General features: G+C 40.3%; 1 protein-coding gene across 3 annotated transcripts; it reads left to right on the forward strand.

Moving 5' to 3' along the window:
* Positions 1-55,588: 55,588 nt before the first annotated feature.
* On the forward strand, positions 55,589-199,114 carry phf14 (PHD finger protein 14). 3 transcript variants are annotated; one of them, XM_056398743.1, is made up of 18 exons: positions 55,589-55,679; positions 63,628-63,738; positions 68,923-69,653; positions 73,705-73,837; positions 88,395-88,554; positions 89,374-89,485; positions 91,482-91,619; positions 92,392-92,538; positions 99,669-99,939; positions 101,249-101,355; positions 118,201-118,296; positions 131,039-131,145; positions 131,321-131,452; positions 138,047-138,209; positions 147,234-147,296; positions 148,133-148,254; positions 166,973-167,090; positions 197,791-199,114. In XM_056398743.1, coding segments are annotated over exons 1-18 (2,787 nt in total). In that variant the 5' UTR covers positions 55,589-55,678; the 3' UTR covers positions 197,866-199,114. The 3 variants fall into 3 exon arrangements, with proteins under 3 accessions (XP_056254718.1, XP_056254719.1, XP_056254720.1); XM_056398744.1 differs by having other exon boundaries at positions 138,047-138,197; XM_056398745.1 differs by lacking the exons at positions 166,973-167,090; positions 197,791-199,114 and adding an exon at positions 150,159-152,404.
* Positions 199,115-235,963: the final 36,849 nt, after the last annotated feature.

The following is a 235,963-nucleotide window of genomic DNA, read 5'->3' on the forward strand; positions in this document are numbered from 1 at the left end:
AAAGTGGTGAGTGATTTGGGAGAGGAATCTACCATCCAAAGCTTCATCTGGCAAAATAATCAGATGAATGCCAAACTGAAGAGCCAACTTCTTGTCCAAAGAATTTCCTCAGCACTCGAATTGATTAGAGTTAGTCGAGGAAGGGAGAATTATCTGGGTCTAGAGGGTGCTGTAGAGACAGTTTGATTCACCACTATCCTCATTTCTACTGGTGATTCCTGCCTTTTGGGAACACAGGGCATGGAAATGTCAACAATAAAGACACTTACCGGCTGTTATCCTACGCAGTCTCTCACCTGGACTCAAGCACCAAGCTGCATGGGATCTCCTAGCAGCAGGAGACCTCTTGCAGCTGAGCTCAGAGATGAGGAGATTCTGACAGAGGCCACTGGAGAGGCAGGCTGGGGCATGTGGGCAGCGGGACTGGCAGCAGAGAGATAGACCAGGCCAGGGTTGAAGGCAGCCTGGGCAGGTGGGGTACAGGCATTATAGTTAGCGCTAAACAGGATCAAGGAAACAGATAGGAGTAAACTCATGCAGAGATATGAGGAACTTGGCCACAGTGTTGTTACCACAATGGTTAACAGACAATGTAGCAAAGAGTGGAGTGAAGAGCCAGCAGCTTGTTAAGTTGACATGGTGATCAGGCACAGGTGTATAGGAGAATTGGCAGGAGAAGGAACCAGGAGGCCATACCCAGCACATCCACACACATAAACACAGAGGCCCAAGTCGAGGGAGCAGGAAGATCAGAACCAGGTGAGCAGTCGGCAGGGCAAACGAACCAGAAAGGAGCAGATGGGCGGGTAATCAAAGCCAGACGAAGGATCAGGAAACAAGCAGGGAGGCACTCACATTGTGACGTCAGAGCTGGAGAACGCCAAACAGCCACAAGGACAGGCAGACGGGGACCAAAAAGCGCACAGGCAGAACTCGTGGTCAGGGACAGAAGGCTGAGGCATCTACCAGGGCAGCGACAAGGCAGGATGGTCAGGGACGAGCAGAGTCGATAACAGTAAGTCAGTCCGGAGATGAACGCCGGAAAGTCTTGCATGGATACTAAGAACAATCTGACAAAGAGCAAGTGAACCGGGGATGCATATATACTGGCTTGATTGGAGATGGATTGTAGCTGGGGGCAACAGGTGAGGCCAGTGAGGCTGATGAGGATGTCTGGCAGAGTGGAGAGTGAGAAGCAGAGCAGGCTGTGACACACACTCACCCTTCCCACTCTCACTCTGTGTACACGTTTGTGTGAAGGGTCCGCCACACTGAATGTTGTTCCAAACTAATGACCCTTATGTGGGAGTGGGTTATAAAGCCTTTCAACACCAAGTCTGCATCGATGCAGACTTATAAACCACACTCCCCAGACGAGTGCAACTCGCTTTGAGTCCGCGATGGATGAAATGCCATATACCTACAAATGTGAGTTCTGTGTGTTTATTTCCAAAGGACAAGTCATAAATTACATCAAACAGACATTTGACTATTTTCAGGCACACATGACAAAATTAGAGGTACATTGTGTTTTGGAATGAAAATGGCGCTGTCTACCATAGCAAACAGGACAAGGATTTTTGACTTGACATTTGAAAATCAAACTGTGTTAAAATTAGATTAAGATGGCAAACGAAAGCATGTTCAGCAAAAACAAAATGCAGCCAAAGAAGCATGAATTTTTATTTATTCAATTAATAATTTTCCTTTCACAAGCTCACTATTCCATTAATGTAATGAGGGCCATGTCATTGTCCACACACCTTTGTTAATGCTGTGTATAAGATTATCTTTTAGATAAATATTGATTTAATCACAATATCTTTCTGAAATATATTGGGTAACAATGAATTTCCTGTTTCCCTCAGAGAAAGGTGAGGGCATCCGAAAGTTTGCCGTTGTCTTTATTTTGGTTGTTTCGTCCTGGACAGTGGCTCTGGCGCTCACCAGTCTTTGGCCTCCCTCACTCCAGTTAGTGTTCAGTCTCAGGGTGCTGGACTTGGGATGAAACCCTCCATACATTGTGAGGAGCTTCCTTGTCTTGATATCAGTAGCCTCTGTCTCCTCCTTTGGCCAGTTTATTATACCAGCGGCGTATCTGATGACTGGCAGGGCATACGTGTTGATGGCTTGGATCTTGTTCTTCCCATTCAGCCAACTTTTCAGGACCTGCCTTACTCTGTGTAGGTATTTGGCTGTGGCTGACTTCCTTGCAGCCTCCTCATGGTTGCCTTTTGTCTGCGGAATCCCAAGGTATTTGTAGCTGTCCTGAACATCTGTATAGCTACTTTCTGGTAGTTCAACCCCCTAGGTCCTGATCATCTTCCCTCTCTTTTATACCATCCAATCACACTTATCTAGTCCGAATGACATTCTGATGTTGTTGCTGATCCTGGTGATGTGGATCAATGAGTCGATGTCTTGCTCATTCCTGGCATACAGCTTGATGTCATCCATGTAGAGGAGGTGACTGATGGGCACTCCTCTTCGGAACCGGTATCCCTAGCCACTTTTTTAGATGATCTAGCTGAGGGGGTTCAGGCCTATGCAGAACAGCAGCGGGGATAGTGCATCACCTTGGTATATGCTGCACTTGATGGTAACTTGTGCAATTGACTTTGAGTTGGCCTCCAGAGTTGTTTTCCACAGCCTCATTGAATTCTTGATGAAGGCTCTTAGTGTCCTGTTGATGTTGTACATTTCCAAGCATTCCAGTATCCATGCATGTGGCAATGAGTCGTAGGCTTTTATGTAGTCAATCCAGGTGGTGCACAGGTTGGTTTGCCTGGTCTTGCAGTCTTGGGTGACTGCTCTATCGACCAGTAGCTGGTGCTTGGCTCCCCTGATATTGCTACCAATTCGTTTCTGGGCCCTGCTCATGTATTGGGCCATGAGCCTATTCATCTTAGTCACTATGATGCCTGACAGGAGCTTCCATGTTGTACAGAGGCAGATTATTGGCCGGTAGTTAGATGCAATCGCATCCTTCTGGGGGTCTGGACCGGCGTTATGGTGTTATCTGATGTCTCCTTCTTCCATATGCTATTCTTCATTCTCAGCCCTGGGCAGATCTGTTCTCCTGTTATTACCTTGCCATGGAGAGAACACTTTGGATGGTTCGGTGGAAAACATCCTATTTATTCTCCTGGCTTCTGCTTCTCCTGTGTATCTCTTTAGTCAGGTAGCCAGAGCTGGGAGCCTTTGCTTGGCAGTCTCCAGTGCCTGAGGTATGGACAGTTTTTTGTCTTTCTTCCCCACTCCTTTCTATAGTTCTGAGAGTAGACTAACTTCTTTCCGTGTCTCCTTGATCTTCGCCTCCAGCCTCCTTTTCCATGATGGGTAATGCTCTTTGTGGCTTATACTGTTCATCTTGTAGCCAAGCATCTCTAGGATCACTGTTGCCGTTGTGTAGATCAACTGATTAGTCTCAGTTATGGTCCTAGTAGGGATAGTCTGTAGTGCTGCATCCACATCATCTAGCAGACTTTCAGAGTACTTTGTTACTTAGTTTTGGTAGTTAACTGTGAAGGTGCTTAGTGTCCAACTTAGTCATGCTCTTCAATCTCAGGTCAGTTGCCCTTATGTTAATGGTATCTCTGTATCTCTGTGCTTGTTGCAGCAGGATAGCAACTGGATGGCTGAGTGGTTAACACTACTGACTTTGGCACAGGTGATTGAAGGTTCTATTCCCAGCCAGATCATAACATGTATCCAGTGTGGACCTTTAAGTGCTACTAGATGAGTGAGACTGCAAATGTAAGCGTCTGGTCTCCACCTGGGTCAACAAGGTCCTTGTGTTGGGGAACCTGATGACAAATGCGCTACTGGAACAAAACATTAGTGGACCAGAGCAGAGAATATGGACCTGTTTGAATGCTACTATACAAGTAACCCCAGTGAGAGGGGCTACATGCAGAGATTGTGGGATATATGGATGCTTCAAAACCCAACATCTAGGCTAACAAAGGAACAACTCCTAGCCCAGTGTTCCAACATCCACAAACAGGACATGCTATCACAACTAGAGATTGAACATGCCATGGCAAGGAGGAAGCCAGGATGACAGGGTTTGGGTGACAAGCATATATATATTGGCTGTTTTTACCCATTTTGCACTTACAGTCTCTTAGTGCCCCTAGTCTAACACAACAACAACACCTATAGGTAAAATTAAAATGAAGATTTTTTGTAGGTGAATATGTAGGGTATTGTATTTTGTTTTGTTTTTGTTCTTTTTCTCCATTTGTCCCACACTATACTCTGTTTGGTCAAATCACGAACTGAGCTTAATGTGTCCCTGCTCTTTATTAGCTGTTAGATATTTTTATTTGTTACTTGTGTGTATATGTCTGCTGCTGGCTCTTTGCAGGATGAAAATTAATGGATTGGTTATGCCTTCCAGTTAAACATGCTGATGATAGAGATGATATAGTAGGGAGTGGAAACAGAAATTGAAATGGTGGGGACTGCTGCTGCTACTAAGGAAGCCCTCCTTGGACAGCTTTTTTTGGGGGGGTGTGGGCAGATAAACAGAGAAGCCTAGGGCATGATGGGAAAGAAAAAAAAAACCTTTGTAATAGCAAAACATATCCTCCTGTCCTCAAGTGCAGCTTACCATATTTGCATCTCAGCTGCATGTGCTTTGAAGATTCAAGGATTTCTGTAGGTCTGGACATGTAGCAGGGATTTCTGTTCTTTACTGACAAACAGTCTAACATGTACATCTTTACCTGTTCTGTGAATGCATGTACTGTATATGTACCTACTGTGATATGTACAGTGTGAATGAGTCAGGAGTTAAATTTGTTTTGCTTAATCATCTTTTGACCTTTTGCTTTTACTGTATATAATCACACAGCATGTACACTTGAGGATAATTGTACTGTTCTGTTTATTTGCCCTATCTGTGCTGAATGTAATGACAGCAAAGATTTAGTCATTGAGTAATTAGAATGATTAAGTAGTGAAAGACTATTCTTGTGCCATTACAGTGACAAATCTCTAAACTTAAGAAAAGCAAAATTTAAAGTACCTTCATGAAGAGGGCAAAAAAAAAATCAAAGCAGTAAAATGAGGAATGTTACCACCATGCAGAAAATGTGCACATTTTATGTGCGCAAGTTAATTATGCCACTTCAGAGGAGCTTGTGAAAGGATAAGGAAAGCTGCATAAATTTAGCTGTAATCCAGGCAGGCAGAACTCATTTGCAGGGATGGTCTTATCTGGGCACTGCAGCTTTCTCACAAAATTAACCTTGGATATTTGGGCCCAATTCAGCCAGCGTTTGATTCTCTCTCTCTCTCTCTCTCTCTCTCTCTCTCTCTCTCTCTCTCTCTCTCTCTCTCTCTCTCTCTCTCTCTCTCTCTCTCTCTCTCTCTCACACACACATTGTCTGCATACAACCCCTCCCCCTTATGCCACTACACCCCTCTACCCCTTCACACTCCCTGTTTGTCTATCTCTCTCAGTGTGTTACAATGTGTGAGTCAAAAGTTTATCATTGCAGTTTGTCATGAAATAAATACACATGAAAAAGTAGGTAGATAGATAGGTTAAGACCTAGTATATGTCTGGACCGCCTATGGTGAAATTGATTTCATAACTGCGCTGTTGTCTGACAAAATCACCAAACACATATATGAAAGACAAAGACAGAGCTGTGATTTCAGCTGTATTTACTGTAACATGATCAATCAGAGAGAAAGTTAGATGAGAAACTATATTTCTTAATGTCTCTCACACAAAGCACGGCCTTCATCTGGGATCCACAATAGTTAAGTCTTTATTTACTACAATGTAACAGACATAGCCATTTTTAGTTTCCTCTTCCTTGCGGTTCCCAAGCAGCCGGGAAACCGAGTGGCTCAGTAGACTGCCTGTAACCAGAGGTGTAGCCCTGCGGTTGGCATCCATACCCGGTCTAAACCTGAACCAGGTTTATACCCAATCTGGTTGAATAAAGTCTCTAAATCTAGAGACAATGAACTCAGTCAGTCAGGGACATTCCAGATTATAGGGCTGGTCCTGCTGTTGCAGTCCAGTCAAAAACTGAGAAATACTGGACCCAGGAGAGAACCATGCAGCACATTGGGAATGTGGATAAGAAACATTTATGCAACATGCACAAGATACAGTTCAAAGCAATTTACATTTAGAGTAATGACTGAAAAGAAAGGGGAAACTACCACCTGGCAGTTGTATGCCTCCGCCACTCAGACTAGTTCAGATTACATCCCTCTTTATCCAGAGTCATAAAATACTAACCATGAAATCCACTGTAACATTTTGTCATAATGCTTTGTGAAGACTTGAGATATGTCACGATTGAGGGGTAAGGCTGGACCAAAAATGCAGCCAACACATGGGAGACAGTGCAAAAAGTTTATTAAACAAAAGAACTTACAAAACACTGGTGAAACACAGGGAAACACAGGAACCAGGAGCACAAGGAGGACAGAAGATAATAGCCGACATGAACAGGCAACATTAAACAGACCGAGGACAAACCAGACATGAACAGCTTGGGGACAAACCAGACATGAACAGGCAATGTGAAGAGATTGAGGACTAACCAGACATGAACAGATCACAGAAAAACCATAGATGAACAGATCGAGGAAAACCCAGAGAAGAAAGAAGAAAGAAGAAAGAAGAAGGAAGAAGACAGAAGAACAGAAGAACCAACACAGACAAAGGGGAGCACAAAGACTATATAGACACAAGGGAGGAAAGGGTGATTGAACACAGGTGAAACACATTAGGGCGGGGCAGACAATCACCACACAGAGAAACAGGACCAAGACAGGAAGTAAAAACATTGAGACACAAAAGGAGCCAACTACAAAAATAAAACAGGAAGTGACAAAAGTCCAAACAAACTAACAAAAGGTGTCTGCCATGGCAAACCATGACAAGATATGGCTAAAAAGAGTTTTCTATGGTCACATTGACCTTGACCTTTGCATTTTGACCACCAAAATCGAATCACTTACAGAGATGTTGCATTCACAAGGCCACCTCTGGCTGTCGTTGGAGTGGAAGCATAAAAACAACCATTTAAAAACTTTCAAATGTATGTAAAAAGACTAGGGAAGCAAAACAACAATAAAATAATAATCAAATCATACTAAGTGAGGCTATAATTGAAAAGTTATCAAATTTAGCAAGTGTCTTGACTTGTGTAATTATGTTAGACCTCTTTGGGCAACAAGTTTTCTTTTGGGGTTGTAACATAATTTGGGGGCTTGTCTTAACTAGTTGAAAAATTTAGGTTTTTCAATGTGGTTGTGACATCCACTTGGTGTCCCAGTGGCAGTAGGTCTGTGTTGACTTGTGACCAGTTGATTGTTGTGCAAAATAGTGAGGCTACTTTATCTCCCTTGTTTGAAGCTGGGGTAGCTGGAGATGAGGTGGAATCTGTTTCGACTGGTTATTTTGTGAGGGACGGGTTGCTAATGCGTAAATGGATGCCGTTGAGTTCCTCAGTTGCAGATGACTGTAGGGTTGTGACTCAGATTGCGGTTCTGGTCTATACCGAAACGCAGTTTTGAATCTGGCTCATGACAATCTTCTTGCTGGTCATTTGGGTGTCAAGAAAACATCTTCTTTTGGCCAGGGTTAAATAGGGATGTCGCACACTATTTTAAGTCTTGTCATACATGTCAGGTAGCCGGGAAACCAAATCAGACCATTCCCACCGCTTCGCTATATCCAATTCCAGTAGTGTGTGAGCCATTTGAATGTGTTTTGGTTGACTGTGGGGCCAATTCCCCATATAAAAGCTGTAAATAAGTTTTTGGTGACAGTGATGTGTGTGTCCACCCAAATTATGTTACCCTGAAAGAAAACCCAAGAGGTCTAAGATAATTACACAAGTCAAGAGTTGCAACTGTTGGTACTCATCATTCAAGAGACCAGATGTTTCTTTGCTCCACTGGACAAAGGAACTCACACTCCACAGTTACTCACTGTTCACAACTGGGGATGACCCTTCCCTCCACGGACCTCACTGGCCAGCCAGGGTGGGTCACTGTGTGACATGTGACCCCAAAGAGTGTCACCAAACAACCGGATCTCCTTCTTGGTTCTCCCTCTTCTCTCTCCCTTCTCTTCTCAGCTTGCTCTGGAGAGTAGCTCCTGATCTCTCCTCTTGGCTCTTCAAAGGGCAACAAGGCCCAGCCCAGGTCAGCTCTGCTACCTGAGAAACCAGCTCTCTCACCAGCCTGCTCACAGCAGCCTGCAAACACTCTTCTCCTCAACAGCAGCGACCTGCTTCGGATTAACCGAGTGAACCAAGTTCTCTTCAGAATCAACAGCTACGACACAAGGCCAGCTGATTTTCCAAGCAACAGGAGTCATAGCAGAGTTAGCATGGAACAGCTAACTCTGTGAGGAGAACAAAGGAGATAACGGCAAAGCCACAGAGCCAGACAGGACTTTACTCCACCAGGAAGCCTCCCAACTCACTGGACTTTACAACAACACTGGAAAGGACCTCTTTGCTTGTTCCAAGGACTGGTTAACATTAACTGACTGGGCCTAACATTTCCCAGCACAGCAATTCCAATCCTTTAACTTTAACTTACTGTTGATATGGTAATTTGGTTATAGTTATTAAGGTAATTATTAATCAGAGTTCCAGATTAATGGTAATAAATTGAGACTAAAACCATATTGGCTATTTTGCCTGTTCGTTTAGGCTGGTGCCCTGAGGACTTTAATTAATTTTAAAGTTATTTGATATTAATATTTTTCTTAATTTATGATAAATTGATAGACAACCAAAATCCAACATATTTGGTGTCCAGCTCATGAGGTAGAGCTCAGACCCAACACAACAAAGAACAAGAATTTATTTCAGCAGACAAAGGACACATGTCCATCAAACAAAAAGTTAAACCTAACTAACCCGGAAGCCTCCCCAACTAACTGTATAACCTGATGGGCTAGCAAAGAAGAACAAAAGAAGGGAAGCCACCTCAGTCCAACCTGACAGGGCCATTGGAACGGGCTCTTCCCTGTACCTTAACTAAACTTCCCCAAACTAAACCCTGCAACAGATATAAAGCCACAAAACTGAACCACCAGACCCACCGGAAAAAGGCAAAAAACAACAAAAGCTACATTTGGTCACTCTGCTTCTGCTGTCAGGCCAGGAGTGAATAGAGAGATGTTGCACGCTATTGTAAATCTTGTCATACATGTCAGGGAGCCGGGAAACCAAATCAGACCATTCCTCCTGCTCTACTGTATCCAATTCCAGTAGTGTGTGAGTCATTTGAACGTGTTTTGGTTGACTGTGTGGGGCCACTTCCCTGTACAAAGGCTGGAAATACGTTTTTGGTGACAGTGATGTCAGTGTGTAAAATTACAATTCCTGTTGTTGTAAAGGCTCTGACAAAGGCTCTTTCATTGTTTGGCTTGCCAAAAGTTGTACAAACAGACCAGGGTTCAAACTTCATATCGCATGTTTGCTCAGGTGTAGTGGTTTAGTTGGTCTTTGCTCATACCTTTACAAGGTCCCTTGAATTGACAGCAGTAAGTGGACAGTAGTCAATTACTTGTGCTGGACTATGCGAGTAACTTCAGGTTCAAGCTGTGCCGTGCATGAGAGATAGCTAGGGATAATCTTGAGACAGCGCAGGCAAGAATGACGGGGTGGTTTGATAAGCATGCTAGAAGCAGGGAGTTTCAGCCTGGTGAGCAGGTTTTTGTGTTGCTGCCGATTCCTGGGTCTAGCCTACAGGCTTGCTACAGTGGTCCTTACTTGATTCAGGAAAAGGTTGGTGATAGGGCTTATATTGTAGCCACATAGATTTCTCAAGGCACTTTCCAAATAGAGCAGGTCTAGACTTTCTCTTTATAATATTATTTACAGAGACCCAACAATTCCCCCCAAGAGCAAGCACTAGGCGAGGCAGAAACCTCAAGCAGAATCGGAACTAGTGTAAGTTTTAATGTACAGCAGGTAGTTAGACACTTTGATGAAGAAAACGGCAACATTAACTGTGTTCAGACGGAGCAGCAATAAACAGTAACAGAAACTGACTGGAGATGGGACACCACTGTGTTGGAACTGTTTGTGCCTGCAGTTGCAGTAGCACCTTTTCGCCTATAGAGGGCGCAGTGCGTTTATTTACCTGTGTGATTTACAGGAAGTGAGGTACCTGGAAGTTTTTATTTTCTGCTTCATAATGAGAGATACTCAGTCGTCCAGCTGTTTGTTTTGCCCTTGTACTGGCAATATAAGTGAGTACATTTCTACACATCATTGTTAGAGTGCAAAGTGTTTGGTTAAATTTGACACTACGTATTTATTATAACGATCGAGACTCGATCGCGGACTTTTCCGCCGCAGATCTGTAAATGTTAGATCCGCTATTTTTTGCAATGTATGTATCTTGGTTGTTAATTTATGTTTCTGTACTCTGTGTTTCAGTTTCACAATTTTTGGCATTAAACCTGTCCAACCACAACTGCTTGCCTGTTCCTTGGAGGTCATGATGTCCATAAAGAGTTTAGCTGGCTGTGAATCCCAGTACACGACAGGAGTCACACTGGGTGTAACAGTACAGTGAAATTATAGCACTCAACGAGGGATGACGACAAACTGTTGGACACTGACTAGAGAGCCAGTGACAGACACACACTCTCCTTCACCAGCACTTCTCAGCCAAGCATAATGGAGACAACAGGGGCTCGTGGTCAAGATTCTGAGGAGACCAGATCACTCTCTGCTCGCTCCTTAACGTACTCAAAATCTTCAGGAAGGCTGACTGTCAGATCATCAGCAGGAGCTTCAAGAAGGTCAGCCACATCAAGCAGAGCAAGTATGGCAGCAGCAAAAGCTCAAGCGGAAGCACAGGCTGCCAAAGCCAGGTTAGCCTACGCAGAGAAAGAAATGAGCATCAAGGTCGAAAAAGCTCGCTTAGAAGCAACTCTTGATGTACTTGAGCTACAGAAAGAGGCCGATGCCGCCATGGCCAAAGCAGAGGTGATGGAGTTTGCTGCTGCTCAGCTCGACGCTGCAGAGCAAAGTGGTGAGTTTGACTTCTTGCCTACCCAGGCAACCCCAGAACAGAAAGTGACTGATTATATAAATAAACACAATCACACTGAACTTCCTCAAAGTCAGAAAGACGTTTTTAAGCAGTATGGTGATACCACCTGTCAGCAAAAACAAGGGAGATCTTCGAAAACATTCACACCTTTCCAACAAGAACCAAATCGACACCACTTCTCATCACTAGATGACAGGAAACCAACACTGCAAAGAGATGTAGTTCAGGAAAGTCTTCTCCACAATGTGTCACAGCCACAGCATAAGTTTAACACGAACCACACAGCTACTGACATTGCAGCCAGTGACCTTGCAAGGTTCTTAGCAAAGAGTCAGCTCGTGACTGGAGGACTGACTAAGTTCGATGACCAACCAGAAAGCTATTTGAGCTGGAAGAACACATTTCAGAGTACCATTGCAGATCTTGGACTCACTGCAAGTGAAGAAACAAACCTGCTCATCAAGTGGCTGGGCACTGAGTCCTCTGAACATGCTAAAAGGATGAAAGCAGTCAATATACGTCACCCATCTGCTGGTCTAAGTATGATCTGGACAAGACTAGAGGAATGCTATGGTTCATCAGAAGCAATAGAAAGAGCCCTGTTTTCCAGGATAGAAAACTTTCCTAAGCTCTCCAGCAAAGAACCTCGCAAGCTCCGCGAGCTATCCGACCTGCTCTGTGAACTGGAAGTTGCAAAGCTAGATGGATTCTTACCTGGTTTAAGATACTTCGACACAGCCAGGGGAGTGGGTCCAATTGTGGAGAAGCTACCCTTTCACCTTCAGGAAAAATGGACAGCAGTTGGGTCAAGGTTCAAAGAAGACTATAACGTAGCCTTCCCACCTTTCTCTTTCTTTTCTGAGTTTGTGAGGAAAGAGGCCAGAGCCAGGAATGACCCAAGCTTCTCCACAACACATCTCTCCTCTGTCAATTCCAAGAAAGAGAGGCTCCCGGGTTATTACAACACAAGGCCATCAGTCACAGTGCACAAGACAGACGTGTCTACAGATGGAATCACAGTAGCTAAAAATGCAGCTGAAGATTTAAGCAGGCAATGTCCTATACATCACAAACCACACCCACTGAAAAGATGCAGAGGTTTCCGAACAATGCTATTTGAAGACAGAAAGAAATTCATCAAAGACAATAACATCTGCTATCGTTGCCTTGCATCCACCAGTCATCAGGCAAAAGATTGTAATGTCACCATTAAGTGTGTGGAGTGTGGCAGTGAGAGGCACCTGGCAGCTCTCCACCCTGGCCCACCAACACAGACACTCGAGCCCCTCTCTTCCTCTAAAGAGCATGGCGGGGAGAGTGTGAGCTCATCAAACCCAGATGTTACGACCACCTGCACAGAGGTATGTGGAAGTGGAATCACAGGGAAATCCTGCTCCAAGATTTGCCTGGTACACGTCTTTCCAGAAGGTCAACGGCATAACATGAAGAAGATGTACGCAATCATAGATGATCAAAGTAATCTGTCCCTTGCAAAGACTGAGTATTTTGATATGTTCAACATCCAAGGTACAGTAGAACCATACACCCTGAAGACCTGTGCTGGCATAACAGAAACAGCAGGTAGAAGAGCTTGTGGTTATACAGTGGAGTCAGCAGACGGAAAATTGAACTTTCCTCTCCCTGTACTCATAGAGTGCAATGCCATCCCTAATAACAGGGAAGAAATTCCTACCCCTGAAGCTGCACGTCACCACCACCATCTGAGGTCAATCGCTGCTGAGATACCGCCCCTCGACCCAGATGTTGACATCCTCCTGCTCATTGGACGGAACCTTCTGAGAGCTCACAAGGTGAGAAAACAGTTGAATGGCAGACACAATGACCCATACGCACAGAAGCTTGACCTGGGCTGGGTTATCATCGGCGATGTGTGCCTCGGCAGCGCTCACAAGCCAACCGAAGTGAGTGCTCTAAAAACACATGTGTTAGACAATGGGCGCCCCAGCTTTCTCACCCCGTGTGACAACCGTTTCAGAGTGAAAGAGAATTTCGGCCTGATCGGTCACACAAAAACGACTCTTCAACAACAGCAACTACCAAACCCATACTCCAAGCCCACTGCAGAAAATTTAGGAGAGACTGTCTTTTGCCACACTGTTATCGACAACCAGCTCGCACCTTCTATCGAAGACACAGTCTTTCTAAAGAAGATGGAAGGAGTCTTCAAAGATGAAAGTAACAGCTGGGTTGCACCATTACCATTTAGGAGCCCCAGGTGTCTGCTCCCAGACAACAGACCCTATGCCTACAAGCGGCTTATGTCTCTTCGCCGCACACTTGACAAGAAGGAAGACATGAGAGCCCATTTTGTCGAATTCATGCAGAAAATGATTGATAACAAACATGCAGAGCTTGCACCACCTTGTGATAAGGATAAAGAGAGATGGTACCTGCCCACCTTTGGCGTCTACCACCCACAGAAGCCTGGGAAGATACGGGTGGTGTTTGACTCAAGTGCACAGTTCGATGGAGTGTCCCTGAACGACGTGCTGCTTAAGGGGCCTGACTTGAACAACACCCTTCTTGGCGTGCTTCTCCGGTTTCGTAAGGAACCGGTTGCCATAACAGCTGACATAGAACACATGTTTTACTGTTTTGTTGTTCATGAAGATCACAGAGATTTCCTCCGTTTTCTCTGGTATGAAGACAATGATCTCAGCAAGGATGTGATAGACTACCGCATGAGAGTCCATGTCTTTGGAAATAGTCCCTCTCCAGCTGTGGCAATCTTTGGGCTGAGAATGGCAGCAAAAGAGGCAGAAAGGGTATACGGCAGTGATGCACGACACTTCATAGAAAAGGACTTTTACGTTGATGATGCCCTGAAATCCTTTCCAACTGAAGATGAGGCTGTTGATGTGCTGCAGAGAGCTCAAAAGATGCTCGCTCTCTCTAATCTGCGTCTCCACAAAATCACCTCCAACAGAGTGGAGGTGATTAACGCCTTTTCCCCAGAAGACAGAGCTAAGGAAATCAAAGATCTGGACCTCTCTACTGATGAGCCTCCTGTCCAGCGCAGCTTGGGGGTGAGTTGGAACATCATGTCTGATACATTCACTTTCAAGGTCCCACAAAGCCAGAAGCCCTTCACTCGTCGTGGGGTGCTTTCAGTTGTAAACAGCGTGTTTGATCCTCTAGGCTTCCTTGCCCCTGTAACTATCAAAGGAAGACTTTTTCTCAGACAGCTCTCCAACAGTGACCTCGAGTGGGATACCCCCCTACCCCCTGACATGTATGATGGCTGGAGAAGCTGGCAAGAGTCGCTTCAGGATCTTCAGGGACTGCATATCCCTCGCACATATGTCTCCTTTTCCATTTCACAAGCTAAGTGTATTGAGCTTTGCATGTTCTCTGATGCCTCAGTCAGAGCTATAGCTGCAGTAGCTTATCTGAAAGTCACACACGGAGATGGACACACTGAAGTTGGCTTCATCATGGGTAAGGCCAAACTGGCTCCAGTACCAGAGCCTACCATCCCCAGACTGGAGCTCTGCGCCGCGGTGCTCGCTGTGGAGCTATCAGAGCTCCTCACAGAAGAAATTGACATTGAAATTGACAAAACTACATTCTACACCGACAGTAAAGTGGTGTTAGGATACATAAACAATCAGCGGAGAAGATTTCACGTATATGTAAACAATCGTGTCCAGAGGATCAAGCAATCTTCTCTACCAGACCAGTGGAGATATGTTTCAACAGAGCACAACCCAGCTGATCATGGCTCTAGGTCTGTAGCAGCAGGGAAGCTTGCCAGCACCTCGTGGTTATGTGGTCCAGCGTTTCTTTTGCAGTCTGAGAGCACAACACCTGAAAAGGGTCCATTTGAACTCATTAACCCAGAGTCAGACGTTGAAATTCACTTTAAAGTGTCAGTGCTTGCCACCACAGTGTCTACAAGTCATTTGGGTTCAGCACGCTTTGAGCGCTTTTCTAAGTGGACATCGCTCATCAAAGCAGTAGCTCACCTTCATCACATCTCTCACAGCTTCATCAAATCCAGAGAAGACACCAGTTGTGCAGGCTGGCACCTCTGCAGGACAAGTCTCACAGATGAAGCTTTAAGTCAAGCAGAACACACGGTGATCAGATGTGTCCAGCATGAAGTATATTCAGAAGAAATCAAATGCATCATGTCAAAACGAGATCTGTCCTCCAGCAGTTCTCTTTACAAGCTTCATCCACTCATTGATGAAAATGGCCTACTGCGGGTAGGAGGACGCCTTGCAGAGTCAAAGTTGTCAAGCCATGAAGCCAACCCTCTTCTGATCCCAGGCAAACACCACATTGCTACACTGCTCATCCGTCATCATCATGTGGCTGTGAAGCATCAAGGAAGGCACTTTACTGAGGGAGCAGTCAGAGCAAGTGGCCTGTGGATAGTCGGAGCCAAGAGGTGTATTAGCAGCATTATCTATGGATGTGTGACTTGCAGGAAGCTACGAGGCAGAGAGGAGCAGCAAATCATGGCAGATTTGCCAGCCGAACGCTTACAGACTGACCCCCCATTTTCTTATGTTGGCCTTGATGTATTTGGACCATGGGAGGTCATTGCACGCCGCACTAAAGGAGGACAAGCCAACAGTAAGAGATGGGCGGTTTTGTTTACCTGTATGTCCACGAGAGCTGTTCACATCGAAGTCATTGAAACTATGAGCTCTTCTAGTTTCATCAATGCACTTCGCAGATTCTTCGCGATCAGAGGTACTGCTAAGCAGTTGAGGTCAGACTGTGGCACCAACTTTGTCGGTGCAGCAAGGGAGCTAAAGCTGGATCCTCCAAAGCCTGGTGAGACGAGTGTAGACGACTACCTCCTCAATCAGAGATGTTCATGGGTGTTCAATCCGCCCCACTCATCACACATGGGTGGTGCGTGGGAGCGCATGATAAGAATTACACGGCGTATCCTGGATTCAATGCTCTTACAAGTGAGCCACTCCAAGCTGACTCATGAGGTTCTGATAACCCTGATGGCCGAAGTTACAGCTATTATTAATGCAAGGCCTTTAGTGCCTGTCTCCACTGACCCAGAAGCTCCTCTGATCTTAACCCCTTCAACTCTACTCACTCAGAGGTTTGGCTCCCTCTCACCTTCCCCTGGAGATTTCACCAAAGCTGACATGTTTAAACATCAGTGGAAGAGGGTTCAAGTTCTTGCTGACACTTTCTGGGCTCGATGGCAGAAAGAATACCTCAACATGCTCCAGAGCCGTCAAAGGTGGCAGCTCAGAAGACCAAACATGAAGGAAGGAGACATTGTTCTTTTAAAGGACAAGCAACTGAAAAGAAATGAGTGGCCAACAGGAGTCATAGTGAAGGCTCTTCCAAGTAAAGATGGAGTTGTCAGGAAGGTGGAAGTCAAGATTACCCACAACAAGACTAAAAAGACCTTCTTCAGACCTATTTCTGAGTGTATTCTTCTCTTATCTCCTGAGATTATGTGAATTTGTTATTGTGGCATTTTTGAAATAATGCCAGGCGAGGAGTGTGTTGGAACTGTTTGTGCCTGCAGTTGCAGTAGCACCTTTTCGCCTATAGAGGGCGCAGTGCGTTTATTTACCTGTGTGATTTACAGGAAGTGAGGTACCTGGAAGTTTTTATTTTCTGCTTCATAATGAGAGATACTCAGTCGTCCAGCTGTTTGTTTTGCCCTTGTACTGGCAATATAAGTGAGTACATTTCTACACATCATTGTTAGAGTGCAAAGTGTTTGGTTAAATTTGACACTACGTATTTATTATAACGATCGAGACCCGATCGCGGACTTTTCCGCCGCAGATCTGTAAATGTTAGATCCGCTATTTTTTGCAATGTATGTATCTTGGTTGTTAATTTATGTTTCTGTACTCTGTGTTTCAGTTTCACAATTTTTGGCATTAAACCTGTCCAACCACAACTGCTTGCCTGTTCCTTGGAGGTCATGATGTCCATAAAGAGTTTAGCTGGCTGTGAATCCCAGTACACGACAGGAGTCACACTGGGTGTAACAGTACAACCACACTGATGTCAGCACGTCAACATGTGAACGGCGTCACTACTATTAGTGAAAAGACACCAGTAGAAGTAAATCACTGTGTAAAAATGTACTGAGAAAAAAGAACAAACAATAAAACAAACACAGGAGGGTGGAGTGTATATTACATTATACAAAGGTTATTTAGCCTACTTTCAGTGATAAAAATTGGGTGAAGGCTGTGTGTGTGTGTGTGTGTGTGTGTGTGTGTGTGTGTGTGTGTCTATGGGAGAGCTACTATGATGTTTGATAAGTTCTTGTAGCTCAAAGTAAAGTCAATATGTCTGCTGCTGTATTTACTGTTTACTACCGCTTTTGAGCAAAATGTCACCCATTTTCATGGATTCCTATTCCTAGACGTTGATAGAAAGCAACAATGTTAATTTACTCTAGTACTGTATAATACTGAAGTACAATGTGGTAAGTGGTACTTCACTTGAGTATTTTCATGTCGAGTTACTTTATACTTCCCACTCCACTACAATTCAGAGACCTATGGTTACAGACTGCGTTGTCTGTAAGTCATTATTATAGAGCTCCTGACTACAAGTAATTCTGCCTTTAAAAAAAAGTTACATTTGTTGTATTTTTCAGTTACACCCCATGCACACATACAGATAAAGACACATACAGACATCGCTAATAGATCTTAAAAAAGTGATTGAACTAACTTTAGTCAATAGTATGAACAGGAGACAAACTCAAGTCTACAGAACGATAGACTGGCATTTAACCCACACACCCAACACAACTCCTCTCATTAACCCTCGTCATAGTTCCTTATGTAATTTGCATGTGATTTGTTTCATTCAGCTTCATTATTTCAGAGTTTATCTAGGCTCTCTCTGTCTCTCTCTTTCTTTCTCTCTCTCTCTCTCTCTCTTTTACTGCAGCAAACATTTGCAACTCCAGTTGCAACCACTCTATGGTTGCAACTGGAGTGGACTGCCTAGAGGGACAATGTAATCGAGGGGGTGCTGATTTGTCTTATACATGCTCTCATACTTGAGGGTAATAAAGGTAAGAGTTAATGAGTCTAATTAGCCAATAAGAATCAGCTTTGCTCATTTCGGCCCAGATACTTTGTTACGACCACCTGTTGAGACAATGGTTGATATCAGCTTCTGAATTTGTATTGCGGTCTATAGGAGGTAGGTGTGTGTGTGTGTGTGTGTGTGTGTGTGTGTGTGTGTGTGTGTGTGTGTGTGTGTGTGTGTGTGTGTGTTTGTGTCTATCTATCTGCCTGTCTGTGTCTCTCTGCCTGTCTTTCTGTCTCTGTACCTCTCTGCTTGTCTGTATTTATGTGTGTTTCTGTGTCAGTTAGAATGACAAGCTGAAATTACCTGCCAAATGTTTCCTGATTACAAATGGACTGAAATATATTTGCAGTAAAAAAAAAAACAGTTTGGAGGTGTGTAAATCCATTTTCATTTTCTACCGCTTATCCTCTAGTAGGGTCGCGGAGGGGCTGGAGTCTATCCTAGCATCTTTTCGGGGAGGAAGCCAGAGAACCCACACTGGCACGGGGAGAACATGCAAACTCCACACAGAAAGTTCCCATGGCTGAGCCGGGACTCGAACCCAGAACCTTCTTGCTGTGAGGCAACAGCGCTAACCACTGCACCACTGTGCAGCCCCGGTGTGTAAATCATTTCCGGTATTTACTGTCGAAGCAGTCTGTAACGGGATTTTGATAGAAATGTCAGTAAAGTGGTTGATAAACACCAGAAATATCAGAGTAGTCTCTAATCAGGAAATTTTACCCAGATGTGTCCCCCCTCCCTCCACTTAGAGGTTGCCTTGGTGACAACGCTGTCTCACTGGTTGCCCACCTGTCTTTCTCTTTGAAAAAGGTAGCACCTGGAAAACAGCTTTCAAGGATTTGAACAATCTCTCAATTCATTTGAATGGCAAAAAAATCGCAGAAAAAGCTTAATATTTTGAAAATTATAAATAGTAGAAAAAAGTTGTATGCATCCAATAATCTACAGAACAAGCTGAACGTTTTGATAGTTGAATTGTTTCTGTAAAGTATGAAGGAGTAGTTAGAGACCATGGAAAGGCAGAAGAAGTAAGAATAATAAAATATAAAGATTTGAAGAACAATAGTGTGAATGCCTCAGCATTCAAACTAATTAACTGCCGAATGCTTCCTGATTACAACGGTACTGAAACATATTTCCAGTGAAAACAGTTCAGATGTGTGTAAATCATTTTCTGTATTTAGTGTAAGAGCAGTCTGCACTGGACTTTGACGGAAATGTCAGTAAAGTGGTTGATAAACACCACAGATATCAGAGGAGTCTCTAATCAGGTAAATTGACCCAGATGTGTGCCCCCTCCCTCAGCTTAGAGGTTGCCATGCTGACAATGCTCTCTGTCTGTCTGGCTGCCTACCTGCTTTTCGTTTTAAATAGGTAGCACCTGGAAAAAACTGGTTAAAGGTAATCCACCAATCAGAATGAGCTCCAAAGGTAATTGACCAATCACAACAAGCTCCAAAAGTAATCCAACAATTAGAATATATGTAATGTGGAGTCAGTTGGATTTCAGCCAATTGTTTCCTGAATAAAATCTATCTACCTATCTATCAGCCCGTCTGTCTGTCTACCTGTCTACCTTTCTATGTGTCCGTTTGTGTGTAGCATTCACACTATTGTTGCAGGCACATAATAATAATATATGCCTTTAATGCTATTGCATTGCAGGCACATAATAATTAACTGTAACATTGTAAAATTGAGTTTGAATGTAAATAATTAGTAATAAAGCTGCAGTTACAGATCATGACCTCTCGTGATGAAAACTGAATAGAAGCTGAAAGTCAATAAATAGGTATCAACTTATATTTTCCAGATGGTCAGAAACATGACTGAACAAAAACAATGAATGTTAATGTTTTTCGGACTCTGTGGGATGTATAAATGATCAATTGGTTGCTAACACATTCACCATGACAACTTCACAAGGCGAGGTCTTTTTTTTGTCTTCTCTCTGACAGAAACAGTTTCCCATTGAGGCATACACTATCTGCCCTGATATCTCTAACAGTCTTTTCATACACTACTGTACCGTATGTGTCAAATGTATTTAGTGCCAAAATGACAGCAATCATAAAGTATAATAGGCTATGAATAAGTCATAAGATCACATGATGCAATAAATCTCTTCAGCATCTGGGCATGTACCCAGTGAACTTATATTAGTTACCTTTATCACTGTAATTGAGTTCTGCAAGAGAGAGACACTTTCAAGGAATTCAAAATTATTGAATTGTCATTTGTCTTGCTGCAGAAGTGTTTTTTCTTAGCTGACAAGGTAATCTTCCACAAGGCGCTCTGAAAGCAAGTGGAGCACCCAGAAAAGCTTTTTTTTCCAAATCTGATGCTACCCATAATCCTCACTGCCGGCTCTTTTCACATCATTTTGGCAGTGCGTCATCTGGAGACTGATGGTCCTGACAATGTCACCTGTCCCCATCAGTAACACTAATGTCCCTGTCAGGTGATGCCAGCAGAAAACATAAATCAGCCCTTCTGCCGGGCTGCTAATGGGACAACTCCTAATGTATGTATATCCCCCCTCATGTTCATTCTGTATGCTGGAAACATATGCTAATCACGCCTCGGTGTCCAAGAGGCATGATGCTTCAACGTCAGCCAAAAATTTAAAGTTACGATATTAGATAAAGAAGGCTTTAGTGTGCCAAATATACTCTCACATTCAAACCTATAATATATCTAAAGTTTCCGTGTCTCCGGACTGAAAAACAGCATTTACACATTGTTTTAATAAAACTCCCTTTTTGAATTCAGGATATATAAAAACCACAAGCAGAAATGTCCAAATTTCAATTGTTACAGTATTTTAATGTGAAACATCTGTGCTGGAAGTGTTGGTGCCAATCAGCTAAAAAATTTCCAGGTGTGAGAATTAACGATCAAATCATATATTTCAAATCATATATTTCAGATGACCCTGGCCAGCTGTTTTAGCTTCTCTTACCTCATTGTTTGATGTTATGGCCAGCAGACAAAGTGAGAGACTAGCTGATGAACAATGAGACATTAGCTGTTAAATTTCCTTTTGAGAGTTTGGGACCAAAACAGAACAAAAAGGAAAGTGATTAACATTCAACTCCAAATGAAAAATCACATTAATCAATCAGATTATGATTAGGAATTTCCCATAGGGGATAAATAAAATACCTATCTATCTATCTATCTATCTATCTATCTATCTATCTATCTATCTATCTATCTATCTATCTATCTATCTATCTATCTTTCTATCTTTCTATCTTATTATGAACCAACTAACCCACTATTTATTCATTCATATGCTTTAAAAATGTCAGGATCTGGTTGACTTTAAAACTGTACAGATAATGTATAAAGGACACAATAATTTACTCCCAAAGTATTCAGAGGTTGTTAGTTGAATTCAGAGAGAGCCCGAACTGAGGGGAAGAAGTACATTTAAAAAAGCAAGGATAAGGACAAATGTAAAAACAAGATGCATATCTGTCCAAGTGGTAAACCAATGGATGAGTTGTGACAATAAATTAAGAATGTGTACTTATATGATCATTATTATTACATGTTTGTTCCTATTTTCTCTGACTATACATTGGCCTTTAGTGAGGGGGTTGATGATTCATGTAACGTAAAGTAGATAGGGAAGGTGTAATAACCTACAGCTTCAGCTTTTCAGCCAAAATTGTTGTTTTATTTCTATGTATATGTGAATTGTTTGCTAGAACAATTTCATAAGATGAAAACATATCAGTGTAGTGTTTACAACTTGTTCTCATGTTGCCAGAAACAAATAAACAAATGATGCCACTTTAAAAACGACTATCCTTATCCAGTCATATGGAGCGATCTGCTCAACACACTTGAGCAACATTACGTCCCAGAGCTGGATTTTTTTTTGGTTATTTTCATTCTTACAAATGTCATTGTGATTTTAAATGAGGTTTTCTTGATTTGGCTCCACACATTGGTCCAATAAATTAGTCAAACCATATTAGCAAAGCTCACATACACCTCATGTTGTTATTTAGAGATGTATTCACATTGAATCCATGCAGAACATTCACTGCTGTGATCTCACAGGTCACTTACTTACCTTTAAGTGCTTTGACATTTCAATAGGCCTCTTGTCTCAAAAAGGGGTCTTTAACCAAATGGTCTGCTTTTGATCCTCTCCTCTCAGAAATTCCCACAGTAAGTGATATGAAGCAATGTGGCTGCCACACTTCTGCCTCATTTATTCAGGAGGGAGTTATTAGTCACCAAATGAGCTGAACTTCATTTAGTTGGACTTGAAAATTCATTGCAAATGTTGAGAAAATGTGTGAACTCAGAAGAAGATTGTTTAGGACATAATGTTCGACATTGGAACATCTTTGCTGAGCATGACTTCATGACAAAATGAAAGCTTGTCTACAGAAAGATCCACCCATTAAAGTTATTTTCTATGGAGGTAGAGTACGTGCATAGCAATGAAAGGAAGAAGACAGTTACTCGCTATTTTTTTCACTAATTGGACTGAAATTAAGTGGAAGAAATTGTGAGACAATTAACTGTGGTTTTTTTTTTTATCAGAGTTGCACAGTCTGAAGGAGGTTCAGTGGTGGCCCGCCTGCGCTGCCAGCCGCAATCTTTCTCTCTGCTTTTCACAGCCTTTGTTTATCTCATTTTTCAATTAACCTCCACGATTTAACTCCCTTCATAAAGCCGGGTACATGTTTGCTCCAAAGAACAAATAAAATGGTCTCTTTCTCTCTCCCCTCTCTCACACATGCACTATCTTTTCTTTTTCCGTTTCTCCGTCTATCCCTCTGACTCCCCTCTCTCTTGGCTGTGGTGTTCTTTCAGCCCAGGATGCTGAGCTTCACAGCGCCTTGCAGGGTTTTAGCAGGCATGAGGCTGTATGTGTCAGATTAAAGAGGGGAAATCTGTGGCGTGCAGGGAGAGCTTTGTAGATATGGCAATTTGGTGATAACTTCCTCTTCTCTGCAGCCTCCCTCCCACCCACCGCCCCCACCCTCCTATTGCGTGCCTTCCATTTGGAAGAGACCACTGGAGGGAGGGAGAACTGCTGTTGCTGGAAAGACTGGACAATCTTTTTCCTAGATCTGGTCCACCCTGCCAGTTATCGGAGGGGTTGGAATGCATGTTTATTTTTATTCCAACTGTTTCTGACTTTGCTTTCTAACCCAGTTGATCTTGTAGTTTAAATTTTGATAAAACTCGCCTCAGACAATTATTCCACGGAAGATGATTTAGAGCTAAATTAGAATGTGTCTCACCTTCACATCTGAAAAATATGTCAATGCCTTTAATCAAGCCTATTGATTTTTAAAAACTGCAAAATTGTGACACCAAACCTGAGAGAGTAGGGATCGCTGTGTGCTGTTTCACATTGCTCTAACGCTGGTGAAAAGTAAGAGACTGAACCCCAAGACACAAGTAGTCTTTTCTGTGATTAATCATTATTAATGAGCAAGGAGGCCAAGAAAATACACAGCAAATCAAAATGAATTAATTGCCTGAAGAACTTGGCATAGTAGAATAATTGCATTACTTGTTTTCAGTGTCACTTGGGTGCCATTCCCTTTCACAATCAAAGGCGAGTTTGAAAATCAAATCCAATACCATCTTGGGGCTGCACCACTTCTGACAAGGCTGATTGAACGAATGTATTACCCAGTGCCCAAAGAAACACACATTGTTTGCCACAGTACCCTTCCCCCTTCTCCCTCCACTGTAGGGGGAATGTTTATCAGTGCAGCAGGTCCATGGTTATGGATGATCCAATGCAGCGCAGTCCCAGCTCGGGCTGAGCACCGCTTATTTCAGCAGAAAGCTTCAGAGTAGAGCGGGCATTTAGCAAGCATAAGCACAGGACATGGTGGATGTGATGTCAACAGAGGGTCTCTAATAGATCAATCTGATGCTCACAGATAAATCTGGGGTTTTATGATCTTGAACAGTGCACTGATCCTGCTCCCACTCAGCAACTCTGAGATTCTGGGGGAAATTGCCTTCAAGAATTAAATGTGGAGTGGCTGGTAAATATTAGTGTGTTGTGCTACTGTATATAAACCACCATGTGGCAGCATAAAATCATGAAGATATAGGTGAGGTCATTCAGTGAGCAGCAGCTCTGTGTTGATGAGAGAGGTCAGAGGTCAGAGGAGAATGGACAGACTGGTTGGAGCTGACAGAAAGACTACGGTCACTCAGATAACCACTCCTCACAACTGTGCTGAGCAGAAAGCTTCAGAGTGAACACCACGTCAAACATTCAACAGCAGAGACCATGTCAGGTTCCACTTCCTGTCACCCAGACCAGAAACTTGAGGCTGCAGTGAACACAGACTCACCAACACTGGACAGTTGAAGACCTGGTCTGATGGATCTGGATTTGTGCTGAGGCAGCAGACGGTAGAGTCAGAGTCTGAATCCATGGACCAACCTGCCTGGTGTCAACAGTCCAGGCTGGTGGTTGTGGTGGTGTGATGGTGTGGGGAATGTTTTCTTCTTAATACCAAACAATCATGGTCTGAATGTTTCAGTCTGAGTATTGTTGCTGAAGATGTTCATCCTTCATGACCACAGTTCACCATCTTCTAATGGCTCCTTCCAGCAGGATAATGATCCATGTCACAAACTGCAGAGCGAGGCTCTACACAGTATTAGTATGATGTATGTCAAAGCAGTGGTTCAACCTACATCTAGTTAAAACGTATTTTACATTTAAAGATTCTTTACATTTTATAAAATGTCTCTTGTTTTTTATTTCATTTCTAAAACTCATAAAAGAGACAGTTAAAAGCCCCAATGGCTACAAAATTCATTTTTCTCTTTCATACATAAATGTGCTTTTGAGACATTATACTGACATTGTTATTTGAACCAATAGTGGAACAGAAATTGTACAGTTTCTGAGCTCATACTGGTGTTCCATGAACAGTTCTGGGGTGAAATAAAAAAGGGCTTGGCTCCTTGAGACATCAATGAGCACAGCAAGATTACATTTATTTGTCCATGAGAATTATAAGATATCTAATGTGTAAAGTTGACATTGACACTGTGTCCACAATGAAAAGATTTTATCTTGACTCGACTCATTAAATGCCATGGCATTCTGCCCATTAAAATTTGTTATTTTTCATGTACAAGTGGGAATCTTGAAGTTTGTGAGATCATGAATATTCAATGCAAATTTATTCAGAATCTGAGATGTAAACAGACGGCAGTTATATAGCGCATTTATCTCTACTACCTGATCTCCAAGTAGTTGGTGAGAACAAAGCTGTGTCTGCCACACTCAGGGTGATGAAGGTCCTCAGTGTTTTTTCTCAGATTTTGGTGGGGGTGGGGTAGTACACATTTTTAGGCTGATTACAAGATTTTTTTTTAACCCAGGCGTTTTTCCGTCAACGTTCACAGGTTTTCCACCAGAATTTCATTACTGGCAGCATGAAGAAGGTCATGAAACAGCATTTAGATGTTTATGGTGGGAAAGCCTGAAAAGGCCCAAAATACCCTAAATACCCTGTTGTTTGGTGCTAGTGTACAGTAACTTTTTCAGACAGCCTGTTGCTACTGGAAACTTTATAAAAGCAGAGACTGTGGGCTGGAAAACCAAAACAACAAGCTAAAACATTGCTTTAATATGAAAAAAAACTGCAGAGTCCAGTCATGATTCTCTGTGGATTTCTTACTGCTAGTGATGCCTTTCAAATTCCACATAGTCTTTTGTGCATTTTTTTTTTAAAATAATTTTTAATACTAATGAAAATATGAGTATGAATTACTGAAGCTTTAAGTAGACAGTAATACAGCGAGCCTTTCAGGTCTCTAACCCTGTTTTCTATCTTCAAGCTTTTGGGTAACTTTAAATCACCCATACGGATGTTGTTAATAGTTAATATGACATTAAACTTGAAGTTGCTAGTTAAGTGTACTAGTGATGTGAGTGTTTAAAGTCGTCTTCCTTCCATCTGTTCACACTGGTTCTGTTCACGCACAACCAGTGAAGAAAAAAAGAAATAATAAACAGCAGCCAGAGACTGATTACCACTCAAGCATAATCCCTTTTCTCTGATCTCCCCTGATTTTGGTTTAATATATATATATATATATATATATATATATATATATATATATATAGGAAGGATTTATTCATATAAAACTGCTCAGTGGAAGTCTGTTATGTACCTGCAGGCATTTGGTAGGAGGCAGGGGAGGAGAGACGAGGGAGATAAATTGGAGAAAAGTATTGAAATGGCCTCCAAGGTTTCTCTCTCTGATATTTTCCCTCTCACCCTCTTCTCTTGCTTTGCCTCCTGCCTTCTCTCTCTTAGCCTTTCTGTTTCCTGTACGTTGGTCGACATCTTAGCCATTTTAACTCATATCCTAGCTAAGCCTGGTAATTGACTCTGGGCTGTTTGGGCTGATCTGCTAAATCAGACACTAGAGAAGAGAGCTTTCAGCCTGCTGAGCTCACACCCCAGCTTTGAAGTGATAACCGATAGACTGATAATCGGTCAGTGTGGTTAGCATTCATTTACAGAGAGCATCAGACCAGCATCAACATGGTTCAGGATTCAGGCATGTCAACAGAGATAGGGAGCTGCTGCTAAACATTCAGGTGTGTAATATACAGGGAAACTGCTCTGGAAGGGATAAACATTGTATTAACACAAATAGTATACACCATTTAAGAAATATGCATCATAGCCCACCCTATAATAGCTTATTCTAGTGTATAAATCTATATAATTAATAATGCGAACTTGCAAACAGTAGTGTCGAATTAACTCCTGAAGGGAGCCCTGAGCCCCAGCTGTAGCCCCCACCACACCCCTCATTTCTCCCACCCTCTGAAATTAAGTTTCTATACAACCAACTTACAACAGCAAATATCTCTTGTAGGAAAAGTAATCAGATTACATTTTCTATTAACATAATGAGGACATGTTGTTAATTTATTTATTTTACGTTATACGTTGACGCTCATACATATCAGTAAAATGTTCACATACATCACATTTGTTTTCCATCAAAATATCCAATCTTGCATTATGATATTCACTTGTAGTGATAACTGCATTATTTCAACTTTTTATGGTTATGTTTTGGTGGAACAGCACCAACTAATGAACGAAAATGTTCAGATGAACCATATCAAGAATGCTACTGAGTCTAATCTAAATGTCCATAAACTATATACTTCACTTATCCCCAATGATAAACCTGACAAAATATGTTGTATTGCTATCAAGCCATACTTTTTCTTTTTCATGGTCAAAATAGAATAAATAACATTTTAAAAATGACTTAATTTTCATTTTCTACTCTGTAAGACAAACACCTTGTATGTAAATTAAAATTTTGGGGGTTTTATCAAATAATCAGTTGTTTTTTGTTTTTTAAAACCTGTTTCTGAGAGGAAAATTGAATGACCAAAAGATACACCAAACCGTGTACAAGCGATCATAGAAAACAAAGTGAATTAGATTTGCATTTCAGTACAATGGATAGCTGTGCTTGGCCGGGCGGGTAAAACAACTGATTCAAAAACTTAAGTTTTTCATGCCGTTTTATGCTGTCAACATAAAAACACATAGACTATTGCCATGCAAGTGCTGGCAGTGAAAGTCCATTTCTGCTTTTATTGTTGTTTGCACTATAAACTGCTCCAGGTTTCATTGTGGGGGACAAATAAGTGGGAAGTCTAAGGGGCCTCCCCCAGGAAATTTTGAGCGTCAACCTGCAAATACCTGCAAAAAGAAAGTACTGACAGTCTCATCAGCTTCACCTGTACTTTGTGTTTAATGCTAATTGCCAAAATTCTAAATGTTAACATGCAGATGTTAGCATTTAGCTTAAAGCACTGCTGCACCATTGGACCACTACCATGGCATAGAGTGTTAGTGTTGTTAACAGAAGGCCTGGATTACAAATTACTTATTCATCATTATTCACTCATTTTATTAATTACATTCCATTACCAGTTTGTGCAGTCAGTGAAACCAGACTGGTGGTGTGGGTTAGAGACACTTTGACTTGTAAAACACTTAAACATTTTGAGTTATTTTTGCACAAGAAACATAAGCTAATGTGAAACAGGCCTCACGAGCATTGATGAGCATAAATCTGAAAGGGTCACAGAGTCATCTCAAAGATTTGAGATTAAATATTTATCAGCCTGTCTGAAGTTTGTCAAAGAGCATAACACTCCAGAACACTACAAAATGAAAATGATTTGTGTAATAAGATTGAACCTATTGGGAAGAACTTTCCACACTGCATTTGGCTGAAAAACAACATTGCATACTGACATGGAAACATCATCACAGAGGTGAATCACTGTGGAGGGAGCATCACGATTTGAGGCTTTGCTGCTTCTGGGACTGACCAGCTTGGTATCATTAAGGGAAAATGAATTCATCAAGGTCAAAGTTCCCAAGTTCATCAAGCTTTCTTATATCAATTTGTCTATCCACCTGCTGAAGCTCAGTAGAAGCTGCTGATGCAGCAGGACAATGACCCTAAACATCAGAGTAAATCCACTTTCACGAGTGGTCCAGTCAGATCCCAGACCTGGATCCAGTAGAGAAGCTGTGGACTCAACTCAGAGCTCCTCACACCAGACATCCTGAGAACGTGTCTGACTGAAGCAGCTCTATGAGACGAATGGTCCAAACTTCCTCCTGAACATTGTGCAGGTGATTGTTGGACTTCACCAAGGTTGCCCCTTGTCTCTGACCCTGTTTGTGATATTCATGGATAGAATCTCAAGGCACAGTCGAGGCGAGGAGTGTATCTGGTTTCGGAATCTCAGAATTCTATCTCTGTTCTTCACAGATGATGTGGTTTTGTTGGCTTCATGAGACTGTGACCTCAAGTGCGAGTGAGAGTTGGATCAGTGCATTATCAGCAGTAATGTGGACGTTGTACTGGGCCGTTGAAGTGAAGAGAGAGCCGAGCCAGAAGGCAAAGCTCTCGATTTACCAGTCAATCTTCATTCCAACCCTCATCTATGGTCCTCTCCTATGAGATCTGCATAGTGACCAAAAGAATGTAATCGCACATACAAGTGGCTGAAAGAGGTTTCCTCCATAGGGTGTCTGGGCTCAGCCTTAGAGTGAGGAGCTCGGATATCCAGAGAGAGTAGAGCCTCCCTGCGCACCTTCCTCTGGAGGTTTTCCAGGCACGTCCAACTGAGAGGAGACCCCAGGGTAGACCCAGAAGATGCTGGAGGGATTACATATTTCACCATCTCAGGATCCCCCAGGAGCTGGAAAATGTTGGAGAAAGAGATGTCTGGAACCTCTTGCTTAGCCTGCTGCCACTGCAACCCAACCCCAGATGGATGGATGGATGGATGGATGGATGGATGGATGGATGGATGGATGGATGGATGGATGGATGGATGGATGGATGGATGGATGGATGGATGGATGGACAGACATTGTACAGGTCAGATCAGTAGCTACAAGAGGCGCTTGTTCAAGTTTATCGGTCTGGAAGGAGGTTTGACCAGTTATGAAATCCAAGGGGTTCACTTACATTTACTATTCATTCAATTAGACATGTATTCATCAAAATTCATTGTATTCATCCCTCAATTTACAATTTATTAACTGAATCACTCATTCATTCATTTATAAATTAATTAATTTTGTTCATCCAGTTAAATGTCATGTACTGGGTTTCATATTTTTATGTTTGTGTGTCCATATAAGGGGAACATGTGAACTCCTATATAACCTAATAATGTCAGACTTTAATATTGCATTAATTACACTGTTTCAGTTCCTCAGTCAAAGCAAAGCAGAAAAAACATACTGTAGGCTATACTGTGCTCTTTATGTTGAAAATACAGTTGCATACAGTACATGCACACACACACACACACGCACGCACGCACGCACACGCACACACACACGCACACACACTACTCAATAAGAAGACAATATACTTAATGGTTTCTATGCAAATGTAAAAAGTACAGTCTGTTGATGCAGCTCTGCTGCTGCTGGATGCACGGTGATGATGCTGGTAGTAAGGTTGTGATGGTTCAGCTGAAGAGTCCTGCATAATCCCTCATTGTGAAAAGCCCTGCCACTGGCAGCTCATTTTGGCTCTGTGGTATCAGTTTGTGTTACCACCTCCCCCTGCAAATCACAAACTGTCCCTCCAAAGCTGTTTATAAAGCAAGTGACAACACATCCAAACATGGACCGGATTAACCCAAGTTAGGTAGCGGCATGTATATATATATATATCATAATCTTTTGATTGAGTTTTGATTGTATAGCCAGAAAATCACATGGAAGTGTTTAACAGGCTGGTGGTTTTCTGTATTCTGAAAGTAATTCATGGATGCAGTAGTTATTACATGTATATTACATTATTCATTAAATTAATTAAATCAATCATATATAATGTACCTTAACACCACTTTGCATAGAACTTGAAAACAGTGGTATTATCTAAAATGAAAATGTGGCAGATGGCAATTACTTCTGCTTTAAACGAATACATGTGTCTCTCTTCTATAGTGGTAGAGACAAGGGTAACAGTCAACAAAGGCTCCATCTGGACTCCAACTGTGCTCATTGTGGTTACATACACCACTGCTCTATTTATTCATGTCTTTAGGAGGTAGCTGGAGACCTGAGCTTTGTCCACAGCAGAAGAAGCAGCTGCAATGTCAAGATGTTTCTGAAAGATCTGCACCCATCAGCCTTTGCCAGACCTTTTCTTTTTTCAAACAAAAATAAATAAATAGAAATAAAAAATATCAGTACACTGCATCACTCAGAAAACAAGAGTGGCCTCATTTTTCTTCAAACAATAACTTTAACCAACATTAAAAAAATTTTAAAAAATTGTTGTTAGCTTCACTGTCATCTCGCTTTACTTCATTCATTATGTTTATGTTTTACAATTTCTCTCAAAAGGGAGATATTTTTGTTTTTATTTTCACCAATCAGTGGCAGAGGTTTTCATCCTGCTAATGTCATTTTCATTAAACATGGAAGTTGCTACAGCAGTTGCTACAAGCAGCTAATGTTTTTCAAATCATTTAATATAATAATAAATAAATAATAATATAAAAAGAAAATAATAATATATCTAATAAATTATAATAATGTACTAGAATTGCTACTGTTAGCTGACTTACAACTTGTACAACCACATGGATCTCATCCACATTTGTCACCATTTCTGTCGCCATTTTCATGTATGTAGCTACGTTGCTAGCTAGCTATGTAGGAAGAGGATGTCCCCATTCTACTATGCTCTGACTAAGCAACTGATTCTCCAGCCTGTCAATGAGCACAACACCAGACCCTATGTCAATCAATGAGCCAATCAGAGATGTGGCAATAAATCCGAGGTCTGAAACCAGGGTAACACATAGCAAAATTAATATTTTTATTTTATTTAAATCTATTTTGTTAACAAACATCAGTATAAAATACAAGATGTAATGATGCTGTATTGTAGCAAGAATGCTAATTTAGATCCATATAGTCCGTCAGCAGATAACATAAGACCAAAACAACATACAAATATAAGTATACAATGCACAAGTAGAAAAGACAGATCTGGTTAGACACTCCCTTATTGCACATGGTATATGCCATTCTAATATCTACTCCCCTTAACTAACAACGCACTTTGTCCATATGTGGTGCACCTTTGAAGCAACTCACAGTCCCCTCTAGAGGTAGACCTGGGGCCAATGTCACTGTCAGCCCTCTGTTTGTAGTGGGGAAAGTCCATGCAAAACATCGGACATAAAACAAGCATATTTGAAGAAAAACTCAATAGAATATTTTTTTTTCATTATTTTACATGAAATATTTTGCACTTTCTCCCCTCAGCACAATGTGAATCACTACACAAATAACTGTAAATGACTGATGAGTCAACACAACCTGTAACACAGTTCAAAACATTTGTATGATAATGATGTCACATCAACAGTAATTTTATCAGAGATCATATATGCTAAGGTGTGAAAAGTCATGAAACACACATAAGTTATAAAACACTGCACACTGCATCCACCAAAGTGAAGAACCAGCATCACTAAAAATAAATCTGATAGGGCAGGAAGAAAAAGCTGTCAAATGTTCATACAGGTTATAAACAAGCAGACAGTGCTTGTGTTTCTTCACACTACTGCACTGTGGCAATGAGTACAGTCCTATTATAATCAATAGAGGTAATGGCTAGAGCTATGAAAATGAAAACCAAGTTGTTATAAACTGTAGCTTTACATAACATGTAAGGAAAACTGTACATTCAATTTACAGATGTGTTGTAACGTGGAAAACACAGCTGTACAGCTAATTAAAGTAATAGCTAATGGATAGGTTTGATGTAGAGAAGCTTATTAACAAGTGTTAACAACAGTCAGTACTGTTTGGCAGCGCTTTGTAAACTGGCACAGCTTTATAAAAACCCTTTCCATCATTGATTTTTTCGTAGCTGCAGCTTTGATCATAGACACAATTTTTTACCCCCACATCAGGATCTTAACTGCAGTTCCACCCCAAATAACAGTTTACACTGGTTATTCATAACATTGACTCTATAGCTGCCATGAGAATTATTATCATCACTACCTTTAATCAGAAATAACATGAACAAAGGACAATGTTTACCTCACATTTCATTTCACTTGGTAAAGGGTGGATGACATGTGAGCATGGTCATGGAATGGAAAAAAAATTATTTATTAAAGTGAATCAAGAGGGAAGACAGTGGCTTCTGGGGGCATTTATCCCGATGTGGTGCCAGTGCTGACAAGCCAGGGAATCAACTGCCTTTGGAAGAGTTGTCTAACAGTCAACTGATAAAGAGAGAAAACAAAGCTGAGGGTGAACCTGCTGCCAGCGCTTCCCTTTACTCTACCTGCCAATTAACTGATTGTGGGCAAGTGATCAGCAGTGACTAGCACCACAGCCGCTTTCACCTCTTCCGTGTCACAGTCTGCTTTAATCTGTTGTTCTCTCCACAACTCAACAAATTCAACCCCATTTTACACACATTTACCTTTTTATTTAGAGGCATGCAGTATACCAAAGCTGCTGTTTATCCAATAAGCTGCAGTGAATTAATCGTCGGCTACTACAAGCTGCTAGTGGGTACACATGCCAACAATATGAATGACAAGATTAACATACATTACACTATATGTTACACTACCGGCTTTAAAAGTGCTTGAATTTCAATAAAACTGGAGTTTTTAGTGAAACTTAAGCAATTCAAGTCCTGCGAATAAATTTAAATGGTATAAAGGTAAGTGGTAAACTGTTGAAGAAAAAAAAAGGTTTCCAAAAACTGAAAAAATCATGTAAATTTTGTGTAGAAAATGCCTTTTTCAGGGATTAAGCAATTGATTAATTTACAACTTTTCTGTAGCAGTGGAGGGAAATGAACAATTCCTGTAGGTGTTTCAACCTGTGCTGATTACTTACAAACCCTGTGTCTGCACAAAGGCAGAGTTGGAACGGACTGTAGGTGGGTTTCCATCCTTATTTTTCTGAATATTTTAAGTTTGTGATTAAAAAATCCTGAGTGGTAAAATTGGGAAAAGAAACAGAACCCTGTTCAATCTGACACGACTAAAAGTTTGTTCTTTTTTTCAGGTGGGTGAGGATGAGTTTAGGGAACTGGCAGTCATGACCTCAGTATTTCTAAAATCCTGACATTTCTTCTTTGCAGTGCTTCCAAACATGTTCAGCTGTTGTGCTGCACATTTACATTACAAAGTTAATGTTAAATCTAGTTTGGGGGTGTTTTTTTTTAGTGAAGTGTTGAAAATCACATTTAACGAGCAATAACTTTCAGTATCACTTCAGAGTATTTTTTACAACAGAACTTTTTAAAGGCCATTAAAACTTGTCCTCAAATCCCAAGTGTGTTTCTATAACTGTGTATAATCTTGACATAATAAGCAACAATCAATATTTTTAAAAGCATCTTTAGGTGTTATTTAGCTCTTACAATGGGCTCCAAAAATAAGTTTCTCAAGGCCTGTAAGGTGTGTGGAGGCTAAACCAGCTGAGCTTAGCTAAAACAACTGTTAACACAAGTATGAACATTACCTAGTATGTGTAAGAAAGAAATTTGGGCACAGATCACTTTCATTTCATTCTTTATTTGCATAGGTTTTCATGGTAATATGACAGGGAGTTGCTGTTTCTTTGCTGTTAGTTCTACTGCCCTCTGTAGGACATCTGCACAGGACACACCACATATAAACTCATACACACAACACACACAGCTGATGCCCTTTTACCCTGCTGCCAGTGGTACAGTTTATGCATTATCCTCAAAAGGGATTTTGCAGATGGACAACAGATTAAATCACCTGTATTACCGTTTGATGACATACTGCCAATTGTTTTACTGGCATGGATTAATAAAGCATCTTTACACAAAACATTCACAAACATTGTCCCCTCTCTTAGTTAGTCTCATTCAAAGTCCTCCGCAGAGCCATGATAATTAATCACACAATGCAACATAACACACTCTGCATGGTGTTCCGTGGGCCTCTAAATGGGGTAAATAACCCCAGCACTCACCATGCAGGGAGACATTTCGTCAAACAAATATGATCAAAACAAAACTAATGACGTGTAAATTGTTTATGATGCATTCTGAAATGAGCAGGCCCAGCGCAATGTCTAGGAGTAATCATAGACACGAGAAAGACATAATCAGGAGAAAATGTAAATGAACATAGCCGGAGCACACTTTGACACTCGGTGCTGTGTGTTGGAGTGGTCTGAAAGTGTGTGATACAAATGTGTTGTGTCTGGCAGCAGGAAACATGTGGTCTCTGTTGTTTGTGCTCAGTGAGAAAGATACTGTTTGAGGGGTAAATGACTGATATAAAAAGTGTTCTTCTATTTCATAGAAGCGCAATCACAATACTGAATGAAGGGTTATTTGTAACAAAGGGGAGCTCCACTGAATTTCCTGAACTGGCTGCTGTTGAACAGTGAGTCAGTAAATGAACTCCACGGGCATCATTACAATACATTACAATTAGCTCACAAACACTGGTTACCAACAATGCATGTACATTACCAGAAACAACTGCTGTATTAAATGCTGAATATGTCATTATTAAACAATATAATGATACCAACTATTATTATTACAATAACAATTAAAGAGAGCTCAATTAAAACTGCACTAATGAACATTTCTATGTAAAAAAACAAACAAACTGTATAACGGTATAATTCTATGTAACATGAAAGGTGTCCCTCATACAGTTAGGGGTTTCTGGGTATTCTCTCCCACTTTCAGCAAGCAGCTATTTTCAGAGCAAATGCTCTGGTAAACTCACTGGACTTGTAGAGAACCAAACAGCGGACAGACAACTTTATCATCTAGATGAACATAGTGGAACACTGAACAGCTAGAGACAGAAAATGGCTTCAGGAAGTCTTCAAACCCTTCACTCATTGCTCACCTTTTGTTTTATTGAAGGTATAATTCAAATAATTTAAAACATGTTTTTAGAATTTTTTGCATTTTTTTTTTAAATCAAAAACTGAAATTTTTCATTTACAAATGCATTCAACACTTTGTGGCTCCAAATTGTAGTCAGGTACTTCCTGTTTGCTTTGATTATCCTTGAGATATGAGGTCCCACAATTCATGCTTCCCATCCAATCTGACAGACCCCGAGAGGATCTGCTGTCACTGTTCCTATTGAAAAAGTGACCAGCGGAGCATCTCTGTGACTGAAGCTCCTGCCATCCAAGCCTCAACAATAAACCTTCTGTCATGGTCACTTAGATATTTTCCTCTTTCCACTTTGATACAAAATCAGAATCATCTGTGCCTGCTCAGCATTTTTCTATACATGCAACAGAGCATGATGGGATGTTAATTGCTTAATTGTACCATGCTGTGCACCCGTGTGGAGCACCCGCATTTATTATGTCTCTCCACTCATTAATTCCAGTTTTTCTTTTAATATGAATACAGTATGTATATATACATTACTGGCATAACATTCTTCACTGAATTTGAGCTGCTAAAACCTTCAATAAAAACTGGAAGTGTTGAGCTGATCTTAAACTGTTGTGTGTGATTCCTTCAAAAGAACATATCAAACAAAGTGAAGGAACTGAATTCAATCACTTCCTGAAACACACAACTTAAAACACACAATTCCTGAAAGATACACATTAAACACAAACTAATTTGCCCACTTCAGTCTTTGAAATATTCATTACTTTGTTTAAAACAAATCATTTAAATGAAGTGGACTAATTCCTATGGTTGAGTGTTGAGTGTAGTTTCATTCCAAGCAGATGGAGCTGCCCTCATAACACCATGAGTTGTGGCATCACAGATAAGTCACCACAATCTGACCACTAATCCTTTCCTCCTATCATGTTTTTAGCTTTAGGTTCTAGCAGAAAGTCAACATTAATGACACATGATTATCCAGAAGTGAAGGTATATAAAGGAGGAGCCAGTTTAAAGGACACTTAGGTTATGAGCTAATAGTCTCCTGGCTCAGTATTTAGTTTACAGATTACATTTACATTTACTCATTTGGTAGAAGCTTTTATCCAAAGCGACTTACCAGTGAGGGACATCAGTAAAGCTTCAGTGCAGTAGGAGACCTTGGTGTTAGTACTAAGCACAACATCTATTCAATAAAGCTATAAGATATGAGACATATCATTATTCACACACAGTTCTCAGCAACTATTCCTTTGAATAATGTTGCCTTCAAAAGGAAATACAGTATATTGGGGTCATTGGTGGTGGTTGTAGTGGAAGTATTAAGGACTAACCATGAGTCAAAATAAACTTTTGACCAGCAACCACAAATGTAAATGTAATATGTCTATTTTTCCAGTTTGTTTAAAAATGTAATTGTTAAAATATATTTTCTGTAAATTTTACCTCTCTACATTGTCTTATGCTGTTTCCAGCTAGGTAAGTCCCCCACCGTAGTAGTTTAAAGGATAGTCATGTTATTTGCCCAGAACCATGTCGGTTCACCCCACTGTGGGCCCCCTCACACAACCAAAGCAGTGTAGCACTGCAGCTGCTGTGCAATGTGAAAAACCAAAGCCAGCCCCTGCCAAGGCAGTGAATTACCAGAACTAATCCCACAGGCAGAAGCTGAGGATCTTACAACAGAGAACAAAAGCTCCATTTCCTCTCTGACGGAGGCACAGCCGAGGTTTAGCAGGGTCCTCAGGATGCTGCCCAGGAGGGTTTAGGGTTTTGAGAGAAATGATAAAACAAAGGAGCCACATCATGATGTAATAAATGACAACATTCCTCCTAACATACCTTTGTGGCAAATTAACTCCCATTAAACTATGACATGAAAGGACAAGAAAACCAAGCTTCTTTTTAAAATAAACATTTCTCGGGCCCGATAAATACCCGTATGCAGAGTCATTTGACGTGTGTGTGTGAAAGCCGATTGTTCCCTTTTCCATTGCTGACAAAAGCCGGATGTAAGCAGGTCTTAGCAGGTTTTTTGACCAGTGGAAAAGGGGTTCTTCTGTAGTGGAGGCATCAGCAGGGTGTTTCAAGTCTGCAAATACATGTATTCCCAATTCCCAGAACTGGTAGCCTGCTCCTCGAAATGAATCATTCAACTTTCTGGATAATACATGCTGCTTGGTTTCCGAGAGTGAGAAAAGAGAACTGATATCAATCTTGTGTGTGTGTTAAGTATGGACCCTGAATCAGGGTGTGGTTAGCTTAGCTCAGTATAACTTTTATCCAAAGTTCAAAACATATCCCCTCTCCAACATCCCCATCTAAAAATGCTCAGTAATGAACTTGTTGTATCTTATTCATTCAGCCCAGTTTTATTAAGTTGTTAAAACAACGATTTCTGGTTGGTTGGTTGGTTGGTTGGTTGGTTGGTTGGTTGGTTGGTTGGTTGGTTAAGCTATAGGTTCAGCCTACAACCTTTTGGCCAATATTGGTGTGTTTTATTTATATGCTTATTTACTATGTATAAATATTAAGAAGGAATAAAATAAAACTGAATTCAATTGAACTGAATTGAATTAAGTGCCTCTCAGTGAAGAGCCAGGTACAATGATGATATCAGTGTTGGCTACAGTTTTCAAAGGTAATTAGTTTAGGCCCATTCTTAGAATTACTAGATTATGTTGCACTAATTTGTATATCCAAATGTCATAACATACCAGTTCACATACACACCCACACAAGCACACACACACTACCTTCATCATGACCTGTTACTATCATAAATCTATCTCAGCTTCACAGACATTCATGTAAAGTCTTGTACCACTGCGCATGCAAAAGGACCTACACCAAAATTTTGTCGTCTGTTTGTTAACAATTCCTCTGTTTGTTACTAAATATCAAATTATCTTTTTAGGGGTTTTTTGGTGTATATTAAACAAACAAGATGCAACATTGTAGTGAGCTTCAGAATCGTTGGTATATGTGTTTTCCACTGCAGACAAAGCCCAGCTAGCTGTTTCCCCACTGTCATTATGCTAAGCTAGGCTACCCATATTCTGATTGGTATCTCTCTAAGAATAGCTAAATAGTAATAGAACCCCAGACTGTGTCCAAAGTCCAAAGTCACTCCCTATATAGTCCATTATATATTTATTTTGCCATTTTGTAGTGCTCTCCAAATGTATAGCAAGACTTATTATACCCCATATAGTGGACTCATAGAATCCCATGATGCATCATGAAAAGTACTGTACAACTGATGGTCACTAACGAAGCAATATATGCCATCATGTACTGCGCTCACAGTGAGATAAGAGAATGACCCTAGTAGTATCCAAGTGTCATTCCCTTTTACCAATGAGCTCACTATACAGTCCTCTATATCTATATAGGACTCCAAAGATATTGAGAAGAGAGGAGTGAATGAGTGAGTGATCTTGGACACAACCCCAGTTCCCACTATTTAAATCTGTGGCCATTTTTTCTCAAACTGTATTTACCTGGTTGCTAACATGATGCTTTCATTCTCCTCTTCTACTCTACATCACAAAGGTCTGAAAAACCCAGAAAGGAAAGGCACTGTGTTGCTAAGCAGTTCTCAGAAAACATCTTTCTATTAAATCATATGTTGCAATGTGCAGTGCTGCCAGAAGTTAATTTACCATGGCACAGACATCTCGCACTGCTCTACCTGTTTTGATATCGATGTAAATGGCTGTGTTTGAGGGCTTGAGGAAACATGATTTCTCCACACAATCTGTGAGTGTAACAGATGTATTTTCCCCTCCAGGAGCTGAATGAGGAAAAAGAACATTCAATATGTAATTACCTTCCAGAGACATTGTCACAGTCTTGTCAGGAATTCAATGTGCCCCCATGACACTGGCAGTTTAGCACAAAAAAAATAAATGTTTGTTTGGCTTTGTGGAGGAGGGCAAGAACCACCTCAGCTGTTCATCATGAGAAGCAGGTCAAATCCCCATCTGATACTGTGAGACGTCTCACCATCCCAATGTGTTCCTGTTGAAGCAAACACACAGACACACACACACACACACACACACACACACACACACACACACACACACACACACACACACACACACACCACCAGCTACATCTATATGCAGTATTTGTAATGGTTGTGTGAGACTCTGTTGCAATATATTTTTTATTCTTATTAACAGCATGGGTGCAATTTATTTTCCTCTCAGGCAATGAAGGTGGTTAGGAGAGTAGGAAACTCTGGTCAGAGCTGATAAGCTGCTGCACACACACACGCCTGCTGGAGGGACCAGATTTACCAGGAAGACAATGTCCACTAGGTCAGACGCACACATGCACAAAAATAGACGCATATACACACTCATTTGTATAAACTATTCTTTTGAGGACATCAGCTACATTTCTACAGCAAACTCTAACCTTTACATTCAAAGAAAATTGCAGTGGTTTTTAAACTGGGTTTGTAACAAACATGTAAGTGCAGAGATTTTAGAGATGTAGACATATCTCCTATAAGGAGATACCTTTGAGGAAGTGAGGATAAGAAGGAAAGGGGATGAGAGAAGGAGACAACAGTGAGCTTAATTGTATGTCATTCTTAAAATCTTATGAATTACCCGTTGCAAACCTCAGTCATATATGAGCAAGTTATAATGAACAAAACTGACTTGGATTCTGTACTACTGGAATTTTTGTTTCTGTCATTTATGACTTTTGAATAGAGGATAGGGAAGTGAACTGAAGTTCACTGAACTCATTGTCATGTTGATGAAACCAGTTTGTGACATGGAGCATGATCCTGCTGGAAGGAGCCATTAGAAGATGGTGAACTGTGGTCATGAAGGATGAACATGTTCAGCAACAATACTCAGATAGACTGAGACATTCAGACCATGATTGGTATTAAGAAGAAAACATTCTCCACACCATCACACCACCACCACCAGCCTGGACTGTTGACACAAGGCATGTTGGCACCATGGATTCAGACTCTGACTCTACCATCTGCTGCCTCAGCACAAATCCAGATCCATCAAATGTACAATGCCTTGAGTAGAATTCACACTAAAATGTAGGGTATGCACAAAGCTAGAAAGATGTGTACGGACCAAAAATTCAGGTGTATGTATGCACGCAGGATTCCATGGACATTTTCTTTGTACTTCCCGATTAATGTGGAATTGAGTGCACATGCAAGAATACCACACTCCATCCTTTCTCCGCCCCAAATTTAATATGTTATTGAGTACAAATGCTGGGACTACCTCTCTCTTCAGGATCAGGAAAAATGGCAGAACCAAGTGGTAAGTCGCTAAAAAGAGACACTTCAGTGAGTATGAGGTGGAGCAGTTGCTTTCTGAAGTAGAGTCCAGAAAAAACTGTTTAATTCCATAATAACAGAAAACAAATGATTGGGGAGAGTGTGGCTGTTAATGCGGTGTGGTCCTGACATGTCCTGCACCAGAATTTTTTTCTTGAACTTTATGCAATTTCTCTTGATTGAAATTAGTAAAAATGTTTACAGTAGTGTTTTGTTTATTTCACACACTATTTACATCCACCATGCACTGTTTTCAATAGGATTAAGCATTTCATGTGGAATTAAGCAATGCGCCAGGTAAGAGACTAGGAGACTATCCAAATCTTTTCCAACAAATTAGTTTATCGACAGAAGTAAAAAAATAACCTCTGTGTGTGTGTGTGTGAGTGTGTGTGTTTGTGTGTGTCAATCACTCCGATTACATCAGGGAAAACGGCTCTCGCTGCATTTGCACAAATTGCACTGTAATATCAGCCTGTTCAACCACATCGTTTGGGAACTTTACACACCTGGATGAGATAGGAATGATCCCATCCTATACAGCTGGCATGGTGCAGCTCAAGGACGACTGGCCTGCCTGTTCTCTCTGAAATGCCCCTTTCGCCATGAAACCCAGTGCGGTCAGCACTTGTAAGGAAACAGGCAATGCTTAACTTCTCACTGTGTCCCTCTCCTAAGCCAGACCCAACTCAGCACAGTTCCTAGAGGATTTCTGTAGGCAATCTAAAATCGCTGATAAGCCAGTCATTATCATGGGCCCAAAAAATCTGCGTTGTCTCTAAATACCTGTTCCCTTCTGATTCTGCTATTCGCTTTGTCAACTAAGTCCAAAGCTTCCATCGTTATGAGGGCATGTTTTACATCCTTTTTTCCGTATGCTTTTATGTCCACTCATTTAACTGAATATACGTGGATGTGTTATTGTATCCAATAAGGCGTTGAGGAGGAGTTGTTTTGACATGTGGACTAACAGACTTGTCAGTTCCTAATGTTAGTAGTTTCGTTCACCTCTAATTGTTGCCAACTTACTAAAAATATTAGAAACATGCAGACACCAGACATGAAGCTGGCAGGGAGGAATGCAAATTCGCACGTTCATTTCACGCTTGATACACCTGACCATGAGCATGAAAGATGGCGTACGTGACGTTTTTAGATGAGGCCCCATGTCTTCAACTGTCCAGTGTTGGTGAGTCCGTGTCCACTGCAGCCTCAGGTTTCTGTTCTCGGTGGCAGGAAGTGGAATCTGAGGTGGTCTTCTGCTGTTGTTGTCCATCCACCTCAAGGATGGATGTGTTATTCACTCTGAAGCTTCTCTGCTCCGATCAGTTGTGAAGAGTGGTTATCTCAGTGACCGTATAGTCTTTCAGCTCCAACCAGTCTGTCCATTCTCCTCTGACCTCTCTCATCAAGTCAAAGCTGCTGCTCACTGGATGCTTTTTGTTCATTGTACCATTCTGAGTAAAAATTCTACTCTACTTCATTATTAAATTTTCTATTTAGATTTGGATAGAAAAATGGGAAAAATTAAAATAAAAAAATCTTAGTACTTTCATGCGTATTCATGCTTTGGGTTGTCTGAGAGAGATCTAGTGCCCAACTCAACTTATGTCAAAATGGCTGGAAGGGCCAAGCATTACAACGACTGTCCTGACAGTCATGACCACTTACATTGGTAACTAAGCGAGTTACACCGTTTTTATGTTCATATAAACATACAGACACAGTCCAGGCTGTCCTGAAGAAGTAGGGTTTTCAGTAGGGTGTATTATAATGTCTTGTATTGTAAACAGAATAATGGCTGAGGCTTTTGGGAAGACTGTTTGCCTCAATACCGTTGCACAATTGGAGCTCAAGTACCCCCTGTTACAAACTGGTACTCCACTGAAATAATACACCAGCACATGACTATGGACTTGCCGATAGTTGGAATATGATATATATAGGATATACGGTACATATTTTTCCTCCTTCCATCAATCTTCCTCCAGAATTGACCTTTATCTTGTTCACCAATAACTCGAGGGAAAAAATACAAAATGAATTGAGAGAACTTAAAACCAAAAATCAAAAGCCAACTTGAAAGTATCATACACAGAAAATTACAGTTCCTGATCCAACAAATTAATATGAACATTTTCAATCCTGTGAAAAAAGCCTGTATATATCTGAAAAAATCTGCAACAATGCAAAAAAGAGAGATCATCCCATCCATAGATACCTACTACAAATAATATGTTACCCAGAATACTCAGGATATAAACAATGTCTTCTAAAATCTTACAGCAACCTATACTCCACAGATCATGAACCCAAGCAATCAGAAATAGATACTTTTTTAAATAACCTGGACTTACCAACATTACCTAGAGAGCAGGCAAACATTTTAGATGCACCCATCTGAAGAACTCTGAAGAACTCATTATAGCCTTGAATAAAATGCCAAATAATAAATGACCTGGACCAGATGGACTACTGGCTGAATTTTATAGAAAACTTTTTTTTTTTTTTCTTCTGAGTAACCTCAGAAATTAAAGCTTCCTCCACTATAACCATGCACAGAAATGCTGTCATGACACTCCTGTTAATGACACTTCCAGCTCACAAATCAAAACTGGCTTAAAATTGATCACCAAACCCTTAGCAAACCAGAATTGAGACATGCTAATCCACCCTGAGCAGATCTTCACCCAAACATCTGACAAAGTAAACTGGTATTTCTTATTCAGTACCTTGCCCAAGTTTGGTTTTCGAGAGTCCTTCATCCATTGACATGAAATTAACATAAACAACACAGTACAACCTTCCAAGTTAGGTGTAGAGATCATGACAATCACAAACCTCCTCACACACTAAGAAATGAAGGTACAGGAATGGAACTAAAAGGGTACAAAAGGTTTTGTCAATCTAGCTTTACCCTTGCAGGGTACAGCACTGTACCTTTGAACATTGGTACATTTTTGTACCTTCTTGTCTGTACCTCTAAAAGAACATTTCTGTACCCCTAGTGACAAAAGTGTACCTTTATATCCTGGTACAAAAATATATGCACTGGCAAGGTGCAGTATTGGGACCTAATTATTTTTTGTCGTAAGTCTGTTTTGTTTTTCTTGGCATTTTTGCCTTTATTTCGATAGATGCGATAAGAGAGAGACAGGAAAGTCAGGGAGAGAGAGAGCGAATGACATAAAGCAAAGGGACACCGGTTTGACTCAAAGCCATGGCCACTGCAGTTAGAACTAAGCTAATGTGGTACGTGTTGTACCAGGTGAGCCACTGAGGCACCCCCAGAATTGGAACCTTATGAGGTACAGTTGGAGCAAGTTGTCATTTTGTACCTCTATGAGGCAAAAACATCCCCCTGAATTCATAGAAAAAATCATTTACAGTTACTGACCAAATCTTATCTTTTTAAAAACTGTAAAAAAAAAATAAAAATAAAAAAAAAAAAAAAATAAAAAAAATAAACCGGGCCATGACAAAAAAAAGCAGTCATTTTACCTAAGGAGCCATTCCGTCACAAATAAGGATATGGTTGGACCCAAATGTAGACAAAACACAAGGGAGTAGGTGGAATGAAAAGGACTTTACTGAACCTAAAAACACAAGGAGCATAGTAGAAAGGGACACAAGGAAAAAGAAAAAATCCAAACATGGTAAAACAGGACGAACTGAGCAGGAAGCCGAAACATGAGGTAACACTGGGGACTTAAACAGAAAGCAGAAGCACAAAAATTACCTAGGGGACTCAAAAAGGAGGGAAACGGGACAAAGACAGGAAGTCAAAACATCAAGAGACACAAGGAAAGTAAATACAAAAGAAAACAGGAAATTACCAAACTAAAAGTGCAAACATAACACAAAAGCTCAAAAATAAAATGTCCGTCATGGCAACCCATGACACATTCTCTAATCACTGAGTGCAACCAAGCAAAATTTCATTTTCAGTAAAGTTCAGTACACTACAAAGTGCACTTACAAAATTCATAACTCACATACTGTATTCAATTCATTAAGTGTTTTAACAGTGGCTTTGTAAGCATGCCTCATGACCCTACAACATTATTAAAACTATTATAGCAAAAACTAGCTGAAATCACTAAAATGCACATCCAGCTGTGTTGTTAATGAAGCTGATAAAATTCTTCAGAGACCAAGAATTGAAATGAAATTGTCGCCTGTTTTATGATAACCCTACTCTCTATTTAAATCAAGATGTTGTAATCAGTGATTTGCAGCATCATCTGCCTGAACCTTCATCTTGTTAAAAGTAAAGTTATTTACCCTTTGCTATCAGCAATGATTTTGTAACTTTAAAATTAAACAAAGGTCCACAGTTATAACCCTAATGACCATTTTAGTACTTTCCAGGGTACTTTTCTGAAGAATGTACCTTTAGGTACAAAAACAATAACCCTATTTCTCTGCCCCCTCCCACCCCCGAACCCCCGCCCCTGCACCCACGTCACACACACACCCCTCATTCAAAAGGGGCAGATTCCGGGGGGACGCTCAAATCTGGAAGTGGCTTGTCTGTCCATGGCTCATCCCTACGCTGCCCATCCCAGGCATCACGCTCAGTTCGCAGGTGTTATTCTGCTCATCTCGGAATTCCCTGTCACCTGGATTACACGCATCTTCCTTCTGCTCATACGGCGATTGTCCTGGCCATCATTTCCAAGATATTATCTGCTGGCCTGGGTCAGTGCTGCACGGCTGATTAGCCACCAGGAAGGTATCACTCTGTTGGAAACTTGACTGAAACGGCCAAGACAGACTAACTGCGGACTGTGACAGTATTGACTCAGTGGGTGGACCTTACAATTTGCCCTGCAAATTGAAGCGTTTGGTTGAGGCATACTGTTACAGCTGCTGGATGATACAAGCATACAGCACACCTTTTGAAAAGCCAAAAAGGAATGAAAGATCTAATGCAACAGTGCAAAGCTAAGCAACAGACTAAGGATCTGGATATGTTGGACATTCAGGCTGCCCATAAATGTGACTTGAGGCTGATGCAGGAACAAGGTCAGTAACAATTAAGGGAATGCTTGAAACAACAAATGGAGTATCTCCAGATGCAGGTCAAAGACACACCACATGGGCTTAAGGACATCAAGGATGTCATGCCGCTGATGGTGGCCACAGTCACACACCTGCAGGATGAAATGAGTACATTAAATGAACAGTTACTGAGTATGGTTGAAGGAGTGAGCGCACTCAGGGAGCAATACCTCTTCACCCCACACCCTTCATTACAGGCAACTGCAATGCAAACCACTCCCATTCCACCACCGCAATCCTCTGCCTCGCTACCTACCATACAACCGGAGATTCAGGCTAGGCTGCAACTACAGTCCATCGTGCAACTTGAAGGTGGTCCAGAGCCATTTCCATCTCCATCTCCAGTGCCCTCACCTGTCCAGAGGGATACGAGAGGAACACTAATGGGGAAGAGCCCAATTAAGCTGCAGTTTCCTTGCTTCAGAAGAAAGGGAGATGGCACTGACCCTCTTATGTACCTGGAACAGTTTCGGGACTATTTGGCTTTGAATCCTCTTACAGATGAAGAACTTCTGGCCACCCTTCGCAATGTCCTGTATGGTACAGCTCGTGACTACTGGGACGTTGTGAGGTTGGAAACATTCACCTGGAGAGAAATCGAGCATAAGTTTCTGTCAGCCCTCCTATCTGAAGATTATATGGATGAGCTGGAGGAGAAAATCAGAACACGAGTGCAAGGAGAGGAGGAGAACATACGTGACATTGCATATATGTACAGAGCACTCTGCCATAGGTGGAAACTATCTGGGCCCTCCACTGGCAGCAATCCCACGATGCATGCAGTGTCACAGCAACAGCCGGGAATGAAGGATTTCTCCTTCTTCACTGCGAGTCCTCTTCCTCGCCAACTGATTGTGGGGCTGGACTGCATGAGTTCTCAGTGGTCTGAAAATGGATGTGGGACAGAGCTTATACTGGTTCAGGGCAGATAAGAAAAGATATAGCTTCGGAAAGGACAGTATTGACTCCTCTGAATGGCCTGGGGAGAGCATGCTTACCCTTTTCTTGGCCATCGACTCGGCGTACTGCTCCTTTGACCCATTTCAGCCTGGACACAGAGCGGTGGCACGAGGCAGTGGTGAAGACTCAGCTGGATGGAGGTGGCAGGAAACTGTTCTGGGAGTTGCTACAGAGGAATGCAGATGTGTGTACCTCAGCATTGGGACAGACAAATGTACTGACGCATGAGATATTCCTCACCCAGGATGTTGCCATTAAACACAAATCTTCCCGGGTCTCCCCAGCTAAGGCCAAGGTGATCAAGGAGTTGTCGTCATTGAACCATCATCTACGGCTTGGGCGTCTCCAGTGGTCCTCATTCCAAAAAAAAATGGCAAGCCCAGGTTCTGCGTGAACTATATCAAGCTCCATGCAAGGAGATATACTGATGCTTATCCCTTGCCAACTATTCAGGAAATTTTGGATTCACTTACTGGCTCAGTTTTTTTTCCCCCATGGTTGACCTAAACAGTGGCTACTGGCAGTGTTTGATGGAGAGCAGTAAGGACAAAACTGCTTTCAACCGCCCTTTTGGACACTATCAGTTGCAGGTCATGACCTTTGGCCTCAAAAATGCACCCGCCACTTTCCAAAGGCTAATAGAATTGACTTTGGGAGAGTTGAATGGCCACATCTTTTAGGTTTAGTTTACCTTGTTGCTCTTGTGACTTCATTATTTACTCCTCATCTTGGGAAAAACACTACAGGGACCTCCAGAGGGTTTTTCAAAAGCTCAGGGAGGCTCGGCTGACTGTGAACTTCTTCCAAACCTCTCTCAAATTCCTTGGGCATATAGTGTCTGCTGAAGGGATTCAGGTGGACCGAGACATGACGAAGGCAGTCTAAGAATTCCCTGTGGCAACAAATCTCATGGCTGTCCAGCTATTCCTGGGAATGTCTGGTTGGTACCATCGATTTGTCCCGAACTTTTCAAATTGACACCTGAATGCCAGGTGGCTTTCGACATGCTGAAAACCTCTCTGGTCTCTCCACCCATCTTGAGGCATCCATACTTTGACCTCCCCTTTGTAGTTTGCCCTCAGACTGCAGGAATTCTATTTCATTGTGAATACCCGAAAGTAAAATATAACACCATTTCAGGCACCTTATACAGAACTGCACACAAGTCACCAGCCACTTACCACCTGCTTGCGCCACCCTGCTGTCAGTCAGAGGAGAGACGGGAAAGGATCTTGGATTATCAGATATGGAGAGCAAAACAGGATGAGCCAGAGGGCCAGCAGTTGTATCAGGCTGTGATGGATGAGTGAAAGGTCACGTTAACGGACATCACCAACTACACTATCCTGGAAGACAAAGTCTACTGATGTTGCACTTAACTCACAAAACTGTCTATCTGCCAGGCCGGGACTCAAAGCAGGACTCAGATGCAGAGATTTATGAAACAATAGGCTATTATTGAATTCACCGGAGACCTCAGACAGAGTGATAAACAAATGGCTATAAAAAAGGCTAGACACTAACTCTGAATTTTTAGGAACAAAAAACACTCCAGGAGGAGGAAAAAGGCTCTAATCAAAAGAAACAAACCAATTAACACAAAGCGCTCTGTACGGAGGAAAAATCTGACTAAATAGAAATAAACCAAAATAATCTACTCACGCTACTAAGCAGAGGATCTAGAATAATTAATAACTAGGCTACACGAAATAAAAATCACTAATACTGAGGAACAACTAAGATCTATGGAAATAGGCAAGAAATACAAACAAAAATTCACTCTTAAAGAGGAAAAACAAAAGGGCTATGAACCTAAACTATGGCAAGAATTTACAAACAAAAAATCACTCTTAACGAGGAAAAACAAAGGGCTATGAACTTTAGCTATGGAAAAATTTACAAATAAAAAAAGACTCTTCTCAAGGTACATACGGCTTACTTTGGCGATTACTACTGTGGACATGGACAAAGGCTTGGGTGCAGGTCGAAGACGAAGACACTCTGGCACAAGACAAAGGGAATACAGACTATTTAAACACATGGAAGGAAATAGGGGACAGGTGGAAACACTTAGGGCAATCAGACTGAGACACATGAGGAAGGGCAAGTGACCTGAAACGAGAGGAGAATTACTTTTCAAAATAAAACAAGAAATGACAGGACAAAACAAACCCAGGACAAGACAACCTAACCACGATGTGACATCAGATCCTCATACCGACGAGTCTCCGTCCACACCTGCTGCAGTTGATCCATGAGGACCCCTGGGCTGGGCACCTTGGCAGATACAAAACCTATAAGAGGTTACAAGCTCTGGCATATCAGCCTGGAATGAACTGGATGTTAAAACCACTGTGCAGACCTGCCAAGTGTGTCAGTGTTTTAAACCTGACAACCACCTGGCAGCCTGGAAGCTGCAGCAGACCGTGGTACACCACCCTTGTGAGAAGCTGGGGTGGACCTGATAGGCCCCTTGCTGAGGAGCTCCAATGGAAATGTGTACCTGTTGGTTTTTATGGATTATTTCACCCGTTGGGTTTCCCCTGCAAAAGGCCACCACAGAGACTGTCCCAAAGGTAGCTCCTCTTAGCTCCTATCCTCTTAAAAGGAAGTCTTTCCTTGCCACTGTTGCCTAGTGCTTGCTCTTGGTGGGAATTGTTGGGTCTCAGTAAAAATTATTATAAAGAGAAGGTCTAGAAATGCTATAGATAATGTATGTTGTGAACTGGCACTACACAAATAAAAATTGACTCGACTTGACGTTAGTGAGAACAAAGCATTAAATCAAAGAAATAAGATATATTTTGTTTGTTCCACTGCATTTACATTCTAAAGCACAAATAAACATGCCCACAACATTGCAGCTCTTTATAGCCTATACATCCATGAGAGCGGAGGAGAGAGATGAAGAAAGTCATGTCACCTGCTCTATATTTTTATAGCCCCAGCCTCACTCTCTGTGCATGTTATTGGATGGATATAGATTCAGATCACATTTTACTAATTGACAAATTAGTGCGGAAAACCAAAGAACTCTGTATATGTTTTTATGATACTGCAGTGGAAAAGGTCTATGGTTTATATGGTCAGGACATTGCGAGTGTGACATTGAAAAATACATTTTGATAGAACAAAGCTTTCAAGAGTGGGATAAGGTGCTGTATTTGTGTTTTGTACAGTACTGGGGCAGCTGGCAAGATGGAATCACTTTAATCCCTTTAGCCCTTTCCCTAATTCAGTCATAATCCTAATTATAATCTTTACACTAAACCTACATTATGCTGCCAACGTTAAGACATCTGCTCCACCTTTCTTAATGTTATCGTGATCTCATTTACTGTTTAGAACTAACACATACATTTTACATACTTACTTGCAAACTAATATATAACTCACGCATATCACTGTAACATCACGATCATGCAATTAATTAACATTTCTGATGAAGCAACAAGTGATGATGATTACCTTACATAGTTTATGAGCATCATCACCAAAGTTAAAGTTAAATCGTCCCAAAGTCATGATTATGCAGTTGTGCCTCCTGTTTGTTTATAGGAGGAGGCCAGAAACAGCAATGTAATGATACGGGAGAAAAACTACAGCTTGCAGTGCACAGTCAGGAGCACAGAGACGTCCATAAAGTGAAAGAAGCACTGCACTGTCGAAATATGACAGCCAATCCATCAGAGAAATGGAGACTGTGTCTAAGGCACCAAGGAGAGAGTGCCTGGAAGTTTTATAAATAGTTGCACCTTTTAAAGGAAATTGGAAGTTGTCAGACACATGCCATCTGCATTTTTGTGAGAATATCTCCAGTAGAAGCTCTCTCTCTCTCTCCCTCTGAACATGACTGAAACATCATCATATACAAAGTGGCAGAGCTGAAAGCTTATCTGGAAACGATTGGATCTCCTGCTACAGTGAGAGGAGTCTATTCACAGCCCAGTAACACAGTGTCAAGGTGCCAGGACTAATGAATAGAGTTTCCATGACATCTATTAACCTTGCTTATACTTATGCTGTGTGTGTGTGTGTGTGTGTGTGTGTGTGTGTGTGTGTGTGTGTGTGTGTGTGTGTGTGTGTGTAGCATTTCTATGTCAGTAGTCAGGTGAATATATTATTTAGTGCATTCAATAAACCAATAAACTGTTCTCACACACAACAATTCAGCAGTCAGAACATATGACACAGATTCACAGCGAAGGTGTAACTCCATGAATCGTACATTCTAGAAGAAGTGTTTCCTGAACATGTAACAAAGTTTGTAAGCCTTCTTCTGATACACCCGTAATTATCAATTTGGTTTTAGTCTGCAAAAATAATCATCAGAAAAGTCCGACTTGAACAATATTGAGGACAGAGTCCAAATTCCAAAGGTCCAGGGTGTTTTCAATGAATCTCAAAACCAACAAGACTCATATTGTATACAATCATGGAATTCTTATTATCTATGGCCACAGTGAGCATCATATATATAATATAATTATGAAACTTCTTTGTGCTGGCTCTCATGAAATAAAAAAAGCCATACAGGATAGCTGTTTTTGTTTATTGAAGCAATGACTCACAAAATTCTCCATGCAAAATTTGGATGAAAAATTGTTATTAATCAGGTTGAAACCTTTTATGGGCAAGATGCACATAAAAAAAGTAAAAGGAGTTTTGGTGTTAATTCAAAAATGTTCTTGCATGAGGCCTAGTGAAACTACAAGTAACTGAAATATTTTTAATTGTCAATCCATTGGATCCCTCCTCCACAAGGAGTCCTGGAACCCCTGATGGACCCCTGGGAGTTCCTATTTCATTATATGTTGATCAAATTGCATTTTCAGATTTATATTAGTGAGAGCTGTAAATGACAGTTCTTTAAATATAATTTGTTCTGCATGCCTCACAAGTAATTGGTTACCAGTGAACATTTTATTGCATTAAGACATCATCAGGCACTGCCAGTGGGGTAATAGTACAATTCACTGTCTACAGAGAAATGTAAAGGCAGTCTCATGAAAGATAAATGCAGAACATGGACCCGCATGATTTACACCATATGAATGGATAAATATTCCAATTTAAATGCAAAATCTTGAGGTGAGGGGAGGTTGTAGATCAACACAGACATTTTGGTACATTTTATCACAGCATTCATAAATAACACCTAATGCAATTACTCCTCTTCAAATAAGGTTTTAAACCTGTCTTGTCATGGTGTGTCCTTATAGTAATGTTTTTATTTCCTAAACCCTGTGTTATTCTTGCTCTCAATGTAATTGCTTCTGTCCTTTGGTTCATCACGCTGACTGATATCTGTTGTAGGGCACTTTTTCAAGATCTCAGCTCTCTGCAGCGAGCCTGCACAGCCTTCTCTACTGGTCCTCAGCCATCACTGGTCACTGTAAATCACACTTCACTAAAGCCAACACCGTCGACTTTTATCATCTGACGCATTTCATTCTCCTCCTTGGACTAATGTTTGAGCTGAATTTTGATCATGTGTACAATATGTTTGTGCACCTCATTCATCCCCTTTAAATGATTCAAGCACTTTTCTATATAATCCATATATAATCCAGGATATATATTTTAATTGAATATAGAGAAATTCATATCCCTGTATTCCTGATGAAAACATTATCACTTTTTTTCATTACTGTGTGTACAGATACAACTTGAACTCCTGGACCACTCCACAAACATGGTATTTATTGGCAAATTTATTTAAAACAGAATTAAGATTTTTTTCTTTCTTTTTTTTTTGCAAATTTATTTAAAAGGAAAAGGTGAAATATCGCATTGACATAAATATTCAGACTTTGCACATCTGGATTCGGGGATTTCCTCTGTTCTTCTCTGCTGAGCTTCTCCAGCTCTGTCAGGGTCTCCAGAGAAGTTTGATGGGGTTCAAGTCAGGACTCCGGCTGGGCCACTCAAAGATATTTACAGAGTTATCCCTAAGCCACTCCTGTTTTATCTTAGCTGTGAGCCATAGGTGGACTCCAATCAACATGTAGAAACATCTCAGAGATGATCCAGAGAAATGGAGGAACCTTAGCTACATTTACAGAGTCATAGTAAAGTGTCTGAAAACTTATGTCAATGTGATATTTCAGGTTTTACTTTTTAAAACATTGTAAAGGTGTGTTCTGCATTGCTCCATTTGTGTGAATTTGACCTAAACATTCAATGTACCAACTGTATTGATGGTACCTCTATTCATGAACATTTGGTATTATTTGTGAGATCTCTGGACTGAATGTTCACTCGATGTTGTTTAGGAGACTGTTTGTTACTCCTGGGTTGTGCTTCAGTGATTTCCAGGGGAAGGAAAAAAGAAAAACATACACTAGACAGACTTTTATTTGAGTTTTTATACTGTATGACTGAGCCTGATAAAATGGTTGGAGTGAAAAAATTGCTCCACATGCTCACCCAGCATGATCCTTGTTCACAAATTGCATCCTCAGGAGGCCTAGTCATTGCCAAAAACACATTGTGTGGATTTCAGTGTCTCATCTCACCTAATGTTTAGAAAGTAGCTTTTACTTTACTTCTCTATACTTATTTGCACTACTTGCAAATTGTATAAACTTTGATCTGCTTGGCAAAAAGATGCTATCCAGTGAATGTAATTCTGTTAAATCTACACCTGGACTAACTAACATTATCACATTAATTCCAATTTCAGACCCATTACTTGTCATATCCCTACAAACACTATCTGGCTGTATCACAGGCTCTGTGTTGATCCAAGCCACGGCAGGAGAGAAAACAATTGAAATGCTGATAGTGATGATGACATTGATGGTTACCATGATATCCCCAAAGTGTTTTGAAGCAAGCTGATTAAAAAAACTACCTCTCTGCAGCACAATACAGGGCCATTTTTCATCAAGCAACGACAGGTGTAATCATATTTTTTGCTTGCCTGCCCAATCAGTCTTCCCCTTACCATGTATCAGGACCAATCTAGGCTCATTTATTTTAATCATTTCTTACTTGCTAAATTGACAAAGTCAAAGAAGGACAACAGAAACAAAGATCATTTTAAAAATGAAGCACAAATTTGCAACTCCATCCATGTTGAAATGTTCCCATTTCTTTTATTTATACAATATCATTATACTCAGTGGTCATTATTATTATTATTATTATTATTAGTTACACCTGCACACTATATTTCAAATGAATACAATAGCTCAGCCATAATTTCTCCCTTTTAGCTTGTAATGTTCAGTTTTTGGTTACATTGTTGGAAATGTGTACATTCAATTTGATTTTTGTAACTGAGGTAATCACTGAAGGTGGTGTGCTGGACTACATTATATTGAGGTTTTTTTTGTCCTTCCCATTTACATACATAATGGGGGCAGAATATTGGAAACACTTCTGACTATAATTGTACAATGTACTGGGTTGCATTACATTGCACAAGTGTGCCCAGCAAAGTGGGCATTGAATATATCTGAATATTTATTATTGTCAAAAACATAAAGCTTTATTTGATATGTTGTAAGACACTGTGTTCATATACTTCACTACAGGCCAAATGCCTGTAGTGAAATGCTTTTTCCAGTTTTTAATGAAATTTAAGCAGTTTAAGTCAAGTAAATATCCTTACATCAAACAAAGTGAGCAGTAATGCCTAAGAAAAAAAAAATAGGTCACCATAAATAGATTTTTTTTTTTAGAGATGAAGAAATTGGTGATCTTTGAGCTTTCCTGTGCCAATGGAAGTAAATGAAGCCTTGAAATGACTTCAAACTTCCTACAGGTTGAATACTGACAAACTGTCTGTACAAAGACAGTGTTTGAAACTAACTGTGTTACTACACCCACTGATGCATAACAAGAACAATAATGTAGGAAATAGTTCTGTATATTTCTCTCAAAATGGTGAGAAAAAGACAAGTACCAAAGGAAGACAGACTGGTCGGTTAGGGTTTCATCATCAGTAGAAGAAAAGAATCACACTCTCATCTGTGGTTATTGGAGTATCTCAGTTATAATTTCTTTCTCATCAGTTTTAGGATACTTTGGGATGATGTGTCAGTCAGCGCTCCAATAAAATTTCACACACTTGGGAATCTCTGACAATGAGCAGTGGAGCTGCTCTGGAGGCTTGTGGTGGATTAACACCAATCACCTTACTGAGAAACTTAATGTTACTTTTTGCCTTTAATTTGTCAATTGTTGGTTTTCAATGTGTGGAACACCAATACCACACTCAAGTACAGTTAAGAGATGTTCTTACAATTTATGAGCTCTTTGGTGAGCTAAAAAAAGTTTTTGTCTAATCTTTTTTTCATTGTCAGCAATGATGTGAGGTGTAATTGGTGTTAGAAGCAGGTGGTGACACTGTTTAGAGGTAAGCTCTCAGTTCACAGTCTTTCTAAATTCTGATGCTGTACACAAATACAGAGGAATATGTATACACCAATGCAGTTTTACATTTATAAAAGAAGTACCTAAACATAAATATAAAACCATGCAAAACATCTTTATTTGTATATATTTACTACTCCTTTTTCCATTTATTTATATATTTAATGTAGCTATCCTGTCGCTTCAGCCTTAACTGTCCCCATGGCAACAACATCCTGTCGCCTGGACGTCACTGGTGTGTTTTCCATTGTCCACATAACATGCTGCTATTAGGAGACCTGCTTCGTTCCTTGTTGTAAAACCAAACCACAGAGTGAGTGCTGCTTTCACCACTGCAATGTTCCTCTAATATTCAGCACGATGTTGTTACGTTAGATTTGTCGGTGCACCGATTAAACTCCATAATTTCCTATCTCGAACTGCTGCTAACTAGCAGCTAGCCGTATAAGCTAGCCCTGCTATGCTTTGTGACTAGCATTTGTTTTTGCTAATAATGCTAATACTTATTTGTTGTACGTGCAGCTTGGCACGTTTGGGCTGTTATTGACACTCTAACAGGAATCTTACCTTTTAATGCAATTCAAAGACTTATATTTGTGTGACGCAGACTTAACAATGCTGTAATTTGAAGGGAAGGACAACAGCTAATACTAGCCACAATTAGCTAGTTTGCTTGCTAGATAAGAATGTGAGGTGGTAACGCGACTGCAGCAAATGTGATGTTGTTTGACGGTGACGGAATTGATATGTACACTCAAGCTTGTTAGGTTAAAAGAGTATGTGTGGTTAACTATTGGTGAAAAGGGCAATACTTTCCTACCAGCATTGTAACATTAGCAGCGTTTTGATAGCTGCAGAAGCGCAGCGGTGCTCTTTGTTTGCTAACAGTTTGCTAATGTTAAACGCAGCGTGAGGGGTATCCAAGTATCTCATTATTGTCCCAGTTTCAGCATAGGAGAAGCTGTTGGGCTACATCCGATTAAACATGTGGTTTACCTTTTTGTTGCTGGCGTTTAACTGGGTCATAGTGGTCTGTGTAAAGGTCCAGAGTCTTACTCGGCAGAGCAGTAGTTACCAGAGTTGGGACTGCTAGTGTTTGGTTATAAAAGAAAATCGTTCAAGTGACAGTCTATTTTATAATCCACACACAAGTTTCACCAATTTTCCTGCTACTGAAGATGCTGTGTACCATTTAGGTTACAGCAAGATTTTTGACTACAAAGTAACTTAGTTCACAGTAATGTTGAACTTAAATACTAAGAGAATGAGATGCAGAGATCAAAATATGGCTGATGCAATTCCATGCTTTTTCTGTGTAATATGTGGAGTTTCCGTGGTGCCTGTAAATATGCCACTGCTCCTCTACTGGCATCTAACACATAAACAATACAGTATGTTACTCATGTTCCACTGGCACCTACTACTTCACACTGACATACATGTTTGTTGGTTAGTATGGTATTTCACTCCTGTGGGCCACTTATACTTCTCCAGCATCATACAGATGGTATGTCGCTCTTGTTTCAAAGTCATATACCAGTTGTTTGTGTTTTGTCGCTATTTTGTCGCTTTTCACCTTGCATATTGCACTGAAACAAGAAAGTGCCATTTGTGCTCCAATGACAGTTGCTACTTCTAACCAGCAAATGATGTGTAAAACTTGTACCTTACTTGCGGAGCTCCAGTTGTTGCTACTGTGAGGGACACTATATTTTTGTGGTGGCTAAGCTAGTGGGCGTAGCTGTATCTATAGCTACATGTATGCAAGCCATACATTATCCCTGTATAGTTGTAAAGCAGGCTTAGTCTCCTGGAAAATTTGACTGTTGTTGTTGCCAATGTACCAGTGGGCATTATGTCAAAACATCCAAGTTATTTTTCTTCACATTTAAGGAGTAACACACTATACCAGCTTGTATGCTACTAAGAATGGGTTTATGCCACAAGGGGTGGTACATATGTGTCAGTAGAACATGAGTAACATGCTGTATTTATGTGCCATATGTCAGTAGAAAAGCAGGGGCATACCACTAAGTGGTGTGGACATGTGCGACTAAAGCAAGAGTGACACTCTCCATTGGTGTATGCACATGGAAAGTGACATGTGTTAGTGGAACACAGCAGTGGCATACCATAATCAGAAGTGCATATCACAGAATGTATTGTATGTCAGTGAGAATGGTTATGGTGAGTAGTAGGGCTGGGCGATATAGAAAAAAATCTTGTCACGATAATGTGTTTCATATCAGTCTGTCAATATACAATCACTATTTCTGTCAAGCTTAAAGGTTCCTTTTTAGTCCTAAGTGAGATGTGAAGATATCATAGGGATTAATTTTGGTTTAAATATATATTTTTTCTGTCAGAAGTTGAACATGACAAATATACTATCAACCATTATACTATCTCAAATAAAGAAAATAGGTATATATTATAAACCAAAATCTTAACTCTGACCATAAAAAGCTTGGTCTGGGACTGTAAAGTCTTGCATTGTGCGTGCTCAAGAGGATGGCATTGCCTCAGATGGTAAAAAAGATTAGTGGGATTAACTGTCTTTGTGGGAACTTACTTTCGACACAATTTGCAGTGCACACTGCTCTGCTTCTTATCGAACTTTAATTAGCCAAAGTATCTCCACACTACTCAATTCCTCTGACCATTCTTTTCAATGATGTCCTCGTCTTTTGAGCCTTGGACTGTCTGTTGGGGTGTCTTGTTTGGTAACGCTGTTGCTTGAGTTTTTGTTAACATTTTCTGCCGTCATTTTCTCTTTTATCTCTCTCCACTCCTGATGTACTGGTGGGCATGGCTGTAGTAGCCCAAACGTTGGCACTATTCTCATTATCATTGGCGGTTCGTGTTGTCTGTCAAAACATGGATGAATGAGTTCTATTGACGTTGTATCGACCATGTCGTATATTTTTATTGAGGAAAAATTATCTCGCAATAATTATCTTTATCGTTTTATCGCCCAGCCCTAGCAGGTAGTAGGTTCCACTAGGTTCTAATGTCAATGAGTGGATGTCTTCCTCTTTCAAAATTAATTGATGTGAAATGTTTGTTACATTAACAGCAGGGCCTTTGCCACTAGGTTTATTGACTTTTCAGACCTCTTCAGACTTTTTCAAAAATGCACCTAGCAACTTTTTGGACAAACAGTAGCTTCTTTCTGTGGAAGAGTGGTCAGGCTGTCCCTCTGCAGTCGTGTTAGTTTTGTCAGCTATTATTAGTTTTAACCTTAGTCTTAGTCCTGAGATAAAAAGTCCATTTTAGTTATAGTCACATTTAGGCAAAGCAAGGCAAGTTTATTTGTATAGCACATTTCAACAAGGCAATTCAAAGTGCTTTACATAGAGCATAAAAGGCATCAAGACAGAATATAAAAGCAGCACAAGTAAAAAGACATTTAAATACAATTAAAAGGTGTTGAATTTGCAAAGAAAAAGAAGCTAAAAAGGAATAAGTCAGATATAACAGGAGAATGAAAGTTACAGCGCAGTGTAAAATATTTACTATCAAATTTGGTTTAATAAAAGGCAGTGGAAAAGTCTTCAGCTGTGAAATAAAAGACCTGAGAGTTGCAACAGGCCTGCAGTTTTCTGGGAGTTTGTTCCAGATATGTGGAGCATAAAAACTGAACGCTGCTTCCCTATGTTTAGTTTTTACTCTGGGGACACAAAGCAGACCTGTCCCAGATGACCTGAGAGGTCTAGAGGGTTCATAACGTAGCATCAGATCAGAAATGTAATATTTCCCTAAACCATTTAGTGCTTTATAAACCAACAGCAGTATTTTAAAATCAATTCTTTGACGGACAGGAAGCCAGTGTAAAGATGTGATAACTGTAGTTATATGATCCACTTTCTTGGTCTTAGTGAAGACTCAAGCAGCAGTGTTCTGGAACAGCTGCAGCTGTCTGATAAATGCATGGACCAGTTTTTCCAAATCTTGCTGAGATTGCTGATTAAAGTCCTTTAATTCTTGATATATTCTTAAGGTGATAGTAGGCTGACTTTGTAATTGTCTTAATGTGGCTGTTCAAATTCAGGTCTGAGTCCATGACTACACCAAGATTTCTGGCTTGGTTTGTAGTTTTTAACATTATTGATTGAAGCTGACTACTGACTTTTAATCGTTCTTCCTTGGCTCCAAAAACAATTATTTCAGTTTTGTCTTTGTTGAATTGAAGAGAATTCTGTCACATCCAATAATTGATTTGTTAGATGTACTTACTCAGTGCTTGTATTGGACCATAGTCCCCTGGTGATATGGTTATGTAAATTTGTGTGTCATTTTCATAACTGTGTATTTTTGTTGTTTTCCATAATCTGAGTTAGTGGGAGCATGTAGATGTTGAACAGAAGAGGCCCCAGAATGGAGCCTTGGGGAACTCCACATGTCATATTTGTCCACTCAGATGTTTAATTACCTATAGACACAAAGTAGTCCCTGTCCTTTAAGTAGGATTCAAACCAGTTCAGTACTGTGCCAGAAAGTCCCACCCAGTTTTCCAGTGGGCAGCACTGATATCCAGTAGTACTAATACTGTAATTCTGCCACTGTCAGTGTTTAATTATGTCACCGAAGACCTTAACAAGAGCATTCTCAGTGCTGTGGTGTGGTTGAAATCCTGACTGGAAGACATCAAAATGGTTGTTTAGTGCCACAAAGTTGTTCAGCTATTGAAAAACAGCTTTTTCTATGATTTTACTTAAAAACGGAAGGTTTGATATAGGCCTATAGTTGTTCATTAGTGAAGTGTCTAGATTGTTCTTGTTTAAGAGTGGCTTAATGATGGCAGTTTCGACACTCTCTTTTTTCCATTCTGACCAGTGTGGCATTTCTCCATGGAGATCTTTTCTTACCAGAGACAACCTTCACCTTAGTGGGTGCAATGGCATCAATAACATTTGTAATGGTAGAACTGAAATTATCTACAAGCTCATTGACTGAGACCCATGAGAGGAAGGTGTGGAAGAGAGCCTGAATAAATATTTCACTGGTGTTTTCAGTGATATACCGTTTTGTGATTACTTCTGTTTGAACATTTGTTCGCACAGAGATAGTACTCTCAAAGAAAACACAGGAATGATCAGAGAGAGCAACATCAGTCACCACAACCTTAGAAATGTTCAGACCCTCAGAGATGATTAAATCCAGTGTGTGCCCCTTGTTGTGTGTGTGCTCTGTCACATGCTGATACAGTCCATAGTTATCAAGAACATAATACAGTTCTTTAGTCCCTCTGTCCAGGGGGTTGTCAACATGGATGTTAAAATCACCAACAATAACTACACAGTCGGAGTTGATACAGATTATAGACAGCAGTTCAGCAAAGTCATCAAAAAACGGTAGCACAGTATTTAGGTAACCTGTAGATATTAAGAAATATAGCTTGTGAAGAGGAATTCAACTTAAGAGCCACATGTTCAAAAGAATCAAAGTTTCCATAAGACATTAGTTTGCATTGGAGGGAATCATTAAACAAAATGGCAACTCCACCTACTTTCTTATGCACTCTAGCTTCACTCCTAAAAATTAAGTTTGGAAGGGTTGACTCGAAAAGAACAGCTGCACTGTTATCTTGGTCTAACCAAGTTTCAGTTGAAAACATAAAATCAAGGTTGTGCTTGATGGTAATATCACTGACTAAAAATGTTTTTCCTGACAATGACCTGACATTTAATAAAGCTAAATTTAATGTGTTAAAATATTATCTAAGCAATTTTTTGGGACAAGCTGTGGCTGACGAGGAATGGATGCTAAGTTTGATAAATTTGCAGAACTGTTTGAGTGCTTCCTGTTTCATTTGTAACTGTGACGAATGTGTCGAAACTGGCCGAGGACTTAAAGCCATTGGTGGAGGTGGACGACAAGGGAGGTTTAGGGAAGAGAAAATGTGAGTAGGGCAGGGTGTAAGTTTGGTCCCTGCAGTGACCGGCTCTTTCATCTGGTCAATGAACTCCAAGAAGGGGGAGGAGGTGGAAAGGGTGATTGGAGAGGAAAGTGACCTGGATAAGGTGAATGGGGGGGTGAAAGGGGTGAATCCTCAAAGGTGGAAGTTGGTGAGGGGGGTGGAGACTCCTCCTCTCGACACTGATGACACTGAGTCATGTTTAAAGCTCTCTTCAGGCGGGGGCCGAGGTGGCTCTTTCTAGGTTTCTGCCGCGATTTGTTATGTCTTCTTCTTGTTTTGACTCCTCGTCTCTTGTCCCTGGCAGAGGGAACTGATGGGTGACACAGGAAGTAAAATAAGTTAGAAAATGAACAATTTTACTCCTGCCTTAAAAAGATGTCTGCGGTCCCAGAAAAAGTTGAAATTGTCAATAAAGTGCAGTGTATGGACAATACATGCAGCTGAGAGCCATGTGTTCACTGGCAACAATCTGCTGAATCTTTCAACTCCTTTTCTGACTGGTGGTAGAGGGCCATTGATAAACACCTCAGCATTCAGAGAGCTGACTGTGTTCAACAGATCAATAAAGTCTAGTTTCAGCAATTCAGACATCATTGGTCCCTATGTGCAGTATGAGGTTTTTCACGTTTCGATGTGCATCCATGATATGCAGGATTCTTTCAGACATGTCAGAGACCATGTCCTTAGGAAAGCAGAGTATTTTGGTGTTTTTACTGCACATGCTTCTTAAATCTTTTATAACACAGTCACCCAAAATCAGAGTTTGAAGCCCAGGCATTAGCTTTCCCTTTAGCCTTTTACTTTCTGATTTACTCTCAGTCCGTACCCTGCTATGTGAAGGGTCATCAGACGGAGATCTAGGGTCCTGCAGCAGTGGAAACAATCGGTTCTCCAGTTGCACTCTCAGTTGTTGGGGGAAGTTTGTTGTTAGTTCTCCCTTTCGTAGCTGTCAATGGCTGTGTCCTACTAAGAACAGGGGTTGAAGAGGCGCTCTGCCTGAATGATAATGCAGGCCAGCCAGTTGTGTGACAAATCTCAGAGCGCTGGGCTCAGCCTGTTACTCGTCCTCCCATTTTCCCGGGGAAATTATTTACTCTTAGGCTTTGCTCCAAGAGAGTTCCAGGGGGGACTACCAGTCATAGATTTATTATCCGGTTCACAGCCCTCCTGTTTCTTGTTAGTGTTGGTGGTGCTAATTAGCTGTAGCATGCTCTTCTCCACTGTTTTGACTCCATGGTAATGTGGCGTCATTCCCACATAGTCCATTCACTTCTAACCTGTGAATTTTGGTTTCCAGCACTGCAATCTTCAGTAGAAGTTTGTGTTAGTCGTTCGTGGAGAAGGGAGGCATCTTGCTGCTAATTAGCTTTAGCTAAGTGCCACGTTTCCAGTCACTGCATTACAGTCTTGTGCTGCTGGTAGGCCTCACTCACGTAGTACTGAGGAGGTCATAAAAATGTTGAAATATAGAAAAATAGCCTACTATATCTACAAAAAATTTGTTCCAGTGTTTATAAGTATCCAGGAGCCACTGTTTATAGTTTATCGCAGAAGAAAAACAAGAATATCGGTAGAAAAAATGCAAGCGGAGGCGAGAGCAAGCAGAAAAGTGTCTGCACTGAGATCAAGTAGATAGCGTTTTCAGCGTATTCAAAGATTTAGTCAATCTTTGTATTTTTAGAGTGAAAACTCTAAAACTGCACATTTTAGTCTCATCTTAGTCAAAGAAAAACAAACATTTTAGTCTAGTTTTAGTTGACGAAAACACTTTGTTTCTGAGTGATAATTTCTCAGGTTATATATAATAACAGCACGTGATGTCTTTTAATTAAAATAATAAAATCAATAGTCTTGATGGTTCGTGTTTCAGTCACTATTTCATTTTTTTTTTGTCACGACAACAGAAACAGAAAAAACATGTCAATGAGAACAGCTTTATTGTGAATTCAGCTGTATTAAAATTCTGTATATGTGAGCACAGAGAGGAGAGAAGAGAACAGATAAAGAGCTGAAACCAGCTGATACTAGACTGAAATCAGCTGACACTAGACTGAAACCAGCTGACACTAGACTGAAACCAGCTGATACTAGACTGAAACCAGCTGATACTAGACTGAAACCAGCTGACACTAGACTGAAACCAGCTGATACTAGACTGAAACCAGCTGATACTAGACTGAAACCAGCTGATACTAGACTGAAACCAGTTCACTAGATAGGCCAAAAAAAAAAAAGCCTTAAAAAAAAAAGGCCTTTTTTTAATAGTTTTGTACTGCACTGCAAAATCCAAATGTGTTATTTTGTTGAAAAAACTTTGTTTTCTCTAATTCTCTTTTGTTAGTGGACCGCAGTCTGAAGCGCCGGCAGGTGAAGCCACTTGCTGCCTCTCTCTTAGATGCCTTGGATTATGACAGCTCAGATGATAGTGACTTTGAAGTGGGAGATGCCTCAGGTAAGGATGGTCTAACTGCCATAAAGTAAGGCAAATTTTACATCCTGTCACAAACTGACTCAATGAATGTGACAATAAGATCACACAAGGTTACAGAATAAAACAAGCAATTTATTATAACTAAAACGTAGGACAAATAAGCAATGAGGTGTGGAAATCAGCAAGTTTAGCTATGAAAGCAGTGCATGTATGAGTGGTACAAGTGCTGTGGTGGTGGTGTATGTGCAAAAGCAAAACAAATGGATGTCAACAGATTGAAGGGAGAAGACAAGTGAGCACATGGGCCAGCTTTTATACTCTATCAGCTGGTCACTCTCCCATGCCAATCAATTGCCTGCCAGTGTGGGCAAGGACAACCCGTAAGACAATGGGAGGGGCATCACGCATCCTAATTAAATGCACTGAAGTTATTGTGTACAACGCACCTGCAGTGTTTCCCACACATGTAGGTTAATGCCTTGAAGTGGTAGTGCTTGTTTTTTTTAAGTGGAAGTGCTAGTTGTAGTTTCCTCTATGCTGCTCACAAAAACAAAAAATGATATACACATATTATATACAGTAAATGAGTGAATAAATAGGTCATAAAAATAAAACTATTTTTCATGGTTGAGTTTGATGTTACAACCCTGTGTCAAATGATAAATAAATGAAACTTGTGACCTTTTTACTTATGTAATATACACCTTATATTTATATGGTATATATTTTGCATTTTACTCCTTACTATTTCCACCTGTAAGACTCCTACACATGATACTTCAGCATAACTGCCATTGACAATTGTTTTGGTTGTTAGTGTATGACAGCAACAACCAGTCGAATGAGATGTGACACTGGATGTGTGCCAGTCGTTTGGACACTTCTCTATATCGACACCCTCTTAAAATAATGGCCTAAGTCATTTTTTCAGGTTTTTCAGGAAACACAAAAAACTCAACAAAATATTGAATATATAACATTTATTAATGATTTCACTCAAAAAGGTCATTACAATAGATGACTGTTGACATGCTAATAACAGTGTATGCCAATTATGTAACACAAGAGCAATAAATGACTTAGGCAAATTTTTGAACATGCCTTTGTGACTTAGGCAAAAATACCCTTTAACTCTGGCAACAATAAAGCTCAACTAACAAAGCAACTAAGAATTATGCTGAGGAGGCATGCACATCTCCTCACTCCTCCCTCTAGCCCCACTTTTCTGGATTCTCTACTGATGCCTATTAATGTGGCAAATTGTCAAAGAAGTGATGACACTCCACTGGCATCACATGTTTCATTGACTGGAGGTCCTGGAACTTTCTCTCCTTAATTGGCAGAGCACACGGAAACATTCTTATCCATGATATTGGTTCATTTGGCATCGCTACCCTCTGTGGCAATGCTTCCCACGCAGAGTCCTCTGAAAAGGACAGCTTGAACTGGATCATGCCTTCACTGCTGAACTGAAGAGCCCGCAACTCATGCACAGTTGGATCTCCAGCTCTTTTGCCTGGTCTGATGCTACTGAAGTAAGATCCACTCATTTTCAGAAACGCATCATGCTTGAGCACCTTCACATGGTAAGGTGATGGCTTGATTCTTGCAGTCTGAAGTATGACGACGTAGTCTCTCGGGGTGAAGATATCTGCAACTATTTTGCGTTCAATGGTACTATGCATGCTATCACACTCCATTTGTGTGTGCCCTGCAACAAGGTATTTCTGTGTTATTAGTACCCCATATTTCCTTGCAAGCTCAGAGAATGCATTTGACACACACACATTGCGGTTCTGATAACCACAGCCATCACTCCACACGATGATCTCCTTGAGTTCTGGATGGTTTTGGATCACACCTTCAAAATGGCAGTATTGAAGGTGGGCAAATACCTGACTACTCAGGGTGCCCTCCGTTTCATCCCAAATGTAGCAGTACCCTTCCTTTGATCTCAGGTTGAAGAAGGTAAAGTTATGGACCTGCAGTTTTGTTTTGTAATATAGGCTGCTGGCTTGAGTTCTTGGACACAGCAGCACAGCTTGCAAGTCCATTGACCAAACCGACTTCTCATCATTTGCAGAATCCTTGTCACGGGACTTCTCTTGCCTCGCTTCATCTTTCTGGATGATATGTGCATCATATTCAGCCTTACTTATATTTCTGTGCTTGAATGAAACACAAACATCACACTGATCTTTTCGTGGAATGAATACAGAATAGTTCTCTTCATGGAACACATCTGTAAAATGTCGTATCTCAACGGCCCTCAATCCAGCAGTTGCAGCTGCCTGTTGATATTCCCGATGTAGTTGGGAGATGGTTGTGCCTGGGTGAAGGAACTTCTTGTCTTTGTAGGTGTTTGTGCTTCTGCAGTAGTGTGAATCAACAGTAGGTAGGTCCCTCAACCAGTCTTTAAGGAAATCCTTGACTTCAGGTTCAAGCTTTGCATGCTTGCCACTTTTAGGTCCACTTTTAGATGCCACTTCTTTGTCATGGTCAGTTGTGTCTTTGTTCAGCCAGTGTGTAATGGTTCTTTCAGGGAGACCAAGTGTAGAGGAAAAAAGTGATTTGCACACTTTGAGACTCGTTCCATCCTGAAGCTTCAGTTGGAAGGACAATGAGAACTTGCGTCGGGATCCCTCAGCAACTTTCTTTTGCTTGATGTCAACCTTTTTGGCTAAAGTGGTGACATATAACCGACGTTCTTCCCAGGTCTTCATTGCCCATAACTTCTGAAATATCCACTGCCTCTGCTCTTCTGTAATTACTTGGCAGCCACGAGTTGAGACGCGCTGACAGAACTTGGAGATGCAGGGAGGACCCATAGTCTTTGCATTTATCTCTTTTCCACCTTTGCCCTTGTATGACATTCCTTTCAGACGTTTTTCCTTGGATTCATTTTGCTTCCATGTTCCTGTACTGAGGCATTTGTTTCTTTTCCTTTTGCCCATATTGTCTAAAACTTCCTCCTCATCCTGCTGTTCTGGAGTAGTTGAAACCATGGTTAGGCTATCTTCATGTTCAGGGGCAGAGGACTCATCACAAGGTGGGGTATAGTCTGGATCGATGACGACATCATCACCATTATCAACATCACTGTCATCGTCATAAATGTCCTCTTCAAGGTGTGTCAGCTTGACATCTTCAACAACTTTATCAGGAGTGTTTAAGGTATTGTCTGCACCTTCAGTAACAGAGTCTTGGTCTGTAATATGCTGCTCCATCTCTTCAACAGCAGTCTCATCAGTTTCAGTAAATGAGGCCTAATTAGTGTCAGCTTTGTCAAGTGCATCTCCTACCAAAAAGATGTAGTTACTTTGCTGACAAAAAAGCTGACTAAAAGACTGAATTTAAATACTAAATAACTGTAATATTTAAAGCGTAGCCTAAATTGTAGTAATCCTCATCACTTACAAGTAGGGGATGAGCCCTGAATGATCGAAATAAAGTCAGTGGCTGAGTAGCGTTTCATTTTTTTTGAAGCAGTCGCCATTTTGAAAAGCTTGTAAAATTGCCTAAATCACATTGTCTTTTGACTTAGGCAAAAATAATATGGCCTAAGTCACACTTTTGACATAGGCCATTATACAACAGGGGTAGAATTGCATGTTCCCCTCAACTGAGGATTCAGGCGATTTTACCAGAGGTGGCCAGCATCATGAGGGGGTGATTTAGGCAAAAAAAACATTTTTGTCAAAAAATGACTTAGGCCATTATTTTAGGAAGGTGACGATATACAACTTGTGTAGTGACTGTCCAGTCAGAGCTAACATAGATAAATAAGAGATAACATATTCCTTTATTAGTCCCACACTGGAGAAATTTTGCAGTGCTACAGCAGCAAAGTGGACAGTACAAGAAAGAAAAACTGCAAAATGCCAGTAAGAAATAATTAGAAAGATATATAATAGATAATAATAATAATTGAATTAACTTAATGTTACACTTGTGAATTGAGACATAAAACTCACTGTCATATTTTATTCATCACCAACAGCCGTACTATCAAAGACCATAAAGGGATAGTTCGGGTTTTTGACGTGGGGTTGTGTGAGGTAGTCATATATAGTTAGTACATTACCTGCAGTAGATTTTAATCAGTGCGCTCCCAGTTAGGAAAGCTGACCGGGAGCATCCAGCAGAGTGGTAGAGTGGCAGCGCCATGCTCATGTAGAATATTTTCAGTAATTTATCCTCCCGTGAAACAGCACTATTCTTTGGCACTGTAGTAGGAGTGCACTGTATTACGTCGCTTTCTGATTCCCTCGGTTGACCTGCAACTGTATAATATACAGTTTAATACAGAAGTGCACTGTATAATACAGTGCACTTCGTAGGTGTGCTTGTGCGTAGGAATATGGCAGTTCAGTGGGTGAAAACGTGTCAAGTGAAAACAAGTGTCTAAATAAGTTTTTTTCTGGTGGCCCTGTGCACACCAACACATAGCTCTGCCATTCTGTTGGTGCTCCCAATCGGCTTTCCTAACTGGGAGCGTGCTCATAGGAGCTGACAGAGTTGAGCTGCCCTGCCTCTCACTGTCTAGCATTGTGCTGCACTTTTTTTTTTTTACATCTCCTGTCTTTACATCCCAGTCATTTGTGTGGTTGGTCATTTTGAGACAAGACTTGGTTTGTTAAGTTTACAGCCTGCAGTGCTGTTGAGTCTGCATTACTCTGTGTACAATAACACAGTTGAAAAAAAAGTGCAGCAAGTAGACTGATGAGGTGAGTCGGTTTGGCGTCTCCTCGACTGATGCACTGATACATCAACTTTCAACTTTTAGGAGCCAATGGAAAGCGCATCCAATGGAAACTTCAGGTTATTTATCCCATAACCACTGTTATGTTAAGAGGATAATACTGAGAGAGTGTTCCGCACCGAAAAACACATTTTTGACAGACAACTGTGCTTGGCTGTTGGAATTAAAAAAAAAAAAAACAATTTTAAGTGCCTGTCCACACCAATGTTAGAGCACCAAGTTGGGGGAGAGTATACCTACAGAAAAATAGATCAAATTCAAATCTCCTCTTTGTTATTACACTTTTGAGCAACTAAGTACATAAGTCAAAACAAACGCCATGGAGATGTATAGTGATTTCCTTTTCTTTTAACAAAGTTCCCTCAGATGCTGGAGCACCAACCAAGCCTTTTAGAATGACCTGAATGCTCTTTTGATTAAGTTATTGTTTTGTGCTCTGATAGGCTCAGATGGCACAGGAAATGGCAGTGATGAAGAAGCGTCTAAAGCGAGCGCTGCTGGTTCAGAAAGTGACTCGGACAACGGTGGTTCTGCAGACGATGGTATAGATGAAGAGGAGGCCAAAGAACTGGCGGCTGAGGACAACTTAACCGAAGATGAAGAGAAGACCAATAAGCAGCCTTCCTCAGACAGCTCGACCAAAGACACCCCGGCTGTCACCCCACTAAAAGGCCGACGTAAGAGCAGGAAAACATCAGAGCCTGAGCCCGCTCCAGCTGCTGATACTGCCTCCACTACCGGGTCTGGCAGTGTGAACACTGAAGAGAGTCAGGCCGAGCCCAAGAAATGGAATTTCCGCAGGAACCGTCCCTTGCTGGACTTCACCACGATGGAGGAGCTGAATGAGATGGACGACTATGACAGTGAAGACGATAACGACTGGAGACCCACAGCAGGGAAGAAGAAAGGCAAAGCAGCTGCCCAGAAAGGAGGCACTGAGGAAGAGGAAGGTGGCAGCGCTAGTGACGACGACGATGATGACGATGACGATAATGATGATGATGATGACGACGATGATGAGGATGATGACAAGGAAGATGGTGATGACAACAACAACAACAGTAGCAGTGATAGTGACAAAGAAGTGAAGAAGCCCATGAAGAAGCCTAAGAGCACTAGTACTTTTGATGAAGAGCTCACTAATGACAGCATGTCACAGGGAAAAGGCAATGAGGTGAGTACAACTTCATTCTCACAGGTTCAGACTGATGGCCTCACAGATGTTTAATAAAGTAAGATTATTGGTTAAGCCAGCGATTGTGATTTACTCCAAAGCAGATTTAAAGCTGCACTTCTCAGTATTTTTTTTATAAGAACAGGTCAAACTGACTGTATGTAATGTGTTAGGTGACAAACTCACAGAGAATTATCACTCAACTCTGCTCTAAAAGAAGCTTCTTTAGCCTCTTTTAGCCCATGGTTTTGATTTGATCGCTGGCACTCAACTCTCATCAGCCTCATTTTCTCTGTCCTCGTTTTTTTCAGATTTTTTTGATTACTTTCATTAAAGGTGATAAATATATTTATTACATGGGTTGTTGCCTCTTAGTGAAAGTAGCCGTTTACTATTTGCTCTCATTTTAGATGTCAAGAAAACAATGAAACAGCAATTTAGTAGTCAGACTAATAGAAGTAAAAGCTGTTTAGACAACAAATCTGAAGGTATTTCAAAATACACGTGTACATTCATGTTTACACAAATATCAGCACTTCACATTACTCACACTGGACTTCCCAAAATGATTCAGATTCAGTTCAGTGACACCACTTAATTTCATTTCATTTCATTTCACATAAATCAGGAATAAAAATAGAATACAAAATATACAACTACGATAATAGCAATGGGTGAAAATGGGATACCCCAATAAGCTTGTGAGCTTGTGAGTATGCACAAAATACAATTTAAGCCCCAAAAACACCTAAATCCTAATACCTAAAACTCTAAAAAGAATAACTTAAATGGTCCAAAACATCTATCCCATCAGTCCATATATCAATTTAATAGGTGAGATACACAATCATAAATAAATGGTAGATAAAAAATAACAGCAAAACTAATAATAAAAATAGTAGCTCAGTAGAGTAACAAGTTTTGAAGACCCCTTCCTTTTAGTGTACACAAATTAAAAGGAAAAAAAAAATTGACAGTGTAATCAAGCTCATTCACACCTGTGGACCTTTTGCATTTAAGTTTGTTTCTTTCCCTCTATAAAATGCTTTTTTCTGGTCTTGTATGTCTTTGAAGATATTACATATTTGGACAATTTTTTGGTCAACTCTTGACTTCTGTTGGAAAGAAAAACAATGAAGTTTGTCTTGCTTATATTTAATGATAGCTTATTGCATTCAAACCATGTATCCAACTTAACCAGTTCCACATCTAGGTTATTTTGTAGTGCAGATAAATCTTTGTGTGATAAAATAAAGTATCTATCTATCCATCAATCCATCCATCCATCCATGCATCCATCCATACATACATAACAATAAATTTGTGTTACCCGCGAATACAACTTTATGTATAATGCTGGAGGTCACATATTCATTTATATACAGAATAAAAAGGAGCGGCCCTAAAATGGATCCAAGAGGAACTCCATTTTTTATTTTTTTACGGATTAATTATCGTTTATGCATACATATTGCTTCCTGTCATATATATATATATATATATATATATATATATATATATATATATATATATATATATATAGCTTCTGAACCAACTGAGCACTGTACCTCTGACACCATAATGTTGTAATTTGCTCAGAAGGATTTCAAAGTCAATGGTGTCAAATGCTTTTGATAAGTCAAGAAAAATTCCAATGCCACAGTCGCCTTTATCAATGGCATCATTGATTTTTTTCGATGAGATCGAGAATTGCCATACAAGTGGTGCTCTTTTTTCTGAAGCTATCCTGTGAAGGAGTAAGAATATTGGATTTATCTATGTATTCACTGAGTTTACTATATACAGTCATGCTGGAACAGAAAAGGGCCTTACCCAAAATGTTCCCACAAAGTTGGAAGCATAGAATTGTCCAAAATGTCTTGGTAAGCTGAAGCATTAAGATTTCCCTTCACTGGAACTAAGGGGCCTAGGCCAACCCCTGAAAAACAACCCCATAGCATTATCCCTCCTCCACCAAACTTTACAGTTGGCACAATGCAGTCAAGCAGGTAATGTTCTCCTGGCATTCGCCAAACCCGTCCCTCAGACTGCCAGATAGAGAAGCGTTATTCGTCACTCCACAGAACACGTTTCCACTGCCCCCGAGTCCAATGGCGGCGTGCGTTGCACCACTGCATCTGATGCTTGGCATTGTGCTTGGTGATGTAAGGCTTGCATCCGGCCACTTGGCCATGGAAACCCATGCCATGAAGCTCCCGGCGCACAATTTTTGTGCTGATGTTAATGCCAGAGTAGGTTTGCGACTTTGAAGTTACTGAGTCAGCAGAGCATTGGCGACCTTTATGCACTATGCGCCTCAGCACTGCTTTGTAACTTTATGTGGTCTGCCACTTCGTGGCTGAGTTGCTGTGGTTCCTAAACTCTTCCACTTTGCAATAATACCCCTCACAGTTGATTGTGGAATATCTAGGAGGGAAGACATTTCACAAACTTACTTGTTGCAACTGTGGCATCCTATTACAGTACCACGCTTGAATTCACTGAGCTCTTTAGAACGACCCATTCTTTCACAAATGTTTATAAAGACAGACTGCATGGCTAGGTGCTTGATTTTATACACCTGTGGCAATGGGACTGAATGAAACACCTGAATTCAATGATTAATAGGTGTGACCCAGTACTTTTGTCCATATAATGTGTATATATATATATATATATATAACTATTTTCAAAAAGGAGCACCCACTGATTGGCTAATTTTGTTCGAGAGATTTTCACCTATGCAGATAAAATGATTGTTGAAACTATCAGCAAGGTCAACATTTTCAACATCATTGCTGGCATCCTCTAATGTGTTTCCTTTTGGTGTCAGAAGGCACGGTTCTGTGACCCCAGCTGAGGACTTAACTTAGTACCTTCCAGGTTTGCTTTTGATCACCCGTCTTCACTTGCGGATTCAAATCACATGTGTGAGCTTGTTTTTGTATTTTGTATTTGATTCTTTCTTTTAATCACTTGTATTGTTGATATAGCGTTTGTAAAGTTTATTCTTTTTGTTGATGGGTTTCAAAATGCCCTTTGCCCCCAAGGATCCTGATTGGCATCCCATTGTCTAATTAACTTTTCAGGTATGGTGTGTTGAATAGATTCAGAGTCAGAATGAAATAATTCTTATCATTTTTATTTATATAATAGTTGATCCAATTTATTCTTAGAAATGTCAAAGTCAGAGTTTGGGGTTCGATAGATGACTCCAACAATAAAGTTTTTACCATCGTTTACATTTATCTCAATGAATAGAGAATCTGACTGAGAATCTGAGATCATCTTCAATAATGAGGTCATCACAAATATTCGCACAGTGTTTTGAAACAACATATAGACACACTCCGCCCCCTGGCCAATTACATCAAACTTATGGCCTATATTGGCCAAAAGAGAAACTAATTCATCATGATGCTTATTCAGAATTCTAGTTTTAAGATGTAGCAGTGAATATGATAAGTATCATAAACTGTCAAGTAGCCAAACTTTGGATGCCTGTGAGCTTACTGGTCTTTCCCATTTAAGATACTGTAGTTGCTTGAATCTTAATGATTATAACTGACCTTTTAAAATGAATAATTATGTTCAAGCATATAAACATTTGAGTTTATACTTATTTTGACAAATTTAGGCAACTGAGACATGTTTAGACAAAGCTCTTGTGGACCAGACCTCATGCTAAAAGCTCTTTGGAAGAACTGTAACTCTAACAAGCGCTTGAGTATTGAAGTAAGTCTTCTACCGTGTCCTAGTAATGTAAACTAATAAGTATTTGGACTGCACATTGCAGCACATCTACTTTGTATGGCATTCCATAATACCAAACAACAGTGAGTCACAAAGTCACCATATATTCCAGTGAGAGGTTTAGATGGTATCTGAGTGATTCCAGGAGAATACTTCTGCTTTTGTTTTAATCCACCTAGCACAGTGTTCATGAATATTGTATATGGCATTTACTGTCAGTTACTGGATCTGTGGTCAGATCAGAGGCATAGGGTGTTGGTAAGTGGCTTTACTGTGTCTCTGTTTCCTGATTCCCCAGGATGCCTTGCTGGACCGATCCCAGACCTGGAGCACTCAGCACATCCTGATCTGCTGCGTCTGTCTGGGAGACAACAGCGAGGACGCAGACGAGATCATCCAGTGTGACAACTGTGGGGTGACTGTGCATGAAGGTAAGCTTCAGAGTTAGTCCAGTATCAGTGTGGTGACATATGTGGAGCTAGAACAGATTCATACTTAAAATCAGTCAGACAGCAGTCCGCAGTATTTGTCATGACTGCTTCATTAGGTGGTACTCTTCAGAACAACTGAAAGGATCCCACTTAAAAGTGAAATTTGACCTCAGCCAACCTTTGTGCAAGGGCATCTGTGCTATAGAGTCTTACTTTGATCTGAAGTTAGCCTATCAGACAGTACAAATTCCCAGATAAAAGTAATTTAGTACTTAATGTACTGTATTAACTGTGGCTGTACTACCACTACAAGTTAAAAGGTGATTACACAGTTGTTTTTAGTTCAAGCACAGTTTTGACGTAGTGGCAATGGTATACACTGATATTGTTTTCATGCTTTCACACATCTATCAATCTCACCACTGACCAATTTTACCCTACAAATGCCCTGCTGTGTGGAAGTGTGAAAGTAGGTTTGAACAAGCTATCTGTTTTTATTATTCACACCAACCTCTTCCGTCATTTTTTGTGTGCTGACTCAAAATGTCTTGAACACTTTCTTGTTTGTTGTTCTGGATTACTCATCTGAAGTATCTGATTCACTCATTCTGATCCAGTTTTCTTTTTTGTCCTCTAATCCTGTCCGGCTGTTGAGGATTGTATTCAGGGGCTGGCCTTTATGTGTTTGTGTTGACCAAGCCCCCTTTCCATTATTGGAGACCCGGCTTTTAATTGACTCCTGGTTTTCACTTGAGGAAATACGTTATTTTGTTTGTTTTTTTTCTTTGGTTTCTTGGGGCAGTGGCCCACCCCTAAGTGGGACCCTCTGTCCCCTAAAGGCAATGGAAGGGGAAACACTGGGGAGCATTATATTGGCACTTGAACTAGTGATTGAGATTAGCAGCTTCTTGTTTCTCTTTGTCTCTGCTCTGGTGTTTGACTGAGGGCAGACCTCAGCTCCTCCACAGACAGAGCAGATAGCAACGGAGAGAGGCCATGGAGGAAAACATGACATTGGGTGTGAAGTGAAACAATTTACTTGATTTGACAACAGCTTTTTTTTTTTTTTAAGTATAATTTTTTGGGGCTTTTGTGCCTTTATTGGACAGGATAGTAGAGAGAGACAGGAAATGGGGAGGCAGAGAGAGGGGGAATGACATGCAGCAAAGGCCGTCTGATGGGGGACTCCAACCCGGGGCCAGCTGCAGCGAGGACTGTAGCCTCTACACATGGGGCACATTGACAACAGCTTTGCTGTTACTGTCTGTGCAATAAAACCTCTACAAGCAGTAAGGAAAAGAGTTATTTATCAGAACATCCATTAAATAAGTATAAACTTGCAGAAAAAAGCGGTGTTGCGGTCTGTGTTAACCATAAAATGAGAGTTCACCACATATTAAAGTTGAGCAAGTTCATGTAGACTTTCTGGCTGAGATGGCAGCCCCCTCCAAACCAGCCCCTCCTCCCTCCACCTGCAGTGAATCCACATCAGCAGTAAGAGTGAAGATGATCTCGTCCTGAAGTTATTCTTTTTTTAAATGATTTTTTAAAAATATTTTTAGTAATAAAAAAGTATAGAGTGTTGATGAGAGCAGTAGAATTGCTAAAATCTTAACCACTCTCATCTCTAGTAAAGCTCAAAGTGCACAAAGCAAAATTTGGGGCAGCTTTTCTTAAAAATTGCGATAAATGTTGCAATGTTATTAGATGTCTTTTTTGCAATGAAACTGCAGAGAAAATAAAAATTGCGAAAAAATCTTGCTATCTGTTTTTGTATAATTCATTAAGAATCGAAGGGAACTTGTACCAGTGAGAATAAATCCAGTGCAGTGCAGGTGGTGACCCAGTTACACAGTCACAAATCTTATAGGGAAAAAGAACAAGCGATTATGCTGCTCTGCTCCGTCTTAATAACAGGTAGAGATGATCTTTATAATAACCTCATGAATATATTATGTAGATCGTTGTATTGGCATCAATAAAATCTTATCAATTCCCATCCCACATTTAACACGGATAAGACAATATCGCACAAACTAATAACTTGCATTTTGCTGATGTAGGCCACCATTACTTTAACTGGCTGAACACCTCTGAGGTGCAAGCAACACTTGTTAAGCTATCTCATACAGTCCAACTTGAACTCTTTTATGACACGCACACACACACACACACACACACACACACACACACGCACACACACACACACGCACGCACGCACGCACGCGCGCGCACACACACACACACACACACACACACACACACACACACACACACACACACACACACACACACACACACACAGTAGTGAAGCGTTGGAACAGTCCTAATCACCAATTCTCCATTGGCAGACAGCAGATATTAGGAGCATGTCTTAAATGTATCTTGTTCGTTTGGTTGGTTGATATTTTATTCCTCTGAGACATGTTTAATCTCCCTGAAAAGACATAGAAGGGAGACTGAGTGGTTTAAAATGGAGGCTTGAGAGAGAGGAGGCTGTGGCACTTGTGGCCAGTTCTTATTTTCTTCTTCAAAGACATAAATGTTTTTCCTTTTTTCTTTAGCAGGAAATATGGAACTGAATTCTAGCTGTAGGTTTGGCATTCCTTTGTATTTGTGCTCATAATGGATAGATCTGTTGTGCTAATGGAAGTTTACTCTAATAACTCAGCTATCTTTTGTTTGTTTTTTCCCTCACATTTCTACACATCTGACACATTGATACATCATTAATTATTTAAATCTCTGACATGGAATATTTCCTCCAATATATCTCAGGGTCCATTAAAAGGCACAAGTTCCCTGATATCCCAATGCAAACAAGCAAACAACAATGACAAAAAAAGAAAAGCATGTTCTCACTACTCTCTCGTGATATCTGGCCATGTAGATAGTTATGACTGAATGTCCACACCTGAAGGCAGGGAGAAAAGCCCGCAGTCACATCAGAATCTCACACACCTCATTCAGCAGGTGTGACTGAGCAGTTCCAATAAGATATCAGATACTAGGGCAAGAATATTACTGACACGGATTTGTTTTAGATTCCTTGTCCATCAACTTTACAAACTCTTTTATCCTGTGTATTAGGAGTATATTTCTTGCCCGTTATCATACTGGCTGTTGACCCATATTCCTCCCAGGTCTTAAATTGTGTACTATTAAGTATTGCACTTAAGGTGTTGCTAGCGGTAATGAATTCAGGCCTTTCCAGGCGTTTATTTTGAAGAGGGCTGGGTTGGAATTTTGATATCTAGCTATCTGATTGTGGAGAACTGCTGTGCTGAGGCAGGGTGGTTTGTCCTGCCTTTGAGAGTATGTATTTTTCTCCAATAAGCACAATTGTTGATGTGGCCATGTTTTATAAGAAATTGATTTTATTTTAGAATTTCTGGGGCAAGCATCTTTGTCCATGGACTGATATGACAGTGCTTGGGTGAACAGAGGTGAATAATATAGTATGTGTGCTGACATGGGGTGGAGCTTCGCCAATAAAAATAAGTTGTGCATAAACTGGCAACTGATGGTACACCATTATTTCAAACAAGTATTATTTATTATAAGATGTCCTTTTCTGGGACAGATATCAATTGTACAGATAACATTATTCAAGTATTAGGGTTGTGCCGATGGACGATATCGCTGATTGCTCATGCCTTTGCAATTGTCGAGATGATATTTGACTTCCCATTAATGTAGTAACTTATTATTTGTAGTATTAAATTAATACTAAATTTTAATTTGACTTCCACAGTTTAACGTATACAACCACATATAACCGGCACTTGCAACACACACTCTGATCAGCCGATTGTAATGAAGCTGCTTGTTGTGTGTAGGAGCTGCTGTGATTTAAGAGTGGAGGAGATGGACAGACAGACAGAACATATCCTTGAGTTCAGTTTCTGATCCTGCTGCTCTTTATGATGGTAAATAGAACTTCTGGAGTCAATGAGGGAGAGAGGCAGCAAAACGGGACACACTTGCTTTTTTGGTCACTTCTCTTTCTCTCTGGCTAATAGGGTAACATAATGTCCCCAGGTGTAGAACTGCTGGAACCACTGGAATGATGCTCGGCTACTTTTTTTCTCCAACTGATGAAATAAAATATCTATAGTTCAAATAATCAAGTTGATGAAAATTTTATGAGCTTTAAGATCCAGTCATCACTAAAGTGTATGTCATGTAGAGAGCTGAATATTGACATTGAGGGTGTATTGATTGATTTCCAAACATCAATCAACATCAAGTAACACTCAAGAAAACATTCCACCTTAAAAGTGTCTGGTAGCTGCCGGTAGCCTCTGAGGTGCCCAGTGAATTAAATAGTTACATCCTCTCATCACTTTTTTTTTTTTTAAGTATATTTTTTTGGGCTTTTGTACCTTTATTAGACAGGATAGTAGAGAGAGACAGGAAATGGGGAGGCAGAGAGGGGTTCTCATACAGCTAACCAAGTGGTGCCAGAAGATATTCCCATCTCAAATGGATGCAGCTTAAAGTCAGTCTCATACTCTATTCCACATAATGGTAACTGCACATTTAAAGAGATAGTCCGTCATGGACAATATGCTCCCAGTCCAATGTAAGTATCAATGAAACAATCCTTTTGGCTCATCTATCCTTACTCACTAACCAATCTGCCCTGGTAATAGTTAATCAGGAATGACTTCCACTCGCTCTAATTTTTATGGTGCAACCTCTTTTTACTACATGATCATTATCTTTGAATGCAACATAGCTGGTGTAACAACAGTAACCTGTTGAACATTACAAAGGCCAGTGTTTTTAGAGATATGGAAAGTTTTACAGTGGACATGTTGAACAAAAATATTATTCTTGCTGAAAGGAATAGTTCATTAAGCACTTGGTCAGTTGACAGAAAATTAGTCCACAATGTGTTTCAAATAATCAAATCAAATTATCGTTTCAATCATTTATCAAGTAAAAATGCCACAACAGTAGATGCCTTGCAGCTTCTCTATTTTGCGGATTTGCCGCTGTAAACTAAACTTTCCTTGCTCTGATGCTGCTGTCTGCTGTCAACTAATGATGCAGATGGTGGCATGTGCTTTGTTTTACTAAATTTGAGTAATTGACCATTATATTCTTATTAACTGACTGTGATAGTCTCTTTATTGGCCACAAATAGGTTATGAGCGCCTAAGGGGCCCATTTTATCTCTTATATCCAGAAATTAAAAGAAAAACCTGAAGAAACCTGAAAAATGAGAGAGACAGGATGACAATGTCCTCCTCCACAGGGCACAAGGTGTCACTGGAGGATTTAATGAATATGAAAACGATGTGAATCATATTCTATGGCCTTCACAGTCACCAATTCTAAACCCAGTTGAACACCATTGAAAGAATTTGATTGACGTGTTGGACAGCACTCTCCACCACCATCATCTAAACACTAAGGGAATATCTTTATGAAGAATGGTTCATCCTCCAGTAGAGTCCAGACACTTGTAGAAACAAAGCCCAGGAGCACTGAAGCTGCTCTAGTGTTGCATGGTTGGTTGGTTTTCCAACAGCATATAGACTAAATTATATAGATCAACAGAAAAAATGTTCTATAAAATCATATTTTCTAATTTATTTTTTAAGTCTTATTTTTAAATCTATATCTTGAAATCTTGATTCGCTAATTTGAGGACTTGTGAGATGGATAGTCCTAATATCGGAAATAATCATGCACCTCTGCTGAAAAGGTGTCCTTGTAACATGCTAGCTCATTTTACCATCAGAAAGAGCCTTTTTCAAGGTTGAGACAAGGTTAAACGAGGGAGGACTTTGAGGTAGAGATGAGAGATGAGCTGCCAGTATCTGGACTCCGTCTTGATGCTCGACTGCACTGCTTTTCTTTGTTCTTGTGTTTGCATTACTGTCCGGACACCATCATCCCTTCTCAGACAAGAAGAGAGGCTAACATGAAAGATAGCAAGAGATCAAAAGATGGGATGAGCAGGTGTCTACAAAGCAAGCATCTACACAGGGTACATAGAGGAGTCCTGTTACTTGCCTGCCTGTTGATTATCAGCCTCTGGCCAGTCATACAGGCAGGCATTTTTACCATAACACAAGTTCCTATTTTGCTTCTTTTTTCACTTGACTGTAAATGCCAAACGGCCCTTTTTTCTGATATTCATGTGTTAAGCTCTGCTGTTTTTCCTTTATTCAGTAGGCTGTAAATCCAGGTTGCTTATTTCGTCATTACATGACAGCAGTGTTTGCTTGTCAATGATAGTTTGCTGTAAAAAAGATAAATGTTAATAATTAAATAGAAAATTCCTGGAGAAATTTTGAATTTGCCTGCTGCTTGGTGCATGTACTTCACTCCTCACGTTTCAATCTGTACAAAGGACCTTTCAGTTTCATTCATGTCAGAGACTTATCCTGACACTGACCTCAGTCAATGCAGTTGTCCCTCAAAAAGCCTTTTGAAGCTGTCAGGACTGGCCAAAATAACCTCACACTGATGGTTTCAAACCCAAATTTGTAATTTTCAAACACATGTACATGCTCTAACAGAAGTTCAATAAAGCTATACCACTATATCCTCATATAGACGATAGCTTCATAAAAGACGATATAACTTTTATGACCTACCTTATCTCTTACCTTTTTGAGACTCTTATTTTGAAAGTGTCTGTGCTTCTGTGTTTGGCTGTAGGTTTTGTATAACGGAGCCAATAATTCCCTCTTACCATGTTGAGACTTTTATTTTGAGGGTTAATATCAAAAAAGTAAGATGTTGTTTGTGTGTGTCTGTCAATATGCGTGTGCATTGTTGTGTGTGGCAGTAGAGCTGTCTAAAATAGAGCCTCCAAAAAGCTTGTGTTACCAGGTTGAGACACTTATACAGTTAATATCCATATGGTGATGATGGAGTTTGTGTGTCTTTCAATGTATGTGTGTGTGTGGTGTTGGTAACTGCATAAGCTTAACCTTCAAACAGCCCTTTGAAGTTGTCAGTACCGGCCAAAATGACCTCACAATAATGGTTTTTAACCAAAATTGTCGCGCCACTTATAGAAAGACATGTACACACACGCAAAGAACCACACATCAATACGCACACACAAGTACACGCAAACACACGCAAATACTCTGTGTTAATTCAATTGCTCTCATACCTGAGTTAAAAGGCTAAGAATTCATGAGTTTAATTAGCCAATCAGAATCAGCTATACCCATTTCTGCCCAGTAACACATGCTCCTGAATTTGTATTGCAGTCAACGGGAGAGGTGGCGGGTACTTCCATCACTTCCTCAAAAACTGTAAACGAATGAGAATCAGAAAGAGACCAAAACTGGGTGATACAGGACAAAAAAAATTATGTGATGGCAACTGTAGAGCTCCTACTGATGAAGATAGAAATGACAGCTAATAACATGAATAATTATCATTATTAATTATAGTAAATTTTAGTCCGGTTAGCGAGTGGAGCTTTGCCTAAAGACAGCGGATGTGGCTGAAGATGTAGTAAATATCACAATTCTCTACAGTGAAATTACAACAACACCACACCGAGCGAACGAGAGAGAGGGAGATCGAGAGAAGCAAAGAGTAGGAAAGAAGCAAATAAATAAAGAGCTGAAACCAGCTGACACTAGGCATAATGCAAATACCACATGAAGATATCATCCATATGCTGATCAGCATATTACGTCATCTATCAATATTTAGTGACTTCCACAACAGTTTTCAACTATGTCCTCGATTTCTCAAATTGACTTGACGTGGTTCAGCCATATAGGTTTTGGTTTTGATAAGATTGCTGATTTTTTCACTGATTAATTTGTTTAGTCTGAAAAATCTCATTTAACAGTACAAAGTCAAATGTGCCAAAGGTTCAGTCAGCATTTTTATAGAAGCCCAGAGAACACTCTAAGATATACATTTTTCCCAGAGCTCAAGTATAAATGTCCCAATTTAGGGGCTGCATCCTTCGGAGGACACGGTCTTTGAAGGTGTGGTAGCGGCCAAACCAGGTACGTAAAAGGCCTACGGAGAAGTTTCGCTTTGCATAACCAGCTGTACCTGCCTTTACTGTTGCGTCGCAAAGCGTGGCTCCTGTTGCCTAGCAACTTTAACAAGACAACTTTTTTTCACAAAAAGTTGTGTAATCTTCAGGCTCCCTGTCTGTGTTGTTTGCTGCCATTACCAGAACGCAATCAATCTAGGGGTAGGTTGGGCCGCAATTTTTTGGCCGCATTTGAAGGAGCCTTCCAAATGGGACATTCCAGTCGGATCTTTAGATCCAGCTTCTAAAGCATGAAACATTGGGACACAGCTGTTGTATTCAGATTGTTTGTCTGACTAACAGTCGAGAATCCAAAGATATTCAGCTACTTCCATAAAAGACAAAAAAACAGTAAATGTTTATATTTGAAAAACTGTGATAAGTGACTTTTTTTTTTTTTTTAGCATTCTTGCTTAAAAATGACTTTAAACAACTTGATCATTATTGTGACAAATGGAAAATCCAACGTAAAATGGCATATTAAGGTTTTGTTTCTCCACAAGCCTGCAGAACAGTTTCAGTCCTTGTCATAGAGTCTTCAATTTGCTATTTCATCATTTATTGTTCTGAAGGTTATATTGGAGATATATGTCTTACATAAGTGTTCAGTTGGGCTCAGATCTGGTTTCCATCCTCATCAAACCATTCACTGACCATTGAACTCTGTATGGAAGTATCTGCATTCATTATGTTTCTCCTCTCATTTATTGTTATTTTTCTTTTAAATATGTTGCCTGGTTGAGTTATTTGGTACACGCACAGCTACAGTGCATTCAGAATTCTTTGACATTTTGTTATGTTGCAGCTTTACTATAAAATAAAAAAAAAAATCCATCATCAGTCTACAGTGAATCCCATATAATAATAAAGCGAAAACAGAATTTTAGCTATTTGAGGAAATTTATTAAAAAGGAAAAACTAAAATATCACATTGACATAAGTATTCAGACACTTTGCTGTGACCCTTGTCATTTAGTTTAGCTCAGGTTCCTCCATTTCTCTTGATCATCTCTGAGATGTTTCTACACCTTGATGTGAGTCCACCTATGGTAAGCTCAGGTGATTGGACATAATGTGGAAAGACACACACTATCTATATAAAAATCAGAGCAGAAACCATAAGGAGGAAGAAACTGGCTGCAAAGCCAGAGACAGGATTGTGTCGAGGCTCAAAAACATTTCTGCTGCATTGAAGGTTCTCAAGAAGAACTGTGGTCTCCATTATTCTGACATGAAGTGTGGAACAACCAGGACTCTTCCTTGATCCACCCGGCCAAGAAGGGTCTTGGTATGAGAGATGATCAAGAACCCAAAGACCACTCTGAGTTCAACAGATCCTGTTAGGAGATGTAGAAACCTTTGCACAGACAGATGATTACTGTGAAACACTCTTGTGAGGTGCTCATCCCTTTTTCTTTCATCCCATGGATAAACATTCCCCTCCATTACCTTTATTCTGTGTCTTCATGCACACATGGTTTCATATTTTCATGTTGGGATACATCTGCATATGTTTGTTGAAGGCAATCAAACTATTCTTTTTATGAAATTTCAATACAGTTAAAAGTACTTCTCTTGGTTCAGTCGACTCTACCTTGCCCCTTCTTTTTTTTTTCTGCCAAGCTTGTCATTTCTGACAAGGATAATCTTTCCTTCAGGGATTATGAAGCTATCCTGTAGTCATCACTTTTTGTCAGCTTAGCTCATATTAGCCAGCAACCCATGGCTTAACGGTCTGAGCTTTGTAACTTATTTCAAAAGGAACACCCAAGATTTGTGCCACGGTTCAGCCATAAATCGGTTAAGCCAGCATGGTGGTCATTCACAACCCCCAGTTCCACAGTTCAAAGCCCAATCAGTGAAGATGAAGCACCCAACTGTTGCCAGAGGTGTTCCAGTAATACCTGTTTATAAGAAAATACAGGTTGAATGGAAGTATTTTGTAGCTAGCATCCTGCTCTTACCACATACTGTGGAGGAAAATCAGGGTAGAGATACGCAGCAGTTATCTCCACATCTTGGGTAGTTAGGTTCTACGTAGATCTTCTCTTTTGAAGGTTAGGACATAATTCAGCTGTGAATTAATTGCACCAGTGGAGTTATCAGTAGCTTAACTGGTTTATCCTTCATTTTAGTTTATTTTAAGAAGAAACCAGAAACCTGTAAATACTGAAGATGCTGTAAAACCTGAACCTGAAAACTGAAGAGTTCAAAATTAGTGATTCACCATGGCACACAGCAAATGGTCTCTCAATCAGAAAAGGACATGTACCCACCAAACAGTGCAGAGCTAAATATACAACTCTGTCTGCCCCACGTTTTGCTTTCGATGCTGAGCCAGCTCCCCAGTGTGGCACACATTGACGGACATGCAGTACACTGGGCTTTTGATTTGTGAGTCTTTCCCATTGCTCAAAAAGCCCAAAGGCTGAATTAGGAGTTAGAGTGTTATCTCTCCAACGGAGGCAGAGTACAGATTGCTGCCCTCATTGGTAGTGGAGAGCACGTTTGCCTGGTGTAATAGCTGCCATAGAAACCACATCAGCCTAGTAATTGTTAAGGCAACCTCAGAAAATTAAGAGGACAACATTAAAATGCTTTCGCTTGGCTTCTTCTTGCTTCTCTCAGGCTAAATTTTTTTATTAAATGTTCATTCTCTGGTGCTGCAGTGTCACAGAAGATTGACAGCTTCGGACCATGGAGCCATTTGACGTGTTTCCAATATAGAGAGAGAGTTAGAACAGTCAACCACATGGTTACATGTATTATAGAGAACAATAAACAATATTAACACTGATTGTTAAGGTGGAGATTTGAGTCAGTTGAGTCTATGTCATAAAGCAATACCAGTATGTAACTATATACTGATTTGTCACAGCATTGTCCTTAAATTCCAGTAGCTAGAAGAGCTGTCAAAACACCTAACCTGAACAACATTTCTTTTGCACTGTTGACCACAAATCAAGGGTTGTCCAGTGGAGGCAGTTTTTACTCCCTCATTATTTATTTATTTTTGTAACGAATCGTGACAATGAACAGTGACAATAGCAGACAAACGAATGGCATAGTGTGTAGGGACGGTTATTGTTAAGAATTTAACAGTACTACTACTTTTATCGATACCACTTATCGATCTGGTACTTTAACGTTACTGTTATCAGTACTTTTTTGTCATTTTGTAAAAAAAAAAAACAAAACAAATGAAAAACAGAATTAATTTTGCTTTCTTTCTCATAGCATTGCTTAACAAACAAACAAAGAATGTGCCAATAACAATCAGATGGCTATTAGTTTTTCATCATTAACCCATGTCTGCATAATTTAATTTACTGTGTGTGGCTCCAGGCTGCAGCATACAGAACACACATGACACAATGACGGATGAACTACAAGCTAGTCAAAAACTGTGAACTGTACATTTTTCAGTCTGTATGTAACAGACTTTAACTGGATGTTTCCAGAGATTGCTTGTGTTTCCGTTCTTACATGCAAAAGTCTGAACCACACTTAAAAATGTTTAGCTCTCTCTGCCATTGAGACTAAGTGCAGGGTCTGTGTCTCTGTGCTGCACTGTGCTTCAGCATACGACACAAAGCTGCCCCCGCCCCTCACACACACACAGAGAGAGAGAGAGAGAGAGAGAGAGAGAGAGAGAGAGAGAGAGAGAGAGAGAGAGAGAGAGAGAGAGAGGAGAGAGAGAGAGAGAGAGAGAGAGAGAGAGGAGAGAGAGAGAGAAGAGAGAGAGAGAGAGAGAGAGAGAGAGAGAGAGAGAGAGAGAGAGAAACAAACACAAACACATGTACATGCTCTAACAGAAGTTGATCTGCAGTAAAGCTATACCACTATATCCCCATATAGACGATAGCTTCTAAGATCTAACTTTTAAGACCTACCTTACCTCTTACCTTTTTGTGTGTGTATTGTTGTGTGTGGCAGTAGAGCTGTCTACCGCAGAGCCTCCAAAAAGCTTGTGTTACCAAGTTGAGACACTTATACAGTTAATATCCATATGATGTTGATGGAGTTCATGTGTCTTCTAACCTTCGAACAGCCCTTTGTTGTGTCAGGACTGGCCAAAATGACCTCACAATAATGGTTTTTAACCAAAATTGTCCTTACACTTATAGAAAGACATGTACCCACACGCAAAGAACCACACATCAAAGTGCACATATAAGTACATGCAAATACACTGTGTTGATTTATCTTAGAGTTGCTCTCATACCTGAGTTGAAAGGCTAAGAATGAATGAGTTTAAATTAGCCAATCAGAATCAGCTTTGCCCATTTCTGCCCAGTAACACCTGTTCCTGAATTTGTATTGCAGCCATTGGGGGTGGTGGAGAGCACTCCCATCACTTCCTCAGAAACTTGAATGAGACCAAAACTGGGTGATACAGGACAAAAAAAAATCTTTACATTTTTAAAATAAAATTGTCAATGAAGGTTGGAAATTATGGGGTTTAAAAGAGCTTGTCTAACTTTTTTGAGAAAAACTTTCAGAGATGGCAGTTAGAGTTTGCAGTTAGCTCTGGTTAGCGAGTGGAGTTGTGCCTAAAGACAGCAGACATCGCTGAAGATGTAGTAAATATCACAATCCTCTACACTGAAGTTACAACACCATCACACAGAGCGAGCGAGCGAGAGAGAGGGAGAGAGAGAAGCTAGTGCTAATTGTTAAGCTAAAATAACTAGCAGCTCTGAACAGTATGTAAACAACTGCTGAGTAAATGAAAGTTGCTAAAAGGAGCAGAGAGCTCTGGTGCTGGAGCAGAACTAGTGTAAGTTTAAATGTACAGCAGGTAGTTAGACACTGTGATGAAGAAAACAGCAACATTAACTGTTGAGACAGAGCAGCAATAAACTCTACCAGTAACAGAAACCGACTGGAGATGGGACACCACACTGACGTCAGCACATGAACAGCGTCACTACTATTAGTGAAAATCACTGTGTAAAAACAAAGTAAGTCAGTGAAAATGTTTCTGAGTAAACGTGTTACTGCGTTGCATTTGAAAATGGGGAAGGAGGGGTAAAACATTATTCATTTATATTAAAACTATAAAATTAAAGAACATCTTTAGGTTACCAGATATATCAGTTTCCAGGTGACAACAGCAATGAAATCAACCAGTTAATTGCAGTTAGGCACTTTGGAGCCTGAGCATACACCTGTGTCTAGCTGGAAGACACAGAGCTGGGTTTCATTTGGGCTTGGTGAGCCTCTCAAATGACTGCTTTTTGTGAAAAAACGGTAACTCCTATCAGAACCATGAGCAGACCATGACAGGTACAAGACCTTTGTGCACTGCATATGTGGCTTTACTGTTTCTAGAGCCAGAAAATGTGGATAAAGGAGCGAGAAACAAAATACTGTCACTTCTGCATTTCTTAGAAAATCTGCTCCTGAATTTGTATTGCAGTCAATGGGAAAGGTGGCGGGTACTCCCATCTCATTGAGGCTCATGTTCAAATTCTGTAAGTCTCTGTGCTGATGTAGACACATTGTATGAAACTGGACAAATTTGTCCACTAATGAGGAAGCAGTGATGTGTGAATATTGAAATATGTGGCCGTGAGGACGAGTTTAACAGAATTTTTTCAGAGGAGTTTCTAGAACTTCTCCCTTTCTAGCGATGATGTCATCCACTCTAGCATTCCGCGCAACACACACCCATTATAAAGTCTGATACGGTCTAAAAATGATACAAAACATAAACTGTGGTTTTGTGTAAATACCGATTTAACCCAAAAGAATCCAAGTCTGAGCTGTTGTGAGCTGTTTGATGTTTGATGCTGAGTAGGGCAGCACAGATCAGTACATATCAGTTAGTCTGTATTTATACAATAAAATCTGAGAAGCTGACCTTTGTTACATGTTGTTTATTTAAAAAAATAGAAATACTTATATATGTATATTACAATTGATGCTACTGTGTATCTGCAGACCTTTTTCCTCTGCCAGGAGCTTTGCTTGTCAGTATTTCTATTTGCATTTAGTCTTTCCACCCTTGACATGAAATTGGTCGTTGCACATCTTTCATTCATTGGTTTGTTTTTGATTCCAAACCGTGGTGCACTACTTCAGCCACATCTGCCTTGGCTTCCTCCTCATCGGAACAGAACTATGGCTTGGATGCCCTGAAAATTACATGAAAATGAACTTTACAGTCAGTACAAAATAATTAATCATTAAATCAATTTAAAACTCCTCTACCCTTAAAAGAAAAAAATGAGATTTTCAGGTTTTCAGGGGATCTTAGCTGTCAATTAAGGGATCCAAGACCCCCTTATTTGTTACACTGGCTGCATGGTTGTATTCTTTCAAATCAGCCTCTCTGGCCACTAAAACAGCTCATTGTTCAAAGGTGCTCATCTGCTTCTTGGAGGGTAGTGACAAATCGTGATGTTCACATTACTGCTCTATATCAGAGGCAGTGACATGGAAAATAGGATGACTGATGTTATCTTTAATCAACAATGTAACTGACATTGCCACACTGGCGATGCCTTTCTGTGTTTCCAGGGTGTTATGGCGTGGACGGTGAAAGTGACTCGATCATGAGCTCAGCCTCGGAGAATTCGACAGAGCCTTGGTTCTGTGATGCCTGTAAGAATGGAGTGACTCCCAGCTGTGAGCTCTGCCCCAACCAGGATGGCATCTTCAAAGAGACCGACGCTGGGAGGTGGGATACAGTAGCACTCTGACCCAGTGGTCAGTTGATATTTACGAGGGCAGCAAGTGGAACATGTTCAGAAACAAATATCACCTAATAACCTCAGCTGGTCGAAATTCTGCAGGCAGCCAAAGGCTATCTAAATTGTGCATATATTCAGTGCTGGGGAGAAAAGGAAGTTGGAGAGAGAGAGAGAGAACTAGCAGAGGAATGAGAGAGGGGGATGGAGGGAAGAGAAGAGATAGAGGAAGAAAAGGAGTGAGAGAAAAGAGTGTGTTATGTGAAGCGTGGAGACTTCAGCCACGTTATCGCTGATAGTGCTCCTCAGCCAGGCTGCACCCGAATTTACTACTTCACTAGAGCATGAAAAACACAGCAAATTAAACTGTGAAGCGGTTGCTTGCCAGAGATGGATATCTTTATATTGGACTTCGGATTCTCTTCCTTAAAGTCCGCATTTGAAATTGTGTCACAGCAAACTGTAGTCAAGAGTCTGGGGCTACATAAATCTATGAATCCATTTCTTTTTGAAGTGTCTGAGCAAGTCACTGCAGCCAATTTCATGATATTTAGTTTCTTTTGTTTGCAGTAATTCACTACACTGAATGCAAACGTAACAATAGCCATCGATTTTGATCAATTTAGTGATGTTTCTTGAAATCAGCATGCAGAAGTCAATACATTTTAAATGTCACCTTTTAAAAACTACTTTTCATCTTGAAACATTTTCAGGTCATGATTTTCATACTAATGTGTTGTAGTTTGTGCTGTTCCTCTTCAACAAACCAGTTTATCAGCCAATTAGATTTTCTCCATCTTCATTTTCAGATGGGTGCATGTGGTTTGTGCACTTTATGTTCCTGGAGTAGCATTTGGAGACATCGATAAACTACGACCAGTGACGCTCACAGAAATGAATTATTCAAAATACGGGGCCAAGGCAAGTACTCTTTTTACATACTGATGCAGTTTAGTGATGCATAGCTTTAGTAAGGTTTTATTGTCATGCTTAACATCCTGCAGGAGCCAGTTTTAGATTTGCTTTTTGATTACTGTATCCTGACTTTATACACTCACCGAACACTCTATTAGGAGCATCACACAAACACTGGGTAGTTGCTCCTTTTGTTCTCAAAATTTCTTTGTGGCATGGATTCCACTAGAACTAGAACTTTCCTTTGAAATGATGCATCACATCATTTCTTCAGATTTTTCAGCTGCACATTCATGCTGCCAATCTCCTGTTCCACCACATCCCAAAAGTGTTCTAGATAGATAGATACATATTTTATTTATCCCCTAGGGGAAATTCATGCTCATTGTTGATAATAATAATAATAATAATAATAACAGTTGATAAATAAACAATAATAATTAGATTAGTCCACTTTCTTTGGCTGAGGTGTTATATAGCCTGATGGCAGCGGGAACAGAGGATCTCCTGAACCTCTCTGTTCTGCAGCGCAGTGAGGTGAGACGTTTTCTGCAGCTGTAGCTGCTTCTCTGTCCTGCCAGAATGTTGTAGAGACGGTGGTTTGTATTGTCCAAGATGGCCTCCATCTTACATTGCATGCGTCTCTCCACAACAGTCCTGAGTGAGTCCAGACTCTTGCCAAGCACAGACCTAGTCTTTTTGACCAGCTTATCCAGTCTCTTTGTGTTTGAGTCTGACATGCTGCTGCCAGTGATAAAACTGCTGGATTCAGGTCTGGAGAAGGGGGGGGGGGGGGGGGGGGGGGGACTGAAGTTCACTGAACTCACTGTGTGAACTCACAATGTCACAAACTTCAGTTTGTGACATTGAGCATTATCCTGCTGGAAGGAGCCATTAGAAGATGGTGAACTGTGGTCATGAAGGATGAACATGGATGAACAATACTCAGATAGACTGAGACATTCAGACCATGATTGATTGATATTAAGAAGAAAAACATTCCCCACACCATCACACCACCACAACCACCAGCCTGGACTGTTGACACCAGGCAGGTTGGTCCATGGATTCAAACTCTGACTCTACCATCTGTCCAAGTGTCCAGTGTTGGTGAGTCCGTGTCCACTGGAGCCTCAGGACAGGAAGTGGAACCTTACATGGTCTTCTGCTGTTGAAGGTTGGACATGGTGTTCACTCTGAAGCTTCTCTGCTCAGCACAGTTGTAAAGAGTGACCGTAGCCTTTCTGTCAGCACCAACAAATCTGTCCATTCTCCTCTGACCTCTGACCTCTCTCATCAACACAGAGCTGCCGCTCACTGGATGCTTTTGTTGTTGCTCCATTCTGAGTTAAAACTCTACAGACTGTTGAGTGTGAAAATCCAGGAGAGTTTATGCTGCCACATGATTGGCTGATTGGATAACTGCATGAATAAGCAGGTGTACAGGTGTTCCTAATAAAGTGTTTGATTAATCCATATTGTTCATGTTTTGACATCATTCCTGCTTAAATTATTGTCCACTAGATTTAGAAAATGCAAAACTTTCTGAAAGAAACTTGGGAAGCTTATTTGTTTACACTGATTCAGTGTTTGTTGTGAAAGCAGTTCAAATGTGAGTTTAAGTGAAATTATTGACAGCACATGACAGTGACATAGTTGAATAGAGGCCTGTTTAAAATGCTGCACGAGCCCTATCATTGACACTTTTTGGCCTTTTCAGCTGCTGAACACCATGCCACTGTGCTGTAGTTTGTTTGGACATGAATGTCAGTAAAAAACCTTGAAGTCGAGCTCCAAGACAGAGATAGAACGTTTCAACATTTCATCCACCCTGTTTTCATACTTAAACCATGTCTTCAGTGGCTCTTAAGAGAAAATGCATTGTTTTAGAGTAGATATGTGACTTAACCACTGGGAGAAACTATGGCACATACGTGTATAAGAAAGCAACCTTACTGCAGCTACAGCTTGAAGTCTCGGTGTTGTATTCTGTTTCACGTAGGAGTGCAGTTTCTGTGAAGATACCCGTTTTGCCAGGACTGGTGTGTGCATCAGCTGCGATGCGGGAATGTGTCGGTCCTACTTCCATGTTACCTGTGCACAGAGGGAGGGACTCCTGTCTGAGGCTGCAGCGGAGGAGGTAAGGGGAGCAAACAATGGCATATTGTCACTTAACTTTCAAAGGGGTGAATAAAATTCAATATTAGGTGCTATGCTGCTAGCCATCTGTCTAAATGACAAGCTGAAGTGACGCATTGTTAAAAGAGTTGAGATTTTATTATGCAGACATAGAACCCAAAAGACCGGCCCTCTGTTTGTGCCACACCTCATCTATATACTAGTCACATGACATGTTGAAGCTGAAGTACTTCAAGTACCACTTAAAATTGTTTGTGGGGCTTTTTAGCAAAACTTCTGTCACACCCACTCACAAGTGTTATTATTGATAGATTTACACATTGAAACCAGGCCTGGCCCCTTGCTGTCTAGCTTCTAGCCTGTTAGCTAAAGGCAGCATGATGCAAACAGTCACCACTGTGTCCGCACTTGTACTGACTGTTGAAGCAGAACAAATGTGAGGTTTCTTTTTGAGGATGGATAAAACTTGATCAGGAGGACTGAAGTTTAAGTTTGAGTTAACTGCAAGCTAACCATCCAGGAACATGCAAGCGCAAGTAAACCATAATAGAACAAGCATAGTCAAACTGTTGATAACTTCGACTGCAGCAAGCTAAGCTTCAATTATTCTAGGAAGCAAACAGCTGGAAAAACTGCTTCTGCTGTCGTCATATTTCTTCCTGTGACAGAGTGATAAATGGAGGCAAAAAATAAAAGCTGTAAAAGATAATGCCCCTGTTTTGACTAAATATATATAACTGCTACACTCATGAATATCATTTTTGTTTCTTTAGGATATAGCGGATCCTTTTTTTGCGTACTGCAAACAGCATGCAGACCGGTTTGACAGGAAGTGGAAAAGAAAGAATTATCTGGCCTTACAGTCTTACTGTAAGGTCTCCCTGCAGGAGCGAGAGAAACAGCTTACTCCTGAAGCTCAGGTAAGGTTCATTCATTTACATCAGCTGTAGCGGCCAAACCTCAACTTTCCAAATGTGCATGTGTGTTTGCACCTCAATCCATACGCCCTAAATCTGGGCAGTTTGCTACTGTGTACTTCTTCAGTAGTGGAGATGAGGCCTAGGTTTGGGTTTGCGATTAGGTTTAGGGTATATTATGTGCAATGTTTTAAGTTTCACTTTAAGTCCCACTGTTTATGAAACACCCACTGGGGTGTCCCACTGTTTGTTATTTCATGTAGGAATTTTGTGAGCTCATATGGTTTTGATTCTGAGGGGGGATTGTGAAACATTGCATAAATTACATCTGAAATTATTTGTCAATTGAGATAATTCGATAATTAGACAATATATAATAACAGAGGGAATAATCCTTCTTGCTGGCCAAACGAGAGATTAACTGGAATTATGATTGTTATTAATCTTAATCATGATTTTTTTTTTTTTTTTGAGGAAGGTAATTTTAATAATCTTAGTTATTGTTTGCAAGGTACAGATCTTTTCAGGTTAGGTTACTGAGATACAAGCACAAGAAAGCTCAATTTTCGGTGCACACACATTTATTACTAATACTACAGTGGCAAACACTAAAAACGCAATACAAAGGCATAGAAGGAAAGGGGGAATAGAAATACAGGGCTATGGTGAGTGAATAAATTAATAGCAGAGTTATAATCTATCTTGTAGATGATATGTGAGACCTTAAGGTGAAATGTCTGTTACTGAGAAGTAGTGAGTCAAATCAAAGGCACAACAGTTTAACTGTGAGTTGCAGATGAAAGTTATCGTGGAAGCATCAGGGTTTAAGCAAGTTGACTGGACGTTTTTGTGGCATACTTTCGTGCACCATGGTGAAGTTGATATCTTATCTCTTAGAGCTGGATCCAAATAAAGAAAGTGCTGATAAATTTGTGTTGTACTGATGGACTGCTGAGGCTGCAAGATGAGTAATGATGAATAAGTGGGCCAGAATCAGGACAGATGGGGTATGAAGGAGGAGAGCTTCCTTAGTTCTCAACTGTTTGTTTTTTTTCACCTGTTAGTTGTTTTCCTCTTGTTCCTTTTCACTTCTTCTGCTGAACAACTATTGGAAATTTGTTTTTGTCTGACCACCAAGAAGGTGTATACCATGATTCTGGGGGTAGATGTGGTCCCCTGTTGTCCGGGGAAAGGTAGCCCTACATTGTCAATCTTTTGATTGATGTTGTTTGTCAAATCAATCAAATGAGATTTAAACAAGCTATGCTGTGGATACACTTATTGACTTAAGTATAGAGCGTAAAATGGTGACTAAAACAGGGACATATTATTACATGCTCAGACATACTACCAGACAGGTAACTTGGAGTTGGAAGTTTGTTTTGGTTTCTGATGTGTTGTTAACCAGCATTCCTAATGTGTTTTGAGGGAACTGCTGGTCCTGCTGGATTGTTTGCTCTGAAACTTCAGGGGACCTTCCCTTACATTCACATAAGCACAGACTGAGTCAGACGGTCTGGTGAGAGGAACTCTTCAAGCAGAACTCCAAACACTGTGTCTAGTGAACAAGGCACTGCTCATCACCTGGCTAATAAAATTCCTACGGTGATGCATGGTGGTGGCAGTACATGCTATGGGGTTGCTTCTCATCAGCAGGGATGAGGAAACTGGTCAGAATTGATGGAAGGATGAGTGCAGCCAAACACAGAGAGCTCCTTGGAGAGAACCTGCTCCAGAGTACAATTGAGTCCAATCAAGTTGTAGATACATCTCAAGAATAATGAATGGTCCCGCTGTAGAAAGTGAGATTTCTGCATCTTTTTTAAATTAAAGAGCAGGTCTGTGTACAAATAATATACAGATGGTGACAAAGGAAAAACCTGAAAACTGAGAAACAGCATGACAATCCTTCCATCCACAGGGCACGAGGGGTCACAGAAGGGTTTGATCAATATGAAAATTATGTGAATCATGTGCTATGGCCTTTGCAGTCACCAAATCTCAACCAAACTGTTCACCTATGGAAGAGTTTGGACTGACATGTTAGACAGCGCTCTCCACCACCACCACCACCACATCACCAAATGAGGGAATATCATTGGGAAGAATTGTGCTCATCAATAAAGCTTCAGTGTAGTAGATTGCAGAGATCTTGGTGCAAGTACTACATCTATTGAAGAAGTGAAGGCGATCAGGTGAAGAAGCGCTCCAAATGTGCATAGTCAATGAGTAGCTGATCCAAGACCAGATGAGTTGCCGTATTTTGGACCATCTGTAAGGGTTTCACTGTCAGAGTGTCAAGTCAAGGCTGTCAGAAGGGCATTAAAGTTGTCGAGGCGAGAGATAACAATGGTCTGGACCAAGAGCTGAGTGGAGTACTGAGTCAAGTAAGGCCTGATTTTACTAATTTTGTATAGAGCAAAGTAGCATGACGGATGCAACATGAGAAGGAGAGCCGGTCATCACACATGACACCCCTGCTTTCCATGACCTTGGTTGGGATAAGAGATTAAGAGGCGATTTTTATATTGTGATGAAAAGACTGATTGGCTGGGATGAGTAGAGTTCAGTCTTAGAGAGGTTTAGTTGAAGGTGGTGTATCAGAGAGACAGGTCGAGATCCACGCAGCAACAGTTGGATCATCTGGGGGGGCAGGTATAGTTGGGTGTCGTCTTCATAGCAATGATATGAGAAGCCATGTGAGTGGATGATTTGACTCAAGGAGGACGTGTATATTGCAAAGAGGAGGGGTCCCAGAACCGATTTTTGTGGCACTCCAATGAGGAGGGGATGGGATAGGGACATTTGTCCTTGCCATGACACACTGAAGGACTGCCCTGTGAGATAGGATTCAAGAGAGTACAGACGGCAAGATGGTTCACTGTATTAAAGGCTGCTGAGAGGTCCAGCAAGATAAGAACTGCGGGCTGAGCTGCAGCTCTGGCTGCTGTTAGATTTTATGTCACAGACAACAGGGCTGTTTCACTGGAGTGGCCGCTCTTAAAGCCCAACTGATCTGGATCAAGGAGGTCGTTCCATGATAGAAATTCTGAGACCTGCTTAAAAGCTGATCTGTCTATACGCCTAGATAATAATGGAAATAGTGACATGGGCCGACAGTTCTCCACATAAACAGGGTAAAGTGAGGGCGTTTTGATCAGAGGAGTTACATGAGTCGGTTTGAATGCAGTTGGAAATGTTCCCGCAGCCAGTGAAATATTTATCACATGTTAGTGCAGGTTCAATGGTGGGAGATATGGCTTTGAAGAGGTTTGTGGGAATGGGGTCCAGTGCCAGGTAGTAGAAAGTCTACTGGCAGAAACTGTGCCTTAAATTAGCTATCATGACTTCTGTAATTTTCTGATGTCACAACTTTACAGTCATTTCCCTCAGTTATGCCCTTAGCACAGCACACCCACAGTTACACTTGGACTGTAAAAAGCAGCTGTTATTATGGTTGTGTGTGTGGACTGTGAACTTGCTTATTTACAGTTGAGGGATGATATCCAGTGCCTGGAGACAGAGCTCCAAAAAATGGATAAGCTGCTTGACGGCTTTGTCTCTGTAGCTGCTGCCCAGACAAAGCATATTTCCATTATAATTTCTCCCCGATATGCCACTGTCACACCGCTGCTGGTAGATGTTCATTCTATGCATTTCCCTTAACATGTTCTAATGTTCCAATGTTCTACGATTTTGCAGCCATGCACACTACCCTGGCTGGTCTTGATGCACGCTGGCACTGTACTGGTTCACCTGGAGGGTCTATCAGCTGAGGAGAGTGAGCTTGAGGCATGGTAGCAGGGTCTGCCACAGTAACCCTGACATGGCCAGATTGCACTGGAACCACGCCCAAGACTCTGTTGTATAGCTCCACACCAAATCCAGACAGAGCATTTTACTCTGATTTTGACTGTCCATTTTCAGCACTGACTGAACAATAACTATTTGCATTTACCTTTTAGTTTTACCAAGTGACAGGAGCAGGTTATAATCTGTTACCTGTGGCTGGCTTGGCTGTGCATCACCCAGAAATAAGTCAGCCAATCAGAGGAGGGGCTCTGAGCCTCTCTTCTGATTAAAATAGAAATTAAAAATAAATAAGAATTCATTTAAATTAAATCTACAACACAATAAAGTGTGTAAAAAGTAATTAGTAGTGAAAAAGAAGTGTGTGTGTATACAGTCCCTGACAAAAGTCTTGTCACTTATCCATTTTGTAGAAACAACAGCTTATAACCTCACTTTTAATTAATCCATTGGTTTTAGAAATGGCTCATATGAAAGCTAAAACCCTCCCAAATTATGTTAAAATACTAAACTATATACTAAAATAAATTTGCTTCACTGAAGAAAGATTGATCATTTAATGAACACAGAAAGGTCAGATTTTGGCAAGACAGAGAGAGTTTGCCTACAGAGAGTAATGTGAAAATTGAACAAATAATTTACTTCAAATACAAAAATATGTTGCCTAACATCAGTGAATTAAGTAGTGGTGCTGTGAGATCCATATTTAATATCTTGTATGACTTCCATGAGCTTGAAGGACTGCATCCATGCGGTTCGAAAATGATTCATACAAGTTATTGATGAAGTCATCAAGAATAGCAAAGAAAGCAGTCTTACATGCCTCCCAGAGTTCATCAAGATTCTTTAGTTTCGTCTTCCATGCTTCCTCTTTCATTCTGCCCCAGACATGCTCAATGATGTTCATGTGACTGGGCTGGCCAGTCCTGGAGCACCTTTATCTTCTTCGCCTTGAGGAACTTTGATGTAGAGATGGAAGTACACGATGGAGCACCATCCTGCTGCAAAATTTGAACCCTTTTACGGTTGGGAATGTAAGCGGTAGCTAATTCTTCTTGATATTTTAGGCTATTGATATTGCCTTCCACCCTGCAAATCTCTCGCACACCTCCATACTGGATGTAACCCCAGACCATGATTTTTCTGCCACCAAACTTAACTGTTTTCTGGGTGAATCTCGGATCCATGCGGGCTCCAGTAGGTCTCCTGCAACATTTGCGGTCGCTGTGATGTAATTCAACCGAAGATTCATCTGAGAAATCCACCTTCTGCCACTTTTCCAGCGTCCATCCTTTTAGCAGGCTGTGGGCCTTGGCAAATGCCACACGTTTTTTTAATTGCCTTTTGTTTAGTGCTGGTTTCTGGGCACTGATTCGACCATGGAGGCCATTTCGAGACAGAATTCTACAAACTGTCCTGGTTGACACGGGGACTTGAGGTGACCAGGCCTGGTGGAGCTCTGCTGCAGTGGAAAAGGGGCTGGCCTTGGATTTTCAACCCAACAAACGGTCCTCCCGAGCAGTTGTCTTGCGGGGTCTGCCGGACCTGGGCTTGTCAAAAACATCTCCAGTCTCTTCAAATCTTTTTCTTATTCTTTGTACTTGACGCTGAGACACATTGAAGGTGTCAGCCACCTCAGCAGTGGATCTGGTCTTCAGCCTCTTGATAATCAACGCTTTGGTCTCAGGGTGAATCTTAGGCATGTTGTCAGAGGTCAAGTTGCAGTTGATGTGAAGGTCTGGTGAGCTGGGGTTCTTTTTATCCAAACCCACTAATTGATTGATCAATTATTGATCACAGGTGAGGCTGTAATCTAGGATTGGGTGCATCATATGACAAAGCGACAAGACTTTTGTCTGTCAAAAACTGACTCAGTGGGCTTTACCAAGCTGTGAACGTTGCTTTTGGGCAGTTTCATTTGGCACCAAAACATTATTTCAAAAGCTGTTGGGATTGAAATTAGCCATTTCTTGTAAAAAAAAAAAAATTGATTACAAATATATTTGAGGGGCACTTAAGGTCAACTTGTACCCAAGCGACAAGACTTTTGTCAGGGACTGTATATTTAAAATACAACTTGCACAAGTTGTATTTTTTATTACTCTACATATACATTTTTTACTTTTATAACAACAGATGCTTTTCAGTTTTGTAGCTGATTGTGACCTGTTGCCTTTTGTTTTTTATCAGCACTACATAAAAATATGACTTATGTGAGAATGTATGTTTTGATCACTGTTTAATATACTATAGGCTGTGCCAACAATCTCAGGTAGTTCTAAACGACACTAGGTGGAACAAACCCTAACTTACTACCATACTGTCTGTTCAAATTAAATGAGAAGAAACCTAGAATTATGCATTTGGGAGTTGTTGTTTTTTTCCCGTTGCACCGAATTCATACTGAACCGTGACCCCAAAACCGAAGCACGTACCTAACCGTGACTTCTGTATGACCCCTAGTGTGAGCACACACTGTAGGTTAGTGCTAGTCTTGGAAGTGGTTTCCTGCTTCTCTCTGCATGTTTGGATTTCCCTGTTCTCATTTTCTGTTTTTTGCTTTGAGAGCTTGGAGAAAAGCATATTGCTGCTGGCATTACACACCAGACTAATGGTGACAACTTGTTTTCATGGTAATGACAGTATGCTTTTTGTGATTGGAGTGGATGCGCACATACACACATAGACTGCTAAGGGACACATACGCACAAGCAGATTACCACCAGTCACGCTGTTCACTTGCACACATTAACAAGTATGTGGGCATGTTCAAACCTCAGTCACTACATATTGTCATGAGTGACACAATGTGGTCCGCACTCTAGGCTTAATTACATACGACTCTCAAAATTCTGCAGTAGTTTTCATTGTTTCTACCAAAACCATATGAGAGGTATTTGTCTTTCTTTATGTGATGACATGACTTCAGCCTTCAAGATGACACTTGTCTGTGGACAGCCTGAATGTGACTATGAGTCCATAAAATGTGAGTGACAGTACACTTACGTCACTCACCACGGGCGAGAATAATCTTGAGGAAATGTCACAATTGAGACTGACAGGTGTGGAAACTGTTCCAGCAACACAAAATACTGTATTAAGCAATATGCGTAGTTATGACTGAGAGCATGTTGAACATTTTGAACTCTCCCCCCAAAAAGTAAAAATGTATCACAACCACTTTTGGTCAGGACGCATACTTTTAAAACACAATTTTAGACAGTAATGTATTTCCAGATTTGTGGCAACACTGTGGCAACACTGATGGTTTAAAATGTGGGAGTATGTCTATGAACAGTTGTGTGTCTGTGTCCCTCCTGCAGGCCCGTATCACGACCCGCCTGCAGCAGTACAGGGCAAAAGCAGAGTTGTCCAGGAACACCCGGCCTCAGGCTTGGGTGCCCCGGGAAAAGCTGCCACGACCACTGACTTCCAGTGCCTCAGCCATTAGGAAGCTGATGAGGAAGGCGGAGCTGATGGGCATCAGCACCGACATTTTCCCCGTGGACACGTCCGACGCCAACGCCAGCTTGGACGGACGCAGGAAGCACAAGCAGCCGGCCCTCACAGCAGACTTTGTCAATTACTACCTGGGTGAGGAAACTATTCCCACAGCTCCAGTGACTGCAGTTTATTTTCCTCTCATTTTCTTGCCAATCTTGTTTTACCTCTTATTCCTGTGTAACGTGGGTAGAGCTGCCTCTGAAAAAAGAAAAAACACTTTTCCTCTTTTGAAACCTTTGCTTGCAGTGAGTGAGAATCATAATTGATGCTTTAGATGTCTATAAATAAACAAGAAAGCATTAAGAGCAGAAACCTACAGAGCATTTGTAGAGAAAAATATTGGCATTGAAATTGGCATTCAGAGTAAAATTTGTTACAAAACAGTTATTACAACTTTTTTTAAAATCCAAGCATTATTTAAGTAATTTAATGCAGCATTTATAATGCATTCAGAAAGATTTTTCCCTTGGCCCAATCAAATTAACTAAACTACAGGTGTATGAACACACCTGTCCATCATGAGTCCAACAGTTTTACATGAGTGCAATACTAATCAGTGGAATACTCCTTTCAACAGACCGAAAACAAGTCAAATCACAGCATGTTAGCCACTATACAATTCCTCTTCCATTGTTAAAGCACAAGTTATACTTTATCCTCACGTGAATAATCCATTAGCTACCAAATAACTCTTCAGAGTCTCTCTTCTGATGGTCACTCTGTTATGTGCATGATACAGGAGTGGTTATGTGTTAGTTATAGTATTCTACTTTTCTGACACTATGAATTCATGCTTCTAGTGGGTATAGGAGGTGAATGAAAAACACACTGGTTTCTTGCAATGTTGTCGAGGCACCCCACCCTGCCTGAAATAACATCCGTTAATTTCATAGGAAATTATTTAATGAGATGTATGTTTTTCCCCCTTTCCATCTTCCTCTATTCTCCTTCTGAGAAACAGGTCTGAGCTGAAAATGTGATGCATATATGTATGTTTGCTGAGAGCCACTCATACGGCGCCATGCACTTATTTTTACTGATGCATTCAAAGCATCAATAAAAAATGTTTCTATAATATACAGTTAGAAACTTTTTTCTCTATTTATTAGATCCAAAGCACAGAAATTATGCCTGGTATCATGCAATTTTATTGAAGATATACTGTGTGGCATTAACTGTTGTACAGGGTGGCTAAGTTATTGTGAATGTGTGTGAATTGTTCTCCCCAAAAAATGATGATGGTGCCAGATGTGGAGAAGAGGCCATGGCAGTAACCTTGAGAGCATACAACGTTAGCCTGCAGCAGAGGGCCTATCTGTCATCAGTACACTCTCTCATGGGCTTTTTCCTGTATAGAGATTGTGATCGTGCCATTGATTTTTGTCCCATTGATATTCAGAGCGGAACATGCGAATGATCCAGATCCAGGACAACATCTCTGAACAGAAGAGCTTAAAAGACAAGCTGGAGAATGAGCAAGAAAAACTGCATGTGGAGTACAACAAGGTGAGTAGCACAATCCAAACCTGCAGGAATCTGGGTTTTCTCTGGGGATGGGCTGGTTTGTGAAATGTGCAATGTTCTTTAAGATATATTAGATAGGTTCTATTTGAAAGTTTAAATGAACAGTGTTACTTTTACAGTATTAATATTATGATAAATAAGATTATGAATAGGAAGTCATTCAACCACACATAATTAAACATATGAACAAATAATCATCACCTGGTGTAGCTGTGAGAAAGTAGGCTACAGCCACCAGTGCCTTTCAAAAACAAAAGTGTTGTACTGCAATGCAATAGCATTGAAGGCATATATTATTATTAGTTATATTTTATCATATTATTTCATTATTAGTTATATTATTATTAGTTATTAGAATGCTGAGGCATTCACACTATTGTTCTTCAAATCTTTATATTTAGTGTGAATGCTACTTATTCCACCTTTCTGCGGTTTCCAAGTACTCCTTCATATTTTCGCATACAGAAACCATTCAACTATCAAAGAATTCAGCTTGTTCTGTAGATTACCAGATGTATACAACTTTATTCTACTATTAATCATTTTCAAAATATTAATGTTTTCCTGAAATTATTTTGCCTTTCAAATTAATTTAGAGACTGTTCAAATCCTTGAAAGCTTCAGCCTCTTTGAGCTTCAACTACTTCAGCATACTTTCAGCCACAGACTTCATTGAAACTTTAAATGTTCACAAGACATTGAGATATTAACCTTTTAGTTAACGTTTTGATGTCTTGTACAGTTTTTGAATTATCACAGTTTTAGTTTCATGCTTTTTCAGATCATTTTTGAGTTTACAATGGGTGTGTATTGCACACAATGTTCAGGGCTAGAGTGGATGATATCATTGATGGAGTGGTAGAAGCTCTAAAACTTGTCTGAAAAAAATCTGTGTAACTCGTCCTTTAAGCCCTTTCCATCTTGATTTAACATTCCTTGCTCATTAGTAGACACATTTGTTTTCTTTCATATAAGGTGACTACCTTAGCACAGAGACTAACAGAATTTAAACTGTCAGCCTCAATCTGATGGGAGTACCCTTCAACTCTCCCATAGACTGCAATACAAATTCAGGAGCTGATTTCAGGAGAAAACCAGAACTGACCCTTTTTTGTAACTCACTCCTATTTCCACATTTTTGGCTCAAGAAACACCAAAACCACATAGAGGTGTTCCGGGGAGTCTTGTGGCAATTATGTACAGTTTTGTGTTAAATGGCAGGAATTTGAGAGATTTACTGACCCCTTTCTCCAATAGATTTGTATGAGCTCCGTGTCTTTAACAGCCAGAATCTCTCTCCCACTATCTCACACACACACACACACACACACACACACACACACACACACACACACAAACACACACACACAAACACACAAACCAGAGAAACACATATACACATACACACACACACACACACACACACACACGCACACAGAAATGGACACATAGAAAGGTAGACAGGTAAATAGATAGACAGGCAGATAGACACAGTTTCATTCAGGAAACATTTGGCTGTTAATTTGAGTTTGAAATCTTACTGACTCCACATTACATATATTCTAATTGATGGACTACTTTTAGATGTTTGGACACGTAAATACAGACAAGCAGTGAGGCATGCAGACAGAAAGGCAGGCAGACAGAAACAGACAGGTACACACACACACACACACACACACACAAACCGGGGACACACACATATACACACACAAGCGCGCGCGCACACACACAAATGGACACATTGAAAGGTAGACAGACATAGTTTCACTCACGAAACATTTGGCTGTTAATTTCAGTTTGAAATCTAACTGACTCCACATTACATATATTCTTATTAGTGGATTACTTTTGGAGCTCATTCTGAGCCCTGACACACACACCCACACACACACACACAGAAACACACAGAAACACACAGACAGAAAGCTGTTTACAAATTAGTAGCAATAGGGGGAGATAACAGTTCAGACTGGACAGAACAACAGGTAATACAGCAGCAGACATATTGAATTTAACCTGCTCCACTGGTGCTATACTCCAGATCCTCTTTTTACTTTCCTTCGGTTGTTAACTACTCCTGCATTCTTTGTGCTATATAAACCGTTCAACTATCAAAATGTTCAGCTTCTTCAGGAGTTGTATCCTATTACTACTGTTTAGGATGCAGTCCATCTATCATTTACTAATACAAATGATTACTACTTCACATTTTTATGGCATTTTATTACTACTTCCACCTTTTGCATTTTGGCATTTTATAATTTGACTTTCAACAGCATGTTTCAATTTTTTAACTTTTGCAGCTAATGGATTTCAGCTCCTCCAGTTTATAATTTTGGCATCTAATTTTTCAAAGCACTGTACTTCAATAAATGTGAGCTGCTTCCATCAGCAATTCAGGCGTTTTTCAACCATATCATCCCATTCAACATCTAGCTTACAAGTTCTGCTTTTAACCTTCAGCCATTGCTTGAGTTACTTCAGTATTGCTTCATCATCTCAATCCGCTCTCAGCATTCACACACATTTTCAACAGGAAATGCATTTTGTAGTTATTATTGCTGCAGCATTCACACTATTGTTATTCATCTTTATTGTGTTCCATACAGAAACACACATAAATACAGACAAGCAGAGAGGTACACAGACAGAAAGAGAGGCAGACAGACACAAACAGGTACACAGACAGACAGACAGATAGACACACACACACACACACACACGCACGCCCACACATGAACCCGAGACACGCAAACACAAAAAACGGACGCATTGACAGGTTGACAGGTACACAGACAGAGGCAGATAGTCAGACAGGAAGACAATCAGACTCAGGCAGATGGAGACGTACATGTAGATAGACACAATTTTATTCAGGAAACATTTGGCTGTCAGTTTGCAAACTAACTGACTCCACATTACATACATTACTCACAATAAGTTAGGGATATTGTGAGAGACTCAGTGGATTTCATACATACGGTGTTTGTTTCACTTCAGAGATTTTTGGGATAGGGAGGCAATTGTATTGGGGTGATAGACACACCTCATTTTGTGTTTACCACGTAAAGTTCTCACTGTGTACAGTGTGCCTTACATATTGGGGCCAATACCAAAAAACTAAAAGACAACCCTTTTCAATGTGGCATCAATTTCAACATTCTGTGGGTATAAAAAGCTGGTATTGTCAGTAAGTCATTCCAAGTTCATCATTCAAACAGCCATGAACACACGACGTCACTTAACGGACGAGCAGCGCCACCTGGCCATAGCGCGCCTTCGGGTCGGTGGCAGGTAGTCAGATCTTGCTCGTGAACTTGGTGTGTCTCAAAGTGTCATCAGCACACTTGCATCAAGACACAGAACTACTGGCAGAGTTCGTGGCAGACCCAGGAGTGGAGCCCCACGAGTGACAGACCGCAACGATGACCAGTACCTAAGGACCTATGCACTCAGACATCGTTATGCAACTGCCACACAGCTGCAGGCCCGTTTACGAGATGTGAGGGGTACTAGGGTTTCCAGACAAACCATTCGCAACCGACTCCACCGCTTTGGCTTGAATGCCAGACGACCGTTGCAGGTGACTCCACTGACACCAAGACACCGCCGTGAACGTTTGCAGTGGGCACTAGACCATGTGACCTTGACAATACAGCAGTGGTCTACCGTCCTGTTCACTGATGAGTGTCGGGTCACCTTGCACAGAAATGATGGTCGTCAGCGTTGCTGGAGAAGGCGAGGTGACCGATACGCCGAGGTCAACATGGTCCCCAGGGTTCGCTTTGGTGGAGGAGGTGCAACAGTCTGGGCAGGCATCACCAGTCAGCGCAAAACAGATTTGGTTATTGTAGATGGCTCAGTCACTGCACGTTCTTGACTCAGAGACATCATAGAACCCATCATCATCCCCCAATTCCGCCAGCACACCCCCAACTTTCTGTTCATGGATGATAGTGCTCCACCACATCGTGCCAGAATTGTCACAGCTCGACGTCAGGAAGTCGGAGTACCTCATATGGTATTGCCAGCAATGTCCCCTGACCTGAACCCCATAGATTACGTCTAGGACCAGCTGAAGCAGAGACTGGATTATCGTACCCCACCCCCACGTGACCTAGCAGAACTGCGTGTAGCACTTGTGGAAGAGTGGAACGCATTGCCTCAGAACAACATCATGAGGCTAGTGAGGAGCATAAGATGTTGCTGTCATTGCGAAAAATGGTGGAAACACCCACTACTGACATTGTCAATTTTTGTTATTTGGGGCTATCCTTGTTATTGTCAAAATTTTTGGGGTAATAGATATTAAACTAATGAAAATGGTGTTTCTTCTCATTCATTATAAGTAATATCAAAGGGATCTTTTACTTATTTCATTAAAATTCAGACCAAATAGGAAAAGCACTCATGTAAATAACAATATCCCTAACTTATTGTGAGTAGTGTATATTCCAATTGGTGGATTACCTTTGGAGCTCATTGTGATTAGTGAATTGCCTTACCCAATGTTTCCCAGGTGCTACCTTTTTCAGATATAAAGAAAGGTAGGCAGCAAGACAGATGGACAGCATTGTCACTTTACTGACATTTCTGCAATCATTTACACACATCTCAACTGTTTTCACTGGAAAAATGTTTCAGTCCAGTTGTAATCATGAAGCATCCGGCAGTTAATTTCAGTTTGTCATTCTAACTGACACAGAAACACACATAAATACAGACAGAGAGGAGAGAGGCACACAGATAGATAGAAAGGTACACAAAAACAGACACACACAGACTCACGCACACAAACAGATACAGACACACACACACATTCACACACACGAACCAAAGACACAGACACATGTATACAAACACGCACACACACACACACACACACACACAGAAAGCTGTTTACAAGTGAGTACTCATAGAGGGAGACAAACTGACAACAGTTGCAGTTGCAACGATACTGTTTGTTACACGTTACATCAACTATTCAGGCCTTTTTCAACCATTTCAGGACGTTTAACCTCCAGCTTTCAAGTTCTGCTTTTAATCTTCAGCTACTTCAGCTATTACGTCAGCTACTTCAGCATTGCTTCAGCAGTTTCTTCAGCTTCTTCAGCAGTTGTTTCAGCTACTTCTGCAATGCTTCAGCTACTTCAACATTGCTTTAGCAATCTCATTCAACTCTCAGCAATCATTGCATTTTCATTATTATTCTTATACTTCTTTTTACGATCTCTCACTATTTCTTCATTCTTTGTTCTACAGAAACCGTTCAACTATCAAAACCTTCAGCTATTTCGGTACATTATTGGATGTATTCAGATCTTTGATATTATGTATACTTTTTGAAATATTAAGCTTTTTATGATTTTTCTTTTGTCATTCAAATGAATGGAGACCATGTTCAAATCCTTGAAATCTTCAGCCTCTTTAAAGATTAACTACTTCAGCATATTTTCAGCTACAGACTTCATTCAGCGTTTAAAATGTTCAGAAGACTTTCAGCTATTGAACTTGTATTCAACTTTTTGATATCTTCAACAGTTTTTGAATGATCACAGTTTTAGTTTCATGCTATTTTCAGATAATTTCTGAGTTTATAATGGGTGTGTATTGCAGAGAATGTTCAGGGCTAGAGTGGATGACATCATCGTTAGTGGGAAAAGCTCTAAAATTTGTCTGAAAAAAATCTGTGTAACTCGTCCTTACAGCCACATATTTCAGTCTTCACAAATAATTTCTTCCTCATTAGTAGACACATTTGCCCTGTTTCATAACAAGTTCCTACATCAGTACAGAAACTAATAGAATTTGAAATGTGACTCTCCAAGTGATGCGAGCACTCCTCAAACTCTCCCATAGACTGCAATACAAATTCAGGAGTTGATTTCAGGAGAAAACCCTAACTGACCCTTCTTCGCAACACGCTCCTATTTCCACAATTTTGGCTCTAGAAACACCAAAACCACACAGAGGTGTTTAGGAGAGTCTTGAGGTGCTGACCATGTGATCATTTTGCAGATGTTATGTACCGTTTTGTATTAAATGGCAGGAGTTACACATGCACACACACAAACCGGAGACACACACAAACGGACACAAAGAAAGGAAGACAGACAGACAGGTTGATAGTCAGTTTCATTCAGGAAACATTTGGTTGTTAATTTGAGTTTGAAATCTAACTGACTCCACATAACATATATTCTAATTGGTGGATTCATTTGGAGCACATTGTGATTGGTTGAATATCTTTGGAGCTCATTATGAGCCCTGACGATTGCGATGTTCCTCTAGGCCAGGGGTGTCAAACGTACGGCCCGCGGGCCGGAACCGGGGGTTTAGTCCTGCCCTGGGATAAATTTGCATTATTAAAAAAAAGAATAAACTTCATTTTCTTTAAAATCTGCAGTTCCTATGTTGTTCGCTAGAGGCGTTGTGTTTTAGTCAGTTCAGTCGCTTTACCCGCTCTTTCTCTTGGAACGGGCACCCTCATCAGCGGAATGTCTTTGTCAAAAAAGGGAAAAGTGGACACAGAGTGTCGGATTTTTCAAGAAAAATGGACTTCTTCCTATATGTTCACGGAGGTGAATGGGAAACCCGTGTGCCTGGTGTGCATGCAGCAAGTTTCGGTGCTTAAGGAGTACAATATTCGGCGCCACTATGAAACTCAGCATGGTGAAAAATACACTGCACGGAGAACTGAGAAAACAGAAGGTAAATGAAATGTTGGTTGGTCTGAGGAAACAGCAATCTGTTTTCACCCGGAGCCGAGAGGTCAGTGATGCTGCGGTGAAAGCCAGCTACGTAATTGCTAGCCAAATAGCATTAGCATCAAAGCCGTACTCTGAGGGGGAGTTTGTCAAAAACTGCATGCTGAAGGCTGCTGAAATTGTGTGTCCTGAGAAGCGAAAAGCTTTTGCCAATATTAGCTTGACGAGAAATACCGTGGCAGACAGGATTTCGGAACAATCGGCAGATTTGGACAGCCAACTGAAACACAAAGTGGAGTCATTTTCGGGCATTTTCTGTTGCAATTGATGAAAGTACTGATATTACAGACGTCGCTCAACTGGCCATATTCATTCGTGGAGTTGATGACACTGTGACTGTCACAGAAGAGTTTCTCGAGTTGGTGCCTATGACCGACACCACAACAGCTGAGGACATTTTCCGCTCCGTCGTTGGAGCACTGGACAGGGTCGGGGCGGACTGGTCCCGCGCCGTAAGCCTGGCCACTGATGGTGCGCCGTCAATGATCGGGAAAAAAGCAGGTGTTGTGACCAAGTTCAGAGAGAAAGTACAAGCCGCAAATGGAGGGGGTGATTTTTGGACATTTCATTGCATTTTGCATCAGGAGGCATTATGCTGCAAGTCCTTAAAAATGGATCACGTCATGGAGGTGGTTGTCCGAACTGTTAATTTCATCCGAGCCAGAGGTCTCAATCATCGTCAGTTTGACAGCCTTCTCAGTGACTGTAACATTACCCATGGTCTGCCATACCACACTGGGGTAAGATGGTTAAGCAGAGGTGCTGTGCTGAAGCGCTTCTTTGATCTACGTGGGGAAATCGGACAATTTATGGAGAAAAAAGGAAAACCTGTTAAGGAATTACAGTGCCCACTTTGGCTGCAGGACCTTGCATTTATGGTTGATATTACAGAGCACTTGAATAATCTGAACAGAATGTTGCAGGGACGCAAAAAAATTGTAACACAGTATTATGACAGCATATGTACATTCAAGTTAAAGCTCACGTTATGGGAGACGCAGATAGCAAGCGGAGACCCTGCTCATTTTAATCCTGACGTGAAACAGTACAAAGACAAGATTTCAGGGTTGCTGAGGGAATTTGAGAAACGATTTCAGGTCTTTAGCGAACTCGAGACAGAATTCGCAGTTTTTCGCTCACCATTCACAGTCAGAGCTTCTGATGTGCCTGTTGACATGCAACTTGAAATAATTGATTTGCAGTGTGATGTAGAATTGAAGGACAAATTTGCCTCTGTGGGCTTGGACACATTTTACAAGTATCTCCTACCATGCTATCCTAAATTGACAGCACTGGCTGCAAAAATGTTGTCCATGTTTGGGACTACCTACTTTTGTGAGCAAGTTTTCTCACTAATGAACATTAATAAAACGAAGCTACGCTCAAAGCTCACACATAAGCACTTAAATGAGATTCTGAAACTGGCTGCTACTCAGGATATGATGCCTGATATTGATGCACTTGTGCAGGCTAAAAGATGTCAAGTTTCAGGGGCAAATACTGAGCAAGACTAAATTCTATGGAATGCTGCTTTGAACGTTGCACTATAAAATAAACAAATGTGAATATTTGCTCTAGTAATTGCTGTGAAAGTCAGTGGTAGTAAGAAACAGATTTACAAGAGAAGAGTATTGTTAAGTAAAATATTATGTCTTATGCATGCCACATATGTTATCTATGTGAGTTTTTTTTGTTTACATTTTATGCATTAACAAGGAAGGGGCCAAATTTACTTCATCAAATGTTTTTTTCAAACAGCTGCCACTTAAGATTTCAAGTGTGTGGCCTCAATTTATGTGTTCAGAATTGCTTCCTAGATGTGGAAAATGGATTTTAAATTCATTCATTTCTAAATTTAGATGGGTTTAGTGTATTTCAACATACAGGGCAGTGTTTTTAAGTTCCACAAAACTGTTTGTTGACTAAATGTTTTAAAACATTGTACAATCACTGTGATCAGTTTTTTTTTTATATATATAATGCACTTAAATAAATGTTAAACTGAGTAAAAGTGTAAAAGGACAATTAATTTAATGTAAAGATTTTTATAATTTATTTCTTCTTTGCACTAATACAAAGAAAAAAAGTGGACTTACGGTTAGTTCTATGTAATTTTGGAATGAGTTTACTGGTCTGGCCCCCTTGAGATCAGATTAAGCTGTATGCGGCCCCCAGACCAAAATGAGTTTGACACCCCTGCTCTAGGCAGTCCACTCCAGTTTGATAACCATAGAGGTTTTACAAAACATTGCTGTGGTAAAAGAGAGAGAGAGAGAGCCTAGATAAACTCTGAAATAATGAAGCCGAATGAAACACACCACATGCATATTACATAAGGAACATGAGTGAGTGAATGAGAGGATTTGTGTTGAGTGTGTGTGTTAAATGTCAGTCTGTCGTTCTGTAGACTTGAGTTTGTTTCCCATTCATACTACTGACTAAAGTTAGTTCAATCACTTTTTTAAGATCTATTAGCGATGTCTGTATATGTCTTTGTGTCTATGTGTGCATGGGGTGTGACTGAAAAACACCACAAATGCAACTTTTTTTAAAGGCGGAATTACTTGTAGTCAGGAGCTCTACAATAATGAATTAAGACAACACAATCTGTAACAATAGGTCTCTGAATTGTAGTGGAGTGGGAAGTATAAAGTAGCACGATATGGAAATACTGAAGTGAAGTAAGAGTGACACAAAATAATTGTACTTCAGTATACAGTACTAGAGTAAATTAACTTTGTTGCTGTACGGTCATAGGAATCAGTAAAAATGGGTCACATTTTCTGTATTGCTTAAAAGCGTGAAATAGTCTACTACAAGGACCAGAATCCTTTGTGCCCTGACGATTGCGATGTCCCTCTAGGCAGTCCATTCTAGTTGCTACCATACGGTGTGTATAAAACGTTTGCTAAAGTAAAAGAGAGAGAGAGACAGAGAGAGAGCCCGGATAAACTCTGAAATAATGAAGCTCAATGAAACACACCACATGCTAATTATGTAAGGAACTATGACGAATGTTGATGTCAGGAGATTTGTTGGGTGTGAGGGATAGACGACGGTGTTTTATTCAGTAGACTCGAGTTCGTCTCCTGTTCATACCATTGACGTAGTTAGTTCAATCACTGCTTTTAGGATCTGTTGGCAATGTCAGCGCACACAGACACACACACAGGAAGCTGTTTACAAGTTAGTAGTTATAGAGGGAGATGACAGTTCCATTGGTGTTATACTCGAGATCCTACTTTTACTTTCCTTCAGTTGTTAACTACTCCTGCATATTTTTTACAATGTAAGTGAATGGAGACGATGTTCAAATCCTTCAGACAGACAGATAGGCACAGTTTCATTAAGGAAACATTTGGCTGTTAATTTCAGTTTCTAATCTGACTGACTCCACATTACATATATTCTAATTGGTGAATTACCTTTAGAGCTCTTTGTGATTGGTGGATTACCTTTAACCAGTGTTTTCCAGGTGCTACCTTTTTGAGAGATGAAGAAAGGAAGGCAGCCAGACAGACAGACAGCATTATCACTATGGCAACCAGTGAGTGCAGGGAGGGGGCAGGCATCTGGGTCAAATTACCTGATTAAAGACTCCTCTGATATCTGTGGCGTGTATCAACCACTTTACTGACATTTCTGTCAAATTCCAGTGCAGACTGCTCCAACACTTAATGTGTTGAAATGTGGAGAAAACCGGAACTGACCCTTTGTAACTCTAGCTCCTATTTCCACATTTTTGGCTCTAGAAACACCAAAACCACATTGGTCAGGAGACCGCTGACCGTGTGATAATTTTGCTGATATTATGTACCGTTTTTCATTAAATGGCAGGAGTTTGAGAGGTTATTTTCATCAATTAACAAAATGCAGTGAATGAAATCAATATTTGGTGTGACCACCCTTTGCCTTCAAAACAGCATCCATTCTTCTAGGTACACTTCACACAGTTTTTGAAGGAACTCGGCTGGTAGGTTGTTCCAAACATCTTGGAGAACTAACAACAGATCTTCTGTGGATGTAGGCTTCCTCAAATCCTTCTGTCTCTTCATGTAAGACAGACAGACTCGATGATGTTGAGATCAGGGCTCTGTGGGGGCCATACCATCACTTCCAGGACTTCTTGTTCTTCTTTACGCTGAAGATAGTTCTTAATGACATTGGCTGTATGTTTGGGGTCGTTGTCCTGCTGCAGAATAAATGATGATGGTATTGCATGATGGATAAGTATCTGCCAGTATTTCTCAGCATTGAGGAAACCATTAATCCTGACCAAATCTCCAACTCCATTTGCAGAAATGCAGCCCCAAACTTGCAAGGAACCTCCACCATGCTTCACTGTTGCCTGCAGACACTCATTATTGTACCTCTCTCCAGCCCTTTGGTGAACACACTGCCTTCTGCTACAGCCAAATATTTCAAATTTTGACTCATCAGTCTAGAGCACCTGCTGCCATTTTTCTGCACCCCAGTTCCTATGTTTTCGTGCATAATTGAGTCACTTGGTCTTGTTTCCATGTCGGAGGCATGGCTTTTTGGCTGCAACTCTTCCATGAATACTACTTCTGGCCAGACTTCTCTGGACAGTAGATGGGTGTACCTGGGTCCCACTGGTTTCTGCCAGTTCTGAGCTGATGACACTGCTGCACATCTTCTGTTTTCGAAGGGAAATGGGCTTGAAGTGTTTTTCATCTGCTGCACTAAGTTTCCTTGGCCGACCACTGCGTCGACGATCCTCAACGTTGGCCGTTTCTTTGTGCTTCTTCAAAAGAGCTTGAACAGCACATCTAGGAACCTCAGTCTGCTTTGAAATCTTTGTCTGGAAGAGACCTTGCTGATGCTGTATGTTGTTGCTGTGCTCAGTCTTGCCATGGTGTATGACCTGTGACATGAAACTGTCTTCCACAACCTCACCTTGGTAGCAGAGTTTGGCTGTTCCTCACCCAATTTTAAGCCTCCTACACAGCTGTTTCTGTTTCAGTTAAGGACTGTGTTTCAACCTACATATGAAATTGATGATCATTAGCACCTGTTTGGTATAATTGGTTGATCATACACCTGACTACAATCCTACAAAATCCCTGACTTTGTGCAAGTGTACCTATAAGAATTGATGCTGGTTTGAAGGCAAAGGGTAGTAACACCAAATATTGATTAGATTTTGATTTTGATTTTGTTCGCTCACTTTGCATTTTGTAAATTGATAAAAAATAAACAATTATTATTTATATTTTTGAAAGCATTCTTAGTTTACAGCATTTTTTCACACCTGGCTAAAACTTTTGCACAGTACTGTATATATACTGTATATTGACAGAAACACACAAACACCATTTTCATGATTTGGATTAACCTTCAAAATAAAAGTCTCAACATGGTAAGAGGGAGTTATTGTTTCTGTTGAACAAAACCTTATGCAATTTATACTGCCAAACACAGAAGCACAGACACTTTCAACATAAGAGTCTCAAAAAGGTAAGAGGTAGGTAATAAAAGTTCAATCTTAGAAGCTATCGTCTATATGGGGATATAGTGATATACCTTTATTGCAGATATCTCTTTCTCAGATTAAATCGAAGGCAACTGGACTTGTATTTGTCTGTGGAAACAAATACAAATACAAGTCCAGTTGCCTTTGATTTAATCTGAGAAAGAGATAACTATGACCTGGACGAATGAGAACTTGCACAGATTTATTGCAGATGAATATATGTTAGGGCATGTACATGTGTGCATACATGTCTTGCTATGGTTGTGGAGACAAATTTGGGTTTGAAACCGTCAGTGTGAGGTTATTTTGGCCAGTTGTGGTAGCTTCAAAATGCTTTTTGAGGGACACTTGCAGTGACTGAGGTCATTGTCAGGATAAGTCTCTACGACATGAATGAAACTAAAGTAACGTCCTTTGTACAGATTGAAATGTGAGGAGTGACGTACACACACCAAGCAGCAGGCAAATTCGAAAATTCTTCAGGAATTTTTCAAGTTTATATTTTTAAAGGTGTTAATTTTGCTTTGAGCTAAATGCTAAAATCATTATGCTAACATGCTCACTATTGCAAAGCTGACATACTGATGTCTAAAATGTAAAATTTTCATCATGTTCACCGTCTTAGTGTGGCATTTTAGCAGGCTAACCATTTGCTAATTAGCACTAAACACAAAGTACAGCTGAAGCTGATGGGATTGTCATTAGTTTCACACGTATTTGGTCCTAAAGCAAAGCACTGGACACGTTGGAATTTTGACCTAATGATGCCACTAGATGAAAAGTCAGCAGATCAACAGTTTTTCCAGTTCATTCAGAGGGGAACATGAAGGTGTCTATCTTTTGACTTTTCTTATACAGCCATGATGATTGTTCAGAGTGAATTGCCCTGATGGATGCCATTAAATATGATACAGATATCCATATCCCCATTGGGATTAATTGTAACTGGTTATTTTGTAACTTTTCATCTACCATCATCAGAGAATATGTCCTTTGTCCCATATCTGGGTTTATGACCAGATACCTTCAAAACTATTGACATTTCCAGCCTCAGATGTACTTTGTGTTCATTGCTACTGAGCAAATGTTAGTTTGCTACGATGCTAAACTAAATTTGGGACTATGGTAATCATTACCTGCTAAACATTGGCATGTTTATATTATCACAGTGACCATGTTAGTATGCTGATGTTAGCATTTAGTCAAAACACCACGTTGCCTAAGTGCAGCACAGCGGTGCTAGCAAGGCAGGCGCTATTTTAACAGTCCAGAGCGCGTGGCACAAGTGCGTTTATGGTGTGCCCATGTCACTTGCACTAATTTAATGGCGGATAAACTGTCACTGCTCTAGGCTTATGGTTCAAAATGGTCATACTTAGTCTCTTAATTATTCATGGGAGTATTTTATTGCAATAAACCAATCACAGTGGCACCATTTGTGGTCAGTTGATTATATATTGTGACTGAGCTGAGTGAATCAACACGCTACACACAGCTCTACAAAGAAATAACGAGACAATTCACAATGATAGAAATATTTTATGTTACATTATGTGAAGTGTAAAAAAATTTTTGGTTCATTATGAAATTGCTGTGGACAATATGTCACAATCCTTCAACCTTCTGAGGCTGTGCTGTAATATTAACCTGACAAACATTTGAAGCACATTTTCAGCTCACTCTGCTTTTGCATAACAGGTAGAGTGTATGTGTGTCATGCACTTATATAGGTGCATATTACTCTCTTGATAATATACCTTAACCAACAGTGAAATACTGTGCTACTGACTTAAGACCAGGTTTTTGTTTGCCAGCAATGCGCCTGACCACACCTCATTTTAACAACGTGGGCGCTGGACGGGAAAATGTCAGCTTTGGTTTGAAAGTAGCACTTGTGTTTCAGTTTGCAGCATTAACAATACTGCTATATGTGTTCAGTTGAAAGTTTAAGATTAAGGCAAAGAATTTATTGTGAAAATCTTTTTCTCCGAAATACAAAATCATTTGTGAATTTCAAGTAGCATTTGTTCTAGAGATGCACCGAATGGAATTTTCTTGGCCAATTCCGATTTTTTTTTTTTTTTTTTTTTTTTTTTAAGTCTAAGCTGCCAGTTTGGATTTTGACTGATTCTGATTTTCTTTCTAAGATCTACAATTGACAGCTACACAAACATTTTGTAACTTTTTTTTAATGGACAATTAATTGTTGATGTTCAAAATAAAACATTGACTAGGTGAAGAACTCTCTCTCTCGCTCTCAACGAGGGTAAATTTAGATCATGTGACTGCTTTCTGGTTACAAGTCTCAACTTTTTGGACTGCTCGTCGATGAAGGATGATTATTATTATTGATTGCCAGCCATCAAGCACAGGTGAGGTCAGCGGTGTGGGACTAGTTTTAGCTGCTTTGTTTTTGGCTTCTTGAAATTGGACATGTTCAATAGGCTGATGTTGTTTAAGTTCTGATTAAGTTGTTCCGCATGTTCTTGGCTTACTTTGGCCTTACAGGCATAACACATTGCAAGCTTTGTGTCTTCTTCATGCTGACAGCATGTTGTTATTTATGTTGTTTTACCAAACTGGAAATCTAAGAGGGCCAGTCACTGATCATAGTCTAACATGCCGAAAACCAGGCTTTTCCGATCGCCAGCTGATCGAGTGGTGCATCTATAATTTGGTGATATTGTCATTTTGTCAATGAATTAGCTGGTCATCCATTCTCATTCTCCTAGAATCCATTATTAATTGGTATCAGGTGGTTATTATGTCAGCTTTTATGGGCTGTGTGGAGCTTAGCTTGTAAAACACCTTCACTAAAACCTGAATCCTAAGCCAGTACCTCTCATCTCTCCTCAAAAGTGACCTCTGTGTAGAGGCTGCTGCTCCATCTGTCAACATGAGTAAGGGAATACAAGAGTAAAAGTCACAAGAGTTAATGTTGCGTTCAGTCTTCTGCCGTGCGTGTTAAGAGTTATTAATGGAGTGTGTGTTGCTAATTGCACTGCTCAAGTTCCTGTTACATGACTTTGGCCTTGGTGAACATGTCGTTACAAGTCTAGCTATGACTGATATATAGTAGTAGAGCCCAGTGCAAGGTTCACTCATGACACAATGCTCAACTCCTGCACATCATAGGAAGTGTTAACATTGAACTTACACTGACTGCAAAACTGGTTCAGAGGTTCACCTCATCCATTATAACTGTGTATATTATAACATTTATTAGGCTTTTTTTTTTTTATAGCCGCCAAGGGTCAGAGTTTATACTCTAAATTTGACCCTTCCCACTACTTTTATATCCTTTTTACCGTGAGCTAATTAAATCAAAGTTTTACAAAAAACGATAGGGGTCTCTATTTCTCCACTACTGTTTGGCAACTCAAGAAAACGTAAGTTAGCTATAGAAAGGTGAAGTGAAAGCAGAGTTTCAAAGTTCTGTTCCAGAATTGAGAAAACTTCATTTAAAGGCATATTTACATTAATAATGTAATAATTAATAATGTATAATAATTTAAATGAAAAAAAAGAATACAGCCCTCAGACACACACTTGCTCAACACTATATTCACTTGATTTGTCTAGACAGCAATAGTCAATTTAAAAAGAAACATTTAATTCATTTATTTAATATTTCTGCTTGTAACTATCTTCAACAAACACTATTTCACCATTTCCTACAAAACTTAAGACTGACTGTAGGCTAATGACGGAATCTTCATTGTTCTGGAAAATGTTTAATTTGCTTTCTTTCCAAGAACAAGACTGTCTGTGTGTTTAGCACTTAGCATAAAGACTAGAAGTAACGGGAAACAGCCTGTCCCAGAGTAACCCTCACCTACACACACTTCTGAAGATCAATATTTAATATGTCACTTTGCATTCGTTTGATCTGTACACAGCCAGAAATGTAAAAACCTGATAACCTCACTGTGAAGACACACAGTCGCTGCAGCCAGCTGCCAAGAAATAGTTCTGGCACAGAACCCTTCCTAAAACCACATATTATTGCCACATTCTCTGTCTGTGTGTGGATTATGGAAGTGATAGACAACATGTTAATTAACGAGCTTTCGAGGTGTAAACCTGCATTATCAACTTTGAACAGAACCACGTCTTTATGCTTAGCTAGGGTAACTAGGTCAAGACTGGGCTCTGTAACATACAGACATGAGAATGAAGTATATTATTCAACTCACTCTGCGAAGAAAGCAAATACGTAACTCAGATATGAATTCAACTTTTCTTCTGTGAGAAGAATGATTTCTTTCTTCTCTGGTTTTAAAAGAAGGAAATCTACTTGTACGGTAGATAAATTCCACTTTTCGAATATTTGATTGTGTGTGTGTGTGTGTACGTGTGTGTACGTGTGTGTGTGTGTGTGTGTGTGTGTGTGTGTGTGTGTGTACGTGTGTGTGTGTACGTGTGTGTGTGTACGTGTGTGTGTGTACGTGTGTGTGTGTACGTGTGTGTGTGTGCGTGTGTGTGTGTACGTGTGTACGTGTCTACTAATGGGTTGAAACGGTCTTGTCCTTGCTATGATTTGTCTCTTCTCTCTGACTGCAGCTCTGTGAGTCTCTGGAGGAACTGTTGAATGTGAATGGGGAGCTGCGGAGTGAAGGCCAGGCCATGTGGACTCTGCTGGGGGGCATCCTGGGCCAGGTAAGACCACAATCTCTGCCACTTCACACCTTCTCCTGTTTCCTCCAACCACTATGCTCTTCATGCACAGATTACTTGTTGTGAAAGTTGTAGTTTTCCTTTTTTAGCTTCTTTAGCAATGATGTGTGATGGAGAACTTTCCAAATTGCAAGTAGCAAGCGAGATGGCCTGTAATAACCCTGCTGCAGAGTCCTACATCAGTCAACTTTTGCAAATCTGCTTGGTACCAGAACCAAACTTAGCTGCAATTATCTCTAAATCAAGTCTGGACTTTAATACTCACCAGATTGCATTGAAGCAGGGCTTGTATGATGGCCGGTCTGAAGTTATGTGATGTACTGTCACAACACTCGCTCAGTCAGCTCCCACTTGTCGTCTATGTGAAGTCACACAAAGATAACCAATTATAAGGTAATCATGTGTCCACATATTCAAAGTGATTGTCTGTTGCTTTCACTCAGCTACATTCTCAGTTCTGGAATGATGAGTTGATGGGTGAGAGGTTGTGTCTGAGGCGTTCACAATGGAAAAAGTCATGGTGGCTAATTAGGGCTGATTTAAAAAATAAATAAATAAATAAAATAAAACAATAAAAAATTGGGCCTATAATTTATTGTGTTTTCTGTTTTCTTTTTTGTTGCCCACCCACATTTAGTTCATTTTTACCTGTGAATTAATATGAACATACATCTTGTGCTTTACAAATGATTTTTGTGGGTTCCATGTGAGGAGCAGAGCAGGACTCTGCTGTTTATGGAAATCCTTTTATTTTGCAACTGATTGACCTTTTCCATGAAGTCAGACCTCACTGTCAAGGTATGAGCTGTCTCCCACTTCTCGTTCCTGTATATAGTAGTAGTACAACTGAAACAGTCAACTCAAATAGTATTCGAGAACAAACCTAAATCTAAAATATCCAGTCACATCTCCCGTCTCCACAGTTTTAAAAAAGATGATGGAACTAAGGTCAGAGTGTCGTGTACTCCCACAACCAACCAGTCGTTTAAGTCCAAAGCAAGAAACAACAAGACTCCCAGTTTGAACTGGAAACCCTGATCTCAGTGTTGTGATAAAGGAATAGTCTAACCTGGTTGTATTAATAAGTTGGCAGGTTTTGTTACTTACTGATCTAGTAGACATAAGTTTTGAACCCTCTCACATCCCTGAGCTCTATCCATAGTTGGACTGACCAGAGAAACTACCTGGACAAAGCCCTGTAATCAGTGCATTTGTTAAAAAAACAAACAAAAAAAAATCATTAAATCAGTCTCAGCAGACAAGTCCAGGGCTGAATTTCTGTCTCAGTCCAACCATGACTCTCTCTTTCATTTAAATGCCCTTCTGAGGTTCACTCTTTTTTACCTTGGTTTCTGTCACTCTTCCCCTTTGCCTCTTCCTACAGCAACCTCTTTTTCTTGCCGCATCAGTTACTGCTAATTTCTAACACCTGGATAAAGCTGCTGATATGTAGCTGGGAAACCAAAAGCACTATCCTCTTTCTGTGCAGTGACATAAATCAAGTCTTCAATTTTTGCAAAATTTCGTGTCTGGTGTCAGAAAAAATTGCAGAGTGAAAGTGAAGCTTATAGGGAAGCAATCTCAATGCTGATGGTGTCATTATTCTACAGCCATTGCATTATGCAATCATTTACTTCATTTACTTCATGGTGATAAGTTAAAATTAACAGTTGTATATTGTGTCTTTAATATTTTAGCAAGGATGGGAAATCCATCCATCCATTATCTATACCACTTATCCTTATAGGGCTTCAGGGGGGCTGGAGCCAATCCCAGCTGACATTGGGTGAGGGCGGTGATGTACCCCTGGACAGGTCACCAGTCCGTCACAGGGCCGACACACAGATACATACAACCAACCACGCTCACATTCACACCTATGGGCACTTTAGAGTCACCAATTAACCTATTGTGCATGTTTTTGGACTGTGGGAGGAAGCCGGAGTACACAGAGAGAACCCACGCAGGCACAGAGAGAAAGGCCCCATGCCTGCATTTTGAACCCAGAACCTTCTTGGTGTGAGGTGACAGCGCTAACCACTGCATCACCGTAGGACAGAAAAGTTGAGTGTAAAAATTGGCTATTGATTTAACATTTAACTAAATACAAATGTTCAACGTGTTGATACCTGACCCTAAAATCTTTCTTTCTATTCCTGAAAAAAAATATTTACCTTGAGGACATCTACAACAACAACAACACACACTGCATCACTTTATCTCTTTTCATAGTAAAATGTTCTACTTCCTGTAAAAAGTGTTTATAACTTAACAAACTCACTGTCTTTGAAAAACTATATACATGCAAAATTAGCATGCATTCTCAGTACTGAATTAAAGCCTTGTGACCTCACTTTGTAAATAAACACAGAACATAAATATAACTTAACATTAACTCAATGCAAGTCTAACATACTGTATGACAGATAGTTTTAATTGTTAATACAAAACCCACAGCCCTTCACTGAGTGACTTAAGTAACTGGAGAGCTGAAGCCCCCTTTTTGGTGAGGCAGTCCGCAAGTTGTTCTTTTGTCTTGTACCAAAGAACTCGCTCTTTCTCACCCTTTTGTTTTGGAGTTCTTTGCTGCTGCTTATCTCAAGACTGAGTCTTTTTTTCAGTTACTGACTTTGGTGACTTAAGTGCGTCAGCCAGCGAGTGATTGTTCTCTAACACAGATTATTGGTGTATCATGTTCAACATCACCAGTGGTGAGCTCAGAGAAGAGTGTATCCTCTTGACTCTGTTTGACTGCAAAACTACTGTGTCCAAGGTCAAGAATGAAGTTGGATCCTCAAGCAGTAGAATGATGATGAGGAGGAGGTTGCTGTCAGAGCTGTGTGGTCGCCTGACTAATGAGAACACAATCTTTTTTGTAGCCGTGTTCTAATGCAATGTAATACAATATATTATATCGTATATTTACAGGTGTTTGACTGTCCATAATATTCTTAGTCAACATTTTTTTGTCACTTATAAAACATTCACCTGTGTATTCACCTCAGACAGTAGAGAATGCAACAAACTCTGACCTTCTATGGGAAATTATTCAAGACTGTCGTGACTCCTTTAGGGTTTCGTGTATAAATGTAGCAGCTAATTCCCTAAAAAGCCTTATTAAAAGAACAGTTGTTGAGAGTATGAGCCATGTAGATAAATGGTCAAATGATGTTAATATGGTGGCGAGGCAGCAGAATGGACAGGAATGAGAAGGAGACTGGCAGTGAATCTGCAATGACCACCATAAATCACCTAATTATGAACATGCACGCTTTAAGTGGCAACATCAGTCACAGCACCACATGCTTTTGTGCCATCTATCTGCCATATTTTCATCTTCTAGTTGTCATCCTGCCTGTGCATTTGCAGAAATTATTGATGTCCCCAACTAAGACGCTCATCCCTCTTCCAGTACACAGTCAGTGTTTTTGTTCCTGATGCTCTAGAAGTTAAGCTCTCCTGGCAACTTAACAAAAAAAGAGTCAGAAGATATTGTCCAGCAGCCTCTATAAAACACTTTGAGGCTCAAACAGATACCAGGGGAGAGATATTATAATAGGCAATTTAGTAATAAGCTTTAGAATCGATCAACAGAAGAATAATTATGAAATAGACCTTTAAGCAGATATACTGTTCAGCCATCTGATGGTGAACTGAAGGCACCCTGGGGGCACTGAGGAGCCAAAAGGCCAAGACCATCACTGACTGAGGCTTAAGTCAGGACATTTGTTTGTGTGGTTGCCTCCTACGTACAGCATTTGCTCTAGTCTTGGAGAGATCTCCGTTTCATTATCTTTGGCGACACCTGTGGTGACACGTGTTAATTGCCACACTTAGGAATTCCGTCGCCTGGGAGTTCTAGTTTAATTTATCCAAAAAGAACATCAGAAAACAGCGAAGAATGCCTTCCATAATGTCCCAGAGCCCATGATGACATCTTCAAACACAGGCATTCCATTTATAATGATAGGAAATTTAGAGTCATTTTAACATGTTGAAATCTGAAAATACCACATGCTTTGCACCTTGAAAAATGCCTAAAACATTGATCAAAATGGTTGATGGTTATTCTGTCGATTATCAGGCTGTTTTTTTCTCTATTTAGTTGTAAATTTTTGAGCTGTCAGTTGTTTCAAAGAAAAGGCTGATATTTGTTGGAGACTTCAAATGTTGCAAATGTGCTCTTTATAGTAAAACAACAACAACAGGACTTCCTTCAGTGTTAGTAAACCATTTCTCAGATAAAGGTAGACACTGAGCAAATGCCACTGTTTTTTTAGTTTTAGAAATTCCTCTTGAAACAATGTCACATGATTGCAAGAATAAAATATTACATTTCTGTCTACATTGAAACATAATGATTGAGACATTCAGTTGAAAACACATTTTTTTATTGACTGTCAACAGAGGAGCTAGTTGCTCTGGGCACAAAAACAGTCAAACTAATTGAGACCAAAGACTGTAGAAGGCAAATCCTAGACAAAACAAGAATGAGACAAATCAAGGTCAAAACACACCTGAGACTAAGAAAAGTCTGAGATAATAGATTGTTTGCGTACATACTTTGTCTTTTTAATAATGGCTGCCGTTATTGCTGCTAGCCACATGCGTCCTCACAAGGCAGTGGAGAGATTTTTGTACCGTAGAATTTGATGTTAGATCTGAGAGCTTGAGATAGAAGAGCCTCTAGGACCCAGTAGTTATGAAGGAGCCTTCTTCTTTGTTCACAAGTGTCTTCAAGTGATATTTTGTGCCACAGCTTAGTGATTCATGATTTTACTATATTGAATATGATGAAATTGCTCTCAGCCAGAGAAAGTGCCCAGTTTGCTCCTGCACTGTTACATTTCGATGCCTTTTCCCTGAGGTCACAGCAGTGTGGTAAAAAACCAGAAAGCTTAAAGTTCGTCTATGCACCTGACTGCTTCCACCCACTATTTATAAAATATACCTTTAAACTTCTTCATCTGTCTGATAAAGCATGTTAACAATGTTGAAACTGCTCCATATCAGCAGCTGAGATAATTTTTCTCGTAGTTGGATGCAGGCAGACTGTGATCCAGGTGGGGGGGGAGATAACCTCAGCAGCCCCTTGTGCTTTGGTCGCCCTGTCCCCCCATCTATCAGGCCACCCTGTAGGGACGCTTCCCCTGTGCTACAGGCAGAGTAAGCATGCTCAGATTAAAGCTTCCCTAGGGAAAACTTTGTCTATTTAGTGACAGACTTGGTCCTTACGAGATAAGTTTTCTAATTAACCTGAGTGGCAGCAATGCACCGGAGATGCAGGGAGAATAAACTGGCTATCTCCTGCTGCTTCTTACCTGCCACATACAACAGGTTCCCTTCTCAACTCTCCTCACTACTCTGCTGTAAGGGAACTTTGCAGCTCTACTTTAGCTAATGATTTATTTGACAGTCCAAACTCTCAGGTAACAGATATTCAATAATTGTCACTTGACTCTTTCTTGCATCTTTATACGGACAACCCCAACTAAGTAACCTCAACTCTGACCTTTGCAACACTGTGGTGTAATTAGTTTATTAAGACTGCATGAAGTTTGTTCTTACAGCAACATGAACTACTCCTAAACCTGGTTGGATGAGCAGTTATTGATTCTTCCCTTTTACTTTCAAAACAATGGTATCTGTTTCTGTATTGTTTCTCCCAAGCTATCCATCCAAATCAGTTATATTTGAGGCAAACATTTGGCCATGCAGTTCACAGAATCCTGCTTTAATTATATGTGACTCCAAATTTAAATGTTTACATTACGCAAGTTACCCAACCCGCTTTAGTATTTTATTACTTTCCCACTAGTTCAACTAGTGCAGTTAACTGCACAGGTTCTTGTAAGTCAACTTAAGATAAATAAATATTATATTGACATACAGTGGCTTCAAAAAGCATTCAGACTGTTTCACTTATTGCATGCTTTATTGTGTTGTAGATTTAATTTAAATTCAAAGAAATTAACTTCATCAGTCTACACAGTCTACTCACACCTGTGTGTCACACTGCATATCAGGACAAAAACTAAGCCACGAAGTCCAAGGAACTCTCTGCAGACCTCTGTGATAAAACTGTGGCAAGACATGGATCAGGCCAAATGCATAAAACCATGTCTAAGGTAGCCAAACACAGAGAGGTCTTTTAAAGGGGACCTTTTATGCTCTTCCAGAGTTTTCCCTTACTTATGGTGTGTTATAGGGATCGACCGATTATCGGCCGGGCCGATTATCGCCGCCGATATTCAGCATTTTGACGCATATCGGCATCGGCCTTTTTTAAAATTCGACAGCCGATAAGAGATCAATTTAAAACTGGGTTATTTTGGCTATGATGCAGCCGCGCCTCTCTGTCTGCTGTCACTACTCTGTCGCCAGCATTGTCCCACCCACAGCACCATCTGATTGGTTACAAGCAGAGCCACGGTAACAGCCAATCAGCAGTGTAAGCGGTGCATGAACAGTCCTTACACACACGGTGGAGAAGGTCCGGAGAGCAAATACTTGTTTTGAAGGTAAGTTAAGGCAGCAGAGTTTCCCGAAATTGTAATAAAAATCCCAGTCCTCTACAACTCACAACTACTAGTAAGATTACTGTGAGCCCATTAACGTTATATAAACATAAGCGGCAGCTCTGCTGCTCGCAGTCCCTCCAGACGTGCCTGTTAATCACTTGAAACAAGGTTGCTGATAATATCGATATGTCCGGTTTTATTGCGGGGAAGCCCGTCGAGGTGAAGGCTGGTTAGCTTTTAGCGTAACGTTAACCCATCGGTCCGCGGCTCTAGATGCTCAGCAGACTGTAGCAATGGGGAGAATGTCTGTTATGGTAGAGAATAGTGTGTGTTTGTGTGGAAGTCACATGAGAAACTCTACAACTCACGACTACTAACGTTACTGTGAGGCCCAATACGTTGGCGGCAGCTGTCTGTTCCTACGATAAACACTGATTATTAAAGTGAAGATGCTTTAGGCTATTTAGTGTTTAATCCCTTGAAACAAGGTTACTGATAACATTGATACTGAAATAGTTATAAAAGTAAGAAGTGTGTGTGAGAAAGAGAGACACAGAGAGAGAGAGAGATTGCAGGGAAGCACGTTGAGGGGATGGCTAGTGAATAGTGTGTGTGTGTGTGTGTTTGTGTAAGCCACATGAGAAGCTGCAGAAACTGACAGCAAGTACCGTCTGTCTGAGAGAAAACTGTAGGGCAATAATGGCTGTTTAACTACCAAGTACTTTACCTTTTTCTGTGTTGATTGAGAGATCCCAAGCAGCAGAAAATGACATATTGTTAGATGAAGTGTGTCCTGAAGCTGTCTTTGATAGTTTCTTGTAGAGAGGAGCAGGATATTGCTGTTCAAGACTTAAGACATAATGTAACTGCATCATAAAGCCTACATGAACTGCATTCTTCAAACTGCAAACTTCAGGGAACTATTTATTTATTTATTTAAATTTTCAGTTAACTTTATAAGAGATACTGCTGACCCTGGGAACTCCTTGCACTTTTTGTTTTTGTTTGAACTTAAAACAAAGATAAGTGAAAGATTAACATTTCAGTTATATTGAAATTTTGGAAAACTTTATTTACTGTAGAAAACTTTAGTGAGCTATTTATTTGTTTAAGTTTTCATTTAACTTTATAAGACATGCTGCTGAGCCTGGGAGTTCCCTGCATTTTTTGTTAGAATTTTAAAACAAAGATATCTATTGTCTAAGAAAAAAAAAACTTTAACATGTTGCAAATCTGAAAAGCTGTTAAATAAACATATGATTAAAGGCATTTGAACAAAGTTAAGTGGAATTTTTCCATTATTCAAAATTTTCACGCCAATATTTTCCCTTTTATTGCAAATAAATATCGGCTCCAAATATCGGTTATCGGCCTCCTTGACTACTAATAATCGGTATCGGTATCGGCCCTGAAAAAACCATATCGGTCGATCTCTAGTGTGTTATATTGGTTTTTGTGCATGTACATGGTCTACAGAGTCATAAGGATCAAAGTTTACATCAAAGAGAGTAACTCTGTCAGGGTAAAAACACAATTTTCTCCTTTGTATGAAACGTCTCGTTGGGGCTCCAGACATTACTTCCTGGTCCTATTGACATCAATACTTCTCTTGGTGCTGCCCACCTGCAAGCTTGGCCCGTCCCCACACAAGGCGCAGCACATAACTACTTATAATGAAGACCTTTTCTTAAATTTTTCTAGCCATGGCGAAAAGACACATGTTTTGAATTGCCTGGAGAAATCGACTTCATTTTTCCACGGTTTTCCACTGCTCCAAACATTATAGTGCAAACTGAACTAGGAGGACTGCTTCAGAAAACACGTCAGACATTTCATTTTCACAACGTGTGTGTGTGTGTGTGTGTGTGTGTGTGTGTGTGTGTGTGTGTGTGTGTGTGTGTGTGTGTGTGTGTGTGTGTGTGTGTGTGTGTGTGTGTGTGTGTGTGTGTGTGTGTGTGTGTGTGTGTGTGTGTGTGTGTGTGTGTGTGTGTGTGTGTGTGTGTGTGTGTGTGTGTGTGTGTGTGTGTGTGTGTGTGTGTGTGTGTGTGTGTGTGTGTGTGTGTGTGTGTGTGTGTGTGTGTGTGTGTGTGTGTGTGTGTGTGTGTGTGTGTGTGTGTGTGTGTGTGTGTGTGTGTGTGTGTGTGTGTGTGTGTGTGTGTGTGTGTGTGTGTGTGTGTGTGTGTGTGTGTGTGTGTGTGTGTGTGTGTGTGTGTGTGTGTGTGTGTGTGTGTGTGTGTGTGTGTGTGTGTGTGTGTGTGTGTGTGTGTGTGTGTGTGTGTGTGTGTGTGTGTGTGTGTGTGTGTGTGTGTGTGTGTGTGTGTGTGTGTGTGTGTGTGTGTGTGTGTGTGTGTGTGTGTGTGTGTGTGTGTGTGTGTGTGTGTGTGTGTGTGTGTGTGTGTGTGTGTGTGTGTGTGTGTGTGTGTGTGTGTGTGTGTGTGTGTGTGTGTGTGTGTGTGTGTGTGTGTGTGTGTGTGTGTGTGTGTGTGTGTGTGTGTGTGTGTGTGTGTGTGTGTGTGTGTGTGTGTGTGTGTGTGTGTGTGTGTGTGTGTGTGTGTGTGTGTGTGTGTGTGTGTGTGTGTGTGTGTGTGTGTGTGTGTGTGTGTGTGTGTGTGTGTGTGTGTGTGTGTGTGTGTGTGTGTGTGTGTGTGTGTGTGTGTGTGTGTGTGTGTGTGTGTGTGTGTGTGTGTGTGTGTGTGTGTGTGTGTGTGTGTGTGTGTGTGTGTGTGTGTGTGTGTGTGTGTGTGTGTGTGTGTGTGTGTGTGTGTGTGTGTGTGTGTGTGTGTGTGTGTGTGTGTGTGTGTGTGTGTGTGTGTGTGTGTGTGTGTGTGTGTGTGTGTGTGTGTGTGTGTGTGTGTGTGTGTGTGTGTGTGTGTGTGTGTGTGTGTGTGTGTGTGTGTGTGTGTGTGTGTGTGTGTGTGTGTGTGTGTGTGTGTGTGTGTGTGTGTGTGTGTGTGTGTGTGTGTGTGTGTGTGTGTGTGTGTGTGTGTGTGTGTGTGTGTGTGTGTGTGTGTGTGTGTGTGTGTGTGTGTGTGTGTGTGTGTGTGTGTGTGTGTGTGTGTGTGTGTGTGTGTGTGTGTGTGTGTGTGTGTGTGTGTGTGTGTGTGTGTGTGTGTGTGTGTGTGTGTGTGTGTGTGTGTGTGTGTGTGTGTGTGTGTGTGTGTGTGTGTGTGTGTGTGTGTGTGTGTGTGTGTGTGTGTGTGTGTGTGTGTGTGTGTGTGTGTGTGTGTGTGTGTGTGTGTGTGTGTGTGTGTGTGTGTGTGTGTGTGTGTGTGTGTGTGTGTGTGTGTGTGTGTGTGTGTGTGTGTGTGTGTGTGTGTGTGTTTGTGTAAGCCACATGAGAAGCTGCAGAAACTGACAGCAAGTACCGTCTGTCTGAGAGAAAACTGTAGGGCAATAATGGCTGTTTAACTACCAAGTACTTTACCTTTTTCTGTGTTGATTGAGAGATCCCAAGCAGCAGAAAATGACATATTGTTAGATGAAGTGTGTCCTGAAGCTGTCTTTGATAGTTTCTTGTAGAGAGGAGCAGGATATTGCTGTTCAAGACTTAAGACATAATGTAACTGCATCATAAAGCCTACATGAACTGCATTCTTCAAACTGCAAACTTCAGGGAACTATTTATTTATTTATTTAAATTTTCAGTTAACTTTATAAGAGATACTGCTGACCCTGGGAACTCCTTGCACTTTTTGTTTTTGTTTGAACTTAAAACAAAGATAAGTGAAAGATTAACATTTCAGTTATATTGAAATTTTGGAAAACTTTATTTACTGTAGAAAACTTTAGTGAGCTATTTATTTGTTTAAGTTTTCATTTAACTTTATAAGACATGCTGCTGAGCCTGGGAGTTCCCTGCATTTTTTGTTAGAATTTTAAAACAAAGATATCTATTGTCTAAGAAAAAAAAAACTTTAACATGTTGCAAATCTGAAAAGCTGTTAAATAAACATATGATTAAAGGCATTTGAACAAAGTTAAGTGGAATTTTTCCATTATTCAAAATTTTCACGCCAATATTTTCCCTTTTATTGCAAATAAATATCGGCTCCAAATATCGGTTATCGGCCTCCTTGACTACTAATAATCGGTATCGGTATCGGCCCTGAAAAAACCATATCGGTCGATCTCTAGTGTGTTATATTGGTTTTTGTGCATGTACATGGTCTACAGAGTCATAAGGATCAAAGTTTACATCAAAGAGAGTAACTCTGTCAGGGTAAAAACACAATTTTCTCCTTTGTATGAAACGTCTCGTTGGGGCTCCAGACATTACTTCCTGGTCCTATTGACATCAATACTTCTCTTGGTGCTGCCCACCTGCAAGCTTGGCCCGTCCCCACACAAGGCGCAGCACATAACTACTTATAATAAAGACCTTTTCTTAAATTTTTCTAGCCATGGCGAAAAGACACATGTTTTGAATTGCCTGGAGAAATCGACTTCATTTTTCCACGGTTCTCCACTGCTCCAAACATTATAGTGCAAACTGAACTAGGAGGACTGCTTCAGAAAACACGTCAGACATTTCATTTTCACAACGGTTATTTCTGTAATTCACACTTAATGTGGCCGAACAGGGGACTCACATTCTGTCAGTCTGCATTGTTATTGTGGCTCTGTGATGTTAATCATGTTACCACGACCTGATCACGTTAGTAAGAAGCAGCAGCAAAGATAAATGCTTAAACGTTTGTTGGTATTGATAGTATTGATTTGTATGTTATATCTTGTTAGCTTGGATTAATTATCTATAATTTAACCGCTGAGTTAATTTTTCATTAACTATGCGCACAAATGTTTAATTAATTCAGATTTACCGGGATGTAAACGAGCAGGATGTGAAGCCGTGGAGACTCTACCTGTTGACCGTCTGTCTGTTCCTCCATTCTTTATATTACTTTAGTCCGGAAGTGTCCACACATAAAAAATCAAAAGGGTTTCTCACAAAAGTATTCAAAGTTATGAATACTGTCATCTGAAGTCCAGCAGACTGTCCAGCATCTTGATTCGCGGCGCTCTTCATATTTCTCCCTCCTTCCTGCTGCAGGACAGAGGGTACGCTTGTTTTTCTGCTCCAGTCCGGCTTGTGAAGGTGGATTGGGTCTGTCACCTTCTGGTTCAGGATCGGACTCTTGCTCAAAGCGATAAGGCAGAACAGAAGCCGCCATAACCGTTTGTTTACACAAGACATGCGGAATGTGTCATTGCCATGGTAGTTGCCTTCAGAGGGAGGAGGGGGGCCTTAAAGAGCCCTGAGCTCTAACAGTGTTTCAGACAGAGGATGAAGCAAGTACAGTATAAAATGTACAGAAAAGAAAAATGTCTTTTCAGAACATTAAAGCATATAAAACTGTTTTAGTAGTCACCAAGAATGAGAGGATGAACACTAAAAATGGCCATAATAGGTGCTCTTTAAGAAAAACAATGAAGTCACACCTAAAGGAAAGTTAAAGCTAACAGGAAGCACCTGACCCTAGTTTGGAGAGACACAGCAAGTCATTATGGGTTATTGAGCGTAGGTTGATGGGAAAATTTGCAATTTTATCCATTTGCAATTAAATTTACTAATTAAAAGGAAAAGCATTTAGGAAAAACCAATATAAAGTGTCTTAATAGGGTGTTGGAGGGTAATCCATTCTTCATAAAGATATTCCCTCATTTGGTGTTTAGATGATGGTGGTGGAGAGCACCGTCTAACATATTGGTCCAACCTCTCCCATAAGTTTTCAGTTGGGTTTAGATCAGGTGACTGTGACCAGCATGTGATTCTCACATCATTTCATATTCATCAACCCATTCAGTGACCCCTGTGTTCTGTGTGGAAGTATCTGCATTTTCTGTTTCTCCTCTCATCAAAGTGAACAAACAATCAGGCTATAACGGTGGGGATGAATGGGATTTTGTTTTAACCTACCCAGAGCACTGAGAAATGACGCTTAAAAAAAGTCAACAGCAACTTGTCATTCCAGAAACAGTGTTGTTGTTACTCTACAGGCCGTACTATGTACAGTTGTCATTAGAAATCCATTCTATAAACTAAAAATATTCATATGAAAACGTTTAACTTTTAGTAACTTTGGAATAACCCACTGGCCATGCTCTCCACACTACCAGTGCCACTGAAAGACAAGCTGCTGTTTATGTCTGTTACATGAAAATATTGATGAAACATTTCTCCTATTTTTTTTTTTTTTTGGTAGAAACTAAATACTCCAGCTGTTCTGAAAGCCCCAAAAGAGAGGAAGCCTAGCAAGAAGGAGGGAGGAACCCCAGGCAAGTCATCCAGCCTGCCAGCAATCCTCTACAGGTGAACATACAGTGTATAGAGAGATGAGGATCAAATGATAAAGTAATGATGATGCAGCACTGAAACAAACATTTTTTTTTCATTTTGTCCTTCCTGCTAGAGTTCCAAAATAATGTTAATAATGTCAAAAAACAGCATGTTCTCACACATGATTTCACCTGATTTGTTCCTGCAGCTGTGGCATCTGTAAGAAGAACCAGGACCAACATCTGCTGGTGTTGTGTGACACCTGCAAACTGTACTACCACCTGGGCTGCCTGGAGCCACCACTAACACGCATGCCTAAGAAGACCAAGAACAGCTACTGGTGAGAAACATGGGAAAACAAGTGGAATGGGAGGAGATGGAGATGTGCATGGGGAATATGTTTTCTTAAGGATTTATGAACAAATACACGTGAAATAACACTGTCTTTAGACTTTGTGACCTTAAAGCTGTCCACATAAAACGATGTAGTAATGACGATGAAGTAAAGTTTTCTTAGCTCTGTATATTTGGAATCATACAGGCCAGAAAACCACTGTAAGCTTGAGGTAACAACAGCATAAGCAGGCTGTGCAGGGAGCCATTAATGAAGCTGTTAGGGAAAATTCTTATCATCGGTGGTGAGGAAAGAGCGCTGGAGTCCAGGATGTCTTATGCTTGAAGCTTGATTGAGGAGAAAGGAGGATTCATCAATACAGGCTTCTGTGCATGATGCATGTCAACTCAAATCTCAAGCAGAAACCCCTGGGAATAGTCTTATACGCAGAGAGATTACTATAGAGAGCTTACACTCCATAATTGGTCAAATATCTAGAAGAAGAGGGAGAAGAGGGATGTGTGAATACACTATTGGTTCATTGACCATAAACAAGGAAACAAGACTATATACGCACAAGTGCTGATTCTTAGAACACCCAGCCACTTGTTACTGACCATCCAAGGTCTGCTGTTATCAATCGTGGCACCAACAGTATCAGCAAACCAACAGCTGTGTCTGGAGGAGCCGCCTGAGCGTCTCAATGCCTGTAAGATTTAATGCAGTAGCTGTGGCACAGAGATCTAGGGCTTCACACTGACCTTTCACTGTGAGTCAGTCAATCATTAGGTGGACAAGAGAAAATTCCCTCACAGAAGGTTGAACAGTTTAAGATTCCTCAGAAGGAACACTTGCATATCAGTATCGGTCCTGGCTGTCTGTGGTCACGTTCTCGTGAACACAATATCTCAGTAATGCTTCGATGAAATGTCTTCAAATTAGGTTTCAATGTTCACTTGGACTTTAGGATGAAATTATTAGATTTTGGTGCTCAAAGGTCAAAGATCAAGGTCATTGTGACCTCACAAAACATATTGGTCTTATAAACACCTTCAGGGAGACTCAAACCAGGACTCAAAAGATTAGATTTTGGCGGTCAAAGGTCAAGGTCGCTGTGATCTCATAAAATACGTTTTTGGCCGAAACGGAAGAATTCATACACTAATTATGCCCCTATGTCTCATTCCCCTGCCTGGTGCTTCTTTCCAGTTGAAATGAAGAAGAGATGATGCCATTGGTAAGCACAGAGGCCTTGAGATGAGTGTATATTAAACTAATCCAATCAATGAACTTTTTGCTAAATCAAAACATTCCAGTGTTGAGGTCATATGTTGCCACTCCACCATGTTGAATGCCTGTTTGGCGTGCAAAGAGATGGCAGGCATAGGAGAGGTGTTATCCTGAGTAGTTAGACGGTTAGCTACAATTATAGATAAAATCTTCCTGTCGCAGGAGGAATAAGGTATTAATGGCCTCAGATCAAGAAGGAGGAAGGTTTCCCTTCTCCAGGGCTTCATTACAAGTCTCTGGGAGTAATGGTACTAGTTCCTCAGAGTAAGCCTTGTAAAACTTGGCTGTGGAGCAATCTAGCCCTGGTGCTTATTTGAAGGTATTTGTTTGATAAGGATAGTCACAATAGTAATGGGTGAGTCAAGATGTTTGAGCGGGTCCTCTGACAACTGTGGACAATTGAGATTTGACAGAAAGAAAGTAATGTCTTTTTTGTCCACCTCTCACTCAGAGGTGTGAAGTTGTACATAAAGCTCCATTTATCTCCTTATAGGAGATAAATCTTCCCTATAGGAATAGTGCTTTACGTCTTTGTGTTTATTGTATTTTGCTAGTAGTCTACCTCTCCCTTTTTGGGAGACATATTTTTTTTCTTTTTTTTTAAAGCTTGACTCTGTATGTTTTAGCTGTGTTTCAAGCTCCTGCAGTTTAACATAGTTTTCCTTCTTCTTAAATGAAGAGTATTGAATTATGTGAACTCTGAAATAGGCTTTTAAAGCCTCCCAAGTTACTTCTGCTGAAGGAGCTGTTGGTCTCATCTATTTGAATTTTCTGTTCATGAAAAGAAAGAGAAAAGAAAAGAAAACAACTTCACTTGTCCATATACAAACATCCAGTAATGATCCTCTCATGCTTCCACCCTGTGAAGGCTCTGTAGAATCCTCAGTTAGAAATACAGGGGTGGTGGTAGACCAGCAGGAACATAAAAAGGAACAGGAGTAACTCCTCATCTTCAAGGGTGGTGATACTAAGGTTTAAAAACACAGTTAATCCAAAAATCTCTAGTGCTTCAATTGGGAATTACACAACATCGTCTATAGCAGGGTTTCTTTTAAACAAGTAAGTTGTTTTTTTTTAATCCACAAGACAGCGGGCCAGAACATAATCAAAAGCTAATAAAAGAAACTGATTGATAAAATGCAACTGGTTACTGTTCACATATTTAACGCTGTGGCCCACAGTCACAGATAGGGATGGCAATCTGATAAAAAGATCATATGACAATCGTTTTGGGTAGAATCACAATCCATGATCTTGTTCATCATCTGCATTCTGTTTTCGTTCTGATTTTATTCTGAAAGCCGTGACCAGAACTTGTGATTCTTTTGGATGTTTGTCTGCCTGCCGCTGCTCTTCACCCACAACACTGTCTTCTGTTTACACACTGTGATACAACCAATCTTGCTTTTTGCTTACTTCATACGGAGTAATCATTTGTAAAGTGCTGTTATTTATTTATGAGGTGCTATATGTAAGTGTTTTAATTTGAAAGTTCAGTCGCTGCCGACTAGCTAGCCCTGTCTACCCCTGCCTCGGGTTGTCCTGCCTGCAGCAGGTCTCTGGTCCGTGGGCAGTCTCTTAACTCCACCCTCTTGGACTGCAGCTGGTGACGGTGGTTCTTGTTCTGCTCAGGTGGTGAACTGGTTCATATGGAGCTACAACAAACTCACTGAGGCTGCAGAGCAGAACAAGGACTGCTGTCTCCAGCTGCAGTTAGCTAGCAGGTTAGCTGTTAAACAGTTAACATGGTCTGGTGATTGAACATTTAAAATTAAATATCTAAATTTAGAAACTTAACTTTAATGATGCGATCTGTATGATTCATCTGAAAAGTAGATTATATGCCAAAGTAAGCTTGTCCCCCCCACAGTCATATATTATAGGTTGGACTGAACTTGTGTTATTTTTGTCATATTACACATCATATGTCCACTCCGTCAGAGGTTTGTCAAGCAAGCTACACAACCTTTGGAACTTCCTTTCAGAATGTTTAGAATAAAAGCTCACGATAGCTTGAAATAAAGCATTGCTGCAAAAGAAACCATAACTTTCTCGCACTTTTATTTTCTAGGCAAAATCGCTAAAGAGGAAGTGATTCTGTGGGTAACTTGCTGCTCAGAATCTCTGATCTGTTTTAGCAACAGAGATTCATTGTGTGAATATGAACAGGAATTGCTTTTCATATTCATTCTTCATATTCATTCATATGAGCAGAATTTGTTTATTCGTATTATTGGTGACATTTGAGGCTGGTTGGTGGCAGCAGGATTATCACATGGTGGATGGGGAGATGGTGGAAATGTCACAGTCTCGACTCTTGACTACTGTAGTTCCTTACTTAGAGAGGAGATCTTGTGGTGAAAAAGGACAAAGCCTTTTCTCTTTCTCTTGTAAACTGAAGAAATGTGGAGGTGTATCTGGTGTTACATTTCAGGATGTGTTTGTGGGTGTATGGTACAGTCTGTCTGAGTGGAGTAATTGATTTGAAATTAGAATAAAACTGGACACCATATTGAGGTGAGGCAAGGTGAAAAAAAACCCATCGCACTTGATAATGAGCATGGAGCTCTTTTGCTTTATTGGGTGAAAATTAAACCATTTGAATCCTAAAGGTGTGAGGGTGCAGAGCCATAACTAATTACACAATTGTGCATGTACAGAGACAAAACAAACAAACAGAGAGGAAAGAAGCTAAATTTAAGGGCAGTGCAATTCCTAGGTGTAATTTGACTTGATGCCAGTTATTTGATAGGGCTGTGTATCGTCTTGTCCAAATGGTGAAACAATTCCAGGGACTGAGGATGTTTATCTCTATCCCTAACCCTTTTTCTGTTCACCTTGTGGCTGAAATGTTCATTCAAAGTATACTTCTGGAGGTAGAGCGGGTCGTTCACTAATCAGAAGTTCGGTGGTTTGATTCCAACCAAATACCTACCAGCTGTATCGGAGTATTATGCACTTGGAATGGCACAGTCTTGTGGATTGAAGCCATGACCCCTCTAGAGTGAGAAGAAAAACATGATGCCTTCCGTTCCTGATTTGTACCATCAGAAGTTTCTCTAAATTAATGAATCTCTTAGATAAAAGTCATAAAGACTCAAGCTGCTAATCCTAGTAATAACCTGTTATAACTTTATCATTTTAATCATCCCCCTTACATACCAAGAGGTGAATTTTACTTTCTTATTTGAAGTAATTGGACCAGACTGTACAGCATATTATCAGCTCTATTCCACAAATACACCTGCTGCTTCGTTGTGGGAGTCACCTTATGCCGTTGTATGGATATCCATATCCAAGTCCCTTAGCTGTCATCCTGAACAGGACAGCCTTTCAAATAAAGAGGTGTAAATATTACCCTTTGCATGTATGTTCACTAGTTAACAGTCCAAACTGTCTCATATCTTGCATTGTGTAGCAGCGGTAGTCTTCATATTTCCAGGTGTGTCCCTCAATAAACTTCTCAGCATCTGCTGGGGATTCAAGCTCACAAATTTTTGTCCATCAATTGTCAAATGAGGCTTTGCTGGGTACACTATTCCAAGGCTAATGTTCAGGGTTCCCAGTTGTTGTTATACCCTGTTGAAATGCCTCCTCTGCCAATGTAGCTCTGCCAATAAGTCTGGGGGAAACCTGACCTCTTGCTCACTGTACAGCCTTTGGCAGTGGCTGCTCACATTATTCTGACTTTATCTTGCAAGTTCAAAAACTCCATAATGAGGACTCTTGGGGGATGGTGGGGGATGGTGGGGGGTGTACAGTTTGATTGAGCCTTACCAGGGAGCTTGTGTGTTCTCTCGATGACGGTCAGTGTAGGAAAGGTTGCAGTGCCTACTACTTAAGGTAGCCATTTCACTAGGAAAGTGATTGCATCTGTCTTTTCCACTTTTTTTCGGAAGTTAACCAGTTGGCTAAGTTGGATCTCCAAAAGTGTTTTTTGAGCTTGTCACGTTTGTGTGCAAGGAGAGCCACTTGTTTAACTAGCTCTTTAGTGTTTTTTTTTTTTTATTTGAGTTAACTGTGTCCTCAGCCTCACACATTACATTCAGGACTGAACTGAACTGTGTCCAGTTCTTGAATAAAATCCAAGGTTTGGGTCGTTTCAGCCAATGCTCCCTCTGACTGGAGGGCAGTGCTAACATTACCTGTTGAGCTAGCCTTGCTGATATCATTTCACTCATCATCCTCCTCAACTGGGAGATAGTCAGCTTTATTCTTGTTCTTTGCCTTTTGTGGCAACATATTACTAATATTACTGATTAAGATTTTTTTGAAAATTTAAAATGCCAATACACATTCTTTTATGTGCTTATAACCCAAAATGACAGAAATATCAAGGGTAACAAAAAATGTAGACTAATGATGATTTATAATTAGTATTAGAGAAGAAAGGCAGGGAGAGAGGATGACATGCAGCTAAGTGCCATGGGTCAGACTCGAACCCACACCACTGCAATTTGGATTAAGCTTTAATGACATGCGTTCTACCAGGTAAACCACCGGAGCACTGTACCGCTGTCTTCTGCATTTTTTCACAGCACATAGAGCTTGTCAGTCTATTGCTAATTGATAAACTTCTCCAATCCACTTGTAGGCTACAACTGGTTTGGTTTTACTTGACATTACAGTATTCAAAGCACTTTGAGGACATAACTTGAATGAAAATATGGGACAAATTGCATCCCGTATTGATTTAATACAGGACAACATGCCCCATGACCTTAGGACTTAGACATAAGGTAGCCTTAGAATGCAGTCTAATAAGAATCGAAGAAAAACAAAAGAATCAGACATTGACTTCCATACTTCTTCATCAGGCTTATTGATTTACACAATGTTGAAAAAAACACCTTGAGGTATAGAATAGTTTAATATTTTGGGAAATAGGCCTGTATGTATGCATGCAAGTGAGATAAGATGATTGATATCAATTTTATTTCTCTGCGTTACATACAGACCTGGAGTCAGGATGTTGCTAGCCAAACTTAGCACAAAAACAGCTTGCCTGGCTCTGTCCAAAATTCAGATAGGTGACCAATAATGCAGTAGATGACTCTGTGCCCTTTTAAGGACAAACACTATCTAAGGATAGTATTGGCTAATAATCAACAACATTTAGAATTTACAAAAACAATTCTGTCAGAAAGAAGTGAAACATATTGAGTTTGTTTTTTTCACTCAGCCTTCTTGATCAGAACAAGCTGTGAAAGTCTGTCTCTTTTTTTTTTTTACAGTACAGACTAAGGATTTGCGCCTGTGATAATAAAATCAATGCAGTTTGGTGAGAGGAGCTCTCTTTCTTCTCCTCAGGCAATGCTCCGAGTGCGACCAGGCCAGCAGCGATGAGGCGGATATCGCCATGGAGACACTACCTGACGGCACCAAGAGGTCCAGGAGGCAGATCAAAGGACCAATCAAATTCATCCCACAGGAGATGTCGCCAGAGCCCAAGAAACATCAAGTGAGAGGCACGGTGTGTATTCACACTGTTCAGTAGAAATTTTTTTTACAACTAAAAAGAATGAAAAGTTTTGTATGCCCACCTCATCCTCCACACAATTAGAGTGTAACTGTTGGCTAATTGATCTGTATTGATTACAAATAATTAACTTCAATTCTCATTAGTGTCAAGCTCTTCTTAAGGTTATCTCAAAGTTGCACAAGGTGATAGTGTGTTTCCCTGAGCACAAAAACAGCATTTGTAACTAAAGGTTTCGTTACAGGAAGCAGATCCACTGAATATAGAATCCAGTGGATGAACACAAACACATGTGGATTCACTCTTGGTAGAACAGAGACAGGATGCATCCACTCAAATTGAAAAAAAACAATTTAAAACTAGAATGAAAAAATAGAACTTTGAAGTGATACAACATTTCATTTGATGAAAGACAAGAGACAAGAGTAGGAAGGAATCAACCTGGTGGGAAATAACTGAAACAAATACACTTTTTTATCTAGAGATAAGTTGTCTTTGCTCCTAAACCTCTACAGAAGTCAAATAGTTTTAAAGGCTCATAAAAAATGAGAAAAGACCACCTGCTCAGTCATGTAAAAAAAGCATCAGGCCCCCACAGACTGAAAGCACTAATGCCTGCATGATGATATGCAGTTTCTTAGTTGGTTTTATAAAGAGATTTCTGCATTTGACAGCCATAAGATAAAACCTCTAGAAGACTGAGAAAGAGGACTTGGCACTGACTCAGTTAAATGCCAGTCCAAACTTCTTAAGAAGTCAAAGGATACGTTTACAATTTTTCAAGTGTGTCAGGATGACACAGCCACTCTTATCACTGAATATACTGTATATGTATATGTATCAGCTAACTATAATTCAATTCTTCCTAGTCTAAAGACACATTTCAGATATCCACACCTTCATACTTGCCAGGACAAATTAAATCATTTTGCCTTTCACGTGTATGGTGCTTTCATTCTCAGATATCCACAGCTGCATGTTTGATATCCAGAACCAAACATTCAAACTCCACAATCCATATTAACTTCCATTTCAGATAGCTATAATCCATTTTTACTGCCCATAAATACAGTTGTGGATATCCATTTTTACTAGTCGCAATGTATTTTAGATATTCAAAATTAAATAATGGATATGCGGAATTTGTTTTTTATTTTTGATAGCTGAAATTAGTAACAATTTGATTGTGGATATCTGAAATCTGAAAAAAAGTTTTTCTTAGTAAGAAGTCTGTTGTGTTTTTCAAACATGAAACTGTGGATATCTGAAACTAGAAGCCCAATACACATGAATGACAAATGTGACATCATCTGTCTGAGGAAGAATGATGTTGTGGATGTCTGAAATGTTGCCTTAGACTAGGAAGAATTGAATTACAGATGTCTGAAATACAAATCCAGTATAGTAATTAAATCTTAAATCAGCTTGCCATAGGTGTCCATGTGAACATTGAAACAGGATTTGCCTGTTGAAATCATTCCTGCTGTTTATAAAAGCCATTTAAAGATCCTTTCCTGATGCACTGATGACAAAAATCGAGAAAAGTTTTCCTTTATCTGATGGAAATATGAGTGGAAAGTTACAGTCTTTTTAGTACAAAGTTCTCTCTTTGTATTTTCATGAACAATGTTTTAATGTTGAGTTGCAGAAGTAAAGGCAGTAATAATGTAATAAGTCAGCTGGAGAGAGAAGCTCATTCCTGGTCAGCTGACCAATAACTATGTGAAATTGGTGCAAATGTTGGATAGTCGGTTTCAGGAAAATCCAACTTTCTCACAAGCTTTTTGATCATCTGACAGGCTGCATTGATGGAGTGTACTGGCAGCCTAACACTTACACCACCTACAGGGAACATGTTTTATCACCTATATTAGCACCAACTACATGAAAACAATAAATAAAATCAGAACTTAATTATTTCCCATTACAGCAGTTATAAGCAGTTTTTGTTAAACACAGGTAAACCTGCCATGCAGTTGACTCCATTCACACTGTCAGACAGTTTGCCTTTCTAGGGACACAGACACACAAGTGCAGGGGGCAACTTCATCATACACACACACACACACACACATCTAGCTGCTGTGCAGACTGGTAAAATGGATCTTTTGTGTCTCAACCCCGGGTTGGTGCTCCTGTTAGTTTCATTGGCTCCACGTGAGACCCTGCAGTCAGTGATTGTGTCTTTTTTAAAACTTATTTTGGGGCCTCAGCTCACTCTCAGAGGAAGGTGTAGCTGCAGTGTTTCTTCTTTTCTGTAATCACAATGAAGCTATAAGAGGAGATCATTAAGACCAGCGACAGAAGCAGGTGTTCTTGGGATTTTGAAAGTCATCTCTGAGTTTTTTCATTGTCCATAAAAGACCGACAGCATGTGGACTATGTCAGTTTGTGGTATAACATTTTGTGTCAGTTGTGAGAGGGAACAGAGCCCTTTCTCCAACCCTCACTGGTTCCTACTTACCGCTTCCAACCATGTTCTGATCTTGCGATACCGAGCTGCCTCAAGAAACCCTCCAGATTGAAGTCTGACAGCTTGGTGGCGAGGGAGGGGGGAGTGGAGTTATCTTTAACTTCTCTTTTGTTTTTCCACTGTCAATGTGTGACCCACTGCCTTTCACCTGGTACTAGAGGGAGCTCTCCTCTTCAGACTGAATACTCACAGTAGAGCCAGTGCCACTGAAGCAGCTCCTGTCCACACTCTCTGTCACAAATAGAGAAATGAACAAAGAAAAGGAGGAGTCACAGCCACTTCCCAAACTCTGCACTCTGCACTCTACCTGTCTTAGAGGGGACATAGCAGAATGTTGGAGCACAGTGGCAGTCTGGGTTAATGTTTTTTTCTGTTCAGGTTTGGAAACCCGAGGTCCAGACATTTGCTGAGGACTCTGCTGGAGCTCTCAGGGATTAAGCAGCTTCCTGTTATTTTATTTTTTATTTTTTTTGGAGCCACAGCCACTCAGGCGCAGCACTTCAGTGCAGCATTTATCTTCAAATGCAAGGCGTGCAATGGCAGGCGCTAAAAGGGCCCTGCTTTGCATTTTTAATGCTTTTACCAGAGCACCCAAGTGCTGGCACTTCTCTAAAGCCATGTTTCAATTTATCAGGACTGGCTAATCGACCTCCTGCTGGCCTCCGAGGCTGCGCTGTAGGTGTGTGTCTGTGTGTGTCAGGCAGTTTGTGGGTGTGTATTTGTGTGAGCACACACATGCATACACACACACATATACAAACACACACATTTGGCCAAAAGGGCTAACATGGCCCAGTGCCACCTTGATGAAGATGAGAGTTTTGTTGCTGTTATTCATGGCCTGTAGTGGGTACAGCCCACTGGAGTAAAACCCTTAAAATCAACCTGTGAGCTGAATTTTATTTAGCATGTACGTAATGTCGCAGCTGTAAAATTAACGCTCTGTAGCACGTTCTGTCAGGTTTTACGCAGCGCTGCTAAAGATAGCAAGACTGAGTTTCATTCAAGGACAGTTCATTAACACACATTTGTTCTTCAGTGTGGGAGATGTAAAAGAAACACAACCTGCTTTTTTGGAACTCTATCATCAATCAGTTTTAATTCTAACCATTTCTCACTGTCAGCAGGTTTTATTTCCCTCCCTGATGCTCCTCATGCATGAATTAATCAATGCACTAATTAAGTGAAGGGTGTTTGTTCAAGCACAAGTAGATCATTCTGAAAATGAAAGAAATTTAAACAGAAATGCATCTTTTGAATGATAATAAGAAAATAGTCTTGTTTGGAACATGTTTACACACCTAAAAGTTGTGTTTGACATTGACCTGTTGTGCAGACAGGGACTTGTGTCTTACTATTAAAAAACATGTGGCATAAATGAATCCTGTCAGAGCTGTAAACCTGCTATAAACCTGTCAGATAAAGCTGCCACTCTCACCATTAGTCAATCATTATTTTTCAAACTTTTTCAGGCTGTTTGCAATAACACTTTCAACAGAGAAGGACTTCATAGTGTTCACTGATTCATATTTCATATCATAATCTGTTTATCTTATGAACAATTAAAGGCTCCTTTTACAGCTTTGGCTGTTGGATCCTTTGCAAATGGTTGTGCTTATTGGTTTGTCAGTTTGTTTAACTCTTGGAGCCCAGTTAATGCAGTTTGTGTCTAACAACTTGTCATCATACACTACAAATACTGCTGATTTTCTAGTGATAGCAATATCTATTCCATATCATGGTGTCCATGGTAAGGTGAGCAGATTTCTGAAATGAAAACCGGGGACATTTCCAGTTCAGTGGTTCATTATCATTAAAATGTCCAATGTTTTTTTATTCTTTCCATTGTGTTTTTAATTCACAGTTAAAAACATTTCCATTTCATTTCTGGGGACAGCTTCAGCCGGGGACAGGCCAGCCAAAACGGGGATTGTCCCTGGAAAATGGGGACGTCTGGTCAACCTTGTCCATCCCTGTCACTGATAAAGGTCCACTTAGAAATCATACAACCAGATCTTACCTCGTTATCATCAAATCTATATGGTTCTTATTCACACACTGACACTGTCTCCTGTCAATACAGATTTTTGCTTTATGACTGTTTAATTATGTGTAAAAAAAAAAAAAAAAAAAAAACTATAAATTTCTCAATAGTATAAATTTCAAGCCCAACTAAGACATGAAGTGACAGAGCCATAAGCCTGTAAATAAAGGAAAAAATAGGTTCAGAGGGTTTAAGGTAACTTTCACTACAAAGATGGTGGCACCTATTCCGTTTACAGCAGTTACCTGTTTGGCAAATTGTGGTTTTTGAGAGTTACAGATCACAGATCTTCAGTATGATATTCAAGATATTTAACATGGGGAAAAAAAGTTATTTAAAGTTGATGAAAGGTTTTTTTTTTTGATTATTTTTATTGTCAAGAAATTTAAATCATTTCAACTATAATTAATTTTGTTAATAAATGATAGGTGTAAAAGTAGAAAGTAATAAATCCACTTAAAAACCCTGTATTCATTTGTGGCAGTGATATAGCAATTTTCTAACATTAAAAAGAATTAGGGAAAATTTAAGTGGGAATTTAAGGTTCAAGAGGCTAACTGAAGGTGGCAATAAAATGCTCCTCCTAATGGAACATGATTTACTGTTGCCGCAACCCACCACAGTGCTAACATTAAAACTGCCCATAAGAACATATGCCATTAATCATTTGGAAATTATGAGAATTAAGTTAATATATCTAGTTACTACCACTTCCTATGCTCTGTTAATTTCTCTAATCCTGTGTGAAATGATTCATGCTTGTTAAAGATGCACTGATGTACTTAATTAAAAGATTGATTTTGCGTCGTACTTATAAACTGCCTGCAGTTTTAATTTCCTCACCTGAGCAGAGCCTGAGATTAGCTGTGCAGTGTGGCTGAGCGCCTTTCAGCTGAGCCAGCTACTGAACTGCTCTCTGCTCTCTCTGGTCTTATAGATTACTTTAACAGACACCACTTTAATGCAGAAATTATTAAATAATGTCAGGCCTTTTGTTTGGTGCTGCATTTGCAGGAGAAATGGCGAAGGTCTGAAGGAGCCAACTGGCAGCATTCTTGCAGTTAGCATTCTTAATGATAAGTGCTCCATCTGGCAAGTGGTGGCGAGCCAAGGGCGACAGATGGAATTGTTTTCACAGTCTGTTTAAATATGTTGTCGATTTTTCCATCCCTTTTAAACCCTCCTTAGCAGCTCCAACACGTGCTAGCTAGCAGCAAGAAGGAGATGTTTGATTTTTATTTCTTTTCATGCTTTGTTCAAGCTCTTGTGAGTAAAAGCGACACTTTAGACCTGTAGTAGATGGAAGTGTTGGTAGACATCCATCCAGTTCTGTTTAGCTTGCACAGGAAGAATGTGATTGATGGTCTGGCATGTTCAGAAGTCATTTTTACTGCCACAACATGACCAGCTGTGTAAGTGGATAGATTGTAACGCTGCGAGTCTGGCTGTGTTCATGTGTTGAAATTAGGAGATTAGTGGTTACAACACAGAGAGGGCTCTGAATCCATCAGTTCAGCTCCTTCTCAACCACAATATCTTTACAGGCTTTTGGTTGTACAATCACATTTCTTGTGAATATCAACTTTTTCCTTTTACTAATTGAGTGGAATGTGTCCAACTATCCAAAGGTGTAGGTTTGGTTTCAGAAGTGGGGAACCAGTGATGTCAAAGGGTTTTTCAATCCAAAAATCATATGTCATGTCTGCATATGTGTGTATATATACGCACACACTATACAGTATATTTATACATGTTATATTGCAGCCTGATGCTAAAATATTTTAAAATGAATATTTTCTCTCATCAATCATAGATATATACCCAATAATCAGAAAACAAAAACAGAATTTTAGGTATTAGAAAGAAAAAAATGAAATTTCGCATTGACAGAAGTATTGAGATATTTTGCTGTGACTCTTGAAATTGAGCTCAGGTTCCTCCATTTCTCTTGATCCTCTCTGAGATGTTTTTGCACCTTGACTGGAGTCCACCGGTGGTAAACTCAGCTGATTGGACACACACCTGTCTATCTAAGGTCTCACAGCTGCCAATGCAGATCAGAAAAGAAACCATGAGGAGGAAGGACCATTTGTTTGGTACCATTGTGTCTCTGCATAGACCAAAACCTAGGCCTGTGCTCACCGGATGATTCTGACATCCTGCACTGTAGTTAGAGGCACTGCAGTGAAAACAAGAGATAATATGATAAAATGAAATGATAAAATGATGTAGGATAAACAGTGCAGCTTTGCAGAATGGGAGTCTTGTTTGATGTTATTAATTTGAGCAATACATACAGACATAAAAGAGGATCAAACAATGAAGTCTGGAAAGATGGAACAACTCCTGCAGTATGAGTCAATTATTGTTATGATCTTAACTTCAAGTTGGATAACACCTGCTCCAGATGTGCATACAGAAAGCTTTCAAACACCTTCCCTTTTGTCACATGTTGATATGTTGCAGCCTGATGATAAAATCTTTTAAATGAATTCTTCCCTCATCAATCTACACTCGGTACCAATTAATGATGTTATTCAGACACGTATTCAGACACTTTGCTGTGACACTAGGTTCCTCTGTATCCTCTGACACTAAGACTGTGTCAAGCCTCAAAAACATTTATGCTGCATTCAAGGTTCCTGAGAAGAACAGTGGTCTCCATCATTCTGACATGAAGAAGTCTGACAAGCATCACTGCAGCTCTCCACTGATCTGGGCTTTATGTCAGAGAGTCCATATGAAGCTTCTCCTCAGTTACAGTTTGTAAAAAAGCGGCTAAAGGCCTCAGAGACTGAGAGAAACCAGATTCTCTGGTTTGATGAAACCAAGACCGAACTGTTTGATCTCAGTTCTAAACATCACGTCTGGAGGAAACAAGGCACCGTTCATCACCTGCCCAACACCATCCCAACGGTTAAGCATGGTGGAGGCTGCATCAGACTGTGGGGGGACAGGGAGACTGGTCAGGACTGAGGGAAAGATGAACAGAGTCAAGTACAGAGCGATCCTTAATGAAAAAACCAGGTCCAGAGATCTCATCTGCCCTCAGAGTCATGAATGATGGCTCATGTCTTTGCCAATGTCAGAATGATATTTGGCCTGTTTTCCCATTAATATATTAACTTTTATATTTGTAGTATTGAATTAATGTCAAATTTAATTTGCCCTGCCATAGTTTCACATTGGCTCCCCCGCATATAACACACACGCACATACCACACACTCACCCCAACCAGCTGACTGTCATTTAGGTGAGTAGATGCTGTGCTGTGGTTAAACAGAGGGGAAGAGATCGATAGACAGACAGGTCATTTAGTTCAGTTTCGTAGCTGCCACTTGTTTTTGGTGGTTGTAAACAGAACTTTCAGCCCTAACAGGGAAGGGATAGTCCACGAGAGATAAAGAGCCATAAACATCTGTTTCTCTTCCTCTCCCTGCTGATTTTGAGTGAATACGGTAAATGCTCTGGTTATTGAATATGAGTGAAAATCCAGGAGATCAGCAGTTTGAGAAACTCTCAAACCAGCGTCTGACTCCAACAATCATGTCACAGTCAAAGTCACATTTGTCCTCATTGTGATGTTTGATGTGAACATGAACTGAGGCTGTTCACCCGAATCTCCATAAGCAGATATACGACCTGTATATCTTCCTAATGAAGTGCTCGTACGCATGTACTGTATATACACAGTGGCTTCAGAAGGTATTCAGACCCCTTCACTTTGTGTGCGTTTAATCTTAAGTGGTTAATATTGCCATTTGCAATTTGTCCATCTGTCTACACGCACGTGAAATCTGTTATTTACATAAGTAGTCCGTCTGTATATAAGGTCTTACAATTCACACTGCATGCACTCACCAAGCTGTGAAGTCCAGAGAACTCTTTGTAGACCTCTGTGACGAAACTGTGACAAGGCACAGATCAGGGCATGGGTATAAACCATTTCATCTCTATAGGGATAGAGAACGGTCATATATCAGCTCAGGTTTGCTTCTGTTTTGAGATGTTCAACTCTGGCCATTTTGTTAGGAGAATAAGTGTTAGTCAAAATATTGATTATTCATGTATTCATTGATTTTACATGAAAAACCTGCAGAGGATGTATAGCTACTTTTTAAGTAATGTCTGCAAAGCTTCCTGTTTGGTTACTATGGCATCATGAATCAGAGGGTGGGTTTGTTGCCCTAGAGGCAAAATCCATCAAAAAAACTGTTCATCAAGAACTTGCTGCATCTCGTAAAGCTTATAACTGTTAGTACATTGTAATAACTGAAGGCAACTAGATTATTATTTATCAACTCAGCTTCTCTCATCTTGAGTTTAGCAGCTGACGGTCAGAGGACACTGTTTACATTGTTTACATTACTGAACCTGTGATATCAAGAAGGTGATGACCCACTCAGAGCGAGGTTTAATGAAAATGAAAATTTGACTTTGGAGTTGTAGTGCATTATAATTTTGATCAGAGCTTAAAAGTGATCTTTTTGTGTTTGACAGAGAACCAGAGGACAGAAGAGGAAGAGAGTTCCCATCTGTGAAGACAAAGAAGATAAAATTGAGGTTTGTCTCTCAATCCTGCTGCAGAAAACTATATGCTTACTTACTAATTACCTTCACTCATATTTGCTTTTGTTCACCCCCTTTCACCCATGTTGACCCTTTATGTAGGGAAATTATAAAAAAGTGTTTTTACATTACAATTTTAATATAAAGTCAGAGAAATAGCTACAGTAATGAGTGGCAGAAAGCCATTAGACTAACTTTTACCTCCACAAAAACTAAAACACACATAAAAACTGAATAGTTGCTTTAAGTCTAGTGTTGTTCATGATTAACAGCTTAACCATTAACCATTATTAAGAATTTTGATCCATTAATTAAAAAGTTAGAATTTCCTTGGAAATCAGGACCATCTGAACATCTCTTCTGCAACAATGAAATTGTGTGATGATCTGTGGGGAGGGGCTTCTCTCCTCCCTGTGTGTGTGTGTGTGTGCGCTCACACACATGCTCTAGTCTGTCTCGCTTTCTGTTTAGACACTCCGGATCATTCTAGTCCACTTTAACCCAGGTGTAGTGGTATTTTTTAATGGATTCCAGACACTTGTCTATACTAAGTAATGCGTTTTAAATCTTGTTAATGGTTGGTTAACGAGCGTTGGCAATCAGTCAGAAAAAAAATCTAAATCAACATCCGTATTTAAGTCCAGATGTTTCCGTCTTGATATTGACTGAAGAATTCAGGTCAGTCTTAAAGTCACTTTCATGACTTGTGTTTAGGAAATATTTCTCCAGTGTAATTTCATCTTTCCTCAGTTTAACATTTCATTCCTGTTTACATCTCCACCAGCAAGTGCCCATACAGCTCTCGATTCTAATCAGCTGTGTTTCCATAGGAACCACTGCCACGGGAACGGCGACAACGGCAGTCTGTAATGCAGAAAAAACCCAAAGCCGAAGACACGAGGACTGAGTGTACAACCTGCAAAGGACCGGGCGACAATGAAAATCTAGTGAGGTGAGAGAATATGTGGAGGTTGGGGTTGGGGTTATTATGCATGCTCTGTGTGTGTGTGTGTGTGCGTGTGTGTATCTCATGAGGCAGCCATATCCTCCTGATGATTAAAGTTCAGTCTTCATTAGGCTCTGGCTGCCTGGACTGTGCAGAATGAGGGGGCTGCGGGTATCTTATCCATAGGCCCCCTGTATTGACCTGCCACGTACATTTGCACAGTTCATTAAGGCGTAATGAATAGCTCAGTTTATTCTGCTCCTTTCTTGGGATCTCAGGTGTCAGGCATCTAATAAACAGGATTCTTCTTTGACATTGGAATTCTGTGGAGAAAAAAAAAATCCTAGATCACAACAGGCACCTTGTCAGCCCATTGTCATGTGATGAATCTCTTACATAAAATTCCTTTCTCACCTCAGACTGAACAGAATTCTCTTCATCAATTTCACACTGTCTTCTGAAACCGCCTCGTCTCAACCTGAACCTGTTTATGACTTTTTGAATTGTTGTGTTGAAACATAACTCCAACCATTTGAATTAGATACTGTAGCTTTTTACATTCTACAAATTACTCAACTATAAATTCTCAAACAGCGGCAGTGAGGACCAGTGTATTAAAGACTGCCATTTATTCCCTAACATTCCTTTTCCTCAGTTTAGTTTGGCACCTCCTGGTTTTCTAATCCACTCTGTTTTAACTTGCTGTTGATGCCAACTCAACACTTCCTCCATCCGTATATGTTGTCTTGATAAATTCACAATGATTTACATTGTGCAGCACTAATACCATGATCATAGCAACAGTTGTACCATATTAAACATACATCTGATACTAGTTTTTAACAGAAACACTGTCACTCTGTCACTCACAAATGAATCCCAGCTGCATCTACTTTTTTCAGTCAGTCATTTTCTTCCTGATGGGTTTAAACATATAGTCAGTCAGAAAATGAATTGTCTATTCTTTTGATAATCATATAATCATTTCAGTAATTTCCCAACTAAAATTGTATAACATTTTATGAAGATATCACTTTGGGCCCCAGGATATTACCATTATTTTCAGATGTTTTTTTCTGTCAATAAATCAGTTAATCAAAAAATCAAAGAATTAATGTGGAGTAAAATTATTAATTGCAGGCCTAAATCTGTTTACTTACAAACAGGCTTTTAATGTCAAATATCTGCAGGACGTGCTGCGTTTTCTTTTGGTCTTTTAACAATTATACAAAGGCAACAACGAGGTGAAAGTATTTGGATTTATTTTGTAAATGCGCGTGCTAAATGGAAAAAACAGCATGTTTCTGAGTATGACATGACTCTGTTGTCGTTCTTATGAAATTATTGCTCTCTCTGCTGCAAGTTAGGCCATTTCACCACCCACCATCCCCCAGTATTATCACCCTTCTTATCAACTGGCCTTTATTGTTCATGTAGGCTTATTATTTGAGACTTGAATACAGGCTTTTATTTAAGATTTCACCTGAAGTGCTTCGTAACCCTGCCTGTGCTTTGAGTGCTGTATAAACTAAATGTTACTCGCCCAACTCACTTTTTAAGTTAGTTTCTTTTGTAATACTTGACATAGCTGAATGTGTAGACAGGATGCTTTGAGGTTAAACCATGTTAATGTTAAAGCCAAGGTAAAATCTAATCTGCACAAGAAAGTATGTACTTATGATAGACCTCATTTACATCAATGCAGCAATGGCTTGTACAGCTTTTTGAAATGATACCATGCCCATGGCAAGACCAGTATCATGGAAATAGATGAAAAAAAGCTGAACACTTGAATGTCAAAGTGTCTGTGTTTCTCTTGTGTGCTCTTGAGGCAGCGTTTACGTTGTGAGGGTTGCTGGTCGGGGTGTGAGGTGTGCTGCCCTGACTCTTTCTATCTTTGCATTGCACAGGTTGTGAGAGCCCGGGCAGCCACCTCACCTCCCATAAAAACTCGGGACAGATGACCATTGGCTTAGAGACAGAGAGAGGCAAATTGAGGCGTTTGAAGGATGGCACTCGGGTCAGGCTGAAGAATGAGACCGTCACGCCGCCCCACAACCACCTCTGATCCAAACTGGACCAACAACTGTCCAACGAAAATTGAGCAGAACTGTCTGAATCTAAATTATGGAATCCAAATCATGAAAGGTTGCTTTAAGCCAGTAATGTTTGGTTAATGTTCGACTCTGAAATGCTTGTATACACTACAAGTAACTTGGTTGATGGGTTAATTTTTTTTTCTGTTTATCATTTTGGGCTCCAGTTGCATCTATGGAAAAGTCTGTATTAAAAGATTTTAGCAAGTGAACACAATACTGTGCTATTTATGTAGCCCAATGACATAAGTGCTTATCAACGGGCCGACTGATACATGCAACTGTCTTCATCTTTTATTCGACCCTGAGTCCTGTAATCTTCAGAAGTTACATGGTATTGCATCATTACTTCCTGAATGTGATGTATTTTATTTTGAAATAAGATGTTGGGGCTTTTCATGAGACAGTAAGAAATCAAACTGATGGGTCTGTAACCTATGGAGTCAGATGAGTCAGAAGACAGGTTTCGCTGTTATGGTATACCCACCAGTGCAACGTGAAGATGCATTGGTTTCCATGGTTGTAGTTTTCCAGGAAGGTCAAACTCCCATTTCATGGGATCTTATAGATTGCATTCAAATCTGGCTGTTATGTGTAATTAGTTGGTCCAAGGCTGATGAGTTTTTTGACTGCTCATATGGCAGCTAAGTTTGTTTGGCTTCTTCACTCTTTAGGAAATGAAATAAATCCTGTTGGCTTGTTGCTCGCTGTGTGAAAGCACAACAAAAAGCTGAAAGAGCTCTTAAAGTCATGAACCTGCTGCACTCTCTGTGACAGTCTGACTCTCTGTGGCTCTAGCTACTCAACATGTATGTGAAATGATTTAGATCAGCAGATTGTTTGTGTTGGTACTCGGCTGGCACTCTGGACTGTTCACCTCCCGGTGCCACTTCTCGTCAGAGCCAATCAGCCGGATTGATTGTCAGTGAAGTCATCCAGTCATTCTTTAGAATTTCAGTGTGAGTTACACACAATTATTAGTGGTTAATTACAGGCGGATTTGAACGTAGGCTTTCTCAGATGTGAGTGTTGTGTTGTATTTTTTAAGTAAGTGAAGTACCAGAAGAAAAGTCAGTGTTTATAGAAAAGCCAACAGTTTCTGGTCTGTCAACTGTAGCAGTAAAGTAATGCTGCCATAAAGCATCTGTAGTATGAACAAACTAGTGTAGTTAGTGGTAATAGCACTTAAATATTAGTCCAGATGTCTTTAGTGTCTTTAGGCATTTAGAAGTCTTTCTCTGTCTCCACATCTTGAAGTGACAGTTAAACTGACACGTCCTCAGACAGAACCCCAGCTTTGTCTCCATGTCCCTGGTGGCCCATAGTCAGTGCTGTCAAAACAACAGCTGCTTGCTGGTCTGTCAGGGCTTATGACAAGTGTCACATTCTGCCCTCATGTGTCAGTCTGTTGCCTATCCAGGGCCCAATATGCATGCTTTTGGGAGCAGTCAAACCCATGCAGTTTTACTGCTTTTTGCCTCTCTGGTGTGTGTCCAGTGGGTTTGTCTTTAGAGATGAGATCTTGGTGCAGAATGACTTGCTGACTCCTGACCAGCTCTTTTCCATCAATCATATTCAGTCAGTCCCAAAGACTGTGTGTCAGTTATACAATGCATGGCTGTATCTATTTACCCAGATATGTATAATAATTTAAAACTGAAAATAAGTGATGTGGTCTTGTAGAATTTGAATGCCAGGTAGTGTGACGATATGTACAGTATTTATTGAAGAGGCCAAACATACATCTTTTTTTTTTGTGCCTACAGACTTCATTATATATCATAAGCTTGTGTTGTGAACAGAGTTGAACTCTGATTTGTGATGTAGTCTTGAAGCAACCACCATTTTTTCTTTTAATTGCCAAACATTTGTTTACCTTTGTTTACAGACATGTTCTTAAGGGAATATTCCAGATTAATTGTGTACTGTGTTATTGTGATACTGTATGAAGTAACAATATGAATGTTGCTCCTGTTGTGTATGTAAAGTGTCTCAGTCTCTGGCCTATAGCTCTTGAAAATTAAGCGGAGCTTTAATAAACTCTTGACTTTTTCACCTTATTGCTGCAGTGATAAATGAGTGTCAGCCAGCTAATTAATCGTTCTAAAGGTGCGGCAGCGGCGGTCCATTTGTGCGTGTAATGCCCTCTGTCACCTGTGATTTATCACCTGGGAAGTGGCCTTCTTGTTGGGAAATGTTGCCTCTCAGCTCACACAGAGTACAGTCTAATTCTTTGATTGCTGTCAGAATAAAAAAGACCTCTGAAAATTAGATTTAGAGCATTGAATACTAAAGCTGACAGCTCAAAGACAAATAAAAAAGAATGGATGGGTTGTAATCGTGTAAACTGTGTGTGTGTGTGTGTGTGTGTGTGTGTGTATATGTATATATATATATATGTGTGTGTGTGTGTGTGTGTATATATATGTGTGTGTGTGTGTGTGTGTGTGTGTGTGTGTGTGTGTGTGTGTGTGTGTGTGTGTGTGTGTGTGTGTGTGTGTGTGTGTGTGTGCGCGCGCGGATGCATCATATCGAAATATGACAACACAGAAGAGAAGAAGGCCAAGGCCAAAGATGTGGCCAAGTAGCTGAGGGTAAAAAATTAAGCCAACACTGAAGAACCAAAAACTGCAGTGTGTCTAATGGCCAGTAGAGTCTGGCTCCAACAGTGAGTCAATCCCCATAGACTCCCATGTTAAAATTACCAAAACAGTTTTTGTCTCCATAGCTAATTTCCTCCTTGATGCCAGCTGTTTATATATCTCACCTGTTTACATTTTATTAAGGCTTGATATTCTGCATAACTGAGGGCATGGCCTCTTTGAGTGACAGGGTGGTGAGCGTATGCTTCCACAAACCGGCTTTCACCGCAGTCTCCGCTCCACACACCTCTCTGACCATTTTTTGATTAGCTAGGAGTTACGGGCGAAATCAGACACTGCCACGTTGGCAACAGTGGAGCAGCTCACTCTGAGCTTCAAAACCGCTCTTCAGAAACCTTTGGGTGATGTCACAGAGGCTACGTCCATCTTTATTAACAGTCTGTGGATGCAACAACCTGCTGTTAGCATTAGTAAAACATTGCAATGACAAAAAAAGAAAAGCAAAAGGCTAAAGGAGTCTGGATGAGAAAATGGTTGGGGAGATGTGGTCAGCATGGGTTGTCAATTTTTCAGTGAAAAGTGGCGGTGAGATTTTAGCATTTCTGTTAACAGTAGTGTGCTAGTTAACATTATCTTAAAGTGCTAGACTGCTTACTGTTGCTTGGCAACTCTGGGACTGACAGAATCATAATTGTAACCATCCCAATTTTAAATCCTAAATATCAAACATGTTTGATATTACCGGGGCAGCAGCAGTTTTGGAGGTTTAAGACTGGATCTGTGAGCGTCTCACATTACCAGATAATCTGAGCCAAACATCGGTACTGACCAAGGTCCAGGGCCAGATTTCTCCTCCGATTGTCAGGAGGGCTGAATCAGGGTTAAGTCAGGCTGTAACTCCTGAAGTCTGAGCCCAGCATTAGACTGCACTCTCCACCACCACTATCAAAACATCAAATGAGGGAATATCTTTTGGAAGAAGGGTCATCCTTCAGTAGAGTCCAGAGACTAGGAGAATCAATGCCATACAAGGCATGTTGATCAGTGATTTATTTTGTCAGAGTAAAGAAAAGCTGAAGGGGTCACTTAAAACACATTAGGAGTCATCTACAACAAATTTCATGGCGGTTCATTACTGATGTTGGAAATTTTACAAATATTCTTAGCACCAGGTCCACTTCCTGGTGATTTTCTAGAACTTTCTGCCACATTTTGTGATGTTCAAAGGATGGTGTTTGCTCAGTTGTAATGTAGATTTTTTTTTCAGCTTTCCATGACAACTAAGAAAACACTATCCACTGATGAAGGCCAAAAAATGTGACTGATGGACCTTATGTGCTTTCAAATTTCAAATCGTGCAGTCCTGTAAAAAGCCAATATTACATTTGGTACTAAGTGTAACAAAAAGCACTTTGTCTGCAAGTGGGTGGGTGCTCTTTGTTCTTTAAACAATTGTGGCAGAACACAGAAAGGGTTACAATTTGGTTTTCAACATGGATGCAGCATCATTTGGTGGAATCTCTGCAAGATGGAACCAACTGACTGTGCCAAAGTGTAGCTGCCCCAATCCCTCATCCCCAACCCCAAGGCCTTTAGGGACCGAACAGCAAACCAGAGATTAGCGCGGTTACAGCTGGTTTCTGGTCAGGGGATGAGACTGAGGCCACGAAGCGCAGGAAGAGGAGGGGCCGAGAGATAAAGAGAGAGAAAAGCTAGCAGGGAGGTTCTGGAAAGCAGTAACCTTTCCGATGATGAGTGCGTTTCCCATTACTGCTCTGACACTGGATCCGGGGAGATGATTTAATGGTGGCATTTTGTTTTTGCTGACTTCACCCTTTTTCCCCCCTATTAAAACAGAAAACACAAGAGCTGGGACTGGGGCTGTGTGGGAAGTGTGGCCAAGCAGCTAAAATCTATTACTCCCCAGCTTCTTTCCCCTTCTCTTTATCCCACTGAATCTGCCACAGTGTAAGTCTGCTCAAATTCTTTCTGAGGTACATGCTCTTCCTTCTCCTCCCCCTTAAATGGTTTCTGTCTTATCCTCTCATAACTGCACTGTGTTTCCTCCTACCCCAATGTTTAATCATTACACACAGAACATGAACCACAAAGCCCTATGGATACCTTATATCTTAACTGGCCACCTCATCATAGACTTGTTTTAAAGGAGATGCAGCGCACTACAAGATGAGTGTTTTTCTAGTGGAATTTCTGTAGCGAGTTACCAGTTGAGTAGAGTTTCTGGTGAGGTCAGGGCTTCAGTTTGTCCCACAGAGGTGAGGACATAGACCTGCGGCTGAAATCACTCTCAAACTCCTCTACAGTATTGTACCCAGTTCACTGAGGCCCCCTGCTGGAAAACATGAGAAACTTGAGTTAGATGAGAGCTGAGAGATCTCTCCCCTCCCCTCCCCTTCCCTCCCCTTCCCTTCCCTTCCAGCTGTGAATGAGTTGTGTCCAGATCAGCTAATAAAGTCAATCGCTCTGACTTCGCTTTCTCCATAGGTGCAACTTCAGCAGTCAATACATTACTTCCCCCTCTTGTAAAACAATGGCTCTTTTATAATGTTGCAATGACCCAACAGTAAATCAAAAACTAGGGAGCTCGCAAAGTCCAATAATCCACTCCTTTCTACAGAAAGACACCAGCGCACTTTGTCATGGATGAGAGTCAATGGCTGAGTGCTTTGTGTCATATTGATTTCTGTCACGTGGCCACTCCCAAGGTAATTGCATTGCTCACTTGTGATAAATTCACTGCCTTGTTTCAGCCACTTGGTTTCAGATGCCAGTGCTGCTGGAGACAAAAGAGGTTTCTAAAGCTAAAAACCCACTATGATTGCATGGACCCTTAACTGTGGGTACAAAGCAGTAGGGAAGCAACATGCATCACTGAGTGTTTCAATTCTGTCATGTGGATTTTTGTCATTGTTTTTGTAATAATGAACTGGACGTTGAAACCGTATGTCCTGTTGGGGTTCAGCCAAAGACAAGCTCCTCAGAAGGCAAGCAAAATGATAATGCCCTAAACAAATAAACATTGTTGATACCCCTCTACTTTGTTTGGTGTACATGTAATTATTACATGGGACTACAGTGACAAATTTGGGTCAGTGTTAGGACTGGGGTATGGTTAAAAGAAACTAGCTCCTCTGTTGCTCCTAACCGTTCCAAGAATCTGAATGTCAATCAAATAACGTCTCCCTACCCTGTACTCCGCATCATGACTGTCTGGGAACATTACAAGGCGATGCCCTTTATATATTCTGGTAATGTAATTTTTTTTTCTGGGTTATGCCCATATGCACACATTCTTTTTAGGTCCTCAACAAAATATTTTTACATGACCAACTGGGGGAACGTTCCGTTTACATCCCAAATGTCATCTTTTGCAACATTGCAATATGACTCTGGATGGATGCTCTCCTAAAGAGCATAAAGTCATATAAGTCATATAGGGGATGTTATGATATGGCCAACTCAGACCAATGTGCAAACGTTCTGGATTAGTCCTCAACTAAAGGTTCTCATACGACTAACACGGGACCATATTGACATGAATGTTCTGTTTGCATCAAACAGGGAATGTTGCTATGTGACCATGAAATAACTCAAATGGAATGTCCCTTTAAAGTCGTATTGGAAACTTCGAATTTGCAGCACTTTCATAATCTAAAGAGGATGTTTTAGGAAGGACCCCGATGTTCTGTAAAGGTTCAGGATGTTCCTTATGTTTAAAGAACTTTTTAGGAATGTTACACAAGATCCGCAGAGCATCCCCTCCTATGTGGATAATTTTCAGTTCTGTCCAGGACTCAATGTAATGTAGTTTCACCTTTGTTCTCATCAGTGTGATTTACTTTAGTTGTAGTGATAAATCAGTGAATATTGCTGCAGGCTATATGAATAAATGGAGCCTCTTCATTGCGGTTCCACGAGCGATGACTCTTTCTCTTTATGAGACCTGGAAAGAAATGTGGCAGAGACAGAAAGAGGTGGACGAGATCAAACAAAGTCATCTTAGATTTGTGGGCCTTCAGCCTCATTCAGCGAGGACAGGTCCTGGGGTGATGCCTGAGGGGAGGGAGGATTTGAGAACTTCACACAGAGATTAAACATCAGATGAAAGTGGACACAAATCGCCAACTGAGAGCAACATGTGTAGCAGACAAAAGCAATCAATCATGTCCCCGCCACCACCTCACCTCCAATAAGATTACATCAATCAATAACCTCTCTTATGAGTGATTGGATTTGTCAGTTTCAAACGTACAAGGTGGGGTATGGGTGGTGGTGGTGATTGGGGTGGGGAGGGTTGCTCAATTTTCCCAATGATTAAAGCAGGGTCAAATTGCTTTGATAACATCAAGGACCTTGCGGTGGCTGTGTGTGTCAGGGCAGTGCTGGGAGCAGATAGAGGCTGGTCTTAGCAGGTGACTCACACTGTCTGAGAGACTGACAACAACACCGGCTACATTACACAGATCAGCCAGCAAGGGTCCAAATTCACCGTCCTCCAAAGACGCAATGCTGCTAAAATATGTCTTTCATGGATCAAACACCAGCCAGATGCGTGTTTCCTCACTTCCTGGGTAGTTGAACAGCCTGTAAAAAAACATGGACAGTGTGTCTTTAATGTCACCTATAGGTTTCTGAATGGATGTTTGATGGTTGTCATTGTGGTTGCAGAGGCAGTTACTAAAGAATATCCAAATTTGGGCAAGGAGGGCACGACATGGACCTAAGACGTGGCAAGGAAACAAAACCAAATCACGGCTATTTGTGTTGGGCTTAGACACATTTTAATCAAGCAAACTTGCCTCAAAAAGTTCTCTTTCAGCCTTCAGTTTTAGTGACTGTAGGGATGGTAGTGTCAGTCAGCCCTACAATTTGGTCCAGAAAGGAATATCTCAAATATTATTGGATGGATTGCCATGAATGCTGGAGTACCAGGCCGCTATAGTAGTAGACTGTGGTCATGTTATTGTGAGTATGTGGACTGTCCAAGCTCAGTGTTTCAGAAGAAGTTTAGCCCACCAATCTTCCCCGCGACACACAACAGCCATTACAAAGGGTTCATTAAGGTGCAATACTTAGGGAAGCATGTAGGTAGTTGTCACAGCCTTGCCTAATGAAAAGAGTACTTCTGTGAAGTTTGGAAGGTCTTCAACAGACTCCAGCAGCGAAACTAAAGATGGAGATTCATGTGAAATCAATTGCCGGCTTGTGTGCAACAATAGGAGTGTGCTCATTAGTGGAGAACACACGCTTTGGTTATATGTCTTCTATTCGCTTGGTAGCCAGAGGGCACTTTAAATTCCCATTGTTTCCAGACAGATACGCATGCTCAGCCCGTCCAAGATTCTGTGTGTGTGTGTGTGTGTGTGTGTGTTTGTGTGTCAGTGTGTAAGTGTGGGGGAGAGATCCACCTGCCTCAGCATATTTGTGTTAATGTGCAGCAGCTGTTTGCTTATGCCCCTACCACTCATAAGATGCCAATTATCTATGCCAATTAAATTTCTACTCAGATTTTAGTAAATCTACCATGCTTAATGTGAAAACACTACAGGTGTATTATTACACCTGTTTCACAGCTTTTCTAGTGCCAGAGGGCTGCATTCCATAACTTCATGCTAATTAGAGTTTGGCTAGTCTCGGTCTACACAGAGGTGGAGTACCCACTGTGTGCTGTTGGTTGCTTAAAAGATAATTCTGGTTTAGTACAACATGGGTCTTTTTTCACTTTTGGCCATTTACCCAAAACTATCTAGTGAGAACAAGTCACTGTGTTAATTACTGAGATCTGGGATCAAGCTGTCAAGAGTACATGAACATGAAGAGTCACAGGTAGTAAGCCCACACAAACTGCCAGGTTAGCCAAACATATTTGGAAGAAAACGAAGGTGACTGGTAAAACGATTACCTAAAGTGTCTGTTTAAAATGTGCATCACAGTTTACAGATAGACTCTAGTTCAATGCTGGCCTACTGTTCTTACCACAATCTTACATCCACAGGGTTTTCCTACAGTGAGGGGTTGTTATCAACGTTTCAGGTGTGCTCACTTTCAGATTTACATCCAGATAAAGTGATTTAAGATTGGGATGAATCTGAAAACTAGCTGAAATTTACAGTGACTGGACAAACCGCACATAAATTGTTTCCTGCAACTTGTACAGATCGTTCAGTCTTTGACAGACGGGAAGGAGAAGAAACCTTACGACTGAGTAAATACACAGAACACACAGAACGAGTTGTCCATAATGATCTGGCAGTAAATCACCCCAGCAAATCCCCAGTAGTTACGTACACAGTAACATTTGCGCTGAAGAGGCCAAAAGAATCTCAAAGTTTGGGAGAGATCCTGGATGGAGAATCATGTAGCACTGTGTGTCTACAGAAGGTGCTGGGGATGAGAGAATTTGTAAAACAAATCTAACTTCAGGTGAAGGTAATTTCTTATACAGGTACGTCTCCGTCAGGCTGCACACAAGTGACCTAACTGATTGCTGATGTCAGTCACAAACATCCAACATGTGAAAATTTTTATGAGAAGGACTGGCAGCTTCCAGGTCTAAAGACGAATGATTAGAATTATAATGTGTGTCCTTACCTGACCTTACATGATCTGACTAAGCTCTCAGCTTATTTAAAACCTGTTTGACTTGTCTCATTGCTTCTATTTCTACTACTGTATCTGTAGTAGATGCACACATCCCATAAATATAAACATGTGCTGGACTAATAAAACAATGTGAGAAAGAAAAGTAAAGGTCCGTACACTATGGCTCCCTGATGTAAAAATTAATGAGATATCCAGGAGCTACATACTGAATGATTTAACTACAAACAATTGCCTTCTTAAATCGGCACATTATATCCATATTTACAATCTCAAGTCCCAATGTATAGAGACATAGACATACAAATATATACATACAAATAAGAGATCCTCAAAGCACAATAGACATACATCAGACCAGTAGCTGTCATACCTTCAATATGGCTGGATTAGAATAGAGACATGTCTTTATTCTAAAAAGATATTAATTAATTCATTTCATTAAAAAAAGAATATAGACACCGTTACCATCCTAAAACATCAGATCTGATACCGTCAAACTGCCTAATTCCTTTCAGCACACACATCCAACATAAAGCAGGCTTCATTGTTGAGGACTAGTAGTTGATATCCAAACACTGTCTGATATTAATCACGTACAGACAACTTCTTGGACGGAGCGTATAATGTGATTTCATGATGTTCAGCCTGAAACCACAGCATGAAAAGGCCAAACAATCCCAACTACATCAAACAGAATCAGTGTGGAGGAGCAGTGATCACCTGCTGGTTCCTCATTTTACTGACTGAGGGGGAGAGATAGTGATGTGTCTGTTAAGAAGAAAACATTATGTAACCATTATCCAAGGTATATGTGGATCCTTTAGAATTTATTTATATATTATCCATATATTTTTACAACAGGAGACCACAGCAGCAACACTAAGGCTTCACACATCACTTAGCTGTCACAGTTGAAACTAACTCAAACTATAGTAAGTGTCCTCATTTAAAAATTGATGGCAAATGAAGTGCTGCTCATGCTAGCATGCTTTACGTCATAGTGTTCTTTGCCTCTGTTTAGTTTCTTAAGTCTGTATTTCAAGAAGCAGCATTGTGAATTATCACTCACTTGTGTTGGTTTACCCAAATTACAAGTTACAAAACATATTTTTATCTGATTTCTGGTGGTACGTATCCATGCAGATAGTTTTGGTTTTATTTGTTTTTTTGAGTTTTTTTTGTTTCTTTTTTGGGTTGTTTGTCTCTGAGAATTTAGTTTTCTATCAACAATGTCCCTGTAAATCTGGTTAATCCACAGAACAAAGTGTGGTCATTACTCATTGGAAGTACTTTTTTTTTTACCAAAGAAAAAGTCCATAAGCAAAATAAATATGTCTAATATTTCTAAACATGAAAACTAATATGTGCTAACTATAAGCACTTATCCTTTAGAAGACATAGGACGTGCCAAGCTTGCAGGTGGGCAGCACCAAGAGAAGTATTGATGTCAGTAAGACCAGGAAGTAAAGGCTGGACCCCCAATGAGGCGTTTCATTCAAAGGAGAAAGTTGGGTTTTACCCTGACAGAGTTTCTCCCTTTGGTGTAAACTCTGATCCTTGTGACTCTGGAGACCATGTACATGCACAAAAACCTATATAACATACTATAAGTAAGGAAAAACTCAGAAAAGCATAACAGGTCCCCTTTAAATGTAGTGTTTCTCAAATTGTCTGAGTGACCACAAAGCCTGTTAGTGAGTAGTGTATAAGCGTTTTTTTCAATATGAAATCAACTCATCTAAATTCAAACATTATTATCTGAATTGACTGTTGTACAATGTTGTTGGAATGTAACAGATTTTGCGACACTGTGTACTCACGTAGATTCACCAGTTTACAGTTTGTTTTACGACTTCTGTCAAAAATGATCAGTGTGACAATTGAAAGGAAATATGGATGAAGCTAACAGTTAGCTGCCCTGGGATTGTGTTCATTTCTGTAGTTATCAGCCTGTTAACTATCAAACATGAACAACGGAAAAGATTGTGGACCGGTGGTCAATTAAAAGAAAATCAAATGAAACCCCCGACATACAGACACAACAGGCAAGTGTTAAGTTTTACTGGTAATGTCGTCACCACGACTGGGACTCATAGTGAGTTTGATGACATCCAGCCAGTGTTCATATGTGTATGATCATTTTATTGCTACATTAATAGCACCACTTGTTGCCATGCAGTGTCTGAGGGACAGGGTTTGCCGATAATTCAACTTTTCCCTGGTTAGGACAACCTGATAGTCAAGTGGTTAGGGCACCTACCACATGGGTTCTTATGCCTCGAGCAGTTAAACCCCACTTCAACTCAGCTGGCTAGACATTTTGCCGCTTATGATTGCTAAATAAAAAGCCCTTATTAGTTTTGGGGATGTTTGGGGAGTTAAACATCTTTTATAATGGTTGCTATGAAGAAAATGATTTCGGAGCCACGGGCTCAAATTGATGGCACCAAAACCAAATCTCTGAAAACATTCCTGATCTCACAATTACAGTTCTACCATGCTGGTGTTAAGCAGGTATAATGTTTACCATGTTCACCATCTTAGTTTAGCATGTTAGCATGGTAACATTAGCTAACTAAAGGTGTAACATGTAACTTCTCCACATTGAAATGTCTAAAAACAACTACAGCTACTGTATATTATTTATGTTTTTGGGTTGTGCATGCATCATCACTGTGTTTGTATGCCAGAAGCATCAACAGCCACACTATTAAGATACAAGTTTCAGATCTTGGTTGTTTTGATGAAAGATTTTAGTCATCGGACATCTGGATCATAATTATCAGACGAACAAACTTAGCAAACGTTAGTGGTCTGGGACAATTTTTTTATTTATTCCACACAGTTGAAATACATGAAGATGTACCTAAAATCATATTATCATATTCATCTCAGTTACAGCCCATTCAAATAATCCACATACACACAATAACACCTGTATAAGTCTTGACATTTTACATACATATAAAGACTATTTGTTCAATACTCCAACTTCTGGGACAATTTTTAACATGACTATAGACAACTATTTTATTCAGTCTTTTTACCGGAGTTAATCACCTGATCAGTTTGTCTCTGTGGATAATTCAGTAAAAACCTCCTGAACAATTGACACTGAAGGAATCCAAACCAGGAGTAACTGATTGCAATGACGGCAATTGTGGTGAAGACAACAACGTTTAAGTCAATTAATCGTTGTGAATGGAATATCTTTGGTATTCAGACCTGTTTGGACAGAGCAAGACAACTGGAGATATCAGTAAGGCTCGTAAAATACCCCACAACAGGAAGTTGAGTCAATACTGCATTGACACACAATAAAATGCACTAAAAGCATGGGTCTATCTGAACAAGAGGAAATTGGCCTGTGACTGTAGCACAAGGAGAGCAGACTTTTCTCTTAATCATTTATGAGGCTGACTGCCCTTCAACAAGCTCCCCCAGCCCGGTAAACATACGCACGCCACAATTAGAGCCAGTTATGTCCTAATCAATGAAAGAGATTCACATTCTTCAGTGAAAATCTGATAACAGCGGTAACAGACAGGGAGGTCAACCTGAACCCTCTCTATTCATCTCCATTACTGGGGAAAGAAGGACAGAATGAGGGGTTTGACGCCGGGGACAGAAACTCAACAAGGCGCTTCTGACAAGTGGATCTAGTTTTTGAGACCTGGTTAATCTACCCACGATAGAGTTTGAGATCGTTTACAAACATATCATTAACAAGCAGAGCATGAAGAAGAACGCCACACGACGCATATGAATATGAGTGGATTCACAGTGTAAACATTGTAAAGTGTAGTTTATTCTTTATTTACTTCAACTCCAGAATGTAACAGTTTTATTAGAGGCAGGTCTTTATGTCAAACTCTCTCTATTTGATATGTATAGTTGGCCATAGCAGTATTTTATTGTGAAGTCTTGTTTTCTGTTGTTCCTGCCTGTTGTGTTAAAGTTACTGCATTACGTGTTAATACAAACTCAACGCTTCATGTAATCATTTCAAATTAAAAGACCTCTAGCATTTCAGTGACAGAAACTCTTTATCTTTTAACAGGGCTTTTATTGCTGTCCTGCATTGAGATTATTGTCCCATTTCCTGTTGTTGGTGTTTATGTTGTTTACATGCTATTCAGATCTGCTAGTTTCTTTAGCAGTTCACTCCCTCTCTCCTGCTCTCTGCTCGGTGTGTCTTATATTTAGTTATTACTCTGCCTCCTTCGTTAATAATAATACATGTAATGAAAGTAGTTTATATGCTGTAATGGAGGTGAGGCTCAGTGTATTGGAAGTGCTCCTTCTCTTCCCTGCAGGTCCCAAGCAGCCAGAAACCAGAGCAGCTCAGTAGACTGCCTGTAACAAAAGGTGTTGACCAAAGCCCACGGTCAGCATCCATACATGTTCTAGACCTGAACCAGGTTTATACCCAGTTTGTTTGAGAAAAAGTCTTTCTGCAGCTGTAGACGTCCCCTTAATAGAAACAGTTTGATCCAGGAACTCCAACTCAGTGGTGAGGCACTCAGCTGACCAGTGGTGGAAATATGATCAGTCAGTCAGTCAGTCAGTCAGGTACATTGGTGATTATAGGGCTTGCCCTGCTGTTGCGGTCCAGCCAAAAAAAGATTTACCTTTAGACCCTGTAGTGTTTTATTGCAGCATTTACCAAATTTATTTAAAAAGCAGCTTTTTAAGGATTTCAAATGATGTTTGAAATGAAAAACATTTAGTCCAGACCAAAATATCTCAACTGATAGGATTGCCATGAAATTTGGTTTGGATATTAATGTCTTCTAATGACTGTGGTGATCCTCTACTTTTCTCCATCAACGGGTCAGTATTTCAGCTTGTTAAGAGCTTTGATTTATGAGCTAATATGTGGAAAAGTAATGCCATTCCCATTAGTCTCAGCAGTACTTTAGTTTTTAGATAGTTACTGCTCATTGTCTGAAAACTGTTTCCTGGTGTAGTGATTGTGCGCAGTCCAGTCATCGCAGTCCAGTCATCGCAGGAAAGCCAGACACTGTGCATTTTTCTCAGTCTTGTACATTGTTAGCTCACACTACATGTTGTAAGTTTATTCTACAACACATCTACCAATGATGACAGAAAGCGACAGGAGAAAAGGAGAAATGTGGAGCTGCAGATACCTAGAAGATGTAGACAATATTGTTTGTTTATACTGCAGTGAAGTTCAGTTTTATATCAGTTTTATATCACAGCACAGTCTCAGTCAAGATTATAGTTTTAGATACATAAGAAATACCACTCCAGTCATTCTAAAACAAGCTCACTACAGTTTATAACAGACCTTTTGACAGCAGCCATGTGGGAATGTGGACCATGGAACTGCTCAGATGGCAGACGGCTGGCCAAAAACATTTCTGACCTGCCAGAAACCCCAGAGCCTGACTGTTGACATTATGACCCCCCTTAAACTGCACGTCAAAGGACAACTGATGTGGCAGAAATTTGGCCTGATTCTGAAATTAGTCTGGGGCGACCAACTCAGGTATGAAATCAGGCCGAATCGTACAGTGTCTGCCCTGCTTAGGACTGGTAGGGTTTGGTACCATTGTGTCTCTGCATAGACCAAAACCTAGGCCTGTGCTCACCGGATGATTCTGACATCCTGCACTGTAGTTAGAGACACTGCAGTGAAAACAAGAGATAATATGATAAAATGAAATGATAAAGTGAAATATTTGAGCAATACATACAGACATAAAAGAGGATCAAACAATGAAGTCTGGAAAGATGGAACAACTCCTGCAGTATGAGTCAATTATTGTTATGATCTTAACTTCAAGTTGGATAACACCTGCTCCAGATGTGCATACAGAAAGCTTTCAAACACCTTCCCTTTTGTCACATGTTGATACGTTGCAGCCTGATGATAAAATCTTTTAAATGAATTCTTCCCTCATCAATCTACACTCGGTACCAATTAATGATGTTATTCAGACACGTATTCAGACACTTTGCTGTGACACTAGGTTCCTCCATTTCTCTGGATCATCTCTGAGATGTTTCTTCACCTTGATTGGAGTCCACCTGTGGTAAACTCACAGCTGATTGGACATGATGTGGACAGACACACACCTGTCTATATAAGGTTTCACAACGACAATGCAGATCAGAGCAGAAACCATGAGGAGGAGGGAACTGCTGCAGAGCTCAGACACAGGACTGTGTCGAGGCTCAAAAACATTTCTGCTGCATTGAAGGTTCCTGAGAAGAACAGTGGTCTCCATCATTCTGAGATGAAGTCTTGCACAACCAGCACTCTCAACCAGAGCTTGACGCCTCGCTAAACTGAGCAATAAAGGGAAAAGAGCCTTGGTAACGGAGGTGACCAACAACCTGATAGTGACTTCCAGAAACTTCCAGAAGGACAAGCATCACTGCAGCTCTCCACTGATCTGGGCTTTATGTCAGAGAGTCCATATGAAGCTTCTCCTCAGTTACAGTTTGTAAAAAAGCGGCTAAAGGCCTCAGAGACTGAGAGAAACCAGATTCTCTGGTTTGATGAAACCAAGACCGAACTGTTTGATCTCAGTTCTAAACATCACGTCTGGAGGAAACAAGGCACCGTTCATCACCTGCCCAACACCATCCCAACGGTTAAGCATGGTGGAGGCCGCATCAGACTGTGGGGGGACAGGGAGACTGGTCAGGACTGAGGGAAAGATGAACAGAGTCAAGTACAGAGCGATCCTTAATGAAAACCAGGTCCAGATCTCAGGATTTCAGACTGGGCTGAAGGTTTACCTTCCAACAGGGCAGTGGCTCATTGACAGCTCTGTGAATGTCCTTGAGTAGCTGCAACATAAGAAAATGTTAAAAAAGTCAAGGGGTCTGAATACTTTCTGAATGCACTGTATCTGCTGCCAACTGGACAGTTTAGGATATATGTTATATATATTTGCTGCCTTGCTTATTTCAGATGCTAAACCCACACTGTTGGTCTTGAAATCTATCTATTAATGCTTTTAAATTCCATACTGAGTGATATTCTCAATCAGTGTAACTTGTTTATAAGCACGGTGATCATCCTCTGCAGACATACTGTATTTGTTTCAGTGTGTATCCTGTGTGTGGTCTGACCCATGTTGCTTTATCTGAGGACAGAGACAGTCCTGATGGGCATTTATCTGACACTAACAAGGCCTGTATTTATCTGCTGGCTGATACGAACCATTGGACAGTCATTGGCTGTGTAAGGTCAAGGGAGTGGAGTGATTAGAGGGACTTTGGAATGCATTAACAAAGTCTGACTGACTGACAAACGGCTCCCTTGTCATCATCCATCAACCCTCCTGAGCTGGTCTCATCACTGAAGGAAGACGGTGGCTTTATTTATGTGACATGTAACACCTGCCCTTCCTGTTTGTGCCTCAGGTGTGATGAGTGCCAGCTCTGCTATCACTTCGGGTGTCTGGACCCCCCACTGAAGAAATCCCCCAAGCAGACGGGATATGGCTGGATCTGCCAAGAGTGTGACACATCCTCCTCCAAGGTGAGTGTGTGTACAGTATGTGTGTGCAAGTCTTAGAATGCAGCAGAGGTGAAATTCAGTTTGGGGGGTCTGGCCTGCTTTGACGTCTCTCATCTTGAGATCAACATGTATATCCTTCCTGTTCATTTTGGCTTGTGTGCTTATTTGATCCAAAAAAAGGAATCAATATTTTCTTTATTTTTCTAAAGTGATAACATCACCTCTATGTTGGTGTTTTTTGATATCAACTGACAGTTTCAGTAGCATCATTTGATTTGTGAAATGTCTGTCGGTGGGCATTAACCATAGTTTGTTGTATCACTTTGAATAGTCTAACAGGCCTCATTTGCAACCTCAGCACTTACAGCAGCAACACATTACTGTTGCATTTACTCAGTGAACAGCAGGAAGAACCTCCTGTATTCTCCAAGGTGGTCATCCCCATTTCTAGCCTTGTTGTCAAAACATGTAAATAGCCTAAATGAGCTATTTGGCTATAGCTCCTTTTTATTGGCTGAATCAGTATTGGATTGTCAACTGTCTATTATATTGGCTTTGCAGACAGTTTTCTGAATCTCTGGCTTCTTTGTATTACAGTCAAATAGTATAATGTGAATGAGCACATACAATGCTAAGATCAGAGATTGAGCTACTTCAATTTTGACAGTCTCCTGCCGTCACACTTGCTCGACCCATTAAAGACAGGCAGCTAACACTTGCTGGATGTTGGGACTGGATTATGGGATTTCTACAACACAGAACAAACACAACACTATCCAAGAGTCAGCAGATGTTAACATGATCAAAAAGTAACATATTGTATTCATCAGCGCAAGAAAGGCGAATTAAATTCATCTGGAATACAAACAACATGATGGCCCTCTTAAATCTTTAATGTCATAATGGGACGGACAACAAATGTTTGATTACATTTGCATGGTTTATACAGTATAATATTCTCTAGTTAGTAATGCATCATGTGACTTTGTGCCCATTAACAATTCTGGAACTGGGAGGAGTTGTCTGGTGAGTGCTGAGAATGAATGAAACCAGGTGCTGCCCATTAAAATAATGTGGATGACCACACAGTGTAAAAACTATCACTTAGATTGAGGCAACGTTTTCTTTTTTTTTTTGGTATATTTGGGTTTTAATCAGTACAGTGAGAGAGAGAGACAGGAAAGTCAGGAAGAGAGAGGGGATGACATGCATAATTCAGATTCAATTCCAGGCCGCTGCAGTTAGGACTAACCCTTCATGGTACATGCTCTACCAGGTGAGCCAACAGGGCACCCCAAGGCAACATTTTCTAAGCAATTTGTGTAAGTTGGTGAACTTTTTGGTATTTTGATCTGGGTCTGGAACGTCTCGTTCATTTTCAGTTTCCAAGGGGCATTATCAACAGTTGCACCGAGATGCCTCTGGATGCAGTTGGATAGACTGTGCAAAGCGAGATAAATGTAAACATACTACAGATTGCAGAGAAGATCTGTGATGGTGTAGAATCGATATGCTAGTCCCAACATCCAATTTATTTGGCTTCTAGTCAAACATAACAGACATTTGAAATGACATGATTTAGCAGCCATTTGTACGTGAGGTGTACTTCATCCACAACAATTCCCATCGGATGGGGGTGTCGTGTGGCGTAGTGGTTTAAGCAGGCGCCCCATGTGTAGAGGCCACAGTCCTCGCTGCAGTCGGCCCCGGTTCGAATCCCGCATCGGACGGCCTTTCACTGCATGTCATTCCCCCTCTCTCTGCCTCCCCGTTTCCTGTCACTCTCCACTGTGCTGTCCATTAAAGGCATAAAAAGCCCAAAAAAAAAAAAAAAAGAAAACCTGGATGCCAATATGTCCTGCCATTTGCTGTTCAAGCTACCAAATATAAGTTGGATATTTCTGCCTCATCATGGACTTACTTCCCTGATCTGTTTATCCATGAGAGCAACCAACAGAGAAACAATAATAGCCAGTAGCTTTTGGCAAACAGCATGTCTATTTGTTTAAGTAACTTTAACAAAATTCTGTCGTTAATACGGCAAACACATTTCGCCACGTCAGTAACAGCCATCTTGGCTGTTAACAAGAATGCTTCAGCAGTGATTCTCTGTCAGCCATCGTATAAACTTGCAAGGCAGCTGGATTTCTTGTGAACGAGAATCCACCATTCCAGCCTCTATGATATTCACTTGTGGCTGAACCACAGTGGTTTGGACCAATCAGCAGTCTATGAGGGAGGAGCTTCTGGTAGCCACAGACCTCTCTTGGTGTGATGACAGTGAATCTACTGTTAATTTAACAACAATGGCAGCTCCTAAAGAAGTTAGTCTAGATGCTGCTATAGCATCAGTTACATCATAACTGGAGATCATTTTGGAATTGAAAGTAGAGCAGAGATCTGCAGTGAAGGCTTTTCTCTGTGGAAAAGTTTTCACTCTTCTCCTGACTGGCTTCAGCAAGGGTTTGATTTACCAACTGGCACCACTGCGAGTGAAAATGGGAAGGACACAGAAGCAGTAAAAACATTCTGAATGACTTCATCTTAGTCTGAAATTTTAAGATTTTTCCTGAAGTAACACAGAATGTACAGAAAAGGGAATTTTGCTATTGTTTATTTCCATGCAGCTGATACTAATTTTTGTACATAGACAGTGTTCCTGGTTAAATTAGACCAATATTGGTGTCACCACAATGAATCAAATCAAGAGGGTGGTACTAGGGAGTCTTGAAGTAGTGAAACTACTGGAGTGTGTGTTGGGGGACAGTACCAAGAGAACCTGAGGTCCTATTTTACTGTTCTGGTGGAGTCATCGCAGCAAGACCATCAATCTGTTATTCCAAGATGAGCAAAGAGACAAGAACTTAGTGACTTAGGATTTCCCTTCACGTCATTAAGTCACTAACACACTGAAAACTACTTTAAGTCCCATTGCAGATGGAAATGCTGATGAAGTACATGTAGTACACTTATCTGTACTCTTCATTCAAACATCCACACAAGAAATCTATTTATATTGAGGCCATTATCAGTTTAAACACAAAAGCAGTTATTTATTTCATAACTTGCCCAGTTTGAGGGTAGTTTGTTGTTCATTCTATTTAAATGGTGCATAGTACCTAAAACCACTTCTTCTACTCGGTACAGAGGGGATGTCTAAGGTTAAGTAGTTCACTTTTCAAATAAAAAAAAAATGTAAAAAAAATAAGGTGGTAAACCAATATAAAATTGAGATATAATTGTGTATGTTACCTTTGGAACTTCATTTTTGTTTATGTCTCTGCTTCTGCCCTTCTGGTTGAATCGGCCCAAAAGGGCACATGTCACTTACATCGACCTACACTGTCTACCCATGGCTTCCTGAATCAAATTCAAGTCACTAATACTGCCTTCAGAGTGACATCTGGCTCTGCTTCATCTACCTGCTCAATCTACCATCTTACTCAATCATTCAGCCTGGTGCTCCTTCTCAGCCACTGTGTTCCTCTAATGAATGTGGTCTGGTATCAACATCCCTGCACACAAGACAGTCTCAGTCCAGCTACTAAAGTCTATCAGAGCAGGGTGTCCCTCTCTATCTTCATCTCTTCTCCTCACACCTCCAACACCCTAACATGTCTAACTGGCTCTTACTGTGAACTTTCTCTGCACTTCTTCACCTGATCTTCTTCACTCATTGAATAGATGTAGTACTGTACTTGGTTCTTACACCAAGGTCTCCTACTGATACAACTCCTGAAGAAGCTGAACGTTTTGATAGTTGAACCGTTTATATAGCACAAAGAATGCAGGAGTAGTTAACAACCAAAGGAAAGTAAAAGGAGGATCTCCAGTAAAGCAGTGGAGCAGGTTAAATTCAATATGTTTTCAATGTGTCTCCAGTTCGTTTGTGTGTATGTGTGTATGTGTGTGTGTGTGTGTGTGTGTGTGTGTGTGTGTGTGTGTGTATCCATCTGCCTGTCTGTATTTATGTGTGTTTCTGTGTCAGTTAGAATGACAAGCTGAAATTAACTCCTGAATGCTTCCTGATTAAAACTGGACTGAAACATATTTCTAGTGAAACCAGTTGAGATGTTTGTAAATCATTGCAGAAATGTCAGTAAAGTGGTTGCTAAACACCACAGATATCAGAGGAGTCTCTAATCATGTAATTTGACCCAGATGTGTGCCCCCTCCCTCCACTCAGAGTTTGCCTTGGTGATAATGCTTTCTCACTGGGTGCCCACCTGTCTTTCTCTTTGAAAAAGGTAGCACCTGGAAAACAATGCTGCAGCATTCACGCTAATAAGTATGCAGAATAATAATATATGCCTTCAATGCTATTGCATTGCAGGCACATAATAAATTGAATGGCACTTATAGTAGACCTATACCTCTACCAAGGCCAAACAATCTTACACACAAAGACAGTGATAAAAAATTCCTGGATCTGCCCCTTTAAACAGATCCACACAAAAATGTGATGGGTTCTTCCCTGCCCTGGACAGATATGGCAACTGTTTATAGCTGCATGTGGAGACATTAAATAAAAGCCTAAAGAAGAGGAAATGTTGATTTAAAGCTTCATGGATGATCTATGATCTATTTGAGGTGGGAGGTGTGTCCGTGATGACTTCTTAACAGATTGTATAGTGCTCTAAAATTGAATGGAACACAGGCAGAAAGAGCTGACTGATAAGAATTTGATTAAGCCTTCCTAAGAGTTTTTTTTGTTGAAAACCACTTAATGTTAACATAACATGTTGCTAAGAAAATGTCTGATAATATAAATGGGTAATTGTGAGAACACATGGGTTAAATTACATCTGACTCCTGCTTCCCTACTTATTGTCGAATTATTTCATGTAAAGCTCAAAGCTAACACAAGCCCCCTTCACTTATTGTAATTCTGTAAGATTGAAAATCAGTAAATAAAAATACAGTACAGTACCTGTTCATCTTAAAAATAGATCTTAAAATCAGGATTACATTTTCATGAAATTACACATCAATATGACATCATCCCTGCACAACTATTTTTTTCTTTTCTGCTTGTTTGTTTGTTTTTATTGAATTATATTGCAATAAAGCCTAACATTTGGCTGCCTCTCAACCTAATTGATAAATGTATCCCCATTTCCATCTCACTAGAAACCAGTAGTTTGTCCTGCTTGGCTCCATCTATGTAGGAAATAGTGGCTGATTGATGCAAAAAGGAAATTAATTATAAAAGCCATAGTAGAAATGCTGATTCACAGGAACAAAATTTCAATCAATTTTTAAGGAAACCAAAAGGTTAAAGCTCTTTTAATGTTAAGTGGTCACCATATAAAATTCAAATTTTTTTTTAAATGTACTATTAGTCCACTTGAATGTACAGCTTCAGTATAGTGTATATAAAGACAAAACAAATAGTTGGCAATATATGATATAACATATTCCACTGAATAATTTACTCCAACCTTTGCTAAACTGACGGTGTTGTCTGTGCTCTTTGGCACAACTGACCTGTTTTTCGTACTATGTAGGAACACATGAAGAGCATCAGTATCAGATCTGCCTTCTTATATCCACAATGGGATTCAGGGCTCGTTCCTCTCAGTTGAGATCCTGTTCAAGTTTCTAACGGACCACAGCACAGTTCTGCGGGGACAGAAACAGCCAAGTTCTGTCAGGTTTCTTGCTGTGTTTATATGAAATGTTTAGTCATAGTTTTTCTTCATATTTATCGTAACACTACACCCTTTTTTTTGAGTTAGAGAATTATATGTATAATAATTTTATTGTACTGTCATCTGATTGTGTTTCCACTCAATAGTATTCCTGCAACAGCAGTTTTTTCCACAGTGTAATTTAATTGTGTTCTCTAAAAAGGATTTTAATTAGAAATGAAAAGAACTGTGATAAATTCTTAACATTTCAAAGCAGGAGAAAACTTTGCACCTCTATTCTGTGAGGCAGATGCGTAGGAACAGGATGTAGGACAAGGAAAGTGGCAATCAAAAAATCCTGCACACTGACTTGCAGCAAATAATTTATTGCACCGTTTCGGTCTTAGACCTTCAAAAGCCAAGCCATGAAGTCCCAGGACCTCTCTGTAGACGTCTGTGATACAACAATGGAGACGCACAGATCACGGCGAGGTTATAGAACATGTTGAAAGTTTTGAGTGAAAATTTAAGAATTGTGGAACCGTCAGGACTCTAGAGTTGGCCATCCAGCCAAACTGAGTAACTGGGCAAGAAGGGTCTTGGTCAACCTGCCAGAAGGACAACCATGTGATCAGCTCTCCTTCAATCAGGCCTTTATGTTAGATTGGCTGGACAGAGGCTACTTTAAGTAAAAAAGCATGTGACAGCCTGCTGGAGTTTAACAAACAGCATTTAGGACACTGAGAGTATGAAAATAGACTGGTCAGAAGTGAGGAAAGAATGAATGCAACCAAACATAGGGGGGTCTTTGAAGAAGAGTCCACACAACCAGAGACTGGGGCAACGGTTCACTTTCAGCACGAGAACAACCTGAAGCAGGGGGGGGAGGGGCTTCGGGAACCTGACTGTCCTTGAGTTGCCCAGCTAAAGCCCAGATTTAGACCCCATAGAACATCTGTGGAGAGACCTGAAGATGACAGCTCACAGACACTTCCCATCCAATCTGATGGAGTGGGTCTGAGAGGATGTGTGAGGAAGAATGAGATAAACTGCTCAAATCCATTGTAGTCTATACTTAATGCTATTTGTGCAGTGTTGTCTGTAGGCTTTTATGTGACAAAATGAAAGAGTAAAGGCTTTATTTCGGTCACTTTCTGTTAATATCCAAACACTGTTCTTATTACAGTTGGTAGAAATGGTAGAATGAGAGCTGCTAGGACAGAGGGTTTTAACAGCAGTAGTTAAAGGAGGAGGACACTGTTTGGAGATGAGCTCACTGGCAGCCTGAGGAGACAGTAGAGCCTCCCAGAGGACACTCAGGTCCAGTCCTGTTTAATCAGCCCTCACCAAAACATACTTATACTTTATATGTGTTTGCATAGAACATTAAGACTTGATGACACAAAGTCTGTTGAACGCTTCAGATTTTCAAGTGTTCCCAACATTAATGTTACATATACACACATTATTACAAGAAAATACACTGTGACCTAGATATACTGAAGTATGTTTAATATAAATATATGAAGCCCTGATTGGCTTAATATTGTACTGAAACTGTACAATTTGTCCAGAGGAAAACCAGTGGTTTATCATCTGAGGAGCAAGAACATCATGTCACATCAATTTCATTTCAGTGAATTTTTATGGTAATAGCATATACTGGGCCTGGGATGGCCACTAAAGAGGGTCATCCAAAACATTATTCATTATCTGTTCATGAGGACCATGAATGGACACAGCCAGTTTCATGAAATTTGGACAATGATTTTCAGTGTTGGGTACAAACTTTGAATTAAGAGTGGAGCGAGAGTAAATGGTCCATGCGGCTGAGATCACCAGGCTGATAGATTTCAGAGTGTAGGTCAAAAGGAATCTTTAAATTGATGGATCAAAATGCGAAATGAACAGTCAGAACAATCAGTGTCACCATCCTTAAGTTGCAGTAACACTTCCACCAAGTGTGTCTGTGTCGCTCAAACATCTTACACCTACTTTACTAGAGGCTCATATAATTGACAAATTCAAGAATGTGTTTCTAATTCTGCTGCGAGCTTCAGTCTGCAATTGGCTCTTGTTCATATCTGGCCTACAATTTGGTTTAGTCAGAAAACAGGAAAGGGTGATGTCTTGTCATTATTCTTGTGGTTTGCCATCAACCTGTTTTACAGTATTTGCACTACAAATTTTTAAACTGCAGTTTGCAACAACAAACTTTACCATCTGTGGAGCGCGTACCATTTAGGCTTAGTCCTTATCGCAGTGGCCTGGGTTCGAGTCCGGCGTGTGGCCCTTTGCTGCATGTCATCCCTTCTCTCTCTCTCTCTCTCTCTCTGACTTTTCTGTGCCTCTCTCACTGTTCACATTCACTAATTATGAAACCATATAACTCAAATGTCTCTAAGGATAAAATGAAGTGATGACATTTTATATCCGAAAAGGTCAAAGGTCAACTTCACTGTGACATCATAATATTCTGCAAAAACACTTCTGGCTATTATTCAGTGCCATAACTCTCTATTTCCTGATACTTGGCTGGTTGGTGGAGGGATACAACTGTGCAGCGGTGATTCTAGTTTGGAATAAGAGAGTAGTTTGAGATCAGTACTCTGTATGAGCAGATACCTCGATTTGAGAACAGAAGAGAAGAAGTGGAATTGGTGTTTTTCCTAAATTCACATTGACATTCGCTTTTTCATAGAAGTTGTTGGACATATGCAGTAGAACTCCCTGGGTTCCCCTGTAAGATTTGGTCAAGATTATGCGAACAAAACTGCTTGGTAGCCTGGAAAGAAATTCAGTATCACTAACTGTACTTCCATTTACTCTCCTATCTATCAGAGTCCAGACTTGAGCACTTAACACTTAACACACACACACATACACGTTTGGATATAAAACAACTTAAAGATCTGTTTCATAAAAACATGATATTAAAATCATTCATTGATTTGAGAACTGAATATGGTTTACCTAACTCAGATTTTTTTTAATATCTACAAATTTGAAACTGTCTGCTCATTAATTAAGGAAAAGAAATTAAGATTTGGATTGTCTGAAGTAGAAAATACAACGACAATCAAATCTGAGAATTGTATGATATCCTATTCAAAGGAGGTCATTTATCTTTCCAACCACTATTTAAGACTTGGGGAAAAGATTTAGGAATGGTTATGAATGAAAGCAACGCTTTAAACATTTGTGAAAGAATATACTTTTCATTTACAAGTAATAAAATCAAGGAAGCCAATTTTAAGTTTATTCATAAATTTTACCTCACTCCTATAAAAATGCAAAAGATCTCTAAAGATAAAAGAAAACAAAAGAAGGAAAACGTATGCATATGTTTTGGCAATGTGATCTATTAAAACCTTTCTGGAACTCAATTCACTCCTTCACTACAGCCGTTTTGAAAATACATTTTTGATTTAGACCCTTCACTAAGAAATGCATACTCATATATTGGAAAAATGAATCTCCTCCTACTTGTGGGATGTTTCTGGACCATGGAACCAAATTTTTCCCTCGAGAGAGATTAGCTTTGGAAAATATAATTGCGATTGTATTTTTCAGGACCTATGGTCCACACTAATTTCTGGTTTAGAATTTTTTTCTAGAAATGACCAATAATATATCTGTTAATATTTGGTAATGAAATACTGTGCATGAGCAGTTATTTCATCATGAATTATTGACATGACACGTTATTGCTGTTGTTCAAATTTTTTTTGCTGAGACGTACCTCAGTATGTATGTGTGTTGGTGTGTAATACATACATATATATATATATATAGGTTTGTGTGTGTATATACAAATGCATACACACTTGTATATTTTTTTTCTTCTAATTAATTAATTAATTAAGTTATTTATTTATTCATTTGTTTATTTATTTTTCTTTGTTTTAGTGTTTCACTTTGTTTGCCAAGGTGGAGGGAAGGGATGGGAAGTGTGGAGATGTTCAGTGTACTGATGCATTTGTGGGTTCATCCATTGGTCATTGGTCAATGTTGTACACTGATTATTGTGAAATAGGAGATGGGAAGTGAACATTGGTTTCCCTTGTTAAAGTCAGATGACCCATCTCCTGGAGAACTTTTACAACTTCCCGCTTTGCTTTGGAAATCGAACAGCCACACCCACAAGAAGTTACTTCGTCATTTTAATCATTAGAACATTCAACCAATGTAATGTTTCCTTTACTTATTGATTGACAAGTATAGACTGTATCCACATATTATACTTTATTCTGTAGATCCTTAAAGGTAAAGACAGATAGTGAGGATTGAGCCACTCACTGTGATTTTCTCCCCCTCAACTCTGTGTGTCATCTTTCTGATTCTACCATCTCTTAGACTCTCGTATCTCATTCCCTCTGGAGCATCTTGTCCCTATGAAGTTGGTCCCATCTTCCTCCTCCTCACTCCTACTTGTTTACATCAAATGGGAGAACCTTCAGGCTTCAGCTTGCTTTGCTCCAAGATCAGGGTGACATTTCACTGGTGACAGGAGAAAACATCTTCTGTGTTTACGTGACAAATTAGTGTGAACAGTTATTTCTCCATTCCTTTAGCAAGTGTTCAGTTACTACAAGCTTATTGAAAGCATTCATTATGCCAATCAATTTATGTTCTACTTTGTGGTTCACAGATATACATAAGGAGTGAATGATTTCTGATTCTGAAGAATTTTTATTATTGGATTTGAGTTAATCCAGCACATTGAAGAGGCATGTTTAAGCAACAAATGGATGAAAGAAGCCAACACGTGTACACCATTTCTGATGTTGCAGGGTCTCATTTTGAGAGACAGTTAAGAATGTGACATTTTTGAGAAAGCATGGTGTACAGACCTTTTAAGGCACAAGGTGCTCAGAGTGTCTCGGTAATAGCAAGTGTGGGGAGATAATTGACTCTACTAAGGGCATCTAAAAAGCACTCTGAGATGAGAGCTGTATTTAAGGAAAGTTTTATTATCTACTTTTAAATGCCAAGCCATGCACCATTTTTGCCTGTCGGGGAAGAATGTTTCTTAAATGCCAACATTAAGTGCAGAATATTACCTGATCGTTGCGACTGAGATTCAGCTGCTGGCAGAGATAGTGGGCAGTCAGCCCCTCTTCCTGACAGTCTGCTACAAAGAATGGTACAGGAAGTGATTTGTCAGAGCCCCCTACAGCCACTGCTCTTATCTGAGAGGAAGATATATGATATCTGAATAAAGAGGTATGCAAGGAAGCAACTCGGAGTATCTTACAGTATGTGATGCTGACCACAGTTCTGCGTGAATCTCTTGTTTGAAAGCCAGTCCGTTTATGTTTTGCACCATAGGTTTGCTTGAAAATAAGTATAAGGTGAAAAGCATATGTTTCTATTTGTACTGGTAGAGTTTCAAACTTTAAGGTCTCAGTCATACTCAGTGTCAGTCTGAAGGTAAGAGTGGTAATACCTGTTCCAAAGAGCCACAGTTAAAGGTGGGGCCAGAAGTCATAGAGAGAGATAATGGTAATTACAGCTCAATAGTTGTGGGTCCAATCACAATATATAGATCACAATATTAATGTATGTATAAAATACAGTATATATATATAATGCATGTATTAAATCAAGTGAGAAAATGTTAATGGATGATCTACCAAATTGAATACCTGACAAATCAAAGTACTTCATCACATTGATGCAATAAGAACAACCAGCCCTCCAACCTCAACAACCACCAACCCTCTGATACAACCCATAGGAGTGTCTCCTGAAATAGCGCCCCTACAGCAGCAGGCATACTGGACTGTACCAACAGCGGCCTACCTACCTTTGTCGCCATGGTTACAATAATATATATATAATATACACAGCACGCTAACATGTTGATAACAGCAACGGTAACTTGCTGATGTTATGCAAGATACGTTTACCATGTTCACCACCTCTGATAAGTGTGTTTGCATGCTGTGTGTTTGATCATTAGCACCAAATACGACTTACAGCTGAGGTCGACGCCATTGCAGCACTCCGGTCGCTCCCTGACTCACGCCAGGAGGCCAATCAGCTGCAGCCTGACTTTATTTTTGGACTTGGTGGCAATTTTAAAAATCACCTGCCATAAAGGAAATATTAAAATCACAGCCTAGACCTACTTTCCATTTCATTTCACTTAATTCATTCAGTCTGAAAATATGTTTGCATAAATTAGCATTAGGGTTAGTTTGTTAGGTTTTGTCCTGGCCAATCAATAATGAGTTATGTATGGAGGAAAAGGGATATGAATGTCATTCAGAGTTATCACAGTTTAAGTGTTATTATTTCTGCAAGTCCATTAGCACAACATATATGGCTGCGGTGATGTAATTTATGCCTGATGGCACATTTTACTTGGATGTACACTGGCTTCAGGAAGTATTCAGACCCTTTCACTTCCTGCACACTTTATTGTTTCAGAGATTTAATTTTAAATGAAAGAATTAGTTTTTTGGTCCATCGATCAACATTAATGACAATGAGGTATAGAGAACTTGTAGCAAATTGTAGAATGTAGAAGAAGATATGAAGCTCTAGGATTTGTTGCTAGGTGACATCTAGTGGTTGTAGTAATGATGACAGGAGCAAAGGGAAAAGTGCAGTGACGTAGTATAAAGAGACACAGTCCACGTCAGGAGGAGGTTGTGGTGGATGGATGAATACGACACAGGAGAGCAGTGTTCCATTCCCATGTGAAAGTAGAAGTTTATGTTGTTTATATTCGACAACATGTTGAGGAAGTACTTATTTTAACCCAAATCACCATCTTTTCCTGAACCTAACCAAGCCTTGACTGTCATTTTAGTAACTATGGTGACGAAGATAGGTACGCCACTGTCAGTACAGTCTGTGTGTTTATTACTGTAACCGAGGCTGGGTACGCCTGCCTCAGTAGCAGCGCTATTTCAGAAGACACTCCTATGGGTCGTATCAGAGAATTGGAATTAAGGGTTTAGATTGATGGGCCAAAATGGCAAATGTATCCATTAAAAATAAAACTACAATACAGTAAAGTGAAGGTTTCATTCTTAATCCAGGTTACAAAACTGTGATTAGTATCACAGCCATCACCAAGCACAACACCACATATGTTTGAACTATCAAACAAGGTTTTCAGTGATTCAGAGGTTGGAAGGAAACAAAATAGCCTTGTGATATGTTGAGTTCTTGGCCTGACTTTTTTAGAGAAAATGTTTTAATATCTTTAATAACTTTGTTGTGACTCTAAGTTCATTTGTATTTGGTGTGTGACCAGACCAAACACAAATATCCAACAATGTTGCAACTATAGCTCCTGGCAAAGAAAACAATCCCTACAACACAAGTGCTTTTGCTCCTGTGCGTGTTTTTCTTATTGTCTCCTACTAAAGGTCACAGTGGATGGGATTCTGTCTATGAGATTGTGATTACTAACAAAACATCTTGATGATGATGGTTTGTGCATCTGAATTGTGTTGTTGAGGTGTTTGTAGAACAGTAAAAATTACAGAGGAGCTGCTGGTTTACAGTGTTGCAGGAAAACGCAGGAGCTGAGCGCCGGTGCTGTTGCACACATTTCTGTTGTGCAAAGGGGCAATAAAAGGCTTTATTAGACAGGCTTGAGTTCATTATAGACGCTGTGTTTCTCGCAGCCTGCTCGACTTAGATAAACCTCGCTCTGACCAAGGCCACATTCCTCCCGCTGTCGCCCCCGGCCCTCGCAGAATTGATTTCAGTAATAAAGTGGCAGTCTTGCCATAATATAAGGATGGCCTTTAATTCAAGTCTGTTACTGTGCCAAGGGGCGCTTGTTTAAGGCTTTATTTACACCCTTGCAGCGCTGCCTGGCATGCTGGGCTCCACGGTGAATCAGACCAGAAGATTTGGATAAAAGGTTTGAAATGCCAAAAGCTCTTAAAGTCGCTCAGGCAGTGTTTAAAGTACTCAGCTGTGAACTTGTGTGGGATGCACTACTTTTGCTGCACTCTGACTTGTTGTCATCAAAAGGATTGCAACTGTGGAAATTACTGTCCATAAAAGTTTAATTTTCTCTACTTCCTCCACAGCCATAGGCCTACTCCCACTCTGCAAACACTTTGTAAGTTCTGTTGTGATCTCACAGTCTTCAGCTCAGTTTATGTATGTATGACAATTACGTGCTTAAGGTTATTGTTGCCTTTTTACATTACAAGGTGTTTATGAGACCAGTGGACCTCAATCTTTGATGGTTTGTAGCAGCTGATGTAGATTTTAATGTTGTTCCCAGTTCAGAGAAAGATTACCTTTACAAGCTGTGCCCATCAATCAGAAGCTTCATCACTTGACCTGTGAAAGACTGTAATTAAGTTAGCCTAATTAAGTTAATGAAGTGTCACACTTGGCTGACTTTACTATGTAGAGTAAATTGAAAGAAAAATAGGCATCATTACTCATCACATACTCTGGTATTTAAAGTGAGGCACAGGGAACGCATTTCATTTTACCAACTCCTCATCCAATGGGCGTCCGTCAAGGTGGAAAAATCCAACCTTTAGTCTGTTTTCATGCGTCTGTGCCGGCAACGGTCCGTACGTCCGTCCCATTCTTGTGAACGCAAGAAATTCCTTGAGGGAATTTCCTCAAATTTGGCACAAAAATTCACTTGGACTCAAGGACTGAGCTTTCTTTTTTGTCTCCATCACCAGCATTTGTAGCTGCTGCTTCATCCCATATTTGTATAAATTATCATTTATTTATATTGTAGTTCATGCTATCAGATTGTTCTGCACAGTGGTTATTAAAATGGAAATGCTTTTTGCTGGTTGGTCTCTTTTTTAGGACTTTAGCCTTGCAGGTAGTTACAAACATTTATAACTGATAAAACACATCATCATGTATTGATGAGTTACTATAAGGCTCCTTTTACCAGTTATAAATGGTAGTAACTCATTATTAAGATTAATGAGTAGTAAGTATTAACTTAATCTTGCCAAATAGTGAGCCTGAATCAATGTATGAAAACTGTGTTATAACTTGTTTATAATTGTTTATTTATGATTTATAAAGCGTTAACAACCGAATTAATAACCTAATTATAAACCATTTATTAATATTTTATAAGGGTAGTCTTATTGTAAAGTGGTAACTATATATAATAACTGCCTTTTCCATCTGATGCCAGTTGCTCTGTCACTTTTGTATTGTTTTTATTTCCATATTTCATTTTTATTGTTGCTTCTTCTTAATGTGTTTTTAATCTCAATTTGTGTAACTCTGTACGGTGTCCTTGAGTGCCAAGAAAGGCGCCTTTAAATAAAATGTATTATTAATATTATTATTATTATTATTATTATAATATGTAAAACCTTTTCTTTGAAGTCTTCACTACATCCATTATGTGAGTCTGGACAGATATGGATGTAAACTAAACTCGACAGGTTGGCGGAGGGATACAACCACACGGTGGTAATTGTAGTTATATTCTCAATGAAGTGTTTTCTTTAGCAGTCTGATTGGTTTAATCACTAGTGAATTTGTGGAATGAAGATAAATCCCCGAGTGTGATTCGAATTTGTTGCTCTCCACATTCCCTTATCTGTATTCAAGTTTAATCTTAATGCCACAAGGAGTGTGCGATCAATAAGCCCCAGAGTCGAGTGCAGTCATTTACTCAAGCGTATTAGCTACTTAAAACATGATGACCTCATCAATGATGGTTGTCTTTTAGACGCGGACAGTTTAACTACAGTTTAATGTGATTTAAAGGTGAGCAGGGGCAGCTTAACCAGCCTGCAGGGAGCATGGGACATGGTCAGTGGTGGCCAGGCGGGATGCCAAAGATGAAGGGAAAATCAATGGCTAGGAGTCACCTCGATCATTTTAACTAGGCGCTACAGATGCCCATGGCCCTCTCAGGGGCCAATTTGTGGAGTAAACAGTAGTGTGTGATTGCTGTCGGGGTCCCTAGTGGCCCCAACAGTCTATTTCTCTGGATCTGGCTCCATTCTAATAACCCTCTTAGCAGACAGCGTATATGAGGCCACTTTCTGGCCCCCCTCAGTGTTTTATGGCCATAAACCGTGTAACGGCAACATTCTCCAAAGCCCATGGCTCCTGCTGCGTGGGTACAAAGCGTGCTGTATTCTGAGGGTATTCTGGATATGAACACAACACTTTCCTTCCATAAACATACATCACAAACTTTAGTTTAACATTTCTTTTTGCAAACCCACCACAGCTGAATATCATGGTATTTTAAACATATTTCTGGCCTTGTCTTGTTAAGGACTCGGATACAAAACATATTCACATATACTGTCTTGTTTTGAGAAGACAATATATCATATGTTTTACATTCATAAAACACAATTGTGTCATTTTTATTGTTTAAGCAAAAACTTTCCCTAGTTCCAAACTGTGAGGATTTGCTGTTTTTCTTTTGTTATATAAAGTATAGTAAGTCTGACTGCTGCTGAAACAAAACTAATCATAATGACACCATCATCTGAGGCTTGAGAGAACTATCATGGACATTTTCCACCACATTTTGACATTTCATTTACTAAATTATTAATATTAATCAAGAAAATAATCAGAAGATTAAAGGATAATGAAAGTAAAGTTTGTTACAGCCCTTAACACACGTTAACACAGTAGCTCCAACGTTGTTTTTCATGTTTGAATTTGAAAACGGATTGGAAAACATACATAAATACAACAAATCTGCACAGTATCAAAGTATAAAACAAACAGCCATAATAATCATTTGTGGTCAGGCTGAAAGCAAGACAGCTGCTAGTAGCCCCCCTTAATGCAATTTTAGTTTGCATATAGCAAAGCTTGAAAGTGACAGTCTAGTGGAGTTAAGTGCATCTTGTTCTCTGCATATGTAAAAGTGGTTATGAACTAATAATGAACAGTATATTAAAACCAGAAGACCATTAATTAGAGATGCAGGACTAATGATGTATATAAGGCTATTTATTTATACAGTACAGCTTGTAGCAGTGAGTGTAATAAACAAAACAGTCCATCATCATCAATTGATGCATGTAATTAGCCAATCAAAGTAGAATACTGAGTAGAATATTTTTTTGCATATAGCTTGTAGCATTGTGCTAATTTAGCTGTTTACCTTATACGCCTGGAGACAGAAGAACAAATTATCACTAGTTTTTAAAGTTTTGTCTCGTCATAAAGTACACATATTTTCAAATGTGAAGATTTTTCTGACATGGAGCCTCTTATTGTTTTAAATAAGAGAAGATGTATAATGATGTATTTAGGATAGGTAAGGCTAGTTAAGACTGGTTTACTCAGACAAGCATGTGTGGAGCCACACACACTTATTGTGCAGACACAGATACATTTAACAAAATGCTGGTGTGCAGTACTGTGTCTCATCGGTGCCATAAATCACACTAATGGGGATGAGCAGAAAGCCTCTTGATCATAACAGAAAGGATTCATAAAATACAACCTGCTGAAGTCTCCATTCCTCTGCTATCAGCATGACTTTCCTTATTGCTACTGTGCATGGATCTCAGTGTTGTCTGCTGCACACCTTATTTCACTGTACTGGCTCATTACAGGAACCGCAAGTCAGATCATTTGCCATTACTAACCCCTCAAACTCACTTCACCCAAATATGAGAAAAGCAGGTGATTCGACGGAGGAAAAGCTGGTTTCAATCATTTGTTTTTAGAAATTTTTAACTTGAACTTTTTGATCTAATACAAGCTGCAGCTTTCAAATATTCCATTGAGGACCCTACAGTACAATGATGTCTGTTTCAAATGTCATAGAGGCTCATTTTGGAAATCTTTGTATCAGCCCCATGGAGACTGTAGAGTTGTGTTGAGTTTATGTAAATATATATATAAATGTAGTCAGAGTTTTTCCTGACTCAAAATGACTGGCTGAATGAGAAGATTTTTCCATCATTTTTTAATTTTTTTTTGTCATATTGTCATTCTTCCAAAAATTCTGTCAGAATATTATACAGAAAGACAAATAATTCCCCCAATGTCCACAACAGAGAACAATATTTTGAGAAAAACTAATTGCAATGTGTGTTCTTCATCTATTAATATCTGAAATGGACTGACTTTAATTATTCCAAGTCTCAGGAGGATTTGTAGTTTAAAATGTCTTTGAGGAAGATGAATAAAAAGGGACGTTAAAATCAGGTAAATATCAGCTTTGTGTTAATACACTCTGAATGACCTCTCACCTGAATACCCTCACCTTGACTCCTCGATCTCGATCTGATCTGACCCAAGCAGGTAAGGTCAGGTCATTTACAAGGCTAATAACCAAAGTGTGTAATAAACAAAACAGTCCATCATCATCACATGATGCATGTAATTAGCCAATCAAAGTAGAATACCAAGTAGAATAACCTTTTGCATGTAGTTTGTAGCATTGTGCTAATTCAGCTGTTTACGATGCCATCCGTGGAAGTGAACACATTTACACCAACAATGAAAGATTGTATGTTTAGGTTCATCACAGAAGTTAGTTTTATAATTTTGTCTTTGAGATGTTCAGAAATAAAGCAGAGATATGAGACCTGTTTATGATTTTCTGCTTTATTCTAATGCTTCTGATATGAGACAGAGAGAAAGTAGCTTTCCTTCCCCTGACTGTGTCCTCTTCTTGGAGGCATCTGTAGTTATCGAGGCGATAAAAAGAAAAACCTGCTTGTGCATTTTACCTCTGATTAAATTAGGCATTGCCTGGTAAGTTCACCTCGGTATCAGTCATGCCTCACTAAAATGGAAATAGGTTTCTTGGAAAAAAATTGGACATTAAAGAATGCCCTTTGTAATAAATGAAATGGGAATTGCAAATATGCACAGTCATGAAATTTAATTGTGCTCTCTGGTGACTGGTTGGTGGGTGCTAAGGAGCAGAAGTGCAGGAGAAATGCTGGGGGCAGAGGTGGTTAAATGTAGCGAGTAACGTACTGCCGGAACAGGCTAATGAAGCCGCTGTTTATGACCCACTGGAATTGTGTCATCTCTTGAATGGCAACAAGATTCCAGTGCACACACAGAAGTACTCACACACACGGCTGCACACACAGACACACATACTCCACAATGTGCTTCTGTCGACCAAATGTGGTGTTGTCTTTAGTAATTTTTATTAATGTTTTTTAGAGGAAAAAGGAGAGAATGTGAACAACCAAATGTGCACTACAATGCAACAATCTGCAGTACAACGGTGTACAACATTAGAGTTTTAATGACTTTATAATGCCAATGAAAGGAATTACAGAAATCAAAGCTATGGGGAAAATTCTATTTAAATACAATGGCACATAAAGACTGTGTTTTTTTGTGTATATAGTCCCTTTAGTGATACACAGGATTTACAGTTGGCTGCTGATAAAGCTAGTTAGAAGCATTTCCTGAGGAGAATGTGTAGGACTGAGTACTGATGTTAATTGGCCTGATTTTCAGTGGGAGTGATCGAGGGATTTAAATGTCCATATTTTCCTCTTCTTCTGTGTTTTATTTGAAGTGTTGATCTGTTTTAAGAACCAAAAACCATCTCACTGTAGTTTTACATCTCCTCTCTCAGGCTTCTCTCTGGAGCCCTAATAACAACAGGTCGGTGAGCCAATCAGAAGAGAGGAGGCTCTGAGCCTCTCCTCTGATTGGCTGACTGTTTTCTGAGTAAGCCGATAACAATAGCAAATTTCAGTGTAAACACTCAGAGAAACCAAATCCTGCAAGGTTGGATGATGGTTCCAGGTGGGCGGGGCTTGGGGCATGGCTGAGAACGGTGACTGCTTTGTTATGACATCACAAAGTTGCAGAAGTCCTGACGGCTGGTTTTAAAGCTCAGTTTCTGAATACAGGATGTGTGCATTTCTCTGTGGACTGAGGCTTTGATACTTTCACAGTATTAATATAGAAGCTAGAGCTGATCTATAATCAATCAACATATGGACATCTGCCTTTATACTATATGGAGCTTTAAACATATCTACACTTGAATATTGTGTATAACTACATGTCATCATCATGAACTTATTCCAATATAGTGCAATACACCCTGATTTATGAATTGAATTTGTACTGTACACAGTGGCTGACACATACAGTAAATACAAAAACACAGACGAGATTGAGTTTTAAGCAATAATTCAAAAAGTGCAAAAAGCCATTCTCTGAAAAAGGAGATTTACATAAAATTATATATTTGACATTTCAATCATCACAGTACAACATTTTATTGAAAACAATATCCAATTAAATAAGCAAATTATGAAATGGAACTGTAATTGTAAATACAGGCCATATTTAAATAAAACTATCTATAATGAGCTATGGCTAAATGAATTAATACTGACCTCCTGTAAATGCTAAACTAAGTCTCAAACCAAATCTGGTTTTATTATTAAACCCAGTTGAAACTGGGATTAGCCCTGCTGTGACTTTACATCAATGCTTGATGGTCGTGCTTCCCTTTATTGTTTGGTAGCGTTGTACAAAGATGTGTGTAACTCTGCTATCATCTGTGTGCTTAAATATATAACTGCGAGAGAAGCGAATCCATCAAAGGTGAGAGAGTGCAACAAAGCAGAGCCTCTCCTGCAAACACACAGTTTGACACACTCTTAAATAAATACAGTGAAAGCAGAAAATATGATAAGAAAATCAGTCACACTAATTAACTGCTAATTCTTTTGAGGACTGTATAGGCTTGATAAAGGACAGCAAAGCTTATTAAAGTACACACAGTGTTGCACATTATGATTCCTTTTCAGTGAAATTTTAATCCGAGTCTTTGAGGTTGATTGCATTGGGTGTGTGGTTGGCAGATCACTTTCTGTGCGTGTGCGTGCGTGTGCGTGTGCGTGCGTGTGCGTGCATGCGTGTGTGCGTGCGTTCAGGGCTAGCAATTAGTGGTGAAAGCAGCAGGGATATGAGGCTGAGCAGTGTTATAGCTGGACTGGTTTTTGTTGCCACCTAGGGCTCAGTCTGAGCTCTTCTCTCCGTGCATCACATGACAGACACCGCTTTGCTCCTGCCCTTTAAAATGGCGACCTCTGCTCGATGAAAAATGTGGCATTTCCTTATCGTATTTGTATATGTTAGTGCCAGAGGGCCTGTCAACCTATGGAAAGCAAGTGGGGAAACAAAAACCCACCCTCCTCCCATCTCTTCCCACTCGGCTCCCCAGAGGAAATTGATGGAGATATCCCACAATGCCAGAGCCCATCGGCTCTTCCAGCACTGTCGGTGGGTGAGCGTCTGTCTCTCCGCTCTCCACAAAGCTAACGTATCTAACAGGGGCCACTGATGCAAAACCCAGCTCCAGCCACAACTTGTGTGCTGCAGAGTGAGAGAACATCAGGAGGCGGAACATCTCAGCATTTTAAACATGCTGCAGATTTTATATCTTCAACAACATACAAAGGTGATATTAGGTTCAGAGTAATTGCTATGGATATGCCACTATTCAAAATCAGGGATTTGTTGTTACTGTCCAGAGGAGAGGAGCGCTCATCATTACCAACCACAACAAAAGGCTTTACCAGCAGCAGGGAGAGCTTTGCTGACCCAGGTTTGGGCTCTCAGGCTACATGTACAGAGATTCAACAGCCCTGTCCTGTTACTGGTGTTAATAACTGCATGTACATATGGCAAGAAAAAAAACTGTCTGTCTGTTTCTGAGGTATAAAAATACATTGAATCAATATTTTTATTCAGAGTTGATATTGTCCTCTAATATGCTGAAACTGAACATTCAGAGATAAGGCAGTAAAGAACAATGTTTAACTAGAAAATTCCAGGGAAATTTTGAGTGGCACAGGGGCTACTGTCGGGATGAGTACATGATTTATTTCCAGTGTTCAAAAGTCACCCTGATCATATTCTGGTTTTGAGAAATGTCTTGATATAAAAGACTCTGATATAAAACAATGTCACATCCCTCCATCATGTATTATGTGGGAAATATCTCATATTCTGTGTTGTTTTTTTAATAAAACAAGAGGCAACATGTCTTCAACTGCCGTTGCCATGGCAATGTGAAAATCTGCCCAGAATTTGGCTTCTACATGGCTTCAAACCGTTACTTCTTTTCAAAAACCGAAAACACCGTGACAGACACTGAAGCCAGAAGTTTTTTAAAGTCTCTATTTTATTCAGATATTCCTTAAAATGAGTGAGTAAGCTCAGTGCGAAGACAGAGTGAGATTCTTTTGATTCTTTATTGCTGCCGGACTCGGCACCCCCGTTTAAATTTTGTGCAGACCCTGCCTGTCAAAGTTACATTTTATGAATCCCAACAACTATGTCTACATTTTGAGAAAGAATTATTTGTCTCCTTTTTACGGTTTGGCCGCGAGCTCGAGTTAAAAATAAAAATAAAGGTTATTTTTTACTGCTTCACGCACTCTAGCCAACTGACGCTGTCACTCTAACTTTGAAGAAAAAGTGATTTGCACTCCTCCTTTGAGTGCTAATAGTTTGAAAAGTTTACATGTTATGTAAAAACAGTTGTTGTGTTTTGGAGAGAGCAGAAATTTTCCTCCGTTTTATAGTTGGAATCACATTTCTACGTGCAGGTATGAGAGAGCTGGGTGACTCAGAAAAAAGGTGAAATTTTGTAGAAAAAAGGTGAAATTTTGTGGGTTTTTAAAAAAAATTCCAATGCATTCCTAATGCATTATTTATTCCCAGTATTTTGGGAATAACTTTGGGAAAAATTGGAATTTTAACACCAAAAGTCATAGCACCTCTTTCGGGATCAAGACGCACGTTTTGATGTATATATTACCGGGGTTTTCTCAAAGCTGCGGGACGAGTTACATGCCAAAATTTGGTGGAAGAATAATAATAAGTCTGAGGAATATTAATAGATGGCACTCCTCTACAGCTATTCTAGCTGTAGAGGAGTGCCTCGGAGCTGAGCACTCGTGGCACTAATAAAAATGCAAATACAATATTTGTCTATAATTAAGTATCACCATAAATACAAAATGTTATTTTAGGTTAATGTATTAATAATTTTATGTATTAGACAGACAACAATTTGAATATAGCAGTTTATATATATATATATATATATATATATATATATATAGCATTTTTTTGCAAGAATGATTTGAAGTCGAAGAAAGTAACTTGACACACGGACACACATACATTTTCATAAAATTACATAAAAACCAACAACATACACATTTTTTTTTTTAAGGTAAACACAAGAATCTTGTGCTACAGAAAATGAACCAGACTCAGTGAATAGCTCCCTAAGCTTAACATGTCCTATGATAACTATTAATTTAGCTATACAGACTAATGAGCAGTGATAACTAACATGTCTTTGGGGTCATCAGGTGGGAACCTCCTTTCACCAGTGTTTCGTCTAGTTGGTCCCACGACACCTCCAGGAGGCTAGACAGTGATCACTTGCGTCCCAGAGTCACTCCCCTAATGCCAGCCATCACTGCTCCTCACACCACCATTTTCTTTATCTTGCCTATGCTACCACAAACAACACCATCATCAACTCTGACAAAACACACTAGCAGATTCAGCAAACAAAAACTCCCCTAAACAGTTCTGTTCTGCTGTGTAGGACTAGATTTTTTTTTGGAAAGTGGCGGCCATTTTGAATGAGGGAGGTAGAGTCAGGGAGCGATGCCTTGTTGAGCTAAACTCTCCCCCGCCGGATTAGGCTGTGCTCTACTTCCCCCTACTCCCCCACTCTCCAAGACAATACAACTCACCTAAAACAAACAAATTCACCTAAACAGTCAAAGACACACTACAAACCAATTCAAAGCGATACAAACAAACAATACAGGCCAACTCACCTGAACTAACCGCATGGTCTCAAAGAGGCTCACACAGGCCACAACCCCCACTTAAAAACACTTCCTCTTCCTGGATTTCTTCCTTGCTTCTCCTAAGAGTCTGTCTATCCTAAGTGCTCCCCCTGCTGGGCCATAAATAACATGTAAACATAAAAAAGTCAAATCTAAAATAATCAGATCTAATATATGATGTGTCGCATCAACAGTTCACATAACTGAACATGTTGCTTTACAAAACTCACTCAAATACTCATCACATAGAAACATGTGTTTTAATATTAACATTCATTTTCACAGTCCATGTATGAGGCTGTTTCCCTGAGCAATCAGTTCTATTCAATCATGCTTTGTGTCTCATATCCAACGTCAGTGATGTAATACTGGTAATTAGAACATTAGTCTTGGTTGTGGTTGTGATATACCCCAGTACTGGTCTAGTATTATTGTTGCTGTATTTGTTGTCCAGGTGGAGGACGCTCATCAAGCTGCTTATGAGTCAGAATATTACAATTCAAACCTATCTGAAAGTAAACCTCGGAATCTGGATAGTGAATTAAGAGAAACACAGACTTTATTTTGTATCCACAAACAGTTCCTGTACTGTGTCCATCAGAAACAGCCAGGAGTGAAAACAGAGGGCAGATATTCAATGCAGAAAGTGACAAGTTTATTTATTTCTATTTTAACTTTATCCACAATTATAGACATGAAGAAGCATCAAGAGGTTTATACTGGCATGTCATAGTGATGTCATAACTATGTTGTCACAGCAGTTAATGCAAAGTGTTACTGTAGGGTTCAGGCTCTCAGCTCTCATCAACCGGGTTTGCAGCTGCAGTAGAAAGTAGTGGTACAGACTGGAGAGACGTGTGGAGACCAAACCAGAACTAAGAAGAGAGTGAATATTGGACTTACCTTCATCAAGTGGACGATAACAACTACTAAGTGAATACTAATGCGGCTGTGTGTCTGTTGGATGTGTAAACAGGAAGTTGTTTACTAGCACACTTATCACACCAAGTCTTAAAGTCCACAATGTGTCACAATAAGTGGAGTTTACACCTTATTCCAATGTCCGCAACTAGGGATAGACAATTAATCGAAATATTATCCAAATTGCAATATGACCAAGTGCAATATCGAAATCACAATAGCAGCAACTCTTTTGATAAAGGTAAAATGTGTCACAACATAAGGAAGCATTGTGGTGCTACAGAGACAGAGAGCCTACAAATCATATTCTCCAGACATAAAGGAACATCAGTATTTGGTACAGACCCAACAAAAATCACATCATCATCATTTTTATATTTTTTTCAATGGAAATCAAATATAACAATGACCAGTCCAACTGAACTCATGATCCATCACAGTTGCAATATCTGTAAAAATAATCACAATATGATTTATGTTGCACATCGTTCAGTCTTACCCCCACCTGACCAAGCCGTGGCTGGATGCAGACATTCTCAAAAAAGTTTGGCTCAGCTATTAATTGCAGTACAGTGGATTTCAGTACAGCTGAATAATGATGTGGCACATGAATTATAACGTTCTCTCACAGCAAATACACCCCTCCCTCAAATAACTCGTCAGATACTCCCCAGGGGATATGTGCATTTCGAATATGATTAACAGCATGTCGTCTCCATCTGTCTGACAATTCAAATTGCATGCTGCACAGGCCATATCTGTAGACTCACTCCATAAGCCTGACTGTAAGAGCAGATAGATGAGGAGTGGGCTCTAACAGGAGGCAATCTTCAGATGTAGTATCACTTCCAGTATGATATTTCATTGGAGTTCAAAGACACGAAAACAGTTGAGGATGGGGCCGTGTCTGTCTCACTGCTGGCCTCATACCCAGACTGAAGGAGTCAGAAGGCGGCAGGATAATACCAGCGACAGTGAAGCTGTGGAGCACTTAGACCCGTCTGCTTTCCCTCAGGCAGAGACAAGACTGACACATGGCCGAGGGGTTGGAGCGAGGACGATAAAGAGCATATGAGAAATCCTGAGGAGGCCCTGAGAGGCCAGGAGGACTGGTTGTCACCCCTCTCCCCAGGGACGTGCACTAAATCAGTTGAGGAGGCTTGGGAGGCACATCTCTGGCTTTATGAGATAGTTAGCATGCGCTGGCCCCTCCTCCCCTCTTGTTTCCCATTTAAGAGCTGACTGGCCCTCTGATAACGGATGGTGCCACAGGTAATTGGAAAATTGGCAGGCCTGTCAGGGAGATTTGGTGGATGGCACAAGTGTATACGATGGCAGAGTTCATGAGGTGTCACCCCACAGCTAGATTTATATCAGCCCTATAGACCATCACCAGTAAGTATCCAGAGTTCAGGAAAAAGTAGCACAATTTTCTCCAGGGGAGACTGCATATCAAGAGTGCTCCAGAAGCTCCGACAAGGTTCCTGTTAGTAAAGAGATGATATATGGTCTGTCCTTTGCATTACCCCTAACCTTAATTCATGGTTTCTACACACGCCTTAACAACTGCTGCAAATAGCTCTGACACCCTCCACTCTGAATTATTTACAGTAAACTCCAGGAAATACAGTTCAACTCATCTTCATCCCAGCCTACCTGACATTTACATTTCAGTGGTTTACATGACAGATACATTGACAGGGTGAATGTGTGGCTGATGTTTAAGTTTCTCTTCTGACACTGATTAAACCCCCATCATTTAGAGTTTTTTTTCATGACAAAAATCCTGTCATGGCCTTAAAATGTGTTGGATGTGACTCTTATGACAAGCCGTTTTAACATTTAATGACAAGTCTGGATATTCATTACAATATCCGTAATTCAATTATTCCTAGTCAAAATGAACATTTCAGATATCCACAATGACATTCTTCCTATCCCAATCCCATTCATGTGTATGGGTTTTTTATATTACAGATATCTTTAATCCAATTGTAGATAGCCACAATGTCAAATGTGGATATCTGCACCTAAATTGTGATTATCCATAATTCCAGTTTGAGATAGCTACAATTTAATTCTGACTAGTCATAATTCCAGTTCAAGATATCTTCAGCTCCTGTCAATTAAAGATATCTATATTGTCCTTTTTAGTTATCTTAAATTATGTTTTAACTAGTCAAAACAATGTTATAGATATCTTGAACTGAATTGTGACTAATCAGATTTAAATTGTAGATATCTTAAACTGGAATTATGGATAGTCATAATTTTGATTGTAGATATCTATTATCAAGTTAGATAGATAGAGATATCTCAAATTGGAGATATCTTTAACTTTCATTCTGCCTAGTCAAAATGTAATTAAATTATGCTACACAACAGCAGGTGGTAAGTAATTCAGGCAAATGTATTGCAACTGGAAACCCACTCTGAAAACAATGAAGAAGCAAATTGTAAAGGGTTGCCTGCAAGTCATTGTATCAGGATGTTAACTACACCAGGCTTCTCCTCTGCCCACCCCCACCCCGTCCCCACACATTGACAGGATTGGCTCCTTAGGTTTGTGACGTATGAAACCCTGGCTGTCTGAATCTGTGTTTAGGAGACTGTCATTGGCTCACTGCAGTTCAAGGTGGAAACACTCAGTCACGGTGTTGATGATTATTTCACTCATACATCTTGTATTATATAAAAACATCATATGGATGTTAACAAGGATAAACACTTGATTCTCATTGCAGAAGGTGTTTAAAATGTGATTTGGTAACACTTGCCACCAGGCTCAGTGTATCTATGTGAATCACATACAGTATACCTTCATTATGTATTATGAAGAGTATGTAATGCACCAGAAAAGGCATGTCTTTGTTATGACTGATCTACTAAAATCCAGTATCAGTGCTGGGAGGTTTTAAGGACCTGATGCCTTGTGTAGAGTGTGGTTCTGACAACCAGTACATCTGCATATGGCTAAAACCAAGATATCAGAGCAGGCAGTGAGCTGCGTCTCTAGAGGTTTCACTGTCTACAAGACAGCATACGAAAGAAAGAAACATATTCGAGCAGTAAAATCTGTGTATGTTTAATGGCATTATGAGATTCAGGGGAAGGCAATAAAATGAGTTGTCAGTCTAAGCAGTGCCCATCCTGAAGAGTAAAAGCTGTCAGATAAAAGTCAATAACAGGAAGAGACAAGAGTCTTATTTGCTGTCATATAGGGCAAAGATTTACTGGGTGTTTAAAACAAATAAAAGTATGATCTGCTTAAAACACACTGCCAGTTGGTGCATTGCCTGAACTGAATACTTACTTTTGGAGACTCCATTGCTGATGCATGGAGAGCTAAAATAACAGAGCATGACTTTCTGCATTTCACTTCAGCTTCGTGTTGGTGGATTCGATGGTAAGAATCACATTTAATGCTGCATTGTGCCTCTGTCTCTGTACGACTGCTGACGTGGCTGTAGACACTCAGTCTTTGGGTAACAGCTGGAAATGAGTGAGTTATTGTTATAAATCTGCAAGAACATCATTTTCCAGATATAATTACAAAATTTTTAGAGCAAGTAGTCTAATATTAAAGGAGTCTACTGGTGAATTTTCTCATCACAATCTATTGTTGGAAGATTTATTCTGTAGCTCATCTTTTCATAGTCGGGTTTTAGTTAGTAAGCACACGGTCGTTACAGCTGTGAGGGGCGAAGATGACAGACATTATGGTTTAGTAGCTTTTAGATTCCAAGTGTTTTTATAGGCACGGACCAGACAGTGCTGAGATCAGTCTGTCAGGGAGAATTCATGTTATTTATGTATATTTGTGCTTGACAGACAGAGAATTAGAATCTAACTAATATGTGCTCTGAGCTCGCTTGAGGAATGTGGATTCAGGAGGTGTTGTGGGCTGCACATCCCAACTTAGTAATCACACACTTTGTTGTGTAGATGTGTTTATTATCCTCTAGATGGGGGATAATAGTATTTGTCAGAGTCGTTTAATCACTGCTGTAGCTCTCATCACTGTCACTTTCACTTTGTCTGCTTTACTAACTGAGCCGGCTCCTGGCTGGTCCCACCACCGTTCCTGTTCTGAGTGTGTCACTTTGATTTTCATACATTTGGAAGCTGTTTTGTTATTTATTTAAAAAAAGAAAAGTTAATGCTCTTTTCTTTGCGGTCAATACAGCAGTTGATTATTTTGTCTTTAACACAGTGGATCCAAAAAGCCTGATTTAGATGTTAGTGACTTAGATACTGTGATCCATCAGTTTGAAGTCTTACTGACTAAATCAATAGTACATAAAACACAAAGTAAGTAAAGAAACAACATAGTACAAAGTGATTTCTAATGGCAACTGGTAAAACTTACAACACCAATAAATGGAGGCATTTATATAGAGTTTTTATAGTCGTTTTGACCACTCAATGCACTTTACAATACTCATCCATTCACTCACACATACAAATACACTCAAACATGTGGACTGGATGAGTAAGGGATCCTCTGATTAGTGGACGACCCGCTCTGCCTCCTGAGCCACAGCCACCACTCTAAACCTGCTTCCCCTTTTCCTCCTCTTCCTCCTGTGTCTCTCTTCACAGCCTTCATAAACTACACTCAAACCCTTAACACACATACAGTACATACCTGCCCATTTCCATGATCTACACCTGTAGTACACTGGCCTGTAATTGTCACACACCGCTACTGTGTGTGTGTGTGTCTACAGCTGAGCCCTGAGAGCTGACGTCCTGCTAACTGGCCAATAGCATGTGTAACCTCAGGGGTTTTATCACAGAATAAATCTTTAACTGAATTTTCTGAAAGCTGATCCATGACTCTCTGGTTTGTCATTTTGTCATTTTAGCTATGACAAAATGACAAAAAGTTTCTTAGTATAGAATATTTGAACATCTCACCATTTTAGGTGAGATGTTCAAATATTCCTCTCCCACACAGTTGAAGATATATTAGAAATTTAGAGAGAGAAAACCTCAGAAACATGTTTCAGCTTTTCAGAAGGGTTCAGGCTGATGAAAGAAACCTTCAAAGATACAGATGCTAGCGGAACAAAAGCTAATTAGGAGATTATGTGGCAGTTCTCTGTTAGCCAGTTAACCTATAATAGTTAAATAGCCAAAATGAATTTTATTGAAAATGAATGGCTCTACATTAAACAACTGGTTCTTTTGCAGCTTTGCAATCTGAAGCATGTGCTCAAGAGCGGCCATCATTCTCTCTTTCTCTCTTCTTCTCTTGGAGACAACTGCCGATAGATCCTAACTCCAAGAAAACTGATTGAAACTGATTAAAACGGATGTATTAAACAAAGCTTTCAGTTACCCCTTAACAGCAGCTGACAAAAAAATGCCCACTTAAGGTCCACACTTTTTCCTTGTCCTGGAGCTTTTAACCATTTCACATTCTCATTAGCTGATTGAGTTTGCTTAGTTGTCCAAGGACTGTAGATGTTCATACTTTCAGCACTGCTTATCCATGTTGGCCTGACAGTTCAAGTAAAATTAAGTGAATGCATGAGCTGTAAAGCCATTTTGTCAGTGAAGTTTATTCTGGAAAAAAATACGGTGGCCAAGATGGATCAACACAATGCAAAAGTCACAAAAACAAATGTATAAAAGCTGCATTTGTGTTGTGGCTTTTGCATTGTTTTGACCCATTTGGGCCACCACAGAAAAGCTCTGAATAGTTCTAATTCAGTTTCACCGAGTCTTAAAGAAAATCAGTATGAACTTATCAAGATCAGGCAAAGATGTGGGTTTTGTCTGCCCGAGCCATAAATCCAAGACACTGCACACATCTATACATTCATTTGTGTACATGCAGGTAGTGGTACAGTCACACTGCAGGGTAAGTTGAACAGAGAGTGGTACATGACTAATAAACATACCAACCTGCATCTGGTAGAGACAGGCCATGACTTCAACTAGCTGCCACCATAGACAGATGTAGCCTCTGTGACGAAGTTTTGACGCACAGAGTGACCAAAAATGAAATGTGAAAGAGGAGGAGCGTGTGTGAAGCCAAGACTTCAGTTCATGCCAGTTTGTGGCAGGTATACGCTCATCCACCTGTGATTCAAAGAGGCTACGCTCTCAATTATACATATAGTCCTCAATAAGAACAGTTGAGTTATATAAACAGTTGTCATGAAGGAGGAATATTAGCTGGTGGTCATTAGAGGAACTGCATTTTTTTCTGAGGTTGCAACTTGCCTGCCACTCACTGGTGATACAGAGCCACCCTCTGCATTAATAATCCTAATGTGTTTCAGTGTGATATAACAGTATAGCAGTGAAACAGTGTGATGTGTCCTGTGTTTGCAGGAGGAAGAGGAGGAGCAGCTGGAGGAAGATGACTCTGTTAAAGAGGAAACAGCAGAGCAGGAGATTCCAAACTGAACACCACAAGAGGACATGGACACACCACTGCCCTGTGGCATCACCTTCAGTCTATAGCACATGTAACTTTCTACTAGCCTCCCAAAGTTTGTAGACAGCCAGCAGTTAGTTTCCACTCCAGATAGTTTAGCAAACAGAGGTGTATTTTAGAAAACTTAAATGGTGATATCTTTGGACTCGAGGTAGAGTTTGTACTTTTTATGGACGTGGCTGAACAGATGGACAGATTTCAGACATCTTCATGGAGCAGCACATTAAAGCATCCAGTCGTAGGTGCACACACACACCTCTGTGCTTCTTCTGCAGCTCAGATATGTGCCTGACTGTTACCGCCCAGCCACCCAACGTATTAAGGGACACTTTCCATGCAATCTATTTTCATACACTAATGATCATCAGACATTGTGTTCACATGGAGCATCCTCAGTCTCCTGTTCAGTAGAGCACAGCTGAGCCCATGGAGCACATTCACTCTGGTCTGACGACAGCAGTGATGTGCTTTCCACCGTCTTCAAACACTTTTCACGTGACATTTGACTGGAGGATTTTATTTTTATATTTTATGCATATCTTCTTACTTCCCTCATTTTAAATATCTACTTATTTTGTCACTACATCAGTGAAGTATTGAGTTTTGTTTTGATGTTCAAAAACTTTTTTATCTTTGATTTTCAGTATCTTTAAGTGCTACATACAAATATACCACCATTGGATTTGTAATAAAATCTTCCATGTTTAGGAAATGTGTCTACTCAGAGATTGTATTAACACACTTTGTAAAGTAGAATTAGTTTAGGGCTTTTTTTCTTAGTCAGATGGTAGTTTGACCTGCTGGTAGTCTGTGGTCCATGGTCTCGAGGCTCCCTGTGAATCATCCCTCACTTGTCAGCAAAGTTTAACAACTGTAAATTAACCAAAGCCACAAAGAAAGAGTATAAGTGTTCATAGCTTCAGTGTCTCAAATGTACTACTACTACTACATGTAATTTGATGCTAAATACAATGGATTTACCTCCAATCAGAAGAAATGTAAAGTTGATTTGACTTTTAGTTTATATGTCACAGAGTTTTGTTTACATGCTAAAGTATCATCCGACTTGACCAGAGACTACTGTCAGGCCAAAGCACCGTCAGACTGTCACAGTAAATCTGGAATTATCCCTTAAAGTGCCAATAAATCTGAACTGCAAAAAAGTTTTTCATCTCTTTGACTGATGCTCAGTGCACATTAAATGTTTGAATTCTGTAAGTGTGGTTCTTGTCTGACTGTAGTGAAAAAATATTGGTGGGTACGACCTGTAATATAAATTTAATTCAAGACACAAAAACACTTTAGGAGCACGATTCAGAAAATCGATTCTCAATTCAGAAACGATTGTAATAGATCATATGGTGTATGACATTATACATTTCATATGTGATGGTCAGCGGTGTGGTGTTGCAGCTCAAAAGTTGCAGCTCGTTGTGAAAGTGATGTAACCACTTTTTCTACAGTGACAAGTTCACATAGATCAGTCAACTTTGATCACATGATCAAATGTTAGAGTGACTTTATGAACAGTTTCATCATGTTGAGAATATGAGGCAGCATCAGACAAACATCCAGCTCAGTAATATATGACCATACTATGGATGTAGCAGCTTGTAATTAGCGTAGCATTAAGCAGCAGGTGAATGAACACAAGTAGTTTGTATTTTGAATGATTTCATTTCCTGACTTTAATAATGATAATAATAATAGCTTGGATTTTTATAGCACCTTTCAAGGTACCCAAGGCCACTTTACAGGGAAAGAAACACAAAATAAATAAAAAACAAATAAATTAATGTCCAGAGATGAGGCTGTGCGGCTTCCAGGAGAGCGTTCCAGAGGGAGGGGGCTGCCACACTGAATGCTCTGTCACCGAAAGATCGCAGGCTGGTGTAGGGGGTGGAGAGCAGACTAGTGTCGGAGGACCATAGGTTCCGGTACGGGGTATATGGGTGGAGGAGGTCAGACAGGTACTGGGATGCGAGATCATGGAAGGATTTGTAGGTGAGGGAGAGGACTTTGTACTGGATGCAGGCTTTGACCGGAAGCCAAAGCCAAAGATAATGCTGGTCTCGTGGCATGGAGAACGGGGTTGACAGTGTAGAATCCACAACTGGGTGGTGGAGCTGAAGGATCACTTGCTAACAGGGCTATGCTAGCAGCTGTTCAGCAAGGCTGACATCTGACTGGCAGCAAACAGCTAACAGCAGATCGGCCAAGAAGGTAATTACACGGGGCCAGATGTGCACAATCTACAAACTGTTTGCAGCACCAGACTGGGAAGTGTAGAGACAGGATGGCTAGTTCCAACATTCAGTGAAAAAGGAACAGATTAGCACAACAAACAAGGTTTTGCCACAGAATGAGAAGCAGTGACATACACACCAGCGTCCTCTCACATCTGGCAGAACAATAACTTGTCATCGCTACACTGTACACTGTACAATGCCCTTGACTTTTGCCAAGCAAATAATGCCACATTGAAAACATCCAAACACTATCCATTCAGAGGAGAAGCTGCAGTGTAGGCAGAGGTCAAGTTAAGATAAGAGGCTAGGTTATGAAAACATAGCTAAACAAGCTTTTATTTCCAGCAGCACAAGCTGTCCAAGTGTAACAAGGCATGGCAAATTCATCTGTATAGCACATTATCGTACACAGAGGTTATTCAATGTGCTTAACAGAAATAAAAGAAGCATCAAAATAGAAGTAAAAAGCACAATAAGAAAAGAGTATAAAAACAGTATAACAAACACATTATAAAATAGGTAAAGTGCAAGATTAAAATTTAGATGAAGGCAGAGGAAAATAGAGCAGTTTTTAGCTTCTTATTAAGGCCAGTTACAGTTTGGGCAGATTTGATCTTCAGTGGGAGCTGGTTCCAGCATGGGCAGCATAATGTCTGAAAGCCATTTTACCGTGTTTAGTCTTTAAGCACACCGGCTCCTGCAGATCTTAGAGACCTATTTGGCTCATATACATGGAACATTTCAGAAATATATTTAGGGCCCAGACCATTTAGTGACTTATAGACAATAAGTAAAACTTTGAAGCCGACTGTCTATCTGAGTGGAAGTCAGTGCAATGACCTGTGAACTGGAGTGATATGCTCTCTTTTCTTAGTAAGAACCAGAGCAGCAGCATCTGAATCTGAAAGTTGTAGCTGTATAATGGTCTTATTTGGTGAACCAGTGAGGAGAGGGTTGCAATAATCAACTCTGGAAGATATAAAGGCATGAATGAGTTTCTCTAAGCCTTGATTAGAGACAAAGTCTCTGACCCTAACTGTTTCTGAGGTGGCAAAATGCAGATTTTGTTATAGCTTTGATGTGGTCACTAAAACTAAGATCGCAATGCATGATAACACCCAGGTTTTTAACATGGGTGGAAGTCTTTAGTGCTCTAGACTCCAGGTAGGCACTAAGTTGCAACTTTCCTTCTTTGTTCCCAGATAGAACTATCTCAGTCTGGTCTTTATTTAATTGGAGGAACTTTTGTTACATCCAGCCATTCACTTTTTCAAGGCACAGACACAGAGAGTCAATGGGACTTAAATCATGAGGTGAAAGAGCTAAATAAATCTGTGAGTCATCTGCATAGCTGTGATAAGCCTCCCTGTGCTCTTGGAAGATATGGCCAATAGGGAGCATATAAATTTTGAACAAAAGGGGCCCAAGGATGGATCCTTGTGGGACTCTGTATGGCATGGTAGTTTTCACTGATTCATGAGTACCAATAGAGACAAAACAATCCCTACCCTCTAAGTATGTCCTGAACCATGTGAGAGCTGTTGCTGAGAGAACAACCCAGTTCTCTAATTTGTCTAGCAGCATTTTATGATCAACAGTATCAAATGCTCCACTAAGATCTAGCAGTAATTTTACCTGAGTCTGTGTTTACGTGAATATCATTTTAGTACCTTAAGGAGGGCAGTTTCAGTACTGTGATGTTGACAAAACCTGACTGGAAGCCATTTATGTTCAATTGGTTGATTTGGTTATAAACTACTTTCTCCATGACCTTGCCTATGAATGGGAGGTTTGAGATGGGCCTATAATTACTATTGCATAGGCGTCCAGGTTTGTCTTTTTTAGGAGAACTGCAGTCCTTAGTGATGCTGGAAAAGTGCCTGAAAGAAGGAAGCCATTCACAATCTGCCAAAGTTCGGATTTTAAACAGCTAAAATCAGTTTTACAAAAACTTGTGGCTAGAGTATCATGTTAGCAAGGAAAAGGCCTCAGATGTAGCACTATTTCTTCAAGAGTATTACCACCAATAGCAGTAAATTCTGACATAGGGACTGTATTTTTTCTGAGTGTTGGTATAGGTGTTGTCAAGGTATTGCTCAGCTGGATAGAGCTAATACTTGATCTAATGTTTTGGATGTTTTGGTGGAAAAAAGAAGCAAACTCATTACACTTTTTAGCTGATAAAAACTCTTGAGATAACTGTGTTGGGGGATTTCTTAATGATATAATGTGTAAGATCTGGCCAGATCTGGCCTGAATTTTAGTTTAAAATGTTCATCAATCATATCAACATATCAATAGTATGTGAAGGAGCTACAGTGATGATGTCATGACCAAGACCTCCATCTATTTTATTTCAGAGATATCTACTGAAATGTACATGCTAACCAACTAGCTGCATCCTGGGCCGTGTTGTAATACCACTTTATGACACTAGATGCTGTGTGAGTCAGTGTAGCGTCTAGTCTGCCCTCAGTCCCATGAAGAAGAAAAGCTTCCTCCAGAGCTTGAATTTACTCAACAGCTCCCGATTAAAAACCTCCCGACTAGCGTCACAGAAACGCACAGATGTCTGAAATGCCTAGAAAGTGATCCTTATCTCCATCCCGAAGGACCAACAAGAAACCACGTTCAACAGCGAAGAAAAGAAGAAAACACAAGTAAATCCTGATATGTTTTTCCACCACCTGAGACAGCTCCAGGCGAGGAAAGAAATGCAGTTTGATGCTGAGCTCGCAACTTTTCTGTTAGACTGGTGAGTAAAATCTAATGTTGGTTTACAGCTGAAGGTATGGATTTCTGCAAGAAAGTATCTTTTTTGACATATTTTTAAAATCTAATGTCAGTTACTGTTACAGGTCTATTATACACTGGTAACACATTTTGTACCCTCTGGGGTTCCTCGCGTCCAAAAAAGGACACACAAAGAAAATGCTATAAAATCATCATATATCATTTTTTTGCATACATCTCTTAAACCACTTCAGTTCTGCTCAAACCTACCCAATGTTTATTAGTTTTCAGGATTTTAACCCTTTAAATGCCAGTTTGAAGACATGTTGCCTCTTGTTTTATTAAAAAAAACAACACAGAATATGAGATATTTCCCACATAATACATGATGGAGGGATGTGACATTGTTTTATATCAGAGTCTTTTATATCAAGACATTTCTCAAAACCAGAATATGATCAGGGTGACTTTTGAACACTGGAAATAAATCATGTACTCATCCCGGCAGTAGCCCCCGTGGCACTCAAAATTTCCCTGGAATTTTCTAGTTTATAATAATATCTTATTGACTGTTGCAGTATTTTACCTTTTTATTGTTATTTCCTATAAATATGTTTATTGTATACGGCATTATACAGCAAGCAAAATATCTTGTAAGTAAAAACCTACCTAATGGCAATAAACCTTATTTTCTGAATCTGCCTTTGTGATGATGTCATCATCCCTTCGTCATGCTGCTGTAGCCTGACACCCATGTGTCATGCAGTATACCCTGGCCTTCATATTTATATAGGTAAATAAAAACATACTGTTTGTACTACAAGTACTCATAATTTGTTTTAGTGCTATCAACAATTTTAACTATCAACAATCAATCCACATATAAATAAGAAATTATACGGAACTTTGGGAAAACAATAACATGATTAATTGGGCAGGAACTAAGAGGAAAAATGCTGCCCCCTGTGGAGGTGGAGCAAGTGGCACGATATTACACATTATACCTTTAATCTATCCACAGTGGGGAATAGAGCACAAGTGTTGTTAATATTCCCATTAATGATGTTAGAGAAGTAATATTGTCTAACCCTGCATAACTCCAAGTTATAGATACGGAGATTCTCTTTAAAAATGGCATATTTGAAGCTTAGTTTTCCTCCATTTACGTTCAGGCTTCCTGCATTCTCTCTTTTGGTTTGCTACTGTAGTGACATTCTTTATTGTGCTTTATGTTCTCAGGTCATTTTAACCTTGACCAAGGACCTTGAGATAAATTGACTAAGATGGTCGTCCACAGACTCTGCTGTTATACTTGGTGTCATGGACATTGCTTCCTTAAACAGATTGCTGGTATTCTCATTAATGTACCTCTTATAGACAGTTTTAGATCTGGTTTGGGTGGTTGGAGTGACCGGCCCATCAAGGAAAGCACAGAAATGATCAGAAAGATCCAAGTCAATAACAGTAACAGTAGGAATACTGAGACCCTTGCTGATAACCAAGTCCAGTGTATGACCTCGAACATGCTGTACCACATCAAATGTATCAAACAACGCAATAAGTGCTGTCATCAGCATTGTAAATGTGAATATTAAAATAACCAGTTAAAAGAGTTAAAATCTGTTGAAATGATTGATGTCATTTCAGAAAATTCATCAATAAAGTTTGGGTCATATTTCAGGGGTCTGTAGATAACAGGTAGTAAAATGATTAGAGAGCTCTTCATCACAGTACAAACATATTGGAAGGAGTTATACTCCCCAAGAGTATTCATTCAAATGCATGTTTATATAGAGCAGCTACACCGCCACCTCCCCTGCCAAGTCAGGAAACATTGAAAGTTGGGGGGCTGACTCAAGGAGAACTGCTGTACTGCAGCTGTTCTCCAACCATGATTCAGTTAAAAACATCAAATCTAACTGATATGTAGAAATAAGATCATTAACTATTAACTATACTGGGCTTTGTTGGCAAGTGATCGAATGTTAAAAACAGCTAACTTTAAAATATAGGACGGGCTTGGAACATTCTGAGGTTTATCTGTCCTGTTGGTGAAGCTGGAGCAGGTGAAGGTGGACAGGGTGTTCACAAGGGAATTTGAGGAGAGAAAAAGGGGAGTAGTGGGAGGGGTGAGTCGGATCTGAGCAGTGTCCAGCTTTTTCATCTGGTCAGTGAACTCCAAGAGGGGGGAGGAGGGGGATAGGGTACCTGGAGAGGAGGGTGATTCCTCACAGGCGGTTGATGGTAAGTGGGGTGTAGCATCCTGTTACTCTTTGCTCTGACGTCCATCATCATTAAGGCTGACTTCAGGCAGGGGCAGAGGTGGCTGTCCTTCAGCGTTTCTTCCATGTTCTGTTGTGTTTTCCTCTTGTTTTGATACCTCTTGTCTCTTGTCCTTGACAGAAGGAACTGATGGGTGATGCAGGAGGAAAAATAGGTTGTAGATGAATAGTTTTATTCCTGACGTGTTGAAACAAAGTCCATCTGCCTGAAAAAGATATCTTCAATCCCAGAAAAATGTAAATTCTCAACAAAGTGCAGTGAATGGACAGTATATGCAGCTGAGAGCCATGTGTTCACTGCCAACAATCTGCTGAATCTCGCAGCTCCTCCTCTGTTCAATGGATCTGTGAAGTCTCGTTTCAGTATTTCAGACTGCTGCTTCACAACATCATTGGTCTCTATGTGCAGTATGATGTTTTTCACAGTTGGATGTGCAGCTACAATATGCAGGATTTTTTCTGGCATGTCAGAGACCTCACCCTTAGGAAAACAGAGTATTTTGGTGTTTTTGCTGCACATGGTTCTCACATCTTTTACAGCAAAGTCATCTACATTCGTAGTTTGAGGCCAAGTCGTTAGCTTAGCCTTTTGCTCCCTGACTTACTCTCAGTCCTTACCCTTCTCTCTGAGGATGAGAGGTTATCCAGGTCATCAGATGGAGATCCAGGGTCCTGCAGTAATGGAGCAAATCTGTTCTCAAGTTGCACAATCAGCTTTTCTGGAGGTTTGTGGATAGTTCTCTCTTTCGCAGCTGTCCACAGCTAACAGACTGACTCTGTCATCTTCCTGTGTAAATGCATCACGGATAAAGAAACTGTCAGAAGAGTGAATGATGAATGAAAGGATGTTTTCTTTCTGTCTTTTCATCTTTACTAATGAACCATTTAATTCACTGAGCAGCTCAGAAGCTTCCAGCAGCTGCCGGCATCTTTTAAGGTGGAATGTTTTATGCGTGTTACCCGATGCATGATTGATGTTTGGAAATCAATCAATACACCTTAAATGTCAAGATAACAACTTTGACCATCTCATTCGTGTTTATTAGCTCTCTACATGACAGACTCTTTAGTGATGATCAGATCTTATATATAAAGCGGCAGATAACATGGGTCTGATTGAGCTGCTTCTTCCCCTAGGGGTTATAAAATCTGAAATGTGTCCAAACTGCCTACACTGAAGATGGAGCAGGTTGAATTATTTTTCCTTTATGTTTTCCATTGCTCACACTGCACCTTGTTCTAAGGAGGAGTATCTGGGCAGAAACTGACACTGTGCCATCTATAGGAATGGTAAGCTAAACTCATATCAGGATAAAATGTAAAGCCTGAAAAATATTAATCTATTTTTTGGATCATATAAATCGGTCTTGAATCTGTAGAGATAAATTGCAAAGCTGCAAAGGAAGGCACAATGAAAATAAAATAAAATAAAATATGCTATTTTCTGTTTAAAAATTATTTCTTGCAATATAAACAGCTCCATGAAAAAATATCTGAAGTCAGACAACACTGATAATGTGGCATGAGATTATTCAGTGTTACAGTGTTTCACAGTGCAGAGGGGTTTCCCTCTTCAGGCTGAGGATTAAACACTTCCAATCTTCATTCACACAGACCACACAGCACTGCACAGGTCCATGCTGAGCAGGGAGGAAGAATGTGTGTGTGTGTGTGTGTGTGTGTGTGTGTGTGCGTGCGTGTCAGTGGGCTCCTGCATATCTTTACACCCCTTCACACTGTCGTCCTCTCCAGCCTGTTTCTCAGAGCTTCATATTCCATCAGCAGTCAGACCTGGGACGTCAACGCTCTTGCATTCTGACATTAAGGCATCGAGGGGTGTAATTCCAATTTGTTTCAAAGGAACTATTAATTTGCCCATTTCAAGGCCAGACAGGAGGGAAGCCCTGTAAGACTGCTGAACCGTGAAAGACATTATCTGGAGAATTGATGACGGGAGGCGTTGGCGCCTGCAGACATTTGAGCCGGGCTCCCTGCGGTCGAGCTCCCAGCATGCTGTCTGAGAGCGATGTCATTAGGCTTATGATAACAGCGATGGGCACATTGATGATAGAGTGGCCCGCTCTGCCACCCGGTGCCCCGCCAATCTCCCATTTACACCCGCAGCATACTAAACAGCTCCTGATGATGAGAATAATACAAAGAGCAGGAGCGGTGCTTAACAGCCAGCTCTCACAGCAACAAAGGAAACACTGCACACTCTGTTGTGTTTTCACATCCACCATCACAGAACACATGTCTCATGATGCTAATGCTGTCACTGTAGTGCAAATACATCTCATAGCTGTTTTGTATCTAAGCGGCACATTTACACGTCTTCAACAAACTGAAACTGTGATTTGGGTTGTGCATAATACTTATTCCATGTTTATGTCTCATCTCTGTTGTACAGTTTCACAAATACTGTCACATTAATGACTCTCTCATAACCAGGATGATAGTAGTGCAATTCAGAAATTAATTAAATTGACTTAAAATCATTATTGTTGTTAATACATTGTCAGTGTTACTTCATGGTTTCTATTAATAATAGAGAGACATCTTGTAATTGTAATTCGCAGTATATTCACTTGTATCATGTACAGTATATATCATTGTTCTTATTGTATAGCTGTACAAGTCTTAACTGTCAGAAAGAGGATGGTTCTGCCTTATTTAGTCTGTTCCTCATTTCCTCTGTATGTTCCTATTTCAAAGATTTCTCTTCATGATCTTGTCATTGTTCCAGTCAACACAGGAGTGTCCTAGATCCGTACATGTTTATGTTGTGGCCATCATCAATTCAATTTTCTTTTGTTTTTGTTGTTTGTTTTTTTTTCTGTTGTGTTTAGATTTATTGTAATTTCCACACACATGCTTTACACACAGGAAAACAAACTTCTGCTCCTCACGGTGTTAGGGGTAAGAGTGAGCGCTGTTACATTAGTTGATACATCATAAATGTAAATGAGGTCCAGTGGGGAATTTTGGTAAATCAGCCTTTAAACGTCCATATAGTCTAAAGGTAGATGTCCATGTGTTGTTTGATTATAAAGCAGCTCTAGCTTCTATATTAATACTGTGAAAGTATCAAAGCCTCAGTCCACAGAGAAATGCACACAGCCTGTATTCAGAAACTGAGCCTTAAAACCAGCCGTCAGGACTTCAGGAACCCAATGCCCCACCCACCTGGACCCACCATCCAACCTTGCAAGATTTGGTTTTCTCTGAATGTTTACCTGAAATCTGCTATATTTCATTGCCTCACTCAGAAAACAGTCAGCCAATCAGAAGAGAGCCTCAGACCTCGGAGCAGTAGAGATTGGCTCACCGGCCTGTTACTACAGCTGCGGAGAGAAGCCTGAGAGAGGAGATGTAAAACTACATTGAGATGGTTTTTGGTTCTTAGAACCACAAATACATCTCCTTTCTTTTCTTTCTTCTTATCAACACTTCAAATAAAACATAGGAGAAGAGGAAAATATGGAGCTTTACATTTACATGATGGTTGACTGGTTTTATAAAATGTCACAATTGGCCTCAGTGCTAACATCATTTTACTTACTTTTACCAAAATGCTCCTTGGGAGTCAGCACCTGTCACTTCTCTCCTTACTGTAGGGATGGCCATATCTGTCAGTCACTGTGGTCCAGACCAAAAGTGCAGTGCTACCGGAGAGATAGAATATGTATTATATATTACATAATATTCACAGTTCATATAATCCAGTTTACCAGTGGACAATTGTATTGTATGTCCCACTCAGAGGTACCACTGCTGGAAGTTGAAGCACACTTCTATACATTTGTGTTCCTCCAGCACCACCACCCATCCCTCCAAAACAATCAATACATTAGGTTTTTTTGGGGGGAACTTTGAATGAGAGATAACCGGGCAAAACTGATCTGAAACTGATCTGAAAATCTGCCTGCTTAGACTGGGTCAGCACTGACTCAGCAGACGGAGTATAATACCAACAGAAGCAAATAATATTAAATAATAACCAATATTGTTATATAATATTAATAATAAAAGCTTAATAATTATAACCACATTGCCATATCAACAGTAAGTTAGGTTGAAGGATGGGGGTTGTTCTGTGGGGACACAGACAAAGGCAAGATGGCCAATTTGGTTGCTGTGACCACATAGCCTGAATAAAGAAGACTACACAAGTCGGCGGTAAACAAAGAAACTACTCAAAATGGCCACTTAGACCACCTGGTGTGTGGAGGAGGGAAGGTGTGAGTTTCTTTGTTAGCCTAGCTCATGTAATCTAAAGGTACCAGGTTAGAGGGAGGAGGTTAGCTTCATGCAGGTTCTAGAACTGACAGGTCAAGTGAGGTTCCTGGGTTGAGCCCAGGTGTGAACAGTGAGGAACTGTGGGGAAGTGAGTTCTTTTGTGTGTGGAACAAAGAAACATATGGTCTCCACCGCCTTGAATGTACTTGAGTCCCAACACCACAATTTGATTTAAAATGTAGGTTTTATAGTTGGAATATTCAACTTTTTGAATAGAATTGGATTCAGGTTTTTGTCGTTGATGTAGAATTTGTGCCATTTTCATAGAATTTAACATCTGTGTTGTTTCTCTGAAATGCAGATTGCATACCGTGCCTAACACACAGCATCTATAGGTCTTATATATTGTATGCTAAAGATGTGGCTGCACAGATACAGTCAATGATTGAATGTCACAATACCAGAATTTTGGTAGTTTGTACTAATACCATTGAAATTTGTCATCTATGACATGTCTATGATGATCCGTGTCAAATCAAAAATATCTCCATACACCAGTTATGTGTGTGTTTTTTTCATTCTACTTGCTGCTGTCATTCCACATGTTGTTGTTGTTGTTGTTGTTCAGTTGTTTCCTGTGCCTTTCTTCTTCTTCTCCTCCAGTTTGATGTTGGACAAGAATGTTTGAAGGGTTATTATACTGCCCTTGTCAGTCCTGGAAGAATCACATTTCCAGTACCTACAACATCTATGGTTCCCTCAGTGCTGTAGAAAGACAAGAACCATCACATTTTTTAGAATCTTGGCATTGACTTGATCCTGAAGTATCTGTTCTTGTGAAATCACTATTAGCAAGTTGTCTTTGGGCTAAAAAAAACATGGAAGTTTCTGAAATTAAAGCTCCATTAAAGCTGTTCACTCTGTTTTTTTCTCATCATACCAACAACCTATAATTCAGTCTGTTCCGGTATGTAGAGCTGTTGTGACAGATCAAATAAGCAGCAATCAGAGCTTTTATGTAGAAAGCTTCATATGTTTATACATGTATACATGCATGTATTCTGTTGATTTTTCTTTCATTTTAATGGTAGAAAGAGAAGCACATTAGTTTTGTTTAATTTTTTAAGTTATAAATCCATTGCACATTGTGTAAAATAAACTTTCATTTGAACGTGAGTCCCTGTTACTAAAAAGATCAAATCTTCTTATGTTCATGTTTGGTTTGAACATTTGGGTTACAAATGCTGATTTTACTTCAAGTGGGATGTTTGAATAAAAGGTTCAAACCGAAATATTTCTGTTTTTGCCTCTGAAACAACATTTAGAGCTTTATAAATGACCCTGACTGACAGATCTTTGTTTTTCCACTCAGTGTTTGTACTATATGTGGCCCTGTGAGCCAATACAAAAAGGAAAGACATCTGGTAAGAGCCTTGTCCTTGGCACATGTTAAATTTATACCCACATAAAAAGGTAAATACCCTACAAGGCTGCACAGATACAAGCTGCCAATTGTCCTTCCTATTACAGCTTTATGGAAGGTGTAATTCATACAGACATCACCCACCAGTGAGCCTTAACCAAGAATTGTCTCCCCTCTGAAAATTATCTGCCCATATACCTCCAAAATACCTCAACCCTATAGAGGAGTGGATAAGATGATGGAGAATTATATGCTGTTCATGTTATCTGGAGCTGCAAGTGGAGCTTTCTTCTATTACTGATTATCTTCCATTAGGAAAAAACTGTGGTTGGTCTGATTTGTTCAGCCTCATTCCTATTTTCGGTGAAACATGTTTAATCATACCTGTACATTCACTGTCTGAAGGGCACATACCAGCAGTAAACTTTATCTCACACACACACACACACACACACACACACACACACACACACACGCACTCAGTGGTGATGATATTTGAGTGTGTGTTTGTGGTAGGACAAAGGCTCTTGTTTGGGGGTCAGTAAAACAGTTTCCCCCCTTTGTCCTGAAACATCCACCTCAGAGGACACTGAGCACTGCAGACCACCTCCTGCCACTGATGTCACATTTCCCCTCCTGTACGTTGTCTAATGAGCACTGTGCTGTTAATTAGACGTGAATTAGGAGACCTGGTTAAAGGACAACACTCCCAACAGTTGTGTGGATTTACCCGGCTTCACTGCAGTACGAGCAGACAGAGGCGCAGGACCAAGTGGGAAGAATAAAGATGGAGGACTGGTTCTGCTTGTGAACAATATATGGTTCAACCACGGTCACATCACAGTGAAGGAGGAGATCTGTTGTCGGTATATTGAACTGTTGGCAGTTGGTCTTAGACCGTACTATGTACTGAGGGAGTTTTCTCACATCGTCGCCATTGTTGTTTACCTTCATCCACGAGCAGAGCCTGCAGTCGTCATTCATGAGACTGTTGCCAGAGTACAGACCCAGCACCCTGATGCATTTATTGCAATATTGGGGGATTTTAACCATGTCACTCTCACCTCTCACCTGACTGGCTTCACTCAGTATGTTGACTGTCCCACAAGGGAAAATAAGACACTGGATTTGTTGTATGCAAATGTCAAGGAGGCCTACACTGCTTCAGCTCTACCACCACTTGACAGATCAGATCATAATCTGTTTTTTCTACAGCGTTCTTACAAGCCCTGTGTACTGAGGCAGGCTGCAACCACCCGCTCATTCAGGAACTGGACTGGAGGCCAGTGAGTGTCTAAGAGACTGTTTTGAGTTGCGCAGATTGGAATGTACTGTTGGAGTCACAGGAAAATGATAAAAGCAAGGACCCTGACCTTGATAGAATGGTTGAATGTACCACAGACTATATTAACTTCTGTATGGACACTGTGATACCAGCAAGGTCTGTACACTGCTCTTCAAACAACAAACCCTGGATCACCAGTAACATCAAGACCTTCCTCAACCAGAGAAAGGAGGCCTTCAGGGATGGAGACAGGGAGAAGCTCAGGTGTGTGCAACATGAGCTCAGGAGGAGATTAAAGCAGGTGAAGGAGGACTACAAAAAGTAAGTAGAGAGGAAGCTGCAGCACAACAACACCAGAGAGGCGTGGAAGGGGATGAGGATCATCAGAGGCAACATCAGGTGATGTGGACAAGGCCAATGTTCTACAACAGGTGTGACACAGCCTCACCTGTTCTCTCTCCCACTGCTTCAGCTGCAGCTTCTCCTACAGCATCTCCTCCACAACCTGACACTGCAGCTGCAACTCCCTCCACACTGGGGTCAAGCCTCCTGTCCTTTACAGCGGAGGAGGTGAGGGAGGAGCTCAAGAGGCTACGTCCTGGAAAGGCAACAGGCCTGGATGGTGTGTATCTGAGGCTGTTAAAGGACTGTGGAGCCCAGCTGGCTGAGCCTCTCCAGAGGATCTTTAACTTAAGCCTTCAAACAGGGAGGGTCCCAGTTCCGTGGAAAACATCATGTCTTGTTCAGGTACCTAAAGTAGGACGACCGGCTGAGATTAATGACTACAGACCGGTGGCCCTCACATCACATGTCATGAAGACCTGGAGCAGCTGCTTCTCCACCTTCTGAAGCCACAGGTTGAACATGCACTAGACCCCCTACAGTTCGCCTACAAAGAACATGTTGGAGTGGATGATACAATCTTTTACATGCTTCACGTCCTGGATTGTGGATTACCTGACAAGACGACCACAGTAGGTCAGGCTGGGTAACTGTGTCTCAGGGACAGTGATGAGCTGCACTGGGGCTCCACAGGGGACTGTACTGGCTCCGTTCCTGTTCACCCTGTATACGGCTGACTTTAAATACAACTCTGAGTCCTGCCACATTCAGAAATACTCGGATGACACAGCTATTGTGGTGTGTATCATGAACAGGCAGGAAGAAGAATACAGGGATCTGACGATGGCCTTCAGTGAATGGAGCAACAAGAACTGCCTCCTCCTGAACACCTCCAACACCAAGGAGATGGTCTTTCGGAGGTCTAGGCCCTTCAGCCAGTCAACATTAGAGGGAAGGACATTGAGGTGGTGCACACTTATAAATACCTGGGTGTTCACCTGGACAGTAAACTGGACTGGTCCCTGAACACAGATGCCATCTACCTGAAGGAGCAGAGCCGGCTCTTTTTCCTCAGGAGGCTCAGGTCCTTTGACGTCTGCAGTGAAATGCTGCACATGTTTTATCAGTCAGTGGTGGCCAGTGTACTCTTTTATGCTTCAGTCTGCTGGGGGGCAGCATGTCCGACATGAACACAAAGAGACTGGACAAGCTGGTCAAAAGGCTGGGTCTGTGCTTGGCAAGGAGTCTGGACTTCCTTGGAGAGATGCATGCAATGTAAGATGGAGGCCATCTTGGACAATACCAACCATCCTCTCCACAACAATCTGGAAGGAAATTCAGGAATGCATTATTTCATTCAGCACCATTTAGCAACTTATGGTCTTTTGAAAGCTGTTAGCAACACTGGACACAACAGTGAAAATCACTGGCACATTTATGTTGATAAATGTGGATTGTCCCTGTCGAAATAAATAAAATACAAATAAAATACAACACACTTACTTGAGACTTATGATACATTACATTAGACAGCCCATTCTGATTTAGTTGTATTACAGCCATCCTTTTAAAATGAATGTTTTTGCTTTGACAATAAGCACAGTGAATTTGGTACTGGTACTCAATCGTAGCCTTCAGATGGTATATTACAGTATAAACTGTATGTAGGTACATTTGATGGCTCGCCTCTCGACAGGTAAACGCTTTCAGATGTTTTCACATCAGCACATAGATGTGGATTACTGTCTGGTCATTATATTTCCAGAACATTAGTTGTCCTTCAGCAGTGTCTGTTTGAAGACTGTATTACTTCTGTCTCTGCTCTTTGAAAATATAACAGGCTGTAGAAGTTTTCAAGCCACCTTGTGCATCCAAAGGTACACAATTTGCCAGAGTAAACAAGTCAGTGGTTTCAGGGCTTGTTTCAGAGTCACGCTGAGGTTACTCTGTCTCACTTAAGTCTTGTCCTGTCTGAGTTTGTGTGAGCACTCTTATTAAATCGGCGTACTGTTGTAGCGCTCTCCATGACCTGCCAAGGATAAAAAATCTGTTTACTGTAAATTGCACCCCACTCCCTCTAAAATACCATCTGCTGCCCAAACTGCGCTGTGCTCACAACCTCTAAAAATAGACCTCCTGATTGGCTCTTGAGGAGGCGGGGGGTCCACATCAGCCTGAAACCCCAAAACACTTGTTCATGAGTCTGTTTTTGACTGAAGGCTGTTTTCATCTCCTCTAGTTCATCGTTACACACCAGTCAGTTCACCGCGCTGCTTCATGTGTGGTGTGAATGCTGTGTTTGTGTTCAGGTTGGACTGACAGGGGTTTGATTTGACAACTGATTTTTTATTCATATTGAAAATCAAAGTTTTTTTTTTTTTTAATTAATTGGCATTAATGTATTATTAATTATTAAAGTAAGGTTTTTTTTAATAAATTCAACCTCACTCCTTTAAAGATGCATACAATTTCTAAAGGTAATTAATTAAACTGTCCGAGATTGTAAGACAAAAGAAGGAACATTTACATTTTGGTAATATGATCTGTTAAAAACCTTTGTTTGTATTTATTAAACAATACACCTGATTTTCATCTAGATAAAAAAAAGGCAGATTATCAATAACTATAACACACTTTGGGATGTTCCTGGAAGAGTAACAGAATTCTTACCTTTGGAGAGACTAACTTTGAAACTAACCTTTCTGAAAGTGACCGATAATACTCTGAATGCTGGGGTGGAGGGAAGGGATGATCAGTGGGATGTTTGTGGGTTCATCCATTGGTGATTGCTTATTATTATGAAGTAAAAGGAGATTGAAAACATGTTTTTATCAATTTGAATGACATTTGACCCCCAAGGGTGTCACTAAACAAAACCAGATCTCCTTCTTGGTTCTCTCTCTTCTCTTTTTGGCTTGCTCTGGAGAGCAGCCCCTGCTCTCTCCTCTCAGCTCTTCAAAGGGCAACAAGGCCCCAACAAAGGAGAACAAAGGAGATAACAGCAAAGCAACACAGCCAGACAGGACTTTACTCCACCAGGAAACCTCCCAACTCACTGGACTTTACAACAACACTGGAAAGGACCTCTTTGCTTGTTCCAAGGACTGGGTAACGTTAACGGACTGGGCCTAACCTTTCCCAGCACAGCATAGCACAGCATAGCTAAGCAGCAGAAGTCTTAACTTTGTTAATGTACTTGTTGGTTGATGCCTTGTTGTTGTAATGTTTGCTGGGGTTGTGGTCAGTCATACAGTTAATCGAGTACTCGTATGTTCACACACATAGTAGTACGTCTCAGTTCTAGAACCTGCATGAAGCTAACCTCCTCCCTCTAACCTGGTACCTTTAGATTACATGAGCTAGGCTAACAAAGAAACTCACACCTTCCCTCCCACACACACACCAGGTGGTCTCAGCAGCTATTTTGAGTAGTTTCTTTGTTTACCGCCATCTTGTGTAGTCTTCTTTGTTCAGGTCATGTGGTCACAGTGACCACTTTGAATCGGTCATCTTGCCTTTGTTTGTGTCCCCACAGACACACACACATACACCTACACACACACATACGCAAAAGCGTGAATATTGCCAATCTCTACTTTGTAGAATTCCAATCCTTCAACTTTAACTTACTGTTGATTTGGTTATAGTTAGTAAGCTAATGGTTAAATAAAGTTCCAGATTAATGGTAATAAATTTAGACTAAAATTATATTAGCTATTTTGCCAATTAGTTTTAGCTGGTGCCCCGAGGACTTTAATTAATTTTAAAGTTATTATTTAATATTAATGTTTTTAATATTAATATTTTTCTTAATTTATGAGCCAATAAATTGATAGACAACTGAAATCCAACATATTTGGTGTCCAGCTCATGAGGTAGAGCTCAGACCCAACAGATGCATAATGCATGGCTTGTATTGCAGCTGTGCTGCAACAACGGGTTTCGATGAGTGAAGTCGGGTTTCCGTTATAATCATGTGGATGGGGTTGTTCGCGGCTCTCTGTGGCTCCATTTGGTCCATTTTGTGAGTGATGGATCTGGCAATGGAGAAAGATGCTCAGGATCAGAGTCTTGTGTTCCTGTTTCCTCAACCTCGCCAGTACACTCTCACATCTCTGAGAAACTGAAGTTCTCAGTGAAAATCACAGAAAAAAGGATTAGCCAATGCAATCCTGAGCATACATGCCTCAAAAGTATAGAACTACCCACAGAGCAGCAGTTCAACTCCTCTGCCCCTGGGTGCACTGACAAAGTCACAGTTTGTGGGACACATTTCAGTCAATGCCAAGTTGTCTCTGCATTTTATCCAGGTTTCAGTAATTAATAAAACATCCAGATCATGAGATGCAGAGAAGTCCCTTAGAACAAAAGTTTGACCTAGCATTAATCAACACCATCTTAATCAGAGTGGATTGCAATAAAAGTTTATGATTGCAGGTAATCTGGATCTGGCTGCTACCATTTATTGCAGATTTAAGAACAGGCACACATTTCTTAAGTCCGTGATTACAGAAATCTGATGAACGAGTTTGAAACGGATGGATCATTGAAAGTGTCAATGCAGTGGGAAGACGAAAAGGGTCGGCTCCTTGAAAATTTGAAAGATGGGGTCTCTAAAATCATTTGGATTCCTCTGGTGACCATGATTATGACAATGTGTGTGACAATATGTGTTTTAATGTCCGCCTGGATTTTAAGATGCTGCAGTGGTTAGCACCGTTGCCTCACCGCATAATGGTTTTTGGTTTGAACCCCGATTTGGCGAGTTTGCATGTTCTCCTCAAGCCTGTGTGGGCTTCCTCCAGGTACTCCGGCATCCTCCCACAGTCCAAACACATGTACATTAGGTTAATGGACTCTAAATTGTCCATAGGTGTGAATGTGAGTGGTTGTTTGTCTCTATATGTCAGCCCTGTGTACCCACCCTCGCCCAATGTCAGCTGGAAATGGTTCCAGCCCCCCCTCACAACCCTCACAGACAAGTGGTATAGTTAATGTATGGATGAATTTCAACATGGTTTCCAATAATTGTCTTTGTCTGTTTAGTAAGTGTGGTGCAGATGGAAGAAAATGGCCTCTGAAGTGCAGAACTTTTCCAGCACTGCAGATAAAACAATTTGGAAGGAAAAAGCTTAGAGATCTATAATACTCCTCCTGAAGGCAGAACCTGTAACTCCATCTCTGCACATATTTAAAGGTCACCAGTGGTTTTACAAGTGGAGGTAATGGCATTTCTACATTTTCATGAAGTGGCTGATCTGTCACTGAAGGCTTGTTTATGAGTGGTCTGCTTCTCTTTGCTCTCCTCTGCAACCACAGTGCTCATCTCAGACGCCATGAATTACACAATTGCGCCAATTCATCACTGAGTTAGAGCGACTCTGACAGTTCCCGCCAAACCGCTGCTTGATTGATCCAGTCGCAGCCACAAGCTATCATTGTATTAACTGATTAGCCAAGACTGTCATCTTTGGCTAATTAGAGTGATCAAGGTCTTACACTGTCCCACTGCCTGTACATACATATCTACACACACCCCAGCAACGAGTTGTGATAATGATGTATGAGGCGATCAACACCTACAGTTTCCATTCTGAGTTGCTGCTCACAGCTGATTACATTGCGCATGACTGACTATTAGATTTTTATACTATTACTATAAGACGTCGCCAAGCTGCCATGAAGTGATGATTTGACATCATGGCAATCATAACATAAACATTTCAGCATGTGAATGTGGCATCTGATGTACACATGAATTATTCAAATGCAGTCAAGTAGGTTAACTGGTTATTGGGACATTCTGATAATGAACAATTACAGTAGTTCAGTCCAGAGGGAATGGAATAGTTTTTCAGCGTGTCCAGGTCAAAACCACACTGGTTTCTGACTGTTGCACTGGAGGCCGAGGTAATGCCATGCACAGTATCTGATAATGTGTTTCTGGAGTGTTTAGGACTGAGTGCAATAACTTCAGTTTGGTCTGAATTTAGAAGTAAAAACATAGAGGTCATTCAAGTCTTTGTCTTTAAGACATGGCTGAAGTTTGACCACCTGATTACTTTAATCTATAACCACATAACTGATTTGCAACAACTTTTTCAAGGATTTTAAAAATAAAAATAAAACCAGCCTGCTCTGGTCCCATCACCGCTCTGCTGCAACTCCAGCACAACGACTTTTTTTCACAAAAACTTGAGGTTTTAAGGCCCTTGGTTTTACCGTTAGTTTTACTGTTAGCCGTTGAACTGGGCTGAAACCCAGTACATTCATTTAACAGTGTAATCCACAGCCTCTCTGTCAGTGTTGTTTGCTTTCATTACAGGCGCACAATGAATTTTGGGATAGGTTGGGCAACTACTTTTTCAAGGATTTGCCCAGGAGAGGAAGGACGCATTTCTCTGCTGCATCTGAAGGAGCCTTTGAAATAGGACAGTGTCGTCACGGCACTGTCAATCAGTCTTCAAATGCAGCCTCTGAAGGATGTAACCCCTGAATTCGGACAAAGTTTTTGTGTGTATGTGTCATGGGCGTGGCTTCAATCCCTGGCTCCACTATCTGTTTGCAATCAGCTCGTCAACCCACAGTTCAAGAACCCCGACTATTCTTCCATTTATCCCCAGATTGTTGAGCTCAGTGCTCCAGCTGCAGAATAAAGAAAGAACCTGACTGAGAGCGAGTCTCGTGTGGCTGTGCAATCATTCCCATAGACACAAGGGATGGTAAATGGACTGAATATCAGGGCTGCAGGGAATCAGGATGGAGGACCCTAAATGCACAAGATCACAGACCACAACACCAGCAGATGTAACTCAAAGATTTATTAACAAGAGAAACATAGCAGTCTTACTAAGATGCAAAAACCAAATCCAGTGTGGTGTGGCAGGTAATCCAGTGTCCACGAGCAAAGGGCCAAAACTCTGGAACTAAAAGGATAACTAACAATCCAGGAGAACTGGGCAGAGACACTGAGGAGACTCAGCAGACAAACTGGAGCACAAAGACTAAATACACATGGAGAGCTGGGAAAATAGGTATACACAAAGTAAGACAAGTAAAACAGGAAAGTGTCAAAATGTCCAAAATGTCATATTAGGAGCAGATCATGACACTGCACTTAATGTCCTAATGCTTTTCTAGTTATAGAGACCACTCAAAGTGCTTTACAATACATGAATAAAGAAATGAGTATAACAATACATAACAAAATTACATTCTACCGTTATTATTTTTGGTAATACATGCTACAGATCTGCTTCCTCAACATTCTTCAACATTCAGCAAGTTTTCCAGTGCCAAAAAACAACAGCCACTGCCCTCAATGCACTGCAGCTGCATCCCATTACCAGTGAGCTAAAGCTACATCTGTAACACAACCTCCACATCCAGTGACAGAGCAACATTATCACCCCACTGAAGTCACCAGCTAGTCTCCAACTTTGTCTTTTTTCAGGGAGTGAACAGTGGATTTGTTAGAGCTGCTGCAAGTCACTGCATGAAGACCTTTGCTACATCCTCAAACGAGAGTGAGTGAGTGGGGTGAGTGAGTGAGTTAGTTGCAGCATTGGTCAGCTGGTTGAGTGTTGGACTTTTCCCATTGGTCGATCCTCTTTCAAAATGATTTGGTGCAAACAGTTTGAATTACATTATTAGGAAATGCGACTCTTTTCTGTTTGCTGCTCCCAGACTCTCAGCTCAGATGTCAGGTGTTAGATGATTTATGCCTGTCGCAGGAACATGCACATCTAAAGCAGAGTTAACGCCAGCTGACAGCGCTATCAGCAGCCTGGCAGGAGAGGCACTGGGCTGTGACCCAGACACCAACTTTATGTGTATATGAAAAAAATTCCAAATTTACTGCACATTATATGGAATATGCCTCAAAGAAATTCACCCCAACTTCACATGTCCATACGATAGCCATACTAGGTTTTTACCTCATCTTGTTGGATGACATTGTCAATTGAGTCAGTTAATCTTTGTGTAGTCTTAATATTCTGTATACTCCCCTTGTCCTCCGTGTCAAAAATGACCCGCCTTCACTAAACCCCTAAAATGAGGAAGCTTAATTGAATTTTCAACACCAAATCTAGTTTGCATGAAGAAACAACCTGCCATTCATCACAAACTGTGAATATCTGAGTTTTCCCTCTTCACATTGCAGAAACATTGCGTTTATTCAGTGGACACCACTCGTTTTTATTACAACATAGCTGTAATAATTGTTTTCTTTACTAAAGTAGAGATTTATTATTAATATCATAATTTCTTAAGGTAATGCATAGGTGGTAAACAATATTTCATATCAAGAGTTTACCATTGCTCCCACCCACAAAGTGTGTAAACACAACAAACAATAGATAATAAAATATACAATACAAAAATGTGAACAACATGAATTAATGTTCAAAATTGTGATTAATACAGCTTTAAGGCTTGCAGTGCAGTATTATACATAAAATCACATCTGTGTCAAAATACAAAATTTTATTATTTGTTATTCAGGCCCCTTCTGGGTCACAGAACATGAAGACTTACTAATAATATTCATGGTGGCCAACCTGATGCTGATTGTCATTTCCACCGTGTCTTCTGTAGGAAATGTCTGAGCAGAGCAAAAGACACATCTGAGGTGTGATGCATCCCAGGCAAGCATCAAGCTCCAGGGCTAAAACATCAAGTCAACACTGAAAAACCAAAAGCTGCAGTTCTTATAATGACCACTAGAGTCTGGCTCCAACAGTGAGTCACTACCCATAGACTCCACTGTTAAAATGTCCAAGTTTACAGCAGAAATAAACATGTTTACAGCCTGGTGCAAAAACAGTTTTGGTCTCTAGAGCTAATTTCCTTCTTCATGAAAACTGTTTACATAAATCCCCTGTTAAAGTTATGTATAATTGAGGGCGTGGCCTCTTTGAGTGACGGGTGGATGCTTGTATGCTTGCCACAAACTGCCATGCACCGAAGTCTCTGCTCCACACATGCCTCGCCTCTTTGCCTTTTTTTGGATTAGCTGGGAGCTAGGGGTGGAGTCGGGCACTGCCATGATGGGGACAGTGGAGCAGCTCACTCTGAGCTTCATAAGCCTGTGGGTGACATCTCAAAGGCTATGTCCATCTTTATTTACATGATTTCAGGCAAAGCAGTCTCTATACAAATGTGATTGAAAATTTACCAGCACAATACTGGTTGTATTTCAGCAGAGCCTGATCTGTTGCATATTTTTTCTATCAACCTCCAGTATTACACTCAATTCCCTTCACTTTAGCAGCGTATGTGTAGTTAGTGTTTGTTGTTGTGTCTGTCTTTGTTCTGAGTGTATTTTTACCTGTGTTCTCTGTAACTTACTTTCAGTCTTTAACCTATGAGATCTTTGTTGTTTGTTTTAATTCTCTCTTAGAGACAGTTATTAGTTTCATTGTGCTGAATCTGAAATTATATCGCTGAGAGTGTAGCTCTGAAGCAGAGGCAAAACAGGATTAAAGAAAAGATAAAGAAGTAGAAATTATACAAAAACAACTTGAATTGCCCAAACGTGACATCACTGTGGCATGTGGGACGAACCGGTGAAGTGTGGAGTGAAGGAGCAGGGTTTAAGTACTGCAGGCTTCAGAGCTGATTGATGAGGGGATCAGCAGCAGGTGTGCAGGTGATTTGGCGGGAATAGGAAAACTAGGTCGCCACGCCCTGATGAAGACATACACACATGAACACAGAAGAGACAAACAGGGGGCAAACATCAAACACTAGAAGAGGGAAAAGCTAAGAAAGACGAGAGTGGAGGAGGAGGACTGCCACATCCCAACACACTGAGCTGACACTGAGGAAAAACAGCCATTTAAGCAAAGAGCAGAGCTGAAGACGGATGCCGATGCTCTCCTCACTGCCTGTGTGTAGTACAGAGAAAGGTCATTCTTCTTTGCCCAGCATTTTAGTACAGTTATATCTCTCACCTCCAGCTCTGTGGAGGGCTGATAGCACCAAGGTGTGGTGTAATTTTCCTATGTTTTCTCATCTTTATCTTCCCGGCTGGTTTGGCACTGTATGAGTGGCGCATGTCCTACACACACCCAGGAGTGTAATCGCACATTGTGTAGCGGCTTCATTTAAATGAGCCTTTCTCGGGGTCGTCACCCCCGCTCTCTCGTTCAAACACACCCCTCCACAGGGCGACTCAGGGCTGCAACCCACACCGCTGTTACACACAGCTCACAAAGCCAGGGCAGGGAATGTACCATCTGTATTCATATGATGCTGGAGAAGAATTGAATTCTGTCTTCAATACAACATCATTCTACATTTTTATTGCCCCCATTTGCACTTTTCACTGAATTTGGCATTTGACTATTTGAATAGTTTTTGGACAACAAGGGATCTCTGAGACACTGAGGAATAAAATATATCAGGTTTATACTGTGGCCCTTAAGGACAAAGCACATAGAAGAGAGAAAGTAAAAACATGACACAAGCTCCAAATTCAGAAATGCTACAAATATGAAAATGCACACAAACAGGGAAAAATAATTTATACATCACTGAGGGAACTGATAGGCTCAGTTTGCATAAGCAGCGATGCTTCAGTAAACCCATCAGGTTTTAAGTTCATAAACTAACCTTTTATTAAGTGGATATTTTTGTAAATATATAACTGAAAATTGCATTAAATTGATTTTGTTTATTTTTAATATATATCACATATCTGGATAACAGGTGTGTGTCATGGTTTGCTATGGCAGACACTTTTTGTTAGTTTTGTTTTGGACTTTCTCACTTCCTGTTTTATTTTGTAATTATTAGTTATTATTAGTATTTTAGTCTTTGTGCTCCCCTTTGTCTGTGTTGGTTCGTCTGTTTAGTTCAGGGTTTGTTCACGTCGTCTGTTCATGTCTTTCATTTTGGTTAATAAACCTGTCTGCACCGTTCCCCAAAGTGTTGGCTGCATTTGGGTCCTACTTACCTCGAAACCCTGACAGAACGAACCAACCATAGAAATGGACCCAGCGGCCTACGCCAGCTTCATGGCTTTTTTGGGGGTGCGTCGATCCTCCCAGCCAGCACCCCAGCCAGGCCTGGAACCTCTTTGCACCCCGCACCTCCAGTGGTCCGGCCGATCCCTGTTCCTCGTGTCCTGATGGCGGTCCAGCTGACTCCTTCCCACTGGTACCCAGTCAGCTCCTGGTCACCCTCCAGAGGGGCGACGCCATCCTCCGGCTCGACCTCCGGAGAGACCACGTCTTCGTCGCTGTCCTCCTGCTCGCCCTCCAGAGGGGTGACGCCATCCTCCGGCTTGACCTCCGGAGAGACCCCGTCTTTGCCGCCGTCCTCCTGCTCGCCCTCCAGAGGGGCGACGCCATCCTCCGGCTCGACCTCCGGAGAGACCCCGTCTTCGCCGCCATCATCCTGCTCACCCTCCAGAGGGGCTCCGCCTGCAATGCTGGCCTTCACCTCGACCTCCTGAGTGACCCGGTCCTTGCTGTCGGCCTCCAGAACGGCTCCGCCCGTTTGCCCCACCTCCGGGTCGCCCCACTGAACTGCCCAGCCTATCCATAAGGCCTCCGAGCCGTCCCCCTGAGTTGCCATGTGTTGCTCCTGAGCATCGGAAGATGCTGTCCACTGGCCCCTGGATCCCTCCTCCCGCCCGAGTTAGTGTTCTGTTTAAGGGTCATCTTGAATCCGACCCTTAAGGGGGGGGGGGGTTCTGTCATGGTTTGCTATGGCAGACACTTTTTGTTAGTTTTGTTTTGGACTTTCTCACTTCCTGTTTTATTTTGTAATAAGGTTTCCTTGTGTGTCTCAGTGTTTTGCTTCCTGTCTTGGTCTTGTTTGTGTGGTGATTGTCTGCCCCGCCCTAATGTGTTTCACCTGTGTTCAATCACCCTTGCCTCCCTTGTCTATATAGTCTTTGTGCTCCCATTTGTCTGTGTTGGTTCGTCTGTTTAGTTCAGGGTTTGTTCACCTCGTCTGTTCACGTTGTTGTGGTAAGTGTGGTAGGTAATGCCATCCAGAGTAACTATATTATCAGATAATTAATTCCTGACAACTCCTCCAACCCGAACCACCACAAATGTTTTTTTCCAACGCTCTAATACGACCCATAGGAGTGTCTCCTGAAATAGCACCCCTACAGTGGCAGACATATTGGTTGTCATGGTTACAATAATACCGCACTTGTCATCATTACTACGACCACTAGATGTTGCCTAGTAACAAAACCTAACTATAATAATAACCTGCTGCACAAACAACCTATGGGCTCGTTTCTTACAGGAGTATTAATATTTCAACTAAAAAATATTTAAAAAGTACTGCTTTAAATAGAAAAGAATTTTGATTCCACAGCAAAGGCTCAACATAAGGCATCATGGTCCACCACATCTGCTGATGCTAGAAAATTAAGAAAAGGACTGATATCAAAACTGCAAAGACATATTCTAACCCTGAGAATGAAATGACTGACTTCGTTTCCCCCTTCGCCCATGTGTTATTGCCCAGCAGGTGCTGAGAGTAGGAGACTTGGAAGGCTTGAAAACAGTGGAAGAAGCAGCAGCGGCAGCACTTGAGAATTAGAATGTGCTGGAGCTCCGTCAGCTGGCTGCAGGCCTCGGCTCACAGCAGGGAGCCTCGGCTGGACAGCTCCACACCACTGGAAGGCAAACCACATCACACCCACCGTCTGAACCGCACACGATAAGGCTTCATTATCATAAGTTTATTTTCTCCTGTTGAAGCGGCTGCTAAAACAAAAGGCCAGTTGATTATTTTTTCCTTGATCAGTGTAGCATTCAAGCTGTCTGATTTGAAAAAGGTGGGGGTGGAGATGGGAGGGGTAGAGAGGGGGGCAATGAAATCCCTCCCAGGGAGAAGGGGAAGGCTGACATGCATACAAGGCAGGGAGGACGGCTGGATTCTTGAGGTGGGACCAGCCTGTCCAGCCTCCACAATGGACCTGCGAGACGGACACACAAAAGAGCTGAATGTGACAGTCCATCCACTCTGCTGGCTCCGTCTCCAGAGATGATGAGCTGGCCACTGGCTCCTCCACCTTGACAAAAGCCTCCTTCAGCATTGTACTGAATATTTGACAGATTTGACACATTAGACTCAGTTCAAAGAGCTATGGCCACACAGGGAATAAACTGATTTAAATAGGAGGGGGGATCAAACATTACTGTATGTTCATGTCTGTCTGGTTTAGTTTCCATATGCAGCCATGCTGAAACCAGGCCTGAGCCTCTATGCTGTGTTTTAAAATAGCTGCTGGACAGTTTTAGTTGTGCAAACGGACTGACTGACCTGCAGGAGAAGGTGCAGATGTGAGGAGCAGGGAAAGCATTTCCCTCTGTCTGTTCTCGCGGTTAAAGGAACAAGCTTTAACTGTGATGAGGAATGAGGCAGAAAGTGGACCAGCTGTAGATGTATTTATAGACTGCTAAAAACGACTGATGAACATGAGATGGAGGGGGAGCGGGGCAAGTTGAATTACTTTCTGACTAAGACGTCTTCAAAGACGAGTCATTACTAAAGTAGAAGAGGAAGTGAGCACAGGCGCCAGCTTCATAATGACACATGTGGTCACAGCTGATTTTTCCTTCCCAGATGGTTTCATTTTAGAAAAGCATTATTATCATTATTATTATTATTATTATTATTATTGATCATCTTGAGATGACTAAGATTTTAACTTGGGACCCCTTAGATCAGTGGTTCCCAACCTTTATCAACTCAGGTTCCACTTGAAATTCTCGAAAATGTTGACGGTCCACATCTGAACCTGTAACAATACAGAGGCCAAATCATTTTTTAATCATTTTATCCAATCCTTTTAATTCTTCCTTTTGCCAAATAGCTCTCCATTTTGATACCCCAGGTTTTGCCATGGATGTAATCTGTTAGCGCTCAGACTGAGATACTAAACAAGTGTAGTGGTCCAGCTGGCGACGACATAAAAGTTCCTATCATTAAGTTATCACAGTGACAGGCCTTGATATCAGAAAAAACAAAAACAAAGAAAAGACGATGAAAAGAGTTTTTAAAGATAATTTGGTTTTAAGACATTTAAATACATTACATTTATGTATGTACATGTATGTACACACATATACAGTAGATATGTATATGTGTGATTGAGTGTATATATGTACACATGCATCAGTTGGCCCACAGGTTGGGAACCGCTGCTCTAAAGGTATGTTTTTGTTACAGGTGTCAGGAGTACACAAACCTGGTCATTAAAAAAAAAGCCATTTAAAAGGTGTCCATTTACATTAGAAATGTACAGTAACAGGAAAACAGAAAATGTGTACAGTATAAAATCAATCAGTGATATATTTGGTGTTGAAATATTATTGTCAAAGCAACAATGTGGTCAACAGTGAATCCTGAATTCAAACTCTTCAGTCATTATGGAATAAAACTGTACAGATGAACAGTCTCTCAGACTATATGGTCCAAATATCACCTAGGCTTAAAATGCAACACTAACAGCAGCAGAAAATGTGAGTGGGACTTCAGACAAGTGTTATATTAAAAATCTAATGTCAACATTAGATAGGAGTCTAGTATTTCTTCACTTACCTCAAATTCTCAGCTCAGCTCCAGCTGAACTGAGAAATATCAGAGCCACTTAACATTCTCAGGTTATGTCTGTATTTTTTTAGCAACATAGTCAGATTGTCTGTTTATTAAGGGTCAATTTGTCTGCATATGAATGCAACACGGTCTCATAGCAACCTAAGAGGCCTCTTTGTTGGACTTTCTGACCAGAACACATACAAATTGTCTTATTCTTATATTCATATGCATGGGACTCACACTTCTAATATAAGAATATTTACAACAGTTGTGCATGAGAGATTTGTAAAGAGAACTGTAAAGATCAGTTATTATATTATCAGCTCTATCCCTGCCTTAAATAACATGTACTGTTGCCCACTTTCAAGAAAATCTCCAATCTGTTTTCATGATTGTGCTTGAACAACTGCAGTGAACATCACCAACAACAAAAATTTCACATTCAGATCCAGACAGACGAGCTGTGTAGAAGCTGTGCCTGGATGTCAGCGCGGCTGATTGGCTGGATGAAAGGGCTCTGACTGAGGACAACTCACTAACTACCTGCTCATTTAAAGGCTTGATTGGTCAGAATGTGAATTCAGAGTGAAAGACAAACCACCCTGTGTGACAGCACGGTGGACACGGTGCATGTCTTCATGCAGCCACATGTCACACGTGTGTGTTTCAGCAGTCTGACGCCGATTTGTTGTGTTGCATTATCTTTTTGTCTTTGATAAATAGGGATTAGCATTGTGCACAGGGCTGCGTCTGATGCAGAAACAGCGGCATTGCTAAGAAGGCTTGAATACAGAGGATTACAAGAGGCTTTATGCTCTGTAATTTGATTTTAAAAGAGTCTTACCTTTGTTCTGTGTGCCCAGTTCGGATGTGCTGGGAGGTTGAGATTAGCACATAAAATCGAGTTTGTGACAAAGCTGATTAGCAGTTGAAACAAGGCCAACAATGGTTTCCTTGTTAGAGAATCTGAATTTTAGTGTCAGATTTCTCCTGTCGAGCCAGGAAATATTTCTATTTCCTGCTCCGATTTTATGGCAAAATGTGAATGATATAGTATTGTGTCTAATTTAACATATATTTCCTGTATCTCTCAAAAGTAGACAGGTGGAGTTTTAGACACATCTTAATACGAAACAACAGTTAGTTCATCAGTGAATACATTTTTACAGTTTTTTACATCTGAGCACACTGAGGACATTTTGGTTCCATCAGAAGGAACCCAGCCGCAGTTTCAGATGTTCTGTGGTTACACACTGCCATCTGCTGGATAAATACACTCCTAGATTTCAGATGATGCATTGTTCCATCCCCTCACTGCAGTGTGTCTGCAAGTTTTAAACAGACACATTTTTTTATATCTATTATTTCAGAATAAAACACTTCAAATCAAATCAAATCAAGATGCTGTAAAAATGGAAATTTTAAAACTACAGAGTAACAGAATAAATGTTGCTGATTGTTCTGTAATAATCCCAGATAGACATGCATGTAAAGACACTGCCAGTTCATAGCAGTTGACCTCATTAACAGATTGAGAACCCCACTGTCACTGCCCCCCCCACCTCCCCCGTGAACTATTGCACATCCCCCCAGTAATTCTGCACAGTGTACATATTTGTATCACATATATTTATATTTTTCTATAATATTTCTTCACATTTTTATTGTAAATATTTTATCTTATTGTTTTTCTATTTCTATCTAAGATAACTGACCTGCAGTACTCGCTTGTTTCATCTTCATTTATATTCCCTTTCTTCTTATGTCTATTGTTATGCACCAATACACCGAAGCATGTGCTGTATGCTGAAAGCCTACTGGGCAATAAACCAGATTCTGATGATGATGATGATAATGAGGATGACAACGACTACAAAATTGAATTTCTATGAAGTGAAAAAGGGCTCAAGGATGTAGAACAGGCCACAACCTAAAATTAAAGATTTGTGTGTGTGTTTGTGTGTGTGTGTGTGTGTGTGTGTGTGTGTGTGTGTGTGTGTGTGTGTGTGTTTTAAAAATTAGTTGTGTGAGATAAATGTGTCAACCTGCCACATTATGAGGACTTGTCTTCCTTATGGAGACAAAAAGTGAGGTCATGTAAATCATTCAGTTGGTCTTAAAGCTAAGGTAAGGGTTCGGATTAGAGTTAGGCAAGTTCACTGTAAAAAAGGATTTTGGGGGGTGGTAATTGCAATCCATGCAAATCATTTAAATTTGAATCAAGTATATTAGTCAGCAAAGGAAATTTATAATAATAAATTAAATTATATTATTATAATTAAGATTAAATTCTACACACACCCTATTTTTTAACAGTAACTACTGTAACATAAAAAGAATATACATTTTTCCCCAGAATATTAGCCCTGCAACGCCTTGTGTGCATGCGTCAGCTGGGTCAGGCCAGGGTCAATCTGTTTCAAACTGGACACGGGACTGGGGACTGTCCAGCTACTGGTAGGAATTTTGTTTAACATGTTGCTGTGTATCATTTCATGACTGAAGCTGTTAACTTCTTTACTGGTAAGATCTGTTATAAGACTTGTAGCCGGCGTGTTTCTGTGTTACCAGGAATTAAAGTTTGAAGCTATCCCTAGGCACTGTAGCCTGTCAGAATTTGTGAGTAAGCCTCTTAACAGTCCGATGACCGACTTCGTACCGTTAAGTACAGATCTACGCTTCGTACAAACATTAGAGTTATTCTACTGTTAGCAGTCCAACGGTCCACCTGCAGTGGTGGACTGTTAATCTCATAACTGGTGGCAAAGTCGGGCTGCACCGCCCGTCTGTCCTCTACAATGACTCCGCTAAGTAAATGCTGATTGTGTGTTGTCAGATTGATTAAGATTCTTTCTTAATCTGTTTGTGTCTTGGCTATTTGCATGTGTTTTCTTAAGTTGCTGTGTGTTGAACTCTCAGGGTCACACGCATCTCCTCATCGATCCAGAGTGTGGAGAAAAAGGGATGCAGTTGTCTGTTGTCCCATTGAGTACCTTGGTAAACACCAAGAAGACCTCTTCCAAGACTACGAGGTATGTTATTAAATGAATGATCAACTCAAGGTATTTACATTACACAAAGGTTTGCCCTCTTACCACTGTTTCAGAACTCTGATCCTACATGATACCTAACCTTTGATAAATAGGCAGGGTATTACTGTACATTTCCTGTGTATTATAAAAAGGTTTAAAACACACACATTATGTGTGTTATCTTGTTTGGTGTTAAATTTTAAGAATTACATGGGAAGATACATTTTTCCTGACATAAACAGTCAAATGGGAGATTATGTTTTTTTGTGCTGTATGTAAGATACATATCCACAGAACTTTAGCATGCCAACATCCTAGCAATGTAGAATCGTGTTACTGCATCCAGTGTTTCGGAACACCAACACTTTAGTTGCATAAAACATATTAAATGGGTTGTTGACGTACTGTATACTTCCCATGTCCTCTTACTTGTAAATTGAATAATATGAAATAACATTTGATAGCAAACAATGACAAGATAATGTTTGATATTGATGGTCATTTGGTTTGACCTACGTTATATGCAAGAAGTGCACGACAGATACAGATGGGGGGGGGGGGGGGGGGTGCATGTTTCACCCCTACAGTATCTACTGGCAGCTCTGTTATTCCTTCATGGTGGAAGTGGTCTGTCATCATGACGATTTTTCCATCTACAGCAATGGATTAGACTGATAACTGTTTCATTATGAGATACTGGGGTCAAGCATTCAGGTTTTGCTTTTAATTCGTCACCTGTTTGTATAATAGTGCTGATTGATACAAAAATCCCTGCTTGTGTTGAAACTGAATTGTACTGGAACACCATCTCACTAATATGCTTAAATTAAACTAAAAATGCATATGCTTTTTGTTTCATTGTTTTCAACATGGAGGACAAACGTGAGGACCACATGGACCAAACCATGAATGAGCTTGTGATCCAATCTCCCGTAGCCGAGGAGGAACCGGCCGACGTGTCTACTGACAGAAGCTCATGTAAACCCTTGAAGGGTTCCAGAACATTTTTTGGAGCTTGACGGAGCAACGCTGCTTGACAGGGTCCACGGCTTAAAAAGTAAGCTAATGGAATGACACAAACTGACTGTTTCCTGATTCTTCCCATAAGACTTTTTGGAACTGGAGCAAAGGACTACAGACACTCGACACGTGAACCACAGAGCAGCTTCCCGTTGACGTTTTTCTATTAAAAAAATGCATACTACTTTATTACGACTAATCCGTTGAGCATGGTGCGCACTCACTATGTTTTTGATTTTTTCTTAGTGCTCATTTCGGTTTGCTTTTGTCTTTTACTATTAAGTAATAGTGGATGCTTCCCTTACTAATTGTTGTGAATTTGGCTCCAGTTAGGTTTGAATGGGATCTGATGTTATGGCTGAGTTTGGGTTTGTTGTTATTTCTTGTTTCTTACATGTACCGTGAAACTGGTCAGCCTACTGGGCCTTTATTCATATTTATTTACACACACACACGCACACACACACACACACACACACACACACACATATATATATATATTTGAATAAGCAGAGTGAAGAGGGTCCTTTGTATCTCTTATTTTTATGTTTTTAGCATTTGGTTGATTAAAAAAGTAAAAAAAAAGTTCTCAAGTAAAGCTAACCATCCATGAATAAGTAATGTTTAACTAGTCATATTGATTATTTATTATATAATTATAAAAATGAAGTAGATGAACAGTTGCCTAGTAACAAAGAAGAGTTAATATTACTCACTTTTTATAAGTAATTAGCTGTTTAAGGTATTGAGACATTTTAAGTAGATTTGACCTTAATTCTTTTAGTTTGTTATAGCATAACTTACTCAAAACATGGGGTGAAATCTCCTCAAGCAAAGTGAGTGCAAATTGTTACCTTACATTTATTGAGTAGATTCTATAGGTTTGTTTTTACAGTGTAGTAGCTATGACTAAGGTGTATGTGTGTGTCTATCAACCTCTTGAATAATTTGGGAGTTTTCTATCTTTCTGTCCCTGTAATTCCATCCCGCTCTATCTACCTTTTGGAAAAAATGTTTTTGGAACAGTAGATCTTGGTTAAACACGTCTGGATTGTTTTCAGGTTGAAAAGAGCCTGGATCTATTTCTATGGATCTGTGAGAGTCTCTCTGCTCTCAGTGCCCTGTCTGCCCTGTTCTCTCACCTATCATTTCATTTCATCTTTGCAATCGGCAAGAAACATTTATCGATAAATTTCTTTCTTTAATGTACATTGTTTTGTTGTTGTTTAACCTGCTACACTAGAATAAAAAGCGAGACATCTGTGAGGACGAGTCTGTTCCTGGTCTGCAGACCCAGATTCCTGCTGTTACCACACTGACACAGCTGTTCCTGGGTTTGAATATAAACCTTGATTTATAAACACTGAACATACAACCACCAGAACGATAAGTTACTCTCTGGAAAAATCACAGCTGATATTGGACTCCTGGTTTTATATTAGTGGAAGACATTTAAATGACATGTTAATACTGTGGTGTGAGTTTAACTATTTACATATTGTAATTAATATTTAACACATTTTTATCCTTATCAATTTTTACACAGTAAATACTGTTAATACATAATATAACATAAGTAGCCTGTAGAAACCTGTAGAAACTGAGCCATGCACTTTTAATTCACAAAAAAATGAAATCAAATTGTACATAACATTAGAATTAAAATATTATATTATAAAACATAACAAAATACGTTATCTCATCTAGTGTCAGCATTAAACCCCATTGAATATATTTTCCAGATTTTACTTTTTTTTAATTATAATCTTTATAATATAGTATATAATTTATGTTGTCTTAACTACAGTGTAGGAACTGCAGCTATACAACTAGATAAACTCTTCTTTGCAAATGATGACTTGAGTCGTAGTGAGTGAAAACTGTAACAATCTGCAACATGTGCTTTTCCTCAATGTGAATAGATATAAATCAAATATTTTTAATACAAACACACCAAATGCCTTTTACACGCAATGAACACAGAGACACAGGTGTGCAGATTCAGCCGGCACCCTCAAACTACTAACAGGAAGTGAACTGTGAACCCGTAACTTCCTAAGCAAGATGAACACATTTCAAACTAAAAGTCTTTCAAAATAAAAGCCCATTCAAATGTCAGCCTAAAAGGCAACACATAATTAGAAATTGAAATAATCAAAACCTGTAGAGACTGAAATCTACATACTCACCAGTCCTGAGAACACTGGAGCAGTTTATACAGAGATTCATCTGTTCCTCTGTAACATGAAATAGTTTGGTCTTGCCCCCAGACCAGGCTGCCAGTGGATGGAATGAGGAGAGCGAGGACTGGCTGGAGCATCATCTCCTGAAGAGAAACCAGGCTCCAAAAATGGAAAGAGAGAAAAAGAAAACAAAAAGAAAAAGAAAGGTGGGTGTAGTCAAATGAACCTGTTAGCTTAGTCCATAGTGAAACAGACTAGCTCTGCTAACATCAGTTACTTAATATCTTCACAGACAACAGAGTGTTTACATTCTGCTCTTCTTTAGCCAACATTTAATCGGTACAGTCAAACCTTTAGCAGCTGTTCAGACTAAATCAGCTGTCCCTGCCCTGCCTGGTGCCAGGACCTGTCTCCCCATCCTCATACCTCCACCAGCGAATCAGCCCTGTTCCCAGCTGCAGGATGAGGTGAGCAGCACTGTGTTGAAGGACATGTCAGTTGGAATACTTGCAGGGGGCCTTGGGAATTTCTATTATTATTATTAATAAATAAAGAAAAATGATTAAATCCTTTTCAGTGAGAAGAATTCAAACACACTAATTATTTTTCCACACAATGATCATTATATGAAAAAGAAACAGTCTGCAGTCTGTAGTGGAGTCTGAACAGTTTGAAGTGAGTGACTCCCTCTGTATTGAAGTAACAGCCATGATAAAATAATACCTCCTAGTCATATGGCCACAGTGCTGTATGTCTCCGGACTGAAATATGGTCATTTGGTGAGGTACAACTGCAGGTGATTCAATATTCTGCAGGATTCAGTGTAGTTAAATGTTTTCTGTGATGTCATTAAAAGTCAAAAAAAATTTGCGAAGCTGGAGTGAAGTCAAAGCCAAAAGTAATTAGCTAGCTAATGCTACTAAGCTTGAGTAGGCCTAGTAGTTTGGTGTACTTGCCGTGCAGCTGCAGCTGTTGTGTCCACACTGAGTATGGATGTTAAATTTTCCTCCATCCACATTAGCCTTTGTTTTTAGAACAACAATTTAAAAATATTCTTTCAATCGAACGCTTTCTATCGATAACCCCTCCCCCATAATGCTGCCTTATATTATATCTGTTTTCAATTATAAAAAACTGTATTTTCATTCTTCACAACTTCCATAATCATACAACATATGGAGTGATATAACACTGCTGTTGGGAGGTTCACACATTTAGAGCATTCTGATTCAGTCACTTCTGAAGAGTCCCAAGATCCACACTGGCTCTTCTCCTCACCACATCTCTAAAAGTCCATTTATCTTTGAAGTTGCACTGATGAGTGCTCATTATATGCACCGGGTTTACTGTAAATTCAGATACAAATTCTGATTGGCTGCAGAATGGTTCCTGATTTTATCCAGTTCAATTCTTTCATGATATTTAATGATAAATGAATTCAAGACTTTGCAGTTTAAGAACTTAATGCAACAGAAGTGGCTGTCCTCATGACCTCCTCCATGACTTTGGACATTCACAACCTTGCATTGAAAAACTGACAGGTCAATGCTTCTGACTTGGCACATGGATTATCTGTGGAAACTGGTGTTCGATGGTAGAAAAGGCTTATATCTCCATCTCCTAGCCTTTAGCTTAGCCCCGGCTCTGCATCCACAGTACAGTCCAAACAACAAACCCTGGTTCACCAGTAACATCAAGACCTTCCTCAACCAGAGAAAGGAGGCCTTCAGGGATGGAGACAGGGAGAAGCTCAGGTGTGTGCAACATGAGCTGAAGAGGAGATTAAAGCAGGCGAAGGAGGACTACGTAAAGAAAGTGGAGAGGAAGCTGCAGCACAACAACACCAGAGAGGTGTGGAAGGGGATGAGGATCATCACTGGCTATAAAGAGAAGAACAGCCAGGCAACATCAGGTGATGTGGACAAGGCCAATGTTCTACAACAGGTGTGACACAGCCTCACCTGTTCTCTCTCCCACTGTTTCAGCTGCAGCTTCTCCTACAGCATCTCCTCCACAACCTGACACTGCAGCTACAACTCCCTCCACACTGGGTCAAGTCTCCTGTCCTTTGCAGCGGAGGAGGTGAGGGCGGAGCTCTGTGTGTCTGAGACTGTTAAAGGACTGTGCAGCCCAGCTGCCTGAGCCTCTCCAGAGGATCTTTGACTTAAGCCTTCAAACAGGGAGGGTCCCGGTCCTGTGGAAAACATCATGTCTTGTTCAGGTACCTAAAGTATGACGACCGGCTGAGATAATTGACTACAGACCGGTGGCCCTCACATCACACATCATGAAGACCCTGGAGTAGCTGCTTCTCCATTTCCTTCCTCCACGTCCTGGATTGTGGATTACCTGACAAGTCGACCACAGTAGGTCAGGCTGTGTCTCAGGGACAGTGATGAGCAGCACTGGGGCTCCACAGGGGACTGTACTGGCTTCGTTCCTGTTCACCCTGTATACGGCGGACTTTAAAAACAACTCTGAGTCCTGCCATATTCAGAAATACTCGGATGACACAGCTATTTTGGCGTGTATCAGGAACGGGCAAGAAGAGGAGTACAGGGATCTCACGATGGCCTTCAGTGAATGGAGCAACAAGAACTGCCTCCTCCTGAACACCTCCAACACCAAGGAGATGGTCATGGTCTTTCAGAGGTCTAGGCCCTTCAGCCAGTCAACATTAGAGGGAAGGACATTGAGGTGGTGCA

The sequence above is a fragment of the Seriola aureovittata genome, chromosome 16, assembly GCF_021018895.1.
Source record: "Seriola aureovittata isolate HTS-2021-v1 ecotype China chromosome 16, ASM2101889v1, whole genome shotgun sequence".
NCBI lineage: Eukaryota > Metazoa > Chordata > Actinopteri > Carangiformes > Carangidae > Seriola > Seriola aureovittata.

Bases quoted from the DNA above. Each gene is read 5' to 3' on its own strand.
- phf14 (XM_056398743.1), top strand. The intron at 89,486-91,481 runs GCAAGTACTCTT...TGTTTCACGTAG, and splicing joins ATTCAAAATACGGGGCCAAG to GAGTGCAGTTTCTGTGAAGA. The intron at 99,940-101,248 runs GTGAGGAAACTA...ATTGATATTCAG, and splicing joins CTTTGTCAATTACTACCTGG to AGCGGAACATGCGAATGATC.